The sequence below is a fragment of the Natator depressus genome, chromosome 2 (genome assembly GCF_965152275.1).
Source record: "Natator depressus isolate rNatDep1 chromosome 2, rNatDep2.hap1, whole genome shotgun sequence".
In the NCBI taxonomy this organism is placed as follows: Eukaryota; Metazoa; Chordata; order Testudines; family Cheloniidae; genus Natator; species Natator depressus.
The window spans coordinates 77,713,405-78,001,762 of record NC_134235.1 but is presented as its reverse complement, the minus strand read 5'-3'; the positions used below and the strand labels follow the sequence as shown (position 1 = coordinate 78,001,762).

The 288,358-nt window shown below is 42.4% G+C and overlaps 3 protein-coding genes across 6 annotated transcripts; 2 read left to right on the top strand and 1 right to left on the bottom strand.

The window, feature by feature from the left end:
• Positions 1-45,191: 45,191 nt before the first annotated feature.
• Positions 45,192-105,846, bottom strand: SS18 (SS18 subunit of BAF chromatin remodeling complex). Of its 4 annotated transcripts, XM_074944471.1 has the most exons (11): positions 105,645-105,844; positions 103,569-103,645; positions 101,810-101,894; positions 84,639-84,792; positions 70,471-70,692; positions 56,468-56,638; positions 55,344-55,448; positions 52,936-53,028; positions 52,069-52,191; positions 49,995-50,128; positions 45,192-46,874 (listed from the first exon to the last, which is right to left on the bottom strand). In XM_074944471.1, the coding sequence occupies exons 1-11, from the start codon at positions 105,840-105,842 to the stop codon at positions 46,848-46,850; spliced, it is 1,389 nt and encodes a 462-aa protein (XP_074800572.1). In that variant the 5' UTR covers positions 105,843-105,844; the 3' UTR covers positions 45,192-46,847. The 4 variants fall into 4 exon arrangements, with proteins under 4 accessions (XP_074800572.1, XP_074800574.1, XP_074800573.1 ...); XM_074944473.1 differs by lacking the exon at positions 55,344-55,448 and having other exon boundaries at positions 105,645-105,846; XM_074944472.1 differs by lacking the exon at positions 52,936-53,028 and having other exon boundaries at positions 105,645-105,845.
• Positions 105,847-121,335: 15,489 nt separating this feature from the next.
• On the top strand, positions 121,336-134,880 carry PSMA8 (proteasome 20S subunit alpha 8). Its single transcript, XM_074943114.1, has 7 exons — positions 121,336-121,537; positions 126,673-126,799; positions 128,550-128,674; positions 129,578-129,700; positions 131,037-131,156; positions 131,257-131,319; positions 134,447-134,880. Exons 1-7 carry the CDS (start codon positions 121,436-121,438, stop codon positions 134,534-134,536), a joined length of 750 nt encoding a protein of 249 aa, XP_074799215.1. The 5' UTR covers positions 121,336-121,435; the 3' UTR covers positions 134,537-134,880.
• Positions 134,881-139,867: 4,987 nt separating this feature from the next.
• On the top strand, positions 139,868-261,520 carry TAF4B (TATA-box binding protein associated factor 4b). The gene is made up of 15 exons (XM_074943113.1): positions 139,868-140,316; positions 166,321-166,469; positions 169,502-169,609; positions 173,198-173,365; positions 173,467-173,589; positions 176,249-176,338; positions 184,395-184,904; positions 187,810-187,945; positions 188,618-188,723; positions 192,541-192,710; positions 196,309-196,439; positions 204,721-204,846; positions 206,055-206,111; positions 231,740-231,859; positions 259,735-261,520. Exons 1-15 carry the CDS (start codon positions 139,893-139,895, stop codon positions 259,900-259,902), a joined length of 2,586 nt encoding a protein of 861 aa, XP_074799214.1. The 5' UTR covers positions 139,868-139,892; the 3' UTR covers positions 259,903-261,520.
• The last annotated feature ends 26,838 nt before the right edge of the window (positions 261,521-288,358 follow it).

Below are 288,358 nucleotides of genomic sequence, written 5' to 3'. Positions count from 1 at the left end.
GCCGGTATCAAGTGGAGTGCCCCAAGGATCAGTCTTCGGGCCGGTTTTGTTCAATATCTTCCTTATGATCTGGAGGATGGTGTGGATTGCACCCTCAGCAAGATTGCAGATGACACTAAACTGGGAGGAGAGATAGATACACTGGAGGGTAAGGATAGGATAAAGAGGGACCTAGACAAATTAGAGGATCGGGCCAAAAGAAATCTGATGAGGTTCAACAAGGACAAATGCAGAGTCCTGCACTTAGGACGGAAGAATCCCATGCATCGCTACAGACTAGGGACCGAATGGCTAGGCAGCAGTTCTGCAGAAAAGGACCTAGGGGTTACAGTGGACGAGAAGCTGGATATGAGTCAACAGTGTACCCTTGTTTCCAACAAGGCCAATGGCATTTTGAGCTGTATAAGTAGGGGCATTGCCAGCAGATCAAGGGACATGGTCGTTCCCCTCTGTTCGACATTGGTGAGGCCTCATCTGGAGTACTGTGTCCAGTTTTGGGCCCCACACTACAAGAAGGATGTGGAAAAATTGGAAAATGTCCAGCGGAGGGCAACAAAAATGAGTAGAGGACTGGAACACATGACTTATGAGGAGAGGCTGAGGAAACTGGGATTGTTTAGTCTGCGGAAGAGAAGAATGAGGGGGGATTTGATAGCTGCTTTCAACTACCTGAAAGGGGGTTCCAAAGAGGATGGATCTAGACTGTTCTCAGTGATAGCGGATGACAGAACGAGGAGTAATGGTCTCAAGTTGCAGTGGGGGAGGTTTAGGTTGGATATTAGGAAAAACTTTTTCATTAGGAGGGTGGTGAAACACTGGAATGCGTTACCTATGTAGGTGGTGGAATCTCCTTCCTTAGAAGTTTTTAAGGTCAGGCGTGACAAAGCCCTGGCTGGGATAATTTAGTTGGGGATTGGTCCTGCTTTGAGCAGGGGGTTGGACGAGATGACCTACTGAGGTCCCTTCCAACCCTGATATTCTATGATTCTACTCAAGCGTCTCACAGCTCCTAGTGCTGACCAGACTGAGCATGTGCCAAACTCACAGAGCAACTGAGTATGCCCCAGCTCAGAGCTACAGAGAGCTCAGTAGGACTTTCCCTGTAATTTGTGAGACTGGGAACTGGAATGTAGAGCAGAGAGTTGTGCTCTCAATGACCCATCACCCTGCTGGCACCCAGGCAGCTGTGCCATAATGCATATGCACGAGGGGCCCAAACTAAAAAAAAAATTATTTCTAGGGTGACCTAGACAGGCCGGGACAGTCCCTTTTTTAAGTCCTGTCCTGGCCATCCTGACTTTTTGGCAAAAGTGAGCATTTGTCAAAAAGCGGGGTGCAGAGAAATGTGCAGGGTGGGGACAAGTGGTGACACCAACCCCGCACAGGTGTGGCGGGGGGTTTCAGGCAAGCAACTGGGGCCAGACCAGCATGGGGCGGGGGGGGCCTCAGACTAGCCCCACATGGTGTCCCATTTTCTCTTTGGGAAATATGGTCACCCTATTTATTTCTCAACTTTTGAGTGCTTGACTTTGCAACCTTAATAATCTTCTTTTAACGTAGTTTTTTGTGTGTAACAGTATTTATCCTGTATTACATTAACATCTAGAGCAGGGGCGGACAAACTTTTTGGCCTGAGAGCCACACCAGGTTTCTGAAATTGTATGGAGGGCCGGTTAGGGGAGGCTGTGCCTCCCCAAACAGCCAGGCGTGGCCCAGCCCCTGCCCCCTATCCAACCCCCCCCCCGCTTCTTGCCCCCTGATAGTCCCCCCGGGACCCTTGCCCCATCCACACACACCCCGCTCCCTGTCTCCTGACTGCCCCCGGACCCCCTGCCCCTGACTGCCCCCCACCACCCCATCCAAACCTCCCGCTCCTTCCTGATGGCCCCCCCGGGACCTCTGCCCCCATTCAACCCCCCTGTTCCCAGCCCTCTGACCGCCCCAACGCTTATTCACACCCCTGCCCTCTGACCACCACCCCAAACTCCCCTGCCCTCTATCCAAGCCCCCTGCTCCCTGCCCCCTTACCATGCTGCCTGGAGCACCGGTGGCTGCCGGCGTTACAGCTGCACCGCCCAGACCACCAGGACAGGCAGCCGTGCCACCTGGCCAGAGCCAGCCACACCGCCGCACAGCACAGAGCACTGGGTCAGGTCGCGGCTGCGCTGCCCGGCAAAAGCTCACAGCGCCGCCACCAGAGCGTTGCGCTGGCGGCGCAGTGAGCTGAGGCTGCGGGGGAGGGGGAACAGCAGGGGAGGGGCCGGGGGCAAGCCTCCCAGGCCAGAATCTCAGGGGCCAGGCAGGAGGGTCCCGCGGGCCAGTTGTGGCCCGTGGGCCATAGTTTGCCCACCTCTGCCCTAGATGGTAAGTTTTCTCCTGGTTTCTTTCTTGCATCTGGGCATACTTCAAAGATGGATTTAATATTGATATTTTTGTAACTTAGACACATCAAACCAAATCTGATGATGATGGATGGGGCATGGCCTAAGCCTAGAGTATTCAAAAGGAAACAAATCAGAAGGAAACCTTGTTGAAGCTCTTCTTTCAGTGTGTTCATTTCTGCAGCTGTAAAGTAGGTTAACGAACTAACTGAACCTATGACCTAGCAGTTCGTCAGTGGAGGTGAGGTGGATGAGACGGAAGTAGAGCAAAACCTGAAAGTTAAACTTGAAATTATATTAACGATGATAATACTTTGCATTCCTATTGTGCTTTTATTTTTTTAACCCCTGGATCTCAATGTCCTTTAAATCCCAGTGGCATAGGGAAGTATTATCCTCCTCATTTTTCAGATGAGGAACCCGAAGTGCCCAGAACTTCTGGTACTTGCTCAAATGTACAGAGGCAGTCAGTGGCAAAAAAGGGGACCACAACCCAGACACCATTGTAACCCACTGTTGAGTTACGCATCTCTCTCCCTTCCCACCTGCGGCTGATGCACAGAGGATAGCAACCTGCTACTGCTCCCTGCTAACGGCCTTTCACTCCAGTGGTAGAAGTTTGCACTACAGCACCGACCATCCCAGGATTCAAGCCCTGCCATCACCTTGTGGTGGGGGTTGTTACCTGATCATCAGAGTCACATTTTAAGTGGGAGCCTGTAAAACAAAAGTCTTTCCCCCAAACCAAGAGTGATCAGGAAAAACATCCAGGGTGTTCTACAGGAGCCATGCAGTGGAGTTCCAGTAATAGCTCATTAAAGAGCTGACTTAGTAGCTGGTGCAGGTTTTCTCTTGAGGGGCTTGGGGGAAGGATCTTCTTATGTTCCTTTTGAAGGAGGAACAAAATTCTAAATAATGTTAAGAACATTTAGGTGTCCCCATTAGAAAATGAGGAGTGAAGTATTTAAGTGTCCCGCTTCAGTGCTTTGTATATGGAGGAGGAAGAGATTTGGGATTGTTTTTTGGAAGACAGGTATTCAGTACTTCTTACACTAACAGCTTGCTGTTCCAGAGAAAATCTTGGGAGACAGGAGAAGATGCAGAAAGGCCAGCAGCGAGTGTGCTAGCAACAGGCTCCTTACGTCTTGCTGACAGTTTTTGGAAAAGCAAAAGACTATCAGGGGTTAGAATGTCATCAGCTATTTCTGTTTGTTTATTTATTTATTTATTTGTTTTCATTTTTGCATTTTGAACAAGGAGAGAGAATAACAGCGTCTCGTTATATACTACATTTTTAGCGCTGTCATGCCCTCAACTCAGGCTAACCATTAACAAGAGCAGTGTGCATAAATTCACTTCCCTGTACCACACTCAAACTCTGCTCTTCCACAAGAGACACTGTTGCTGGGAGGCGCGTATTATTGGCGGGGTAGGGGTGGGGGATAGTGGCAGTTTTTCCAGGGGAGAGATGAGATGAGTTTCCCCCCCCCATTTGATTGGCATTGACTGACCTCCCATTGACCTCCCATTGACCCAGTGGTGGGTTGCAGAGTTGCAGACCCACCACTGAGATATACAAAGTCACCCTTCAAAATAAGACCACTTGAACACTGCTTGGAGAAGATCTCTGGAGGGAAAAAAATCACTGCTTGTCAGATTTTAACATTTTACAAACTTGCTAGAACAAAAAGAGAGGGAGTGTGTCAGGCTGGTTTTTGTTTCCAAGCTCAACATGTATTATTTCTTAGTTAGCTTTTTAGTGTAAACTTAAAAAGAAAACAGTATTTTTCCAAAAATGAGATGGAAATTCCAGAGAAACTGAGGAATCATTTAGTCATTGATAGCACTCAGCAAAATGGAGCATTCTTTTAAACTTAAATTTTTGCAACGGAGTTCACAGAATCACTTGTCCTTACACAAAGTCTGGACGGACATGCTGACTGATCATTTTTTTCCCATACTGCCCAAGATAAATTTGTTCACTCATTGAAGCCAGTTGGAGCTCTGTCACGCTGAATTTGGTCCTTTGTATCTTAAAGCATCAGTTTCTCCCTTCCATAATAGTAGACCAGTATTCCCTGAATGACTGTCTCTTTTTAAACACCTTTTCTAGACAGCTTTATATGAAAATGTATTATTTTATAATACCTTTGAATAGTTCCCCTCCCCCTCATTTCACACACACCCTGCTTCACTTTTCTGATAGCCAGGGACAAAGTGAGACAAATGTACTGAGCATATAGATGCCCAGGAAATAGTTTCTATAGCAACAGCAACTCCATTAAAGCATTCTGAACTTTCTTCCTCCTCATGATATTTTAAGGTTGCAAATATTACAATTATTGATACCAGACAAACTCGATGCCCTTTCGACAGCTCTCTGCCCTACTCATACACTGAGGCAAATTCTGCTTATTTACAGCACTGTCAATTCAAAGTCCATTGATTGTAGTTGACAGCAGCATACTGAGAGCAGAATTTGATCCCTTGCTTCTGAACTATAAGACATCAAGTTACAGTTAGACTATTGTTAGAACAACACTTCTGTGCAGTGCCAAGGATGGCTGCTGTTTCTGGTGTTGCAGCAAGGTTGCAATGTGTGTGTAGTGCGCAAATATTACAGCGAAATTTAGTGGACTGCTTTGTAAGCAGTTACCCTACCCTGTCTGCAATTTCTCTTGTTCACTGAGAGCTTACATTCTTTTCAAGCATCTCAGGCCATTTCTATGGGGGTGTCATAAATATAAAGGGAAGGGTAACCACCTTTCTGTATACAGTGCTACAAAATCCCTCCTGGCCAGAGGCAACATGCTGTTTCCTGTAAAGGGTTAAGAAGCTCAGCTAACCTGGCTGGCACCTGACCCAAAGGACCAATAAGGAGACAAGATACTTTCAAATCTTGGGAGCGGGGGAAGGCTTTTGTTTGTGCTCTTTGTTTACATGGTTGTTCTCTCTTGGGACTGAGAGAGGCCAGACAGAAATCCATCTTCTCCAACCCATCCTAATCCAAGTCTCCAATATTACAACCAGTATAGGTAAGCCAGGCAAGGCGGATTTGTTTATCTTTTGTTTTATGTGAATTTTCCCTGTGTTAAGAGGGCGGTTTAATCCTGTTTTCAGTAACTTTAAGGTTTTGCCCAGAAGGGGATCCTCTGTGTTTTGACTCTGAATACCCTGTAAAGTATTTTCCATCCTGATTTTACAGAGATGATTTTTACCTTTCTTTTTTTTAAATAAAATCCTTCTTTTAAGAAACTGACTGATTTTTCCATTGTTACAAGACCCAGGGGTTTGGGTCTTTGATGATTTTGTAACCAATTGGTTAGGATATTATTCTCAAGCCTCCCCAGGAAAGGGGGTGTGTAGGGCGTGGGGGGATGTTTTGGGGGAAGACGTCTCCAAGTGGTCTCTTTCCCTGTTCTTTGTTTAAAATGCTTGGTGGTGGCAGCATACTGTTCAAGGACAAGGCAAAGTTTGTACCTTGGGGAAGTTTTTAACCTAAGCTGGTAAGAATAAGCTTAGGGCATCTTTCATGCAGGTCCCCACATCTGCACCCTAGAGTTCAGAGTGGGGAAGGAACCCTGACAGGGGATATCTACTTCTGCCACCTGCAAATGTTCACTTGCAATGTTAAGGAGCTAGAGGAAGGAGAATTATTAAAGGTGATAACTAGGAACAGTGACAATTAAACTCTAAAAAGGAAAATTTAAGCTGAAATATCAGGAAAAAGTTCCCCAAAACTGAGAGCTAATAGGTCATGAAAGACTCCCAAGGAGAAATGGTAGAAATCTCATCACTTGGGACATTTAAAATCAGATTTGATAAAAAATACCAGTAAATATACAAGAGGGAACAATTCTGCCTGGGTGGGAGCATGGGGCAGTAGATTAGAACAAGCCAAGCAATATATTACGTCTTGTGGTCCTGTGATTTACTAAAAGGCTAATGTTATTTGAAAATGCCCCATACTCCAGCCTGAATCTTCAAAGGAAAAAGAAAGAATGGGCATTTGTGTAACTTAATATCTTACATTTGAGTACCATGGGTTTTTATTTAAATACTTTATTGTTCCATCTGTTTAGTAGCTGTACTGTATACGACAGACTAATAAACACAAAATAATACAAAAATGGGTACTTTATGTGGCATCCTCCTCCTTCAAAATCTTGCAGATGTTTGGGTCCCAGTGATATTTCTTACAGGATGGAGTCTGCAACTGCTATAATTAAGCAATACAGTACCATTAAGTCACTCGAGAGGAAATTAGGAACTAAACTAGCGCTGTGTGCCCAAGAAGCCAAGCTCGTGAGCTGAGATCTTTATTCAGCACATGAAAGTCTGCTCCTTTCAAGTTTATTTTAAGATAGAAGGTGTTATTCCTATTACACACCATCAGAATATGTAAAAAGTGAATTAAATCTGTATTCAGTGTTTATTTTACATGTAAGTTGGGATCTTAAATTGTGGGAAAAGATGTTTTTTGTCAACAGTGCTCTCTGTTTTGGTATAAGTTTTTAACGGGCAGGAGAAATGTGCAGATTTGGAGTTTTTCCAGGGATTTGGATGTATTCCACTGAATCAGCACTGAGTTAAAAAAAAAAGATCTTAGTCCTTCTTATTGCAATAAGAACCGGATAAAGGTAATGTCACTTCTCTGAGTTGTGCTTGCAAAACTCCATCTAGAGAGAGGCAGTTAGACCAAAACAATCACAGTATGCTATGTGGAAATGATATATGATAGCATATGGACTCCCAGTACCCTGCATAGAACACTGATACGAATACTCTTTATAAAAGTCAGTTTCACCAGCAAATATTCCAACAGGGTCAGACATGTTGTATCTAATGGAACCAATGACTGTCTTACAGATACCACGGAATGATGAGATCTCGGATAATCCACTATCACAAGTGCCTCACATCAGAGAGACTGCTAGACCATACGGAGATTTACAAAGCCAAGAAAAGCTGTTCTGATTGCTGTTTCTTCACCTTTGATTTCATCTGCTTTAAGATAAAGGGGGTAGCCCACCTTCACACAGACCTGTCTATTCACTCCCCTCTGCTTCATATCAACAGTCCAGCATCCCTGCTATATGACCATTTTCCACCTTATCCACTGCCTGTATCTCCTTCAAGGTTTTTGTTTTGCTTTGGTTTTGGCTGACACTGGGCCATTTGTCAAATGAAGCTTTGACTTTGAAGATGTTTCTGTCCCTCAAAAGTCACACACTATTTTGGCAGACTCCAAGAAGTCTTTGCAGACATTGACTTGTCAAAAAGTATTGAATTTCCTCTCTTCTTTTCAGATGAGCTGCCTTTACTCAGCTCTGTACTGAAACGTCAACAAGATATTGATGTTGTATGTTTTCAGTTTAGCCGTTAGACTAATCTTTCTGCACTTGAATTGCTGCTTCAATGAATTGCTCTTCTCCCCAATCCTGACATGTGTCTCCCCTGATCTCACAATCTGCTGCGTTTTGGCAGCCCTAGTAGATGAAGTTTTCTATTCTTCCAGTTTCTCTTCTACCCATATTGCTCTTTTTCCCTCCAATTGTCTAGCTTTAATCAGTTTTGATCTGGTAGGACTTACAGGGAGGGGATGTTATCAGTTGTCCTGTAACTGCAAAGCCAATAAATTATTCCATCTTAATCTAAGTAATTCCAGAGTTTTTTTTATTTAACCATCTGCTGCCTTTGTCATAGACCACTCATTAACACACCATAACAAGACAATAGTTTACAGGATGCACCTCATTGGCTTACTGTTCCTGAGATCAGACTTCAAGCTTGCTCTCTTTTAGTAGTAGTAGTACCACCTAGAGGACCTAATTCAGATTGTTCCATCGTGTCCAGTCCTGAAGACCTTGCAATCTAAATTGACAAGACTGATGAAGGGTGGCAGAAAGGGAGTATTGTTTCCCCCACTTTACAGAGGGGAAACAGAGGCACCAACAGATTAAGTGAGTTGCTCAAGATCACACAATGAATCTGTAACAGAGCTAGGGATGGAACCCATGTTTCCTAAGTCTCAGTTCAGTCCCTTAATCACAAGGCCACCCTTCCTCTCATCTTAGAGGGTATATTCATTTCAACTTCAAAAGAAAATAAAAATGTGTTGCTCATATTCTGCCATGCATGAGAGAATACAAACTACTGATTTTTTTTTGGGGGGGGGGAGGGGGGGGAACGTAGATTAATCACATCAGTGATTGGAATGCCAGACGCCGCGCAGAGACTGTCGAAAGGCCCAGATCTGCTTTGGGTCTTTGCAAATTCTCTGCAAGAAAAAAAAAAGGCGTCTGTTTGTCAGCTGCCTCTGTGATTGTGTTCAATATGAGTACACAAGAATGGTTTATTTTCGTGAGGCAATTTCTGTGTTGCTATGACTTCCCTAATCTTCAGTCCATAAATCATTTGAGTCAACAACACACGAACAAGCTGAAATCCAGAGGAAATTTCTCCAAGGCTACTTTTTTCATCTTTCTATCTCCATTCAGAACTCAAGAGGTTCTGCCTACATGTGGTGTCACCATCAGAGAAAGCTTCTGAACGTTTCCCAGATATCGCCTTAAATCATATCATTAAGTGAAGATTTTAAGTGAATCAGGAATAGTGCTCTGTGGTCAGATTAATCTTTTCATTCTGTTCCCTCTTGACCCTTACATGAGGATCCTTCTGTTGACTAGAGGATCTCAGTTTCTCTTCCCACTTCAAAAGCCTTCCTCCTAGCAACAGGAAAACTATTGACATGCAGAGGCTTTTAAGGCAGCCCAAGGCTGTGTTGTCTTGAATGTCAAAAGGGGTATGGATCACAAGTACAAATCAACCGTCATTTTAGTTAATAATATATTTCCTAGTGGTCTCAATCTAGTCTGGTTTGTACAGTTGCCCATATATGCTCCAGGGCTTTAAGTAAAATGGCTGGCCAGTGCCAATAACTCTGGGATTGTGCAAACATGCACCAGCTTCATATCACAACTTAAAGTACAGTTATCTCGGGGCAAAGTGGGAGGTCAGAGGGAACAGGTTATAGGAATCAAGAGGTGGTGGGGGAAAGAGCATGCAGAGATTTAACACAGTGATCTGTGAGGTGGGCCTAATTCTCCTTAGCCTTACACCTTCTGTGCCATCGACAGTTGTGCAAAGTGAGTTCAAATCACCTGCAAAATAGTGCCATATCAGAAGAGTATGGTTTTATGCTCACTTTGCCCAAGTGTGTATGATTATACAAGGTATAGGGAAGTGAATAATCAGGCCCAGTATAAATACCTAGCTACGTGATGGACTGAGGTGCAGAAAGTCTGGTTCAAGGCTGCCAGTTACACTTTCGAATTCCTCCACGCTCTCTGGTGTGGGTTATATATTGCCATTTTATCATTTACATTCCCAGAAAAAAGATCTCTTTTATCTGTACACAGTGTGTAAATTGGCAGGAAGGGACTGTGTCTGATGATTAGAGTGTGGGATTGAGAGTCAGGACTCTTAGAATTTGTGGCTGGCTCTGACACAGATTCACTGCGTGATCTTGGCTCTCTGCACTTTACTTTACCTGTCTGTAAAATGGTGTTACAACTACTCATTGGGAAGCCTAATAAATAACATTTTTCTAGATAAAGTGGATCATGTTTTACTTTTGTTCCCAATAGTTTTGGTAGAAAATACTCTGTAGATATAATGACAGATTTCAGAGGAGCAACCGTGTTAGTCTGTATCCGCAAAAAGAACAGGAGTACTTGTGGCTTCTTAGAGACTAACAAATTTATTTGAGCATAAGCTTTCGTGAGCTAAAGCTCACTTCATCAGATGCATTCAGTGGAAAATACAGTGGGGAGATTTATATACACAGAGAACATGAAACAATGGGTGTTACCATACACACTGTAACGAGAGTGATCAGGTAAGGTGAGCTATTACCAGCAAGGGGGGGGGGGGTGGTGGGAAAACTTTTGTAGTGATAATCAAGGTGGGCCATTTCCAGCAGTTGACAAGAATGTCCGAGGAATGGGGGGGGGAATAAACATGGGGAAATAGTTTTACTTTGTGTAATGACCCATCCACTCCCAGTCTTTATTCAAGCCTAAGTTAATTGTTTCCAGTTTGCAAATTAATTCCAATTCAGCAGTCTCCTTGGAGTCTCTCTCTGGAGTCAGAGGCTCATTCACCTGTGCATCTACCAATGTGATATATGCCATCTTGTGCCAGCAATGCCCCTCTGCCATGTACATTGGCCAAACCGGACAGTCTCTACGTAAAAGAATAAATGGACACAAATCAGACGTCAAGAATTATAACATTCAAAAACCAGTCGAACACTTCAATCTCTTTGGTCACTCGATTACAGACTTAAAAGTGGCAATTCTTCAACAAAATAACTTCAAAAACAGACTCCCAACAAGAGACTGCTGAATTGGAATTAATTTGCAAACTGGATACAATTAACTTTTAGGCTTGAATAAAGACTGGGAGTGGATGGGTCATTACACAAAGTAAAACTATTTCCCCATGTTTATTCTCCCCCTTTCCCCCCCCCCTTCCACTGTTCCTCAGACGTTCTTGTCAACTTCTGGAAATGGCCCACCTTGATTATCACTACAAAAGGTTTTTTCCCCCCTGCTCTCCTGCTGGTAATAGCTCACCTTACCTCATCACTCTCATTACAGTCTGTATGGTAACACCCATTGTTTCATGTTCTCTGTGTAAATAAATCTCCCCACTGATGAAGTGAGCTGTAGCTCACGAAAGCTTATGCTCAAATAAATTTGTTAGTCTATAAGATGTCACAAGTACTCCTTTTCTTTTTGTAGATATAATGGGTTTATTGGTTGCTTCCTGACCTACGATGAAGTGAGCTGTAGATCACGAAAGCTTATGCTCAAATAAATTGGTTAGTCTCTAAGGTGCCACAAGGACTCCTTTTCTTTTTGCGAATACAGACTAACACGGCTGTTACTCTGAAACCTGACCTACACTGGATCCCCAGTTACTCATATTACAGGACCAGACCTGTCCATTTTCTTAGCAGCCTGTTAAAGCTTTGGTGCAGCAGGCAACAGCCTCAGAGGTGATGTTTGAAAGCTTTTGTTTTCTCCTACTCTGCTTGCATCCATGGCTCAAAAGTCCCTTCATTCTCTGGTATAAATTCTTGTTTCTCTTCAACATGGCTTCAGCCTTCCCATTCAGAGGTGTAGAGACTTTCCAGTTTGTCAGTTTTAGTGAGAATTTGCTCACGTATCCTTGAGAGATTACTCACTTCATTCTAGTCACGGAGAGGAATTCCCCATGCATGACAGTTCCAAGGACAGTAACAGGGTGGAGACCAATGTTGCAGAAGCTCTAGTTTTTAAAAAGCCACAAAACACCAATCTCTGGTTTGGATTTACTTTTAGGCTTAGATCCACTTTACTTCCTTTATTACATTGCTATCCTTCTTTAACATATGAGATGATCTCGCAGGTAAAATGTTCTTTAAACTATCATCTGACGTTCGTGCATCTCCTGTTGACTACACCCAATGGCAGAATTCGGTGCCACATTTATTATCTTCCTCCTTTGCCCACATATTAAACTGTTGAGCAGTTGTGAAATAAAGGTCCAACATTTTCAAGGTGCTTTATGAAAGTGAGTAAGCATTACTAGTTCCATTTTACACATGGGGAACCGAGAGGTTAAGGTGCTTACCTGAGGCCACACGACAAGCCTGCAGGGGGGCTGGAGCTAGAACCCACATCTGACGCCCCGTCCTGTGCTACAACCATTAGATCGCCATCAAGTCTACATATTACACAAGTGTGAGTAGGAAAAGTGAAGCTCCAGGCCCAGATCCTCAAAGGAATTTAGGCTCAGGAAGTTAGGAGCCTAAATACCTCTGAGGATCTGGACCTCAGCCCTTAAATGTTAACCTTGCAGGTCACAACAATGTTCTTGGAATCAGATGATTCTTCAGTACTGTCACAAGTTCTCTCTCTCTTCATTCACGAATATGAGACAGCATTGATTGAGTTGCTCATTATGATTTTGGGAAGATATTTATTTGAAACTTTCTTTTACTAGAGTCATCATTCTGTTTCTCTGAAAATGTCCCAATAGAATCACCTCTTTTGCATGTGGTAAGTCTTCTGTTGCAGGAGACTTTGCAGCTAAGCTCAAACAGAGCTCTGTGCAGCCTCTCCTAGGGAGTCAGTATAAAAGAAAATGTAAACAGAATTATAATATTTAGACAGACTTCCTGCATCAGTAAAACTAAGGAAGAAATTAAGATTTAGATAAAAAGGTCTAACATTAACAATATCGTTTTGGAGCACTCTGTGTACTTTGTACATCTTATATACCTTTTCCTTGATCTCTCTCACCTACTTCCTGATTCCCCAAGCTTCTGCCTCCCCCACCAAAATACACAGTTTAAAAGCAAATTATCTCCTGCCAGAGAAATGACAACGGATACATTCACAACACCCCCCAACAAATAATATCACAACATTGTGATAAAAGACATGCATAATGATCAGCTTCAGAAAAGTCTAAATAAAAGAAAAGTATTTTTCTACCTTAAAACAAACTGTCCAACCTTTAGGCTAGACATGTAAAATATTTAGTTTATTGTTTCTGTAAGTAATATAGACTTTGATCTGCTTCACCACCAGTTTGGCACTGATATAATTCCATTCAGGTGAAAAATGAAAAAAAACCTCACACAAAAAATTCATATGTTGTATAGATTTTTAAAATAATTTTCTATTAAATGTTTATCCAAAAAATTGTTTATTTTCTGTTTTCATAATGAATTTTCAAAAATGAAAATTTTAACATTTTTTTTAAAACCACCATGTGATTAAGAACAATTCATTCATTTTTGAGTGTCTTATTTCAAAACTAGAAAATAATCAAAGAAATGATGAAAAAACTAAAAATCAAGAAATTTTTTTATTCTAATTTTTAAAATGAACAATACGCTAAATGAAAATTTGATAAAAATGATAATTTTTTAAATAAAATTTTGCCCAACACTGTTAAAACCAACTGTGACTTTCCCCTCTGGTGTTATCTGGACCTGTGCTCTGGTAGGTCACTCCAAACCTTGACTCTGGGACCCAGCCTTACCCTGTTCTGCTGTGAGGACTCCCACTGCTGGGCTGTTCACGCACAGCCTCTGGCATGTAAGCTGCTCCCAGCTACTTGCAACTGAATGATGCTAGCCAATATCTCTGGTCCCAGACACAACCCTAGGAACCTCCGTCTTGCAGGGTCCAGTTATGCCTGCTGGACGCTATAAACTTATATGAGTTTGTCAATTTAACAAAGAAATTGATATGTACCAGGCTTCTTATCCCAAGGAGAGTCTCTGACACACTTCAAATCAAATGCACTGCTTCAGGTAGAATAAACAAACAGATTTATAAACCATAAAGGTAGATTTTAAGTAATTATAAGTCAAAACATAACAAATCCGATTTGGTCAAATGAAATAAAAGCAAAACGCATTCTAAGTGGATCTTAACACTTTCAGTGTCTTTACAAACTTAGATGCTTCTCACCACAGGCTGGCTTGTTGTCCTTCAGCCAGGCTCCCCCCTTTGATCAGCACTTCAGTCGCTTGGTGTGGTGTCTGTAGATTTAGGTGGAAGAGAGAGGAAGAGCATGGCAAATGTCTCTCCCTTTTATCATGTCCTTTCTTCCCTCTTGGCTTTGCCCCTCACCCTTCAGAGTCAGGTGAGCATTACCTCATCGCAGTTCCAAACTGACCAAAGGAAGGGGGGTGACTCCCTCAAGAGTCCAACAGATTCTTTTGTTGCTGTCTAGGCCAGCGTCCTTTATTCCTGTGAGGCTGGGTTGGGTTTGTCCCATACACACCCTGATGAGGTGTGAATTGCCTCTCAGCTCTTGGAGAGTTTTTGCCTGGACTTATTTTAAGCCACGAAGATACATTTTCAGCCTCATAACTATATACATGAAATTACAACCTATAACATTACTATAACTATACTGTAACAATAATGCTCTGTGCATCATAAGCCTTCTGAAGACACCCGACATGACAAACTTTGCATTGGATACCACACAATCATTTTACAAGGATGAACATGGGGGTGCTGTGTGTTCCTCTGAGGTACACCAACATTTTTAAATGAAAATATTGACAAATAAAAAAGACATTTTACAACAAAAAATTATTCAAAAAACTTTCAGCCAGCTCTCCTAAGTACTGATTTACACTGGTGTAAGTAGAATCAGACCCACAGTCACTGAAAGTTTGATTCACATAGAGTGCACTTCACATAGAAAGTTAGGGTTGGAAGGGACCTCAGGAGGTCATCTAGTCCAACCGCCTGCTTGAAGGGGGACCAATCCCCAATTTTTGCCCCAGATCCCTAAATGGCCCCCTCAAGGATTGAACTCACAACTCTGGGTTTAGCAGGCCAATGCTCAAACCACTGAGCTAGATTCCTTTACAGCAGTGGTTATCCTTATTCAAGCTAATGTGGCTTTTTAGTATTTGTTGTTTACACAATCCTATTAGGTATACACAGTGATTTGCAGTTGGTCAAATGTGCCCACGAACAACTATGAGCAACCATTGAAATCAGTAGCATGATTACTTAGGGTAGTAAAGTTAAGTGTGTGTGCGTTTGCCTGAGGGCCCACTTCAGGAAAGCATATTCTCAACAAAAGTTAAGTCTTAAGCTTAACTTTAGACACATGTTATAATGAAATTTAAGCACATGCCTAAAGGTAAGCACATACTTAAGTGTGTGTTGAATTGGGGCCCAAATAGCAGTAGATGGCACAATATACAATACAAATAGTATGGCTTAAAAAACAATTGCTGTGAAGGCTAACAGAGTGGTGAGCAATCACTGGCTTATAAAGTGTCTTTAACTGTATCAAAGATTTGTATAAACTAAACATAAGCACTGGAAACAATGGGCCTGATCCAAAGTTCATGAAAGTCAGTTGGAGGACTCCCACTAAATTTAAATGAGCTCTAAATTAGCAACTAAAAAAACCAAACACTGAAAACAATATTAAAAGTACTAAGAGAATTACAGATCTGAAGATTGAATGGAAAGGCATTCCACCAGCTGGGAGCCAAAATCAAGAAAGCTCTGGCCTTGGATGTCATGCAGGATTCAGGTGGCATAATATGAAGTAGTTATCAAACATGCCCTTTGGTTGTACAACAGAATGACACACACATGCTTCACAAAGAATGACAGTGTTCTGCTCGGTATGCTCCAAAATTCCTTGCATGCCTATACAGTCCTAATAAAAGCAGTCTCCAATCTGCTTTTTTAAAAAGCTATCCATGCATCAAGAATAGTTTCTGTTATTAGGGATGCCAACTTTCTAATGGCTGAAAAACCAAACACCCCTGCCCTGCTCCTTCCCTGAGGCCCCACCCCTGCCCTGCCCCGTCTCTGAGGCCCCGCCCCTGCTCACTCCATTTCCCCTCCCTCCATCACTCTCTCTCCCCCACCCTCACTCACTTTCACTGGGCTGGGGCAGGGGGCTGGGTGCAGGAGGGGGTAAGGGCTCCTGCTGGGGATGAGGGTTCTGGGGTGAGGACCTGGGGTGGGGCCAGAGATGAGGGGTTTGGGGTGCAGGAGAGGGCTCTGGGCTGGGGAAGGAGGTTGGGATGCAGGGGAGGGGTGTTGGGCTCCGGGCTGGGGGTGCAGACTCTGGGTGGGGCCAGAAATGAGGGGTTCAGGGTGCGGGAGAATGCTCTGGACTGGGGCAGCGGGTTGGAGTGTGCGGGGTGTGGGCTCCAGCTGAGGGTGTGGGCTCTGGGGTGGGGCCATGGATGAGGGATTTGGCGTGAAGGAGCTGGCTCAGGGCCAGGGCAGGGGACTGGGGTGTAGGAGGCATGGGGTGCGGGCTCTGGGAGGGAGTTTGGGTGTGGGAGGGGACTCAGGGCTGAGGCAGGGGATTGGGGTGCGAGAGGGGAGTCGGGGTCCCAGCAGTGCTTTCTGCAGCTCCCAGGCAGCAGCTGCCAGGTCCCTGCAGCCCTTAGGTGCATGGGTGGCCAGGGAGGCTCTGTGCACTGCCCTCGCGCCCACAGGCGCCACCTCCACAGCTCCCATTGGTCACAGTTCCTGGCCAATGGGAGCTGCAGAGCTGGCACTCTGGGCGGAGGCAGCATGCGGAGCCTTGCTGGCTGCCCATGTGCCATGGGGCCGCAAGGACCTGGCAGCCACTTTCAGGAGCTGCACGGAGGTAGGGAAGGCAGGGAGCCTGCCTTAGCCCCAGGCCCCCGCTGCACCGCTGACCAGACTTTTAACAGCCCCATCGGTAGTGCCAACTGGAGCCACCATGGTCCCTTTTCGACCAGGCGTTCCGGTCGAAAACTGGATGCCTGAAAGCCCTAACTGTTATTGATTGTTTACAGGGTACCGTAAGTATACATGGCACTTCCCAAAACCTATGATTATGACAAAGGCCCAGATTTCTAAAGGTATTTAGGCATTCCTATGCTCAGTGTTGCAATCCCTGACTGGTTTAGGAGCCAAAATCTCATTTTTCAGAACTGATTTAGGCACTTAGGAGCCTAAATCCATCAATTGTCAATGGAATTTTGGCTCCCAAATGCCAAAATCCCTTTTGAAAATGAAATTTAGGCTCCCAAATCAGTTAGGTGTTGCAACGCTGAACACAACAATACCTAAATACCTTTAAAATCAGGCAAACATCCCTGACCCACAAAGCTTGGCCACACAAATTCAGTACACAAGATGAAAATACACAGAATTCAAATGGCAGAGGCAGTGGGGAACCTGGGCCAGAATCTGGGTTGCACTTTTCATGCGGCACACTACAAAAAGCACAGCCCAGGGAAGAAGGGACCATAGCTGGCTTTACACTGCCTTTGTGCAGCCCCCGCTAAGTTAGAGCAGCAGCCATGTGTTGCCCCTGTGCAGGAGGAATTCCCCTGCTGGCTGCTTTGTTCACTTTACAGCCCTGGTCACTGCTGGAGTGGTATCAAGGGGGCATGGCTGGGGCCAGAACCTTGCCCACTGTTGGTGATTAGTTCACTGCAGGAAATAAATGGCATTTAAAGGATTGGAATACTTGTGGCACCTTAGAGACTAACCAATTTATGTGAGCATAAGCTTTCATGAGCTACAGCTCACTTCATCGGATGCATACTGTGGAAAATACAGAAGATGTTTGTTTTTATACACACAAATCATGAAAAAATGGGTGTTTATCACTACAAAAGGTTTTCTCTCCCCCCACCCCACTCTCCTGTTGGTAATAGCTTATCTAAAGTGATCACTCTCCTTACAATGTCTATGATAATCAAGGTGGGCCATTTCCAGCACAAATCCAGGTTTTCTCTCCCCCCCCCGCCCACACCCCTCCCAAACAAACCCACTCTCCTGTTGGTAATAGCTTATCTAAAGTGATCACTCTCCTTACAACGTGTATGATAATCAAGGTGGGCCATTTCCAGCACAAATCCAGGGTTTAACAAGAACGTCTGGGGGCGGGGGGAGGCGGTTAGGAAAACAAGGGGAAATAGGCTTGAATGGAGACTGGGAGTGACTAAGTCATTATGCAAGGTAACCTAAGTTAATTGTATCCAATTTGCAAATGAATTCCAATTCAGCAGTCTCTCGCTGGAGTCTGGATTTGAAGTTTTTCCGTTGTAATATCGCAACTTTCATATCTGTAATCGAGTGACCAGAGAGATTGAAGTGTTCTCCGACTGGTTTATGAATGTTATAATTCTTGACATCTGATTTGTGTCCACTTATTCTTTTACGGAGAGACTGTCCAGTTTGACCAATGTACATGGCAGAGGGGCATTGCTGGCACATGATGGCATATATCACATTGGTGGATGTGCAGGTGAACGAGCCTCTGATAGTGTGGCTGATGTTATTAGGCCCCGTGATGGTGTCCCCTGAATAGATATGTGGGCACAGTTGGCAACGGGCTTTGTTGCAAGGACAGGTTCCTGGGTTAGTGGTTCTGTTGTGTGGTATATGGTTGCTGGTGAGTATTTGCTTCAGGTTGGGGGGCTGTCTGTAGGCAAGGACTGGCCTGTCTCCCAAGATTTGTGAGAGTGTTGGGTCATCCTTCAGGATAGGTTGTAGATCCTTGATAATGCGTTGGAGGGGTTTTAGTTGGGGGCTGAAGGTGACGGCTAGTGGCGTTCTGTTATTTTCTTTGTTAGGCCTGTCCTGTAGTAGGTGACTTCTGGGAACTCTTCTGGCTCTATCAATCTGTTTCTTCACTTCTGCAGGTGGGTATTGTAGTTGTAAGAATGCTTGATAGAGATCTTGTAGGTGTTTGTCTCTGTCTGAGGGGTTGGAGCAAATGCGATTGTATCGCAGAGTTTGGCTGTAGACAATGGATCGTGTGGTATGGTCAGGGTGAAAGCTGGGGGCATGTAGGTAGGAATAGCGGTCAGTAGGTTTCCTGTATAGGGTGGTGTTTATGTGACCATCGTTTATTAGCACTGTAGTGTCCGGGAAGTGGATCTCTTGTGTGGACTGGACCAGGCTGAGGTTGACAGTGGGATGGAAATTGTTGAAATCATGGTGGAATTCCTCAAGAGCTTCTTTTCCATGGGTCCAGATGATGAAGATGTCATCAATATAGCGCAAGTAGAGTAGGGGCGTTAGGGAACGAGAGCTGAGGAAGCGTTGTTCTAAGTCAGCCATAAAAATGTTGGCATACAATATTGTTAACCTATCCAACTATACTCTTAGCCCAGCAGAAGCAGCTGTCCTATCTCGGGGCCTCTCCTTCTGCCCCTCCACCCCCACGAACATGATACAGTTCTGTGGTGACCTAGAATCCTATTTTCGACGTCTCCGACTCAAGGAATATTTCCAACACACCTCTGAACAACGTACTAATCCACAGAGACCTCCCTACCAACACTACAAAAAGAAGGATTCTAGGTGGACTCCTTCTGAAGGTCGAGACAGCAGACTGGACTTCTACATAGAGTGCTTCCGCCGACGTGCACAGGCTGAAATTGTGGAAAAGCAGCATCACTTGCCCCACAACCTCAGCCGTGCAGAACACTATGCCTTCCACAGCCTCAGAAACAACTCTGACATCATAATCAAAAAGGCTGACAAAGGAGGTGCTGTTGTCATCATGAATAGGTCAGAATATGAACAAGAGGCTGCTCAGCAGCTCTCCAGCACCACTTTCTACAAGCCATTACCCTCTGATCGCACTGAGAGTTACCAAAAGAAACTACAGCATTTGCTCAAGAAACTCCCTGAAAAAGCACAAGATCAAATCCTCACAGACACACCCCTGGAATCCCGACCTGGGATATTCTATCTACTACCCAAGATCCATAAACCTGGAAATCCTGGGCGCCCCATCATCTCAGGCATTGGCACCCTGACAGCAGGATAGTCTGGCTATGTAAACTCCCTCCTCAGGCCCTACACTACCAGCACTCCCAGCTACCTTCGAGACACCACTGACTTCCTGAGGAAACTACAATCCATCGGTGATCTTCCTGATAACACCATCCTGGCCACTATGGATGTAGAAGCCCTCTACACCAACATTCCACACAAAGATGGACTACAAGCCATCAAGAACACTATCCCCGATAATGTCACAGCTAATCTGGTGGCTGAACTTTGTGACTTTGTCCTTACCCATAACTATTTTACATTTGGGGACAATGTATACCTTCAGATCAGCGGCACTGCTATGGGTACCCGCATGGCCCCACAGTATGCCAACATTTTTATGGCTGACTTAGAACAACGCTTCCTCAGCTCTCGTCCCCTAACGCCCCTACTCTACTTGCGCTATATTGATGACATCTTCATCATCTGGACCCATGGAAAAGAAGCTCTTGAGGAATTCCACCATGATTTCAACAATTTCCATCCCACTGTCAACCTCAGCCTGGTCCAGTCCACACAAGAGATCCACTTCCCGGACACTACAGTGCTAATAAACGATGGTCACATAAACACCACCCTATACAGGAAACCTACTGACCGCTATTCCTACCTACATGCCCCCAGCTTTCACCCTGACCATACCACACGATCCATTGTCTACAGCCAAACTCTGCGATACAATCGCATTTGCTCCAACCCCTCAGACAGAGACAAACACCTACAAGATCTCTATCAAGCATTCTTACAACTACAATACCCACCTGCAGAAGTGAAGAAACAGATTGATAGAGCCAGAAGAGTTCCCAGAAGTCACCTACTACAGGACAGGCCTAACAAAGAAAATAACAGAACGCCACTAGCCGTCACCTTCAGCCCCCAACTAAAACCCCTCCAACGCATTATCAAGGATCTACAACCTATCCTGAAGGATGACCCAACACTCTCACAAATCTTGGGAGACAGGCCAGTCCTTGCCTACAGACAGCCCCCCAACCTGAAGCAAATACTCACCAGCAACCATATACCACACAACAGAACCACTAACCCAGGAACCTGTCCTTGCAACAAAGCCCGTTGCCAACTGTGCCCACATATCTATTCAGGGGACACCATCACGGGGCCTAATAACATCAGCCACACTATCAGAGGCTCGTTCACCTGCACATCCACCAATGTGATATATGCCATCATGTGCCAGCAATGCCCCTCTGCCATGTACATTGGTCAAACTGGACAGTCTCTCCGTAAAAGAATAAGTGGACATAAATCAGATGTCAAGAATTATAACATTCATAAACCAGTCGGAGAACACTTCAATCTCTCTGGTCACGCGATTACAGATATGAAAGTTGCGATATTACAACGGAAAAACTTCAAATCCAGACTCCAGCGAGAGACTGCTGAATTGGAATTCATTTGCAAATTGGATACAATTAATTTAGGCTTGAATAGAGACTGGGAGTGGCTAAGTCATTATGCAAGGTAACCTATTTCCCCTTGTTTTCCTAACTCCCCCCCACCAGACGTTCTTGTTAAACCCTGGATTTGTGCTGGAAATGGCCCACCTTGATTATCATACACATTGTAAGGAGAGTGATCACTTTAGATAAGCTATTACCAACAGGAGAGTGGGTTTGTTTGGGGGAGGGGGGTGGGCCGGGGGGGAGAGAAAACCTGGATTTGTGCTGGAAATGGCCCACCTTGATTATCATAGACATTGTAAGGAGAGTGATCACTTTACATAAGCTATTACCAGCAGGAGAGTGGGGCAGGGGGAGAGAAAACCTTTTGTAGTGATAAACACCCATTTTTTCATGATTTGTGTGTATAAAAACAAACATCTTCTGTATTTTCCACAGTATGCATCTGATGAAGTGAGCTGTAGCTCACGAAAGCTTATGCTCAAATAAATTGGTTAGTCTCTAAGGTGCCACAAGTACTCCTTTTCTTTTTGAGAATACAGACTTACACGGCTGTTACTCTGAAACCTGTCATTATTTAAAGGATTGTACTGTTCAACAGCTTTGTTGCTTAAGCAGTCTCTAACAGATGACTCTGGTGCAGACTGCAGGACAGGTAGTAACTCTACTGAAGACAATTAAACAATGCCAGTGGGAAACTGGTCCAGGGCCTTGCTGTCCAAAAGCTCAAACATTGTTCCAGAATGCTCGGAAGGCTGAAGCTTCACCTGCACTGAGTTTAAACTCTAACCCACCCTCCCGTTCCCGATCTTGGCCAGAGACCATAACCTGCTTCTCTAACCAATTAGGCTGGCTGCAGCAGCCATTTGTTGCCTCATCTCTTCCCTTCCCTTCTCTTCTCTTCCCTTCCCTTCCTTCCCTGGGGAGAAACAGGTGGCATAGGACTCCTCTCTGTCAGTGGGAATCCTCTGCTACCCATTTAAGCCAGCAAACCAGCCAGATCCTGGGAGAGATTGAGCACCCCGCCTTTTAAAGTAACACTTTCAAAGACGTGCCGTTTTCAAAAGTGTCTGAGGGACCCAGCCTCTTCAATGTGACTTAGGCTTGAAAATTAGAATCATAGAACCACAGGGTTAGAAGGGACCACAAGGGTCATCTAGTCTAACCCTCTGCCAAGCTGCAGCATTTGTTGTGTCCAAAATTCCATCCTAGCTATCTGCAGTCTCACTGTAAAACTCTGGTTAGTCATAAGGCACCACTACTTAAGGCACTTTACCCTTCAGATTGGGAGGGCATTGCCAGATTTCTGCTGAACTGCACTATTTCAGCTTTGTTTCACTATGAGGCCCATTGGTCCTCACAAAAAGTAAATTCAGATGGTGTGAGAGAAACTAAAGAGCAGATGGCAGGCAATAGTCTGTAGAGGAAAATACAATAATTCATTCTATTCTAGAAGGAAAAATACTGGTATAGGATTTGGCAAATGGAACTGCGGTAAACTAGGACAATTAACTTCTGTGTGGACCAATTTTGGGGAAACTGGAATAAAGATTTTTTTAAAAGATCATTAGTGGAATCCTACCATTCCCTAGCTGGCTGCTGCACCTGGAGAAACTTCCTGATATTAAAGATAATCACTTAGTCTCCTGGAGAATGAGAGTACTGAGAGTAAGGCCTTGTATAACCTTAGCAAACTGAAATCAATCTCTCAAGTAATGGTTTTCCTAACTCTCCACTTTTGGTCCTCTCCAACTCAGAGTGCCTCTTTAAACCAATGTAAGAGGATATCATATATAAGTCCCATAGGACAGGCATTTCATAAATGTATTTGTAATTAAAAATTTGTCCAGATTTTATAAAAGCCTGTGGCATAGCCCTACTCCCACCCAAATGACTATAGGAATGATTACATCACATACTGGTTTTACAACTGACGTAACTACATTCACTTCACTGGAAGTTGTGTGCGCTCAGTGCTTCTGAAAACCAAGCCATCTTTCTTTAGATGCCTACATATGGAATTAGGTGTGTAACTTTAGACGACCCAGTTTCAAGATTTAGGGCCATTCTGTTTTCAATCTGAATGAACACATTCTAAAATAATGGAAATAGACTGTGTGTTGAATGATGTCCTTTGCACATAGCTGAGGTCCTGGATTTAAGCGCCTACTAATGTACATTTTTTGATGTAGCCAAGTGTTGTAGGATTCAATGGTCAAAAAAGTCGATTTTCATTCACTGTTGTTTGACTTCCCTTCATGAAGTCCCATGATGGCTCAACCCTGCCATAATTCAAACACAAACTATTCCCCCCCCACACACACACACACACAAAAACTTCATTCAGATGAGCTTAAAGCTGCAGGTGTATATTGTATATTGGCTCTGCACAGCTCCAGGAAGCAGCCGGCATGTCCGGCCCCTGATGGAGCCCACATCCCCCCAGCTGGAGCCCACACCCCCTCCCACACCCTAATCTCTGCCCCAGCCCAGTGAAAGTGACTGAGGGTGGGGGAGAGCAAGCGACGGACGGCGGGGGGATGGAATGAGCAGGGGCGGGGCCTCAGGGCAGGGGTGGGGCAAGCATGTTCAGTTTTGTGCAATTAGAAAGTTGGCAACCCTAATTAAACTTTTGGGCACTCAAAAAATAAATAAATACTATGGTATACTCTGCCACTGCTTAGGGCAGCAGAGGGAAGACCAGACTCCCAGCTGCTAGCAAATGCATGTGTGAACCCAGACTTGCCTGATTTTGAGAATCTACCACCATTGTGGAAAGGAAGTGGGAGCAGATGTTAGTTGGTACCCGCAGTGGCAATCTCTCCTCCTACTGCAGTCTCTCCAACCTTTCCCCAGCCAGCAGGCCAGAGCCTGGGAGAGAGAAGGTCCTGTTCCCTCAGAATGTCCCTCCTACATCCACCTAGTCTATTTTTTTTCTGGTGGGGCCTGGTGATGTCTAGAAGGAAAGATGTGAGGGCAGTGCCCCAGGCCTTCAAAGAGTAGCATACTGCTCATCCCTGTCTATCAGCAGGAGGGGGCAGGGGTGCTGGAACAATTTACATAGTGGGGGTGCTGAAAGCCATTGAACACAACTGTAAACCCTGTGTATGATGGAAACCACTTCAAGCCAGGGGGTGCTGCTGCACCCCCAAGACCCATAGTTCCAGTCCCTTGGGAGGGGCAGTGTTAAAGAGTCTATTGTGGGTGAGGAGTTTAGCAGTGAGAGCAAAACAGCATGCAGCTTCCAGCTCTCGTGAGGGCCTTTCTCCTAAATCATGCTGGCAATGCCCCATAACCAGACAGCCACAGTGCAGGTCCTACCCACCATTCCATTAGCAAGTGACTCTAAGCTCGGCTCTGCCCTTAAATTGTGGATTTTGCTGAGGGACTTTCTCTTAGCTCAGAGCATTGGGGCTGGTGGAACACTCTATGCTCTGCTCAGCCCCTCTCATCAGCAGAACAGCAGCTCCAGCCCCCACCTTCAATCTGGAAAGGAGACAGCCGCTGGAAATGCAAAACTCATTCTCAAACTTAAATATTATTTTCATACAAAACAATAGGGGGAAATTGGCAGGATCCACACTCTAACTGCTACTCTTTGCTCTTCCAAGCATGAAAATGGTGTTTTTATAGGCTTTTGCATGGCACTCATCACAGTAGTAGCTGAGTGCATTCTGCTTTTCGGTACTGTTTCGGCTTTGCTTTCCATCCCTAAGCTCAACACTGGCACTATGAGCTCTCTCTCCTGCATCTGATCAGACTAAAAATAAACCATAAAACCCCCAGACAACTCAAAATGGAAACAAAATAAATTATTTTATCTCTTTGGGCCAGTTGTTCCCCTCCACCTGTGCATGCAAACAACAGGAGAAGCATGATTCACAGAACCACGGTGAAAAACTTTGTGGGAAACATTGCCATGGTGGCCTGCAGAGGGGGTTGTTATGCACAACCAGTCATGGTAGGAAAGACAATGGCATCAAGATCTAGCCATGCCATCAGGGAAGGTTATGATGGCAGGTCATTCACAGAGATATTTGCTCCATGACTGGGATCCAGGATGCACGAGTTTGAGGATTGTGGATTCCATATGTGATCAACTTTCCCCCAATCTCATTCTGTCAGGCCATATAACCCTCCTAATTCAGGGGGCAGTGAAGTGGAGTAACCACAGAAGGACAGTCACTGGTCTGTTGGAGTAAATTCCCCCTTTTTGGGTTATTTCTGTCAAAGGGAATGATCAGGAGCATTACAAATAATATTGATTTGACCATAAAGAAATCAGCAGGAAATCTGCTCAGGTCCCGGATGCTATTCCCCTGAACTCAGAAAATAAATGTTTCTCCCGAGCAACAGTTTGCAATGGGTAAACAGAGTTAAATGAAGTCTGTGGAACTGGATGCTGATTGCAAGAGCACAAGAGTTGTGAATTGTTATCCAAGTTGCACATTTGGGGGCGGGGGGATAAGTCTGGCTTCATTTCATGCACGCAGCTTCACTAGTGGGCAGTATATAACCCTTAAAATATGTCATTGTTAAAGGTCTGCTGCTGCCTGTGGGAAGTCTTGAAAAAATATTCTTCCGAGAAGCAATTTTGCTCCCATATCATATTAGCTGTATTTCCTGTCTGTGAGTGCTGTTCACAAGGATATTGACATATACATTGCTGTTTGTTTTGTTGAATTCATCTCCTGTTGCTACTTTTTCCCCCATCTGAACTCACGAGGTGAACAGCTTGCACTGAACAGTGTATGTGACTAATTTACTTTTTACTTTTCACAAATTATCTATGAATGGACTTCCGTTTTTTAACTTTGTTCATTATCAGCATTCTTTGCCAAACTCTTTATGATGATATTTCAGCCTACAGATTGCTTCCAATCTGTTTGTTATTATTTAATTTTGCTTTTGTTCTTCTAATTTGTGTCAATGGCACCTGGAGTTTTGAATAGGCAGCCCTTTGTATCATTGCATAAATCTAAAGAAAAATTATTTATTTGCACAGTCGTAGTGCCTAGGAGTCCTAGCCATGGACCAGGACCCCATTGTGCTAGGTGCTGTGCCAGCATAGAGCAAGAAGACAGTTCCTACACCAAGGAGTTTACAATCTAAGTATAAGACAAGAGACAGCAGATGGATACAGAGAGACAGGGAAGCACAAGGAAACAATGAGACAATATTGGTCACATGCTGCCTAAGGCACACTGCGCATACACTAAGAAGAAGAACCACACCAGCAGCCTAACCGCTGTCAAGTTCTTTTGTAGGTCTCATGGCAAAGGAGACTTTTAAGGGGGGAAGTGGAAGAGAACAGTTAGCTTATATAAATAAATAAAATAAATATTGCTATGAGTATAATTCATTACTCATCTTACATGACTGGTCACCTAAAATCACATGGTACTGGTTTGTGCATCCAAGACCTTTCCGAATGGCCATGGAGACACTTCTCACATCAACTCACAAGCAAAAAATAAATAAATAAATAAAACACTGACAAATGTTTCTGATACTCTTTAACAATTTTTAGAATAATATTTGCAGAAAGTGAAAAAGGATACAAATACAATCAAAGCAAATGTGCAAGGATTTTTGCTCAAAGGAAGTTTTTAGAAAAAATTTTGCAGTATTTGCTCACCAATCATTCTCATAGCAACCTTGATGTCACAGAAGGCTATGGCTGTACCTCCTGTTAAAAAAGCAAAGCGTCTGTTTTCATACAAAATATCCTCAGCAACAAAGACAGTATAAGGAAAGGCTCTGAACACATAGAAAAATGTTTTCCATAATTTTCTAAGAAGCAGCAATTCAATATATAAAATCCAACTTCAGCAGAATGAGACCAGAACATATAATATGCGGCTGTTGGGATTATATAATGGAGAAGCTCGCATTGATTTTTTTATGAAGTATTGAATCCTGGAGATTTTAAAATTAGGCACTGAGGTTGACCCAGTTTGGGTGGAAAAAGCTTATAGAATCCCAGGAAAGAACACAGCCCAAGGAAAAGTCTCTGGAGATACAGTTATTTTTAACCTTTCAGACCTTCACGGCAAAGAGTGAATTCTGAAAACTGAGAGTACAAAAGAGAGATTTAGTTAGGAATGTTAGAATCCTTTCCCCTCAGAACTGCCCTGGCACAGAACTTGTAAGGCAAACTTTACTTCAGATTAAGCAGGAATTTTTGGACTATGAGATCAAAGATGCCATTTTATTCCCAGCAAAACACTGTGAGAGACCAAAGTAAAATGGATATCCTGAGCCATGGCTCCGCTGACAAATAGCTGGACCAGATCAAGAATACAAAGATAGAAGGTAAAAAACAATGATCTAAGATCAAGAAATTTGAGATGAAAAAGTCTTCAGTTGAGATTGTAATCGAATTTGCCTTCAACCAATTGCATGTTACAGCTTTTTTTAATATATGTAAAAAGACCAATGGCTAGAGAGATTTCATGATACCTGTTGGAGAGCATTTCAGATACATTGGTGGAGCAATACTAAACAGACTTCCCAATATTAATGGGGAGATAGGGTGCTTACACTGGTACCTGATCTTATCATATTGCCACAAATATTTTCACTTGCTGTGCGAAATGCCAGGAGAGTTGAGTATGAATTGTTTTGATGTCTATATATGGTACCTGACTCTTATGGGGTGTGATCCTCACTCTCACTTTGGCTCCTTCATGCCAGGTTAAAGGACTGGAGTTGTTAAAAGGCTCTAAAAGCCCTTGATCTGGCCCTGGGTGGGGGTTCTCCCAACACAGCACTGTAGAAGACAGACATAAGGTTGCCTTCTGAGGGCCTCCTCAAGCACCCTGGCATAGGTAGAGCTGAGGCAAGGGAGATGTGTCTCCCTTTAGGCTGTGAGTGTTGTGCTGCACCATCACAGAATCTCATCCACAGATTTTAAGTCGGCCTTCCCTTTGGTGGGTGCAGCAACTTTGCAGTACGGGGCTTTGTATTACTTCCACTGGCATGTCCAATTGCAACTAGGAAAAGTACACCTGGGTAAGGAGTTCTTACCTTGTGTGTTCTTCTCTGAGTCTCTCTTGCACCGTGCCCCCTTAGGAAGTGGGCAGATTGTAATATTAGTACACAGCATAAGAGCGGCTGTACTGCGTAGAAAAAGAGCCTGTATCACAAAGCTTTGCATAATAATCTCTGTGGTAAAACTGGGGGTGTATTTGTGAGAAGAATCGCTGCTATTATTTATTCATATTACGATCATTCCTAGAGGCTCCGCCCCTTTGGGCTGGACACGGTGTGAACACATTAAGAAATAGTCCTCACTCCAAAGAGCTTATAACCTAAAGAGACGAGGCAGAGTGGGTGTGAGGGGAAACAATCACAGCGGGTTAAGGGCAGAGGTACTGAACAAACAAGTCTCCTGTGTCCCAGTCCAGTGCCCTGTCCACTGGACTGTGCTGCCTTCCAAATAATATAGCCAGTGTTTCAGCTTTAAAAATCAATAAATAACTAACGTTAACCCATGAAACCCTCATCTGTAACTGCTGAAGAAGCATATAGAGCCTAAGTAAGCCACCATGCAGTATCTATATAACTCATTCTCTCTTCGTCTGTCCCCACCTCTGCCATTTGTCCTCCTTGTTCTGTTTTCCTTACACTTAGATTATAACCTCTTGAATGCAGGAACCAGCGCTTCTCTGTGTTCTGTGCAGTACCTAGCACAAATTGGGGTGCTTCGAAAGCAATGCATAATGTCTCAACATTAGGTCTGTCAAGCAATTTAAAAAATTAATTGCGATTGATCGCACTGTTAAACAAGAATAGAATACCATTTATTTAAATATTTTTGGATGTTTTCTACATTTTCAAATATACTGATTTCAATTACAACACAGAATACAAAGTGTACAGTGCTCACTTTATATTTATTTTTGATTACAAATATTAGCACTGTAAGAAACAAAAGAAATAGTATATTTCAATTCACCTAATATAAGTACAGTAACGCCTCACTTAACATTGTCCCGGTTAACGTTGTTCTGTTGCTGATCAATTAGAGAACCTGCTCGTTTAAAGTTGTGCAATGCTTCCTTATAACCATATTTGGTAACCACCTGCGTTGTCTACTGCTTGCAGAAAGAGCAGCTGTTGGAGCTAGCTGGTGGGCGCTTGGAACCCGGGTGGACCGGCAGCCCCCCCCATCAGCTCCCCTAAGTTCCATGTGCGCAGCCACCCAGCAGGCTATCAATTGCTGGCAGTTCAGCTGTCCCCCCCCTCACTGCCCTGTGCTGCTCCTGCCTTCTGCCTTGGAGCTGCTCCCGGGAACCCCCTTCTTGCTGTGCAAGGAGGTGGGGGAAGAGGGGTGCTAATGTTAAGGTGTCCCCTCCCCCTGCTCCTGCCCCCCACTGCTGTACCCTATCTCCACAGAGCAGGAAGGGACAGGGCTCAGGACTGAGGGAGCTTGCTGGCAGCAGCTGCTGTCTCAACTTGCTGATCTACTTAAAAAGGCAGTGTACTTAGAGTGGGGTCAGTGTACTTAAGGGGCAATGCATGTCTCTCTCATGCACAGGGTGTGTGTCTCTGTCTTTCTTTGCCATGCTGTCTCCCCTCCCTCCATTCCTGCTGCCTTGTAGAGTGTGAGGCTACATTAAACAGCAATGTGTTAACCCTTGAGGGCTCAGCCAAGTGCTAGTTCATCATTTAGCAGTAAGGCATTCCCTGGGAAATATCCCACCTTCTTCCACCCTCTGACTTCACCACCTCAACCAAGCTTCACAATCATCATTGCTGTGTACAGTATTAAATTGTTTAAAACTTATACTGTGTATATGTGTGTGTACAATTTAATACTGTACACACACATATACACAGTATAAGTTTTAAACAATTTAATACTGTATTAATAGACACACATTGCCCCTTTAAGTGTATGTGTGTATATATATAGTCTTTTGTCTGGTGAAAAAAATTTCCCTGGAACCTTACCCCCCTCATTTACATTAATTTTTATGGGGAAATTGGATTCACTTAACATTGTTTCGCTTAAAGTAGCATTTTTCAGGAACATAACTACAACGTTAAGTGAAGAGTTACTGTACTGCAGTGCAATCTCTTTGTCATGAAAGTTGACCTTACAAATGTAGAATTATGTACAAAAAAATAACTGCATTCAAAAATAGAACAACGTAAAACTTTGCAGCTGACAAGTCCACTCGGTCCTACTTCAGCCAATCGATCAGACAACAGGTTTTGTTACATTTACAGGAGATAATGCTGCCCGCTTCTTGTTTACAATGTCACCTGAAAGTGAGAACAGGTGTTTGCATGGCACTGTTGTAACCAGCATTGCAAGATATTTGCATGCCATATGGGCTAAAGATTCATATGTCCCTTCATGCTTCAACCACCATTCCAGAATACATGCGTCCATGCTGATGACGAGTTCTGCTCGATAATGATCCAAAGCAGATTGGACCGACGCATGTTCATTTTCATCATCTGAGTCAGATGCCACCAGCAGAAGGTTGGTTTTCTTTTTTGGTGGTTCGGGTTCTGTAGTTTCTGCATCGAAATGTTGCTCTTTTAAGATTTCTGAAAGCATGCTCCACACCTCGTCCCTCTCAGATTTTGGAAGGCACTTCAGATTCTTAAACCTTAGGTCGAGTGCTGTAGCTATCTTTAGAAATCTCACATTGATGCCTTCTTTGTGTTTTGTCAAATCTGCAATGACAGTGTTCGTAAATCAAACAACCTGTGCTGGGTCATCATCTGAGACTGCTATAACATGAAATATATGGCAGAATGCATAAAACAGAGCAGGGGACGTACAATTCTCCCCCAAGGAGTTCAGTCACAAATTTAAGTAACGTACTATTTTTTTAACATCATCAGCTTGGAAGCATGTCTTCTGGAATGGTGGCTGAAGCATGAAGGGGTATATGAATGTTTAGCATATCTGGCACGTAAATACTTTGCAATGCCGGCTACACATGCCATGCGAAAGCCTATTCTCACTTTCAGATGACATTGTAAATAAGAAGCAGGCAGCAGTATCTTCCATAAATGTAAACAAACTTGTTTGTCTTAGCGATTGGCTGAAGTAGGACTGAATGGACTTGTAGGCTCTAAAGTTTTACATTGTTTTATTTTTGAATGCAATTATGTAACAAAAAAAAAATCTACATTTGTAAGTTACACTTTCATGACAGAGATTGCACTACAGTACTTGTATGAGGCGAATTGAAAAATACTATTTCTTTTGTTTATCATTTTTACAGTGCAAATATTTGTAATAAAAACAAATATAAAGTGAGCACTGTACACTTTGTATTCTGTGCTGTAATAGAAATCAATATATTTGAAAATGTAGAAAAACATCCAAAAATATTTAATAAATTTCAATTGGTATTAAGGGTGCAACTAATCGCAATTAATTTTTTTAATCGCAGTTAATTTTTTTGAGTTAGTCACGTGAGTTAACTGTGATTAATCAACAGCCCTACTCAACATATATAATATTCCCAAGGGAGTCCTGCGGGCAACATAATTTGGCTTTGCAGAGGTTGATCTAAAACAATATTTGGGCCTGCTATTGTATTTTCTGCCCTCTAAGAACAACTTAGTCCTTATCATGATGGCATCACTTCACAACCATTATCTAATTAATCCTCACGAAACCTCTACAAAGTCACTAAAGGCCTGATCTACAGCCCATGGAAGTCAATGAGTGCAGGCCCCAGGTATGAAACATTGACTGCATTTTATAGATGGGAAACTGATGCAAAGAGGTTAAGTGACTTGTCCGAGAGCACACATGAAGCCACTGTCAGAGCTGGGATTAGCATTCTGATTCCCCCACCATGTGCACTGGCAACTGGACCATGGCTCTCTCCATATTAAATTGAACAAGAATCATCCTGGTTTGGTGTCTTAGAAATTAAAATACAGATATCATGAAAATTATAATACCTAGCTCTTGTATAGCCCTTTTCCTCCATTGATCTCAAAGTGCAACATTCATGAAACAGAGAAAATTGCAATCCTTTTAATACCCAGTCCCACCTGATATCCAGACTCATTCCATTGAAGATATTTGGAAGACTATCATGATACACACCACATGACCACAAAAACGAGCTTGGGCAGATTTCATTTGGAGGCATGAAAAGGAATCAAGTTGCATTGATCTACAACCTCACACTCACCTCTTGCAAAAAGAACAAGGCATTTATCATTTATTAAAAATCCAGGCTAGGTTTAGTCTTTTTGTTGCATAAATCAGTCTCGCAGAATAACCTGAGAGTTGTGAATAAAGAAAAACTTTGGTGTGTTTATTTAGAGAATCTAACCCCTTGGAGCCAGAGTATACACGAATGCATTTTACATTAGTGGGAGGCATCAGAAAATCCTGATTTTTAGAGCCAAGGGGGTAATTAATATCAGATCATGTTTGCAAAATGGTTGTGTTTATGTGGGAACAAGAACTAAGAGCTAACTTGTAGGGTTTGATGTATTCAACTTTGCTGTGGAGCTAGAGGTGGCTAAAGAGTGAAATACTGAAAATAAGGGACAGGATGGCTAGAAAATGCATTGCTACTGAAGGAGGTGTCAGCCTTGGTGCTCTGCTCTTTCCCTAGGGATTTTGTATTTATAGAGGAATGGTAGGTAGAAGCTAGAAAATGGTTCATGGTTTTTTGCTTCTGTGACCTTCAGGAGTCCCATGAAGCAGCTACATTTGTATACTATGATTCTTTCCTAGAGTGTCACCTCACAGTACGCTGTTTTCCAAGTCTGCATGCTTATTGTCCAGCCAACGTCAATATATGCTCAGAAAATATTTCTTTTCTCACATGTAACTGGAAAAGTGGTTGCTTGGGTATGAACAATATGTGTTGCCATACTGTATAGGCATGGGGAAAACCCAGCCTTCTGTGTGATCTGATTCAGACTCTGAAGAAAGTACTCTCAACAAGGCATTGCTCTGAACTGAAACATGCCTCTGTTTGTGTCTCCTAAAGTTTATAACAAACTGAACTAGGAACCTCAACTCAACTTCCTAACACCAAACATTAGGTTAAGAGCTGCTCAGTCAGTTTTTCAGAGGACCAGCTGTGCTTGGAATACAGAAGTGCCTGCCTTTAGTGCCTCTGTCCCTCAGAAATACACCCATCACTGCCTTCTTACCCAGTCCAATCCTGGTGATGCCATCCTCCACAGACCCCATCCCTAAAGGAAACATCTGCTTCCATTCCCTGGAGCCCACAGCCTTGCCTCCCTTGTCTCTCTTCACATACTGCCAGTGTTCCCAGGAACACACCCTCACCCCCAAATCTATCCCTTCTTCTCAGTTACACTCTTCAGGAATAACTCTATCCCCTCAAGTCCCTCCTCCATCTGCCACTATTCCCCAGCACTGCCCCCCAAATCAATTAAAGCCTTTTACGGAGCCCCCACAATCTCCCTGAAATGAATTGCTGCCACCCCTACTTCTTTTTGTGGGGCTGCTGCTGCCCCTCTTCCTAGTGATCTCTGTCCCAGGCACCCCAGCTCCTTCTCAACGAGTTGCTGTGCTGTTTGATTGGTCCCACCCCCCGCCCCCACCATGAAGACTACATGGCTCCAAGCCCTGTGTGCTCTCTCAGTACCTGCTCCACCCTTCTTAACACGGATACCGTCAGAGGCCACAGCGTTGGATAGCTCTGATTTAGTGGTATACGTTGGAATGATTATTGGGTTAAACAAACAAACCAGATGGGTGCTCCTAAGTGTTCAATGAGTGTCAGGTTTTCCATATAAAAAAGGAACAAATAAGATAACAATAGTATTCAGTATTTATGAAGGGCCAGTTTAGTAAGTCTTGGGGCATCCAAAGCTACCAGGCACATCCCCTGGGTGATGGGTGGAGGAGCATCCACACGTGGACAGCTCCAAATAATGAAGAAGGAGCGATGAACCTAAGATTGTGCATGGGGCTGGTAATCCCACCTCATAAAACAAACTTACTACAGAAATGAATAGTCAGAGCCATATCATTATGCAGCAAGCTTGAACAAGAGACAAGCTTTGGGAAGAATATGACAGGTAACCCCCTAAGAAAGCCCAGGTCCTGAGAAGTCCCTAGCTCAAATCCAGATCAACAATAAAAATTGGATTTTGGAATTTGAGAATAATGTATGAAGCTACTAAAACTGCTCAAGTAATTACCATCTTGATGTCCTTGGAATCAGTGAATGTAGATTGACAGGTTCAAATGAACTACACTTTAAAGAAACAAATAAGACCATCATCTAGTCCAGGAATGTGGATAATAGACATGAAGCTGGTGTAGCATTGAAATCAGTCAAGCAAAGAATTATTAGAATTTGCTTTCAGATTAGAGTCTTCAAACTAACAGTCATACCATACTATGCATGAACCATCAAAAAGACCAATGAGGAAAAAAAGATTATTTTTATGATTTATAAAAGGATGCATTAACCAAGGTCCCAAAACACAATATCGGGACTCTGAGTGATTTTAACACAAAGGCTGGCAGTAAGAATGATGGGCTGGATAAAGTTATGGGCAAGTGCATCAGGGGGTTGGAAATGAACCAAAATGGTGAACGACTAGTAGAATTTTGCAGTGTGAACAATCTAGTGATAGGTGGAACAATATTTTCTCATAAAGTGAAATGGAACTCCCCAGATGGTAGAAGAAAGAGCCAGATAGATCATTTCTGCATTACAAGAATGTTTCTCAGCTTGCTGGCAGATGTATGTTTGTACAGGAGAGCAGATGTGGCCAGTGACCATAACCTTTGTATAGCCAAATTGAAGATTAAGTTAAAGAGGATGAAGAAAGCTAAAAAGACCATGCATCAATAGTGCACAATTAAAACTCCCAAACACAAAAAGTGCTTTTCAGTTTAAACTGAAGAACAGGTTTGGTGTCCTAATGGAGTTAACTGAAGAAATCCAAGACATTGATATTCCGTGGGAAAATACCAGAGAGTGCTATCTAGAAAGGGCAAAGACAGTTCTTATAACAAAGAAATCTAAAATGGAAGAATGGATTAGCGGTGCTACCTGGGAAGCTGTGGAATAGAGAAGATGCGTAAAGCAAAAACTCATGAATGCTAAGTCATGTGAAGAGACAAGCAAGTACAAAGAAGAATATGAGCTCAAGACAGAGAGGTAAAAAGAAGGGCTAGAGATAAAAGGACATATGTTGATAGAAAATGTCAAGAGACTAAAGATGCCAGCCAAAGAGGTGACCTTATAGCTTTGTATTAGACAATAAAACAGCTAACTGGAAAGTCTGGCAGTACTGAAGGCCCTATTGAAGATGCAAATAGAAAGACTCTTAGTACAGAAGAAGAACGAAGGAAAAGATGGGTAGAACATTTCCAGGCTGTTTTAAATAGACCAAGCCCAACCAAACTACTAGAAATACATGATGAAGACCTATCACTAGAGCTTGAGACTGATGTAGTAGATATTACAATGGAAGAAGTTAGAAAAGCTATCAGTAAACTCAAAAAAGGATAACATTACTGGAGAGATGCTTAAAGCAAGTGATGAAAGAGTCCTCCAGACTTTCCCTGTGTTTTTGGATAGACTATGGAATGAAGAAAAAAACCTAACCCAGTGGAAGAGAGACCTGACAGTAAAATTGCCAAAGAAAGGTGACTTCACCAACTGCAAAAATTGGAGAGGAATTGGTGCCTGGGAAAATCATGTGCAACATCATCCTGGAACATATCAAGAAATTAATTATAGAGTGGCTTTGGAAGGGTTAAAAATAGAACATTTCAGCTAAATCGTGGCAGGAGCCTGGTACTGTCATGAGCAAGGAATGCACCTACATCCCCCAGCTTTATCCTCCCCTGCCCCACATTTCAATGGAAAGGGGTGGTTGGCAGGATGTTTTCTGTGAGGGAGTCTCCACACTGAAATTTACTCTGCCCCATGCCCACACCTGTACTCTTAGCTAGAATTTCAGGGATATTTGGTGGAGGGAGAGGACTGAAGGCAAGAGGTAGTCTGGCAAAAGTCCTGCCTGCCCTCTAGCGCCCTTTTTGCCAAATATGGCTCTGCAGCACTCTGCCTCAATTTCTTCTTCTTTCAGGGCCCCTTAATAACTCCACACAGTCCAAAGGTATAAGACAAAATCCCTTTTTGGGAGTTCTCCTTTATAAAGTCTAAATTAAGTTGAAATAAAATCTCTTCCACCCAGATTCAAAATAATCCTTCAATGCCTACCTGGCAGGTAGTCTCCCCTCAGGTTACACAGCACTCCGTTCTTGGGGCCTGTGTTTCTGGGCTTTCAGCAGCAGATTCCCCAACTTTTTCCTTCAGGAACATTTTCATCAGCTCTCTATGTAATATTTTTCCTTACCTCCCTGGTCTGAGAGAGGTCCACAACTAGCAGCCTTTCCCCTGATGCTGTCTCCCCCTCTTCATAGGGCCTAGGTGCCTTCCCTTAAGCCCAGTTTGGCAGCAGGTAATTATTCACAGGTGCACTAGTCCCAGCTCCCTCATAAAGGAGCCAGTCACCCTATATCAGTCATATATGTGATTGTTGTTATATTGGGCAAGCATTATTGTGGATCATGTGGTTAGCCCAGTCCATATGATACATATTGTGAATTTTATGTTTTATTGGCTACCTTAAAATGCATAAAAGTGCCTTGATCCAGAGATCTGTGTTTAACTTATAAACTAAAATAAATAAATGATCTGTAAGGGAGAAACTAATTATGCCAGCTTCTAACCACTGGAAACCAAACAACCTTGACTATGTCACATAGGATAGTTCATTTCACATGAGCAGGCTTCTCTGAGGAAAGTGAACAATGAAAACCATTTTGTTGTATCTTCTGACAAAACAAGAAGAACATCGGTGATGCCCATAGAGAAGTTCACTCTTTAAATCATGCCAGAAGGAAAATTATACCAAAATGAACTGTAGACCAATGCAAAAGATACAGCACAAGTTGGACAAAACACACACAAAAAGTAGAATTAAAACAAGCTATAGGTTAAGACAATAAGGAGAAAATTGCATAAACTAGAATACATTCCCCTTGAAAGGGATGCAAAATGAATGGTAAGGTACTATATGCAGGGTGATCGTATTTCCCTATGATGAATACGGGACACCTGTTAAAATTACTTGTATTCAAGCGAGTTCAACAGCAATCAATCAGAAGCACGCAATACAAACATTCAAATTAACATCAAATTGACTGAGCCCCTGTTAAAAAGAAATACTGCGTAGTTGGATTCTTTTTATTTACCTTCTTATCTTTAAAGCTGTTGGGTTCACACAGGGAGGGGTGACACAGTGGCGCACACACACACACACACACACTCCTGTACACCTCTCTCACACAGAGGGCGTGATCGACCAACCAACTCGACCCTCCCTGCCCAGTGCTCTCCGCCTGCCATGCCTCCCTGCGCCCTTGGGATGGACCTGCCTCTTCTGGTACCTGGCGTCATGTCTTCCTGAGGCAACACAAGGGGGGTGGGAGGGGACAAGCAGGGTCCCCCCCAATTTCTGCCAGGGTTCACACCAGAATGTGGCCAGCAGTAGCCTTTCAGCACAGTGCGGGAGGGAAAGGATGGGAGCTGCTTCCAGTCGCAGGGGAAGATGGGGGGGAAGGGATGACCTGGCCTGTGTCTTTACAGAGCTCATCTCTTCTTTTACTCCCCCCTCCTCCCTTCCCTCCGTGGGTGGAAGCAGCTTGTTACGTCCTGCCCGCACAGTGTCGAAAGGCTGCTAACACCTCCAGGCTGCTGCTGGCCACCCCCGTAGCCCAGCTGCCTCCTGTTCCCCACACCCACTCATCCAACTACAGCGCAGACAGGAAGGGGTTAAGTTGAAGGATGCATTGTCCACTAGGGCCCAGGGAACCTGACTACAGGGGCTTCAGCGAACCCTGCCAGAGAGGTGGCTTCACAGGGGAGGGTGCCTAGGGGACGGAGCAGCTCCCTGGGGCAGGACCTAGGGCAGGGGGCTGGGCACTGAAGAGATTGCTGAGCCCTTGCCCTGGGGGCTGCTGTGGAGCCTGCAGATTCAAGGCATGAACAGGCTGGAAATCGTTCCCCTCGACCCCCGCCACTCCAGAGCTTAGCTGAGGGACGGAGAGGCTGTCCCATGCCCGCGCTGTGTGGGGCTTTAGCACATGCAGGGCTCAGCTCCTCCTGGCCAGCGCCCCGGGCTGGAGGATCTTGGGCTTTCCCACGGCACTGGCCCAGCCAGAGGCAGTGGGGGAAGGAAGGAGCCTGCCGATCAGGCTGTCAGTGAGCTGAGCGCTCCGACCAGGGGCTGGTTCTCCGCACAGTGGGGATATGGGGGAGCAGTGGGGCTGGGGAGGCGAAGGGGCAAAGCAGGGAGAGGACAGCGAGAGGGGAGCACATAAAGGGCAGATGGGTGGGCAGCAGAGGCCACACGTAACTGGCCGCCTCCTGGTGCCTGCCTGCACTCATCAGCCACTGCAGCTGACAGCACGCAGCCAGCGCTAGCCTGAAGCGAGACGGGGGCAGAGCCCTGCTGGCCAAGAGCCGGCCCGTAGCAGGGGCTAGGCTGACAGACCAGCAGAGGGAGCAGCCAGCCCCATACACTGCATCTTCGCCCTGCCACCAGCCTTGCACACACACCCCTCAACATCAGCCACTAGACCCCACCCCCGTACTTGGGGGAGTGCGGCTGGCGAGCAGGGATCTGGCCAGTAGCAGGACCTGCCAGTATTGATGGGAGGGAGATAGAAAATATGGGAAAATTTGCCCATTTTAAAGAAAAAGCCAGGACACCCGCAGCAGGGCCAGCTCCAGGCACCAGCTTTCCAAGCAGGTGCTTGGGGCGGCAACTAGAATGGGGTGGCAGTCCTTGTCCCATGGTTGCAACTCCGCTGCTCTTGGCGCGGCGGCAATTCGGCAGCGGCTCCTGCTTTGGGTGGCAAAATTGGTAGAGCCGCCCCTGACCTGCAGGAGGGCTTAAGTATGGGACTGTCCCTTTAAAAACAGGACGTCTGGTCATCCTAACTATATGACATTGTGCAGAATTGGGGCTTTTGAGGCCATATGGAGCAACAATGGAATTTTTCAAGACTGTCAGATTCACCAGAACAGTCCCTCTCCATGACAAAGTAATGATGGCATTCACATCTGCCATTGTACATGTGCTCCTGTGAATATAAGGCAACGTTTGACTTGTCAGTGGAGATATGTGATTGCTAAGACTGATTAAAGATTTCCAGTTCCCTGTTGGGAATCCATTTGCAGGCCTGAAAACAGCCATGTACCAGCAGTCAAAACCACAAAGGACGTAGCAAAGGCTTCCAACTTTGCCACATTTTTTGCTCTGCCTTTACATTACTTGGTCCTGGGAGTACATGGATGTCTGAGGAGAGGACAAAAGTGCAAATTACTGCCAAGTTGGTTAGTAATTTGCTACACTTGGATGAACTAGTCCTCTGGTACAGAGAAGTTAAGAAAACCTTGTGAGAAGTATTTACAGCTGATATCCCTCTCCATGAACATTCATTATTTTTTTATATGCTATCTCATGGCAAGACAAATATTTCATCCGAGCTGAGGAAATGGCCTTGGGAGCAAACAGATAAGGGCAGTTACCTAGGCTCTCCAATAAAAAGAGCTAGCTCTCAAAGGATCTACATCAATAAGCGGAGCCAGGAAGGGGGGGAAGAACAAAAAACCCAGACACACAGATCAGAGCTGAACACCTTGGAGATTGACATCTGATCCACATAGCGATTTGACAAGAAGGTATCTCAAAAAGTAGGGCCATAACCAGTGTTTAGAAAGATACTGTAAGACGCGGTGGCACTTGGTTATACTGTACTTCATGAAAAGGAGCACAGCAACAATCTGAAGACTGTGTGCTGAGAATCAGCGATCAAAAGAGCAACCTATACAATTGCATATCTACATTTTTCTCCGGACTTAAAATTAGCTGAAAACAACAAGGAGCTGGTGAACCCTCATGTACCGCAATCTCATAAAAATAAAACGGGTACTTCCACTACTTAACCCGCCCCAACAAATTATCTTTTTCTATTAAATATCTCCAATGGGCCTATTCAGAGTTGCCAGTGTTCTAGTCCTGGCAACACCCTCCTGAAGTAGGAAATTAGAAGTTATGCAGTGTAAAATTAACTTTTAGCTGAAGTAAAAATGATAAAAAAGAAACTATTTTTTAAAAAGGCTCCATAGTGTGCTTCACCTACACTGATTGCTTTAAACAAAAAACGCCAAGTCAAGCAAACACAATGCACTGTTCTGAAGATTTCACAAACTGTAATAGCTTTGGTTAAACTAACAAGAGAGTGAGCTAATATGTTTCTATAATATTTTATGAAGCTGCTGACATTCTTCATTTCTGATGAACAAACGGTAAAGCAGTATCAGCAGCTTAGAAAAAGGTTATGGGTTGTTTTGTTTTTTATTTGCTGGGCACTGAAAAAGAAAAGACCTACTTAAAAATGATTAAATCCCAGCCATGTGTAAATCGCACATTCGGTTAAAATAATCTAATATTTTTCTTGTAAAAGGATATTTTTTCTCTTTTTTCAGGGAAGTTTGTCTGTGGTCAAAAGAAAGCGGCACCAAACATGGAATAGAACACGGGTAGGCAACCTGCGGCACTCAAGCTGATTTTCAGTGGCACTTACACTGCCCGGGTCCTGGCCACCAGTCCGGGGGGCTCTGCATTTTAATTTAATTTTAAATTAATCTTCTTAAACATTTTAAAAACCTTATTTACTTTACATACAGCAATAGTTTAGTTATATATTATAGACTTTTAGAAAGAGACCTTCTAAAAACATTAAAATGTATTACTGGCACGCGAAACCTTAAATTAGAGTGAATAAATGAAGACTCGGCACACCACTTCTGAAAGGTTGCCGACCCCTGGATTAGAGCTTTTCCTCTCTTCCTGATTAAATTAAAAGTAGATGTTTTGTTTGCATTTAAATGGTCCCAATCAGGAGCTGGAAACTCTTCCCGGCTACACATCTCTCCCTTCTCATCCCCATCCTTACAGGCTCAATTCCTGCAAGGTGCTGTGCACCCTGACACTTTAATCACATGAGTAGTGCTGTTGAAGTTAATGGAACTACTCGAAGGCTTGCTGGTCTGGGGCCAGCATGCTGGGCACCTTGAAGACTGGAGTCCTATGTGGGCCATAGAGGAGAGGGGGAAGGTAGTAGCTCTGCAGTACGTGCCTCTCTCTGTGAGAGACCATAGAATGGAATCATAGAATATCAGGGTTGGAAGAGACCTCAGGAGGTCATCTAGTCCAACCCCCTGCTCAAAGCAGGACCAACACCAACTCCAACCATGGAAGCCTCTCTATGTGATCACTGCATTGTGAGTTCTGAAGAGCAAAAGCTGAGATAGTGGCTGCTCTAGGTGGCATGTTACTCCTCCAAAGAGCCCTATCCAACAGCAACTAAAATCAATAGAGGTATTTTCACCGACTACAGTGAGCATTGGATGAAGCCCTAAACTAGCATGTGTGCCCCCACAGTGGCCTTGGCAAACAGCAACATGAATCCTCAGTAATCTACTGCCCACCACCTAAAAAACAACCCAAAACCTCCCACCCACAAAGAGCTGCAGTTTCCAGGGCCCCCAATGATCAGAGATTGAAATTAAGCAAAGTAAAGACAATCTGTACATTTTTAACGTTTCACCAAAATGCTAGAGTTGGAAGGGTAATCATATACTTAAGAAATACTTAAATTTATCATACAAAACTAATTAATGAGTTTTTGTAAAGTTTGAATCAAATATAAACTTACATGTTTATACACATACCCACATCCACATTACAGATTTCGCTTTTATAGATTTACATCAAATCTGTACTTTATCATAAAAGCCACAAAACGATGTAAGGATTTCATGTTCAGAAATGGATAAGAATTGCCATACTGGTTCAGGTTTCAGAGTAACAGCCGTGTTAGCCTGTATTCACAAAAAGAAAAGGTGGACTTGTGGCACCTTAGAGACTAACCAATTTATTTGAGCATAAGCTTTCGTGAGCTACAGCTCACTTCATCAGATACATACTGTGGAAAATACAGAAGATGTACCAGACATGTCAAAAGAAGATGAAGAAAAAATAAAAAGTAACCCAAACCCACAATGGACAATGAGGGAAGTTTCTTCTTAAACCTAGTGGGTTAGTTGTTGGCTTCTTACTACAGAACATGAGGCTGTATATCCTTTTAAATAAACTGTTTCATCTGATCTAATGTAACTGGGGATGTTCTGATCCATATAAAAATCTAATTTTTTTTTAAACCTACTAAGCCTCTGGCCTCAGTGATATATTGTGGATTGTGCAGTTATGCATTTCCTATTATCAGTTTTAAATGAGTTGCCTTTCAGTTCCATTGACTATTCCTCTTGTTCTTGCATTATCAGAAAAAAAATGACTAGGAATGCTCAATTTACTTTCTCTATTCTATTTATAATTTTATATACCTCTATCATATGCTTTTCCCCTCTGAACTAAACAGTCCCACTCTTTTCAATATCTCCTTATATTGAAGTTTTTTCCATACCTCTAATCACTTGTTGCTCACCTCTGGACCCCCTCCTATTTCTGCTATCCCTTTTTTGGTGATCAGAACTGACACAGCATTCCAGGTAAAGACAGAAAATTTAATATAATGGCAATCCCCTTCTTGACATTTTGTTTGCTTTTTGACCCTGGCTGCATATTGAAAAGGTTTTCATTGAACTGTGCACAAAGGCTATATCTACACAGCAACTAGACACCGACAGCTGCCTATGCCAGCTGACTTGGGGTTGCGGGGCTTGGGCTGCGGGGCTGTTTCACTGCTGTGTAGACTTCTGGGTGCGGGCTGGAGCCCAGGCTCTAAGACCCTGCAAGGTGGAAGGGTCCCAGAACTCAGGCTCCAGCCTGAGCCCAAAGGTCCACACTGCCCCGCAGCCCAAGCCTCGCGACCCTGAGTCAGCTGGCACAGGCCTGCCACAGGTTTTTCTTTGCTGGGTAGACATACCCAAAGAGGTCTAGGTCTTTCTCCTGAGCAGTTAATTTAGAATCCAGTGTTATGTATGGGTAGTCATAATAAATATCAATTAGTTATTTATCCACTATATTGCTGAAACATTCAAAGAATTCTAGTAGACTAGGGAGGCACAATTTTCCTTTACAGAAAACACACTTGCTTAGCATATCATATTCATCCAAGTATTGTATAATTCTATTTTTAAATTACTACTTCAGCCAATTTGCCTGGTACTATAGTAAGGTTCATTGGTTTGTATTTCACAAGATCAGGCCTCCAGTCTTCTGGCACAGTTGCTGACGTTAATGAGAGAGCATATAAAAAGCAGCTCACAGACACTTTATTCTCACGTTCCTTCTGAACTATTGAATGAATTCCATGCGGTCCCGGTCACTTGGTTACTCTTTAATTCATCTAGTTTATTCCAACAGCTCTTTTTTTTTTTTTTTTTTTAAAACACCTCAACGTCTAGTATTGCCTCACCCTGAAGATCACCTGAAAGTAGTGGGTAATTCCTCAACATCTTCTGTGGTGAAAACTGTAGAGAAGCTAAAGGATATTTTTTTGCATCCGTGTCCTTTACCCTCTTTACAGGAACACAGTCTATTTAAAAGTCACATCTACATGATTTAATGAACTTTTACTACAAGTAGGTTTCAGAGTAGCAGCCATGTTAGTCTGTAATTAGTTAGTCTCTAAAGTGCCACTAGTACTCCTTTTCTTTTTATTACAAGTAATATCTGAAATTACTTTAACTGAGAGCCTTAAGAGCAAAAGTATATATTTCTCTATTTTTTCAGTTTGTTTCCTTTGTTTATTTGACATAACTTTGTATATGGTCAGTTTCACCATTTTTCTCCCAAACAATTAGTCAATTTTCTGTTTTTGAGAGTCTCTCACACAGCAACAGGGGAGAGAAAACCATTTAAAAAAAAAAAAAAGAGGAAAATGGTTGTCCAAATCAATCAATCATAGAAACTGTCCATGGACTAATGTGGTATCCAAAACTGCTTTTAACTCATTAATTGTCCTCTTTACTCTCAGGACATATTCTTTCACAGGCTTCCTGCATCCGATAAACTCATTATTTTTATATTTCAAGTGGATGTTCATATTCCTTATCAGCCCTCATATTTTCAACAATCCATTCTACATCCAAGCTTAAGATCCTTTCTGTTGGCTTTACATGGGTTGGATTTCCATTTACTGAAGGATACCTGGTTCAAATAACCTCTTGCACCTTGCCATTTTGTCTCATTCCCCCTCTCCGCCCCATACCTGGCATGTCTGCTTCTTTTTTGGTTTAGGGGGATGTGAATAATGTATAGGTATAATTTAAATGGGAATACTAACTTTTACGGGAAACTACCTCCTCTCAAGTTGTTCTTCTAATGTGGTACCAGAGGAATAAAGTAATTTTTGTCACCACCAATTAAAAACTTTTACGAAACAGGACCGTTATAAAACAATTAAACCTTGCAAATGCACTAGTCTCTAGGAGGGAAACCCTGGAGGAAATTCTGCTTATTAAAATTGCAATTTTAGTTTCCATTAAAAAGGAGAATAAGACAACAGAAGATGGGTTGGCAAGACAAATTATTTCTTAATGTCAGTTGAGCTTATTTCAAATGAGATAACGTATCTTTACCAGGTTGGGTTCAGCACATTTTTTGTCTCTTCAACTCATTTATCTAATTCAGTCATCTTGATTATAGCCTCATGGACCTTCATTTTCAGAGGAAGAATTTTGTAACAAACAGCCTACACAACATGCTGATTACTGAACAGTTAATTCTAATTAACTTGGCTATGGCAAGAGAATTTTGATAAAGTCCTAGAATGCAAATATATTTTGGTTATCCTGGACCAACGTCTATAAAATAAAAACTCACAGCGAAGTCTCCAGATGAGACATCAGAGTGATAGAAATCTAATTTAAAGAAACAAATGAGCAAATTAAAATCACAAATAATTTATTCTTCCTTTAGAGTTGATGGAGTACAGTTTTAAATAGCAATGAAGTACACAGTGGTGGAAAATTGGCACAGAACCTACAAGCATTTCATTCATAATAATGCTCCTCATGCGTTATCTGTTCAAACCTTGATGTGCATTTTCTACTGATCAACTTTAAGCTTAAAAAAAAGGTTCTCCCTTTAAAAACAATGGACAAATTGAAAATTTTGTTTTTCGTGTATGTTTTGCTCATTCAAATACTATGTATTACAATTGCTTTCTCCCTGTTAAAACATCATGGCCAACTGTGAAAAAAATATTATTTTACCCCTGGGCTAATTTTATTTTTAAGTTACGTCCTTCATAAAGGTTGCCAAGAAGTCCTGAATGCATGTATTCTTGCACAACAGAATATCCCTTCACATATCTGAACTACAGTCACAGGATGGTCTCAAAACCAATTTGCCTACTACGCTATTGATCAGCGGACTGCCTCTATCTCACATGCAACATTATAAGCATCAATGCAGTTCACAACAAAATTTGGCATTTACCTCACCAGCAGGTTTATATGTGATAATCTAAAACATACCTTGGTCTCATATTAACTAGTAAGAAAAATGGATACACACAAAAAATGCCCCCTTTCTAAAGGTATTAATTCCCAGTTAAGAAAGTTTAGATAGAGGTTTACAAATTCTTCTATGCTAGTTTGTTACATACAAATTATCCAACTAAAGGTTAAAATACACTACACAAATACAGTTTGACCTGTCTTCAGTATTAGTTTTTTAATTCTTTGCATATTCAAACCAGGTAAAATTAACATTGTCATGTTCTTTGTTACTGCAATTAGAAAGGGATTACGGCTTGGTTTATGTTAAGCTGTGACAAAACAACCTACAGTTTCAACAATTTTTCTGGGTGCTAAACCATGTTGCAAAAAATTGTCAAACTATGTTAGAAACCATCTTTACAAAAATGCTTCACTCAGAAAAATTGGAAAGCTTAAAAAATTAATTCTTTGCACAAGACTATATCATACTGTTCTTGATTACCTTCCTGTTTAGGTAACTGGGATTCAATTCTTTGTACACGAGCCTATCGGTAATGTACAGTATACTATGTCTTTATTCACCTTTATTATACACCATTTTGAGACCAACACAATCAAGCATTTACCATGCCCCCATCCATATTAACAGCAGATTTTTGATCCTGCCCAGTGAGTAGTGTACTGTCTTGCATATTCACCACATGAAAAACATAATATACAAAATATTGCTGCTGTAAAAAGTGTACATTTCCCCCTTCCCCTTACAAAAGAATTTGTGGAAAAAATATTAAATTCCCATAACCTTCATAAACATACAAAGCTTTTCACGCCTTTCAGTCTGTAACAGTCTGTTTGATGCACAGTTCCGAACTCACTGAAAACTGGTTATGTCAATGCATTTTCTGTCCAATATTGCCATCTAGAGTATAGATGTGAAATCAGAGTTTTTGAGAGGCTACAGCCTTTTATAACTAGCCCATAAAGACTGGATATTGTAAAACAGCCATTTATCCACAATATTTTTCCAAAAGCTAGATGGAATGGGAGATTCTCTTCACAGGGAGATGTCCACAGTGCTGAGGAGACAATATGGCTGCTAATAGATACTGGAATGTAAGTACTTTTTCACTGCTGATAGTTTCCATATTGCCCCTAAAAGATAAATTTAAAAATATGATTAGATAATGATTTTTTTATATATAGTAAAAGTTGAAACAAGGCAGTATCCAAAAAACTCATGCCACTAAGAATCCAACACACTTGAAAATATTCATTTTATTCATATACATGGGACAGTGTTTCATCTCAGAAGTTCTCTAAATTCGTCTGTAAATTACACTGCTGATTATATGTTTATGGCCTGGAGATTAATTCTGTCTGAACAATTTTTCTTGAATTAGTATTGGTAATTAATAAAAGATTAAATAAAAGAGATTAAAAATTTAAAACAGATTATGGTAAAACTGTCTCTAACAAAGAATACAACAGAATGGTTGAATACTAAACTGGAATTTGAGCAGCACTGAAAAAATTAAATTACATACAAAAGCACAGAAATTCAAAGTTAAGGTATCCACTCAGCCTTTAACTCATAACTACTATCCACATATTTTCAGAGCACCATAGAATAGACTAACACATGTAGTTCAAAAATCTGTGTGATCCAAGGCACATCTGGGCAACCATTAAGATGTAGATGGCCAACTTGTCCTATGGGAATCATAGAATTGCAGGACTAGGTTTTATCTAGACCATCCCTGACAGGTATTTGTCTAACCTGCTCTTAAAAATCACCAATGATGGAGATCCCACAACCTCCCTGGGCAATTTATTCCAGTGCTTAAGCACCTTGAGAGTTAGGAAGTTTTTCCTAATGTCCAACCTAAACTGCCCTTGCTGCAGTTTAAGCCCATTGCTTCTTGTCCTACCCTCAGAGGTTAAGGAGAACAATTTTTCTCCCTCCTCTTTGTAACACCCTTTTATGTACTTGAAAACTGTTATGTCCCCTCTCAAGGCAGATCTACACCAGAAGCACTACATTGGCGCTGTGTGAAGACACTATGCCAACAGGAGAGCACTCTCCCATCAGCATAATTACTCCACCTGCACGAGAGGTGGAATCTATGTCAGCAGGAGAACATCTCCCACTGACACAGTGCTAGAGTGGACAGAGCTTAGTTCGCTGTAACTTGAGTCACTCGAGGGGGATGTTTTTTTCACACCCCGGAACAATATAAATTACATCAACTTAAGCGGTAGTGTAGACCTGCCCTCAGTCTTCTCTTCTCCAGACTAAATAAACCCAATTTTTTCAATCTTCCCTCATAGGTCATGTTTTCTAGACCTTTAATCATTTTTGTTGCTCTTCTCTGGACTTTTTTGAATTTGTCCACATCTTTCCTGCAATGTGGTGCCCAGAACTGGACATAATACTCCAGTTGAGGCCTAATCAGCATGGAGTAGAGTGGAAAAATTATTTCTCGTGTCTTGCTTATAACAGCCCTGCTAATACATACTTAATCCACAGATTTGATGCATATGATGCATAGAAATACTGGCCTCATTACTCTCCTCCAGTTCCTCTGATCTTTTGTGATATATCTGGGGTGAACGGCAAAGGTTGGAGCAGAGACATCAGTACATGCTTCTCATGATCATACATATGCTCTCTGCAGGTACACAATGGGGTTCAGGATTTGCAGAAAACAAGGGGGCATGTTTGGGAATGACCACTCTACACAGCACTGTCACCCCTCAATCCCACCAAGGTAATGCAGCATAAAACACTTCCGATAATGCCAGCATTACCTTAGATTGTTTCTCTCACCATAAAGCACTGCTCACCCACAGGAGGTGGTTTTCAGGGCAGCTGCCAAAAATATCACAGTTCCTAGGGGAGCAGTGCTACTGGGGAGAACAGGGAAAGTCTTCCACAAATGGATTCCCCTTGGAACTTGGATTATTCAAGAAACTGGAGGACTAGAACCTTTGCAGAGGGAGGGAAGTTATCCCTGGCCCACACCAGAATGATTTGTAAGAAATTCAGCAAATAAAAACTTCTTTTCCCCTCTGTTCCCCCTCACTCTCTCAAAGCATTTTTCTACACCTACTTCTTGCATTTGGAACTATGGCCCTTCGTACACTAAACTATTTTTTAAGACTCGGGGCTAAAAAGTCGTTGCACTTCTCGAGTTTAACAAGGTTTTGTTGCCTTCCCCCGCCCCCTTTTAACATGTGTGTACAGAGAGAAATCTGTTCTCCCTGAAGGTACTCTAACCACAGTTACTCATGGGAAATATGTTTTTCTTGTTCAAAATCTAAATAGTCTTGTTCAAAGTTGCTTGTGGACAAATTATTAAGATTTTATTGTTAAAAAATCCTATCTGTGTAGTAATATATATTCACTCATAATGTCCAGCTTCCTTATGCCCAGGAGAGTAAAGGCCTCTATTTTAATAAAGTTTACAATATAACATTCAGAGAGATACTAGGCAACATTTGCTGTTTTGTAGCTTGTAACACACAAAGGAGAAAATCCTCTGCTCTATGTCTAATCTTAATAACTAGGCATGTGTACAAGGAACAGAGAGGAAGAAATCAATTCTCCCTTCTCCATGGCCATTAAACAGCTGCTGAGTCACTCTGGTCCAATGGCTGGAATAGCCTCTACAGGCTCTTACTCAGTTTCCTGGGGATCCTCAGGCTCTGCCCTCCCCATACACTGCCATGCCGGGAACCAGTACAAACTGAGGCTTCCAGTCTGCATGGGTCCCTCCCAACATCTATCCCAACAACTACGCAGCAGAATTACACTGCTTGGGCAGGCAAGTTGCCCTTTGTAGCTGCCAAGAAGGGCGGCTGGATTTGCCCCTAAGGGAATGCTTTAAAAAAAAAAAGAAAGAAAAAAAAAGGCATTCAGCCACGTTCAATACACAGCAATAATAAAACGTGACCCTGCAAGATGCTTAGTACCCTCAACTTCCACTGAAGTCACTCTCATCACTAGGCTAAAATGGTTCACATTAATTTTGATACAATGGTGAGCTGTTTATAACACAGTAGCTTTGCAAAGTTTAGTATAGTCTGGCCAAATCAGAAAAGAACGATATAGACTAATCAACTCTCCTAGCTGCACGTGAATAATTCCAATGGAAATAAAAAGCAATGAGAGTTACATATATCCATCCAGGGGAGACAATACCCCAAAATTCATTAATAAAACAGTAAAATTAACACACAAGAATTAGTAGATTTTACTAAACAAAGTTGTACCTGGTCATATCCATAAGGCCTCTGTTGTGGTGGCTGTGGTGGTCCAGGCTGTGTGGGCCTATATGCTGCATACTGCTGGCCTTGCCCTTGTGGATAGTTAGGATACTGAGGTCCTGGACCACTCTGTGAAGGACCTGCAAATCATTAAGACAAATCAAAAAGGGGAGGGGTGAAGAAAAGAATGGTAAAAATATTGCATTGTGCAACTAGGAACACACCAAGGAAATACCACCATTACTTAACAAACTTAAAGTAGGTAACCACATACATACGGCAAATACAGAGAGTTACATTCTTTGGTGCCTGCCACTGGATTCCCTGAAGACCAGACAGAGCCATAAAGTTCTACAACTGGTGAAGGGGTGCATGCTCTTACACAAACAGGCAGATCTGTTTCTGGAGCAAAATGTGACTTGCGTAGACAGCAACTTGATTCAGTGCTGACAAGTGCACATTTTACCTAATCACAGAGCAGCCATCAGATGGTAACAAATTTGGTAACTTTGGATCTGTGAGAGGTTCAAAGTGATGATCTAGAGGATGAAATCTCCATATTCCATTACCATTCTCTTCAGGCATCAGATCCACCTGAATTATGCTGCCTCAGTTCTCTGTGCTTCTCCTGGCGTGGGACAGAGCCTTGAGGATTCATAATAATTACTGGGACATCGATTGCAAATAATTGATTTTTTGCAAATTAATGAGTAAGCAGATAAATATTAAGTAAAGCACGGATACTACATCCCAAAATGTACTTTGTTCATCTCACAAATGTAGTTCAGTTTTATTTATGATAATTCTTTACAGTTTACTAGTAAATGTTCATAAGAGATTTTGTAAAAAAGAATTAAATATATTAATTTAAGACATCATTATCTACTCAAGAAACTGTAATCGAAAAGTGAGCTAGTTTGGGTGTGCAAATCATGGTGTGTGTGTGGATAAGCAGTTCTATTGTATTTGTTTCACCTCTTTCTTCTAATGTTTTTATTCTGAACCCCAGATTTTCAAAATGAGTGTATGCAAAAAATGAGTCAAATTTGTCAGATTTTATTTATTTACTTTTTTAATGCTCTGGGTACACACAAGAATATTTCAAAACTGTAACACACCAGTCCCAACTTCAAAAAGAAACTCTCCCAGATCTAACTAGATCCTTTACAAAGCCCTACCACGAACCCAACTAGGTCAGATCTGAAACTAGTATTTACACGCACAATCATGATTGCATACACAATCTCACATACAAATTATGGAACTGGTTTTCACGGTCAATTTTTGAGAGGATGTTTATTTTAAGATGAATGTGTAACTTTTTACAGTACGAAAGCAAGGACAATTTAAAATGTGTAGTATGCCCTGTTCTGATTCAAAATCTGCAGAAAAAAAACACACATGCACTCTGTGCTCCTTGTTATGAATCCAAGCGGTTAATGGTCCTAACAATAATAATGTGGTTTTCCAATGCTACCATACATTAGTGTGGGGAAATTCTCAGTACTAGCACAAAATTATCTCTTAAGACTACAGCTGTGCAAGTATTTTTTGTTACAGTAGTGGTACAAATATCATCAGAGAAAGCAAGAACTTAATGATCCAAGCTCAACTCTAGTACATAAATGTTAGGTGAGTGTCTCTGCTGAGTGTCTAAGAGGTGCAACACAGAACTCCCAGCAGCACAGGGAGTTAAGATGGCTTTATGGGGTTAAGATAGCTATTTTTGTGCTCTCCTGATCCTAGGCTCCTGTATGGACTGGAAAGGCCCTCAGTATAACTTAGCTCTGGGATCGGCCTAAGTTACATATACCTCTCCTATGGGCCGCAACACAGTCTAGAACCTCTGCAGTGCTATGTGCTGCCCCAACATCCCCCTCCTGGCCCCAGCTCCACCCCCTCAGGAAGCTGTATTCTGCAATTTCTGTGCTGGGGGACTCCTCCCGCAGCTGAATACAGGGATTTTAGGGCCCCTTTATATTGGTCCAGCCTTTTCACCCATCATAAAGGGGCTTAAGCAGAGATGAGGATCTCACTCATAGTGTTTCTTGTGAGAACTAGCTTGTTGTCAGCTACTTACCATAACCCTGCTGTTGTCCTGGATAACCTTGCTGGCCTGTGTACTGCTGCTGTTGTGGAGGGTAACCCTGCTGCTGAGGAGGTCCTTGATATGCATCTTGCTGCTGACCATACTGCGAGTTTCCTGCAAAATGGTTGCAAGAAAAAAAAACAATTAAAGATGTTTACTACACTTCTGTTTTTCTCTAAGATGGACAGCCAACAACACATGAACAAAATGAAAATGCAATCTCGATTTCAAAAACTTAACAAAACAAAGAAAACTCAAACCAAAAAGAAGGAATTCGGCCAAACAAACTGCAGTTAAAGCCAAGTTTGCAAGGTTGAACTGCAGCTTTTTCAGCATCTCTGCCAAACAACCAGTACATTTACTGGAACATCACAGTCATAAGATCATGACTATGCTAAATAAAATAAAAAAAGACAAAATTAAAGACATCTACGAGAGCACAGACTAGCTACACAAGATCAGCAAGCTGTTTCCTAATGGCACTATATTTATATATATACATATATATATACACACATATACACACACACACACAAAAAAAATATATATATACACAAATGAACCAATGGATTTATGTTTAAATAAAAAATTTCCATTGGAAAAAAAAAGTTCTCTAACAGTGTTTTAGTCATTTTACTGTTGTTAGAAATGGCAAATTATGGTTATATATTTTAGATGTTTGCAAGAAATTATTCTGAATGCTTCAAGTTCCCTGCAATTTTCAAGACAGCCAGCAACTAGTATTCTACAAGAGCTTTGCATGGGTATAAATTGTTTTGTGCACGAATTTTCGTTCCCATAGGTGGTGGGGGAGGGAAGGGAATGTATGTGCGTATGTGTGTGAAGGTATATAGATACCTCCTTCGTAGTAATGTTGTGAGGAATCCTCATAAGGCCTATCGTAGCCTTGTTCAGGATACGACGGTTGCTGATAACCGTAATCATTATGACCTACATCAATTCGACAAGAGACAGGAAGAAACGTTAATGGCCTCTGAGTGAAAACCCTAAAAATATTTCATCTTTCAGAAAAATCAAAAAAAAGTCAACTGGAAATACATAAAAAAGATTTTTCAATTGTATTAGCCAAAGATTTACCAATATGATTTCCTTTTATATTGAATTAACATGTGACAGGGAACAAAAGCTTAATGCACTAGTTTTAGCAACATCACAGGAAGGGATGGTCTTAACCTTCTGATAATCTTTGTTGGTGGGAAAAAGTACTTTATCTTTTATTTTAAAAAAATGAAAGCATTTAGGCCTTTCACATGTAAATAACCTGAATTAAATTAGAATGAACAAAGGACGCAATTATCATACTTTGTCTAACACCTGTTTGGCTGATCTCCAATTCAAAAGCATATGCTAAAAGCAGTGTGAAATATAACAAAGCTCAATGAAGTTATGAATCACATATTTTTATAGTAAATTTTGCTCTGAAGTGTCAAAAGAAAAAACTTCTCAAGGCTGATTTTTTCCCCCACAAACATCATTCCTAGCAATCTTAAGAAGACATTTTCCCTGGAGAATCTCATTCATCAGCACAATCCTTAAAAAAGAAGCTTCAATTTCAGAGGCTTTGGGTCCCTCTGGCTTAAGAACCAAAACATGAGAAAAATACCCTACCTGTTTGTTGTTTTAAGACCCAATATATTTCTCCTGCAGATTACTAAAATGTACTACATCATAGTGTCCTCTTGCAAAACTCAAGTCACGAGAACAAGCTTTCATTTTGTTAAAATTTTAGCACAAATTTTATCAAAGTGCCTAAATAAGGCAGAGAGCAAGAAGTTCTAAAAATAAATGGTCTTTGGTACAAATGAAGAACTAAACACAAACGTCTTAAAAACTGACTCTGATGCTCCTACATCATTATTAGCATACATTTTTATAGATTATTATTTTAACATATCCACTGCTGTTTAACAATGATACTTGCTGAAGTTAACAGAATATGGTGGATCCTTGTAAATTCATCTGTACTGATAATGTTCAACTGAATGCATTAAATGCATGAATTACCTTTAACTATTTGAAAGTTATGAAAGTTATGCAGCTAACTCTTTTTTGGACAGAGTAAATGAGATCATGTGTAAAACACAATATAAGTTCCAGAACTAAGACTGTATGATATGATTTAACATAGCTCGTGAAATATCTTTGAATGTACACAAACGAAAATCAGATGCCTACGCCTATATATAATAGCTTTAGCCCTGGCTAAAATATTGATTTTTAAAAATTAAAACTTTAAATTCAAATAATTCATTTCAATAAGTGTTTACAAATTTTGCTCTGAAATGCTGATAGGATTTGAGGTTTATTGAGCTATGAATGTTTTTAAAATTGTTACTATTACCATGTTCCTTGGACGTCACAAAACACATCATTAAGTGGCAAGCAGGCTATCACAATAGCTATGAGTCAGCCAGTATTTTTCCACAAATACAGTTTGTTCACGCAACCTCTCCCTAAGCAAAACCAAAACAAATTAAAAAAGGAACCCCATCTTCTAACTTGCAGTATAATCCTGATTCCCCTTGTTCAAATACACTATATACAGATCTCTTACTTCAAAGAGGAAAAACGACTGATTTGTGTAATGTTAATGTAGAGTCTGATCTGAGGGCATTGAGGGAATTCCACAGGACCATGCCTTTCAACAAACAAGCTCCTCAGGGCTGGGACTATCTTATGCCTTTATCAAGCAGTATGTATGCTTAAGGCCCACACCACAGCAGCAACAAAACATTTGTGCAATTTGTTCTTAAAATCAAAAATAAATTATGTTATAGGATAAGATCATAAAAAAACAAAACATTATGCTTATAAGCAAGTTTTTTTATTTCTGTATTCTAGCTATAAAAATATATTACTCTGTCTCTTTGTACACATACAGTATCATAAAGCAGATGTATAACATGACTGCTTTAATTCAGATCAGCTATTATACATACACAGAAGAACCCTCCATACTTGTAGCTAAATGAGAGGATTCTCATTATAGAATATGAAAGCCAATATTAGGGTGTCAAAATAAAAGTATTACAAATGATGTACTTTGAGCAAGCTGTAAAATTAGTTCTCTTTAGCATCTTAAATTATAGTAACAATTCTGAATTTAGAAGCTTTTATAAATACAAGATCTGTTATGGTGATCAGTTACTAACTATTTTCACCCCATTCTATAGTTTTTGAGTAGCTGTCTACATTGATATTGGGCAGGTATAGAAAATGGGAAAGTTAACATTATGAGAGATTACCATCAGGGTAATATTGCTGGTTCATGCCTTCTGGAGGACCTTGTCCACCATGACTGTATTGGTCCCCATAATAGTCTTCCTGGCCTGAGTACTGCTGTGGTGGGCCTGAAAAACCACAACCAGTCAATACATAAGTATCTTGTTTTTTTTCTGTTAACAAGCTTGCTAATTTCTGGTTTTAGTATGAGAAATGTTTCTCAAATGTACTCCCCACCCACGCTGTTGCATTTCAGACAACATATTTCATCTACTTGCTTGGCTGCACTAGACTCCATAGCATATACAGTAGAACCTCAGAGTTACGAACACCTCAAGAATGGAGGTTGTTCGTAACTCTGAAATGTTCATAACTCTGAACAAAACATTATGGTTGTTCTTTCAAACGTTTACAACTGAACATTGACTTAATACAGCTTTGAAACTTTACTATGCAGAAGAAAAATGCTGCTTTCCCTTTATTTTTTAGTAGTTTATGTTTAACACAGTAGTGTACTGTATTTGGCTCTGCTGCTATCTGATTGTGTACTTCTGGTTCCAATTGACCTGTGTGATTGACTGGTCAGTTCGTAACTCTGAGGTTCTACTGTATGTGACTCTATCTCAGAGTTCATTTTAAGAACACATGTAAAACAGCAACAGCACTAAGCTATGCATCAAGAAAAATACAGACTCTCTTTTAAAAAGGACTGCAGTTAAGAAAAAAATTACAAGATTGTGGAATATAATTATATTTTCTCTCATTTTCCTCTAGTGGTTGAGCAATTTTAGAACCAAATGGGTTATTTAATTATTTTCCAAACATATCAAACTTTTGTGACAACAAACTGAATTCTACTTCTTCATACAGCAGGTTCTCTGGGGTGTAAACTTTTTGGACACCCTTTTTATTCAGAAATGAGCTTGAAACAAAAGAGATATAAATTTCAAAATTCATGTCCAAACTAGTAGCTTTTCTGCTGCAAGAGCTACCTTTAAGAAGGAGGAAAAAATATACTGGAGACAAAGAAACCTGAAATTGTGCACATAGCAATTTGGTTCAAATATGATGTAGACAAAAAACTATTTACAAAAATTGCCAAGATCGTTATTTAAACTAATCTGAGAAGTTCAATGTAGAGTCTTACCTTGCTGTGGTGGCCTATATGGAGGAATCTGTCTCTGACTCATCATGTGATTTCCTTGGTTAACTTGGCCCATCATTCCCATTGGTGGCTGCTGGCCCTGGTAATGTTGCCCACCTCCCTGTGGCATACTATATTGCTGGGAAGGAGGTGGCTGCTGGTGCATCATTGGACCTGTAGAGGCGGAAAAAAGCAACTATAATGTCTTTTCTAAATCGTGATCTGTATTAAAATACTTTAAAACAACGTAACAAATCAAATCTTAAACTATTAATAACCAAAGCCACACATATATGTCAAAAGCAGTACCATCAAGCATTGCTTAATTCTGGAGCTATGCAAGCTGAGGTAATTAATTCAGTCACGAATTTACAGAACTTCTCCAAAAGGATGAAGATGGTTGCAAGGTGTTACAGCTTTTTAAAAAACAAAACAAAACAATGGGTATGTTGTATTTTTCATTCCTATTTTCCTCATGCTCAAAGTTAATGGAACCATTTCCACTCCATTTCCATACTGGATCAGACCAAAGGTCCATCTAGCCAAAATCTTGTCTTCAGACACTGGCCAATGCCAGATGCTTGAAAGGGAATGAATAGAACAGGGCAATCATCAAGTGATCCATCCCATAGTCCAGTCCCAGCAACTGGCAGTCAGAGGCTAGGGAAACCCAGAGCATGGGGAAGCATCCTTGAAATTCATGGACCTACCCTTCATGAATTTATTTAAGTCTTTCTAATCCAATTATAGCTCTGGCCTTCATAACACCCCTTGGCAACGAATTCCACAGGTTGACTGTGCATTGTATGAAATACCTCCTTTTGTTTGTTTTAAACTTGCTGCCTATTAATGTCATCGGGTGACCTCTGGTTCTTGTGTTAAGTGAAGAGGTAAATACACTTCCTTATTCACTTTCTCCACACCATTCATGATTTTATAAATCTCTCTCATATCTCCCCCTTAGTTGTCTCTTTTCTAAGCTGAATAGTCCAAGTCTTTTTAATCTTTCCTTATACGGAAGCTGTTCCATACCCTTAATCCTTTTTGCTGTCCTTCTCTGTACCTTTTCCATTTCTAATGTATCTTTTTTTAGATTGGGGCAACCAGAACTGCACACAGGACTCAAGGGGTGGGTGTACCATGGATTTACATAGTGGCATAATGATATTTTCTGTCTTATTATCTATCCCATTCCTAATGCTTCCTAACATTCTGTTAGCATTTTTGACTGCCACTGCACACTGAGCAGATGTTTTCAGAAAACTATCCACAATGACTCTAAGATCTCTTTCTTGAGTGGTAACAGCTAATTTAGACCCCATCATATTGTATGTATAATTGGGATTTTTCTAATGTGCATTACTTTGCATTTATCACCACTGAATTTAATCTGCAAGAAATGCATAATTCTCATGCAACTGTAACTACAGAGGTCACTTTGTTCCTACTACAATGTTCTCAGATTAAAACTACACTGCAGTTAAGAAAAGGAGTACTTGTGGCACCTTAGAGACTAACCAATTTATTTGAGCATGAGCTTTCGTGAGCTGTAGCTCACGAAAGCTCATGCTCAAATAAATTGGTTAGTCTCTAAGGTGCCACAAGTACTCCTTTTCTTTTTGCGAATACAGACTAACACGGCTGTTACTCTGAAAACTGCAGTTAAGGTTGGAAATACACATCAATAATTATATCTTTTTTAAATGTATGTTACTTAGATTAAAAGCTGTCTAGAGCCAGGATAGTATTTTGGTTACATGTCTAGCACAATGGCGTTCTAGTCCATGACTGGGCCACCAAGGCACTACCACAATACAAATAAATAATAAAAATAAGTTTAATTATCCTAAAACAAAAGCATTATAAACTCAGGAAATTCAGAGACAAGGCTAAATTTATAACAGCATTCAAACAACCTTAACTCTGCCCTGTACTGACAACCATATGATTGTGATTACAGATTAGATTAAACTACTTTTTAAAGAAATATTAGAATCCCTTCTCCCTTCATGGTGTCATCACAGGGAGGTTAAGGTACCAGATTTCACTAAATCTTAACAAGATGTAAAATGTGAAGAGTCTACGTTATTCCACTATTAAGATCATTAGGGCAAGAAAAGTCCAAGAAGGTGCTAAATTGTTTGTATGTCTGTTTCTTTTCTAAATCCTGATCTGTATTAAAATCCTTTAAAACAGCATAACAAATCAAAACTTAAACTATTAAAAATGATTTTTTCTTTTCTTTTTTTTAAATGGTCAGGTGTTAAACTAGGAGCAGAAAGTATCATAGCAGAAATTTAATGGCGGAAAACTAGCTAAAAGCAGCCAATTTTGAGGATAGACTTATAAGAGGAATATTACATGGTAACATTCAAGAAAGTTAAATCAAATTAACTGAAGGTGTGATTGTAAAGTGCATTAAACCTCTGTATGCACGCTCTCATTCAGAAGTGGACAGACTTCAGTTTAGTTTAAACAAATTGTAATTAAATTAATTAAGAGCACAGTAAGAGGGAGGCTGTTCTAAGTGTGTTAGTGGGGGAGGTAGCCAAAAAGTTCTCAACAAGAGGAGGCAAAAAAGCAGCATTAAGGAGAAAACAGATGTTCCACATTTTCTTTTGAAGATAAATATAGGCCATTAATTAAGACCACAGAATTAAAAATCCTGCTTCTGTTCTCTAGTATGACAATTTCTATGTTCCAATTTTAAAGTACTGAATAAAAGTGTTAAAATGAAGATGCTGAAATTATTTTTCACTTAACTGAAATTGTATTTCATATTCTGGATTTTCCAAACAATTGGACAATTCAGACCATTCCACTTGACTACAGCTCTGTCTGAAAGTACTGAGAACAAGAACAGTCTTGAAGAAATAAAAACTAGTTGCCATAACATTCCTAGATCTCAGGAAAGCTTGTTAATTAACAATATTAATATTAGTCACAATACAATGTGATAAAATGTGTTGGCTCCCCATGGTGCAATGTAGAGGTTTTCTATTTGCTTTTTAAATTAGAACGTCATTAATGCTTTGTAAAGCCACAATGAGAATCCACTACTCTGCATCAGCCTAACTGTGTATTATGTTAAATAACAAAGCACTTGGCTTCTTTCCAATTTGATCCAGGTCTCCTTTATAAGAATGGCACCAAGAAGATGAACCATGAGTTCTATCAGTTTCCAGACTGGAACCATTTCATGCAGCAGGTTGGGGAGGTGTAGTTTTTTTGTTTGTTTTTTAGAAGGCTTGGAGGGTGGGGTCCAGTAGTGGTTTGTTTGTTTGTTTTTCGGTTACAGTTTTATGCCATATTTAGTTTCATACTTAGAATACAAAACTGAATAAGACTATAACAAAAAAAAACCCCACTCTGCAAAAAACAAACTAAAATATTAGATGACAGGACTCCCTTTTTGATCTGGTTTTTTGTTGTTATTGTTATTAATGATTTATTTACAGCCCATCTGATGGTTTGCTGCTCTAGAACGTATTCCAATGACTGTGAATTGTTCATTTTGGAAGAGAAGCCCAGAATGGGAATGTCTGTGAGGTCTACTGCTGACAGAGGTAGAAGATTGCAGGAGAGTTCCATTAGTATGTTATACGTTAATTCTCAACTATAGGAAAACTTGAGAATTTTTGAAGGAATAGTTAAAGATGCAGTCATGCTGAAGTTTACTGCCACCCAATGCTGAAATGGTCTCATCTATAGTTGCAGATAAGAGGTTACATCATGGAAGAAGCCACAAGATTCCTCTGTGTGAAGCAAATCACGCTGATCTTTGCGGGCTCGCTTTCAGGAAAAGTATGTCTTCGCAAATGTCCACAAATCTTTCCCCTGGAGGGAAAGACATGGCTTTTATTGAGTCCAGGATAGCTTTAACAAATATTATTATCTGAGTGGAAAACAGGGTAAATACTCTGCAGTTTATACTCCAGAGACAGAGACAGAAGAGTACCCCGAAGTTACCTACTACAGGACTGGCCTAACAAAGAAAATAACAGAACGCCACTAGCCGTCACCTTCAGCCCCCAACTAAAACCTCTCCAGAGCATCATCAAGGATCTACAACCTATCCTGAAGGACGACCCATCACTCTCACAGATCTTGGGAGACAGGCCAGTCCTTGCTTACAGACAGCCCCCCAACCTGAAGCAAATACTCACCGGCAACCACACAACAAAAACACTAACCCAGGAACCTATCCTTGCAACAAAGCCTGTTGCCAACTCTGTCCACATATCTATTCGGGGACACCATCATAGGGCCTAATCACATCAGCCACACTATCAGAGGCTCGTTCACCTGCACATCTACCAATGTGATATATGCCATCATGTGCCAGCAATGCCCCTCTGCCATGTACATTGGCCAAACCGGACAGTCTCTATGTAAAAGAATAAATGGACACAAATCAGATGTCAAGAATTATAAACATTCAAAAACCAGTCGGAGAACACGTCAATCTCTCTGGTCACTCAATTAAAGACCTAAAAGTTGCAATTCTTCAACAAAAAAACTTCAAAAAACAGACTCTAGTGAGAGACTGCTGAATTGGAATTAATTTACAAACTGGACACCATTAAATTAGGCTTGAATACAGACTGGGAGTGAATGTGTCATTACATAAAGTAAAACTATTTCCCCATGTTTATTTCCTCCCCCTACTGTTCCTCACACGTTCTTGTCAACTGCTGGAAGTGGCCCACCTTGATTATCACTACAAAAGGTTTTTTTTCTCTCCTGCTAGTAATAGCTCATCTTACCTGATCACTCTCGTTACAGTGTGTATGGTAACACCCATTGTATATACACAGAGAACATGAAACAATCTCCCCACTGTATTTTCCACTGCATGCATCCGATCAACTGAGCTGTAGCTCACGAAAGCTTAAGCTCAAATAAATTTGTTAGTCTCTAAGGTGCCACAAGTCTTCCTTTAAAATAAAGAGTACTTGGTCACAAATCTGGAACCGACAGCTAGCCATGATGGGCTGATAACTGGTGAGAAGAATTCCTATAACACAGGAGCTCTGCAGGAGCTGCTGCAGCATTTAGGAACTCCAATGAAGCATACATTTAACTGCTAATGTCTTCTAGGATCTTGGCAGCTTAGAAACTCCACAGGTGACTGGAAGCCCAGACAAAACTTCATACCTTTTGCAAGCCTTGCTCATGTTACAGGGAAAACTTAAAAGATTCTTCAGCAGGATCTCTAAGCCTTTAATATGTCAAGGGAGCAATTTGCTATTCCTAATAAACCAGAAATATCTTTCCAATATGTACCACTAATTGAAAAATAGCAGAAGGAACGCACGCTTTACAAGGCCTTCACCTTGCAAACTAGATTTGAAGTTTCTAGGCCTCCTCATTTTTGAGAGGACATTTAAGAAACTAAAATAATAATTTGCCAGATGGGCAAAACACCTAATATTTCTAATTCAAAGCAGTTCAACTATTTAAACCTTTGCACTTGACAAGTAAGATGTGGCATCTGTTGAAAGCAGACTCTGTTCACAATCAGCCATGCCTTTATTTCGTCAAGGTATAATTCCTATAGGTAACTACCCTTTAAAACCATCTGAAATTGAAGTCAGTATAAAATGAAATGCATAAGTTTAAGATGTTGCGTGTTTTTTTTTTTTTACTTATGAATTCCAAATGGTTGGGTCTTGGTTATATTTGAGACTGTCTTGCCTTGTGTGTTCCACCATGGCAATAGCAATCAGCAGAGGTGTTCAAACTAACAGCCCTCTGTTTAAATGGGAAGGGGCTGGTAGCAGGGCATTCAGAGTGAAGGGTCCTCAACAACTGAAATCACTTCTTCCCTAGTGCCTGAACTGTGTGACAATCAGCACCCTATGTTAGGCTCATTTATCTTTCCAAAAAGAAAAGGAGTACTTGTGGCACCTTAGAGACTACCAATTTATCTGAGCATAAGCTTTCGTGAGCTACAGTGAGCTACAGCTCACTTTCGTGAGCTACAGCTCACTTTATCGGATGCATACTGTGGAAAGCATAGAAGATCTTTTTATACACACAAAGCATGAAAAAATGGGTGTTTACCACTACAAAAGGTTTTCTCTCCCCCCACCCCACTCTCCTGCTGGTAATAGCTTATCTAAAGTGATCTCTCTCCTTACAATGTGTATGATAATCAAGTTGGGCCATTTCCAGCACAAATCCAGGTTCTCTCTTCCCCCCCCCCACACAAACCCACTCTCCTGTTGGTAATAACTTATCTAAAGTGATCACTCTCCTTACAATGTGCCACAAGTACTCCTCTTCTTTTTGCGAATACAGACTAACACGGCTGTTACTCTGAAATTTATCTTTCCAGTCTTTTACTGATTGGGTAGGAGACTGCTGTTTAGGATTTTGGGGTATACGGAAAAGGAGAAGTTTGCTTCACTGGAGTTAGTGGTGTTTGTGATCTCTTACGTATTTGTTTGTAACTACTGTACAGTGGCCAGAAGTCTGGAAGGATATTTTATATATTTAAATAAATAAAAATGTCTTTAAAATCTTACCATCAGGTTCAGCAAACAGTCCTGCAATGAGCCCTCAACAACTGGAAAGGCAAACATGACATCCAGAGCTATACTTCGGCTGTTTAACTGGGTAGGCAACATGTGTCTAACGTTTAGTATATGGAGACTAGCGAGTCAGAGATACTTGGCTCTCATCTCAGCTTGGGCAGGGGAACGGGGTCTACCAAAGTGGTCTGCAGAGGGACATGAAAAACAGGATTCCTGAGAAGGCTGTGTTATTCATTTTGTCCTTTTTTGTTAAATCATAGAATATCAAGCTTGGAAGGGACCTCAGGAGGTCATCTAGTCCAACCCCCTGCTCAAAGCAGGACCGATCCCCAATTAAATCAAAGTACTTGAGTTCGATAGTTTGTCACCATAATGCAGGAAGGTCAATTCTGTTCATTCTACATAAGGAAGTCATTTCTAAGTAACTAGAGACTTCGGTTTGTTGAAAAATTCTGCTTACAGCAGTCTCCAGATAGCAAAAATGCCTTGTTAAAATTGGCAAAATATCTTATTCGATATACTGTACCAATAAACTTGTAGGATTTTATACCAAAAAAAAAAAAAAGGGGGGGGGGGGACGGAGACGGACAAAGGGTTTTTGTTCCACATTCGCTCAGCCACTTTACATTCCCATATTCTTCATAAAGGTTGGCTAATATTCCTTGCTGTTTTCTCAGAGTGGTACAACAGCTTCAATATGAGAGTCACCTGTGGAACTTACTAACATTCATTTTCCAAAACCCAAGACGACTAAAATTTTCAGTTGTAACAGGACTGACCTTGTAAAATAATCTTGTGAAGGCACTAGATTTTCATGCAAGGCATTCCTTCAGCAGGTGTCTTATAAATTAGTGCAAGTCAATGATTAATACAGTGGATACTAATAACAAATCACATTACTGGACTTGTTGCCATACTAAAAAGTTTTTTCATTCCTATCCTACTAATACCATCACTCAAATGATAACTTCTGTATGACTCCATACTAGTAACTGCGTACACACAAAAAATGTTAAAAAAAATTAATGTTGCAGATTCAGCACTCAAAAGTTAGCAAGTGCCATAATTAAAGGTTACCTATATGCAGCCTTAATTTAGCCCCGAGCATATGCATCCCCTTTTGATTACATGATCACATGCATTTTTCCACAAGACCACTTCCTCATTCAGTGCACAGGATGGACAGTACTCACTGAACAAGCAGCTATACCATAATACAAGGGTGGCCAACGTGTGGCTCCAGAGCCACATGCGGCTCCTTGTATAGGCACTGACTCTGGGGCTGGAGCTACAGGTGCCAACTTTCCAATGTGCCGGGGGGTGCTCACTGCTCAACCCCTGGCTCAGCCACAGGCCCTGCCCCCACCCACCCCTTCCTGCTCCCTCCTCTGAGCCTGCCCTGCCCTCGCTCCTCCCCCTCCCCCAAGCCTCCTGCACACCACAAAACAGCTGATTGGGAGGTGCAGGGAGGGAGGGGGAGGTGCTGATCAACGGGGCTGCTGGTGGGTGGGAGGCGCTGGGAGCAGGGGAGCTAATGGGGGGCTGCTGACATATTACTGTGGCTCTTTGGCAATGTACATTGGTAAATTCTGGCTCCTTCTCAGGTTCAGGTTGGCCACCCCTGCCATAATATTTTATCATCACTGTTCAGTGTGTGGCTCATGCCTTATTTCCTCCACATTATTCAAACCCTGCCCTGAAGACTGAATTATTAATTTCTTCATGGGTTTTTCTATGGAACGCATCACTTATATAGTATCTGACTATTTCACAAACATTAATGAGTTTATTTTCACAACATCCCTGAAGTGAGATGGTATTATTATCTCAATTTTGCAGATACTAGGGAACAGAGGCATGGAGTGACTAAAGTCAAAAATATCCACTAATTTTGGGTGCTCTATTTCATAGATTCCACAGCCAGAAGGGACCATTGTGATAATCTAGTCTGACCTCCCACATAACACAAGCCACAGAACTCCCCTGATTTAATGCTTGTTTGAACTAGTGCTTATCTTTTGAAAAACATCCAATCTTGATCTTAAAGTTGCCAGTAATAAAGAATCCACCACAACCCTTGGTAAGTTGTTCCAATAGTTTTTTATCCTCACTCTTAAAAATGTGTGCCTTATTTCCAGACTGAATTTGTGTACCTTCAACTTCCAGACACTGGATCTTGTTATAACTTTGTCTGCTAGACTGAAGAACCCGTTATCAAAATTTTTTCCCCATGTAGGTATCAAATGTGATCAAGTCACTCCATAACGTTCTCTCTGTTAATAGATTGAGTGCCTTAAGTTTATAAGGCATGTTTTCTAATCCTTTATTCATTCTTATGGCTTTTCTCTGAACCCGCTCCAATTTATCAATATCCTTCTTGAACTGTGGACATCAGAAATGAACACAGTATTCCAGTAGCAGTTGCGCTGATGTGAAATACAGAGGTAATATAACCTCCATAATCCTAGTTCAGAAATTGAATTAGCTCTTTTGATCACAGTCCCTGTTCAGCTGACAGAGCCTCCATCCTGTAAGTATGGCCTACCTTCTTTTTTCCTAGATATATAACTTTACATTTGGCCATATTAAAAAGCATATATGGTTTACTTGTTCCCAGCTTAACACACAATCCAGATTGCTTTGGATCAGTGGCATGTCCTCTTCATTTTTTTACCATTCCCCCAAATCTTTGTGTCATTTACAAACTTCACCAGTGATGATTTTGTGTTTTCTTCAACGTCACTGATAAAATGTTAAACAGCGTAGGCCCCGAATTGCTCCCTGAAGGACTCCTCTAGAAACACATCTGCTTGATGATTCCCTGTTTACAATTACATTTTGAGAACTGTCAGACAGACAGTTTAAAATCCATTTAATGTGTGACCTGTTGATCATTTCTAGTTTTTTAATCAAAACATTATGTGGTATGAAGTCAAAATCTAAGTATATTACATCAATACATTTATCCTTATGAATCAAACTTGTAATCTCATCAAAAAAGATACCAAGTTAATTGGAGAGGATCTATTTTCCATAAAACCATGTTGATTTGCATTAATTATATTTCCCTCTTTTAATTCTTTATTAATCGAATCCCATATTAGCTGTTTCGTTATGCTGCCTAGGATCAATGTCAGAGTGACAGGCCTATAATTAACCAAAGTCATCCCAATATTGAAACTTTTTCAATATTGTCGTAACATTCGCTTTCTTCGTCTTCTGTAACTTCCCCAATTTTCCAAGAGCCAACAAAAATCAACATTAACTGTCTAGAGAGTTCCATGGCCAGCCGTGTGATACTAGCAGTGTTACCAGCTCCATCAGTATAATTGTCTCAGCAACAGTTCCTGCTCCACAGTGAAGCAAAGTAATGATTTCTTTAGATGCTGCTCCATCCTCTCTTTGAAAATCCATTAAAGTACTAACAAAAAAAAAATGAGGAGTACTCGTGGCACCTTAGAGACTACCAAATTTATCTGGGCATAAGCTTTCGTGGGCTAAACCGCACTTCATCGGATGCTTGCAGTGGAAAATACAGTAGGAACATATACATACACAGAGAACATGAAAAAATGGGTGTTGCCATGCCAACTGTAACGAGACTAATCAATTAAGGTGGGCTATTATCAGCTGGAGAAAAAAAACTTTTGTAGTGATAATCAGGATGGCCCATTTCAAAGAGTTGACAGGTGTGAGTAACAGTAAGGGGAAAAGTAGCATGGGGAAATAGTTTTTAGTTCGTGTAATGACTCATCCACTCCCAGTCTTTATTCAAGCCTAATTTAATGGTGTCCAGTTTGCAGATTAATTGCTGTTTCTTGTTGGAGTCTGTTTCTGAAGTTTTTTTGTTGGAGAATTGCGACTTTTAGGTCTGTAATTGAGTGTCCAGGGAGGCTGAAGTGTTCTCCAACTGGTTTTTGAATGTTATAATTCTTGACGTCTGATTTGTGTCCATTTATTCTTTTACGTAAAGACTGTCTGGTTTAGCCAATCTACATGGCAGGGGGCATTGATGGCACATGATGGCATATATCACATTGGTAGATGTGCAGGTGAACGAGGCTCTGATAGTGTGGCTGATGTGATTAGGCCCTGTGATGGTGTGCCTTGAATAGATATGTGGGTACAGTTGGCAACGGGCTTTGTTGCAAGGATAGGTTCCTGGGTTAGTGTTTTTGTTGTGTGGTTGCTGGTGAGTATTTGCTTCAGGTTGGGGGGCTGCCTGTAAGTGAGGACTGGCCTGTCTCCCAAGATCTGTGAGAGTGAGGGATCGTCCCCAGGATAGGTTGTAGATCTTTGATGATGTGCTTGTGAGGTTTTAGTTGGGGGCTGAAGGTGATGGCTAGTGGCGTTCTGTTATTTTCTTTGTTGGGCCTGTCCTGTAGTAGGTGACTTCTGGGTACTCTTCTGGCTCTGTCAATCTGTTTCTTCACTTCAGCAGGTGGGTATTGTAGTTGTAAGAACGCTTGATAGAGATCTTGTAGGTGTTTGTCTCTGTCTGAGGGGTTGGAGCAAAGGCAGTTGTATCTTAGAGCTTGGCTGTAGACAATAGATCGTGTGGTGTGGTCTGGATGAAAGCTGGAGGCATGTAGGTAAGTATAGCAGTCAGTAGATTTCCAGTATAGGGTGGTGTTTATGTGACCATCGCTTATTAGCACTGTAGTGTCCAGGAAGTGGATCTCTTGTGTGGACTGGTCCAGGCTGAGGTTAATGGTGAGATGGAAATTGTTGAAATCATGGTGGAATTCCTCAAGGGCTTTTTTCCATGGGTCCAGATGATGAAGATGTCATCAATGTAGCGCAAGTAGAGTAGGGGCGTCTCGTCCCCTAACGAGACGCCCCACTCTACTCTAAAGTTGATCGGTTACTTACAAAATACACTGATTTTTGCACATATTTAGTTTAATTCTTTCCTTGTATTTACTTCTACCTACATCATTTGCTTTCCTTATTAAGAGTCAAGTCTTCATAATTAAGGTAAACCTCAGCTGCAGTATGTCCAATACTTTTCTAAAATGATTCACAAATGTTATAAAAAAAATGCTCCCAGACCCACTGCCTAACAAACACACAAAATTTAACAACTTACAGCCAAAGGTATATTTGCTCCGATTTGCAGTCACAGCCATGTTTCTACTGTACTTTTTCTTAATTCTTAACTTTCTTAATTTCTTAGAGCTGTGTAACTACGACTGTGGTTAATCTCAGAATCATCAGTTTTCTTGCTTTTGCTAACAGTAACCAAACTCGTGGTTGGACTATCTTCTGTACTAACACTGACTGGATCTTCCTGTTGATTTGAACCTCTAGCTGACCTAATAAAAATAAAAAGGATTCCTTCACGGACAACAGACAGATGTGCAACAAAACATGGAACAAAAGACAATATTGGAAAGAAAAACCTCAATCTCAATTCACACTACAGTATTATGTATATTAGTGACCAAAGAGAGACTCTTCCAAAATAAAAAACATTTTCTCTCATAGCAGATGAAGTAAAGGGAGCCTCACATGTATTCTTTAGTTGACTTGTTTGACATACAATCCAGATAGACAGAAAACAAACATGTTCTAATTACTGCATTTACATTTTGGATTCCATAGTTTGGCTTTTAGAAGACAGCGTATTCAAATCAAATGCAGTAAGACTTTACAACCAGCAAGCGGTGTTCTGCTCTGTCTGTTAAGAGCATTTGTGTGAATACATAGCATAGAAACAACTTAATAGTTTTGTCCATTGTGGTAGTATGATATTTTTATACTGCAGTGTATTTGGCACTAACACAAGGACCACACTGCCAACAGGATAGAGCATCTCTGCTGTTTATTCTGGATAAATATCTTCGATACAGAATCCATTCTGAATTGTTACTTTATGCATAAAGACATCATCAGAAAATACTATGTAGAAACAGATGTGTGTCTGGGACTGAAATTCTATTCCTAATATAAAAGAAACAGATATTCCAAATTAAAAACACATGTGTGATAGAGAACAGAGATACATATGTATACATAATATTAGATAGTCCCAGTAAACATTTATAGGAGACTATCTAATCTTAATTACTCAATTAATCCATGAGATTGAAGAGTGATTTGTGTATCAATACTTAAAAAGAAAAATGTATTGTTTTACCATAGTAAATTTCTACAGGAGATACACACAGCAATGTAGTAACTCTTATATCACGATCTTCACTAAATGCAGAATGTTACATAAATAAAACTACAAAAAAGACACAGGTTCCCTTCAGATCTGACAAAAGCAGATATTTCCAGTGGTTCACACTATGTCTGAATGTGGCCCAATGACTGAAAACAATTAAGTGACTAAAAGGCAGGAGAAAAGAGATCCACAAAGGTACTTGTGGGATCCACAAAGGTACTTAGGTGCCTCATGCCAATTTTTAGGACCATTGCGATCCAGAAAACTCCAGCTCCGCTGCTGTCTAACTTCATAAGTGCTTAAACTCACTTGGCACCTAAGCTTTTGCCTCTGGACATGAGAACTGGAGCCTCATTCCTGAGCACCTATCTCCCACCTAAGAGCCAGAATAATTCACAAACCAGAAAGACAGGCATTCAGCCATCTAAGCTTAAAAAAGGGGCCCTATTCATTAGGTAGCATCTGAGCACATCTACTGGATCAGCCCCCTCAGGCTAGTTCACACAATATAGCCTAGGGGAAAGGGGAAGAGAAAGAAAAGGAGGACCTCCCTTATAACCTTTAGCCAAGTGGACAGGGTATTCACCCAAGATGTGGGAGAACCCCCAGTTCAAGACCCCGTCCTCATGAAGGGGTGAAGGAATTCGAACAGGGATTGGCCACCTCTCAAGTGAGTACTCTAACCACTAGGATACAGAATCATTCTAACTCTATCTCTGGCTCAATTAATATTTAACTATTCAATGTTTCATTAAAGTGGACCAACTTCAACAGGGGAAACTGAGGGACACCCATATCAGACTATTTCCACAGCCTAGCGGTTAGGGCACTCAACTGATAGATGATCGACCCAGTTCAAATGACTTCTCCTCCTCAGGCGCCTATCTCCAAGAAAGGAAAGGGGCTTAGCATACACCGCTCTGGTCAGCATCTCCCATGGGCTACCTTAGGCAGTTCCCCAGCTAGCGTGCTGGCTTTTGTGGATCATGTTCTTAGGTGCCTACTTCTCCCCATTCATTGCATAGGGAGTCTTTGTGCCTAACTCAACCTTTGTGGACCCCGGTGGTTCTAATGATTTTCTAGGCGCCTAAAAGTTAGGTGCTGTGGTGCTCAGCATTGCTACACCTAAGTCCCCTCATGGATCCCACTCAAAGATCCTTAGGGACAGAAAGATAAATATATTTAGAGAAGGAAACACTTTAACTTGGAATAAAGGCTTTTTTCCACCTTTAAAGGCTTACGTAAGAGGCCTCGTTTTCTAGGTGACTCCCACTTAATAGGAATTAAATTTCATTTACCTTGGTTTGGTTGCATGTTTATATTTGGTCTGGGGCCATAGTTGCTCATGGGCTGTCCTTGGCTCAGAGTCATCTGATTCTGCACTGGCATGCTTTGAGAAGATGGCACTGAGTGATTATAACCGCCCATGGACCCATGGCTACTTGAAGACATGTTCATGGAACTGTTTGTCATACTGAGTTGATTAGGCCCAGGTCCTTGCATAGGCATATGGTTAGGTCCTTTGGAAAGAAAAAACATGTTATGTTAAGTACCATTAAACAATCAACAGCAGTCACACTCAGTCACAACACTAATTATATTATGTACATTTATTAAATCAGGGGGTTGGCTTAAGATTTGTTGACCGGATTAAATCATAAAACAGAGTTTGCAATTGTCATTAAGTTTAGTTCCACTATGACTTTACATTATCTCTTATAGAGTAGCTGAAACTTTTAAAATAAAAGTTGCAAACCATCATTCAGCCTTTCTTAAATCCATACTCTGTACAAAGCTTGCTTTTTAGCACTTAGCTCACATACACCTAGATTTCAACACCCCCCTTATTTATCAGTGCAACAGTAGGTTCAAGAGCCTGGCTCTACAGATTTTAATGTATTCATACTAGTCAACCTAGATATTCTTTTGAAACTGGTATTTAATACTTGGGAAATAATAACAAGTACTGAACTTCAGACAGTGCAAAGAAAAACACACACACACACCCCACACATGATTATAAGCATATTTAACATTAGGTTCTAACATCAACCACAGCCAAAAGCTTACAAATATATTTACAGATTACAGAAAAAAACAGTTAACCTCTCACCATTGCTCCCAGTGAAGACCCAAAGGATGAACAACCTGGTCACACACCCATATGGCCAGTTATACCTCTTCACCCTTTACTCCTCCCTTCCTGGCAAGACAGGTTGGAGTTTGATTGATCTCTTGATTATACCCACTCTCAATGGATATTTTAAAAAAAGAGTAAGCATGACTGCTTGATAGGATACCATCTGATCAGTTTATCTATTCTTTTAGCTGGGAGATGTGAATTGAAGTCCCTTTTCCCTCAATATGAATATCAGCTGTTCACATACTAAATATTTATATTTTTGTAACTGGAAATTGCTTCTATAAAAGGAATTTTTTTTTTTGCCTCTCTATGGTGGCAGTAGAATACAATTGTATTTTGTACAGCTTTTTTCATATAGGCTTTATCCCAAAAACTTTACACAGTATTAAATAATATAGTTATAAAGTTAAAATGAAAAAATAAAAGCAGAGAGAAAATCAGGCAAGGGAGAAAATTTTCTGATCAGATATGAGGGTCGAGAAGGTAGTGAAATCAGGAAGGCTTATGTAAATGACAGACATCCTAAGAGGGAAGTACTATATGACATGCGGTACCTCAAAGTACCCCCGTAACCCTCATATTCATCATTCGTATATGGTTGTGATATTTCATACAAAGCATGCCATGTAAGACACCATATGAAAGGTCATGATCTGCTGAAACCCACTGTTCTGTCAAAATATGTATATTGTTAATGTGTGTGATATTATGAGATTTTTCTTTATGGTTGTTATTGAAATATGTTTTGAGTTTGGAAGTCGCCCATTGCTAGCTCTCCAGTGATAGCAAAGGAGGTGATCCACACACAGAAAGGCGTTAAACAACCATTGATCAGCAGAGGAGTTGTAAACAAGAGATTTACAATTCTGTAACAGAGGTGCATAAGCACTACACAATGGGAATTGCTCAACTCTATGACTCAGTTGCACAAGACCACACCAGGTGGACTGCTCAACTCTGTGACTCAGCAAGGCCCACCAGGACGTTTGGGCCAGTATTTTTCAGGCACATGGACTGAGAGTATAAGATAAGGGGCAGTGGCATCATGCGATTACCTCTCTCCTCCCCCATCTACGCTGAAGGCAACAATGCTGGGAAGACAAAGACTTGAACTGAGGAGACTGGTCCCAGGCTGAGAAGGAAAGTCAGCCTGTGTATTAAGAACTATAACCTACCTGCAACATCCAGTGGGGTGAGAAAAGCTGTTTGATTCACCTCTGGTTTAGCCTAAAAGAGGATTTAGACTGCATGTTTACTTTTTATTTTCTTAAGGTAACTATCTCTTACTTTTATGCCTACCATTTATAATCACTTAAAATCTATCTTTCTGTAGTTAATAAAAACTTATTTTAATGTTTTATCCTTACTAGGGAGCTTGTCTAAAGTGCTTGGGGAATCTGTTCAGGTTACAAAGGCTGGTGGCATGTCCATTTTCCTTTGATGAAGTGGCAAATTAATTAATAAGTTTACACTGTTCAAAAGGAGGTCTTGAGCAGTGCAAGACAGTATATTTCTGGAGTGCAAGGCTGGGGGCTTAAGAGACTAGCTGGTGTTTCCATGCATATAGCTCATGAGTGGTTTGGAAAGCACTCAGATTGGCTTGGCGTGCCTCTGCATGCTGGTGGCTGAGTGATAACGGCAGCTGGAGGGGTTTGCTGCTTGTCACTAGCAAAGCATTGTGAGAGACAGCCCAGGCTGGAGAGTTTAGGGGGCACAGCAGTCCTACAGTTGCAAGGAACTTGTCACAGGAAGGAAGTCTATCATACTACCAGTAGCAAGATTATGTGATGGGGCAGAGAGGCCAACACTACACAAGCTGAGTGGGGAGTGTAGAACTGATAGGTCTATAAATAGGCTACATCATGGCTAAGTAGGCGTAAGGCTTTCATTTTCACTGAAATAGGCTGCATAAATGATATAAAACAGAAGGCAATTCTGAAATGGATCCTAAAAGAAACATGGAATCAGTGGAGCAGTATGAGGACAAAGCAATTTGGTTGTATTTTTCTGTAGGTTTGAAAAGAATCATATCAGCATTCTATATGTCTGGAGAGCCAGGTCTTGGCCAAGGAAAAACAGCTGCAATATTCAAAGTCAGAAGAAATTAAGGCATAGATAAGGATTTTAGATGAGGCAGTGGTGTACACCAGAGGTTCTCAAACTGTGGTCCGTGGACCACCAGTAGTCTGCGAGCTCCATTCAGGTGGTCTGCGGATAGTGGTGGTGGCCTTGGGAGGAATGGGGGATAGGTGTGAGGGGGCAGTGGGGTAAGAAGAGGGGGAAATTTAGGACATGTAGGGCTGCGGCGACTTATAAGTCCATGGTACACCCACACCTTGAATACTGCATGCAGTTCTGGTCACCCCATCTTGAAAAAGATATAATTAGAATTGGAAAAAGCACAGAAAAGGACAACAAACATGATGAAAGGTATGGAACAGCTTGAATACGAGGATATATTTAAAAGACTGGGATCGTTCAGCTTAGAAAAGAGACAACTAAGGGAGGAAATGAGTGAGGTCTACAAAATCATGAATGGCATGGAGAAAATGGAGGAGGAAGTGTTATTTACCCCCCTTCAAATAACACAAGGATGAGGGTCATCCAATGAAATTAATAGACAGCAGATTTAAAACAAATATAAGGAAGTACTTTTTCACCCAACACACGTGGAACTCAATGCCAGAGGATGTTCTGAAGGCCAAAAGTATATGTGGGCTCCAAAAAGAATTAGGTAAGTTCATGGAGGATAGGTCCATCTAAGGTGCGCACCTGGGCGGCTGCGCACAAGAGAATGAATGGCCACTCACCCAATTAGTGAAGCCGTGCAGGCGTGGCTCCACTAATTAGGTGCCTGGACCCTGGAGAAGATGAACATGTAAGGTGAGGTGGTGGCCGTAGGGGGAATAGGGGATAGGTGGGAGGGGGCAGTGTGGTGAGAAGAGGGAGTGGGGGGAATTTGGGATGTGCAGGGCTGCGGCGGTCAGAGAAAAAGGCGACTTTCCCCAGTAATAGGGCTGCGGCTGCTGGGGAAAGATGGCCTTCCTTCCCAGCCTCAGCTCTGTGGCTGCTGTGGCGGGGAAAGATACCCCCCTCCTTCCCAGCTCCAGCTCGGGGGCTGCTGCAGCAGGGGAGAGACCCCGCCCTCCTCCTTCCCAGCCCCAGCTCGGATGCTGCCACGGCAGGGGAGAGAGGGAGAGACACCCCCCCCCTCCTTCCCAGCCCCAGCTTGGGGGCTGCCGTGGCGGGGGAGAGAGGGAGAGACACCCCCCCCCCTTCCCAGCCCCAGCTTGGGGGCTGCCACAGTGGGGGGAGAGAGGACACATCCATTGCATTAGAAAGATAAGACTAACGATATTAAAATATGAGTTGTGTGCTTTTATTTGTAGAACAAAAAAAGTTAACTATTAGTAAGGTTTTTTCTATATAGCGCTTTTATCCAAAGCGCTTTACAATAGTTAGCTAACGGTACAAACAACATTTGGAAAGATCATTAAGTGGTCCGCCGAGACCCTCAGCAATTTTCGAGTGGTCCGCGAAAAAGAAAGTTTGATAGCCACTGTTATACACAGCATTACAGAGGCAGTTATTGGAGGATTTGCAAACAACAAGTTGTATTAGAAAAAAATGAAGGTCAAGAATCATACACAAACAAAAAAGCCAAATGGGAAGAAAACTCACCCTTGAGGTGAGCTTGTTGTTTGGTGGTTTTTGTGTGCTTGCTTGATTACCATGTGCCTGCTTGATTGAAGTTTATAGTGTGTTCTGTTTGGGGGAGCTCTGTGCTGAGCCAAGCGGCCTGCTAGCCTAGGCAAGGCTGAAAGCTTCCTAACAAAGCTCTAGCCTGCTCTCCTTTGATCCCTAATCCCTTAAGGATCCCTTGACAAGGGGGCCAGGGATAACTGAGGGAGAACACGAGTTTAAAAAGCCAGCTCCTATACGACCCGAGGAGCTAGCAAACAGGGGAGTTTTGAGAGGGAGCATGAGAGCCAGATACACTTAATGACCATTCTCTAAACTTAAGCCAATAAACGTCCCCCTCAAAAAAACAAAAACCAACCAACCAAAAACCTCTGCAAGAGTGAAAATAATGCAGACAGATGTCCAGCAGCAAAGTAGAGGCTATTCTGTTTATTGCACTGAATGCAGCATGTATAATTACCTGCCTTGTGGGCAGGGGGCATATGTGTGCATGCAGTGCAAGTAACTCATGGTCCTCAGACACCAAATACAAGACCTTGAGATCACAGTGGCTGAATTGGAGGAGCTACGGGAGACAGAAAGGTATATAGACAAACTTTCTGGGACAAGGTAGTGTGGTCCCACCCCCACTCTGACAGCCTCTGTGCTGTTGAGAAGGATGAAATTCTCAACAAAGGAGAGCATCAAGCTGGAGCAGAGGGAAACAAACCTATAGTTGGGACCCTCCTTCCAGATGGAGTCATGATATCCTATTGCACAGAGGCTACCTCTCCAGAGGAAGGAATCCCTGTTTTTTGGAAGAGACAGGTAATAGTAATGGGGGATTTAATTATTAGAAATATTGATAGCTAGGTTTGTGATCACTGGGAGAACCACACGGTAAATTGCCTGAGAAGTGCGAAGGCTGAAGACCTCTTGAGACCTCTATACAGATTTGTGTGCAGTGCTGGGGAAGACCAGGTGGTTGTGATACATGTAGGTACCAAAGACATAGGGGAAAGTAGGAAAGAGGTCCTGGAGACCAAATTTAGACTGCTAGGTAAGACATTAAAGTCCAGGATTTCCATGGTAGCATTCTTTGAAATGCACCAATTCCACGCACAGGGCCAGTTAGACAGGCAGAACTGCAGGGTCTCAATGTATGGATGAGACATGGTGTTGGGGGGAGGGACATAGGAACTGGGGCATCTTTTCGGAACAAAGAATGATATTAAGGAAGGATGGGCTCCACTTAAAACAAAACGGAACCATAGTGCTAGCTGGTAAAATGAAAAGGTCATGGAGGAGTTTTAAACTAAAGGCTAGGGGAAAGCTGACAGCCACAGAGGACAACACAGTTCAGACAGACACATCCCAGGGGGGAGGATTTATTAAAGTGGATACACTCTGTATCCTAGTAAAGAGGGGAGGATAGAAGGTGATAAAGTACATGTAGGAACTGAAGAAAAACAGTCAAACAAAGGAGAGTCCCATTCAATTACATCATAGGAAAGAAGAGAACTAAATATTGACAAATTTTATAAGTGCTTGTATACAAATGCTAGAAGTCTAATTACTAAGATGGGTGAACTTGAGAGTCTAATATTAAATGAGGATACTGATATAACAGGCATCACAGCAACATGGTGGAACAATGATATTTAACACAAGGGTACAAAACATATAGGAATGACAGAATAGGTCGTGCTAGTGAAGGAGTGGCACAATATGTGAAAGAAAGCACAAATCAATATTGTAAAAAAATCTTAAATGAACCAAACAGTACCACAGAATCTCTTTGGATTGAAATTCCATGCTTGAATAATGAGAGTATAGAGTAGGAATATACTACTGATCACCTGACCAGGATGGTGTCACTGCTTGTGAAATGCTTAGGGAGAATGGAGAGGCTACAAAAATAAAAAACCCAATCATCATGGGGGATTTAACTATCCCCATACTAACTGGGTACATGTCACCTGATGACTGGATGCAGAAATAAAATTTCTAGACACCATTAATGACTGCTTCTTGGAGAAGCTAGCCCTGGGACCCACAAAGGGAGAGGCAAGTCTTGATTTAGTCCTAAACAGGGTGGATACAAATCAATGATTTTTTTTTTTAATTTCAAAAAAAATCAGATTTTTTTTTTAATTTAAATCGGATTTTTTTGATAAAATGCTTTTTAAGGAAAAAACCTATCTGAAGGTAGCGTGACAAAGTTCCTCATCTACCTGGGTGGGTCTTGCGCTTATTGGCGGATTTGCTCACCTTGGAGCTTCATGGCAGCCCTCAGCTTGGCCGTTTTTCTGAACCCACAGTCCAGGTCGACTCCTCCTGTGTCTGATCGGGAGTTGGGAGGATTTGGGGGGAACCCGGGCCCGCCCTCTACTTCGGGTTCCAGCCCAGGGCCCTGTGGAATGCAGCTGTCTAGAGTGCCTCCTGGAACAGCTGTGTCACAGCTACAACTCCCTGGGCTACTTCTCCATGGCCTCCTCCCAACACCTTCTTTATCCTCACCATAGGACCTTCCACCTGGTGTCTGATAATGCTTGTACACCTCAGTCCTCCAACAGTCCGTGTTCTCACTCTCAGCTCCTAGTGCCTCTTGCTCCCAGCTCCTCACACACACACCACAAACTGAAGTGAGCTCCTTTTTAAAACCCAGGTGCCCTGATTAGCCTGCCTTAATTGATTCTAGCAGCTTCTTGATTGGCTGCAGGTGTTCTAATCAGCCTGTCTTAATGGTCTCCAGAAGGTTCCTGATTGTTCTGGAACCTTCTCTGTTACCTTACCCAGGGAAAAGGGATCTACTTAACCTGGGGCTAATATATCTGCCTTCTATTACTCTCCTGTAGCCATCTGGCCCGACCCAGTCACAGTAGTTTTAATTAAGATACATTATAGCTCAAAGATATCTCATCATGGAATAGGGATTATAAATTCTAATTCTATAGTATGAGACAATATAGTCATGTAATGTTTAAGAAAAGTTTTGTAAATGAGTTCCAATAGTTCATGGATTAGAGACCCAATCTTATGGGGTTCCAGGGGCTTCTGTACAGATTATTTAGGTTAATCTTTCTATCTACCCAATGGGACTCAGCGCTCAGTCTAGAAGATATCATCAGAAATGTTCTGTGGATTTGTGTCTCCAAAGATAACATGCTTGTTAACAGCAAAAATGTTTTTAAATAAATAAATAATATACAGAGGAGAGAAATAACAGACCTCAATCCTATTGTTCCTCTGCAAATTTGTGTACACAGAATCAAACCCTTACCTCTCTCTAAAAGTACAAAAAGTTTCAAAAAGTTCAATGACAAGCAGATTGTTGGGGGCGGAATAGATCTGGACAAGGAGAAGAAGTCTGGAGATAAATGTGAGAAGGGAGGGACAGGCAGTAGAAACAAAAGTGAAACTGTTTGAGCAGCATATTCCAGAAGTCTTGAGGTCTTTCTGAGTGTAACCTTCATTGATTTGAGATCTACCATACCATTCTCTCACTGGAAGGGAAAATCTATAATGGCAGCAGGCCGTGAAAGAGACCCAGTTTGGGAATATTTTAATGAAGTTCCTCTACCTGTGGGTAAGACAGGCATGTGTGCAAAATGCAAACAGTGCAACAAAGAAATGCAAGGCCTGGTTACCCGAATGAAACAACAACATGAGAAGCTGCATTTAAGGTGATGTAAGGAACATGTCTGAACATGCAGGATCTTCAGGTTGGTAAACTTTTTTATTTTATACTTCTTTCTTAAGGACTGCCTGTCTTCCTTCTGGACTATTCTTGAATTTTCATATTTGAGCAAAAAATATAGTTGTTACTCTATGGTACTATGACTTTAGATGCAGTTGTGATAAAAAATAAATAGCTGAAATAGGCAGATCTTTTTACAATTTCACCTTTAAAGTAGTACTGAGTGTCAGTGAATGCAAGGAGAATACTAAATGAGAGTATGGTAATAATAATTAAATAACTGCATTGACTTATTTTGTTTAGGAGAATCCATCCTCAACATACGGGATTCTGAAGACTATCCACCTTCAAGATCACCATTATTTTCTACAGTTTCAGAGTTATCTGCCAATGATAGTGTTTCAGTCACATCATATATGTCACATAGCCACAGTATATCTATCACCTGTAGCAAAAAGAAAAAAAAAAAACTCCATCATCCAGAAACAACCATAGATATGTTTGTGATAAGAACCTGCAGATTACAAAAAGAGGTAATTGATGAAAAAATTGCTGTTTGTTTATGAAACAAACTCTCCTTTTCCGTATGATTGAGAACACACACTTCATTAATATGGTTCAGTCATTAAGACCAGGATACAATCCACCCAACAGAGCAGATGTCGCAGGCAAATTGCTGGATAAAGTATATGAAAGAGAAATTGAGCAGTGTGCAAAAGGTCTAGAGGGTGAAATTGTTAACCTGAATCTTGATGTGTGGAGCAATGTCCACAATGATCCTGGTGTATGTGCTTGTGTGACAACAGAAGAGAGGAATGTCTTCCTTACAGAAACAATTGATACATCAGGAATGCACACACAGCAGAATACTTACAAGTAGTAGTAGTAGTAAAAGCTATAACAAACTGAAAAAAAATTCAAATGTATAGTACACAGCTTGGTCACAGACTATGCTGCAAACGTATCCAAGATGAGAAGAAATTTAGAAGAGAGTCCCACGCTAATAACGTACGGTTGCAGTACTCATTTGATGCAGTTCCTAGGCAAAGACTTCAGTGTTCCAGAAATAAAGGCTAATGCTGTTGAAATTGCAAAATACTTCCATAACAACCACTTTGCAGCAGCTGCTCTGAAAAAAGAGAGAGGAACCAGGCTAACGCTCCCACAAGACATGCGATGGAACTCAGTAGTGGACTGTTTTGAGCACTATATCAAGAACTGGCCTAATCTGATGAGAGTTTGTGAACAAAATTGTGAAAAAACAGATGGCACTGTCACAGTCAAAGTTCTTAACATTGGGCTGGAGGGAAGTGTTGAACACATGCTGAGTACCCTGAAGCCTATTTCTGTAGCCTTGAACAAAATGCAGGGAAATAGCTGTTTTATTGCTGACGCTGTTGAAATTTGGAAGGAACTGAGTGAGATCTTAAAAACAGAAATATGCAATGAGAGAGTTAAATTACAAGCATATTAAAAAAATGAATGGGACAAACACTGTCTCCAGATCATTTTCTTGCATATATTCTCAATACTCAGTACCAGGGTCAAACCTTAACTGCTGAAGAAAAGGAGTTGGCTATGACATGGACATCCAGCAATCATCCCTCCATAATGCCAACCATAATAAACTTCAGAGCTAAGGGTGAACCATTCAAGAAATATATGTTTGCTGATGATGTTTTAAAGAAAGTCACACCAGTGAACTGGTGGAAGTCACTTAAGCACTTGGATTCAGAGACTGTTGAAGTGATAATCTCACTTTTTATCAGCAGTAGCTTCTTCTGCTGGTATAGAAAGAATATTTTCTTCCTTTGGACTAATTCATTCCAAATTGAGAAACTGTTTGGGACCTGAAAAAGCAGGAAAACTTGTTTTTCTTTTCCAAATTATGAACAAACAGGAATATGAAGGTGAAGACGACTGAATTAGCTGCAGAAGCCAATATTTTAAGTTTCTCATGTTGACCTGTCTGACACAGTCGATTTAATTTTTTTTTTAATATTTCATTTAACTATTTTAGTTAAAAACAATTTTAACAAAAACAAATCTGTTATTAAAAAACCTGAATGTTTAACTAAATTCAAAAATTCATATGCTTGTTTTGTTAAAATATTATGTTTGCTGTTGAAGAAAAAAATCCAGAATACATAACATTGTTGTTTTACTCAAATAAAACAATTTAAATGTCTGTCTGGTGATGTTCTCCTCCTGATACAGCATGGCAAGAAAATCCTCCAAATATTAATGATTAACCTGTTCAATTGGAGATAGTTCACAGCCAAATGACTTCATAAATATCTGCTTCAATTACCTTTGGTAAATGAAATAACCAAACAATCATTCATTTTCTGATATAGCTGTAAAACTAATCTGAAAACTTTTCAAAATAAATCACTTTAAAAATGTATAGTGTGTACCTTCTAAAAATGAAACCTACATCCATCTCTGAGTTGTGAAGAATATGTATTAACCTTATAACAACCAACAAGAATGCACTTTTATGTAGAAATCCATGATTAAATCGAGTCTTCCTGACTAGTGATTTAAATCATGATTTAAATCAATTTGATTTAAATCAAATCCACCCTGGTCCTAAGTGGCACACAGGATCTGGTCCAAGAGGTGAATATAGCTCAACCGCTTAGTAATAGTGAACATAATGTAATTAAATTTAACATCCTTGGGGCGCTGGATACCAAAGAAACCCACCACAGTAGCATTTAATTTCAAAAATGTGATCTATATAAAAATGGGGAGGCTAGTTAAACGGAAATTAAAAGGAACAGTCAAAAGAATGAAATGCTTGCAAGCTGAATGGAAACTACTTAAAACACCATAACAAAGGTTCAAACAATATGTATACCCCAAATAAAAAAACCAGTAAGAGGGCCAAAAAAAATGCCACCTTGGCTAAACAGCAGAATAAAAAGAGGTGATTAGTGACAAAAGGGCATCTTTATAAACAGGAAGGCCCATATTGCAAGACTGGTCAATATGATCATTATCACCTGTTGCTTATCAATACAGTCTGCCAAATTTTCTCAGACCGTAACATGGTCATCCATGCTTTTGTGAGATACAGGCTCAACTCGTGTAACTTCTTCAAACTGGTCTTCCATGAGACTGAATCCAGAGAAAGTTGGTTATGACCGCCTTCTGTGATCACAAGGACAACAGTGCCAGTTTGTCAAATAATACAATTAAGGGCCTCTGTAGTAAATAAAGCCTTTTGTTATCTAGGTCACAAGTTTCTGAGCAATCATCTTTTGCCTGATTTCCTTGCCCAGCAGTTATGATAGTCAGGGAATTGGTCTACAGGAAGCCCTTTGGTTTGCTCAGCACTGACCATCGTTGGGCAGGTCTTTTTCCAACACAGGACCCTGGCTGTGGAAGACCTTTCCAATAGTAGGCCTTCCTAAATCCATAAGTTGCTGTTTTAAGGGCATTAATTCTATTTACTTCAGGTAGGTCTATTCTTGATCATTTTCCCCACAGCTCCCTTGGTTTTGCATGTTATTAAATGTGTACTGTATTTGGACTAATTATGTCTTCTTATATTTTTAAAATTTTGGTTTTGGCTTCTATTACAAAGTGTTTATTGGGATCTGTGACAGTTCAAACCAGGGTACTGCGATAGGCCCTGCTGGACTGATTGAGGAGCGAGACCTGAGATAGGGCTGCAGATTGAGGGACCTTACAGAGGGCACTGAGACAGGCCCCTGTTGGACTTCTATCCCAGAAGGGGTTTGGGTGTTTTGTTCTTTGTGTTTTGTTGTTACTGTGTTTTGGGTTTTTTCGTGTTTTGGGTTTTTTTTTAAATAATCTCACATAAAGACAATGTGACTCGGCCAGAGGTCTGAGTCACTGAAGACCCACCACAAACAGTGCAGGCATTAGTACTGAGACAGGGGAGCTCATGAGAGGTGAGTGTGACCTCATTACAGGTACTTATTCTGAGATATCTAAATATATAAACACATACACAAAATAAAATAACTAACTGCAAGCATATATTTCAATTACTAAAGGTCTGAATATAGGGAACCTTCCACAGTCTTTCAAAAAAACGAAATTTGCTACATTTCAAAGTTGTACATTTAATATGATTTTTTCCCCTTCTTTCTCCAAGGTGTAGGAAAAGATATTCAATGGATTCAGTGTCAACCCCAATATCAGAAAATGACCCATCGTAAACTGTCTCTGTTTACCTTCACATTCTCAATCTTAAACAGAGAGGAGAAGGAGCAGATAGATGTATATTTTAAAAAAAGAATATGTTGTGGTAGAGGGTAAATTAAACTTGGTTAGTAACCATATTTAAATATTCTCTCCATTTGGAGAATACCCAAACAAAGTTTATTTACCTTTCACATATTTTCATAAGAACTCTTTTTGTAGTCTACCTAACTGGCAAAAGATGTATCTTTTTAAGCACATTAACTTTCTCCCCCTTCGTTCTGCAGTGAAGTGTCAATGCTCACATTGTGACAATGATCTTTTCCAAGGAAACAGATTACTATCATAAACACAATATTATGACTTTACTAGAGGCTCAAGAGACAGAATTGTGAAGGACAATGCCATTTTCAATGTGAGCAGATGGACGCTAGGAGAGGCAGGAAACTCCCCACTGAGAATCCCTTGCTTCCATGTAGGAATTGAACATCATCATTTTTGACGAAGCAAAAGAGATCTCTTCCGCCAAATGCAGCCTGTGCTACAAATAGATGATTTAACTAAATTCTGCTCCACCTATATGACACGTCACTAAAGGACTGCTTCTCCCTCTCTAGAGGCTAGCCAGCCACTTTTCTCAAAAAGAAATCTGATCACTATCTGATCATTTGAAACCTAGAGTTGAGGGGAAGCTAGGGACTTGTTAGTCTGATAGGAGCTGGAGCAATCACAAGATTTTTACCCTCATGTTTTAAATTCTATCCTATTTATTTATATATCTGTAGAGTTTATCCATGTGCTTGTTTGAGAGGGGTGAGTCTACAGGGAACCTTTGACAGCAGCTTCCTTTCTCTGGAAGAATCATCATCTCAGAGCTTTGGTCTGAAGAGCTCACTTGTACCCACTGTGGGGAGAACTGAACAAAAGAAACCCTGGGAATGTAGTTTTTAAGTTAAAAGCTAAACTATGAGAAATAGGCACTAAGACTTTATGAGACTAAATTCTGGGAAGCTGATTCCCTATTAAGAAGTAAGCTTTTCCACAACTCTCTCCATTCTGATCTCACTGCTAACAGGAGCACTTATCTCTTTAGCCAGGACCGGGGCAGTGTGGAATTTTACCATCTTATTTCATTCCTTTGTTTTTCTACTTCTCGAGTACAGACTTTTTGTTTGTTTGGGGTTTTTTTTGCAATTAAATGACTTTAAATTCACATCTGAAACAATAATCTTCAAGGAATTTCTTCACAAGTTCCTTAATATTCAGTGTCTTCAATAATAAATGGAATACAGAAAATTAGTGGAAATTAGATTATTTTCTATAAAGTGCTCTATTTGTAAAGCTTACCCCAGTCTGAAGCATTCTCTCTAAGTTATATTTACTTTATTACTCTCTCGTTATTTAGCTGTGATGATTTTAGAGTCTCTCCTTTATGGAAGGATTTGTATTTCTTCAGCCACAGGCCAATACCTTTCCCCAATAAGCCTTCTAAAGCCAACTGTAGGGCATGGTTTCAGACAGACTAAATTTAGCCAGTTCTGTTCATCAGAGGAATGCTGTATGTCAGCTACATCAAAGCCCAAGGGCAGCCTGATAAACACTCAATACAGGTCACGTAGCTCTGTAGCTAACAAACTCTAAGAGAGCTTGTACTCGGGGGCATTCAAAGCAGTTTTGTCATCAACAATCTAGTATCCCTTGAGCCCCCATGTCGTTTCAGTTGCTAAGCAACACTGGTGTTAATGTCTTAGAGGAGAAAAACTTACCAGGCATCTGGCCGTTCATCTGGCTCTGCATGTGTGGTGCAGGAGGGCCCCCACCTACCATACCATCTGAAGACATGTTGTGAGAACGTGGAGGTGGGGGAGGGCCACTCTGACTCATCCCTCCTGGACCCATAGGCATATTCTGTGTGGGTGGCTGAAAGGAGACAGTTTAGTCAAACAAGAGAAGCATTTAGTCTGACAAAAATATTATATGTACATATGGTACAACAGTTGCCTATATTGTTAAGTGGGGTATGAAGGAAAGCACTGTGAAAAGCATTTCTTGTCTCTTCTGATACATTTAACTCCTCTTAATATTAATTTTAGTAAAACATTAAAAATTTTACATAATGTATTACATTAATTTTGCATAATGTATTAGACACACAGCATCTTTCAGCATGGCTATTAAATAAAATACAAATCAATGCTTCATTAAAAAAATATCAGAACAATTTAAGATTGCTTCAAAAAACATTAACCCCCTACCCATCCACCCCCAAAAAGAGCATTTTAAAGAACCACCCCTTTATATCTGCTCTTTCAAAGCAACATTTGTTTGGTATAAAAATAAACATTCTATGATCTTCTCTCACCAACAGTTCCTGGTGCATCCACTGCTGATAACAGACTTTGCACCAGTAAAAAAGTAGTTACAAAAAGAAAGAACCCCTAAATGCTGAAAGCATGCCAAAAATCTGCACTATTACAGAGGAGAACTGAGAGTGTTAGAAGGTCTGAGATCCCTTCTTTTCTATCCCTCTGAAGGTTCATAATTTTGTGCTGAACACCCCCTACAGGCTGGAAGCACATTAGTGCTGCTCTCCAAAGGTCCAGAGACAGCTGCCTAGAAAGGATGTTTATGGCAAATTTCCTAATGAAATTGTGAGGAAAATAGCTGAATAACCTTGAGAGTTCAAAGAGGGAAAGCAAGAAAAACAATATACATGAGTAGGAATTTACCACTGGATTTCTACTCAGAAGGATGTATGGGGGTACAGAAACTGCTGCTAGCTAGCTTCACTGTCCCATGCAACCCTCAGGAGATAATACTAGCCCCTTTGCACACCTCAGCCAAATGCTCTCTGTGGGATAAAAATGCTCTCTACTATGAGAGAGCTAAGATTCTTTCATCTGGGGCTCCTCAGACAACCACCACGATACCCCATGCAGGCTACCATGCTCCGGAGCATCCTCTCCTGTGACACAGGTATGTGGTTATTTTGCCAGATTCCCTTTTACAGAAAAAGATAAGATGACCAATGGGTGACCTCCTTTGGGTTAATTCCCCTGCAGCCCTGTCCTTCCCTTCACTATGTCTATTCATTGGGGGTTCAGAAGAAGATAGAGCTGGAAGTGACCACTGTCTTAAAAAATGGATGTAAGTAGCCACCCCTCATTTTTCAGAGGAGAGGACATTTAGTTTCTTGACAATTTCTTTAGGAAGTCTGCTAAAGTTCTTCTTTTTGGTCAGCTGTCTCTACACCCTTGGTGGCCAGCACCAATGTACTTCCAGTAAGCAAGAGGAAGAAAAAAGCAGTAAGGAGATGGCTTCCCTACTAAAACCCTTCTCCGTCCTCTATCATGACAAAGAACTTATCTCTCACTGCAGCAAAAACAGCAGGAAATGGAGGGAGTAAATAGTGGAAGGCAGCTACCATTCTACAGCAGAACCTCAGGGTAACAAATACTAGAGTTACAAACTGACCAGTCAACCACACACCTCATTTGGAACTGGAAGAACACAATCAGGCAGCAGCAGAAACAAAAAAAAGCAAGTACAGCACAGTTAAATGTATACTATTAAAATCAAAAGGGAAAGCAGCATTTTTCTTCTGCATAGTAAAGTTTCCAAGCTGTATTAAGTCAATTTTCAGTTGTAAACTTTTGAAAGAACAACCATAATGTTTTGTTCTGAGTTACGAACATTTCAGAGTTATGAACAATCTCCATTCCCGAGGTGTTTGTAACGCTGAAGTTCTACCGTACTTGATCTTCCTCCTCTATTAAAGAAGAGGGAGGAGGTCCAGCTCTTGCTTCCTTCTACTTCAAGAGGCTGATCCTTCCTCACTAGGGTTGTGGGACTCTTTTTGAATTGAGCAAATTAGCTCAAAAAAATATTTGTAAATAGACACAAGCTAAGAAAACTCAAGATTTTATTTCTCATTTTATTTTAGATGGATTGCTTTTTTGGAACATGTGGAGCACCAATATAGGTCAATGGCATACCATAATACAGGCAGAATTCTCTCAGGGCAGAGGCCAAAGAACCACACAAGTTGGGAAGAACTAACAATCTATGTCATTTCTTTTCTTGTTAACACTTTCCCAGATAAAGATTAACTTTGCTAATGATTTACAGTTGGATTTAGAAAGATTGAGAAAAGGTTAATGTTTACACAGCACTTTCACGATGAAGATGATCATCAAGTTTCAGCTGTAATTAAGAGTGAAGTGGTGAAATCCTTGTGGTGGTATTTGCAATAAAGCTAAAATACAACAATAGCCAAAGAGGTTTGCATACCCCCAAGCAAGAAAAAAACTGACAGGAAGTCAAGGGGGAAAAAAATATGGCTAAATCACACAGTTCCCAAGGCTATTTGAGCCAAACAGGGACAATACTTCAGAAAATGGAAATCCTACTTTAGTGAAGCTAACAGAAAAGATCATAAACACAGACAGCTTAAAATGTAAGATATAAACTAGAATGGTTAGGAGAGAATTTGAGCAAATAATCAAGGACACAAAAACGTATATTATATTTGAAACAGGACCCACTGTGAATTAGTGGGTCCACTGAGAGTTACCAGGAAGTTAAGGAATCAATTAAGGAAAATAAAGACATGGCTTCTCTGCAAACTGATTTCTTTGCAACAGTCTCTATCACAAAAGACACTGGGGAAAATGCACCTCAGGCCCATTATTTTCAGAAGAAAACAATAAGGTACTGTCAGAAACTGAGTTGCCAGGAGGAGGTGCTAGAGAAAAATTGCTAAATTAAAGTGCAATACCAGAACCAGATGACACTCATCCAACAGTTCCGAAGACAGTTAAGAATAAAGTGTCAAAGTTGTTAACATAAGCAACCTCTCATTACAGTAAACTACTCTGTCAGAGGACTGAAGGGTAACAAATGTTATGCCTATCCTCAAAAAAAGGCAGTGTAGCTGATCTAGGAATTACAGACCAGTGAGCTTTATATATAGTATCAGGTAAACTGACTGAAATAATTAAAAACCGAATAAAACACCGAGATGGACACAGGATAAGGACAAATTAGTACAGCTTCTATAGAGGGAAATCATGTCTATCTAATCTATTAGAAATCTCTGAATGTGTCAACAAAAAAAAGTGAATAAAGGAGAACTAACTGACTCAGCTTATTTAGAATTTCAAAAGGTCTTCGCAATGTCCCTCATAAGGGTCTACTGAGGAAACTAAGTAGTGCTGATGTGCATACTGTCATGGATCAGAAGTTGGTTAAGAGAACAGAAATATTTAATAAATTTAAACATGGAAAAAGGCTACTAATGTGATGCACCAAGGTTCTGTAGAAGAACTGGTGTTTCATATATTTATTAATGTACTGAAAAAGTGGGCACATAGCTGACAATTTGCAGATGATACAAAATATTTATATTATTCAACTCCAGAGAGGACTGTGAGGAAGGAATAAGCAGTATGATGGCAGATTAAGTTCAATATTGATAAAAATAAGATAACGTACATTGGAAGGAATGATTTGAGCAACTCATAAATATTGCAGGGTTCTAACTTTCCTGTAACTACTAACAAAAAAGACCTGGATATCACTGTAGATAGCACACTGAAAAAGCTCAAAATGCAGAGGCAATCATAAAACAAGAAAAGAAAATGTTCAGTGTATGAAGAATGGGATAAGAAAATATAATGCCATTATATTTATAAATGATCAGTTCAGTACCATGTTCAGTTTTGGTCACCCCATCCCAAAAAGATAAGAGAGAAACAGAAGCACTTCAGAGACAGGCATCAGATGATTAGAGACCTGGAAAGTCTTTCATATAAGACGTTGAAAAGACGAATACTGTTAATTTTTGAAAGGAGACAAATACAAGGGGATATGATAGCAATACAACCTCATGAATGGTATACAGCAGTTAAATTAGGAACTCCAATTTACCCTTTCATAGCAAAAAACAAGGGGACTTTCAATGAAACCGAATGGAAACAAATATATAACTGATAAGAGGAAATTCCTTTTTATACAACACACAAACCGACCAAGGAATTCACTGACAAAGTTTTAGGAACAAGATGTAAGTAGGATTCAAATAATTACATATGTATATGGACAATGATAACACACAGTTACATTAGACGGGATATAAACCCTCATACTGCAGGGCATAAGTCAACCACTAACTGATGGGGATTAGAAAGAAATTCCCCCTACATATATAATTATCCACTATGGTGTTTCTAGCACCTTCCTCTGGAGCATCTGGCCACTAACAGAGGAAGGATACTGAATTAGATGGACTACTGGTTTGACCTAATATAGCAAACTCCACGTTCCTATACGTGATACTACAAATAGCGGGACCTTATTCAACAGGTAGCCCATCACTTTCCAGCCTGCTTCAGTAATAATTTAACCAGCCATCAGATTAATAGAATCATAGAATTGTTGGACTGGAAGGGACCTCAAAAGATCATCTAGTCCAGTCCCCTGCATTCATGGCAGAACTAAGTATTATCTAGAGACCATCCCTGAGAGAGGTGTTTGTCTAACCTGCTCTTTAAAATCTCCAATGATGGAGATTCCACAACATCACTGGGCAATTTATTCCAGTGCATAACCACCCTGACAGTTAGGAATTTTTTCCTAATGGCCAACCTAAGTGGCCCTTTCTGCAATTTAAGCCCATAGCTTCTTGTCCTAGCCTCAGAAGTTAAGGAGAATAATTTTTCTCCCTCCTCCTTGTAATAACCTTTATGTACTTGAAAACTGTTATCGTGTCCTCTTTGTCTTCTCTTCTCCAGACTAAACAAAACCAGTTTTTTCAATCTTCCCTCATAGGTCACGTTTTCTAGACCTTTAATCATTTTTTTGCTCTTCTCTGGAATTTCTCCAATTTCTCCACATCTTTCCTGAAATGTGGTGCCCAGAACTGGACACAATACTCCAGCTGAGGTGTAATCAGCATGGAGTAGAGCAGAAGAATTACTTCTCTTTTCTTCCAATACTCCTGCTAATACATCTCAGAATGATGTTTGCTCTTGTTGCAACATTGTTTACTATTGACTCATATTTAGCTTGTCATCCACTATGACCCCCAGATCTCTTTCTGCAGTACTCCTTCCTAGGAAGTCATTTATTTTTGTATGTGTGCAACTGACTGTTCCTTCCTTCTATTAGGTATTAAACCTTTTTGCTTAATATTAAGCTATAACGTTCTGTTTTTTAAAACCAGATGAAATCTAGATCAATAGCCTCAATACTTCTTTCATAAATTAGATCAACTATAAGCATCATGACCACTTCGAGTAAGAGACACTAAAACACCAAACAGAAAGAACTTAAATACAAACTGACTTCATATTACTGAAAGGCTAAAACTTTAAACATCTTCCAAGTTAAATTTTTTCTTTGAAAAGCAGACTGGACCTATGGGATGCCCAGTCAATCTCATACTTAGTCTTAGTGTAGAAGATCAGATCTGGAGAGAATAAGGATGAAGGCTGGTTGGCATGGAAGGATTTTTTCAGGATTAAATGCAGAAGGGAATTAGAGTCCATGTTGATTTTTTTTTCCAGTTACAAACTGGAATCTATTAAATTATATGATAAATTAGGGAAGCCAAAACTCATTCTGAGCTGTGCACTCACGCCAACAGTCATGCAGCACTTTTCAAAGTTGTAGTGAGGTTTTCTTCAAGGTTTTAATACAGGACAGAAGCAAAGCAGCAAACAAGTGCAAGTCTGGAATTTTCTGCTACGACCCTGACTCATATCAATCAAAATTACTATAGCCTTCCTGCTGTCAGTAAAGGACAAAATACTTGTTTGCAGAGTACTGACAAAGTTAAACAGGACTGAGATATAAGACTAAGTATAGCAGAGACTCTGGAAGTGTTAAAACATGGAGGAGAGGAAGTAAGCATTGCTAAATCCTGCTAAAACACTTTACTGCTAATCGGTAGGGAATGCAAAAGCATATTTTAAAGTATGCTTTGGAAACCTTGTTTTTCCTGTAATCATTTTAGGGTTTATTATTATTGTTTGTTATGCAATGTAAACAAATGTTCCCCCACCCTCCTATGGGCAGAAGAGAAATGGAACTAAATCAGGATTTAATAATGTGTGTTCAGGTCTCTGACGCACAATTCTCTGTAATATAAGATTTGCCATCCTATGAGCTACCCTAACCTGCAGTCTATTGCCAATATCGCAGCCTCTGTCTATTCTATTGATAGGTGGCAATGGCATCTGCAGAGCACTTACTGAGGTGTGAGAGTGGGAAATAAGTTAACAAAAGGGCTGAACTTCTGAGATTTGAATAAGCAAAAATGTGAAAAATGTAAATATAGTTATGTTTATTCTGCTACTTTCAAAGAAAAACAGTGGAAGTGTTAGGAAAAAAACCCAGCATCCACTTTTTCAGAATGTGATTTTTTTTTTCCATATAAAAAAGTATGTGTGACCACATGTAGCTGCGAAAATAAAGTTTAATTACAAGTGTAATTTATCATCACACTGCTGCTGATAATCTTACTGAAATGTGATATTAGTGGCAAATAAGTCCAAAGGAATGACTACCACTTTCCAGCCTGATTTTATATTAATACTTTTAATATCAAAAGAGAACTTTGATTTAAATATTTGGATAGAATGTTCAACATGTACACAGTAAAATATTTCATCATTAAAATCAGCTGACCAACCAGAAGAACTGTATTAGAATACTTTTAATGTTTGTAGCGCAACCAGTTCTGCTGTAAAAAACAATATGAAATCAGGATAACAACTGGTTTATGGTTATATTTTAAGCGCTAATCTGCTGTTAGATGCAACTGTTATGAATAAAAGGTATACAGGATATTTAAACTTCCTTTAAGACAATTCTATTGCTACAGACAATAAGTGAACTTAGGGCACACTTGAGATTCAGAGCTGGATGGGTATATGGGGTACTGTGAAAAATGGGTGGATCACTTTCTTTTTAAAAAACTGGTCTTGTCCACCTAGAATAAACCTGTTTTTAAAAAGGCTTTCTTCAAGACACATGTAACCTTAGAACAGGTACCTTCTGCTCTCCAACTGTGTAGTTCCTTCTTCTTGGGGTATCAAGGAGACTATTGCTCAGGTTAAGGCCTGGTCTATGCATGGTTTGTTGGCATGGGGGTGACGGTCAGTTGTTTGGGGGGAAAGCATGTGGGTGTTCAAAAAAAAAATCAAATCCCATCCCTAACCAAAGCAGCTTTGCCACTAAAAGCCCTACTGTAGAGGCAGTTATACCAGCAAAGAAGCTGTTGAGCCAGTACAACTCATTTCTTTCAGGGAACTGGCATAAGCTATAACAAAAAATGTTCTTTCACTAGTGTATATGATGCTACTCCCCTGGGAGGGTTTGCTTGTGTAGATATACTGGCACACCTCTTATAGCGTAGATAAGGTCTAAGATAGCCGCAGAAATAGATTTATTATAGAAATGTTTTGATGGTATTGTGCAGTACTCCATGATTACTAATGAAGAATTTTACATCACATAGGCCAGAGCATGAAGACAAGATTTAAGAGAGTGGTTTAGAATCTTAGTGATTAGACAAAACAAGGCTCTCTAAAGCAGAATGGACAAACTGGTGAATACTGGGAGTCCACGGTACTCCTGAGCTAACTCATAGGCTGGATGATGAAGGTTTGAGTTTTTAGAAACACAGCAGGCCCAATTCTCCACTTTATACCAGTGTAACTACACTAGTACCAAAAGAGATATACCAGCATAAAACTGGTATAGCACAGAAGATAACCAGGCACCAAATGGTAAAATGAGGGGCCCACTAAACTCAGTTTACAGCAGTGGTCTCCAACTTTAAGAATAAGATCACTTTTTGAATTTAAGTGCAACCCAGGATCTACCTCAAAGAAAATGTAGAAATAACCATAATCACACAAACCCAAACACCCTTGTCCCACCCATTCTCAGGCTCTGCTTTGCTCCCTCCATCCCTCTCCCTCCGTCACTTGCTCTCCCCCACCCTCACTCACTTTCACCATTCTGGTGCAGGGGGTTGGGGTGCGGACTCTGGGATGGGGCTGAGGGGTTCAGGGTGCAGGCTCTGGGAGGGAGTTTGGGTGCAGGAGGGGGCTCAGGACTGGGGAGGGGGTTAGGGTGGAGGCTCTGAGAGGGGGCTCAGGGCTGGGACGGGGGTTGCGGTGCAGGAGGGTTCAGGGTACGGGTTCTGGGTTGGCACCGCTTACCTCATGCACCTCCCGGGCGGTGACACAGTGGGGCTAAGGTAGCTCCCTGCCTGCCCGGGCCCCGCGCTGCTCCCGGAAGCATCCAGTACGTCCAGCAGCGGCTCCTGGGGGAGTGAGGGGCAGGTGGCTCCGCGTGCTGCTCCCATCTGCAGGCACCGTCCCTGCAGCTCCATTGGCCGAGGTTCCCTATTTTCGGCCAATGGGAGCTGTGAAGGTAGTGCCTGAAGGCAAGGGCAGCACACAGAGATACCCTGTCCCTGCCCCCTTCTCCCCCCGAGCCACAGGGGGACATGCCAGCCACTTCCAGGAGCGGCGCGGGGCCGGGGCAGGCAGGGAGCCTGCCTTAGCCCTGCTGTGCCGCCACACTGTTAACAGCCGATCTCCCAGTTTGACTGCAGGAGGGTTAGCAACTCTACGCGATTGACTGGTTGACTGTGGAGCATGTGACGATCTCAGTCTACCGGTTGGTGACCACTAGTTTATAGGAATCTTTAATGTTGCCTAGAGGTTTCCTGTTTTTGTTTTTTAAAGTCTTTCAAAAGTCTTTTACTGCTCATAGATTCATTTTTTGTCTTGACATGACAGAAGTTTTGCTGTTTGCTGGGATTAACAGCTGAAGAATTCTCCCTCCGCACTCAGCCAAAGGAATCTGACCATCTGTTTGTAATGGACTAGTGCTCTTTTGGAAAACGTACCCAAATCATACATTTAAATATGAAGTCATATTTAACTATAGTTTTTGACCCTACAAAGAGTGTAAATAAGTCATACAGCATCAGAAACATGAAATATATGGAAAAATTACTAAAGGTTATCTCCTGCTGCTTTTAGACCAGGCTCAGCTAGCCACTGCAAACACACTGGTCCCTCACCAGGAGGTAATACAATTGGACCATAGGCTGCTGCTCCTCTGATGATTAAAGGATATAGCTAGCAGTTCCAGTCGTATCTAGACACTAGTCAGTATGTAACAACGAGCAATTGTGTGTCATAAACAAAAGGCTTGAAATGTGGTAATCCACCTGGAGAGATCCTGGCTATCATGCTGTGCAAAATAAATATAAATGCTCTTGATGAGATCCCTTCTAAACACATGGGGAATTCAAATTCAGTCTCTGTTCTTACAAAATGCTTGCACTACTACAGCAGCACCTTGAATGTGCCAGAATTATCATCCTCTACCTTATCAAGATAAATCTGACTGCTAAGAAGAGATAGTCTGTATAAAGAGGCTTACCCCTAAGTTTCCCTGCTCACTGGGAGCTTTGAGTGAAGAATCTGAGCATCATACATGGTTTAATCCTTCCTCAGGTCTCAGGGAAAGCTAACTGATTTCTTAATTAGCATTATATGGATAATTATACAGCATCAACAGATATACAACATGAGGCTTGATTACTGAAATATCCTCCGAGCAAGGCTGCTCCCTCACTTGCTTGTTCAGAATACATCAGGAACACTACTTTGTTTGGAGCTATCCTGATATTTTGCCCATTCTCCTTTTTTAACACCATCTGTTGCTAAATAGCAGCATCAAACTTGGCACTGTGGGTTTTTAAAGCATTTAACAGTATTGGTACTTCTATGTTTAAGAACTGCTCCTTGGACTTTGTACTGATGCAAATACTATGATGGTGGTGGGTGAATGTAATACATAGGTACATTGAAACCCCTTTCCTTACTTTTTCATAATACGAACTCATGTTTCGTGCAGGTTATATTTTACGAATGCTACTGTTATATATCATTTGTTTCATTTTATTATCCAGCATTCTTCATACTGAGTTATTGCATTCCCTCTAGTAAATTTTTTTTTAAAGTGTAAAAGGTTATTTACACCACTATTAGAAAAGCTTTGTAACAGAGAGATAGAGAGAGTTAATAGAAACACCTATTGGAAATTGTGGCCTGTCTTCTGACTCAACAGTGAATACCCAGGGAGAGAAGCCATGAACCACACCATTACCCCCTTTGTTCTCAGCTATTTGTAAGCTGAATGAACGGGGTAGAACCAGTGAATTTTATGACTTCTTAAAGTATTTTATAAAAAGCTGATAGCCTCTGGTATAGTGTTGCTTTGGCAGAGGCTAACATACCTTATCCATTTCTGTTTTTAAACCATACATATCAACATCTACCCTCTTACAATCAAGACTGCTAGTCACAGCACAGACACAAACCCAATGAAATTCATGCTATACTACCTAGAATATTATCAGACCTTACTAGCTAGGTAGGGTCAGATCTGGTTATTGCTTATTTAAGGTTGCGTTTTTAAAACTATATTTCAGGTTTTGTTCCTTAACTGATTAGATCTTTACAACTCGATACAATTATCAGAATCTAATAGTTTACTAACTGTAGTCTTCTTTTCAGAATCCTAACATGCTCTTTATAAAGCAGTAGTCTTAAAACTATAACTTGACTAGTATGTGCAAATTAGGCAATTTCCACATTCAATTTAAATACAGAATTTTCAGTGAGCAGAATTTTATTCTTCCCGTTCTGTCCTAAAATGTTGGAATCCTGCTATGTATGGATACATTCTATGCAAAAAGTTGGTATATTTAAATTTCAGATGAAGCACCTCCTAGAGATGCCTGAGATCCTTCTGCCTGAAGAGGAACTATATGAATATAAGATTGCATTATATTAACACTAGCTTTTAGAACCAAAGCATTCTTGCCTATGAAAGGACTACATACATATCTGACTGCCACAGCTTTTTATCCAATATAACAATCATTAATTTGAGCTGAGAAACTTATAACAGTTTATAGAGGTGCTATTTGTAGCCTTAGTAGTTTCTCTTCTTGAAGAAGTTATGTTAGAAGCAACTGGTATTTCAGTGACTGCTGTTGCGGTCTAGATTTTTGGAAAAAGAAAACCCCCACTCTACATTCAAAAAGCCTTTTGCACTTATATAACAGCAGTGATCCTGTACTGCTGTTCATTTATAAGCAGAATTCCATATTTGACTAAGTTTCATGCATGAAATGATTACACATCACATCCTCCAAAAATGCGTTAGCTTCAGGAGTCAAGTTTCTCATGCTTCCACAACACACACCTTTTTCTTAGTGTTTTATTAAAGCTCTTTCCACCATGTGATATGGGATGAGGAAGATAAATGGATTTTAGTTAGTTTCAAGGTTTTTCTTGCCACTTTAGAAATTCAAATACCTTCTATTTGAGGAAAAGTGTCACTCCAAATGCAGAATATATAGTTTATCTTCTACTTCATTAAAGGGACTGATGTTATGGCAGTTTTAAAACTGGGCAGGTGCACGTTGCTTTGGTAAGTATGCAATGAAGTGAAATTCCCTGAATAGAAGAGGAAAGGGGCAATGACTACGTGTGCTAGGAACTCTGGCTCTGTGTTCTACTTTCCAGATTGTCTACAAACAATTAGGGAAAGGGCTGCACCTAAATGTTTGAGAAAAAAGAAGAGCAGAAGAAGAGTTCCATTTAATTTTTTTCAAGGAGCTGACCAGTCAGATTTTGACAAAGACAAGAAGTTTGTTTTTTTGTAAACTCTCTACCCCAGTGGTCTCCAACCTTTTTACGCCCAAGATCACTTTTTGAATCTAAGGGCAACCCAGGATCTACCCCACCCCTTCCCCAAGGCCCCACTAATTCCCCAAAGCCCCACCGCACTTACTCCATTCCCACCCTCCCGCTCTGTTGCTTGTTCTCTCCCACCCTCACTCACTTTCACTGGACTGGGGTAGTGAGTTGGGAAGGGGTGCAGGCTCTGGGCTGGGGCTGAGAGGTTTGCAGTCTAGGAGTGGGCTCTGGGCTGAGCCTCGGGCAGGGGTGCAGGTGAGGGGTGCAAGCTCTGCTCTGGGGGGAGTTTGGGTGGAGCAGAGTGTTGGGGTGCAGGAGGGGATATGGGGTGTTGGCTCTGGGAGGGGGCTCAGGGCTGGGGAGCAGCCTCCCACTGAGCAGCACTTACCTCTGGTGGCTCCCGGTCGGCGGCGGGCACAGCGAGGCTAAGGCAGGCTCCCTGCATACCCTGGCCCCACACCGCTACTGGAAGGGGCCAGTGTGCCCCTGCGCAGGGGGTATGTTGCTCTGCACACTGTCCCTCTCTGCAAGCACCGCCCCTGCAGCTCTCCTGGCCAATGGGAGCTATGGGGGCAGTGCTTGCAGGCAGGGGCAGCATACAGAGGGAGACTCCTGACCCAGGGCCACGCTGTCAGCTTCTGGGAGCAGTGTGGGGCCGGGGTAGGCAGGAAATCTATCTTAGCACCACCAGAGATCGCAATCAACTGGGAGATCTTCTAGGATCAACCAGTCGATCACGATTGACTGGTTGGTGACCAATGCTCTCACTCTTATTAGGTTTTTAAGAGATGCAGCTAGGGATCGTTTCAGTATCTCTCTGTCCTCCACTCACTCATCTCCTACAGCCAAGCTGGGTTAGCTCACCATTGCTTGTCACTCAGCTTTCCAACTGCCCTTCTTCCTATCTTGGGAAGGAAATCGCAATCTTGGGCCTCTGTTCATAGATCCACATTCCAATGTAAGACCCCATCCCACTCTTTACACATGCCTCACACACCCCATGTGGTGCTGGACTACACAGCCATATTACTGTCCACCACTGTCCAGGAAATAGAGGAGGATCCCTTTAAGTGTCCAGGCGAAAGGCAGCAGAGTCCAGAGGTCAATTGTACCATGCTTGATGACCCCAAAGTCAAGTGGAAGGGATATCCAAGAGTGGCCCTACACTTAGAAGCATTGCTACTCCTTCCTCCATCAGATCAAGGGGCTGGGGCGGGGGGAGAGAAGAGTGGGTTCCACATGAGGGGTTTCCTTTCCTACTTCTGCCTTGCTGTTGTGAGCAATGGACGTTTCATGCCACTGATATCATTGTCATTTAATAATTCAGCATTTTATGATGTTTGCAAAGATGCTAGGGGCCTTGATAGGTCATCACCACTTCCCCTGACCACTGTATCTGCACCTCCTGATCCACAGCCAGCAAAAGTGTTACTTCACCCCCTTTGCTCCCCTTAGTAGAAGTTCCTCCCCCATTCCAGGAGCACCACTCCTTCACCACACACTCCTAAGAGATAAACGTGGTAGATCCACACCCACACCATAGTCTGTTCCTGGATGGGAGACCAAGAAGAAATTTAAAAAAAATAAATAAATAAAAAAGTCAAATACATGTCTCGTGTCAAACTACAGCTGCTTGATTCTTTGAAAGCCTTCCCAGCTTTTCTGGCTAAAGTTATTGCCTCCCCTTTTCAATTTTGGACTATTTAGTTCTTAAAAATTAAAAAAACCAACCAGGGCTCTCAAGCAATTAAAAAAGTTAATCGTGATTAATCGCACTGTTAAACAATAATGGAATACCATTTAACTATTTTTGGATATTTTCCACATTTTCAAATATACTGATTTCAATTATAACAGAATACAAAGTGTACACTGTCACTTTTAGACTTATTTTCGGATTACAAATCTTTGCACTGTAAAAAACAAAATAGTATTTTTCAATTCACCTAATACAAGTACTGTAGTGCAATCTCTTTATCATGAAAGTTGAACTTACAAATGTAGAATTATGTACAAAAAATAACCATTCAAAAATAAAACAATTTAAAACTTTAGAGCCTGCAAGTCCACTCAGTCCTATTTCTTGTTCGTCCAGTCAAGTTTGTTTACATTTGCAGGAGGTAATGCTGCCTGCTTCTTGTTCGCAATGTCACCTGAATGTGAGAACAAGTATTTGCATAGCACTGTTGTAGCTGGCGTCACAAGATATTTACATGCCATATGCGCTAAAATTCATATGTCCCTTCATGCTTCAACCACCATTCCAGAAAACATGTGTCCATGCTGATGATGGATTCTGCTTGATAACAATCCAAAGCAGTGCAGACCGACGCATGTTCGTTTTCATCACCTGAGTCAGATGCCACCAGCAGAAGGCTGATTTTCTTTTTTTGGTGGTTCAGGTTCTGTAGTTTCCGCATCTTTTAAGATGCTCTTTTAAGACATCTGAAAGCATGCACCACACCTCGTCCCTCTCAGATTTTGGAAGGCACTTCAGATTCTTAAACCTTGGGTCGAGTGCTGTAGCTATCTTTAAAAATCTCACATTGGTATCTTCTTTGTGTTTTGTCAGATCTGCAGCAAAAATGTTCTTAAAATGAACCACATGCGCTGAGTCATCATCTGAGACTACTATAACATGAAATATATGGCAGAATGCAGGTAAAATAGAGTCGGAGACATAACTCTCCCCCAAGGAGTTCAGTCACAAATTTAATTAATGCATTATTTTTTAATGAGCATCATCAGCATGGAAGCATGTCTCTGGAATGGTGGCCAAAGCATGAAGAGGCATACGAATGTTTAGCATATCTGGTATGTAAATACCTTGCAATGCCGGCTACAAAAGTGCCATACAAATGCCTGTTCTCACTTTCTGGTGACATTGTAAATAACAAGTGGGCAGCATTATCTCCTGTAACAAACTTGTTTGTCTTAGCGATTGGCTGAACGAGAAGTAGGACTGAGTGGACTTGTAGGCTCTAAAGTTTTGCATTGTTTTGTTTTTAAGTGCAGTTATGTAACAACAAAAAAATCCATACTTGTAAGTTGCACTTTCACGATAAAGAGATTGTACTGCAGTACTTGTACGAGGTGAATTGAAAAATACTGTTTCTTTTGTTTATCACTTTTACAGTGCAAATATTTGTAATAAAAAATATAAAGTGAGCAGCATACACTTTGTATTCTGTGTTTTAATTGAAATCAATATATTTGAAAATATAGAAAAACATCCAAAAGTATTGAATAAAATTTCAATTCGTATTCTATTGTTTAACAGTGAGATTAACCTGTGATTAATTTTTTTTTAATCGCAATTAATTGTGTTAATCGTGTGAGTTAACTGCAATTAATCAGTCCTAAAAACAACAACCTTATTCAGCATCAGACATATTTGTAAAAACTTTATTTTTAAATATTGAGAACTCTTTTCCATTATCTGGTCAAGTTACCACACAGCAAACCAAACCCTTGAAGATTTGGCTGAAAACTTAAATCCACTTATAAGAGAATGAACTTACATTTGTTTTTACAGAATCAAATTAAATATAGATCAGTTTTTTAAAAATGGCAACCAAGAAGTTGTTTTTTTCCCCCCTAAGTGTAGCAGTCATAAAAGGAAAAAAACATTAGCTAAAAATTTTCACATTGTGGAAGCTTCCTCACACATCATTAGAAATGAACCTCAGTCCTGACCTGCAAACCCCCTCTTATCTCAGTCCTCTTTCTTGAGTGCACACCACCACATCCAGTTGTGCAAACAGGGAAGTGTCCACTAGGGACCAGGATTAGGTCAAACTCATTTCCACTTGTGACCAGAACCAAGTTACCAATCTACAATAGGTCTCCAGAAATAAAGGGGGTTAATGCATTAGTCTCCTCCTACACACAGACCTCATAATTAGAGTGGCTCTAGTCAGGCTAAAATTTTACCTTTCCAATAGGATATTACAAGGGTAGCTTTACGAAAAAAGCCTAGAGAGGCACTGGTTTGAGTTGAACACAACTCAACCCTTTAGGTACTCAATTGTAGGGATGCTTCTCTACAGGAGCACACTTCTCCAGAGCCTGAAGAAATAATAGTTTATATATTTTCACCAACTAAAACTGTATCTGGCAAGGGATGTGTGTTTACCTTTGTGTTACAGAAGTGAAACAAAACATACTGGAAAAAGCTTCAACTGTATATTAATTTCAAAGAGTTACATTACCAGAAATGCAGTGAACCCCCTGCAGTTCTTCACAATGACTTAATAAGACTTTTTGATTGGGGCTATGTTATGTGGAAGCCTGGCATGGAAAGTTAAGAGGTAGCAGGCTACTATATTATCATCATCAACATTCTTCATTCTCCTTCCTTTCCCTTACTATGGCAGAAGTCAGGTCAGTTAATCATGGCTAGACTGAAGAGCAGACAGGAAGAGTTAACACTTCAACTGAAAAAAGTTGCAAGTGTATATACTCACAGGAGTTAAAACAATATAAAAATGATGTTCAATTAACAGAGTTAGAAACTGAAGCACTGAACATCCAGGAAATGGTGAAGGTAAAGTAGCCTATGCAATCTTCGTTGACTCCTGTGTGTTGCCATGATATGGTCTAGTTACATAATCACATACTGGCCCAAAAAGGAATCAGGTAGCCAGTCTGCCCCAGCTTCAGTCCTGGAGTAGGATAGAGCCAGCTGGGGGCTGACTTAACTTACAACAGCCGAGACTGCAGAGAGCAACACACTCTAGAAATGAACATTCCCCCACCTCCACAAAAAAAGGCTGGAGGGTGGGAGGACCACTGGTGTAAGAACCAGCTACACTAGCTGGATAACTACTCTCCTACTTCAGGAATCCTGACTTGAGGAGATACAGGGGCTTTCCACTGAGTTACACAAGGGGCATCTGGGTGCTATTTTTATCACAACACCAATCTTTCTTTAGCTAGCATAACATGTGTGAGCAAAGGGACTCCAGCAGCGTTAGGTACTGGTCCCAAGCAGCTATGTGAAAAAACTTTACTTTTCCCAGCCGGGGGAACTGAACTCAACTGTTCAAATCTTTGGGCCATCTCCAATTACCTTCTCACAGTATCAAGAGCCCACATGAAAACAACTGCCTCAGTTTATAGTATTTTACAAAGGTACTTACTGCTGGTAGTAGAGACTGCATGTTTTGATTGGAGTCTGCTATAGTGGCTAGGTAGACCAAGTTTGTATGCAACATCTGCTGATACCTATCAAAATGAACAGAGCAAGACATGTCCAAAAAAAAGCTAAGGACACAATAATATTTAAATTCACCTCCTTTTAATTTATATACATAGGCACAGTGAACTCTGATTTCAGTACATCAAGAAATTATGGGGATAGTTATAGCAATCCCAAACTGTCCACATTTTCCTTCCCGCCATGTTTTGGCAATTCCCTTGCAAAAGTACTGGAACCACTCAGGCACATTCTCCTAGTAACTATGACAGAAGCAGCAACAGAGTGACCCTGTTCTTGTCTGTTTCATGTCCTGCTCCAGTTGAGTGACCTAGGAAATGTGTTGTGTATGAGCCCTACATGACTATTTGATGCTGCCTGAAGCAGGTATTAGTGACAGACAGCTCATTTCTCTCTCCTTCTCATGCACCCAGCGGCAAAAGATCATACCTATATAGCAATCATATAATCAGAATAAGCAGCATATAATCAGGGCCCCATGTATTCCACAATTGCAAAATTTACCACAGAATTCAATCCTTGCTGCAGAATAGTGCTCTAGTATCTTAACTTCCTTTTCTTAAAGGAAAATTACGTTTCTAATCTTGGTTGCAAAAATAATCTGGTCATGCTTTCAAGGTTATAAGCCAATATCTACTGGAGTCTGCAAAAAAACCTCAAACCTGGCTCGTAGGGGTGGACAACCTCAGTCATCTCACTCAGGATCCCATGGCTAAAAGAACCTGGAATTTGGCAATTTTCCAAGATACCACAGAATTCAGCATTTTGCTGCAGAATTCATTGTTCAAGAGGAATAAGAATGAAGTGTATTTAATGGTGATACAATAAATTAACATTGAGACAGAATTTGGCCCCATTGTGACACAGAGCACAGAAGGCTTTGTACAGAGTGTTTCCCCAGTAGTCAAGAAGACAGAGTGAAAATCAGAAGTAAATTTCACACTTAAAGTTTACATGTAGAGGTACAGGCATAATCCTTTTTTGGGAAGGTGCTCACCTGGGGATGTGAAACAACCCAGACAGGAAAGGGAGCTGGCCTACTCGCAGGAAGCAGATCATGACCACACTATGCCCTTCACTCATGGCCTAGCCATGCTTGCAAGTACCAGTATGTTAATGCATTCAGATTTGTGTTGGAATGCTTCTAACTGAAAGATCAGCACTGGCTCACTCTAGAGGATGATGCATCCAACTCTTCCTCACCAAACATCAGGCTTGTCATGATACATGGCCTTTCAGAAGAGATTTGGGATAGGTGGAGGAGTACGAAGTTCTTGGATATGTCCGCAAACAGAGCCTTCGAAGTAGTGTCAGCTCCTCTCCCTACTACTCTGAATTACTAAGGAAGGCTTGAAGCATGTAATCTAACTCCTCCCCAAAGTAATCAAAGCACTGACACACAACAGAAAAGTCTATACATTTTTAATATTAAATCCCTTAATTTTTACCCTATATTACTGCGAGTGTATACTAATAAATTAGAACCAGCCTTTCAATATTTCTAGAGAAGGAAATTTTAATGATGTTCATATACTCCTTTAAAGTCAAAGGTGCACTATTATTAGCAGTGTTTTTGTATGTTCGTTAGCACAATTCTCTAGTGAGCCGATCTAAACAGTTTCGGTTTCCAGTTAAATTACTGATATCACCAGGTATAAAATACATTTAGATTAAAATCTTACTGTGAGCATTCTGAGGTCTTTCCTTTGTTCTGATAGTCCATTATACACTGAATAAGATGGTTATTTTCATCCAACATCTGAAATAATAAAACAGAAGTCAGGAATAAGTTTCATAACCTTTTGATGTAAGTGAACTAAAAGCGAGACCAATCTCTGCCATCCACATCGAAAAAGTGCTTTTTAAAAAATTTTTTCTTATTTTGTTTTGAAGAGACGTCATTTGTAGAACTTTTACCTCCTCCTCCTATTTTAATTCTCTATTTGTTTTATGGCTTTTAGTTTAGGGTTTTGGATTTAAGTCACTGCTATAGTTAACGCTGCAAAAACATTTTCTTTCTAACTCCTATTCTTCCCTTGCCACAATTTCCTACAAGTTTCCAAAAGTTTCATTTTCCAAGTTTGGTCTCTGCACAGAAATTTGTTTTAAATAGCTTAAACAAAAAAGTTTCCCCTCCCCTACTATGAAATGCTAGTGATCTGAAAAGAATATCAATAGCTATGGGCAGAAAATGGAACATTACTTTGAAACAGACCTCACTGCCTTTTAAAATTAGACTTGATTAATGTATGAGCTTTTAGCAAATTGCACTCTGTGAGTATAGAAAAATTGTATCAACTCTTCTCTATCACATTTTAGAAGTATTCAATTTGTGAATACATGTGTAGCTAACTTACTTTTCAGTAAAACAAACAAAAAAAAAATTTAGTCACAAAAATGAAAGAGGCACACTTCCTAATTTTCCACAAAATGGGTTTCTCGTGAACTTCTTACGGTGTCCAAGACATCATTTTGGAGGTATCTATAGGCAAATAGATGTTTACCCCAAAAACAGAGAAAAGCCACTGCCAGAGATTCCATTGAGACCATTAAGGACTTAGCGATTATCGATTTTATGTGAAAGGTGCTCAGATACTAGTGATGGGTAGTTCTATAAGACCCTAAAATAGATTTTTGAAACATTTCCTATGTAAAGAATATTGAACTTGTACAATTAAGCAAACAGAAGTCAAGGAATGACCGTTAAAATTGCATGTGCAACCTTAACTGTGCCAGTGTTAGAATTCTGTATTTATACACAAACTATTTTGCAGATACAAGATATACTGAGGCCACGTCTACACGACAGATCTTACAGTGACACAGCTGTACCGCTCCATCTGCGCCGCTGTAATATCTCCCATGTAGTGGCTCTGCCGATGGGAGAGCTCTCTCCTGACTGCATAATTAAACCATCCCCCACGAGCAGCAGTAGCTATGTAGGCATGAGAAGAGAGTGTCTCCTGCCAACACAGTGCTGTCCACATCAGTGTTTTTGTCGGTGAAACTTATGATGGTTTTTTACACCCCAATCGACAAAAGTTTTACCGACAAAAGTGCTAGTACAGCCATAACCTTAAATATATGTATCTTGCTTCCCACCCCAACTCTTGTTTACTTACACAGGCACATACCAAGGTAGAGGCAGTGCCTAAAACAGTCCTAGAGAAACACCCCAAGTCCCAAGCCTCTACTCAAACCATAATCCCACTTCATTAATGTGCAAGACTTTTAAAAAAATTAATAAAACTAAATTTAGAAGCTGCAGTTTTGACTTATCTCATCAATAAACACTTGACAAAGACCAAAGTTATAAAAGATTACTTATCCAAAAAGGTAAAGTATGACAATTAACTAATGAATACGTCTCATGTATAGAGTTAACTGTCTGACATATTACCCAAATTAGAGAAACGTGGTATTGGGGGGGGGGGGGGGCGCGGGAGAGAGAACGGGATATATTTTATTGGACCAACTTCTGCTGGTGAGAGAGACAAGCTTTCAAGGCATAGAGAGCTCTTTTTCACATCTGGGAAAGGTACTTCCACCCCCCACTCCTGCACCCCCAGCCCCTCCACAGTCCCACCCCCCACGGGCCCCTCCACAGTCCCCCCCACCCCCACACACTCTCGCCCCCAGCGCCACAGCCTTGCCCTTTACCCTCTGCCCGCAAGCCCAGCGCCTCCCCAGCCCCCGCCAGTCGCCGCCCCCCGGCCGGGCCGGAAGCAGCCCCGAGTCGGGCCTGGCCCCTCCCTCACCTTCTGGATGGCGGCCGGCGTGATCTCGCCCTTCCCCCGCTGCCTCGGGGCCGCGAATGCCACCGACATGTCGGGTCCCTGCGCGTAGGAGGCTCCAGAGCCCTGGCCGCGGACGAAGCCTCGGCGGGAGGAGGCAGCGATCCGAGAAGAACATCCACCACCGCGAGGGGGACGGGGCGTGACGGCTCGTGGGGCCATCCCATCCCGGTCGCGAAGAGGGGGAGATAAGCCTCCCTGCCACTGTCCCCCCTTCCTCCGACCGCGGGTGGCAGCCCCAGCAACACTGGGACCCCATCGCTCCGCTTAGCGAGAAGCGGCTCCACTGACAGGGAGCGCCCTCTTGGCTGCTTTAAACGCGTCCTCTTCGTTACACATTCCGTTCCCCCCCTTTGAGCGATTATGGTACATTCCTACCCAGAGCTCTCAGCCTGAGACAGGCTGTAAGTGGTGTGGCTGGGAGCAGGGGGAAGTGCTCACTTTACAGGGGAAAGCGGCGAGTCCCACCCTGCCCCCAGCCTTGGTTGCGCTCACTCATTGCGCTCCCGGCCGGGGCAGGCAGGGGGAGGAGTCTTGGGAGGCGCGTGATCCTGCCTTTCGCATCTGCTCCGCCTCTCGTTCAGCCCCTGGGAGAGCTCCAGCGACTCCGCTGCTGCGGGGTCAAGGCCGCTATAAAGAATCCGGCTGGGAAGCTGCAGCTGTGACACTTCAACATGTGCAGGGACACAGATGGCTTTATTTTGGAACTGACTTACCCGTAATTTAGTTGCCAGAACCGATACACAAAACGTGGCAAGGAACAACCCGAAATGGAATTAGATTACATTGCCAAATCCCTCAGAACACCTTGGGCTGCCTCAAATAAAACAGCTTGGTTTAGTTTCTTTACCTATTAGCTTAGCCAAGTGCACTACCACCCAGTGCTGCTTTACTTCTGAAGCAGGACCAAAACTTGCTAAAACTAGTTTAGTTTAATGCGCTACAGAAAAAAATTACTAATTAAAACTCTTAGCCCTGATTCTGCAATAATACCTGTGTTTGAAAGTCCCCCAAAATGAACCAATCTATAAAGTAAGATGATTCTTTACTAGATTAGCAGGAAAGAAAGGATGCAAAGATTGTAGGCACAAGTATAAGATGCTAGTTGCAAATGAGAGAAGAGAATTTCCAACCTACAAATTTAGGAAATAGTTTCTCTTTAAGTCCACTGCTGTTTGGGGAGGAGATAGTCTTAGGCCATATCTATACACAGCAGTATCTTAGGTCATATCTATACACAGCTGTATCAGGACAGCTACACCGCTGCAGTGCATATGGTGAAGATGCTCGATACTGACAGGAGAGAGCTCTCTCGTCAGCATAAAAAAAACCACCTCCATGAGTGGCATAAGCTACGTCAGCAAGAGAGCTGTACACACAAACTCATGTTAGTATAACTTATGTTGCTCGGGGGGGGTAGAATAGTCACACATTTTAGTGTAGACATAGCCTTAGACTGTCATTCTCACAGGCCTGTTCTTCCTTACCTATTGCATTGTGGTGTTGTGTTGGGAGCTCGTCACATGGTTTCTTTGGTGTGGTTTTGGTTTGTGTCCTTTGATGGGTGACAATACACAATAGCACACCAAGAAGTATAAGCAAGTCTGCTCCCAGACATTGATTATTGCTCTCCTTCAGCTGGTTGCTGGCTCAGATCCTTGGCTCACTGCTCAGATCACTCTCCTCAAGCACTATCCCCACTGATTCTCAGGAGCAGCCTGGTCATCATGCAGGCATGCTGTTTACCGCCTACCAACCTATTCTCACCATCTCAGTCCTACTCTGGGTTGGCCTCTTTCCTCAGCTTCTGTTTTCCCAGGATTTAACTGTAACTACCCATCAGGTCATTTTACCTATTTTTTTCCTCCACAGCCAGTTCCCAGCAGCTTACAGGCATCAGTCTATCACATTTCCTTACCACCCCGCCATCTCTCTCACTGTGCCTGATTCTCTCTTCAGCTTATATAGTGCCTTCTATTGACTTGATACTGATCTGGCTTGCTGCCCTTTCCAGAAAAACCTTTGGCTCAGTCCTTTCACTCCAGGTCATTCTAAGGAGGGAGAGTAGTGCCTATTAATGATTCAGCAGCTTCATTACACATCTGTCTATGTTTTTGTGTGTCACTCAGCTCCATGGTATCTTTTTAGTTTCCTTCCCGCTCAGTTTTATTATTATTGTGGGAAAGCAAAAATCAGAAGACAACCTCCCTCTTTTGACATTTTGTTCTGAAGGTGGTAAGAGCGATAATTATACTGATGTATTCTGGGAGTGAGTTCTACACTTATGGGATAACTGCCAAGATAGCTCAATGCCCAGATTGACTTCAGGTTTAGAGCAGTGATACCTCAGTGGTTCAGGAGCAAAATTAGCAATCAACATTACCCAAAAGAACCACAGTAGTGTGAACTTTTTGTTTCATTTACTATAATATTATATATTCATATGTAAACAGTATGACTGGGGAAATATTTATATATAAAAATAAAATTCTCACAGCAAAATGACTGATCAAGTATTATTTTATCAACTACAATTGGTTAATAACATAGTAAAAGTATCTAATTGGTTAATTATTAACCAAAATTAACCAAAGCACACATTAACCAAACACACAGTATTTTAATATCACATGCTGAAAAGAGCCACTTGTGGCTCCGGAGCCTCAATCTGAGTATCACTGGTTTAGAGAGTCCATTCCTGAAAAACTCTAAAGGTCATGAGTGCATAGAGCACAGTGGCCAAATCAGATTCTGATAGAAGAGGGTGCAGTCACCTAGCCAGCTGTAAATGGAAAAGTTTTGTTTTTTAAAGGAGCTGCAGTTATTTGGGCCTAAAAAATAATAATAAGGCATTCAGGAGGATCCCAAGTCAGCAGACTATCCTGACAATTGAAGTGCCGAGGCCCTTGATAGATGTTATAGACACTGACAAGTATTCAAAGTGCTTTCTTCTACCCGCACCCATAACCTGCTTCAGGGCCGACTGCAAGATTCTTTTGTGCTTTTTTAACTGAGCACCACCTCCCAGGGCTTTCTACCTGGAGACGCTTTTTCTTCAGCAAGTTCCCTCTAGCCTACCCAGGACTCTAGCAACCTCTCCCAGGGAACTTCCTGCTGCTTTTGCTCCCCCTTCCTTATTGACTGCTGACTTTTATAGCCCTAGGTGCTGCCCTGCCCTCTTAATTGGCCAAACTGGGAGTTCTTGTTCTAGCAGTGGGGCCTGGACCTGCTTCTTTTAAAAGGGCCAGACACCCTGTGACAATGTTTGATGTTGAAGTGCCAAGGTAGATACCATCCACATACTGGTCACTTTGTATGTTGTCACCTCCTATCCTCCCATGCTTTGATATAAGTTATGAAGAAGATGTGGGGGAGGGGACTGAGCCTTGAGGAATTCCTCAAGTAAAGACCCAAGATGCAAGTAGTTGCTCATCACAAACCTCTGAGACTGGTCCAAAATAAAGTATTGGAACCATTTCAGTGCAGAGAGGTCCATGAATAAGAGTTCATGCAACCAGCAAACACTTTGTCCCCCACTGCTGACAGTTTTACAATAAAACTATCTGTACCCCTTTCTGTAGGATAGTTTTACATTCACAATGTTAATGTCAAGGTTGCTGAAGGGTTTCCTCATTCATTAACAACAATTGCATCTGATCCAACAGTAAGTTTATGGAAAACACTATTTTAACATGGAGAAATATTACACACCAACTATATTTAAATAATGGCACAAGCTCACACAGGCAAGGAAACAGCTACAATGGAAGTGTACGACATGTCTCAGAACACATAACCACAACAGGGTGTCTCTTTTATGTCTTTCTTAATGCGCTACAATATGCCTTGGTTTTGGAGGACATATGGTACATTTTCTCCTTAATTGTGCATTTCTTTGCTTTTGCGAATTAGTCACAACCTTAACATTATTTAATTGTAATTTTGATACATAAGTCTAGATCACCACCAAGTGTTTCAAACAGCAAACAAACATTTGATCCTGCTCTTTCCACCACCTCTCTTCCAGCTCCACTTTTGAGAGTTTATTCCCTTTATTGTTAAGAGGATTTTGAGGTTTTACATATTTTGGGTGAAGGAAATGGACCACTTATTATAAGGTACTTTGCTCCCTGTCTTTCACTCCTCTTCCCAGAGCCTGGAGGAGAGAGGCTGTTCTCTGGAGGCAAGCTTCAAGGACAACAAAGAGAAAGCTTCTTACTGAGATGAAGTCAACAGTAGGTCAGGAATGGTTAGCCCCTTCACGATTGCGCCCAAACACCTCATTACATTGTAATTGATTCATTTTACTTTTGGAGAAACAGAAACCTATAATCTATGCTGATTCTGGCAATGACTCCAGTCTCCCAACAACAATAGTGCCTGCCAAGGATTCTCCTGAAAAAAAAGGACTGCAATATCCTGCCCTCTGCATTAGCTCTATTCCAAGAGCTTACCCAGAACAAAAGAGGAGCCAGACCAGAAAAGGGACCAGGAAAAATTCTCTTTCATAATAAGGCAAATATAAAGCTGGTTGGTCATTGTAACACCCTCATTTTCAAGGTTACCAGGCTGACAATCAGAGTTAGCCAAAGAGAATTTCAAGGTGATTCCACCAGCTTGTATCTACTTCGACATAATTGGATGGGCTGGAAATAGGTAATTAGGGGTTTGTTCTCTAGATTTTGTTTTGGTAAGTTGGGTCATTTAGATCTTTTTAATAGAGCAAGAGGTTGTGTTTGAGGCCTTCTTCAGGTGACACTATTTTCTCATCCCATTAAGAAAGATTTTAAAACACACAATAATACCACAGAACACCAGCCGCAAATTCTAAGGGAGTGATATAAATTAAGCAGCAAATTTTGGTAACTGTGAAAGAAAAAGAAAAATACAGAAAGATCTTTAGTGTCTCCCCAGTCTAACTGGGTTAGGCTGTGATCCTGCTGTGACGGGTTCAGTCACAGATACTCCCCTTGGGACTGTCACTGGACATGCTGGAATTACCTCTGAGCCAATTTTCCCTGCTAGGTTGGGGCTCCAGTACCCTGCTTTGTTGACCCAGACACGCTAGCCTGCTGCAACACAGCCCTAGGGTCTGAACCACGCCCCCAAACCTGCAGGCTTTAACTAAAAACCACTCAGCAGGTTACCTATCTCCAGCACCCAGATACCCAGTTCCCAATGGGATCCAAACCCCAAATAAATCCGTTTTACTCTGTATAAAGCTAATACAGGGTAAACTCATGAATTGTCTGCCCTCTAGAACACTGATAGAGAGATATGCACAGCTGTTTGCTCCCTCAGGTATTAATCACTCTGGGTTAATTAATAAACAAAAGTGATTTTATTAAGTATAAAAAGTAGGATTTAAGTGGTTTCAAGTAATAACAGACAGAACAAAGTAAGTCACCAAGCAAAATAAAGCAAAACCACACAAGCTTAAGCCTAATACATTAAGAAACTGTTTACAGGTAAAATCTCACCTTCAGAGATGTTCCAATAAGCTTCTTTCACAGACTAGACTCCTTCCTAGTCTGGGCCCAATCCTTTCCCCTGGTACAGTCCTTGTTAGTTCCAGCTCAGGTGGTAACTAGGGGATTTCTCATGACTGGCAGCCCCTTTGTTCTGTTCCACCCCCTTTTATAGCTTTGGCACAAGGCGGGAATCTTTTGTCTCTCTGGACCTCATTGTGACAAAGTGGGACTGTTCTTAATGTTTCCTCTGAAAAGTGTGGGGGTGCCTCAGTTTCCCCTATGCAGTTCTTAAGTATCTAGGTGGTGGGGTAAGGATGTATGATCAATGCAGAGCCCTAGAGGGCAGGTGTGTGCAGGGGTCTGGACACAGAGAATGGCCGACACCCTGTTTCCTGGCAACTGATGGCCTGGGCCCTTCCCCCCTGCAAGGTGAGAGCTAAAGGGTTGGAGAACAAAGGAATCAGGTGACCTCCTGGCCTGGGAAAGGGGAAAGCCTAGAGGAGGAGGGGCTGGAGGGAGTTTCAGTTTGGGGCTGGCTGGGACATGGAGTGAAGGGCAGACGTGGTTGTCTGGCTCACTGCCCCCCAAAATGGACCCAGCTGAGGGGTCCTGTTCTCTGCACCTGCAAGCTCTGTTTTAGACCATGTTCCTGTCGTCTAATAAACCTCTGTTTTACTGGCTGGCTGAGAGTCACGTCTGACTGTGGAGTTGGGGTGCAGGACCCTCTGGCTTCCCCCAACGAATCCGCCTATTCCCTTCCTGGGCTTTAGCTGAATCCAGAACAAACTCTGAGACAACTGCACTACCCTCAACCATCACAGGTTGAAAGGCCCCTTCTGTCTGCTCCACAGACAAAGAAGAGCCGGACACACTTTCTCCTTTCCCAGACACACAGCTTGGGATGTCATTCCCCTTGTCCCAGCACACAAGGCTGGTCACAGACAACTGCTTAGAGATCAGGGTAGCTCCCTCCACAGGCACGTCAATACCCCTGACAGACACAGGCACATTTCCTTCATTGTCACACTTCTCCACCCAGGTAATAGGTAAGGTACAGGGACACTCATCTTCCACTCTCCTCGCCTTCCCACACTGCTGACAAAGCCATCAGTTCACAAGGCTGCCTAGGCTCATCCAAACTTTCCTTACCAAGTACCCTGCCACTCCCAACGGATACCCTGCCCTGCCTGTGTCTCCCCAAACTCAGCTGGGGTCTCAGCTCCCACTGTGCTCAGCGCTACCCTTGCTGTCCCAGTGGTGGTAGGCAGCGAGCTCGCTGCTTTCCTCACTGCATCAGAGCCAGCCTGAGCCCCCTCTCTGGTGTGCACGGGGGCGGGGAGCCCCAGGGGTCTGGTTACAGGCAGGGAGGTACCCTGAGCCTAGCAGCTCCTCCCTGCTGCCAGCCAGGTCATCTGCATTTTCACTGACCATTTCCCTCTCCACTGATTTGTTCCCTAGATTCAAATTCAAACCCTTGGCAGTTACCGGAGCAGGGCCTGGATCCTGTCCCAAAGAGACACAGTCAACCCACAACAGGGTCTCGCAGCTGGTATCCTGGAGCACCACAACGACCAGCCAGCCCAACCCCTCCTGTGACTGCACAGGGATCTGGGCCATAGGCAGGGCGAGGGGCTTCGTCCCTGGGACCCTCACCCAGCTAACACAGCCCCTCAGCCTCTGAGGCTGCACCACCCAGGGCCTGACAATGGTCCTCTCTGTCCCAGGATCTCGCCACCCCAGGAATGTCTCCCTATTGACCATCACCTTCCGCTCCCACTGGAGGTCCGAGGGGCCTGGCCCCAGGAAACTCCACACAGACATATAGGTTGGGACCAGGAGTGGGAGCCTGTCCACCTCCCCACCCATCTGGCTGATGGAGTCTGTGGCCTTGGGACCCAGCAAGGGAGCTAGACACTGGGGCTTTTCCGCAGGGTCCCCCTGGTTCAAATCGCCAGCCTGCTCAAAGGCAGTGAGGTGGGCATCCACATCCCCTCCTCCTTAACCAAGGGCAGCAATTTAGTCTCGAGGTTCCCTGCAGAACTGGCATCCCGGGGTCTATCCCCACTCACCCCTGGGAGGTCCCCTATGCCTCTCCATTCCACCATCGCCAGTTCATGCAGCTGCTGCTTCTGCAGCTCTTTCTCGGGCTCTCGCCGTCTCTCACAGTCCTCTTGCTCTCTCGGACTCAGCTCCAATCCCATCCATCTCCGATCCCCGGATGGGGAACCCGATCGTGAAGACCCTCATCTGGTCTGGGACAGGAGTCTTGGCGATGTCTGGCTACCACTCCAGCTGCTCCCAGATCCTGCTATAGCCCCATTTGGGGTCAGAAATCTGTTCCTTAGAGTGGTCGTCCTCCTCCAGCTGCACGATTAACTGTGCTTTGGTGAACTTTCCAATGCTCAACCCTTCCTTTCTGCACAGGGTTACAATGTCCTTCTTAAGGAGACGGTGTCAGGCCATCACTCCGCTCTTCCCAAGTTGTTGTGGACTCACAGGCCTGTGTGCTCTCAGCTCCCCACAGTTTCCAGGGAGAACCCCTAGTGTGCCAGCCCTTCTCGAGGTCACCACCTCTTTGCCAGGGTCGAGCTGCAGACTCCTCCGCCCCTGGGACCGCTCGCTGCAATCCCCTGGGGGACCCTGTTACTGCAAAAGTCCTTCACTCTGGTCACACACTCCCGGGGTTAACCGCCTCCCGACACCGCTCCTCTCTGAGCCTTCAGCACGCCTGGTCCTCATCAATCCCACTTCATTTTACTGCTCCCCAGTCACTTACTGCAGGAAGTGCCATCCATGGGGTGCAGTAGATCCCACAGCTACCACCAGTTGTCACAGAGTCCCTGGGCGATGCTCTGGAACTGCTCCCCATGAAGCCAGTCAGGACTCTGGGGAGTCTCCTCTCTGTGAGCAGCCTGTCTTCAGGACACACAGCTCACACAGCTTCCACCTTCCTGGGTCTGACCTCGGAGCATTCAGCATCCTCTGCCCCTCCGTGCGCTTCCCCCAGCGAGTCCGCCCAGGCGGGGTCTTGGGGAAGCCAGAGGGTCCTGCACCCCAACTCCGCAGTCAGACGTGACTCTCAGCCAGCCAGTAAAACAGAGGTTTATAAGACGACAGGAACATGGTCTAAAACAGAGCTTGCAGGTGCAGAGAACAGGACCCCTCAGCTGGGTCCATTTTGGGGGGCAGTGAGCCAGACAACCACGTCTGCCCTTCACTCCATGTCCCAGCCAGCCCCAAACTGAAACTCCCTCCAGCCCCTCCTCTTCTAGGCTTTCCCCTTTCCCAGGCCAGGAGGTCACCTGATTCCTTTGTTCTCCAACCCTTTAGCTTTCACCTTGCAGGGGGGAAGGGCCCAGGCCATCAGTTGCCAGGAAACAGGGTGTCAGCCATTCTCTGTGTCCAGACCCTGCACACACCTGCCCTCTAGGGCTCTGCAATGATCATACACCCTTACCCCACCACCTAGATACTTAAGAACTGCATAGGGGAAACTGAGGCACCCCCACACTATTCAGAGGAAACATTAAAAACAGTCATATTCACCCCTCCTTCTAAATGGAAAAATACCAGATTCAAGATGGAGTTCATTACTAGGTGACATGGTCACATGTTCTGTGAGATCCCAGCCTTCATTCTTCCAGGGCTGGCCCGCATGCACCTAGGAAGGTTTGCAAGTAAACAGACCATTTACAACCAATTGTCCTAGTCATTGGGAGCCATCAATCTTCCAAACCACCACTAATGGTCCACCCTTTGCATAATTACAATATGACCTCAGAGTTATATTTTATATTTCTAGCTTCAGATACAAGAATGATACATGCATACAAATAGGATAACACACATAGTAGATTATAAGCTTTGTAATGATACCTTACAAGACAACTTTTGCATAAAGCATATTCCAGTTACATCATATTTACACTTACAAGCATATTTCCATAAACATATGGAGTGCAACATCACACCTGCAACTAGATCTGCTGATGCAGTGAACTCACTGGGGTTCCTCACAGGTGGATAGGTCCATGCTAGTGAATCCAGTTGTAAAGTAGTAGATGGTAGTAAAATCACAAATGGTGTGGAGAAAGTGAATAAGGAAATGTTATTTACTCCTTCACATAACACAAGAACCAGAGGTCACCCAATGAAGTTAATAGGCAGCAGGTTTAACACAAATAAAAAGAAGTGCTTTTGCACACAATGCACAGTCCACCTGTGGAACTCATTGCCAAGGGATGTTGTGAAGGCCAAAATGATAACCGGATTCAAAAAAGAATTAGATAAGTTCATAGAGGATAGGTCCATCAATGGGTATTAACCAGGGTTGTCAGGGATGCATCTCCATGCTCTAGGTATTCCTAGCCTCTGACTGCCAAAAGCTGGGATTGGATGACAGGTATGGATCATTTGATAAATGCCCTGTTCTGTTCATTCCCTCTGAAGTACCTGCCATTGGCCACTGTCAGAAGGCATGATAGTGGGCTAGATGGACCATTGGTCTGAGCCAGTATGGCCATTCTTATGGGGCCTGCATTTTGACTTTTGCCTACTTGAACAGTTGAATTTTAAACATAAGTCAAGTTCTGTTTCTTTAATTAAAAACTTTCCTTTGTTAAACATATATATTGTGCTGTAGGACAGGCTGCCACCCACGTATCTCCAGGTCTGTTTTTCTCTTTCAGAGGCCCCAGTAATTCTATTCAAACACTGCAAGTATAAATAGCCCATAGGGTTCATTACAAAAAATAAAAATAAAATAAAATAAAAAGCCCTGTGCACATACACCATAACTATAATCCAGAATTCTCCAACTCAGTCCAGGTAGTACATTCAGTCTTTCAAGTCTGCACAATCCATCAACACATTAAATACAACTCTCTCTTTAGACTCCCTGGGACATCTCACGATGTGTCACTCCAAGCCCTCCAGCTGGGGCAATTCTCCACCCTGTTACATTCTCACATTTGGTTCTAGTGACCCAGAGACATGGGCAGGCTCACCCCTCCATCACTCCCCAGTCTTCAGCTCTCTCTGCTTCAGCTCAGACCAGGGGTGAAAGTGGGCTGGCGAGGTGTACTGGTAAAAAGTCGGTACCGGCCCAAAGCCACGGCAGCGCTTTAACATTGCTGCCCCCTTTGCCTCCTGCATCAGCGGCCCTGCCGATAGGGTCCCTACTGGCAGGGCCACTGATGGTGGGGGGGAAGGGGCAGCGATGTTAAAGCACTGCTGCTGCAGCACTGTAAGGAAGGTCCTTTGCCCTGGCAGTGCTTTAATATCGCTGCCCCTTGCCCCCCACACGTCGGCAGCACTTTAACATCATTGCCCCTTTTGCCGCCCCCTCCCCAGCCATCGACACCGGGGGAAGAGGCAAAAGCAGCAGCTGCCCCGGGGCCGGCGATTTAAAAGGGCCCCGGGCTCCCGGCCGCCGCCATCGCTACCACAGCAGCAGCCGGAGCGCCGGGCCCTTTTAAATCACTGCCGGAGCCCCGGGCAACGGGGACCAGACAGCGCGGATGGGCTGGCGGGCGGAGGCTGACCTCCCAGACCCGCCCCTTCTGCCTGAGGCCCCGCCCCTTCTGAGGGCCAGAGCCGGCCCCCATACCGGTAAGAATTTAATATTACTTTCACCCTTGCCTCAAAGATCCCCCTCTGCAGCTCTCAGCCCTCTCTAGAAAATGGCTGTCAGGTCAGGAAAGTTTGTAGGTGACGCCCACCCCACTTGCCACCACCTGCCTGCCTTTACCAGCCTGATCTGGCTCTGCTGCTCAACTAGGGAAACATTCAGTGCTCCCTCCTTCAGGTATATCCCCTCCCTGCAGCTCTCAGCCTATGTCTTCTGCTAAGCACACTGTACTTCTCTGGAAACCCCCAGCTTGCTCCCTGAACTCTAGTTCTGCACTCTATAGTCTTCCTGTTCTCTCTCATTTATAACTCTTAGGGGCAGTCCCATCCTCCTTATTCCATAAAACTAGAGAGGACTTGGACTGGAACAGGAGCAGTGGGCCCAATTTCATTTAAGGGGCTAGCTACCCCGTTACGGAGCACTACATTGGCTGGGGGAAACTGCCTTCAACTGTGATGTGGTTTGACTCTTATGGTGCTTTTTACTTCATAAAAGAAATTCTATCAAGAGGGGAAAGTTGTTTTGAACTTGTTCTATTTATTGACTTGTTACTTCTTGCCTGGTTCTTTCAATTTTGACATTTATGCCGTGCATCGGCCATTGTGTGGCATATTAATAAAGAGTAACACTTGAAATATGAGCGTCTATGTCCTGATATAAAATGAACTACCCAAACAATATTGCACATTACAAAGATATTGGTGTCTACACCACCTTCCAGAGAGACAGTAACAAAACCAGAGAAAATCATTGTGATGCTAAATTTTGATTCTAGTATCTGACATGTTAGTTTGCAAATATAAATACTTAGAATAAGAAATGCATGTCATGTTCAACAGTCAGCACAAATGGGAACAAGCAGGGCTGCAACTGTGAGAAAATCTTTCAGAGCCTTGATTTTATTCTTCAAAGGGGAATCTCCTGCTAGTAGGAATGTATGCTATAAATAAAAAAAATAACACTGTCTAATCTAGCTCCCCCTAGAGCTGAAAGTTCTATAAAACTTCCTAAAGGTTAACATTTTCTTTCAGGACAAGTAAGGCAAAGTATTACAGTGCAGTGACTTTTTCACTTCTGTGTGTCAATACAGCAAATCAGAACAGGTATACATGGGATGGCATCTGCTACCAAGTACTGCTGTAGCAAGGTCTTGGTGACTTGCTTCCTCCTTTGAAAAACAATAACGCTGTCACGGAGAAGCCTTTCCTGCAGAGATGGCCCCAGGCACCCTTTCCCCTTTATGAGCTATCATTGGCCTTCTGAAGAATCATCACCATTAACCAGAGAGGAACAAACTTTAAATTACCACAGGACGTGATTCCTGCTTTGCCAACACTCATCAGCAATATGCAGCAGCAAGATGGAGTCAGAATGATACCAGATACAAGTTTTCTGTCAGAGGGCCTGATCCTGAATGCAGAGCATCTGCAACTCCCACTAAAACTGGGTATCACCATCCCCAAAAACACTATGATCAAGATTGAGAAAGGGAGCACAGCCCATTTCTTGTGATCTTATGAGTATTGGTAAAAATTAAGAATTCACAAAGCTTTTATGCTGGTTTGTACTGGCTTACAGGAAAATCTCCCAGGAAGCCTCAGGACTTAGAGACCCCAAAACCCATCCATTAACTGGGAGATAAAAACAGATCCCATTGATCTATGAGTCTGAGTTTTTACTGTCGGGGGTTCAGATCCAACAGAACTTGGATCCAAAGATGTATCTTGGGGGAGGAGCATGACCACTGGAGAAGCATGGGACCAGGAGGCACAGGAGGTGTGGGCACCTTTGGTGGTTCTGTCCACCCTCTGTTGTTTCTTGTGTTTGAATTTAGCATGTTATTGTGTTATGCATTATGAGGCATGATCTGAGATGCCCCATAATGCATAGCATGTTAGCATATCAGATTCAAACACTAGAGGTAGCAAATGACAGGAGGGCAATGTATGAGGCCTACCTTTGAAGCACCAAAGCATCACAACTTGAAGCAGCTGCAGTGACACTTATAATCCCCTTATCTGAGGAAAAAAAGATTGTCCCCCACACCCGTGAGCTCTATAAAAGGTAGTGGTGATGACTGGATAGAGCATGAGCGCCCACTGTCCACACCATCCTTGCAGATTCTTCTTCTCTCTTTATCCTGGAGGTTCTTGCCTCCCAGTATGAGGCTGCTTTCATGGTTTAACTCTATCCTATTTGTTTGACCTTTTGGTTTTCTACTCTTCAATCCACTTTATTATTTATATTCTCTTTACATTACTTTTATTTTAATCTCAGAAGGATAATCAGAGCTGTATAGTATTTTGGGTATTTTCACACTGTGCTCTTTGGCTATGGAACTTAATTTATTTATATACTACAATCTAAGAATCACCATATATTATTTTTTGGAGAGGATCTTCAAGAAATCTATTTCATTTGATAATAAATGACCAGTAATAAATGGTACAATGAAACACAAAAGCAAGGAATACATAGCTATGTTTGACCAAAAATAGATTGCAGAGTTGATTTTATCAGCATTAATAATCATTGGTGCCATTTCTCTTATATAGTGCCTTGGTGACAAAAAAGCACAGAAAAGAAACGAAACAATATATTAATAATTCTGCAGATATGCTCTGAGTATTACTGTTCTTGAAAGCAGTTTAGAAAATCCTGCTCTGTAACTAAAATCTTGAAATGCTGAATGTACATTTATTATTTTCCATTTTAGAAGTCTGTAGATCACTTTATTTCCCATTTTCATTATTTATAAAAAATTCTCAGTATTAATTATTATGAACCTGATCCTGCAATCAGATCTGCAAAGATGGATAAAATTGCACAATTAGAGTATAAAATGTTATCATTAGTTATAAGTGACTGAAAATAGAGGAGTTCATGAAGGATTATAACAGGGATCCTTTCCTTCTCAGCCCTCCCTATACACAATGTCCAGAGGTTCACTCTCAACCTGAATCTAGAAGTGCAATATATTAACATGTAACAAGCTTTAAAAAGGAACCAAAAAAGACTTACATAGGATAATCATATCCCATCAAAATCAGTGCTGTGCCCCTTGTCCTTGACCTAGCCTGTGATAACCCACCCATTTAGTCCCAATCCAGCAAGTGATGAGATGGTATGAGGATGAAGTCATTTAAGTCAATGGGACTCCACCAGGGCATAGGATTCACTGAAGGATTGAAGTCAAAGATTCTGAAAATGCAAACACTTGTGCCTGTGCTTAACTTTACTGCTAGCTGTAGTCCTGTTTTCAGTGGTAGTGAAGTTAAGCTCATGCATAAGTGTTTGCAGGATCAGGGCCAAAGTTAGTAAAAATAGCTAGAATATTTACAAAATTCTCTTTTCCTTTCTCTGGCCCAAGTTTCCAGCCTGGACTGCACAAATACTTCTAATATGCAAGCAGGTGAAATGGTGGGCTTTCTAAAAGATGTCACACAAAAACAAGCTTAAATATTTTTTCTTTTCAAGCAATGTCTTCTTTAAAATAATAATGTAGTACTTTTTATCTTTAGATCTCAAAGTGCTTTACAAGATAGGTCAGTACCATTATCCCCATTTCACAGGTGGAGAAATTGAGGCACAGAGAAGTGAAGTGACTTGCCCAAGGTCACCAAGCAGGTCAGTGGCAGAACCAGGAATTGAACCAAGGTCTCCTAAATCCCAGTCTCGTGCCCTTGTTTGCAGATTTTCAAGTAACACTATCAAAGTGTCAATGCAAAAATTGGCCTCAATCCTACAACTAGAAAAACAGGGCTCCCTATGGGCACGGGGCTCAGACTCTGCAGTTCCAGCTGGAGGACTGGGGTAGTGCCAGTAGGTTTCGGGAATCATAGGAGGAGGTGTTTCCTTGTATATGGTACTTGTGCATCTGGGAAAGCTACAGACAGGAGCATTGCGCTGGGGAATTTGGGATACATTTCTTAACTTCATGCAAATGCATGGGACTACAGAGGAATAGACAACTTTTTTAATGGGGAGGGAGACTCTAGAGTTAAAAAGGAACAGAACAGCTGCTGAATATCACTCTAATGAGGAGCCAAAGTTGGTCAGGTGATAGCTTTCATCATTGGCCCTTTGGCTGGAGAGCAAGCCAAGCCTTCAGGCTGCCCAGGGCTCTTCCTGGGGTGACCAATCAAAGCTATTCCCTGTCTCTCTGATCTCCTGAGGCCAGCCCTGCTCTAACAATCCTGCAGCTTTTGTCCTATGACTACACGGGTCCACTTGTAATAAAGTGACACTAGTTTCCAGTCTCCCCCACAGTGTTTCCTTTGCTGGTTTGTGCAGTCCCGAATGCCTGGGGGCTCTCGGCTCTCCAGGCCTGCGGGCGAGGAGAGCTCTGAGGAGGGAAAGGCTCGTTTACTTTCCAAAGAGCCGGGGCCTGTGCCCTCCCTCTGAAGACAAACGGGCACGCTGCGGCCCTGGCAGTCAGGCCGTCTAAGCGTGAGGGCTGGCTCCAGCAGCGAGCCTGCCTGCGCCCCCCGCGCCCGCCCAGCGCCCAGAGCGCCTCTCCCGGCCGCTGGCGCGCTCCCTAGGCAGCCGCCTGCCGGCCGGCGCCACAACAGCAGCCAGCCAGCCCGGAGCAGCAGGTGCGCGGAGCCGGAGCGGGAGCGGCGGCCGGGGCGTCCCCAGCGCGCCGCAGGAGGAGCATGGCTGCCCGCTATGACCGCGCCATCACCGTGTTCTCCCCGGACGGGCACCTCTTCCAAGTGGAATACGCCCAGGAGGCCGTGAAGAAGGGCTCCACGGCTGTGAGTGCGCCCTGGGCAGCCGGTCCCCGCGGCAGCGCCCGCCCTGCCTCCCCGGCGCCTTCTCGCTGGGCTGCCAGCGGGGAAGAGAGAGCCCCGTGGCAACTGACCTGCCCCCAGAGTGAGGGTGGGGAAGGAAAGGAGGCTCCCCATCTCCTCGGGGTGTGATAGGGAGAGACCCCCATGGGGAGGAGCTGGAGAAAAGAGAGACTCTCCTCCTCTGGGGAGGGGGCCAGAAGAGAAAGAGTCTTCCACGGTGGAGCTGGGATACGGAGAGACTCCCTCACGGGGGAGGCTGGAGAGGGAGAGACTCCCCCATAGGGGGCTGTGATAGAGGAGACTCATCCAGGGGCCAGCAGAGGGAGAGACTCCCTAGGGTGGGGGGTGGACAGAGAGGGAGAGACTCCCTTGTCAGGGAGAGTTATGGTTTTGTACGCCCATTGGAGCAACACGACACACATCGGTGGTGTGACCGGCTGCCCCAAGTACATACCAAGAGACTGCCCCAAACTATAAGGAGAAAGGAGCCGGACGCTCCCTCCTGGCATCAGGTTTTGAGTCTCACTGTCGCTGCTTGGGATGGAGGATGTTGTTGGGGTGTGTTTCAAAGTGACATTTACCTTTAGGAGCCTTGTGCCATTTAAAAAACAAATCAACAAAGGCCTCTCTCCATCCAGTTTTCCTCAGAGCTCGTGATACCAGCCCTGGTTGGTTTGCTGCAGAAAGGGAGAGTTTTTTAATAGAAGCCAGTAACTTCACGGCACTGACCCCCACTAAAAATGAAGGAAGGTGCCTCTACGGGTGTAGTAAACTAGGAGATGCCCAAACTGTTTAGCTGTGGGACCCATGTGGGCAATTTGCCAGGAGCCCAAGTGGCACCCCAAATATGCATAAAACAGAGCAGACAGCCAGGTTGTCTGTAATATGCAGAGGTGTGGCCTGCAGGGTTGATTGGTTTTAGCACGCTATTCTTTGGCTTGATTTGTGTCGTGGCATCGAGTATATAGAAATACGGGAGATCCAGGCTTCGGTAATGACAAGAAAATGTTGATTCAGGTATCCCACTTGCAGAATAGGTGACTCCTTGCCTCGTTCATGACTGCCTAGAAGGAACTGCTTACACACTTACAGGGCTAGATGTGGTCATGCAGAAAAGTCACAGAGAAATCAAGCTCTAAAAGAGACAGACATCCTATAGTGTACTCACAAATAGACCTTCACTACAATCTGACCTGTTGCCACATGCATCAAGATAGAAAATTGCATGTTAGAACTTGTAGTTTTCAGGTTGCACATGTGTATTAAGGCTACGTTGTAGAATCATGTGACACACATTTTAACCACCATGCAAAAAGAGTTAGTTAAAAAACGTGGAAAAAAATAAAACATTTTAGCGTTTTCTTTGTTTAAAGAAACTGCAGTTTTTTTCTGCTAGCCCCCATGTTTAGATCCATTCTGTAAGAAAATTTAAAGTATGGCTCTACTCTGAACAATTATTCTGTAAAACTACCATTGTGACATTCTGTAATTGTCTGTCTCTCATGCACTTCCATCTAGTATTTGCTCAACTTACAAGTAAAACAATTATTTTTCTTATTGCCAGCTCTGGAAGTTTAGTCTGAAAGTCAAGTTGGGTTCTTTCTGGGTATCATATTATCACCAGTTTAAAAATTCTGCAATTAGAGCTTGATTAGTTATTTTGTTCATGTGGATGGCAAGGTAGGATCATGCTCAAGTTACTTGCACACCTATAGTAACTCAGCTGTACTAGCAGGAGTAAAAAAAGTAGTATTTTTATCAGTAATGTAAATAGATATAACTGAGGAAGAAGATGACCTTTAGTGTAACCATTTTTTTTACCATAACTGCACTGTAATAATTTTTTCGATTTGTAGGGAAAAACCTTTTTGTGACCCAAACAACATCTATATCAAAATAGAATTCTTTTTATCACCCCGTGTTTAGAAAATTGTGTGTGTGCAATAGGGGTGTGTGTGTGCAATAGGGGGATGATATTGGAATGCTTGTCACTGCTGAGTTGTGTAATGTAAGGGACATGAGGTTTGGGGGCACTTTGCACTCTGAGCTGCTTTTCTTGGGTGCCAGTGGGAGAAGGGAGCTTCTGGGATTGAGGCATCCCCATGATTTCTGCTTGCCTTTCCCCACCCCACCTCCTCCAAAAAAAAAAGAAAGGCGAGCATATTTCTTCTGTTTGTTTGTCCTCCCCTGCTGGGGGAGTGGTACTGGTTTTTGGAAGCTCTGTCTTGGAGGAGTGGATGTCTTTGAGCTCTTTGACTCTATCTTGGGACCTAGCAGCTCCTAAACTCTGTTCCTCTGCACACCCTACTCTATCTTTAATTCATGTTCACCTTTAGATACTCCTGGGGGAATTCTGCATCACTGCACGTGTGCAGAATTCATTTCCCCGCAGATATCTTTGCTTTCCCGCAGAAAAGTGATTTTCTGACAGGGAAGCAAAGGGAAGCTGCAAGAGCAATCATGCACCACTCCCTAGCTTTGCAGGTACATCATTTCAGGTACCCGGAAAAGCCAGTAGAGCGGTAAATCACCACAGGTCTGGAGACACCCCAGCTAGTGGCTCCTACCCCGAGCCAGGATCAGCTGCTAATCCTGGCTGGGCTGGAGGCAGTAGAGAACGGGATTTCCTCTTCCCCTGCAAGAAGTCGCTAGGGCTGCGTCAGACCTACCCCCAGAAGCCTCCCCCAGCTGCAGGAAGTTCAGCATCCTCCCCTGCTTCCTGCCCCCATTGCTCTTCAGCTGTGTGTGGAGGGGTCACTGTACAGGGAGCTGCTCCCCCATCTGCCCAAGCCCCATGCATCCAGACCTCCCATACCTAGACACTCCCACCAAGCCTCACCCCATACACCCAGAACCCCCCAGCCCTCCATACCCAAACCCCACCTCATTGAACCTCAACCCCTGCACCCGGATCCCCCTGTACCCAAACCCCACTGCTTCTGGACCCCCCATCCCTGCACCCAGACCACCCCCCACTGAGCTCCCTGCACTCAAACCCCACTCTGAGGAGCCCCACCTCCCTGCACCACCCTGAGCCCCCACATCCAGACCCTCACCCCACCGACCCCCAACTAGATGCACCCAGACCCCACCAAGCCTCACTCCCCCAGCACTGGGGTTCCCCTGCTGAGATCCCCACACCCAGACCCTTCTGCTGAGCCCCAACCACTTTCACCTGGAAGCCCCTGCAGAGTCCCTTTGCCCCTGCACCTGGAACCACCCTAACAAACCTCTGTGCATCCAGATCTCCCCACACCTAGATCCTCCACTGAACTGCCTGTACCCAGATTGTCCCACAGAGAATCCTCTCACCCCACACCTGGATCCCCTCACACTGAGCCCCTGCACACTTGGATCCTGCCTGGTTGAACCTGCCTGCCCCATGCCTGGCGCAAAGGGACAGGGCCCTAGGGTATTTCTGGGGCAGGCCCAGCCTTGTGCTGTGTCAGGTTCAGGTGCAGCCTGAGTCCTGGGAGTGGGGAAGCTGAAGGGTGATCTCTCACCTTCGTGCAGTCAGTGGCCTGTGCTCCCACCTGCCATGCTGGAGCCTCTGCATTTATTTATCGACAAAACTTGCAGAATTTTACAGTATTGCATGCAGAATTTTTAATTTTTTGGCACAGAATGCCCTCTGGAGTATTTAGAGCACTTGGAAGTCTGACAGTGATTCAGTCATCCAGGGAATAAGTTCTGATTAGAATGGGGAGAAAATACCAAGTAATAAATAAAAGAAAGATAGAAACAAAGCTCTCACTCGATACTGAGATGTTGAAAATTGTCTCCGCTATTACAATAATGTCAGCCTTTGTTGCCCATCTCTCCCATTCTGCCCCTTATGCATGGTTGGAGCTTCCTGTAAACATCCACAAAGTATATCTTTATCCTTTTTAAAAACCCCTCCTTAAAACTCTCTTTTGCCATGATGCCTACAAAACAATCTTGACATCAGTTAGGCAGCTGGTGTGCTGATACTACGGGTTGTCATGCTGCCCAATATTGTCTCATTGGTTCCTTCTGCTCCTCTGTCTGTCTTACGGTATTCACCTCTTGTAACTTGTCTTATACTTAGATTGTAAATTCTTTGGACAGTGATTGTCTTTTTGTTCTGTGATTGTACAGCACCTACTACAGTGAAATGCTGGTCTGTAACTGGGACTCTTGGGTGCAACTGCAATACAAATAATAAATAAGACATCCACAGTTTCTCAGTATGGCAGCATACCCACCCTACCATCTTCATTTCTAACAGAGAGTCAAATATTACTGTTTTTTACTTATTGAGTACCATCGCTGTGGAGACTGTAACAGTCTAAGGGTATGTCCACACTATGAAATTAGGTCGAATTTATAGAAGTCGAATTTTTAGAAAGAGATTTTATACAGTTGATTTTGTGTGTCCCCACTTAAAACCATTAAGTTGGCGGAGTGTGTCCACAGTACCGAGGCTAGCGTCGACTTCTGGAGTGTTGCACTGTGGGTAGCTATCCCACAGTTCCCGCAGTCTCTGCCGCCCATTGGAATTCTGGGTTGAGATTCCTATGCCTGATGGAGCAAAAAACATTGTCGCGGGTGGTTCTGGGTACATGTCGTCAGGCCCCCATTCCCTCTCTCCCTCCGTGAAAGCAACGGCAGACAATCGTTTTGCGCCTTTTTTAATGGGTTACCCGTGCAGACGCCATACCACGGCAAGCATGGAGCCCGCTCAGCTCACCGTACGTCTCCTGGGTGCTGGCAGACGTGGGACTGCATTGCTACCCAGCAGCAGCTCATTGCCTTGTGGCAGCAGATAGTGCAGTACGACTAATAGCCATCCTCATCGTCTCCTGGGTGCTCTGGCCAGCCTTGGTCAGGTCGGTCGGGGTGCCTGGGCAGACATGGGTGCTCCTGGCAGATCTTGGTGAGGTCTGTCGGGGGTGCGTGGGCGGACATGGGTGCTCTTATTCAGCAAAGAATTAGGCATATACATAATTTCATTCTCATAGCTTGGGGGCTTAAATGTAAAGTATCATTCTTACCCTAAGTATCATAATATCTTCATTATATTGTTAATGATGAAAAATGTTTCTAAGGTTAATTATTTTTTTATGATGACTTAACAGGTTGGAATTCGAGGGCTGGACATAGTTGTATTGGGGGTAGAGAGAAAGTCTGTTGCCAAACTTCAGGAAGAAAGAACTGTGAGAAAGATTTGTGCACTTGATGATCATGTCTGCATGGCTTTTGCAGGTATTGGTTATAGAGTTATTGCTCTATGGAGCATCTTATTGCAGATATATGTTGTGCAAGAGGCCTTTAAAGACCTGTTCCCGGATTTAAGAAAAAATATTACTGAGGTGGTCAGGATGGTTCAGGAGACTGGTAAGGCTTTTTGCTTTTACATCATAGGTTTGAATGTAGTGAACAGAAATCACTGCCTAATGAAGTTTTTTTTCAGTGGCTGGTGGGAAATAATTTGGTCTTTTAGAAAATTCTGAACATTTAGGGATTTTTGATTGACGCTTTCCTTTTTTTCCCCTCTTGTTCAGGTAGATATGTAGATCATTAGCAGTGATGTGGCCAGTTGGAGCAGCAAGCTGCCTGTAGGCTGGCTGCAATAGCCTTAAACAGACAAAGGGAGAAGAGAATACTGTACCTGTGACTCCATCCCCAGAAAAAGAAATTGGGTTAATATTGGGGAAAACCCCATAAATATGGGGAGACATTATGGGACTGGAAAAGCACACCTATCCCATTCTTCTTCACTGTGTCTGCCCCTGGAATCACTTTCTGAGGGTAGGGAGAGAAATACCCTCCCATGCATGAGACAGCAACGGCGGGGGGGAAGGTGCACGTGTGAACACCTGTTGCCCCCCCCCCCCCACTCCACCAAGGACTAGCTTGGGGGACATTTAGACAAACATCCCCCTTCAGAAAAGGTTGGGGGAAGAAGAACTCAGCGGTTTGTTTACATGTTTGCAGCTTCCCATTCCCTCCCTATTACTGCTTGCAGGGAGAGAGAAGAGAGGGGACCACAGGGAGACCCTGGAACCCCTCTTTTTAGGCTGTGGTGGTGCTCCTTTCAGCTCTCCCTTCCCTTGTTTATTTTAGGGATACTGTAACTTCTATAGCCTGCTCCTGCTAGGCCTGAGTGCCTCTGCTGATTATGTATGAATCTGCTTGAACAGGGGTGAGACTTCTGCCTGCAGAATAGAAGGAAAAGGAAAGGATCAATTAGGGGTCCTTAAAATTTCAAAACGCATGCACGCGCATGCATGTACATACACAGAGCATAATTAGTCATTTACACATCCTAGCCCTTACTGTTATAAAAAGTGATAAATGAATAAAACTGCTAGGGTTTTTATGGAAGATTCAGCAAGAACTCCTTAAGATGTCCATTTGCTTCAATAGCTCTTTAGTGCCCACCTTGCTGCACCATTTTTTGTATGAGAAAAGAAGTGTAATGTAATTAGGTCCTGAAACACTTGTGCATGTGTTTAATATTAAGCACACAAGTGCCCTCATTGACTGTGTTTGCAGGATTGAGGTCTGAGAGATTAGAGTGGAAAGACATTTTGAAGAGGACATAAGGGTGTATTTTATTCTAGAAGAAGGTGTAACAAGTTTTGGTTGTCACTTGACCCACTTGATAATTTAAAGATACACTGTCAATTTAAATTTAGCTTCTGTCTCAAAATGTCTTGCCTACTACTGTTATAGGCAACATGGAAGATTATTATAACTAAACAAAGTAGAGAACAATGTTTTTTCATCTTTATTTTTTTCTTTCCTTCTCAGTTTGTTTGCTTTTGTGCAATTGACCATACTTTGTGAACGGTCAGTTTGCCTTCTGTAGTCAGTCTCAGAAAGAGGAAAATGACTTTAACAAGGCAAGAGGGAGAAAAAAAAGTAATTCTTCTTAAATGATACATGTATTGTTTGATAAAGAAAGAATATTCACTGTGTTGTAACATATTTGATAATTATGATTATGTAGGTCTGACTGCTGATGCTAGAATAATAATTAACAGAGCCCGTGTGGAGTGTCAAAGCCATAAACTTACTGTTGAGGATCCAGTCACAGTAGAATATATAACACGCTATATAGCATCTTTAAAGCAGGTAAGTATCTTACTTAGTGTTGTTAGTTTTCTATAGGGGCCTTTAGATAACACTATTTAAAAACAAACAAGCTGCTTCTATTTCACAGCAGTAGAAATAGAAGCCAGGTGTCAGATTGCCAGTAAAAATGGGAGCCTGGTTAAATTTTCTATCACTGGACTTTTAAGAATGCAAATAGTGTTTGAAAGAAGTAGTACTAGTATTTTCCACAAGAAAATAGTTTCCATTATTAGCTTTTCTGTTTGGCGGACCACCTGCAAATATCGCTCCTGCTCTACTCTCATGTGCTGTAGTCCCTTTCATACATTTCCTACCTTATTTGAAAATGAAAATATATTATTGTATAACAAAAGTTAAGATAAAACAAATTTAAAAAAGCTTTTTTCAGATCAGTACTAGATAGTGTGAAGTGCTAAATTTAATGCAGATCCTTAATCTCAAAATGTCCTTCTTTCTTAATATTAGTGGAACAGTTAGGAGTAGTCTAATCAATCATATGTCTATGGGGAGATGACTGTTGAAATCTGCTAATAACAGTACCCTGCACCCTGTTTGCAATAGCTTCATATGTAAAAATATTTAAGCAATATGTTTATTTTTAAATTCCTACAATTAGTTTATACCTAGTTGAGAATAGTGTACTTCGTGTCTCACTAAAAGCCAAATTCTGCTGTCAGTTACTCCTGTGCAAACTTCACTAGGGTTGTGCCAGTATAACACAGAGCAGAATTTAATCCCAGAATATTTAGGAATTGCATTCTCCCAGTGGTATGTTGTTATTAATAATCAGTTATAGGTTAAATTGCTGTGTAGAGTCTTTTCAGTTTTATGCTGTTTCATATGTACTAGACTGATAACATTCCATGAAGGTAAAAATGTTAAAACTTTACATCTTGTTCATAGCGCTATACACAGAGCAATGGACGTAGACCTTTTGGTATTTCTGCCTTGATTGTGGGCTTTGATGATGATGGTAGTCCCAGATTGTATCAGACAGACCCATCTGGTACATATCATTCTTGGAAGGTAAGCTCCAACTTAATTCATAAATTGTATTATCTTAGTGCAAATATTTGCATAGGCAGTGTATCTCAATGAAGTCTGATGTTGCATGTTGTACTATGGATTCACATAAACAAAGAATCTGTTCCATGCTTTCAGAAGGCTAGTTACAGTTGTTTGAGCACCAAAGCTAATTGAGGGTACGTTTACACTGGAATAAAAGACCCACAGCCCAGTCATGGTTGACCCAGGTCAGCTGACTTGTTGCAGGGCTAAAAATTGCTGTGTACATGTTCAGGCTCAGGCTGGAGCCAGAACTCTGGGCCCCTCCCCCCCTCGCAGGGTCCCAGAGCTTGGTCTCCATCTCAAGCCCAAACATCTGCATAGCCCCACGGCCCAAGGCAGACGAACTGGGCTGGCTGTGGGTGTTGAATTGCTGTATAGATGTAGCCTTAGCCTTATAGTTAAAGAATTAGTGAATCCACAGCAAAAATAAGAAAATAAATTTAAAATATATACAACAGCAAACATATTGCATGGTGATTGCGTGTTCGGTGTCATCGATTATGAAGAGATAACCTTTCCATAGTGAATGTTGAAACCAGATTCCATTATAAAGCCCTATTTCAAACTCCCCCTCTCCTTTTAAACTTTCCCATGGGAAAACGGAGGCATGGCCTGAAAATTACCATATCTACTCTGAGAGCAAAAGAAAATACAGGAGAGATATTTAAAGACAGTGGGTCCAACCTTATGAGTTACAGGTCATTTAAAAACTACCTTACTTTAAATTTTATTTGTCTCCCTTTTGCCCAAAAACAGCTTGTTACTACTCTTTCAAGCTTTCTATTTCCATGTATAGGCATCACCTAGCCCCTTCTCAGCTGGGTCTGATAATTGCACAGGACTGCTGGCCCCAGGCCCTTAAATGGGGAGACCACCCTGTTATAGCAAGGAAGTCCTAGCGTGGTCAATTTATGGAAAAGGGGGTTCTGGCGTGAAAAAGCTTGAGAACCACTGTTCTAATATTTTCATGTCCTCAGGTGTTACAAGACCTAGGACCACTAACGATATTTTCAAAGTGCTTCAAATTAACAAAGTTTATTATGCTGTTTTGTCTTCTTTCCTTAAAAACGTAAAGGCCTGGAAATCTTGAAAATGTTGTTGTATTCCACATGGAAACAGTGAAATAGTCTTTTCTGCCAATATTGCAAAACCCAAATCACATGTTACATAATGATAGTGGGGGAATTGCCAAATCAGTATCGTGTGAGAAATGTGTGCAGACCAAATGGGTTTGATTTGGTAAAACAAATTAATGTACATCATGGTGAGATACATAACTGTGTGTCTTCTACAGGCAAATGTAATTGGTCGCAATGCTAAAACTGTGCGTGAATTTTTGGAGAAGAATTACACAGAAGAAGCTATAGCAACTGACAAAGAAGCTATCAAATTAGCAATAAGAGCTTTGCTAGAAGTATGTAATCCAGTAGAATGTATACAATAAATGCTTTCAGAAAAGCTTGTTTTTCTTCGTTTTGTAACGTACTTGTAATGATGTTTTTGTTGTATACTAGGTTGTCCAATCTGGTGGAAAAAACATTGAACTTGCAATAATAAGGAGAAACCAACCACTGCAGGTATGAGTTATTGATTACATAGAAATAAAATGATGATTTCTGTACAGAATCTTGTGACAAAAATTATTCCAGTTTATACATCCTGTTGAAATGCACAGATGTAAAGTGTCCCTAACATCTGGTAAAACAATATTATGTGACTTCTGTTGTGTCTCTGTAGATTGATGATTCTGTGAACTATGTAGTAACTGCTGATAATTTATATTGTATTATAAGAAGCTGTGTTGGGAACATTCAGTGCAGGGAACTGTTCTGGGAACTGTTCTGGGAACATATAAAAACATACTTTTCTGGTTTTTGTGTGGGAGACATTATCACGTAGCTTACATGGCGAGACTCATAGTAAATTTTGATATTGTACAGTTCTAAAGAAGCATTTTTGCAATTTAATATTTCTGACAAACATTTTGTGACCCTTTTTGTAGCTGCTATTACAGTGGAAAAGACAGACTCCAGACATGACAATTAAAAAATAAGATTTCCATAGAGTATTTCCCTTCTTTTGGAATAAACAACTCCATTCTTCTTCATATATTACCCGCATAATAGATAAGTGTACATAATCTCTTTAAGCAATTTTAACTGTGTGAGTTGTCTGGAATTTTAGTAAGATGTGATATTTAGTACTTAGTCCCAAATGACAGAATTTCTTTGGAATATTGTAACTTTTCATTATTTCTGCTGCATCTGAAAGAAGTCCAGTTCTAGAATAAATTCTTGGCAATATTGTCAAAAGATTTTGACTTTTAAAGATAAATGGTGGTGTACACACTCTTGGAATAAACGCATCTTCTACAAACTGCGTTCATCATTACACCCTTAGCAGTGTATCACCACTTCCTGCAGTAACACCCACATCCTGTAGACTCAAGTTCAGTAAACCTTTACGTCCATACATTGCTGTCGTGAATTCTGTATGCACAGGGTGAATCGAATGTGAATTGTCACTTGAAGATAGCTGGCTAGAATTTTAGCCAAAATTACATATGTGCTTTATCAAAGATAGAGTGATAGGAAAGACACCCTGTTAGGACAGGTTTATTTCTGTGAAGCCCTGGAGAGGTGGAGGTGATTGAATCATAGAATTTAAGGTCAGAAGGGACCATTATGATCGTCTAGTCTGACCTCCTGCACAATGCAGGCCACAGAATCTCACTCACCCACTCCTGTAACAAACCCCTAACTTATGTCTGAACTACTGAAGTCCTCAATTCGTGGTTTAAGGACTTCAAGGTGCAGAAAATCCTCCAGCAAGTGACCGGTGCCCCATGCTGCAGAGGAAGGCAAAAACCCCCCAGGGCCTCTGCCAATCTGCCCTGGTGGAATATTCCTTCCCGACCCCAAATATGGTGATCAGCTAAACCCTGAGCATGTGGGCAAGACTCACCAGACAGACACCCAGGAAAGAATTCTCTGTAGTAACTCAGATCCCACCCCATCTAACATCCCATCACAGGCCATTGGGCATATCTACCGCTAATAGTTGAAGATCAGTTAATTGCCAAAATTAGGCTATTCCATCATATCATCCCCTCCATAAACTTATCAAGCTTAGTCTTGAAGCCAGATATGTCTTTTGCCCCCACTGCTTCCCTTGGAAGGCTGTTCCAGAACTTCACTCCTCTGATGGTTAGAAACCTTCGTCTGATTTCAAGTCTAAACTTCCTGATGGCCAGTTTATATCCATTTGTTGTTGTGTCCACATTGGTATTGAGCTTAAATAATTCTCCCTCCGTGGTATTTATCCCTCTGATATATTTATAGAGAGCAATCATATTTCCTCTCAGCCTTCTTTTGGTTAGGCTAAACAAGCCAAGCTCTTTGAGTCTCCTTTCATAAGACAGGTCTTCCATTCCTCGGATCATGCTAGTAGCCCTTTTCTGTACCTGTTCCAGTTTGAATTCATCCTTCTTAAACATGGGAGACGAGAAAGCGCATCAACTCAGCAGGAGCTCCCCAGGACACTTACTTCTGGGAATGCAGGGGAAATGAGGACACTGCCTAACCCTTTGAAAGAGCAGGGCATGTACTTCATAGATCAGGGGCAGCCAAACTGTGGCTCATGAGCCATGTGCGACTCTTTTACAGTTAAAGTGCGGCTCGCGGAGCCCCCTAAGTCCCCCCATTCTCCACCTATGGGGTGATGGATTATGGGCTTCTCCCCAGCTGGGGGTCTCGGGGCTTCAGCCCTGTGAAGCGTACCTGCCATGGCTCGGGGCTTCAGCAGGAGCAAGGCTGAAGCCCCGAGCCCCATCAGGTGCCTCGCGCAGGACTAAAGCCCTGAGCCACGGCAGTTGCTCCCCGGCTCTCGAACTTCTGAAGATTGTCATATGTGGCTAGGAGGGTCAGTAAGTCTGGCCATCTCCGTCATAGATAAAAGTGGCCCTTAGTATTCTTCCTTCTGTTATGAGGGTGGTAGAGGCACCCTCGCATAGACATTTTTCCCCCCAGTCCATAAACATGGCTTTAATTCTTATATTCGCTATTTTCTTTCAGTGATAGTATATGGATTTCTAACACTTGTAACCAATCTGAAGGTTTGGGTAACAACATATTTATAAAGAACTAAGGGGGTTATTAGATAAACCATTTGCCTTTAATTTCTCGTAAGAGTCTATTAGGATTTGGCTCCAGCTGGAGGTCTGAGTGAGTGTCCACAAAACTCATTTAAATTGCTAGTGGACAGCCCAATAAAATGAAACCCTCACACACAATTTGACAGAATTGCCAGTCTGTACTGAAGAAGCCTAGGTTCATGCCAGTATAGTCACTAAATTGCCTTCTGCCATTAAAGTTGTTACTAGAGTAGCTCATGGTACAGCTATCTCACAATATCTGGCCTGTAAATTTACTTATAAGGAAAATAATCATCCCTGGCAGTCTCTTAATCTGCCAGGTTTATAAATGCAAATCTGTATAAACACACATCTTGACTTCAAAAAATTAACACAGGTTTGGTTCTCTCAATTTGTGTCTCAGATGGGAGCTTTAGAAACTCTTTTTTTCAACACTTCAGGAGTAAGTTTTGGAGCTGTGAAATGTAATTGAATCTGTGGATTAAAAAAGTGTAGATGGAATCCATATTAGTTACACTTTATACAATTCTTTGTCCTTTGTTCCATTTCAGATTTTTAGCGCAAAGGATATTGAATCACAAGTTGCAGAAATAGAGAAGGAAAAAGAAGACTCTGAAAAGAAAAAGAAGAAAAGTATTTAAATCCCAGATAAATGCTGATGGCTGTTTATTAAAATGTTTCCGAAGTTTTAACAAACACTAGCTGACCACAATATTTACAGCTGCTGAATAAACTTGTCTCTTTCATTATCAAATACTCTAGTTTTCTGAATCCTGTCACAATTACAAATGTGCTGGTCCTAATGTGCTTGTATTTACTATGGTGTGCAAACAGGCAGGTATTTGCACCTTACCATTCCTTCATTTATTTATTATTTACATATTCAGCATTAAAAGGCATTGTCAAACTTCCTGTAAGCAAATTATCTCCAAACTATTGGTGAATCTCTGTACAAGATATTAAAGGTTTCCAAGTGTTCAATTTTTTCTTATGTAACTTTTTGCAAGTTTGGTAGGTTTGTGTTTACATAGTATTACTGTTACATATGGAATGCAAATGAAGAATTCAATAAAGTTCTGATTTATGTTTTGACTGTTTAATTTATTGTGTTGCATTTTCCAAAGCATGTTGCACTGCTAGTCTTTCTCTATTGTAGATGGCACAACACATTGAGTTGCACCACTGTTTGAATGATAGAAACACCTTTCTCCGATTAGTGGATTGTACAAGATAGTGAATGGTATTTTTCTTAATGTATTTGTATTGTATTCAGCTTTCAAAATCTTAGCTGACAAAGCCTATCATTTATTGGACCAACTTCTGTTCTCCAACAGAAGTTGGTCCAATAAAAGATATTACCACACCTATCTTGTCTGCCTATATCCTGGGACTGATATGGCTACAACTACACTGCATACAAAGCCTATCATGTTAGTACTCCACTGAGAATATATTTGTCGCACAGTTAAACATTTTAGTGCAGTGCACCCCTTCTCAGGGGTATTTTTAATTGAATCTCTCCTACCCTTGCAGCCTTTCAGTTGCCCAGCTTCTCTCTCCCTACCCATTATTATTTTTCTTCCTCTCTCTTCCTTCCTTTATCTCTCCCTCAGTTTCTCTCTTTACTTACTCCCCTTACTCCATTCTTCTCCTGCACTCTAACTCCAACCAGTTAGGTCCTCATGATCCCATGACCTTGCCACCTCACCGGGCCACTTTAGGGGCTGTATTGGCTGGTTATGGGTCTCTAGTGCAGCAAGAATTGCAAATATACCTCCAGGGAGGCTTTCTGCTGGTAAGAGCAAGCTGCCCTGAGATACATCTATCTTACCTCATGGCTAAATCAAGCTCCTGATGATTATTATTGGTAACTAAATACTTTCTAGCAAGCTCTTTAGAATATACTTTTTACCATGCATTCTTGTTGTATTTTTAGACATTTTATATTAATGTAAAGTTTCATTGTATTATGCTGTTCTTTTATTCTGATATTTATGAAGATAATATGTAAATTTAAAATATTGTTTGATGTCTACAAGCCTGAATGTTCAGAAGAGAGGTCCACCCATATAAAAGGTCAGCTAGCACAAGAGGACAGAGGAAGAGATGCAGGTGAGGGGGTATTTGTGACATCAGGTGTGAATTTCAAAAATGCATCTACAACTGCACACCTAATATGCTAGTGTGATTACTGAGGGTGTGCACGAATAGCCAGTTATGCACCCAATTGGCTATTTGCATCAGTAAATACATGATTTGCATTTACAGTTGTAACTGCATCTTCATTGCTTAATCTCTTCTCTCACTCTTCTCCTTTCCAGACTAAATAGTCCTAGTTTTTTTCTCTGTTTATATAGCACCTCCTTTTCCTTTCTGACTCTTACTGCTTTGCTTGCTGTCTCTTTTGGCAATTCATCCTGAAGAGCTCAAGTTCTCTGGTGTGAAGTTATGCTGCCACTTTAATGCATTTGGAATGCTGATAAATCTAGTCACGATCATTTAATTCTTTCCATGAGAATATAATTTTAATTTAACTAGTGAGATTGATTCCTCAAATTCATTTCCAATTGTTGCAATTATGTGAATGAATAAAATGGTCAGCAAGCCTCCCTCATTTGAGATGAATTTTAAGGCAAGTATTCAAAGTTTCTCACTCTGACAAAGAATTTCTGTGTTCAATTAAAATTATAAAATGTAACTTTGTTTTCAAAGGGTCACTGTCAGATTAAAAATCTTACTTAAAATCATTTCCTTATCAGCGTTATAACCCCTTAGATTATTACTGAAATAATTTTAAGAATCTAGATTCCATACTCCTTACTATTCTGGATTACTTTTGCATTTCTTTCAGCTTGGTCAATGGAGATTGGCTAATTCAACTATTGTTTGTTATAACTGAAATATTACCCATAAACCCAAGGATTAAATGACTAGCCAAGGTGAAAAACTGTTCCCCTACTTCCCTTGCAATTTAATGGAATAATCCAATTGTGTACTCTTCACAGATTGTCAACTCTCTCGATACATTAAAAAAAAAACTTTCTAAATCTTTTTTTTTTTTTCCTTCTGGAGTTCTCTCACTGTCTCTCCACTCCCAATCATGCTATGTTGTCATCAGTGTCACTTCCTCCATTACTTTCACTATCATCAGGTACTTCTCTCTCTCATACTTCATTGTGTTCTCTATTTCCTTTTTTTCTCCTTTCAAAAACTCTCTCCCATATTCATCTCTCTGCTTCACCCATCCATATCCACCTACTTCATTCTGGTCCATTCAGATATGGGTCTTTGAAATTTTACCAAACATTTAATGGAGGATGAATCCTTCTAGCCAAAGAATGGTAGGTTGACCCTAAGGTACAGAGGCAATGTCTAAGTGACAAGCCTGCTCCTCTGCGCACCTAAATTGCTGGAAAAGTAGATGTTGCCCATGGACACTGCCTGGTGGTCTACTTTTTGTATCTACCTCTAGCTAGTCTCAGGTCACTGATAAATATGCCACACAACCCTTCTCATTGCAGGAAGGCAGAAGATAATTCCTTCTCTGTTCCCATCCCACCACAGAATCATTTTGCCATTGGGATGTGGGAGGTCTCACGCTACTCTACCTCTCCCCTGGCTCAGGTGATGGAAGTGTCTCTGCTACTCTTTCCCTCACTCAACCTCTCTTTTAGACAACTCCTCTCCAGTGATTAGCTCCAGTGCCAACCTCATGTGCTGTTCATAGCTTTTTCAATCAGCAATAGAGTGAAATTGTCCAAAGCTCTGAACAGAAATGGTAGAAGTTGCAAAGATTGTAGTTAGTTTTCACCCTGCAGCAGGTTGGTAAACCTATCTGTGTCAGCATGGAGCTGTCCATCTCCACGTTAGGAAAACAATACTGCATCCTTTTACACTTAGTTCATGTTTTGCATGGTTTTTGTATCAATCAAGACTAGCATTTGTTTTAATGAAAACTTAGATTCTGTGGATGCTAATAGAAGCTTTTCCAGGCAAGTGCCTACCTGCTGTGTTCATGATTTTTCATGCCCCGATTAAAGTAATACTTTTAATTTCTAAAACGTTTTCCATAAAAAAAAATCCTCAAGATCTTTACAAAAATGAGAGAGTCATTTCTGTTTGAAAATATTGCACCTACTATAGTTAAAAGAAACACCTACCATCACCAGGACAGAAGTCAATGAAAAGCATTTTAATAAATTGTTTACATTGTGCATTTGATAACACTTTACATATGATCAATTTCACTGTTCTGGAAAGTAGGCCTTGATGCTGCAATCACTTATATTTGCACTTAACTTTACATGCATGACTTCCATGGCACTAATTGCTTGCTTAAAGATGAGCATATGCATAAAGAAAAGGAGTACTTGTGGCACCTGAGAGACTAACAAATTTATCTACAGCTCACTTTATGCTCAAATAAATTTGTTAGTCTCTAAGGTGCCACAAGTACTCTTTTTCTTTTTGTGAATACAAACTAACACGGCTGCTACTCTGAAACCTGCATATGCATAAACATTCACAGGATTGGGACAATGGCCCTAATCCTGCAACAATTTCATTTGTCAGCTTCAATTTACCACAGTGATGGAACTACTCACAGTAGTAAAGTATTGTTATTCCTATTAAACAGGCAATGGAAACTGAGGCAGAGACAGAAGAGGCATTCCACTCTAAAAAATTACATTTTGTCTCCTATTGACTTCCATAATAAAATATGCTTAGTTTACATGGGAAAATGTTTTCATTTTTTTTCTGTAAATTCAACCTGGGATCTGAAAGTTAAGCTGGGTTCTTTCCTTCTCATTCATCAAAAATAGGCCACATTTTAGTCTTAAACATTAGTCCTGTAATGAGGTCAACCCAGGCAATCGTTGTGGCATCAAGACCTTAGTTACACCCAGGTGTTCTGGAACAATTTGTATCATGGGGGTGCTGAAAGCTATTGAACCAAACTGTAAACCCTGTATATGGTTAGCACCCACACTTCCAGCACCTGTGGTTACACCTCTGCAACTATTGTTTTTAAATTGTCCCCTCAATGACACTTCAATTGCTTTTACAGCATTTGCACAGGCATACACGACTGAGGGTGCCTTAGAAGAAATATAATCTAGTTCATTCCCTTTTATCTTTGTGGTTCTGTAGTGGTAACAACTGTAAAACCTAGTTCCCATTTACTTTAGCGGGAGCAGAGAGGCGCTCACTACCTTGCAGGGTTTTTTTCATCCTATGTGACTTGCCCAAAGACACCCGTGGAATCTGTGCCAGAACACGATATTGGTTGAAGATACTCTGAGTCTAGGAGGATGTTTAAATCCCGCCCGCCCGGCAAATTGTAATGCTTAAAACGCCCTGAAAAGCTTCTCTGGCTTTGAGGGTTTGTAAGAAAAAATGCCAAGCGACCCCTAAAGCTTCGGCCTGACCCCGCGCAGCGGCTTCCCCAGGTGGGAGCTCCCACACCGGCCTCCCGGCTGTTTGGAACGCGGCCCCTTTGACGCCACAAAGCTCCGCCCCATAGGCTCGTTCGGCGCAGCCAATCCGCAGGCACAATGCCCGGGGAAAGCCCGGCTGCGGCCCCGCGCGCCTGGAGCGCGTGCGCGGGGGGCTCCGCGTGGCTCTATAAACATGGCTGGGGCCCGCCGCGCGGGGGCGGGTCCAAGTGCCGGGCACCAGGAGCCCAGGGCGCCGGCGCAGTAGCAGTAGCGTGAGCCGGCTCCCTGTACCCGGCCGCCGCCGCTGGGGGGAGGCCTAGCTCGCCCCACGTGTGCGCAGCCGGCCGGGGACGGATGACCATGTGTTTTCGCCGGTGTGGCAGCGGGAGCCCCCCGGAGCAGCCCGCGCGCCGCGGCGGCGTGTGAGCCCCGGATCCTGCCGCGCCGCGGAGAGACCAGCCTCCCCCCTTCCCGGCTGCTATGCTGTGGGATAACGCGGACGCCCCGGGAAACTCCAACCCTCCCCGCCTTGGTCCCGCTCTCCTCCTCCTCCTCCTCCATGAGCACCTCTGCGGCAGCCCCGGTGCGGGTGATGCCCGCCGGGCACCCTGAGCAGGCAGTGGCGGCTCCTGCAGCGAGCGGGGCCGGTGGGGCTCAGCCGGCACCTGCCCTGCTCTGCTCTCAGAGCACGGTGCCCCCTGCCTCTGTCTCCGCGGCTGGCGCTCCCGCGGGGGCCCAAGCAGTTGCCTTGAGCCACGCAGTGACTAAGGTTCCCATCAGCCTGGTGCCTGCCGTTTCCCAGCAGTCACGGGTGGTGGCTGCCCCCGTGGGGACGCTGGTGGCTAAAGTGGCCACTGTCACCGCTGCCCAGCAGCCACCCAAGAACTCTGGTGGGCCTAGGCTGGCTGCTCCGCAGACCGTGGCTCCCAAAGCCCCCCAGACCACTACAATACAACTGCCTGCAAACTTCCAGATCCCACCAGGTGAGTCGCCTGCTTTTCTCTTCTACACCCGCTCAAAGGCATCGCACTGCAAAGGGACCACTTCTGGGCTAGGAGAGCTCAGTGCTGTGTGAAACTTCTCTGGGAAGCTGACGACAGTCATAATGCAAAGTGCTCCACTTCGAGCCTGAAGTACTGTTATGGATCCTTCTGTAAGCTGTCAAGTAGGAGGAAATAATCAGGAACTTTTCTCTCTCTCTGTTTATATGTTCTCATGTAGTCACTTCAGAATACCATACTGGGTCAGACCAATAGTCCCTCTAGCCCAGTATCCTGTCTACTGACAGTTAGAGCCCTGTGTGGATACAAAATTTATATCTGTGGATATAAAGCAGATATTTCTGGAGTTGTCGAGCTCTAGCAACAATGAGCGAGACCAGAAGGGCCCTGGCCAGCGACCAGGCCAGGAACTGCAGCGGCAAAAGCTGCAGCAGCATTTCAGGCCACTACTCGCAGGAGCCAGCGCCCAACCCTGGCAGTTCCTCCGGTGTGGCTATACTGCCCCAATCCCTACCCACTGGGGTGGGCACCAGGCTCACCGGCAGCTGTCCCTGATCATGCTAAGCTCTGATCATGCTAGTGGTTCTCAACCTGCAGCCTGTGGGCTGCTTGCTGCCCAGTCTGCACAGAGCTGCGGCTCACGTGGCATCCTCAGGGCCATACAGGTAGTATTGGATGTGGCCCACAATGGTAAATAGGTTGAGAACCACTGCACTAGTGTGTGCAAGTGGCTTGCGCACTTCCAGACAGGAGATGCACGCCGCTGCTTGGAAGGGACTCCCGTCCAGGAGCATGCGAGCCATTTGCACACAATAGCATATAAGGGACAGCTGCTGGTAAGCCTGGGGCCCAGTCCAATGGGTAGGTGGGGGTGGTACAGCCATGCTGGAGGAGCTTCTCTAGGCTGGGTGCTGCTGCGGTTCCTGGCCTGGCTACTGGCCAAAGCCCTGCTGGTCTTGGTCATTGTTGCTAGAGCCCTACAACTCCATGGAGATCCACAGCTATCTGCATCTACGGATATACATTTTGTATCCGCGCAGGTCCATGCCAGGTTCTTCAGAGAGAATGAACAGAATAGGCAATCATTGACTGATCCATCCCTCTGTTGTCTACTCTCAGCTTCTAGCAATCAGAGGCTAAGGACATTCAGAGCATGGGCTTGCATCCCTGACCATCCTGGCTAATAATCATTGATGGACCTATCTTCCATGAACTTATCTAGTTCTTTTTTGAACTCCTTTACAGTTTTGTCCTTCATAGCTTCCACTGGCAGCGAGTTACACAGGTTGACTCTGTGTTGTGTGAAAAAGTACGTTCCTTGTTACATTTTTTTAACCGCTGCCCATTAATTTCATTGGGTGACACCTCTGGAACTTGTGGTGTGTAGGGGTAAATAATGCTTGCTTCCTTCACTTTCTCCACACCATTCATGATTTTATCTACCTCTGTCATTTCCATCTTTAGTCATCTCTTTTCAAAACTGAAAAGTCAGAGTCTTATTAATCTCTCCTCATATATATGTTCCATACCTTTAATAGTTTTGTTGCCCTTCTCTGTATTTTTTCCAGTTTTAATATACCTTTTTCAGATGGTGTGACCAGCATTCCAGGTGTGGGGATACCATGGATTTATATAGTGGCATTGTGATATTTTCTGCTTTATCATCTATCACTTTCCTAATGGTTCCTAACATTCTGTTAACATTTTTGACTACTGCTGCAAGTTGAGCAGATGTTTTCAGAAAACTATCCACAATGACTCCAAGATCTCTTTGAGTGGTAACAGCTAATTTAGATCCCATCATTTTGTATGTATGGTTGGGATTGTTTTCCAACATGCGCTAGCTTTCATTTATCAGCACTGAATTTTATCTGCCATTTTGTTGCTTAATCACCCAGTTTTATTAGGTCTTCACAGTCAGCTTTGGACTTAACTATCTTGAGTAATTTTGCATTGTCTGCAGACTTTTGCAACCTCACAGTTTACCCCTTTTTCCAGCTCATGTATGAATATGTTGAACAGCACTGGTCTCAGAACAGATCCCTGTGGGACATCCCTGTTTGCCTCTCCATTCTGAAAACAGACCATTTCCTCCTTCTTTGTTTCCTACTCTGTCTTTTAACTAGTTACTGATTCATGAGAGGACCCTCCCCTCTTATCCCATGACTGCTTACTTTGATTAAGAGCCTTGTGTGAGGTACCTTGTCAAAGACTTTCTGAAAGTCCAAGTACACTATATGCACTGGATCACCCGTATCCACATGTTTGTTGATCCCTCTCAAAGAATTCTAATAGATTGGTGAAGTGTGATTTCCCTTAACAAAAGCCATGTTGACTCTTCCCCAGTGTGTTCATCTGTGTGTCTGATAATTCTGTTCTTTACTACAGTTTCAACCAAATTGCCTGGTACTGAAGTTAGGCTTACCATCCTTTAATTACCAGGATCCTGTCTGGAGCCTTTTCTAAAAATTGGTGTCACATTAGCTGTGCTCCAGTTATCTGGTATAGAAGCAGATTTAAATAAGTTACATACCACAGGTAGTTCTGCAATTTTATATTTGAATTTCTTCAGAACTCTTGGGTGAATACCATTTGGTCCTGGTGACTTATTAGTGTTGAATTTATCAATTTCTTCCAGTACTTCCTCTATTGATTCCTCAAACTGGGACAGTTCCTCAGATCTCCTTCACATCTTCTGCAGTGAAGAATTCATTAGCTTGTCTGCAATGGTCTTATCTTCCTTGAGTGCTTCTTTAGCACCTCTATTTTCCAGTGGCCCCACTGATTGTTTGGCATTGTTTGGCAGGCTTCCAAATGCTTCTGATGCACTTAAATTTTTTTGCTGCTGGTTTGAGTCTTTGATTGCTCTTCAAATTCTTTTTTGGCCTGCCTAATTATGTTTTTACACTTGCCAGAGTTTATACTCATCTTGGTTTTCCTCAGTAGGATTTTACTTCCACTTCTTAAAGAAAGCCTCTTTGCTTCTAACCATTTCTTTTACTTTGTTGGTTGGCCATGGTAAAACTCTTTTGGTCCTCTTACTATTTTTTTTAATTTGGGCTATAGATTTAATTTGAGACTCTATTATGGCATTTTTTAAAAAGTTTCCATGCAGCTTGCAGGCATTTCACTTTTTTGTGATGACTTTTTAATTTCCGTTTGTTTAGCTTTCTCATTTTTCTGTAGTTCCCCTTTCTGAAGTTCACTGCTATTGTGGTGGGCTTTTTTGGTGTTCCCTTGCCCCATGGGGATGTTAAATTTAGTTATATTATGGTCGCTATTACCAGGCAGTTTAGCTATAGTCCTCTCTTGGACAAGATTGTATGTTCCATTTAGGACTAAATCAAGAATTGCCTTTTCCCTTTTGGGTTCCAGGACTAGCTGCTCCAAGAAGCATTCACTTATGATGTCAAGAAACTTTCTCTTCATCCCATCCTGAGGTGACATGTACGCAGTCCCCCATTATTGTTGTTTTCTATATTTATAGCCTCTAATCTCCTGGAGCATTTCACAGTCACCATAACATCACCATCCTGGTCAGGTGCTCAGTAGTGTATTCCTACTGCTATATTTTTATTATTCAAGCATGGAATTACTAACCATGGAGGTTCTCTGGTACAGTTTGATTCATTTAAGATTTTTATTGTGTTTTCTTTGACATTTTTTGTCACCGCCTCATCAACACGACCTACTCTGTCATTCCTATATAGTTTGTACCCTGGTATTACCGTGCCTCACTGATTATCATAATTCCACCAAGTTTCTGTGATGCCTATTGTATCAATATCCTCATTTTAATACCAGGCGCTCAAGTTCATTCCTCTTAGTATTTAGATTTCTAGCATTTGTATACAAGCACTTAGAAAATTTGTCAATATTTGGTTGTGTGCCTTCATGTGATGTAATTGAATGGGACTTTTTTGTTTGTTTTTGTTTGACTGTTTCTCTTCAGTTCCTATCTGTACTGTATCAACTTCCATCCTCTCCTCCTGACTAAGATATAGAGAATCCTTGTTAACAGATCCTCCCCTAAGGGACGTCTCTGTCTGAATTATGTGTTCCTCCACACCTGTTGCCTTTCCCCCGGTCCCTTTTTAAAAAACTCCACTACAGCCTTTTTAATTTACATGCCAGCAATCTGATTCTGTTTTGGTTTAGGTGGAGCAGATCCTTCCTGTACAGGTTCCTGCTTTCCGAAAAGGTTCCTAATAAAGCTAAACTTCTCCTCCCCCATTGTCTCATCCATGCCTAACTGATCCTGCTTGTGGAATTGGAAGCATTTCAGAGAATGCTACCATGGAGGTTCTGGACTGCTGTCTCTTACTTAGAAGCTTAAATTTGGTCTCCAAGACCCCTATACCTTTCCCTAGTCAGCGGTACCTACAAGTACCACGACCACTGTCTACTCCTGAGCACTGCACTGTCTTGATGTCTCAAAACATCTGCAACCCTTGCACCCGGCAGTCAATTCACCATGTGGTTCTCCCGATATCACAAACCCAGCTATCTATGTTTCTAACGATTGAATCCCCCATTATGTTATAGTTGCCTTTTAAAAAAAGCATTGGAGTGATTCTGGGAATTGAAGACTAGTAAGCTTTATGTCAGCACCAGGGAATTAATTTAAACTATCATTAAAAATAGAATTATGAAATACCTAAATAAAAGTGATGTGAAAGGAACAAATCAGCATGGCTTTCATAAAGGCAAACTTGTTTTTAGCCTCTTTAGGGTTCTTTAAGCATATCAACAAATAGTGGGTGAAGGAGAATTGGCTGACCTTTATTTGGATTCTCAAATTCTTTGTCAAAGTATCTCTCACCTTGTGACTTAGTTTCCTCTAACGTTTAGTGAGGGGAAAAGTACTGTTTTGGATCAGACATTGACTAAAGCACAAATTAAGTAGGCATAAATGGTCAGCTCACAGTATGACAAAAGCTTAACAGTGTAGGGCTCCCCAAAGTTCTGTACTGGATGAAGAAAGATAGACTTGTGGTTAAGGCATTGAACTAGAAATCAGGAGATCTAGGTTTAAATTCCTAGCTGTCCTGTAGACATTCTTTGTGATCTTAGTCAAGTTACTTATACTTAATTGCTCTGCCTAAAGTTTCTTGTAAAATAAGGTTAGTTCCCTACCTCATAGAGGTGTTGTGCAGATAAAATCTATCTGCTTGGATAGATACTGGTGGTGGAGGGGAGAAGAGGAACATCTAGGTTGATCAGCTTTTAATCTACAGTTCAATGTGCAAAAAGGTGGTGAGCAGCCAGGTGGTGATATTTTCAGATGACAGAATTTAGTCCTGAAATGTTGTTTGGTTCTAGCCACCCTCTCCCAAAAAGCATTTAGCAGAAATAGACGGGATTCAGAAACGTATACCAAAAATGATCGGAAGTGTAGAAAGTCTTAATGAAAAGAGATTGAAAGGATTGGAACATGCAACTTAAGGGGCAGGTGAAGTGGTGATATACTATACAGAAGATTAATCAGGTGCTCCACTCACCGTTCCTCATAATATTGCAAACAATGGGTTATTCCACTTATCGGTTCTAAACTTGCTGTTCTGCCTGCCTCATCGCAAGGCTCTGGATTAGATGACCCCTTATGGTCCCTTCCATCCCAATGTTTCTTTGACTCTGATTCACAAGAAGCTTTTTTTAACCATCTATTCACTGGAATTCACTGCCACTATATATCGAGCCTGCAAGGGTTTAGTGGGATTCAAGAACTGATGAACACTGATCTAGATTAGATGAAGTTCTTAACATTATAAGGGAAAAAAACCATCATACTTCTGTTGGAGGTTAACTTATGCCCTGAAAGTTCATATCCTAATTGTAGTGGAAAAAAAATTGTATTTCCATGATTGTCTACCACCAGGAAAATTCCTGTATTAAAAGCATTTGTTACTAACAGTCAGACAGGATACTGGTTTAGATGGGCCACTGGTCTGATCCAATATGGTAATTCCTATATTCTTATTACATATCCCCGATATTCAGAACAAATTCAATATCCTGAAGTGCACTTTATGTATTCTTTTGTATTAAAGTATACTTCACAAAATTTCTGTTATGGACCCCTATCAAGTCTTTAAAAACTAGCCTATTTTCATTAGTCAGTTTCACTTTCTGGTTCTCAGACTCTAGCACTGTGGTTCTCAAACTTTTGTACTGGTGATCCCTTTCATATAGCAAGCTTCTGAGTGCGACCCCCCCTTGTACGTTAAATATACATGTTAAATATATTTAACATCATTATAAATGCAGGAGGCAAAGCGGGGTTGGGATGGAGGCTGACAGCTCGCAAACCCCCCCCCCCCATGTAATAACCTCGAGACCCCCAGAGTTGTCCCGATCCCCAGGATGAGAACCCCTGCTGTAGCACAATGATGTGGTGTCCGTGTTGTGAGTACATCAAGGACATATTTAAATCATATCCAGCTTTCCATTGAAATGAAACATTGCAGAAGTGTGAGTGTTAGGTTTTGTGAATTCATTTATAAAAAAAATCTAAGTTTTGGCCTCTAATAAGGTCCTTTTACAACATACTGACTTTTGACATGAAGATGCGTTTAAGGAAAAAAACTGAAGTGCATGCTCACTAGCATTATCATAGTTTGGGAACTTTCATATGACTTTAAATCTATTCACCTTCCATGTGTTTTTTCATAACTTGTGTATAATCTGTATTGAAGAAGTAGTTTTATACAAGGATTTTTTCCTATCCATTTTCTTTCCTACTTAAGTGAGGAAATAGTGCTGAATATGGTATCTATGGAACTAGGCAGATGTCACAAATGCAGCATTACATTGCATCTTCTGTTTGAGCCTGGGATAGGAAAGGGTGAAGCTGAGCTAGGTTTCAGATTGGAGTTTAGAGGTTTTAATATTTTAAAATGTTGCAACTTAACTCCATTTGCTTTTTAAGAGATTTCTTCTGTGCTACCAGTGTACAAAGTTAGTTAAAATTCAAATGTAGAAACATCACTGGGTGATGCACTTTGATTATTTTGATCCTTTAAAAAGAGACTCTTACACTTGAGAGGGCTTTATTCTATTTACATGTTTTCTGTCTTATGGATTTCATTCTTAATAATTAGCCAAAAAAGGTAATTCAGGCAGGAAGTTCTAATGCTGAATTGTAGCATTACAACTAGGTAAGTGTTAATGCGAATGCCTCAAACAAATGGTTGACTTAATCATGGGGTGTCAACGCTTATATTTGGAAATAAATAGCTACAAAATCAAGCAACAGGCAGAAATGAAAAGTGGTAGGTAAGAGAATGCAATTAGCTTTCAAAATAGTGGTGGTCAATCTGTGGCCCTTGAGAGCAATTATTGAGGAAAATACGCATTTAATTATTAATTAAAAGCATGTTCCATGTGATTCTGGAAGTGTTTGAATTGGCCCTTTTGCTATGGGGAGAGGTAGGGAGCACCACTTACCACTGTTTGTTTTAAAGCACTTGCAGTGTGAACTGGGTGCCCTCTTTAGTAGCAGCTGCCCTTTCCCTGTTGCAGCTGCTCATTAGCTCCCCTGCTGGCTGGCTGCCGCTTTGTGAGCGAGGTGGGAGGAGAGAGTTGCACTGGGCTGTGGGAGTCCTGAGGGAGCAGGATAGGCGCTTGCCTGGCTCTGCCAGAGTCTAGTGGAGCATCTAGAAAAGATGTTTCCTTTCCCCTAAACAGCCATTGTGGGAAGCCCAGGGGAAGAGGAAAAACAGTTACAGGTCACTGACTCTCTGGCCTGGGACAGGTTAGTCAGCCTTGTGCCAGCTGGCAAACTCTCTGCTAAGGACCTTCTAGCTCAGGGGTGGCCAACCTGTGGCTCTTCTAAAGTTAATATGCAGCTCCTTGTATACGCACCGACTCCAGGGCTGGAGCTACAGGTGCTAACTTTCCAGTGTGCCGGGGGGTGCTCACTGCTCAACCCCTGGCTCTTCCACAGACCCTGCCCCCTCCCACCCTTCCCCTGAGCCTGCCATAGCTTTGCTCCCCCCCACTCCCTTGAGCCTCCTGCATGCCACGAAACAACTGATTGGGAGGGAGAGGGAGGTGCTGATCTGCGGGGCTGCTGGTGGGCGGGAGGCGCTGGGAGCGGGGGGCGGGGCTGATGGGGGGCTGCTGACCTATTACTGTGGCTCTTTGGCAATGTACATTGGTAAATTCTGGCTCCTTCTCAGGCTCAGATTGGCCACCCTGATCTAGCAGATAGCCAGAGCACTGTGCACTCAAGCCACTCCCCCCTGTGCTGGAGGTGTATGGGCTGTTGTCAGTTTTACAGCCACTGGAGGATGTACTGCACAAGAGGGGGATCCGTAGCAGGCACTTGCAGGTAGGGGACTATCAGGTTCCTTTTGTGTCACCTGAACCAGAACTGGGCAGAGAAACCTGCTCCAGAGTGTGTATTTTGGCCCCTTCATCTTGAAATATGGTAAACACTCAGACTGAACAAATTGCTTCCTTAAATGTAAAAAGAACAGGAGTACTTGTGGCACCTTAGAGACTAACAGTTTTATTTGAGCATAAGCTTTCATGGCTACAGCCCACTTCATCGGATGCATGCAGTGGGGAGATTTTATATGCACAGAGAACATGAAACAATGGGTGTTACCATTCACGCTATAAGGAGAGTGATCAGTTAAGGTGAGCTATTACCAGCAGAAGAGGGGAAAAAAAACCTTTTGTAGTGATAATCAAGATGGGCCATTTCCAGCAGTTGACAAGCATGTGTGAAGAACAGTAGGGGGGGAAAATAAACATGGGGAAATAGTTTTACTTTGTGTAATGACACATCCACTCCCAGTCTTTATTCAAGCCTAATTTAAGTGGTGTCCAGTTTGCAAATTAATTCCAATTCAGCAGTCTCTCGTTGGAGTCTGTTTTTGAAGTTTTTTTGTTGTAATATTGTGATTTTTAGGTCTGTAATCGAGTGACCAGAGAGAGTGAAGTGTTCTCCGACTGGTTTTTGAATGTTATAATTCTTGACATCTGATTTGTGTCCATTTATTCTTTTACGTAGAGACTGTCCAGTTTGACCAATGTACATGGCAGAGGGGCATTGCTGGCACATGATGGCATATATCACATTGGTAGATGTGCAGGTGAACGAGGCTCTGATAATGTGGCTGATGTGATTAGGCCTTATGATGGTGTCCCCTGAATAGATATGTGGATACAGTTGGCAATGGGCTTTGTTGCAATGACAGGTTCCTGGGTTAGTGGTTCTGTTGTGTGGTGTGTGGTTGCTGGTGAGTATTTGCTTCGGTTGGGGGGCTGTCTGTAGGCAAGGACTGGCCTGTCTCCCAAGATTTGTGAGAGTGATGGCTCGTCCTTCAGGATAGGTTGTAGATCCTTGATAATGCGTTGGAGAGGCTTTAGTTGGGGGCTGAAGGTGACGGCTAGTGGCGTTCTGTTATTTTCTTTGTTGGACCTGTCCTGTAGTAGGTGACTTCTGGGTACTCTTCTGGCTCTATCAATCTGTTTCTTCACTTCCGCAGGTGGGTATTGTAGTTGTAAGAATGCTTGATAGAGATCTTGTAGGTGTTTGTCTCTGTCTGAGGGGTTGGAGCAAAGGCGGTTGTATCGCAGAGTTTGGCTGTAGACAATGGATCATGTGGTGTGGTCTGGATGAAAGCTGGAGGCATGTAGGTAAGTATAGCGGTCAGTAGGTTTCCAGTATAGGGTGGTGGTTATGTGACCATCGCTTATTAGCACTGTAGTGTCCAGGAAGTGGATCTCTTGTGTGGACTGGTCCAGGCTGAGGTTGATGGTAGGGTTTTCATCTTTCATATGAGACTCTTCCTGCTCTGCCTTCTCTTTTAAAAAAAAAAAAAAAAGTGAACGTTTTTGAGAGAACTTTAGTCAATGCAGTCTGCATACAGAACACGAACAGCATGTGCAGTATTTACTTCCCAGCTGTGCAAATATGCCATTGTCCTGATCTGTGTTCATTCGGTCCTTGGCCTATGCTGATATTGCTAATGGTGGTTCAGATTGTGAGAGTCCATGACACACAAGACAATCTGTTTGCTGTGGAGTGGACTGACCACTCACTTCAATTTACTGTTAGAAAAGTAGTGGTGATAAATGCTGTGTAGGTGTCAGTGATGGAAATAGTTGTAGGCTGGGTTTAGAGGATAAGGTTCCTGTTAATATTTTTGATATAGCGCTTATCTTCCAAAATGGCTAGTAGTGTGGACAAGCTTACTCATGGTCTTAGCACATGAGTCTAAAGGGCTACAAAAATAAAAACCAAAAAAACCTCTGGTAACTGACCTCACATTCTGGGGTCCAACACATTTATGGATGAGAGAAATGACATAGAGCAAAAAGAACAGCAGCAATCGTAATTTCAGTACTCTATCTTCCTTTTCCCCATCCCTGTTCTTGGATCTCCTTATATTCTTTTTTGCCCTTTGTCACTGTTCATCTTTTCAGTTGTCTATCTTCTACTTCTCATCCTTACTCTGTTTGTCTGGGGGATGTTTTAAAGGCCATTTTTGAAGGGTCACCAGCAGCCAAATAGGTTTGCTTCCCTTATGGAAGGGCAGGGCAGTGAAGTGTGAAACTTGCCTAGATACTGATGAATTCACCTTTATTACTTTATGATATGCTTACATTAGGGATACTCTTCAAAAGCTTACCATTGTTACGAAATCTGGTCTAGCTCTACTGGTGTTAGCAATGTTGTAGTGTACTAGGGGTGCCAGCTACTGGTTTATGTCAGATATGTGTCCTGTGAGCAGGGTTAGATGATGCTTAAACCAGTAGCAGCAGCCTGTTTACACTAGGCGTGCTAAAATTGCTCACACCCATGGAGCTGAAAAGGTGTGTTAGCAACCGTGGATAGGTATGCTTTGAAAAACAGCCCTAGTATAGGCAGGGCCCTACAGTGCATAACATGCTTTTCTGCTTGCTGCAGAAAGCAAGTGACTAAGATTATGGGAATTTAGTCAGTTTCTCTTTTCATCTGGGTCCTCTACAAAGAACTGTTTTACTTGCTGCTGGCAAGTTCACTGCCACCTAAGGTCTGTACAAGCTGATTGTGGATAACTGTTCAGAAAGCTGAGGCCTTGTCTACACTACACAGTTTTGTCAACAAATCAGCTTTCATAGACAAAACACACTGTACACACTGAAATGCTCCTCCCGCCGATGTAACTCCCTTGCTACGCCGACATAATAAAACCACCTCGACGAGCAGCATAGAGCTTTTTGCGACAGAGCGACCTCACTTAGTTATGTCACCTTAAGTGGCCTCCAGGAGGTGTCCCACAATGCCCTTCATGACTGCTCTGGTTAGCAGTTAGAACTCTGCTGCCCCGAAGACACACAGGTATGCGTCCCTCCCCTCTTTAGAAGCCAGGGAATTTTTGAAATTCCTCTTCCTGTTTGCTCATGGTGCACAGTTCACACAGCATCTTCCCAGTTGACCGTGCTGGCTTCACACAGCAGACGTGCTTCCATGTGGAGCACACCAGAGCTGTCTGATCTACTGAGTATATGGGGAGAGGAGGCTGTGCAATCGCAGCTTTGCACCAGCTGTAGAAAATCCAATACTACAGGCTGATTGCATGAAAGGCACATGCAGCTGTGTCATGGTAAAATCAAGGAGCTGAGGCAGGCATACCAGAAGGGAAGGGAGGCCAACCGTTGCTCTGGAGCAGCACCAAAGACATGCCGCTTCTATACAGAGCGGCACGCTATCCTTGGTGGTGACCCCACCTCCACCAAGAGCCCTGCGGATACTTTGGGGGACTGGAAGCAGCAGCCAGAGGACTCAACCCCGATGAGGAATTGGTGGACGAGGAGGTGGAACTGGAGGATGATGTGGAGCATAAGGCAAAGTCGTCCAGATGCGTGGCAAGTCAGGACCTCTCTTCCACTCAGGAGGAGTCTAGCCGGTCCCAGCATTCCAGCTCTGGCTTGCAGGATGCAGGAGAGGGGAGTTCTGGTAAGTGCTCGTTTTGCTTTGATACTGCATAGTGAGAGGAGATTGAGCTCTCATGTATTTTGTTGTATGGTAGAGGAGGGATAAGGGACTGAAATTAATAAAGCCTATCCATCTGCGCAGTGGGGCCACGGCAAAAAATATGTTAATGTACACAGGGATGTCTCTGGAATCCTCCATAGTGATCTCTAGGAAACTGTCCTCTAGGAATTCTGCAATCCTCTGCTGAAGGTTCCTTTGGAGAGCTGCCTTGTTTCTCCCCACCACTATAGGAAACTTTGCTGCACTACCCAGCAATTAGCTCTGCAGGGACCAAAGCGGCACACAGGCGATCAGCCTACAGAGCTGGTCTGAAGCCACACGCATGCAGGAGATGCTCCCTTGCATCCTGGGTTACCTGTAGGAGTGAGATATCTGGTTCGATTACCCTATCCTATGGAAAAGGGAAGGGTACCAGTATTCAGAATAGGCTCCCTAGCCACTTATAGTAACCCCCTTTGTAAACCAGTCTTTGTCCTGTCTTGCCTTTTCCCCTTTGCCCACCCCCACCATGTGAACTCACCATAAATGGGACTCATGGTGACCTGTGCTAGCCAAGGGACCGTGAGAAAGAGGTGTATGTAACTTTTCTGATTCACAGCTGTGAGGGCACTCAATACCATCTCTCTTGATTGCTGCTTTGCCTTCTGCAGATGTGCCCTTGAGAACACACTCCTCCACACCAGTGACGCGCCTCCATCAGATAAGGCAGTGACCCAGTAAAGAAGATATGTTTCTCAAAGTGCTGCAGTGAGCAGATGCATCACATAGTGAAATGAGCATGGAGAGAGACGACAAATGAAAGACTGAGGCTGGATAGCCGGGAAAGGACATGGGCAGGAGTGGAAGATAAAGCTCCTGGAGGACCAGATAGAGATGTTGAAGTACCTCATTAGTCTGCAATTAGAGCAAATCTGTGCCTGACTCCCCTTCCCGCAACAGTAGAACTCTGGTCCATGCCCTTCCCAAACTCCCCTACCAAATTCGTTGCATGGTCCTGGTCCCTCACAGTACCCTGTGCACTCCACGCCTAGAGACTGGTTTTCCAATGAAAGCTGGAATTACACCCAGCTGTGAGAGCCCTATCTGCTAGACTGTTCCTCACTTTTATGTTCCCTGTTTGTCCAAAAGTTTGTTCTATCCTGTTATTAAACCTGAGTCTTTGAAATAATGAGTCTTTATTTGTGACATACCTACGTCGCTCAGTGCTAACGTTGAAACACAGTGGCTATAGGTAGGAATATTTGCTCCTTGCAATTAATGCTCAAGAAGCAAGCACTACAGGAGTAATTCATGGCGGCAAGTAAACATTGCCTGGCCAAATTCATCACATACAAATATGTTACTGGGAATCATTGTCAAAATGTTCCTTCAAAGCCTCCTGGATTCAAATAGCCTCCCTCTGCACCCCTCTAATTGCCCTTGTATCTGCTCAAAATCAGCAGCCAGCCAGTCAGTAGCCCACCCCTGGGGAAACTTTCCCCCTTTGATTTGCACATATTATGGAGCGTACAGCAGCCCACAATGACCATTCGAATATTTTCCTCATTGAGGTCTAACTGGCCAAAAAGACAGCACCAGAGACCTTTTAATCAGCCAAAAGGCACATTCAGCGGTCATTTGGCACCTGCTGAGCCTGTTGTTGAAGCGCTCCTGGCTGCTGTCTAGGTTCCTGGTGTAAGGCTTCATGAGCTGCGGTAGGCGGGGTCTCAAAGGATCACTATGGGCATTTGCACGTCCCCCACTGGAATATTCTGGTCTGGAAAGTCCCAGCATGCAGCTTTCTGTACGGTCCAGTGTTCCGAAAGATGCATGCATCATGCATCTTTCCTGACCACTTCGCATTGATATCAGTGAAACAGCCGCGGTCATCCACCGGCACCTGCAAGACTATGGAGAAGTAGCCCTTTCGGTTGATGTACTCCGGCACAAGATGGTCTGAGTCCACAATTGGGTTGTGTGTTCCATCCATCGCCCTACCACAGGCAGGGAATCCCATTGCCTCAAAGCCATCAATTTATTTCCGAGACTTTACCACGAGTCACTCCTTCATAGCAGGAGGCGATTAATGACCCTGCACGCTTGCATCACCGTGGTGGACTTTCCAGCTCCAAACTGATTTACAACTGACTGGTAGCAGTCTGGCGTTGCCAGCTTCCACACAGCATCACTGCTTGTTTTTCCACAGTAAAGGCAGCTCTCATTCCGATATCCTTGCACCACAGTACTGGGGAGAGCTCCGCACACAGTTCCAGGAAGGTGGCTTTGTACATCCAGAAATTCTGCAGCTACTGCTCATCATCCCAGACCTGCATCACAATGTGATCCCAGCACTCAGTGCTTGTTTCCCGAGTCCAGTACCGATGGTCCACCATGGCAAACTGGTCCGTGAATGCCAGCAGCAGTCTTGAATTATTTGTTTCCATGGCAGACAGCAAGGCAGGCATCACCAATTCACTCTGTTTCGCAGCTCATGAAATACTGCAGTACCAGCTGCATTGTGTTCATAATCACCACCACAATGATCAGCAGCTCAGGATCCATGCTATCATGCAGAGATGGCGGGTGCACAGTTTACAAGGGCTGTTGAAAAAGGTTCAAAATGAAGTAGGAAGCCCATGGAATGATAGGACAGAAAGAACTGCATCATGGGACGGCAAGCATGCGCTGCGATCCGTTCCCAGAGCTCCTAGCAGCAGAGGGTGACGAGTTGCACAGTGGGATAGCTACCCATAGTGCAGCACTTTGTTGATGCAAGAGCAACAACTGTAGATGCACTCAGCTGACACAAGGAGCTTTGTGTGGCTGTGCTCCACCAATGTTGTTAAAGCGGCTTATGACTATCAACAAAACTTGTCTACTTAACTCTGTAGTGTAGACATGGCCTTAGTGAGGCAAAGTGGGTGGGATATCTTTTATTTGACCAACTTCTGTTGGTGAAAGAGAGAAGCTTACACAGAGCTCTTCGGATCTGGGAAACTTAATCAGAGTGTCACAGCTAAATACAACATGATTGTTTAGCATAAGTAGTTCACACAGGTTCCAAGGGACCATTCAAAGTGAAGTGGCCCATTAACACCCCTTCAGTAGGGGAAGGCGCTGCAGAGGGTGAGGGGGGAGAGGAAATTACCTCACCCACCTTGTCTCTATCCTGGAACTGACACAGCTACAACAACACTCCATACAGAAAGGCTGGCGTGTGAGTGTGGGGGGCGGGGGTGGGTGGCAGGCGTGGGATGTGTGTGACATGTAGAGCTCATAAGCACCTTTGGGATGGAAGGAATTGGTATGATCATCCCCAAAGAGCTATTGGCTGCTTCTGGATGTTAAACAGCAACTGCTAAAATTAGACAAATTTAAAACAGCAAGTCTGGATAACCGGCATCCAAGAGTTTTACAAGAGCTATCTGAGGAGCTTGTTGGACTACTAATGTTGATTTTCAGTATTCTTCAGTATGTCTGGAAGTTCCAGAAGACTGGAAGAAAGCTGTTTTTTGTGCCAGTATTTAAAGAGGGTAAATGGAATGATCCAAGTTGTCATAGGTCTGTCAGTCTGATACAGATCCAGGGCAAAATAATGGAGCAGCTGATACAGGACTCATTATTCAAGAATTAAGGGGGTAATATAATTGTCAATCAATATGGGTTTAGGGAAAAAAAGATCCTGTCAGACTACTTGATATCTCTTGATTACAAGTTTGGTTGATTAAGGTAATAGTGTTGATGTAATATACTTGGACTTCTATAAGATGTTTGACTTGGTACTGCATGATATTTTGATTTAGAAACAAACTAGAATGATATAAAACTAACATGGGACACATTTAAGTGGATTGAAAACTGACAGGACAGGGAATTATTATTGAACAGGTGTTTTTCGTGTGGAATCCCACAGGGACTGGTTTTGCGCCCTAGGCTATTTAACACTTTTTACCAATGAACCTGGAAGAAAATATAAAATCACTGATAAAGCTTGGAGATGACCCAAATATTGGAGGAGTGGTTAAAAAAAAAAAATGAAGGTCACTAATACAGTGCAGTCTGGATCCCTTGAGCAGGTAGGCGCAAGCAAACAATACATGTGTTTTAATACAGTTAAATGCACATTTATACACCTAAGAACAAAGAATGTAGGTCATGCTTGCAGGATGTGGGGGTGTGTGTGTTTCTCTATCTTGGGAGTCAGTGATTCTGGGGGGAAAAAATTGGGCGTCACAGTGGAGAATCAGCTGAACATGAGCTTGCATGGAGACACTGGCCAAAAGGGCTATTATAATCCTCGAATGCATAAACAAGGGACTCTTGAGTAGGAATAGCATATTAGCACTGGTGCAGTTGGAATACTGTGTCCAATACTGATGTCCACAATTCAAGAAGAATATTGATAAATTGGAGAGAGTTCAGAGGAGAGTCATGAGAATGATTAAAAGATTAGAAAACATGCCGTATGGACTCGAGTTCACTTTTTTATTTTAGAGAAGATTAAGGGGTGACACTGTTCCCAATTTGATTACAATCTGTAAGTAGCTAATGTTTGATAGTGAGCTCTTCGGTCTAGCAGAGAAAGGTATAATGTGATAGGTAAACTCAGACTGGAAATAAGGTCTAAAATTTTAGACCTTGAGGTTAATTAGTTATTGGAACAACTTAGCAAGAATCATGGTGGATTCTCTATCACGGGTGATTTTTACATCAAAATTGGATGTTTATTTCCCAGAGCATTTTCAGAACAATTTTGGGGAAGTTCTATGGCCTGTGCTATACAAGAGACCAGACTAGATCACAATGGTGTCCCTCCTGGCCTCGGACTCTGGACGTTCAGATTTAAAAAAATAGTAAAAATAGAGAAGTGCTATGTCCACAGTGCAGTGTAAACCCAGGGTTTGAATTGAGGCTCAAGCCTAATCACCCTTTAGTCTACACACACAAATTGTGCTAATCCTGGGTTTGGACCCAGGATCTCAGGACCTCACAGTTTGGAGGGTCCAAGCCTGAAACAAGCCAGGACCCAGTGTTCAAGCTCTATTGTTTTGCAGTGTAGTCACAGCCTCACTGGGCTTGTGCTCTGGAATCCGCCAAAAGTATTCCACAGTCCCATGGGATGACTTTCTTTGCCCTCTGGACAGTCAAGTTTGGTGGGCAGTCAAATTTTCCCACATTGCACCATGAACAAAGGACTGGAGTAGCCTCGTTTTGGGAGAGCACTAGGATGTCTGGGATATGGGTAGTTGCACTTGGGCCGGCATAATGTAGCCCCAGGTTGGGACCATAAATTCACCATTCCTAAACTGGGGTTACAAATGAGTATAAATGCTCAAGCCCTCTAGATTAACAAACCCAGGCTCTGCTAACCTGAGTTCTACTAACCTTGGATTTGCATTGCGGGGTAGACATACCTGAATTGCACTTGGTCAGGAGGTTGACTTTCCTGTTTGGAATAATCCTTCTCTGACCTTGGGACTGGATAACTAGTGAGTCTGTCATCCAATGTACTTTACTTAGCACTTCACCTGAAGTCCATGGAGAATTAAGCTGATGCTAAATGGCACCTGCCATTTAGTTAATTAGAAATAATTATATCAGATGCCCCATAGTCTCCACTGACTGACCTTTACTTTTTGGGTTCAATTAGGGTTATAGTTTTGCACAGGCGCCAGCTTCCATTTGTTCCAGGGGGTGCTCAACCTCCGCTCAGCCCCAGTTTCCTGCCCCCACTCATCCCCTCCCCCAAGCGTGCCCTGCCCCGCTCCTCCCCCTCCCCCCTCAGCACCAGTACATGCTGCAGAACAGCTGATCGCAGTGGGCAGGAGGTGCTGGGAGGAGGTGGAGGAGTTGCTCTCTCTAATAAGAAAAGACCCAATCAGATGTCCCTGATTGGAAAAGTGGTCCAGGGTCCAAGCAACAGGTGCCATGATCAGTTTGCCAGCCAAAGCATCCATTTGTGACCAGCCTACTATCCAGTGTTCCAAAGACATCAGTAAAAGCCATATTTCCTCCACCATGTTTATTAGAAACAGGAGAAATAAATACCCTTTATGCATCAGGGCTGAATGGATGAAAAGGGTGATTTGGAAATGACACTAATATTTTGCTCCCAAAAGGAGATAATCTTCAAAGGTTTTGATTTAGGTTTGTTTTGCATAATCACTCAACCATAGTTTCAGTTAAAAGGCTTGTTTTAATTTCTTGTTTCATCAATAAACTTGCAACTTTAGAATGAACGGATTTTAGTGTTTGTCAAGTAACTGAATAAAACCTGTTTAAAAATAACCCCAAACCTATATCACTGTTTAGCGTTCAGAATTTATAAACACCTCTAACATTTTATTAGCCCAAATTAAGCCCCAGTCAGTGCTCTATATAGGGGCTTATCTACATGGGGAAAATGACTGGAATAAGCTGTTTCACCATAGCTCCCAATTGGGCATTCAATGCAAATAACACTTCATTCTGGAACAATTTTCCCAGGAAGAGAAGCCCTTAAGCTTTGTCTAGACTAGGATTTAAAAGCGTAATGTTAGATTGAGTCACCTAGCTCAATCTAGTTAGCATCTTCAAAAATCCTGGTCAAGACAAAGCAGTTGTCTACTAGCATGTGGGCTCCCTTAGGCTTTCACTTGACAAAGCTCTTAGCATATGCTACAGTACAATTGCTTTATCTTGTCTGGTGTCTTTAAAGATGCTAACTAGAGTTACGTAACTATCTAAAACTGTATAGTGTGCTGGGGAGAATCGAGTCCCTCTCCTGACACATCTTCAAAAACTTTGAGTCACTTTCTTTGTTCTATCCATTGAAATGTCCAAGCTGTACAAATAGAAAAGATCTGTCCTGGGGCTAGGGGGAGCATTACAGTACCTATATTGTAGTGTAGCTATATATAGTGCTGTATGCTGTGTGAATGTGCCACACAGTTGACTTGCTATTCAAAGCAATTAAATTAAAGCGGATATAAACTATACCGAGTAATACACAGCAGAAAGAAGAACGGGGTGTGGCGTGTGAATTACATGCTTCATGGAGCAGCAGTTTCTTTGAAATTGAAGACGTGGCAACTTTACTTACCAGCAGCCAGCTCAGCCAATAGTAATCTAATAGCAGTTCAAGGAGCCTGACTCCCTCAGCAGCAACTAAGGTCCCAGGAGTACTTGGGCTCAGGTGAATAAATCTCTCACAATTGACTGAGGAGAAATGGTCCAGACAGTATTACTTGAGACTTCAATTATTCAGCTTTCAAGCCAGCAAATCTATCAAGGTTCTACAAGAGTTGGGATGCAGAAGTGCTGACAAAAAGCTGTCTGAGCTATTCAAAGGCTTGGCTCCAAAGCAGAGCAAAATAGGTTCTGTGGCACTCTTCAAATACAGTCTCTGCCCAGAGAGACGTGAAAAGTTAGGCCCAAACACCCTTCACCTTTCTGTAATATAGAACAGGCAAATGTGAACCAAAGCATAGTCATTTTCCTCAAGACCAATTTTCATATTAAATTGTGGCTTAGTAAAGTTCAAGTGTCAATGGAAACACAATGCCATCAGTTAAGGTTTGAATGGTAACACCAATTACATTGATTCTTGTTGGATTTTAAATGATAGGCTCTGAGCCACAATATTCTTTGTTTCTAAGGTAAAACAGTTACTTTATTGGTTATGACCAAAGACTGTTCCTCACTAAGTTAGTGTTGCTTAAAACTTGAACAATTACCATCTTTTCTGATAAGAAATGTAAGACTTCTGTGAAATTTGGGTATAAACATGCCTCTAAATAGTAACATAATGAAAATAACTTTCATATGACGATTAGGCAAACTACTATCACTTCATAAGAAAAGTGAAAATGTAATACTCAGATGAAAAATCTATACCAACACATTGTTGTTTAAGGGCCTAATTCTGGTAGCCTTACTCACATTGAATAGTACACCACAATCTTGGGCACCTCTAAGTATGATGATTGTTTCCACTGATGTGCTTTTGGCCTCACTTGTTTCTTTGAAACTTGCTAGAAAAGGCAGTACATGAAACCTATCTTGCTGTCCAAACATTAACAGCTTTAGCACTTAGTATGTGCCTAAAAAGAGGATCTGTGCATGAGACGTTGTTAATCCTTAACATACGTCCGTTACTGCAAGGTGTTCTAAAGTATAAAATTAGCTTGGTTGACTTCCTGTACCCTACCTTGAGGACCTCCCTTATCCACCCCTTCATCTTGTCTCTGCCTATGCCGGATAGTCAGTCAGTCAGTCAGTCTGGCCAGCTCGGGTTCAGAACCCTACTGTAGACCGTCAAAGCTAGTATAAGCAACAATTTTTTCATCAGTGCATTTTACCCCTACTTGAAACTGATAAGCTGCATAGATGTACCTCACTGTCTCTAGCAGTTTTGCTAGGCAGCTACGCTAGGGCAGCTAAACTAATGGCTGTAATTGGGACTGATCTCCAATGTAGATCAGGCCTAATCCTGGTTGCCTCCCAGTCTCTCCTCATAATCTGGCCACTGCTGCTAGTGAAATGAACAAGATAGGTCCATTTCACAGCTGGGTTGTAGGGAAACTGTTAGTTTTCCTAAGCAGCAGAGTAAAACTAAGCAATAGCAGATGCAAACACAGGAGCTATTCACAAGGGGGGAGGACCCCTAAAAAGGGCTATCGGGGAGGGGAGTAATTAAGAACTCCCTTCCCCAAAGGTAGGTCATAGTGTGAGTAGAGAAATGGGCTCTTCCTTGGAAGTTTTACATTTATTTACTTTTTCTGTATTTGGCACCATTCTGGTACCTGACTAGGGTACAGAGATAGTGCAGTCTGAATAGCAGCATCCCCTATTGAGCTTCTCCCTAATATGTTGGTTTGGGGTTTGCTGTGATATCCCTTCCCATCTTCTGTATCAGCATCCATAGTAAGCATCTGTTCAAGCCCTGATTAATGTATTTTACTTAGTCAGCAGTGTCCTTATAAGACAAAATATAAACCTTAACCTGTGTTGTGTAGGAAATCATACAGCCCCATAGCTTCAAAACTTTTATTCAGGTCATATAAATGTTTGGTCTCTTTCAGATGTAATTTGCAGCTTTTGAGTTAATTTCCTTTCCTTTAAGATATCTTAGCATGTCCTGCTTTATCCAGTACAGTTTTAAACAGTATAAGTGATCGGGGCTTTTGTTTACTTTTAACCTTTTTTCATAGCTGAAGAGGCTTCAGTATTTGTAGGCTAAATATCAGGGAAATTGTCCTATCTTTGTTTTTGCTAACTTTCAACATATTAATACCCTGTTTGTAATGCCTTAAGCGATTCCTTACTCATTTGAGTGTTTACAGCCTGAGGACTCCGAGAAAACAATGATAGCTGGGATTTTCAAAGGAGTTAGGGGCCCAAACCCTATTAACTTTCAATCGTATTTGAGCCCCTAACTTTCTTAGGCGTCTCTGAAAATTCCATCCCACATTTCTCCTTCCCAACTCACTCTTTCAATGAAGGTAAACAAGTAGCTGTTTTCTCATATGTTGTCTTCACCATTCTATGGAAATCAGTTCTATTTGACTCAGAAATGTTCCCCACTCTATTGTAGCACGTATCACAAGAGATGCGCAAAATCCAAATCTTGGTAAGGTTATGTAAGTGAAGGAGGAAGAGAGTTACTTTAATGTTTTAAAATATAAGTGTATTTGCTATTATGTTTAGACACATTCACTTATTGGTCTGAGATATGAAAGTCTTTTAAAAATCTCTCTGCCTTCTCCCGCATTTCAATCAGATGAATTTGATTGGAAAGTGAATATTAATAGAGTTGGCAACAGACTTTTAACTAACAAAAATGCAGGTCTTCTATTGGAATAAATTTAAATGCTCTTGCTTTGAAAGTTAAGCTGCGGTAATTCCTGTTCTATTAGGACAGTTGGGTTGAATTCACACTTCACTGGAGGAATTTTGAATGATTTATTTTGTAGCAGACTGCTTTTTCATTTTCTAAGTATTGGGTCTTAGGCTTTTGTGGCAAGGAAAAGTGTTTTTAAAGAAATCATTTTGTTTAAATAGTCAGTATTCAAAATATCCAAAGAGTGACTATTTTCCTTGACAAGTGTAAATGTGATACACAGGGACATGCAGGCCTGTATTGTATGTAAAAGTTAGATCGACCTAGCTATGTCAGTCAGGCCTGTGAAAAATTTCCTGCCCTGAGCACTGTGGTTAGGTTGACCTAAGCCCACAGGTAGACACAGCTAAGCTGACAGAAGAATTCTTCTATTGACCTAGCAACCGCTTCACAGTGAGGTGAACTAATCCCATCAATGGAAAAAGCCTTCTATTGATGCAGAAAGCTTCTTTGCTAGGGCATTAAAGCAGCACACCTGTTTGCTGTAGCATCTGTGGCGTAGACATAACTTCAGGAAAGTTAAGAGTAAGGCCATGTCTATACTTCCACTTATGTCAGCAGAACTCACATTGCTCAGGGAGCTGGGGAAAAAACATCCCTGAGCAGCATAAGTTTGACTGGCATTAGTGCTCATGTGCACAGCGCTATTGTCGGCAGATGTTCTTCTGCCATCATAGTTTTTGCCACTCATTTAGGTGCTTTTATTATGTTGATGGGAGAGCTCTCTCTCATCGGCATAGAGCGGCTACATGAGCGATCTTAGAGGCACACCTGTATCAGTACAGCTGTGCTGCTCTAAGCTTGCTAGTGTAGACACGGCCTAAAAGTGTGAAGTTAAGTGCATTTAAACCCCTGTGCAGATTCTTGGATTAAGTGATAGTGAGCTAAGGCCAATTTACTTCTGAAAAAAAAATCCCTGTGTAGATGCTCTCAATGTGCTTTAACTAATGCACTTAAGATGAATTAATTAAAGGTGCTTAACTTTCCCGAGTGCACCATGTAGACAAGACCTTTTCTTTTACCGTATAGAAAGGCATTCAATATTTTAATCTTCCTCACAGATGGTGATACTGGGGAACTTTCATTGTGTCATGATCCAATATATAATGGTTTTTGCAAGCTTTGCGTTTTAAAGAAAGATATGTTTATGGATTGCACTTTAAGAATTTCCCTTGGTTGTGCGCTTTTGGTGGAAATTGCTGTCACTTAAGCCAAGTCGAACTAAACAGCCCAGTGGTGAATTTAGGTAACTTGGTGATAGAGTGGACTCTTCCAGACACTGTGTTTGAGTTTTAGCAGGTCTTAATGTAATCAAGACTAAAAGTATTGACAAAAATCTGTAATAAACTGAGCTAAGTTATTTCTGGCAATTTCTGAGAGTTAGATTAAAGCACATAATTTAAAAATTATGTGACAGAATACCCAAATTTATTAAACTTAAGCACTTTAAAATTTTGACTGTTTATCTTAAATTGTCCATCCTGAGAGAAGTGTATGAGACTAAGGCCATGTCTACACTAGCAAGCTTATAATGGCACAGCTGTACCAATACATCTGTGATGCTGTAAGATCGCTTGTATAGCGGCTCTATATTGACAGGAGAGAGCTCTCCCATCAGCATAATAAAACCACCTCCATGAGCAGCGGTAGCTATGTCGGCAGGAGAATGTTTCCTCCTGACATAGCGCTGTGCACACCGGCGCTTCTCTCGGTGTAACTTAAGTCACTCGGGTGTGAAAAAACACCCCTCAGAGCGTCATAATTTATACTGACAAAAGTGCTAGTGTGGACATACGTCACTTCTCATCCTCTCTGGCATTGCACAAAGGGTTAGTCTCCTCTACAGGGAGAACAGCGCTGCTGCAATCCATGCAACAAGGGTCTATTTAGCAGGTCTAGTGAAGACCTGCTAAATCGATGGCAGAGCGCTCTCCGATCAACCCCGTTACTCCAGCTCTTCGAGAAGGGTAAGGGAAGTTGACCAGAGACAGTCTCCCATCAGCTCAGGGCAGTGAAGACACTGGGGTAAGTCGACCTAAGCTATGTAGACTCCAGCTAAGTTATTCACGTAGCTGGAGTAACATAACTTAGGTCAACTTACCCCAGTAGTGAAGACAAGCCCAAAGTTAAGGTTGCAGACACGATAACCAAATCTTTTGTTTGAAGAAACCAAAAGCCTTGTTTCCTTTGGAATGTTAAAAGTATGTTAGAAGAAAAAATTATCCATCTCAAAATGTCTTTAGATTTTGTAATATAGAGTTTTAAGTCTGGGCCAAAACTGATCTGTGTCCCTTTAATGTCTTCCAAATGTAAATATACCAAAGTGAATATATGAAGCAACAGTGAATTTCCTCTATCTACTCGGCCATCTTTAATTCCAGCAGAATGATTAACTGTAATTGACTACTTATCAGATATTTTTCCTTCTCATGGAAACTTGTGTATAAATAACTTCACTAATGATGAAATAGGCTTTAGTGAACATCACACTTGGGCCCCAATCCTGCAAACACTTATGCATTTGCTTAGCATTACTCATGTGAGTAGTCCAATTGAAGTCAATGGGACTGGTCATGTAAGTGATGTTAGGCATGTGCATAAGTGTTTGAAGGAGCAGGGCCTGGAAGATCAACTGGCTCCAGTCTGCCAAAAGATAATAGTCTGTTAGTATTGCAAACCATGGCTCAATATGGGTATGTCTGCAAAGCAGCTAGGTGGCTAGCCTGAGATGCAGCGGGCACACTTATTTTCAAGTGCTAGCTCGAGGAGAACTACCATACATATGACTACCCATGCTGGGAATTATACCTCCTGAGTACATATGTGGGGGTCTGGCAGGATTATACTTGGGTGGCTAACCTGAGTCACCATCCAAGTTGTCACAGCCACACTGCTGTATTTAGGCACTGACACACATCTACCTGTGTTGGAAATTACATATTCCAGCTGTTGTGTAGACTTCCTCTTGTATGTGCAATAGCTGTCAGTTGAAGAAACTGTAGACCTTGACTGGGTTCATTTCGTGGTTTTGCACATTCTGAGAACTAATACTAGATTGGAAGATGCCTTGAGCGTGGAATAGCTGCTAGAGAAATACAACTATAGTGTAGCAGACCTGAACTACAATCTTGTTTAAAAGTACAGGGGCTAGAGAGTGTGAAGTACCTCAAGCAAAAAGTGTCATGTTGAGCGATTCTGGTTTGTATTATGTAACAAATGTAGACTCGCCGCATGCTTGGTTGAGTTGTTTCATATGCTTACTGATCTTTCACTACTATGGAAAGCTCTGGGAAAGACTTCGTTATTAAAGATACTTGAGTAAAATTTTAATGTTCTTTTTAAGAAAAGGTTTTGGATATTGGGAATTGCTACAGGGAAAGAAATGTGTAGGTAAAAAGACAACTCAGAGACAGGAAAGGGCAAAGAAAGTAGGATGTCTTTTTCCTGAATGTCTAAATAAAATCTTTGTTTCTGTTTAAAAAAATTTTAAACCCATTTTGAAGAGGTCTTCGGCCAATGGCTGGCTCTTACTGGAAGCGACAATTGCTTTCTAATAAATATCAGTTTGCCTACATATTTCAGTTTCCATTGCAAACTTCCTCTAATCTGTAAAGGCACACTTATATTCACCTATGTTTAAGGGTACACTTGTTGGTTCAGGGAATTAAGTGCAAACAAATCTAGAAGAGCTCTTAAGCTCTCCAAGTCAGATAGTTGCACAAGCAAGTGCTGCCAACCAATCCGCTCTGGATTTTCTTCATATTTCTTTAAAAAAAACAAGCAAACAAAACCAATTATCATTGGAAAAGCAAAAATCCAATTTTGTGTAATTAAAATCAAAATGTAATATGTGGTGTATTAAATGTGTAGCTCAGTATTGCTATTTGTTGAATGTTGCTGTGACTCTAATAATTAAATAATATTGCTGTCAAGAAACATACATAAAGTGCAAGACAGTCAAGTTAAGACTGCTCTTTGAACCTTAGCCCTTGCATTTCCTTATTCTGACACACTTTGTGGGGATATTGATATCACATTAGCTCAGTTCTTTGCATGTAATATTTTTAAAAATTCCTTGGGTACTCTTCAATGCAGTAATTCCTCTTAACAGTCTGTTCCTTTTTCTTGCCAACAGGTACAGTTCTTATCAGAAGTAACAGTGGTCAATTAATGTTAGTATCTCAACAAGCAATAGCTCGAGCACAGAGCCAGTCACAAAATAACACAGGTGCAAGACCATCAATACCTACCAGCACACCCTCAGTCAGAATATGTACTGTACAGGTAAAACTTCTTCAAGCAGCTTGATTTTTGCAATAGCTGTACCGTATTATGTTTCTTAATGTGATGTATTTATAATGTAGTATTTGCAAGCCTTGTAGAAGATTCATTAAACATTATTTGAAAGTCAGTTTTTCATAAGAACGAATGTCCCTGTGTATTTTGCTTTCATACTTTAAAAACTAGGCTTGGCCAATTTAGATTTTTATCAGTAAACATCAGTTTCACCATACACGAACAAACTAAAATATTTCCATCAATAATCATCAGAATTTACAGATAGGCAAAGTGAAAAAAAAAAAAATCTGTTCTCATTTTAGAGTTTGATTTAAGAATATTTATTTTGATGTGGTGATGACTGTCTTAATGGTTTATAAAGCTTTCCATTTTGGAATATGTGTCTGTCATTAAATAACTTCCTGACTCCTTATTACCTGACTTCTCTACCCCATAACTTCCTGCAACTGTGAAAATTTAAATCGATAAATGAAAAATTTTAAAAATATGTATTAGTTGAAATTAAAAAATAAAAATCCAGTTGTGCAAAGCCTATTTAAAACTTACTCTGCTACTTTGCTCTGGATTGCGTAGCTCACGTGATGAGAAGACTTTTATAACAAAATTTTAAAACAATTTAATGTTTAATTGTAACTAAACTAGCATTGATACTGGTTTCCTTTTCCTTTCAATAGACATATTACTTAAATTAGTATTGAAGTGAAAACTCTTCCAATGAAATCCTGTAAAACCTCCTAGGGTTATAATTTTTATAGCATAGCTAGCAAATAGTCTCCAACAGTGGATTTCAGTCTTGCTGTTCTCACACATTGTCCCTCTTAACCAGTGTAATGGCCTCTGTAATTAGCTCAAATGCTGATTTTGAAGACAAAACTGTTTTGAAATTGCTAATTGTGCAGTTACTAGTTTATATGCTCCTCCCTGATCTGCTGCTTGTTCCTCCTATTTAGCTTATAAACTCTCTGGCAGAGGGCCATCTTGTTGTGTGTGTACAGTGCCTAGCACAATGGCGCTTGTAGGTGTTTCCGCAATACAAACAGAGGGGCATTGCTGTGTATTCTAGGCACACTTACTATGTCTTCAAAACAAAACAACAAAAACCCAACCCTGGAATTTAAAAAAGAGAAAGGAAACCCTTTTAATGTTTGTGAAGCACTTGCTTCTGGAAGCACTATATACATGCTAAGTAGTTATATTTTGATTTTAACATCCCCTGCAGTGTTTGCAGCTAAGTTACTGTGGCAGTACCTTCAAATTGGAGAAGACTCACCATTCGCTATCTAAAATTAATAAAATAAAAAAGTAAATGACACAAGGTTTGCATGTGGTTTTTTTTTAAAAAAAATACTTGATTAGTAGATAAAACTAAGTTTTTCTAAGACTTAAACTCCATATTTAAGCACTTAGGTAGGTTCCCTGAATTTCAGAAGTGCTGAACTTGGAGGCTGATCTTTAGGCATCTTCCTTGGACGGAGTTATTAGTTTAGTGGTTATGGGGGGAAGCTTTGGATGTGGTATATCTTGATTTTAGGAAGACGTTGGACACAGTCCTACATAACATTCTTCTACGCAACCTAGGGAAGTGGGGACTAGATGAAATTACTATATGGAATGTACACAACTGGTTGAAAGACCCTAGACTCTGACAGCAAACCACTGATAGCTACTCTAAGTGGGGGGGTGTGTACAGAGTAGGGTCTATTCTGTGTCAGGTACTAATCAATATTTTCTTTAATGACTTGAATGATGTAGTGGAGAATGTGCTTATGAAACTTGCAGATGACACCTAACTAGGAGGGGTTGCAAGCACTGTGGAGGACGGGATTAGAATTCAAAATGACCTTGACAAACTGGAGAACTGATCTGAGACCAACAGGGTGAAATTCAATAAAGACAAGTGAAAAGGACTACATTTAGGAAGGAAAAATCAAACGCACAAGTACAAAATGGGGAAATAACTAGGTAGGTGGTAGTACTGCTAAAAAAAGTTCTGGGAATTATAGTGGATCACAAATTGCATCTATGAAACAACATGATGCAATTGTGAAAGGCTGATATTTTGGGATGTGTCAACAACAGTGTTATGTAAGACACGGGAGGTAACTGTCCTGCTCTGTTTGGCACTAGTGATGCTTCAGCTGGAGTATTGTGTACAGCTTTGGGTGCTGCACTTCAAGAAAAATGTGGACAAACTGGAGAGAGTCCAGAGGAGAGCCACAAAAATGAAAGAAGGTGTCAAAAACCTGACCTATGAGGAAAGGTTTCAAAAACTGGGCATGTTTAGTCTTAAGAAGACCGAGGATCTGATAAGGCTGTTATAAAGAGGACTGTGGTCAGTTGTTCTCCATGTCCGTTGAAGGTGGGACAAGAAGTAATGGGTTTAATCTTCCGCAAGGAAGGTTTAGGTTAGATATTAGGAAAAGCTTTTTAACTATAAGGATAATGAATTAAGCACTGGTATAGGCTTCCAAGGGTGGATGTTGCACCCATATCACTGGAGGTTTTTAGGAACAGGTTAGACAAACTGCTATCATTGATGGTCTAGATATACTTCATCCTGCCTCAGCACATGGGGCTGGACTAGATGACCCCGCCCAGTGCTACATTTCTGTGATTCTATGTAGATCTGAAAATACGTAGAATTTTAGCCTTAATGTATGAACCACACAAATATGGACATGTCAAAATGAAGAGTAACCTGAGTGATTCTCTTCATGACATGGTCACTGTTTGACTAGTTCTGTACTAATCAGCAAACCTGCCCAAACTATTTTGTTTACTGTACTGTATCTGCTTACCTTGTTATAACATTGGTAGTTAAATAGGTTTATTTACACCTGCACACTCCTCCCCAAATTCATTTTAAAATTGTTGGATTAAATTAATGCCTTTTTAAAAATGTTTTGCATTGGGCAAGAGTAAGTACTAGTTTAGGTAAATGTTTGTACCTTTTATTAATTAGCCTAACTACTATTCTATGCCTCCTGTATCTTAAATGTTCTCTTTCTATTTTAAAGAACACTGGCACCCATTTAGTAAAAAAAGTAGTAACTCCTCCTCTGAAAACAGTATCTCAAGCAACAAATTCAGTTGCATCTACTGATCAAAGACCTGCTATAGTACAGGTATGTCTTTACCTTTTTTTTTAAAGATGGCATTGAGTTCTTTAATATTTTTCAGATAAAAATGAAGGTTATATAATGTTTAAAATGTATAATTTTACGGGTTGCCCAAAACAGCTCAGGAGAGCCAATCATCTAGGTTAGAGAGACAATATGGGTGATTTAATATCAGAGCTCTGTGTAACCTTGAAAGCTTGTCTCTCTTACCAACAGCAGTTGATCCAGTAAGATATTCCTTCACCCACCTTTGTCTCTCTAATATCCTGGGACCAACATGGCTACAATAACACTATATGATTGTATACGGATTGGCAATTGCTTGTATGTACAATCTGACTTTAAATTCCATAGCTATGTGTTTTTTTTAATACACTTCTATCTAGATATTGGGATAGAGACAGCTGTGTCAGTGTAGTGTTTCACTATCCACAGCAGTATTGTCTCTAGGCATGCTTTCTTTTTTAAAAGAATCCCATGTACATCCCAGTCTTGCTTTCTGTACAGGGCTACCTGTCTGTTCTTAGGGAGCAAAATACTGGATAAACATTGTATAATACTAGCAAACTAATCCTTTTCTGTACTAAAAAAGATTGGTGGCAAAGAAGCCTGGGGGAAGTCTGACATGTTAACCATGTTCTCTTTCCCATCATGAAAAGACAGCATAAAGGGACTTGGCTGTGTCAGGTGGCTCAGAGTCCTGAGCAGGGGCACTCCCCCCGCCACTGGCGGTGAGTTCTTCACTTGGCTGGTCATTAGGAAAGGGACTTCCTAGCCTACAGCAGTAATTAACAAGCTGACTTCTAAAGCTATCCTGCTGACTTCAGATGCCCACGTATATTGGCAACAGATCTGCTTATGACGTAAAGAGAGGGTATAGGGGAGAGTCTTCACCCCCCTGCAATGAGGAGGAAGCAAGGGGGTGGGGGGAGAGATATGGCAACCACTTCACTTTAAAATTTCCTATTTTATTTATACACATAGGGAAGAATGTAAATCTTGCATTCATCAAGAACAGATGTGGGTTTGTTCTTCAGTTTGGTCTAATTACAGGTGTTTGTAAACCTTCTCATATGCTGGTGATGTCTTTAGACAGAGGTCCTTTCCTGGACCTCTCCGCTCCAGATCCCACACTACTTCTGGATGTAGGAAAATAATACTAGGCTAGCAGTAGGGAGATGATGTGAAGATAAATCTGTTTAATCTTATGGGTGAAGCTGCTCATTTTAGTCCTTACAGCCCAATCCTCCATCCTATATTTAATTCTGTAGCTGTATATTTGGTAACAAATCTCCCTTTGTTTGCACACACTGTTTTAATTCTGCCATCCTTTTGCAGTTTGCATCTCTCTTCTGTTCAGTTTGTGTCATCAGCCCATTTAAAACCTTAACTGGCCACATTTTTTATAAGAAATACCAAGATGGATGCATAACTGTCTTTTACGAAGGGGTGCTTAGAGGTATTTGGTTTTAAAAAACAAAACAAAACCCAAAACTCCTGGTCGTCCCGTGACTAGACAAGAAAGATCACTGTCTGAAGAATAGGTGCTTTGTCTGGTACAAAAACAGCCTTACAGACTTCCAGTTTTCTAAAGGACCAAAGTCTAAACACCACTGCGCTAAAAGGAAAATCAGCCTGCCCTCTCTCAGAAATCCTGAATAGATTAGTGTAGTATAGAGGGGTTCGGCCACCACAGGAGCATTTCCCCCCTTCTGCTCCTGGCCGTGGGGCAGCCAGTGGGGCATCTAAGCTTGTCTTGAACTGTCTTTGAGGAAGGAAGGAAGGGAGCACAAGAGGCTTGTTCTGTAGCTATGTTGTATCAACTAGCCAACCCCCCAAAAATCAGCTTGCTAGCAATAGTATCGACAGCATCAGAAGACCATAGTCAGGAAGTGTTTAAAAAAAACAAACCAAAAAAAAGTTAATATGGAGAGATACAATGCTAAGCTAGTTTAGTTTAGCTTTTTCCTGTACTAAAACTACTGTCGTAAATAGTGTGTAAAGCTATTGGCACAACATATTCTGCAATAAATATTACCAACTCAGTATTCTGTCCAGTCTGCAGAGGTATTGTTCTTATTCTTTGATGTTTCAGCTCTTCTTTTTCCTAAAAACCTCAAATCCCGTGCACCCCTCCCCATCTCAGATTGTGCAGGCTGTTTGTCTCATCCCAGAAGGGATCACAAAGTTGACTATCTAATTAGCATCATGCTGGGGTACTGTCATTTCAAGACAGCAACTGCTCAGCATACAAACCTTTTCCAAATATGCAGGATAAATGCCACTAATACAAGATCTGTCATTTATGTGAATTTCTCCATTACTTGGACTACGAATGAGCATTATGTCAGAGTAGTGGAGAAGGTTGAGAGGCAGGCAATAGAATCTTATTCCCATATATCAGTGTTTCTGGGGAGGGGGAAGGTAGACTTCTTGACCCCCTCTCTTCAGCTTCTAGAATACTGATCTTGTCTTGACCTATAAATATATCAGAACTCACAAGAGAGTAGCTCCAAAGCAACTTTTTTTTAAACCCAAAACATTGCAACTTGACAGTTCTGTACTCTGTTCCTATCAGTCCTCTTCCCGTCCATCTGTTTCTGGGATTCTCTTGCCCAGTTGGCCTCCCTATGGCCATAGATCTGTTGAGCTACATCCTTGGAAGAGACAGTGGTGGCAAAGATCCTGCAGAGAGCTGTTAAAGTGTACAAGCAGCAGGAAGCTAAGCTGGCATGCTTTCTTGAAACTGCTTGCTTCTTCCATATCAGATGGATCAGCTTGTGATGGTTGGCAGCTACCTGGAGACATGCCCACTTGCAGCAAAGAAATGAGAAGAGGGATTGAAAGAATGATCACATTTGTCATAAATTTAAATGTTAGTGCTTTCTGATTCTGAAAAGTGTCCTCTTAAAACAGAGCCAATATAGCACCTCCTTACTCAACAGATCTGTACTTGGTATGGTTCCAGTCATACCTGCTTACTTCACTGAAAGATTAGTTTTTACTACTATACTCCTGTGTGCCATTTTAGAGCAAAGACAACTGTGGGTGAGTGAGCTGAATTCTAATCATCTTAACATAGCAGCAAGTGTTAAGTTCTAAGATCTTAAGTAAAAGCTGGCAATTGTATTGTTTTAGTTTTTGCTAGTCAGTCTTTCAGAGTGGCATCCCGCTCCCCCAACACAGTCCTAGACTGTTGTATCCTAGATTGTGTAATGTAAGCTTTATACAATCACACCATCAGCTTGCTCAAAAAAAAAAAATTGTTGATTACCCTCACTTTTTTTTTTATTCTGGAGAGCTCACAAGCAAAGACTGACCTTCTCCAATATTGATTGGAGAAACAGGGCTGGGGTTTTTCTTCTCTGTTTTGACTAAATAAGATTAATTTGCAGTTACATGAAGCACATAACATTGAATGATTATCGTTGCAAGTTTAGTGTCTGAGGCAGATGTGTTGATGCATATTTATGTCCTGATATGGTTTGACTTGGTGACTTAGGGAAAAATACTGCTTACGCTTTAGGAGTATATGGCATATGTTTGTGAAGTTGAGAAGGTATCAGTAAAACAAGTGTTCATATCTCTTTTCAGCCAGCAGCTGCAACTAACAGTGTTACGACAGTTACTGCTGTTAAACCTCCAGGTACTGGAACACCTGTAAAGCTTCCAGTCACAGGACCTCCTGCACCATCTGTCTCCCAAAAGGCAATCTCTGTCAAAGCAGAGGGCACAACAGTAGCACAGCCCAACACTTCCACAGTAAGGCAAACAAGTAATTTAAAATATCACTTTCTCTAAGCCGCTGAGGTTCAAAGTCAGTGCAGTGTCTAACTAAGTGTTTCCTTGACTTCCACAACCAGGAAATGCTAGAGAATGTGAAGAAATGCAAGAATTTTCTTGCAACGTTAATAAAGCTGGCATCTAGTGGACCTCAAGCCCCAGAAATGGGACAGAATGTGAAGAATCTGGTACAACATTTATTGGTAAGACTCTTTTTATTGAAAATCTTCTTCTATCAATATTTAATACTTAAGGCATTATATGCAAAGCACTTTGCAAAGTTAGCTTATTCTAGCTTAGTTGTTTTTTCTAATTATGCATTAAAAATTCATAAATATTACTTTGCTTGTCAAGTCAAGCACTCTAAAGCTAAGAAACCTGAATTCTGGCAACCTTAACTTAGCCCCTTTGTGTATATGCATTATGATTCAGGCTTCAATTACATGATCACATGCTATTTTTTCTACACAGAACCTTTGTCCTATTCAGTGCACAAAGTAATCTGACATGCTAGTATGTGGGATTGAGGGTCGAACTTAATTGGTCTTGGTTTCTCCTGATAGAAGTCTCCTTGCAGTTGACTTGTGGATGGATAGCTCCTCCCCTGGGTCCTCTTGTTCTCTACTCTCACTTGCATTTTCTTTTATTTTCTCTCATCTTCTGTGACTTTTTTTTTGATTTGCAGTTGCTCACTTTTGCTCTTCTCTTGTGATCCCACTTTAGAGACTGCATGCCTCAGTTGGTGGCACTGTACATCTGGTTTACATACCATTGCAACTTAACTGAGTGTCATAGAAGCAGAGAAATCTAGCTTTTGATACTGCTTTATTGAGCCTACAGCCTTGTAAATATGAAGGCAGATGTGAGATCCTGCAAGTTTATCCACCTACCCTCTTCTTTCTCTGCCCCAGCTTTCTTATTGGACTACAAGGCCTGCTTCCAGGCTGGGATAGACTGGGATAATTCTGCTCTTCAGTGGCATCTTGTATACTCGTTAATATTTGCTTAAGATTTTTTTTGTTACCTCTCCGAGTTTGTGTATTCAGACTTTTTTTGCAGTATTGCTTAAAAAATTGCTGCTGTTCTGACACTGGTTACGTTTGTTTGGGGACACAAACAAGGCTTAGGTAAATGTTGTAAAACAAGTGGAGGAAAAGAATAAAAAATTTTATACTAACCTTAACTTTTTAACCTATACTTAGCTTTTTCTTTCTTTTTTTTTCTTTTTTTTTAACTATTGTATCTTTGAGATAAAATGGTGCTTAAGACAGCACTTGCAGTAGTGTGTTTGAAGTACTGGTACATCACTCTAAACATGCAACATATATCAGTAACTGGTCTAGCATAGGCAGTACCTGTCCTGGTTTTCATTGATCTATGCCTAGGGCCCTACTAAATTCCCGGTCCGTTTTGGTCAATTTCACAGTCATAGGATTTTAAAAATCGTAAATTTCATGATTTCAGCTCTTTAAATCTGAAATTTTATGGTGTTGTAATTGTAGGGGTCCTGACCCAAAAAGGAGTTGTGAGGAAGTCGCTACAAGGTTATTGTAGGGGGAGTTGCACTACTGCTACCCTTACTTCTGCCCTGCTGCTGGCGGCAGCGCTGCCTTCAGAGCTGGGCAGCTGGAGAGTGGTGGCTGCTGCCCAGAAGCTCAGCTCTGAAGTCAGAGCCGCCATCAGCAAGGCAGAAGTAAGGATGGCATGGCATGGTATTGTCACCCTTGCTTCTGGGCTGCTGCCTGCAGAGATGGGCTATGAGTCGGCAGCCACTTCTCTCCGGCCACCCAGCGCTGAAGGCAGCAGTGCAGAGGTAAGGGTGGCATGGTATGGTATTGCCACCCTTACTTCTGTGCTGCTGCTGACGGGGCGCTATCTTCAGAGCTGGGCGCCCGGCCAACAACCACCGCTCTCCAGCTGCCTAGCTCTGAAGGCAGCACCGCCACCTGCAGCAGCACAGAAGTAAGGGTGGCAATCCTGCGACTCCCCCTAAAATAACCTGGCGATCCCCCTGCAACTCCCTTTTGGGTCAGGCCCACCAGTTTGAGAAATGCTGGTCTCCCCTGTGAAATCTATATAGTATAGGGTAAAAGCACACAAAAGACCAGATTTCACCGTCATTGATGTGTGTTTCATGGCCGTGAATTTAGTAGGGCCCGATCTATGCCCAAACTCAGTGAGACAAAACAAGCAACAGAATGGAATAAAAAGATCTAAATACTAATACTGTCATTTGGTTAGTTGGCCTGTCCACTTTCCGATACCATTAGCCTCTGCAGAATATATAACTGAGCATTATGAGGTTTATTTTTATATTATGTTTTATGAAGAGTCTCTAAATACTCTACTTTCATACACTGTATGTTTTACAGAAGAATTACATATAATTATTGAATTATCTTTTTAAATGTGCTTTTTAAGACCTTAGAAGTTGAGTCCATCTTGATCTGTGTGTAGATAAATTACCTTTATTTTACAGAAAATAAAAAAGTATATTAAACAGTATTTTTGCACAACACTGATGGTACTCAGAGGGGTCAACATATCTGTAAGTAACATTTCTCTTAGAAAGCACTTGCTGCTTGCTTGTAATGGATGCTTGAGCAGTTATTGCTGTTATATAACTGTTCGGAGCTGACATAAAGGAAATTAATTCTGTACTACAGTATTTAATTATAATACTATAACATCAGTTAGGTTTAAAAACATCACATGAATAAAAGCATATGGGAATTCAATAACTCCGTGCTCCTTGGAATTCCCATGAATTGGGATGCTTTTCTTGCCTTTCTAGGTAGAATTTGAAATTACTCCTGTTTATGATTGGATCAACTTCATGTAAAAAGCTTTTCTTCACTTTAGGAAGCAAAAATTGAACCAGAAGAATTTACAAAAAAGCTGTATGTTGAACTCAAGTCTTCTCCGCAACCATATCTAGTTCCTTTCCTCAAGGTAAGTTTGTGTGGTGGTTCTGAAGTTTATAGTATACACCTTTTTTAAAATAGGTTTGTCATTCAATATTAGGAGCTAATTTCAAACCCACGTTGCAAAACACTAGGAAATCAAACTTTAGAAAAAAAGAGCAGGAAATAAGCTACGATATTGTCACTGTCAACCACTTCCTTACTAATCCCTTTCTTTTGGTTGTTACATCTCAGTTCCAACATCACAAACTGTAAACTATCTTTTTCCTCCAGTGACCCAACCAACTTTTAGTGTTTGGTCCAAAACTTACACTTTGTGCTTAGTGTTTTTGGTTTTGTTTTATAAAATCTAAGATCAATAGAGAGCTTTCAAAAATTAAAAAACAGTTCTAATAAAAAGTTAGTTGTCTAATATTCAGCTGTAGGGCTTGAAATCCATTGCAGTGCTAAGAACCTGATAGTGAAATGAAGTCAATTACTTCTGTTTGCTTCATTGTCTGAGCAGAGAGAAACACAAAAAAACCTGAGCACAAATAGTTACAAATCAGATGGATTTGTAAAATTTTCACTGTTAATCTAAAGTGATGATGATGTAGAGCAATTTTGTTTATAAAACATTTTTAAAGCTGCCATCTTGTGTAGGGGCTAGTGCTTGACAGTCTTTTTATGAAATAGTTGTGACTTCGCTGCCATAGAAAGAGTAAGCTACTTTTGTCCCTGCGCACAACTCCCACTGTCTTACTGCTGACAGGTAGAGGGATCTCTGTTATAAATGAGTATCAGTAAAGTAAAGAAGTTGCAGAATCGAATTTCAGTGGAGGACGCTGGTTTTGTACTAAAGAAGCCACAACAAAAGAATACAGCCTTTCAGTTCACTTATCAGAGTGCTTGCAGATCCAGTTTCCAGTGAGTGCAACAATAATACTTGTAGCCAAGAAAGCTAACCTATATAAAAGCTAACCTTCTTACAGAAATAACTTAAGTCTTCCCAGAATGTGTTTTCACTGATAGAATTCTTGAATCTGTTGTTATACTTGGCACTAATTCTTGGAGAACCCTATTGCAGCTGTTCTAAAACTTAATACCCAGTCAAACGTAGTGAAAGTTGTAATCAGTTCGTTGTAGAGCTGAATAAAGCTGCGTATTTAATTATTTCTGATGGAGAAAGAATAAAGATACTATCATAATATAATGAAATAAGTATTGCCTAGCTTTAGGTGCTATCCACAGTTAAACTATAAGTAAAAACCAGTTTTTTAAAAAATTGCACCAGGAACTGCCCAACCAGCATACTACAACCTAGGAAAAAAAGGTCCAGGACAACTCTAACCCCATTCAGCCAATTTGATCGAAAGCCCAATTGCTGATTTTTTATTAGCAGTGAATCGTTCTCCCAAAGGGTTCATTCTATTATAAGGCAAAGATCTGATTTAAGTACTAAATCCAGTACTTAAACACCTGCATCACTCATGAAAGCAGTTGTGTGTATCTGTGTACAGCTGTACACGAGGCACTCGGGTCCAAATCTACTGTGTGCATGAGACCTCACAGAAATGTACCTGCCTACCTAGGATAGACATAGTACAGAGCAAAGACCTCAAAACCTAGGGGAAAATAGCGAAGTGGCAGAACTGGGTTAGAGAGAATGTGAGGACAAACAGATGGCAATCCTGCATATTGTACTACTTTGGCTGCTGGTAATTTGTCAAATATTGAGCTAATACATATTTTTCAGTGGCAACCCTCGAACTCCTTGTCATAAGCTTGCCTATTTCAGCCTGGAGTCCGTCAGTACCACTGTACTCTACAGTGCTTAATGCAAAACTTGGCATTTGTGAGCTCTCAGTAATATAATCTGTCACTCCCATTTTTTCTTGTTTTTTGTAACTTTTGCAAAGGCATTTAGGCAGAATAAAGGCTTTCTGCAGTGAATTTACAGTGGGGTTGTAACTTGTCCATTACAGTAAAATATGCTATTACTTCATCTCTATTACTCTTTTTAGAACAGTTTCCTCTTATAGTAGAACCTCAGAGTTATGAACATCTCAGGAATGGAGGTTGTTTGTAATGCTGAACAAAACATGATGGTTCTTTCAAAAGTTTACAGCTGAACATTGACTTAATACAGCTTTGAAACTTTAGTATGCAGAAGAAAAATGCTCCTTTCCCTTTATTTTTTTTAATAGTTTACGTTTAACATAGTTAGTACTATACTGTATTTGCTTTTTTTGGTCTTGCTGCTGCCTGATTGAGTACTTCTGGTTCTATATGAGGCGTGTGGTTGACTGGTCAGTTAGTAACTGAGGTTCTGCTGTATATAAATTCTCACTTCACAGCTTATAAAATGAACGTAGCATAATAACTAGAATGTGCACTTCATTGTTCATTGCATATAGGCTGGTCTATGCTACAAAACTTTTCTTTGTTGAATGCTGTCAAGAAGTGAGTTAACTGACTTGCCAACCATGACTTTGCAACCAGCACAGACCAGGCTAAATGATGTAGATGGAACCCTGAGGACTTCATTACAACTAGCTAACACAGGAGTGGGCAAACTTTTTGGCCTGAGGGCCGCATCGGGTTTCTGAAATTGTATAGAGGGCTGGTTAGGGGAGGCTGTGCCTCCCCAAATAGCCAGGCATGGCTTGGCCCCTGCCCCGTATCCAACACCCCCGCTTTTCACCCCCTGACGGCCCGCTGCGGACCCCCCGCCCTTAACTGCCCTCCGCTGCCCCATCCAACCACCACTTCTCCTGGACTGCCCCCGGACCCTCTGCCCCTAACTGCCCACCACCACCCCATTCAACCCCTCCTCTCCTTCCTGACTGCCCTCCCCGGACCCCTGCCCCCATTCAACCCCCGTTCCCTGCCCTCTGACTACGCCAACCCCTATCCATGCCCCAGACCACCCCCCGAACTCCCCTGCCCTCTGTCCAACCCACTCCCTGCGCTGCCTGGAGCACCGGTGGCTGGCAGCGCGGCTGCACCAGGAGAGGCAGTTGTGCAGCACAGAGCATTGGGCCAGCCGGGCTCTGCATTGCGCTGCGCGGTGGTGTGGCTGCTGGGGAGGGGGGCAGCAGGGTAGGGACCAGGGGACAGCCCCCTGGGCCAGAAGCTCGGGGCCGGGCAGGACTGTCCTGCGGGCCGTAGTTTGCCCATCTCTGAGCTAACACAATGCTGAATAAAACTTGATTTCGTGAGAAGTACTCAGCAGAATGTGAACTGGCATAATCTAAAGCAGTTCTTAACATTCATGTTCAAACACAGTAAACTTTTGTGTGGATTCGAGCTGTTTCCAGTTTCTTATCTCATTTATTTCAGCTGTTACCTTTTTTGTGTTTTTTAGATACAAATATAAGCTTTTAAGTTCGTGTAGAAAGAGATCACAAAAAAGTGTAAAGTATGCCATCACTCTTAAATGAGTAACGTACAAAAATATCTTCATTGCTAACCTGTTTTACTGTTCGGGGCTAGGACAATGGTTGATTCTCAAATCAGTCCTGGTGGATGGGCGTTGCTGCATAAACTTTTGCCTACAGATGTGGTCTCAAGCATGGGAAAACATAGGACTTTTTTTTTTAAATGTTGTATGTTAAACACATACGTTGGAAAGTCAGAACATTCTTGACTTTCTTTTAAAGAGGTAACTAATTATCCAAACAACTTTAACTTTACACTATCCACCCACAGTACATCTGGCATATGAGCTAACTACATTTTCTCAGCTCAGGTCTTCAAGAAGTCCACAGCTGTAGTGTCTCTAAATCCCAGTATAATGTAACTTTAACTTCTACAAGTTTTACATAGTTTTTTTAAAACTATATGGACTGAAAGGTGGGAGTGTCTTTTTGTAGCTATTAATATTAGACTCACTTTGTTTTAAGAGTTATGGCGGGGTTTAAGTAATCAATGAAGAAAACTGTATAGGTCTTTTGGATCATAACATAAGAATGGCCATATTGGGTCAGACCAAAGGTCCATCTAGCCCAGTATCTTGTCTTCCAACAGTGGCAATGCCAGGTGCCCCAGAGGGAATGAACAGAACAGGTAATCATCAAGTGATCCATCCCCTGTCTCCCATTCCCAGCTTCTGGCAAACAGAGGCTAGAGACACCATCCCTGCACATCCTGGTTAATAGCCATTGATGGACCTATCTTCCATGAATTTATCTAATTCTTTTTTGAACCCTGTTATAGTGTTGGCCTTCACAACATCCTCTGGCAAAGAGTTCCACAGGGTGACTCTGTGTTGTGTGGAAAAAATACTTCCTTTTGTTTGTTTTAAACCTGCTGCCTGTTTCATTTGGTGGCCCCTAGTTCTTGGGTTATGAGAAGGAGTAAATAACACTTCCTTATTTACTTTCTCCACACCAGTCATGATTTTATAAACCTCTATCATTATCCCCCCCCTTAGTCATCTATTTTCCAAGTTGAAAAGTCCCAGTCTTATTAATCTCTCCTAATATGGCAGCCGTTCCATCCCGCTAATAATTTTTGTTGCTCTTTTCTGAACCTTTTCCAATTCCAATATATAAATATTTTTTGAGATGGGGCGACCACATCTGCACACATTCAACATGTGGGCATAGCATGGATTTATATAGAGGCAATATGATATTTTCTGTCTTATCTATCCCTTCCTTAATGATTCCCAACATTTGTTAGCTTTTTTTGACTGCTGCTGCATGTTGCGTGGATGTTTTCAGAGAACTATCCACAATGACTCCAAGATCTTTCTTGAGTGGTAACAGCTAATTTAGACCCCATCATTTTATATGTATAGTTGGGTTTGTTTTCCAATGTGCATTACTTTGCATTTATCAACATTTGAATTTATCTGCCATTTTGTTGCCCAGTCACCCAGTTCTGAGAAATCCTTTTGTACCTCTTTGCAGTCTGCCTGGGACTTAACTATTGCAATTTTGTATCATCTGCAAATTTTGCCACCTCACTGTTTACCCCTTTTTCCAGATCGTTTTTGAATATATTGAATAGGACTTGTCCCAGTACAGACCCTTGGGGGACACCACTATTTTCCTCTTTCCACTGTGAAAACTGACCATTTATTCCTACCTTTTGTTTCCTATCTTTTAACCTGTTACCGATCCATGAGAGGACCTTCCCCCTTATCCCATGACTGCTTACATTGCTTAAGAGCCTTTGATGAGGGACCTTGTCAAAGGCTTTCTGAAAATATAAATACACTATATCCACTGGATTTCCCTCATTCATATGCTTGTTGACCCCCTCAAAGAATTCTAGTAGATTGGTGAGGCATGATTTCCCTTTACAAAAACCATGTTGACTATTCCCCAACAAATTATGTTCATCTATGTGTCTGACAGTTTTGTTCTTTACTATGGTTTCAAGCAGTTGGCCCAGTACTGAATTCAGACTTACTAGCCTGTAATTGCCCGGGTCACCTCTGGAGCCCTTTTTAAAAATTGGCATCACGTTAGCTATCCTCCAGTCATTTGGTACAGACGCTGATTTAAATGACAGGTTACATACTACAGTTAGTAGTCCTGCAATTTCACATCTGAGTTCCTTCAGAACTCTTGGGTGAATACCGTCTGGTCCTGGTGACTTATTACTGTTTTATTATCAGTTTGTTCCAAAACCTCTTATGACACCTCAATCTGGTTCAGTTCCTCAGATTTGTCACCTAAAAAAAAATTCAGGTTTGGGAATTTCCCTCGCATTCTCAACCGTGAAAACCAATGCAAAGAATTCATTTAGTTTCTCCACAATGGCCTTATCGTCCTTGAGTGCTCCTTTGGCATCCTAATCATCCAGTGGCCCAACTGGTTGGTTAGCAGGCTTCCTGCTTCTGAGGTACTTAAAAAGTAATAGCAAAAAAAATTTTTTTTTGAGTCCTTGGCTAGCTGTACTTCAAATTCTTTTTTGGCCTTCCTAATTACATTTTTATACTTCATTTGACAGAGTTTTTGCTCCTTTCTATTTTCCTAGCCACTGAAACCTCAAGCAGAGAAGAGCAACAAAAATCAGGTCTAGAAAACGTGACCTATGAGGGAAGATTGAAAAAATTGGGGTTGTTTAGTCTGGAGAAGAGAAGACAAGTTTTAAAGTACATAAAAAGGTTGTTACAAGGAGGAGGGAGAAAAATTGTTCTTAATCTCTGAGGCTAGGACAAGAAGCAATGGGCTTAAATTGCAGCAAGGGTGATTTAGGTTGGACATCAGGAAAAACTTCCTAACTGTCAGAGTGGTTAAGCACTGGAATAAATTGCCGAGGGAGGTTGTGGAATCTCCATCACGGGGGGAATTTTAAGAGCAGGTTGGACAAACACCTGTCAGGAATGGTCTCGATAATACTTAGTCCTGCCTTGAGTGCAGGGGACTGGACTAAATGACCTCTCGATGTCCCTTCCAGTTCTATGAGTCTATGACTGTAGCCACCAAAATGTGAAAAGTAGCCAGACATCTCAATTTGTTAGCATAATCCTCGTTACAGTTAGGGTTTATCTGTACTTAATTTGCAAATTACCCTACACTATGCTTACAATATACGAGCATAATTAAAGCAGCAATCTCCCCTAGTGTGGGTGCAGTTGTACAATAGTGCTTATACATCTATAGCCCCCCTCTCCTCCTCAGCTCCCTCAACTGAAAAAAGCTATAACGTATAAGGCACCTTTATACAGATGCAATTGCATCTACACTAGTGCTTTTGCCAGTGTAACAAAAAATCAAACCCCTAACTAACCTAAGTAATGTCAGTAAGATTTAAGCGTAGACCAGGCCTTAACCTTGCTCATTGTGAGAGTGTATGCCTTATGATGGGAGGCAAAGCAAATAAACTTAAGATGCTAAATCTACTAGATGAAGACAGGTTTCAGAGTAACAGCCGTGTTAGTCTGTATTCACAAAAAGAAAAGGAGTACTTGTGGCACCTTAGAGACTAACCAATTTGGTTAGTCTCTAAGGTGCCACAAGTACTCCTTTTCTTTTTTAGATGAAGACAGAAATCATATTGAAATATTAAACCTTATTATATGGTAATCATTCTAACAAATAATAGTAATGCACCCTTGTATTCTAGTTGCACACGCCGCTTACGTGAATGCTTTACAACTGTTTATTTTTTTTTAAAGGAAAAATTATTTGCGAATAGAATAGAGCAAAAACTTGAATACTTTTTTAACTAAATGATGAAGCTCGCTTATGTGAGAGAGTGGAAGCATATATTAAAATTTGTATAATTAGGTGATCCCTTAGAAAGAGAAACTTCCACTGGCTGCTTTCTTTGAAGTTCTCATTAAAAGTTTGAGACATTTACTAAGAAGATTTATCAGAATCTAATTTATGAAATCTGAACCAGATACACCAGCCAACAAAGCAGATAATGCATTATTCAGACTAAAAATTAAATGTGTAACTCTAGTAATAAGTAAGGTAAATTTTTTTTTTGTCTGCTAATTTTGGGGAATAAAGAATAGTAGGGCTATTCCCTTCCAGGATGAAGTTAACTTTATTGGACCCCAGAATTTTATAAATGATTAAAATGTGCTAAAAATGTCGCTTCATATGTGAACAATATCAGAATTGGACTGAATGGGCATATTTCACTACAGGAAGCGTAAAAGTGAATATGAGTGAATCTCCAGGTGATTCTTAGACTTTGTCAGAGAATTTTGCTTCTATATAAGATATTTAATGGAATAAACACAATGCCATAAATAAACTGCTGTTTTTTTAAACAAAGATCAAAAGCAGTGTAATTATATTATTCTCATTGTGAAACGTGGACTGCAACCTAATTACTAAATGAAAGGTAACTAGTTAAAAGGAAACTTTAATTGAATATCAGATGAGCTTTATTCCATGGAGGGAAGCAGTGGATAACTTCGGACTATTGCACATTATATGCTAGTAACTATTGCATTATGCATGCTGTTTTGTTTTGTTTTGACAGCAGTTGTATGTAATTCTGTATAACAAACTCATTGTCTTCCTCATGGAACAAGATTAACTTCAAAAAATCAGTTGAAAAGTAATGTAATTCTTAAACGTGCAAAAGGTATTCACAGTATTATGATTGCTGCTGTCTTTCTCTTTTTCTAGAAAAGTATGCTTGCCTTACGGCAGCTAATGCCCAATGCCCAGAGTTTTATCCAGCAGTGTATTCAGCAGCAGGCTACAACACAAGCAGCTGTTTCTACCTGTATCTCTGCAGCACCAACTTCCTCCACAGTAGTGACCACCTCAGCTCTGGCAACAACTTCTCTTCAGCCCATAAAACCAGTCCCTGCTTCTGCAGTGGTCACAGGCTCTCAGACTGTAAAACCCGTCCCCTCCACATTGGTGACAGCAGCAGCAGCTTCCCTCCAGACTGTGAAACCAGTGACAGCCCCTCTTCATCCTGCAAATCCAGTCCCCATGTCTGCAGTGGCAACAACCTCTCTCCAGGCTGTGAAACCTGTCTTTGCATCTGCAGTGGCGACCACAACGACAACTCCTCTTCAGCCTGTGAAATCAGTCATTGGGACACCTATCAGTATTAAAATTACCCAGCCGAACTCTATTGTGGCACAGTCAGTTCATGCTCAACAGACAGTTAGAGTGAAACAGCTGGTAAGATTAAACTTCTCTGCCTTTATCTTCAGATCTAAGGTTGTGCTTTTTGATCTAAAGTTGTATAAATGTTTAGATAAGTGTATTCCGCCATGAGTTAATGGGCTACTTCAGGTTTCCCTGAGACATTGTTCTGTTATGCTTGATAAATTAAATATATTGCCTCTGAGTATAATGGTTTGCAGCTGTTTTAACATGTAAGGGAGAGCAAGTGTAGTGATGAAGACACCCTACTTCTAATTAATGTTCTAGTTCATAAATCTGGCTGTTGAGTAGTTGTGAACATGAATTTTATTCTGAGCTAAGTGTTTTTCCGTATCTGATCTTGCAAGGTATGCTAATTGCCCCAACTGGATTTGAGGGGATCTCAGCTCCTGACTTCTAATGCTGTCAGGGTTATTCCACAGCAAAAAGAGGGAGAATTTTTTCTTTAGTGGGGGGGGAAAAAAAGCCAAGTGTAGGTATAGCTGAACGCCCTAATAGGTGTTCTGCTGAAGATCTCAATCCTGAGGCAGAGACACAGTCTAGAGGTGAGGGAGTCCTGTCTCCATAATGTAAAGCTTCTGTCCCAGGTTTTTCCTAGGAGTATTGATACTGTGGATTGTAGTGTGGATTCCTGTTCACTGGGGATTGAACTGAAATCTGCAAACTAACTCATGTAGAAGTGCATGGTGGTTTTCAGAGCTAAATGGCTAAACTATTTTAGTAAGCTCCTGTCTCCTAAGGTTTTTTATATTATAAAAGAAACTCAACTAATTATTAAAATGACCAAAGAATAATATTTAAAGAGAGAGATTCTCTTTATCTCTGAGTTTCTTGTCCTGCTCTGAGTCTTCAACAGTGTATTGGTTTTTTTGGTTATTTTTATAGCAATGTACATAAACTATCCAGTGTGATATCATTTAAGGAGAAGCTCCCAATATTAACTTTTTCTCAAGAATCTTAACTAAAGAGAAGCCTAAGAAAAATGCGTCACAGGTACCCTAAATACAGGGGCATTTTGAGGCCAATTTAGCTAATTGTTTAGGGCGCTCACCTGTGATATGAGACACCCAGGTTCAGTTCCTTCCTCTACTTGATGTGGCACACGGATTTGAACTTGTCTCCCTCCCTTCCTGGTGAAAGTCCTAACCAGGCGGCTACAATGTATTTGGAAGGGCCGGGGACTGTCTCAATCTCTCCTGTTGAAATTGTTCCACTTCTTACGCACTAAATATTTATTGGATCAAGGGGTTGAACTTCGGTGTCCTACTTCCCAGGTGAGTGCCTTAACCAGTGTATAGGCATTATTCATTCTCTCTTCATTCATTCATTCATTCATTCATTCATTCATTCAAGTTATCATAACACCCATATGCTCGCTCCTCTCTGCCCCCTCCCCACATTGCTTGCCCAGTAAAAAGTGGGAGAGCCATGGCCTCCTGGCCCCCTCACTGTTCTTGGACCCCTATTTCTGGTCAATTGATCCATTCTCTTCTGGTTCTTCTGCCATATCCAGCTGTTTACATCAGCTCTTTTAGATGCAACACTACCCTTCTGATTAACAGGCTTTTTCTGAAGGAAAGGCTTTTTTTACCCCCATTTTTTGTCCTACTATCCACCGCTCCTTATGTGCCAGGTTGGGAGGGCTCTTCCGTCTGAGCGTCAATGTCCACCTTGCCATTTTTAGTGTGCTAGTTCTGGCCTTGCTAGCATGAGTCAGTCTTTCTGTGCTGGGACATTCACTCCCAGGTGCAGTGTAGACATACCGTGGAAAAATCTTAGTTTGTACTTGGTCTTATTTGTGGGGGGGGGTTTAATATCACTTCTCCATATCATCTGCAAAGATCTGGATTAGAAGTTGCAAGCCAGATTTCATTGGCAACGAAAGCTACATTCACAGAGTAACTAATAAAACTTTTGCTTGCTTATGTCAAACTTCATCAGCTGCTCTGAGTGAGAGGAAACAAAGTGATGCGTCTGGAAAACATTTGTACGTGGCTCTGAAAAGTCAAGTCTCATGACTGTGCTGTTAAAGTAGCATCGAAATCACGCTAATCGGGCTTTATTTAAATACCTGTCTAACAAAAACGCCCCGAAACGAAGACCAATACAATCTATTTGAACATAAGAATTGCCATACTGGGTGAGACAAATTTGATACAGCACAACTCTCCTTTACCATTATTGCTGCAGCACTCACAAGAGGTGCTTATGATTTGCTGCTCTTTATCTTGTATAAACTCCAATGCATTCAGTGCAAGTGTTGCTGGATAGTACTTGTCAGTCACAGCAGAAGTATGGACTTGAAGGGCCCTCTAATGTACAAAAAATATGTATTAAAAACTAGGTTATTCAGGGGAAAAAAGCATTGTTTTTAAATTTCATCTTTACTAACACTTTCGTAGATGCATATAGTCTTCAGCTATCTATATGTATAAAGACAATTTAAACCCTTTGTCTGTGAATTAAAAAATGCTGGCTTTCTTTTGAATAGTGTGTGATAGTTTGAATCCATATAGCAACAAGTTCAATCTTCTATTGATAGCCCTTAATGCCAGTTTCATTTATCAAAGAGTTAAAGCCTTTAGTGCAGTGAATTATGTGGTATTAAGAAACTGTTCTGATACAGCAATTGAAAATAGGCAACATGGCTAGGGGTGAAATGTCTGTTGTCCAAACAATTTTAACACTCCAAACAAGTCAGTGTTGCTAACTACAAATGTGAACAACTGGTAGGTTTACTTGTCCTGTCAAGATAAAAAGTATAGTTTGAAGTTTCATGAGCGTGATGTATTTCTTAAAGTGAAAACTAGACATGCATGCATGTCCCCCAGCAGTTTTGGTTGAATGAGCATGTTGATAGGATTCATGTCTCTCTATATTTAGCTCTTTCCATGTTTGATATTGGATATACTGTTTCCAGGTAGTCCAGCAGCCATCAGGAGGCATTGTTAAACAAGTGGCCACGCTTCCACAAACAGCAGCACTGACTCTCCAGAAACCTGGCGAAAAAAGGATGCCATTAAACGCACTAATTCAGACTAATCAGTTTCCTGCAGGTAGGGCTGGACTTCTGTATTTTGGGGGTTTGTTTTGTTTTAAACAGGGAGATGGGAAAATGCTTCATTGTAGCATTAGATATTGTGGCAGAATGACACTGAAGGGACAAGGGGAATAATGTATTCAAACCAGTCAGTTAAGGTAAAATTATATGGGTGTCTTTGGAAGTTGCTTGGAACTGTATACTCTCAGAGCCTTGGGAGTACTCTGTCCATCACCTTGCCTGCTGAGAAAACATTTAACTTAAAAGATAAATAGTTTTACTATTTTGAGTACTCTAAGTATGCTCATTCCAGCAAATTGATTGTTTCCTTAAGCTCTCTTTTTGGCACTTCATGATATTAAGTGAGACGTCTACTGGTACAAGTTAATTTAACGTATAATTTAGTACATTTTCGTTTGTCTCAGCTAGCTCATTCCTGTAGTGGGATATGTGACCTGCGTAGGTTAGCAATAAGTTGGTGAAACTATTTCATTAAGAGGAAAAAAAAATATTAATTTGTTAGCCTTGCAAAATATGTAGAATGTAGTACTTTTGAGTGTCTGGTTTCCAAATGGATATAATTGGTTCTTCAGCCTGCAACAAAGACTTTTGTTTAGAATATATACGGAATAAGCAGTCATCTATCTTGGGTTTTGTTTTTCGTTGTGGCATGTTGATGTTTTTTTAGGTTCCTTTCTGAAACAAATTACACTGCCAGGAAACAAAATTCTGTCGCTTCAAGCATCTCCTGTTCAGAAAAATAAAATAAAAGAGAATGGAACAACATCCTTCAGGTAAAAATAAACAAAGTCGGAAGTTTGTGTGGCTGTAGGAAACAGGACTTCAACAAAAGGAACAGACAGCAGTATAGATATGGGGAATGATGCCTCAATAAATAATGTAGAGACTTCTGATGGATCTCTTAATGATATGGTGGGGGGAAGGACCTAAAAACATTGACCTGAAAATTGAGAGACTTGGATTAATTGTTTGGGAATTGTACTGTTGGGTCTGGGGTTTTATCAGCATTCTGTTTACCATAGTGTTGACCTTATAACTTTGTTCATTAATGATGATGCTTTTATAGTGAGGAGGCATGTCAATGCTTTGCCCTATGAGATCAGCATTAAGTAGCTTGTCGCACTGTTATCTTTTTATCAGAAACCCTAGTTGGGGTTAAACTAAAAATGACCTCTGCTCAGTCCAAACAGCCAGATACCATTGAACTGTAATTTGGGCTGTACTAGTAACCTTCTAATACAGCTGGGAGCTTTTAAGGAATCTTTTATTACCTCCTCTTAGATATTTGCTCCTTTTAGGTAGAGGTAAAAGTCTCTGGCTAAAGCTCTGACTGTGGTGGCCAGCAAAATACCCGGCCCTTTAGATCACTAGAATTCTTAAAGATTTTAGTCCTAGTAACTCATTAAATTTCAGAACTTCAAAATCAGTTTTCCTCTTGAAAAGTGAGCATTGGAACAGAGATGGAGACTACCAAAAGCAGTTCGACTTCCGACTTAAATCAGACTTGAACCTTGGCTTCAAGAGGGGCTGCAGGGGGCTTCCTATGCTGCCATTCCTGCCCTCTCGATTATTGCAGGTGCAAGGTGCCGAGGGGAAGCTGGCTGGTCTCTCATGGCTAGGACTCTCCTCTGCCCTGCGGGGACCACAGCCTTGTCTGCATCTTGTGTCTGCAGGATCAGATGTCGCCAGCCTGATGGCAGTGCAGGGACAGCCTTGCTCCCTCCCTCCCATGACAGCAGGTCTGCAGGGGGCTTGCCACGCTGCCATGAGAGTCATTCAATGTCAGGGTGGCCTCCCCCGTGGCTGAGAGTCTCTGCTCTATTATCCGAATACCTTCCTTGTTCCGCATGCTGGGATTCAGATAATGAGGAGGTTTAGATAATAGGATTTCAGAAAATTGTGAGGATACAGTATATGCCCGTGGCCCCTGTTTTTACAATAGATGCCATGGAACAATTGCGTGCCTTGGAACTGCTGCACACATTTTTCAAGAAAACACCTGAGAAATATTTCTTTACCAGTTGAAATAATCTCCAGTTCTAATGTTGGCACTTCCCTTTTCTTTGTTTCCTATTACTTGATCATCCCTGGCCACTAAAAAGCTCTCACAGAATTGAAAAATATATATAATACAAATGGCTCTACAGATATTTATAACTATATTAACCATAGACCACTGCAGAAATACAGTCCTCCCCAAATACTTGTGTGAAAAGATGGGCCTTGCCACTTGTCTGAAAGACTAACAAATTTGGGCCCTATCAGACAAAGGGTAGGAGCAAGAAACCACTGTTGAGGGGTCTTCACAGAACGCATTGCTGACAGCTGTTGCATCTGTTGGTGGTCTCGCTCTGATGTCTGAGTGCTGGTAGAATTCTTTCTCACTCTTCAGGTTGCTTCCTTCTCTCTACCAAGCTTATCAGTCTCACCTTGATAGAATTTAAAGGCCATACGCTTATTCCGATTAGTAGCCCAGGGTCAATATAATATAGGATAGATTTAAGTGTTCCTTTCTAGCCTTCTCTTCTCCCTTCAGTAAAATGGAATAAATAAAAGACTGAATAAAACAGGCATAGTCAAACACCAGAGGGTGCCAGAGACTCACTTTTCATCTAATACTATATATTCAGGTTCACACAGTGAAGTACATCTATGTTGCATGACTTTCATTCCCATTTAACAAATGTTGTGAGAATCTCAACTTCAAGTAGAGATAAGCAGAGAACAAGGTGTATGTTCATTCCCCCGCCCCCATGTACTTGTAGACTGATATCTTTAGCCATGTACTGCTGACTGGTAAAAGGGCTGTTTCACAGGGATTCAACACAATACCTAGTATAAAAGTGTTAAGAGAAATTACTGTGGAAAAGTATTGTTGTTTTATATATAGATGTTGTCATGCAAGTCTTCCAGTATAACCACTACGTGGAATAACTTGAAAATACTTCAGAGTGATAGCCAGAATCTAACTTCTGTTAGCTATATTGTGTGAGTGCCTTTAACTTTCAACTGGAGTTCATTACATAGTGCCCTACTTGAAATAAATTAATTGAATGTATCATAGAAACTAGTAATTGTCAGGGCTATTTAGAGAAATGGATTTTTGCAGGTTGAAATCAATACATTAGTAGAGCTACACTACACGAGGAAAAGCATGTTATAATTTAGCCACATATTCTGTCAGTTCCTTACTTGAGCACTAAACTACAAGTTAGGTGAGAAAGTCATTTGGACTAAGTAGTATGAAATGATACTGGAGATGCAAGTTTTTCTTTAGAACTCATCCTTGAAGGATCTAAGCATCAAATTTCAGCATGAACTTCTGTTAAGTCCTCTGGTGGCTTAGTGTATATGTTGTATTAATAGGTACACTGACTACATATCCCCCTTTACAGGCTGATCCATGGTAGTAGATGTAATTATACCACAGTGGGATCACAGCAGCCAAAGATTCTGTGGTCATTAGGAAGAGGGGAATTGGAGTGTACTTGTGAAGATCAATTAGCACTCAATTACCAGGCATTGAAGGCCTAATTTGCACACTTCCTGAAAGATTAAGAATTCTATTCTGCTAATACATTATGAATACACTCTTGAAATTGCTCAACAGCTACTGGGGAGTACAGGCAGGAAACATCAGTGGTGACTAGTTTTAAATCATTACTGGTCACTAACTGTTCTGATAATCGTGGGCTTTAGCCCTTGTCTTAGTACACTGAATTGGAGTACAAGTCTGTCAGCCACTTAAGAATAAATTAAATGGGTTTGAGTATCTGTTAGCTTCCTTTTCCATCAACAAATTATGTAGAAACTGCCTAGCTGGAAAAGTAGACAAATGAAAAGGGGCAGAAACTGCCCTGAATACTGAAGATACAGTAGAACTTCAGATTTATGAACTGACCAGTCAGCTAAAGACCTCATTTGGAATCCAAAGTATGCAATCAGGCAGCAGCAGAGACAAAAAAAGCAAATACAATCCAGTACCGTGTTAAATGTAAATTAAAAAAAGGGGAAGTTTAAAAAAACAAATTTTTGGCAAGGTAAGGAAACTGTTTCTGTGCTCAGAGTAGCAGCCGTGTTAGTCTGTATCCGCAAAAAGAAAAGGAGTACTTGTGGCACCTTAGAGACTAACAAATTTATTTGAGCATAAGCTTTCATGAATCCGACGAAGTGAGCTGTAGCTCATGAAAGCTTATGCTCAAATTTGTTAGTCTCTAAGGTGCCACAAGTACTCCTTTTCTTTTTGTTTCTGTGCTTGTTTCATTTAAATTTTGATAGTTAAAAGCAGCATTTTTCTTCTGCAAAGTAAAGTTTCAAAGCTGTATTAAGTCAATGTTCAGTTGCAAACTTTTGAAAGAACAATCAGTGTTTTGTCCAGAGTTACAAACATTTCAGAGTTACAAACAACCTCCATTCCAAAGGTGTTCATAGCTCTTAGGTTCTGCTGTAGTAGACTGTTTGCCCACTGATGAATAGGGATGATTATATACAGGTAGTTTACACTTGTGTATAAAACTGGTCAGCAATACAAAAGTCTCTTTCAGGATATGATGGAAAGAACAGAATAACAATTGGCTTTCTTTCTGGTAGAGACGAAGATGACATCAATGATGTGACTTCTATGGCTGGGGTCAACCTGAGTGAAGAGAATGCATGCATATTGGCAACAAATTCTGAAGTGGTCGGTACCCTGATCCGATCTTGTGCAGATGAACCATTTCTCTCCTCGGAGGCTTTGCAAAAGAAGATCTTAGATATAGGTGAGATCAAAGCATCCGTAATTGATATTCTGGACTCAATGATTGCATCGAGCAATTTTCACTCTTTTAAAAAATGAAATTAGAATGTATTGTAATCTCTTACTGAGTTCATAAATCTCTATTTAGTCTGGAAAACAAGACAGCTATACTTCTTTATTTGAACTTCCAATCAGGAAATCGGTCCTAAACATTTTTGAGTGTGTCTTAAAAATAAAACTTTGTAAGATAACCCAAAGAAAAGATGCTCCAACAGCAACAAAGACATGAACAGAAGCTGTGAACCTTTTTAATTATGATTGTGACCTGTAATAGGTACTGCACAGTATCAATTACCCACAGCATATTGGAACAGGGTGTTGGTTAGTCAGCTTTCTACCGATGCAACCCATAACATAGGGAAGTATGAATAATTGCCTTCCTTCCCCCAACTCAGTGGCAGCTCTCAAGCTCTGAAATCTCACTATTAAATATGTACTTCTTACACAAGTGTTACAGATTCTGCTCATATGATCAGAAGTAAACCCAGGCCGGCCTATACACAGGAAACAATCTGTTTAGTAGGAAGGTGACATTCCAGCATATTCCTTTTTCAGTGTCTTCAGGGCTCCTGATAATCTTGAAAGCTGTTTCAGGAGTAGCAATCTTGTTGACATGCGTTGATGCTCAAAACTAGTGCTTTCCCTTGAGACCTATTTTTCAGACCATTTTTGCTTCAGCGCCTGCAAGAACTCAGCTCACATTTTAAAGAGCTGGGCTGAGGGCAGATGGGGCAAAACTATGTATTTTTATTTATGTATTTATGAATAATATTGGGAGCATATACCAAGAATGCATATATTTAAAAACTTGATTGTATCTCTCCCCCAACCTCAGGCGGTCAATTTAGTGGGTCTAGTGAAGACCCTCCAAATTGACAGCGGATTGCTCTCCAGTTGACCCCTATACTCTACCCTGATGAGAAGAGTAAGGTAAGTCGACGGGAGAGTTTCTCCTGTCGACACCACCCCCCCACGCCCCCGTGGTGTAGACCCCACAGTAACTCGACCTCAGGTACGTCAACTCCAGCTATGTTATTCACATAGCTGGAGTTGTGTAGCATAGGTAGTGTAGACGTAGCCTAAGTGTTAGATCGCTCTCTGCTCTCTACAGCAAACACACGTGTACAGCACCTAGCAGAATGAGGTCCTAATCATGATCATCACTATTGGATGCTCTTATAAATTGATAAGATCGATTTTTTTTTATTTATTTAAAAAAGTGGTTTCCTTGTTCCTTTTTTGCTGCTTAGTCTCTAGCTGCTTGGGTTGCCTTAATCGAACACTAAGGTTTTACAGTAAACACTGTCAGGCAATAACATTGTATGTGTGTCCATAACTCTCATGTGTTACAGAAATCCAATTACATGGTTATACTATTTCTCAATGTAATCAGACAACATTTCTGTACCCTTAGTCATCTATGTAATACCTTCTTCTGATACTATGTGATACGGTTAGCCAGAATTCGTGCAAGTGTTCTGTGTAAAGTAAACTTAGTGTGGAAATTCTGTTCGCAAAAGAAAATAGAAAATCTAGCTGTTAACTATAAAGTTTAGTTTTTAACTTGTCTCATCCCTGAAATGTATGTAAGGAAAGCAATGCTGCTAATTGAAAAGAAAATATGTAATACATAGGTAGTGACAATTTAATAAGTATCTTGGAAGCAATGCTCCTATGAGTCAATAATGAGATATTGTCATAATGGGGCAGTAAAACTGGAAGGAAACTTTTTTCTTATTTGAAACATAGTACGTTAATGTGTTAAAAGTCAGTTTTATTATGCAAGATGTAAACAAAGGGGCACAGTTAAGGCTGAAGGTGTAAAACTTTGGTATTTCCTGACTAGAGTGTTTAACCATGTAATTTTAACATGATAGCTTTACTTTATGGAGTGTATCTTCTAGTTCGTATTACACAATTTAGGTTGGGAGGGCAAGGGAAATATAGCAAGCACTGGTAATTGGACTAGTTTAAAAAGTAAATAGAAAGCTAAAGAATAATTGTTTCAAGTGGCTTGTAATTTCAGGTATTTCAGTATATATTTTTCACCTTCTCCTTCAGTGGGCTAGCTTTTGAAAGCTGTCTGAACTAAAATAATGTTGTCCCAAAATAAGCTACTGTCTAAAGCTGGGCTCCTAGTACTTACTAACTTATGATCAAAAATGTTCATGCAGTTTGATCTTACATATAACATCATCATAGGCCCTTTGTGAGTACATAAACAATAAGGACCTATATTATCTGGGTGCTACCATTAAATGAGAATAAATAAAGGCATGCAAAACAGGTGATTATTTCAGAGTATATGCTACATTCTTAGCACTTCACTTTTTAGTGAGTAATACCATATTACATTTTAAATGAATACTAGTCTGTGCAGGGAGAGGGCAAGAAAATTAAAACTTTCTGTCTTGACACTGATACCAGCATTGGTTATCAGTAGCTAAACTGTGCTGTCTATTTAAAAAGAAGTCAGGGTTGTCCAGGTACCTACCTGTAGATGACAGGTTTCAGAGTAACAGCCGTGTTAGTCTGTATTCGCAAAAAGAAAAGGAGTACTTGTGGCACCTTGGAGACTAACCAATTTATTTGAGCATGAGCTTTCGTGAGCTACAGCTCACTTCATCGGATGCATACTGTGGAAACTGCAGAAGACAACCTGTGCATCCGATGAAGTGAGCTGTAGCTCACGAAAGCTCATGCTCAAATAAATTGGTTAGTCTCTAAGGTGCCACAAGTACTCCTTTTCTTTTTGCTACCTGTAGATGAGTTGACATGTTGATTGTGTCAACCACAGGAATACTTCTCTTTGGCTATCTGCAACTGTGAGAAGGTTGCAGAGGTGACACTTAGCCTCGGGTGTACAGCCCAAGCAGCTTTGCTCAAAGCTGTCTCCCTTTTTGATAGCAGCTGTTGAAATATGGAGAGAGGCAGTAGGGCTCATAAGGGAACCGGGAGAGGAGTGGCAGTCTGAGAGAACAGGTCAGAGGCGATGGCATTATGACCCCAATTGGACGAGATATATATATTTCCCAAGTTACTACCTAGGGAGTCCTAGGTTAATTTGGTATATACTGTTTGGTCAGAGGTAGATGAGAGGAGGCTCTTATGCCTGGAGTACATTGCAAAAAAAAATCATTGAAATAAATGTCATGAGTTGTTAACAAGCAGTGTCTAACAGGGCAAAATACAATCCTCTATTTTTTTAATTACTGAAATTAACAGAATATGGCACTAATTTCTACAGCTACCCTTTCTCCCCCCCGAACATACGGCTTGATTTGTGTTCTTATTAACTTTGTCCTATAAATGACCTTGCAAGGAGAATGATTCTAGAGGCTAAGTGAAACAATGTCTATATTTTCTGAAGCTCCAGGCTAAGTTTTATTAATGTAATGTCTAAGATCTTTGAAGTTGTGACTTTACCAGGAAAATCATAATCTCCAAACCTTTATTCGTAATGGGTATGACTTCCAGGGGGAACAGAATACCTGCTGTGCTAATTATTTCAATTATCAGCTACTCCGAAAACACATAATGGATTTTCTCTGCTTCCACAGGTAAAAGGCATGACATTATGGAACCTAACTCTGATGTTGTGAACTTGATCTCCCATGCTACACAGGAGAGATTACGAGGGCTCCTAGAAAAACTGACTGTAATTGCTCAGCATCGAATGACAACCTATAAGGTAAAAGGAATTATTAAGCAATAATTATTTGCATTAAAGTTTGTTCTCTTCTGCAGCCTTAAAGGTAAACTTTCTCTCTATATAAACACGCACATGCTGTATGTAAATTTTTAATCTGGCCCAAGACTATTTTCCAGGTTTGCTACTGTTAATGGTGGCTTACAGTTAATCCTGATGTTTCCCTTTTGACATCTTTGCTATGTGCACTAAAAGTTAAAATATGGTTAAACAAAAAAACCCTAGTTCAAACGTTTCATGGAAATGGTAATTTTAATGCAAGTGCCTTTCTCATGGCACTTGACCATTGTACTATTTCCAAAAACGAAATGCTTTTCACATGGCTACTTGGTCTGCATTGACTTCAGCGGCGCTAACGCTTGCACAGCCGTAAAGCAGGGTTGAATTGGCCAGTAGCACTTTCATTACTGGTTGTGATGCATGAGCTTGAAAGAACGGAGCTTGGCTTTCTGATCTCCGCTTGTTTGAAGGGCTGGCAGTTACTTGTAAATTGGACTTACTTCATAAGGAAGTAATTGAAAGACCACAAACATGGATCCTCCAGTACACATTTTAGATTAAAACCACTGAAAACACCCTTGCAGTGCTAGGATCCTGCCATTTATATGGTTGCCAAATTGATAGAATTGTTTACGAATGAAGCTGCATGTGGGAAGAAAGTTTCGCTAGTTATTAACTAACAGGACTGTGACAGGGTATACCAAACCTTTTAGACCCCTTCCTTTGAGGCGCTATACCCTGCCCCAGGAAAGGAGCAGTGAAGGTGTGTCCTCTAGGCTTGGCTAGAAAGGCTGCAGGGAAGCACCCAATCAGAGCACAGCAAGCTCAGCTGAAAGGAACTGCAGGGTTTGAGCTAGTCAGTTCTTGGCTGGTACCAGAGGAGTAAGGAGGGGTGCTCCTGGCTGGTGGTTGGTGGCATTGGCATTCAGTGAGGAAGCAGAAGTGTTGAGAACTTCAGCCCTGAGGTAAGGGTGAAGAGGAAGGGGCTACGTGGTTACAGGCCCAGAGAATGCAGCAGCAGTTGCAGCTATTAAAGGAAACAGCACATGGCTGCTATTTATACAGGTCCTGGTTTGGGATCCGGAGCAGTGGATGAGTCCATCCCCCTCCCACCATGCCCCCCAAAGCCATGAGAAGGAGACAAGTTTAGTTTAGAAGCTTGAGCACAGGCTCAGGGACAGGGCTGAAGACCCTGCAGAGGGCCAACCATTTGTTGGACTTTGTTACCCCGAAGGGGACTGAACTTGAAGGAGTGACGGGGCTTCAGAGCTGGGGCAATAAGAACTGATAAAGGCAAAGAGTCTCCAGGGAGACTGCTGTGTACCAGGGCACTGCCTGTGATCTGGGGGCACTGCTCTATACCAGAGCAGACACAGACTAAAGCTAGCCCAGAAGGGACTGAGAACTGAGCCCAGAGGCAGGACTAAAGACATTAATAAGGGCACAGGGACAGGCCCTGTTAGACCTCTTACCCCAGAATGGATTCATCCATCCATCCAACTATTACCTGAGTGACTTAGCTAGAGAGCTGAGCCACTGAAAACCTGCCTGAGGGCCATAGCCAACAGGGGATGCTGTCAGCAAAGAAAGGAAAGAGTGCAGGATTGCTCCCATCTGACAGCAGGTGCTCACAAGAGCTCACACTGTCACAAGGAGGTTTTTACTAATCTATAAAATGTATTTAAAAATTAAACATGGAAGAGGCAATATCAGAGAATGGGAAATGCAGTACCTGGCAATGTCTGCATAATAGTGTCTGAAGCAACTGCGACATGCAGCTCCAACCCAGAAAGATGACATGGAATGAAATCCGATCTGAAAATAGTGTACCAACTCCCAATGAGAAGAGCCTCTGGAAGTCAGCAAAGTTTGACATCTCTGTATCCCAACCAAAGACTTGGAAATTAGAAGCCTTTTTTGCACAAATGAAGTGAAGCAGATGCTGAAAGCTTGCAGGAACATTGGAGAGCTATGCCTTTAGCATCCTGTAAAGACAAAAGACTGCAAAGGGCAATTTCTGAACAATGGTCTTAATGTGGCACATAGACTTCTGACTGCCTTTGTCATAATGGAATGGGAAGCAATAGATTTGTCAAATCAAGAGCTGCCAGAAGCTAAGGGCATGGCTACACTGGAAACTTCAAAGCGCTTTCGCAGGAGCGCTCTTGCGGCAGCACTTCGAAGCGCGAGTGTGGTCGTGCACGAGCGCTGGGAGAGGTCTCCCAGCGCTCCTGGTAATCCACCTCCCCGGGGGGATTAGCTCTGAGTGCTGAGAGCGCAGCTGCGCTGAAGGGGATGCCTTTCTCACCCCTGAGCTAGCAAGTTAGAGCGCTTTAAAATGTAAGTGTAGCCAAGCCCTAAAATAGAAAGATTATAATATTTCATCAGATGTCCCATTTCCTCAAAATGGCTGTAGCAATTCACAATCATGTGTATAGTCTTAAGCAAAAATGCAGGCCCTGAAAAATAAGACGTTTAGACACCTGTTTTTGCATAGGTAGTGTTTTTCTTGTATGAACTTCCTCTGTAACGTGTGTCTATTTAAAAAAAAAAAAATTGGGGCTTTTCATAATGTAACTAGGAATATACGTTTTTTTTTAAGTGTGATAAATTTATATCACAAACATAAAAAGTAAAGAACAGTGTAGGTTTATGTGGCCCCAGTGTAATTCTCCTTCCCTTCTTCTCCCCTAGGGCCTGATATCTAGGGCTAGGTATTAATTTGCAACATGGGAATGCATTCCTATTTTGCATGTGTTCTACCAACCAGGTGAGCGTTCACAAATTCAGACTTGCATGTGCAAAAGAGCTAGATTTCAAATCTGTGTATCTGCAGCAGGATACGAGATACACCAGGTAACTCTTCAAGGATTACACTTTAAGTAAAATAACTTCCACCCATACTGTACAATAGGAGCAGTGATAATGGGGGGAAAATCCTCTTGGGAGTTGTCAGGCCAAAAGCAAGTAATTCTTCCCCTTGCTGGATAGAGAAGTAAATACTACAAAGAGCAACATGCATAGTATTTTTGTTCTAGTCCTTCTAAAGAAACAGTCTATACAGTAAAATCTGCATTTGAGTCCACTCTGAAATTCTGCATCTTGTCAGCTAGTCACTGATACAACTTTTTCAGTGCATCTTTTATTAAAGTAACTGACTTAAAATGTGCTCTATTGTTCTCATATTCTCAAAAGTAAGGAAACTGATGTCGAAGCTTCCATAACCTCTTTAACTTTAGCTCTGTTGTGCGTAGTCATTACAACACATGTGAATCAATAGATAAGTCTAGTTACACTATGAAGTTACGAAGTTGTTTCAGCTGTTATAACTGGTAGTTAATGCAGATCAATAAAGGAGGACGAGCGAGCCAATCTTGGCAGCTATTTTCTTGGGTGTTGATGTTATTTGATGATGCAGTTTTATAATGGGTTGTAGCAATAGGAAGACCACAAGAATGACACACTAAAAGAACTCTGTATGAGAGGAGTTCGTGTCCCCAAATAAGCCTATTGCTAGGCGAAGTGTTCAGTTTTGGTATGGGCATGTTCCTGGCCCCCTCTATCCAAATTCTCCATCCTGATAGAAATTGGAATGGACTTTAAGCTCTGAAAAAGTAGACCTGCCTGTCCATCCTTATTAGGGATGAGGGAGTCGTCAAAATAGCTCAAGGAGAGCAGTAGATATGACTACCTTTCAAAAAGCCTTTGATAGTTGCCGCAAAAGCTTCTTGTTGTAGGTATTCATGTAGTCATGGTATTCATGTAGTTCAAGGTATACAAGAGAAGGAATAAATGGTCAGTTTCTACATGGAAAGAGGTTAATAGTAAAGTATCTAAGCTATGTCTTCAAAGAAAAGTTTTCAGTGTATTGAATGAGATGGAAGAAGTTGTGAATAGTGAGGCAGGAAAATCTTGCAGATGACACGATTTCGGGTTAGCCAAAGCTAAAGGATTGTAAGGTATTTCAAAAGAGTCCCAACGGTCTTAAGCAATTGGACAACACAGTGACAAAATATTCTTGTGCTTGTCTGCATTGAAACATAAGAGTGGTTCAAATTTTTCCTACATGTTGATGGGCTTTGTGTATGGGAGAGACTTCTAGGTGTCATTGTGGATGGATCACTGTGGAACACCAGTCAAAGCAAATGAGATGTTAGGCTGTATTGTGGAGGCATATCTAGCAACTCCGTAAAGTTGAATATTTCTGCATAAACCAAGGGTTCAACCCTTTTTCTATGTATCCTCCCCCAAACTACTGTGCTGACTCGTAACTTCTGAGAAAATTTCATTATGTACTCAGCAAGTTTGCTAATCTGTTCGGGAGTTAAAACTAAGTAGGTCCTTTAAGCTATTTAGTACCTACTATCAGCCTTTTTTTGTGCCCAATAATCTCAGTAATTGAACACACTCTTCAAACTTCCCATATAGTTAAAACTCACTGAAATTTTGTTCATGTACTTCACTTGAGTATTTGTTTAGGATTAGTGATCAGTTTTCCCTCTGCCTCTCTGCAGAGGCAGAAGGATGCAGTGGTGTACTACAAGGAATTCCATAGAGAAGTGCTCTTTCAAAGTGGCCAGCATCTCAACCAGACTGAGTGTCCCTGCTGTTTCATGGCATATGGGGCCACCATCTTTCTTGAGCAACAGTAGCTTTAGTCCTGTTGAGAACAAGGAGAGATGGTGGCCATTTTTAAAGGGGGCTTTAACTAATAACCATTAGAACATTCTGCAGCCTGCTCTGCCTAAATGACAGGGGTGGCCCTTATTATGTGCAGTTCAATGCTCCCTCCACTTAGTGGTCCCTTTTTTTGGTGTGTGTTTGGACTGAGCTAGAAAGAACTATCTACTCCTCAAGAGGTCTCTATTTTTTCTTTGTTCCCCCGATTTGAGGGGAATTCTTGGTAGGAGTTTTGGCATACTAAACCACACCTGCTTTAGTCAGAGTTCCCATTCATTCATAACAGCACGGTAATTGAGTAAGAAAACAGGAAGTCATACTTGCTTTTGAACTTGCTGCCAGGTATTTTCCCATTGAAGACATGCCTCATAATCCTCTATAATCTAGCTGCTGCAGAGACACTTCATTAGAGTATGTGGAAATAACTTTATGTATACGGATACATGTAAAATTAAGGTAAAATATTTACAGAGTTATGTACACTTTAGCCAACATATTAGACTAACCTGCACCAATGCCCTTTTAAGACTTCATGCATTGCCAAAAAAAAAAAAGTGGGAGGGGAATTGATGGTTTCAGTGGGGGTGTGAACTGTAAAAATCCCATGTATGTAAGCTTAAATTCTAAAGTGCAGTTCTAGTCTGAAAACATTCTTGGAGTGTCACTTGGGGGGATTCTGTGTTTGCCTTTCAATTACTTCCAGGGCAAACATGCTCAGTTTTAAAACAAAAGGACATTTTTTTTAACTGCCAGCCATGCAAACTCAGCCTGACATATGAATCCAGCTTTCTGTCTTATGATATGCAATAATAGATTATGCAGACCAGATTGTACCCTCAGTTACACCTGTGCAACCTCAGTGTCTTTGCTGGAATTGCACAGGTGTAGTTCAGGGCACGGTTTAATCCTGTATTGGAAATTTAACAATTATGTTGGCGCATGACTGTGAACAGAATCTTGCTCTCACGTAGCGGTATTGGTTCTGCAGTATGAACAGGAGTAGTATATATAGTTTTATCACTGTAAAACAAGTGTGTATGATGCCAAATGGTCACAGGGAGCAGATCTGTTGAGTTAACATGTTCAGTTTTTACATATTCCATATTTAACTGAACTTCAAAACTAAATTGAAAAAATAGTTCCTGCCTTACTTCAAAGACCTAATTTTGGAGTCCTGTTTCCTCTGTGAAAGTTGAGGATGATGCTGTTACCTGTTGAAGTGGTGTAAGAAATCTCTATTCCCTGCACCACTAAAGTTTTAAATCTTGCATTTGGGAACTTCAGATTGTATGTCTGACATTCCAGACTGGTAAAAGGTCTTAAGTATTTTAACTTCACACAGCCTCTTTACCTGCCATTCAAAGCAATATTGCAACATGGTGGATTCTAGGTTGCTACTTCAAAACAAATTCTACTAATATACCAATACTTACTTTCAGGATAGTGCACATCCTGTGGGGAATGGTACAAGACCTAGAACCATAGCAAAACTGAATAGGGTAGAGGAGAATGGGATTCAAGGGTGTACCTTAGGATTTCTGACTTTGATTGCAAGCTCTTTGGGGGGCAGGAACTGTTACCTTGTGTTTCTAGAATGCCTCACACAGTGGGAGCCTGGTCTCTGATTGGGCTCCTGAGGCAATACCATAATATAAAGAACTCTTAGAAGGGGCCTCAAGCTGCATATAAGGGGAAGAGAAAGGTATTGGTTAGGTCTGGGGCAATGGTTGGTTAAGAATTCTGCATTAGTAGAGGGTTGAGTCATGTAGATTTTAAGATATCTTTGTGCCCACTAGTCCTATACTTTTTCCATTTTAAGTTGTTGTTTGGCACTGGATTCTTTCTGTGGAATGTGTAAACTAAAATGCTAAAGATGGAACTTAAACCAGTTACTGCTCATGTGTTTGAGTTTATCCTTGCCCCATAAGCTTATTGTGTATGCTGTAAAGTATTTGGGGGTACTCTTTTGAAAGACACCATATACAAAAGAATGTGGTATAGCTTCATCCTGCCCCAAGTGATTTTGTAGCTCAACAATGATTAAAATACAAAGCCAATCCCAAAATATTTGCCTAACAGGACTACATCATAAACACACCACAGGGGATAACATTAGAAGCAGGGGCAGCCTGAGGAAAGAAGCGGTGAATGTTCCAGGAACCATGTGAGAAAAGGACAAAAAGACAAGAACAGATCTGTAGTAGGAGTATTTTTAAAAAAAAAACATGGGAATGGGTTGGGTTGGGCTGGGCTGGGCTAGTGGCAACTTAAAGTGGTGAGGGAGGAGAAAAGGATGACATAGGTCCCAAGGTTTCAGTTTCTCTGAGATAAGAGGAAAAAGTGTACCACCAGTAAGAGGAGACACTCAAGTAACTTACCTAGAACAAATGAAAAAGTCCACTTTGATCTTGTCTACATATTTTCTGGATCGTACATGGCATATTAACTATAAAATTTAAAGAATTAGAGCAAAAATATAGTGAAAATTAGCCTTCCATAGCCTGCATATTTAAATTAGGTTTTACCTTTTTATATCTAGAAAGGGTAAAAGTATGTTCCATTCAAAGAACTCAAGGAGAGGAGCAATGATAGTGTTTACCATTAATGTACACTAAGGGTCCTCAAAAAGAAAAGGAGTACTTGTGACTAACACAGCTGCTATTCTGAAACCTGTCACTAAGGGTCCCGTACTTAGAGCCCTGCGGGGATAGAAATTTGTATCCACATCCTAGCCGCAATCCACAAAAATGATCTGCAGATATCTGCATCTGCATATGAAGATACATACGGATATAAAGCGGATATCCATGTATTTGCAGACTCTACCTATACTCCCTTTCATGCACAAATGTACCCTAGTTACCGTTCGCATTAATAGGAACTGTTAATCCACCAAGGTGAAAATATATTCCTAAAACTATAATGAATAGTGCTAATGTGCACTCATTCTCAATCTAAGTATCTTTTAGCTGGTTCTGGAAAAAATTTAGTCCCCTCTTCCGTCCCCTTTGGAAATACCAGTAAGGCTTAATTCACATTCTGGAATGACTAGCTGAAACAATGCTGCAACATTTAAATTATTATATTTTGCGAGCAGCGTGAAATATAGTTCGTATTTCTACGATGGTTTTCTTAAGTAGGTGGTAAAAATGGATCTCATGTATCCTAATTGTATAACATTTTGACTTTTTTTTAAAAAAAAAAAGTTTGCTCAGTAAGAAAATGTTTTGTATGTGTGGTTTTTTTCCCCTTAGGTGTAAACTGGCAGTTTCAAATCACATATATCTAAAACCTAAGTTTGTCAGACAGTGAATAGGGAGTCAAATAGAGGAACTGGATGCTAATGGCAGATGGCTGTTAAGTAGATGAATAGACAGACCTCAAGGAGGATACTATAATTGGAGAGGAGACATGCAAATGGATTCTCTTGTAAGCAGAATTGTATGGAAAGTACTTACAATGATCAGCTTTGAAAAAGAGAATTTTGTACAACGCAGCTTCTTTCCAATAAGTTTTTATTTGACCTAGGATAGGTTTTTAGCAATGTATAAAAGCTTGACCACCTCTAATAATTTCTTTGCAGGAGAGTAATAAGTATATCATATCTAGTGACACCAGAGCACAACTTAGATTTCTTGAGAAACTGGATCACATGGAAAAACAGAGAAAGGATGAAGAGGAACGAGAAATGCTTTTACGAGCAGCCAAGGTAAGAAACATCTTATTGTTGGCCACCCAAAAAAATAACTGTCTTTTGAACACCAGACATCCAGTGATGCCTGTCTCATTATATTCTAAATTAAACTTCTCAATCTCTGATTTCGCTATTATAACATGTAAGTATATGTTAGCATGGCCTATGCCATGCAGAAAAGGTGTTCTTATTGGGTTTTTGCTTCTCTTAGAGATGGATGTTTAGCTCACGTGCAAGCCATGGGGTAAATCTCTGTTGCCATCTCCCTGCATATCTACTATCCAGTCCACTAGGTCTCCATTTGTTTTTTTGCCGCTAAAAGTGAGGAGTCCTAATCTTCCAGAAATAAATGCAAAAACAAAATATGCTCATCAAACATAGTATGATGATTGTTGATACAGAAGTAAAAATAAATCTTTATTCCTTAAAGTTGAAAGCTTGTAGTTACTTAAAGGCCATGTTTTGGTGCATTCAGTCCTGCTGGTAAACATAAAACCATATTTATTCTGTATTCTTAATCTGACCTTCTGTCTTTGTTTCTGGATCCAACTTGCTTGCCTTTGTCAATATTCTACATGGTGCCTCGTCAAAATGTTTGTCCCCACTGTTTCTGCTGATGCTCTAGAGGTGTGATGCTTGGCAAGCTGTGTGTGTTGCAATCCAGTCAGTCCAGTATGTGACCCACTTCTGGCCTCTGCTCTATTGGTTAAAATTGTTGGCTGAGCATAAACAAAACATGTAAATGCTGCACTACTGAGTGTGACTGTATGGTCTTGGCTCAGTTTGATTAAGTATGTGTGTTTGTTTTTTAAGAACTGATAAAAGTCTGGGGTCCATATTCTAGAATCACTTGGGTGGGTATGGAATCTAGACTTACAAGGATCTCACTGTACTTAAACAAGAACAATTTCTTCTTCTCTACTTCCTGTCCTTTTAAGTATCTGCTGCTGACATGAACAACATCATGCCTAGACTGGACCTGACTGACAGCGTTAGCATCATTTTCAGTTTAAGCTTCCTCCAGGCTAGAACAGAGGCAGCCAGGCCCAGATGAAGAGGAGGGAGGCTGGGGGGAGGAGGGAGAAGCCAATCTGGATTGAGGCGTTCACCCCTGGAGCTAAGACATTCAATCACAAGAGAAAATTGTCACTTATTAAATATTTAACGGATGCTGCGGTGTTTAGATGCTAGTAATTTGTTAAATTTTTCTCTTCCTTTAATAGAGTCGTTCCAATAAAGAAGATCCAGAACAGCTGCGATTAAAGCAGAAAGCAAAAGAGGTAGGACTTTCAAGTTACCATGTTTGCCTTTGTGTTTTGAGGAAAGGTTGGCAGCCCTCCCCTGGCAATTAGGTCAGGGTTTATTTTGCTGTTGCATAGCATTTGCAGGGGCCTTGGGGAAGGACAGGAACTGCTGCAGGCAAGGGCAGTACTTTAAATGAGGTCAATGAATTATGAGCTCTTTTTAACATTTAATTTTCATAGTTTAGGCCTGTCTAGAAATGGTTCTTTGTAAACTACAGCCATACACTTAGTAGGAATATAATGGTGGGATTAGAGGGAAAAAAAAGAAACTTTGAGATTTAGCATCTGGGACTGTACAATAGGCTACATTTTTCCAGGGTAATTGTTCGTTTTGTAAATCTGATACTGCTTATAATTCTTTGGCTGGGAGGCGGTACTGGGATTTAGTTTTAAATGGAAAACGCCTCTGGCTTTTAATTTTCTGGGCCCAGCAGTTTTCTGTTCTGGAATGGAGCCCTTGTTTCACACAGTTCATGTTTCGCTGCAGGGGTTTTAGTTTATAGCTTAGACTGGTTAAGCTTTTACTCCCAGAGGCCTCTGCATAGCAACTGTAGAAATCAACAAATAAGTTCATTTATGTCTGCAGCCTCCTCTCAGTAGCTGACTTTTTACATTTCCCAATATCCATTTCCTGACTCTTCTAGCCTGAGAGAAAAAAGCTCCACTAATTGGAGCTTATTTTAATTGAGCCTTAATATTGGATCTCACTGGAGTTGCCCCCAGAGCTACTGGGAACAGAATGAAATGAAAGTACCTAAGGTTGGGGGGAGGGGAGGGAGCGTGTGTGTGTGTGTGAAATTTTTCACTTGACCTACAGATTCTTTTCCCTGCTGAATAAATCATCAAGCCTGTTCACATTTCTGATTAAGGATCTGACAGCAGATGATAATAAAGACAATTGAGGTGTGAGACGTGTGATACAGAGCTGAAGAAATTGGTTTCTATAGTTACTTGACTGATTTCATGCAATTTTTAAGGATCTTTGTGCTAAATGAGAGTGATTTTTCTGAGCAACCTTTTTCTTTAACTGTGCCTTTTGAACTATGAAATTTGTTGTTGCTTAACATTGCTGCACTTGGCTCCTAGGTGCCAGCAGCACTAGCAGGTTATTTATGAATGTTTTAAAGGCCCTTATTGTTTGGATTCATGTAGGAGCTGAGGCAAAACAAATGGAAATCCAGTAAAATAGTCCTAAAATCAATGTTCTGGATTTCCACCAAAGTAGAAAGAGAAATACATAAAATGAGAGAAGGGAGAAAGGGCAGAAGGGAGAACTTGCTTTTATTATGTGGGGTTTTTTTCATCTTGTGCTAAAAATATTGTCAAGCTTACAATTTGCAAGTGGGAGTGTTGCCTAAATACTCTCTCCAAATTGATTCTCATGTCACTGAGATTGCAGCAAATGTACCTCTTCAAATGTTTGTGTGGTTGCATCCTGATTTCCATTATCTATCTTTTGTAGATAACTTCTAGCACATAGTGCTTTATTGGTTTTTAGGGAGACTTTAATGCAGCATTGCAACCTAAAGTACCCTGTATGTAAGAAATGTATATAGTTCCTGGCCTCCTTTCCTTCAAACAATGTTGTACAAGAGCCTGTAAATCCTAAACTACAATAGGAAATTGGAATCTAAGAAATTAGATTGCATTATTAGTCCTAAATATTTTGTTAAGTCATTTTAGAGAGAGAACTGATCAGTAAACCAGCAAGAAGGCACCTTGGTGGAGAAGACACTCCACCTGAATTTAGTGTTCAGCCCTTCCTTAATTTGAGTTCATGTCCTTTAGACCTCTCCTTTGTATTAGTTTAAACAGCCTTTGTACCATCTGTCCCATATTTCCATTAAATTTGTACACCCCACTGAGTGCTCCTTCTAATTACCTCTCCATCAAAAGAATCCAGGGATAGGTTTGCCATATCTCTTTGAATAATAGAGATCTTTGCATCAGTATGTGATTCTCTTTACCTGCTGCTCTATCATTTCAATGTCCTTTTAAAGAATGAGTTAAGTAGAGCTTCATAAGATTCCAAATGTAGCTTGCTAATGCAACCTAATGAGGTAGGATATTTTTCTCTTAACAGTTCCATTCTGGGCTGAGAGTTGCATTGAGCCCAAATCCAACTGGTCCGTTCTGACACTTCTTTACTGAAAGCTTGAAGAGGGCTGAATGTTTGCATTTTTTTTATATGTTTTTTTTTTTATGCAAACACAAATGGAATCTAAGGGCAGGGAGAAATCAACAAATATCCTATGGTACTGACAGGTTTTTTTTGTGGTAATTCAGGATTAAAATTTGAAAAGGCTCATTATCTCCAAGACAGCCTTTTTGCCTGTCAAACCCTGAGTGAAGCCTGACCAAACACATGAGCATCTGTGGGGCTGTGGGCAAGGATACTGCCATTTCCAGGTCAGTCTTTCCAATAAGGAGAGGTCATGGTGGCTACCCAGAACTGTTCACAGCAGGGGCAATTCCTAAGTCTCTGGATCACAGATAACCATTAAAAAGCTGAAGTTTGTAATAGAAGGTGTCCTGCAGGGAAAAACCCTGCAGCATTGGAAGGCTTCAACATCCCTTTTAAGCAGTAAGAAGAGCAATGCCCCTCTGCCATGTACATTGGCCAAACCAGACAGTCTGTATGCAAAAGAATAAATGGACACAAATCTGACATCAGGAATTATAACACTCAAAAACCAGTAGGAGAACACTTCAACCTCTCTGGCCACTCAGTAAAAGATTTAAAGGTGGCAATTTTGCAACAGAAAAGCTTCAGAAACAGACTCCAATGAGAAACTTCTGAGCTTGAATTCATATGCAAACTAGATACCATTAACTTGGGTTTGAATCTATTTCCCCATGTTAAGTATCCTCACACTTTCTTCTCAGCTGTCTAAATGGGCCATCTTGATTATCACTACAAAAGTTTTTTCTCCTGCTGATAATAGCTCATCTTAATTAATTAGCCTCTTACTCCACCTTTTCGTATTCTCTGTATGTGTGTGTATATAATATCTTCTTACTATATGTGCCATTCTATGCATCCGATGAAGTGGGCTGTAGCGCACGAAAGTTTATGCTCAGATAAATTTGTTAGTCTCTAAGGTGCCACAAGTACTGTTCTTTTTGCAGATACAGGCTAACACGGCTGCTACTCTGAAAGAGTGGCGTGCAAAAGACCAGCAGGGTGAGGAGGGGCAGGGAACAGACAGACCTTTCAATTGTTCTCCAGAGTTTCAGCTTTCAGTTAGGGCAACTTTTTTTTTTTTAAAACTGTTGTGGAGGCAGAGACATGTTTTAAATTGGGAGCTCTTGCCAATGTTTCCAGAGAACCTGAAACAGTAGCACTGAGATGTGTACTGCCCTAAATTTCAAAGGGGAATGCTAACTTGGATGTCAGTGATTCTTTAAATGTCAAGTGTTTTAACTATTTACTGCTCATCCAAGCATGGAAGAAAGGAGGAAGGATCAAACCATGAAGAGCTACAAAATAAAAATGAAAGGGCCTAAAAAATACAGCTCAATTTCCTTCCATTAAAGGTCTAAACCATGGGTGGTAAGCCTCTAACACACGAGGGATTTGAAAATGAAACTAGCCATGCAACCCTTCCTGAAGGGGGGTTCAGTTTTCCCAAAGTTTGGTAAACCATTTGTAGAGGACTGGACTTAGGAACTTTGATTTTTGGAAGCCTTAGAAATGGAGGCATAATAAGACTTTGTCAAACAATTCAGACACATGGGCCAAGACTTTCAAAATGGCCAGTCACTTTGGGTACTTCAGTTTTTGATGCTTAACTTGAGGCACCTTAAGGAGCCTTATTTTTTAAGGAAGTACTCAGCACCAGTCCAAGTGAAAAATCACACTCTTTTTAATGTGGCTGAAGTTGGGTACACAAAATAGCTAGATTTCAGAGTAGCAGCTGTGTTAGTCTGTATTCGCAGAAAGAAAAGGAGTACTTGTGGCACCTTAGAGACGAACCAATTTATTTGAGCATAAGCTTTCGTGAGCTACAGCTCACTTCATCGGATGCATAAAGTGGAAAATACAGTGAGGAGATTTATATACACACAGACCATGAAAAAATGGGTGTTTATCATATACACTGTAAGGAGAGTGATCACTTAAGATGAGCTATTACCAGCAGGAGAGTGTGGTAGGGGGAGAGAAAACCTTTTGAAGTGATAATCAAGGTGGGCCATTTCCAGCATGTTTCCAGGAGTTAACAAGAACGTCTGAGGAACGGGGGGAGGGAGAGGAATAAACAAGGGGAAATAGTTTTACTTTGTATAATGACTCAACCACTCCCAGTCTCTATTCAAGTCTAAGTTAATTGTATCCAATTTACAAATTAATTCCAATTTAGCAGTCTCTTGTTGGAGTCTGTTTTCAAAGTTTTTTTGTTGAAGAGTAGTCACTTTTAGATCAGAAATCGAGTGCCCAGAGAGAGTGAAGTGTTCTCCGACTGGTTTATGAATGTTATAATTCTTGACATCTGATTTGTGTCCATTTATTCTTTTACGTAGAGACTGTCCAGTTTGACCAATGTACATGGCAGAGGGGCATTGCTGGCACATGATGGCATATATCACATTGGTAGATGTGCAGGTGAACGAGCCTCTGATAGTGTGGCTGATGTGATTAGGCCCTATGATGGTGTCCCCTGAATAGATATGTGAGCATGGCATGGCCCCACAGTATGCCAACATTTTTATGGCTGACTTAGAACAATGCTTCCTCAGCTCTCATCCTCTAATACCCCTACTCTACTTGCGCTATATTGATGACATCTTCATCATCTGGACCCATGGAAAAGAAGCCCTTGAGGAATTCCACCATGATTTCAACAATTTCCATCCCACCATCAACCTCAGCCTGGACCAGTCCACACAAGAGACCACTTCCTGGACACTACCATGCTAATAAGCGATGGTCACATAAACACCACTCTATATCGGAAACCTACTGACCGCTATTCCTACCTACATGCCTCCAGCTTTCACCCAGACAACACCACACGATCCATTGTCTACAGCCAAGCTCTACGATACAACCGCATTTGCTCCAACCCCTCAGACAGAGACAAACACCTACAAGATCTCTAGCAAGCATTCTTACAACTACAATACCCACCTGCTGTAGTGAAGAAACAGATTGACAGAGCCAGAAGAGTACCCAGAAGTCACCTACTACAGGACAGGCCCAACAAAGAAAATAACAGAACGCCACTAGCCGTCACCTTCAGCCCCCAACTAAACCCTCTCCAACGCATTATCAAGGATCTACAACCTATCCTGAAAGACGCCCCATTGCTCTCACAAATCTTGGGAGACAGGCCAGTCCTTGCCTACAGACAGCCCCCCAACCTGAAGCAAATACTCACCAGCAACCACATACCACATAACAGAACCACTAACCCAGGAACCTATCCTTGCAGCAAAGCCATTTTGCCAACTGTGCCCACATATCTATTCAGGGGACACCATCATAGGGCCTAATCACATCAGCCACACTATCAGAGGCTCGTTCACCTGCACATCTACCAATGTGATATATGCCATCATGTGCCAGCAATGCCCCTCTGCCATGTACATTGGTCAAACTGGACAGTCTCTCCGTAAAAGAATAAATGGAGACAAATCAGATGTCAAGAATTATAACATTCATAAACCAGTCGGAGAACACTTCAATCTCTCTGGTCACTCAATTTCTGATCTAAAAGTGACTATTCTTCAACAAAAAAAAACTTTGAAAACAGACTCCAACAAGAGACTGCTGAATTGGAATTAATTTGCAAATTGGATACAATTAACTTAGACTTGAATAGAGACTGGGAGTGGTTGAGTCATTATACAAAGTAAAACTATTTTCCCTTGTTTATTTCCCCCCCCAGCCCCCCCCCCCGTTTATCCCCCCCCCCCCCCCATTCCTCAGACATTCTTGTTAACTCCTGGAAATATGCTAGAAATGGCCCACCTTGATTATCACTTCAAAAGGTTTTCTCTCCCCCCGACCCCACTCTCTTGCTGGTAATAGCTCATCTTAAGTGATCACTCTCCTTACAATGTGTATGATAAACACCCATTTTTTTTCATGGTCTGTGTGTATATAAATCTCCTCACTGTATTTTCCACTTTATGCATCCGATGAAGTGAGCTGTAGCTCACGAAAGCTTATGCTCAAATAAATTGGTTAGTCTCTAAGGTGCCACAAGTACTCCTTTTCTTTTTTCCAAAATAGCTAGTCACTTTTGACCATCTTGGCCACAGTGTCTGTATTTCATAAATGACATGTCTCCTGTTATAAACAGTGTATAAGTCTACAGTTTAGTGATGGGTATTTTTAGTAAGTCACGGACGGGTCACGGGCCATAAACAAATTCATGGCCCCGTGACCAGTCCATGACTTGTACTATATACCCCTGACTAAATCTTAGCTGGGGTGGAAGGGTGCTGCTCTGGGGGCCACTCCAGTAGCGGCTGGTGTGGTTGTCCCCGGGGCCAGCTGCTTGGGCGGCCCTGGATCAGCCACACATCACAGAGCCCTAACAACGTATCATACTTCCACTTTGCACTCTTCATTCATTAAATGCTACCCCTCCCATTTTTTTCTCCTCTTACCGCCCTCAATTCTGTCCTCCCTTTCTAGACAGTTGCATTGCAGCCTCCTCTTTGTTTTATATAATACCAACCTGCTGCCTTTCTGTAAACTTATACCTGCTATCTGCCCATTATTCTAGGGATTGCTAATTGTGGAGGGAGGGGGTGTGTCTTAACTTTTCTGTCACAGTGGTCTTGCACTTATTGGCGGATTTGCTCACTTTAGAGCTCCACGGCAGCCCTCAGTTTGGCCATTTTCGTGAACCCAGTGTCTGACCAGGAGTTGGGAGGTTTGGGGGGAACCCAGGCCCGCCCTCTACTCCGGGTTCCAGCCCAGGGCCCTGTGGAATGTGGCTGTCTAGAGTGCCTCCTGGAACAGCTGTGCGACAGCTACAACTCCCTGGGCTACTTCCCCATGGCCTCCTCCCAACACCTTCTTTATCCTCCTCATAGGACCTTCCTCCTGGTGTCTGATAATGCTTGGACTCTTCAGTCCTCCAACAGTATGCGTTCTCACTCTGAGCTCCTAGCACCACTTGCTCCCAGCTCCTTACTCGTGCACCACAAACTGAAGTGAGCTTCTTTTTAAACCCAGGTGCCCTGATTAGCCTGCCTTAATTGATTCTAGCAGCTTCTTGATTGGCTGCAGGTGTTCTAATCAGCCTGTCTGTCTTAATTGTCTCCAGAAAGTTCCTGATTGTTCTGGAACCTTCCCTGTTACCTTACCCAGGGAAAAGGGACCTACTTAACCTGGGGCTAATATATCTGCCTTCTATTACTCTCCTGTAGCCATCCGGCCCGACCCTGTCACAATACATATAAATTCAGGGTTAGCACTCATCCAACAGCTGGCTACAACATCTTTGTAAAACTGTTTTGTTGTAAGTGCATCCAGAAACTTGGGCAATGGACATATGCTTTTATAAATGAGATTATAAATAATTTCCCTGACCTTTTCGGTCTAACCTCACTCCTCAATCTTCTCTACATTAACAGCCACCTATTTGCCCCTGTTCTGTCTACCTAGTCCACACTAAATTTGATTCTTTATTTACTTCCCTGCTTCACCCAAACCTGTCAGCAAATTATCACCTACAGAAAGTACACATTCCTTTCTAGACTGCTATTGGGCACGCCTCAAGCTATTCCTTTATCCATTCAAGAATTTTGTGCTTTCTAGTATACTTACTAACCTTCTATGTTAGCATTTTGTGTAATAGCATTCCCAAAGCTTGGGTAAATCGTTCATGGCTTTCCCTCTCATCTGTTGTTTCAGGCTTATGGGGGTATAAACCTCCTTTTTTGTGAATCTGTGATGCTTGCTCTTTGAACCTTAACATTCTAGTTATTTTCTGCCACTCCCCATTCTATTCTAGTTTAATTTTTTAGTTTAACTAACTTTTTTCCCTCCCCTAACGTGAAAACTAAATAATGTGCAAGTAACTTTGTATCTTCCCCAGATGGCGTATGTTCTTAAATATCAGTGTGCTGACTTGTCTCTAGTCCGCTAATGCCTTCTATTTCAGTATAATGTAAATAGATGTACTAGGAGCAGGAATAATAATATGGGATGAGCAAGTATGTGCTGCACGTGAACGGAAAATTCCAGCGGATTTGTCGTATGTGGTGCTCATTGTGCATCTGAATCTAAAATAGCATCTTTCAAGCTTCCCTTTCTCTCACCTCTTTTCTGAAATCTTTTGTGCGCGCCATGGGACCTTGGAAACTGTAATTTTTTAATTCAGGGGTTCTGCTTTTAATAGTATGTCCCACATTTTAGTGTCTCGGGGGCCATCTCTCCGGCATTTGTGTTTGCATGGACTGTCTCCTCACCCTGTTTGGTTCAACCTAAAATCACTGTGGCAGCTACTGCACCTTTTTCAGAGAAATGGTGGTAGGAGAAGATCTAATTTATTTTAGCAGTTACTAATATTTGCATGTGTCGTAGTTTCAAAACTAGTCTCACTGTATTTCCACTTCCCTTCCGGAGCTCTGTTCCTTTTATCCTCACCCCACCCCTTGCTCTACAGATACTCTGGTTATCTGTTCCCCTTCTACAGATTCATTCCTCCCATTTAAAAAAAAGGTTTCCCAGTTTCCCAATTATCTTCCCTGCTCCATGGTTTTCTTGTTCCCATGCACGTGTTGCCCTGTTTTTAGTTCTCTGTCCTTCCATGCATTCCTTTTCCCAGTGGTGACCCTAGTCCTCAAGGTAGCTCATATTTCCTCTTCACTGCCACCTCTTATGTAGTAGTAACCTCTGGAAGAGGCAGATAGGAGCTGGAAACAAGTTGAAGACATCACAATCATAGAATATCAGGGTTGGAAGGGACCTCAGGAGGTCATCTAGTCCCACCCCCTGCTCAAAGCAGGACCAATCCCCAACTAAATCATCCCACCCAGGGCTTTGTCAAGCCTGACCTTAAAAACCTCAAAGAAGGAGATTCCACCACCTCCCTAGGTAATGCATTCCAGTGCTTCACCACCCTCCTAGTGAAAGTCTTTCTTAATATCCAGCCACAACCTCCCCCACTGCAACTTGAGACCATTACTCCTCGTTCTGTCATCTGCTACCACTGAGAACAGTCTAGATCCATCCTCTTTGGAACCCCCTTTCAGGTAGTTGAAAGCAGCTATCAAATCCCCCCTCATTCTTCTCTTCTGCAGACTAAACAATCCCAGTTCCCTCAGCCTCTCCTCATAAGTCATGTGTTCCAGTCCCCTAATCATTTTTGTTGCCTTCCGCTGGACATTTTCCAGTTTTTTCCACATCCTTCTTGTAATGTGGGGCCCAAAACTAGACACAGTACTCCAGATGAGGCCTCACCAATCTCAAATAGAGGGGAACCATCACATCCCTCGATCTGCTGGCAGTAACCCTACTTATACATCCCAAAATGCCATTGGCCTTCTTGGCAACAGCTGCACACTGTTGACTCCTATCCAGCTTCTCGTCCACTGTAACCCCTAGGTCCTTTTCTGCAGAACTGCTGCTTAGCCATTCGGTCCCTAGTCTGTAGCGGTGCATGGGATTCTTCTGTCCTAAGTGCAGGACTCTGCACTTGTCCTTGTTGAACCTCATCAGATTTCTTTTGGCCCAGTCCTCTAATTTGTCTAGGTCCCTCTGTATCCTATCCCTACCCTCCAGCATATCTACCTCTCCTCCCAGTTTAGTGTCATCTGCAGACTTGCTGAGGGTGCAATCCACACCATCCTCCAGATCATTAAGGAAGATACTGAACAAAACTGGCCCCAGGACTGACCCTTGGGGCGCTCCGCTTGATACCGACTGCCAACTAGACATGGAGCCATTGATCACCACCTGTTCAGCCCAATGATCTAGCCAGCTTTCTATCCACCTTATAATCCATTCATCCAGCCCATACTTCTTTAACTTGCTGGCAAGAATACTGTGGGAGACAGTGTCAAAAGCTTTGCTAAAGTCACTGCTTTCCCCTCATCCACGTTCACTGCTTTCCCCTCATCCACAAAGCCATTTATCTCGTCATAGAAGGCAATTACATTAGTCAGGCATGACTTGCCTTTGGTGAATCCATGCTGACTGTTCCTGATCACTTTCCTGTCCTCCAAGTCCTTCAGAATTGATTCCTTGAGGACCTGCTCCATAATTTTTTCAGGGACTGAGGTGAGGCTCACTGGCCTGTAGTTCCCCGGATTCTCCTCCTTCCCTTTTTTAAAGATGGGCACTACATTAGCCTTTTTCCAGTCATCCGGGACCTCCCCCGATCTGCATGAGTTTTCAAAGGTGATGACCAATGGCTCTGCAATCATATCCGCCAACTCCTTTAGCACTCTCGGACGCAGTGCATCCGGCCCCATGGACTTGTGCATGTCCAGCTTTTCTAAATAGTCCCGAACCACTTCTTTCTCCACAGAGGGTTGGTCACCCCCTCCCCATGCTGTGCTGCCCAGTGCAGTAGTCAGGGAGTGACCTTGTTCGTGAAGACAGAGCAAAAAAAGCATTGAGTACATCCTCTGTCACTAGGTTGCCTCCCTCATTCAGTAAGGGGCCCACACTTTCCTTGACTTTCTTCTTGTTGCTAACATACCTGAAGAAACCCTTCTTGTTACTCTTAACATCTCTTGCTAGCTGCAACTCCAAGTGTGATTTGGCCTTCCTGATTCCACTCCTGCATCCCCGAGCAATATTTTTATACTCCTTCCTGGTCATTTGTCCAATCTTCCACTTCTTGTAATCTTCTTTTTTGTGTTTAAGATCCGCAAGGATTTCACTGTTAAGCCAAGCTGGTTGCCTGCCATATTTACTGTTCTTTCTACACGTCGGGATGTTTGTCCCTGTAACCTCAAGAAGGATTCTTTAAAATACAGCCATCTCTCCTGGACTCCTTTCCCCCCTCATGTTGTTCTCCCAGGGGATCCTGCCCATCATTTCCCTGAGGTTGTCAAAGTCTGCTTTTCTGAAGTCCAGGGTCCGTATTCTGCTGCTCTCCTTTCTTCCTTGTGTCGTCAACCAGCTGTCTGATCTTCCAGTAACAGTTGGTCTATGGCATTAGTCATTTGGACCATTGCTTTAGTCATTTGGTTATGTGATCTGGACTTCAGCATTTCTTCCACCCCCCCCCAAGATGTCGGATATCTGTGTGTTGAAGCAAATTTGACTGTTAAACAAAAATTAAAGTGCTCACACTTTCATGCAGCTGAAACAAATGAAAGCTTTTATAAGAGGGCAGTGCAGGGCACGTACGACAGAGGATGTTGGAGAGCTATTATTTCAGGTAATAAAGACGAGGTACAGTAAAATACTGGGGTGCTGGCACAGAGTGATAACCACATGGGGGGTGTACATCCTAGTGTTCTGCAGCAGCTTAGGAATGAAGCTGCTGAGCCACTATGTGGAATACCTTATGAAAATCAGCTATCCTGAAGTACTGAAAGGTAGCAAATGTTGTACCTACCTTTTTTAAAAGCCTGAAGGGGAATCGTTTAGGGTCTTTTTGGGTTATCAAGAAGTCACCCTTAGTTTCCTTAACAGGCTCTTCTGGGCATGTCTACACTGCAATTAAACACCCACAATTGGCCCATGTCAGCTGGCACAGGCTCGAGGCTGTTTAATTGCAGTGTAGATGTTTGGGATCAGTTTGGAGCCTGGGTTCTGGGACTCCATAAGGGGGGAGTATCCTTGGGCTTGGGCCTGAACCCAAATGTCTACACCACAATTAAACAGCCCCTTAGCCTGAGCCCCGTGAGCCCAAGTCATCCGCAAGCGCGTTGTTGCATTGTAGCTATATCCTAAGTAATTACGGGCTGAGAGGTAAAGTGTACTGCTGTAGATTATAAACTTGTGAAGAGTGAGAAATTAGTAAGAATAGATAGATTTCAACATAGCAAAAGGTTTAAAAATGGAAATACCCAAAATTCTATATTAGGACCAATGTTTAATGTGTTTAATTGGTGAAAGGAAGTAAAAAGTGAGATGGCAAAACTTGCAGAGCACAGTTTAGCTATCTCAAGATGTGATAAGACTTGAGGGACTTAACAAGGGTAAGTAACTGGGCAGCATGATGGCAGATGAAAATCATACAAGGTGTAATGCACATTGGAAGGAACTACTGATACTGATTGCTGGCTTTTAAGTTAACTAGACTCTCAGGAACAGGACCTCCCCATTATTGCAGGCTTGCAGGCAGCTAAACACAAGCTACTGCTGACTACTCAACAGCAGTCAAAAGCAAACAATATTCAATGTAAAAAGAATGAGAAATATTGAATATATTATGGCATTCTATAATACGCCATCATATGGAATGCTGTTTTCAGTCTGGCCACCCTGTCTCTCAAAATGTATAGCACAAATAGGAGTTCAGGGATGGATGCTACAAATAGCTAGTGAGAAACTTGTGTGAGAAGACACCGACAAATTGTATAGCGATGACATGATAGAAGTTTACAGTATGAATAGTATAGCAAAGGTAAATTATGTGCTCTGATTTACACTCAGAAACAATGGCACATCCGTAACATTGAAATACAACATTAAAATTGATAAAGAAATACGCTTATGCACAACACCTAGTCAACCTGTGGAACTCAATACAAAAAGATATTTGAGGCCAAGAGTTTAGTAGGATTCAGAAAAGGATTAGACAAGTTCTTTTCTGTAAGGGATCTAAATCCTCAGACATTGGGGCATAAGCCAACCACTGATTTGGCAAGAAAATCCCTCTGCACAGGTTTTTGTGTAACTGTCTCACACTTTGTTTTGAAACATCTGGTTATAGCCACTGTCAGGATAGTGGATTAGACATGTGGCCTGGTAGGGCAAATCTTAGATAGTATTTACTTTAGACTTCTTTGCTACTGAAGCCATGCCTGTGAAATATTTTTTTTTAAAATCCACAATATAATCTAATGCAACTTTATTTAATAGTTTTTTAAAGAGCTACACAGCAAGCCACTTCAGACCCTATACTGCCTGCTCTCTTGTATTTAACTTTAAAATACATTTTAAAAGCCAGTAGAAACAAATTGTATGGCTAATTAAAGCTTTCAATTAGAAAGGATGTAAGGGAGTAGAGGGAGAAATTGCATCATAGGCAAATACATTAGTCTCAAAATCTTAAAATTCAACCTCTCCTGCTGGAAAGAATGTGGCATTCACCCTGCAGGTCAGAAAACTGCCTATAAAACAAACAAAATGTAAAGACTCCAGTGCTCAATGGGTTAGGTTTGCTGAGAGCTGGTGTAAGGTCATGAGGAGGCAAAGTAAAATAAAAATTTAAAATAGGAACATGCTTGGTATGCAGCAAAAGGGAATGGAGAAGGTAGGTAGATATCTTAGATCAGAAGGCAATAAGGAAAAGCATTCAAGAGAGAGGGTAAAAAGCTTCTGAAAACTTGATGCATGAAAGGTAAAAGGAGATTAAACACCTTACATCCCTCAGTCTTTATGTGAAGCAAGTTAGAATATATAGATAAAAAGAAATGAGAATGAGAGAGAGAGAGAGATACAAGTAATTTCAGTATCTAGAATAAACAGTACAGGTTAAAAAAAAAAAAAGACAGTTAAAATTTAGAATTTCAAGATGTACAACCAATGTACAGCAATGGAAAAGACTTAAGGAGAACTGAATCCTTTTTAAATGAGTAGAAAAACTAAATGATCTTTTAAGTAAACTCTTTTGTGATTACCTGTTTTGTTATAATGTCTCTTTATTCTGTAAACTGAAACAGTCCTCTCCACCTTGTTCTGTCTCTTTCATATGCCTTTGTCTGCCATCTCCTTTTTCCTCAAGCCTTCTCTGTATTTTTGTTCATCCACGTTACTGCTTTTATTACTCTGAACGTATTTTTATTGCTGAATAGCATGCATAACCCTTGGGCATACATTAACTTGCCTTTCAGCCCTCCCCAGTTTCCTTTGCTGCCAGTTCCTCTGATGCTTTAAATCATTTGATATAGCTTGTCTTTTCCCCATGTTCTTCTAAACTTGGTGTGCTGAAGTTATCCCTCTTTTGCTAATTACTAAACCCATCTATGTAAGGGCCACTCTTGGTCGATCCCACAGCTGTACATTTCCAGTCATTTTTCTTAAATCGCTCCAAACCAAGCCCAGAATTGTTCCTTGTATAGCTTCCTTTCCATACTGTTCTGTTTACATCCAAACAGTTGCATATTCCTTACGACCTAGTCTCAAAGATTTAATTTCTTTATATTGCTCCTTCTATTCAGTCCACATCATAGGCCTGGTCTACGCTATGGGGGGGATCGATCTAAGATATGCAACTTCAGCTACAAGAATAGTGTAGCTGAAGTCGACGTATCTTAGGTCGACTTAGAATCACTTACTTCGCGTCCTCGCGGCACGGGATCGATGGCCGCCACTCCCTCGTCGACTCCGCTTCCGCCTCTCACCCTGGTGGAGTTCCGGAGTCGACAGCAGACCGATCGTGGATCGATTTATCGGGTCTACACTAGATGCAATAAATCGATTCCCCATAGGTCGATCACTACCTGCCGATACGGTGGGTAGTGTAGATGTGGCCATAGTGTTCCTTAGCACTTGATTTTTCCATTCCTATTTCTTCTTCCATAGTTGTGTATAAGGGTATTTTTCATGGTATGTGGGTGTCGCATTTTCTGTATGTACTTTGTCATGTGCTGCACTCATGCAGAGTTGAGCATTTGGATTGACCTTTCTACTAGGATACCTGCCATCTGCCAAAGTGCTGCCTCTTTTCTTCCCATAACCGAAGCCTATTTGCTACCCTGCTGTCTACCCTAGTGGTTCTCAACCAGGGATCTGGGGCCCCTGGGGGGCCACGAGCAGGTTTCAGAGGGTCATCAAGCAGGGCCAACATTAGACTCGCTGGGGCCCAGAGCAGAAAGCCAAAGCCCCGCCACATGAAGCCTGACCAACGTAGTTTTGCGGGGGCATCTGTGTCATGGGGCACCAGGCAATTGCCATGCTTGGTACCCCTTAACACCGGCCCTGTCATTTATATGTAGAAAACCAGTTGCTGTGGCACAGGTGGGTTGTGGCGTTTTATAGCATGTTGGTTGGGGGGCCCTCAGAAAGAAAAAGGTTGAGAACCCCTGATCTACCCTATGCTCTTCCCACCTGCTCCTCTTATATACTTTGCCCCTTCTGCAAAACTGTCCTAAATGTTGGATAGCATAGGAAAAACCGGGCTCCTGAGAAGTAAAATTGCTCTCTGGATCCTCAAAACACATGGTCTTCCTCTTCCCCTGTCACTTTCCCAAGATAACGTCACACTTGTTTTCTGTGTGTCTGTATGATCAAAATGCAAGTTCTCTTCCTACCAAAGTAATTGTAAACACAATAAATATTGAGTTAAATAGCTCCTTTTCTTATACAGTTGAGGCAACATGACCTAGTTCAATAGTATAAATCACATACTAGAGACATGACACACCAATCTGTGAGTTAGTTAAAAGTACAGTCCACTAACAGTACACGGAGTTTCTTTCCCTTCAGTTTCCCAGATAGATTTTCATGAACACTACAACAAACTGTTTTTCCTTAGCACATAACTATCCACATTCACCCAGTGTGAAATAGGGCTCTGATTAGTCCCATTATGAAGTACTTCAAAGGCGACTGTTCACCTCAGACCATCTTGTCTGAATTATTAAACAATTAAACTCATGCTCATAAGACCCTGGATATGTTGCTTGGAAGGCAGTGTGACTTGAAGCAGTTACTGAGGTTTCTGTTTAGTGGGTGCAGGCTGGAAGCTTCATGAAGGGCCATTTCCTTTTGTCAGGTATAAGGAAATGACTTCGTACTACTCTGGTTCTCCTGCCCAATGGGACAATGATGGTATCTGCCTCTGGAAACCAATGGCCCTGCTTTTTTGCTTATGAGATGAGTAATATAATATTTCCTTTTTGCTTTCTGTAATTACCTAAACCAACCTGTTAGGTAATAACAAAGAGAAAAAATTGTCTCTTTGGTTTCTGTGGCTAGCAGATCTAGGACTGATGGGAGACCACTGGTAAGCAACCTGCTCTAATCACCACTATGACCAAAGATCTCAATCTTGGGAATGCTTTGCTTAGCAACCTAAATTGCTTTTTCACCAGTCTGGAGTCTCATAGCGGAAATATTGCTGGTCTTTCCATACGTTAAACTTTATTTTTAAAAGGTATTGTCAATAGAAATGTAGTCAGTTTGATATTGGATAGAGGCTTTGCATATTTTACTGAAATGTGGAGAATAAGACTTCACAAGAGTGAGAAAAATAATTTCCATGAGCTGGAAAGGTAATATTTTTATTGGTAGAGAAACTGAGTGGAGAAGAGAGAGGTCAATTTTAAAGGCTTTCATTTTATGTGATTACAGCTATACTGCAAATGCCATTTCACTATAAGGAAGGACTAAAAAAATGTACCTTTTTTTTTATTTGTGCTGCAGGTCAGATTAACTAAAATGGTTATTGTCACCCTAGAAGTTCCTGACTGCTGCAAGACCAGACTTTAAAACCCACTTTTATTATTAAAAAGGCCAGCAGCAACAAAGACTATTTTGCAACTTGTGAGACGCTTTCACAGCAATTTGATCTTTGTGTACAGGATTTTAGAAATCTTTGTACTGTAATTCTTAGAGTGAAAGTAAAGCTCCAAGGGAGGAAAATGTGTATGAACGCTGTGGTTTGCTTCTGGTCCAAAGGCTGCCCCCTTTATGCTGTTTTGAGACGTAAATTTTGAGTAGCATTTACAAAATCCTCATTCTTCGTGGAGTGGCATAATGGCAGCAGCATTTTCTATTTCAGTGGCTGAAGCGTAGGTCAGGATAGGAGAGGGAGCTTGCTAGTTTTGGTGGCTGTCGTGGACATTATTGTGGTGGTGCATCATCCGTTTCCTGGTAATGGGATACAAGAAGATGACGAGATAATTTGAAAGGAGTTCATATCCTCCATAGCCTAGAAAACAATGTATAAGTGTTCAGGGTGTGGCGCTGAGTAAGGGCACAGCCCTCATTTTAATTGAAATGGGATAGGAAGAGGTTCTATTGATAGAAAAATAGAGGGTCCGTGGAAAATATCTGAAATACTAAATGCAACTTCCTGCCTTTTAAAAGATTTAAAGACACTTCAAAAGATTAGCATGGCATGATGTCTGTATTTTGAGAGGGGTCTGGGATGTATTTAGAAGAGGCAGGAGGACAGGGAAGGTAGTGGAGAATGAGATTAGAGAGCATCTCTTAAGAAGTGGATTTGGGAGGAGTGGGTTAGTTGGGACACTGCCTTTTTCTCATTCAGAGCTGTTGACTTCTAACCACTCCTTGTGAAAGTCTGGTAGTCTAAGAAATCCTTCAGCCAAGCACCAGCTCCTTCTGTAGCTTCCACATACACTACTTCTGAGTCTTCACTACCCAAGAGGAGTTCTTACTCTGCTTTATGCTGCACTGTAAACCCTGTTCCATTTCTCCCCTTCCTTCACTTTTCTGATAACTCAAGGGTATACTACAAAAATATCTGTTTGAAAAGAAAAATCTAACTCAGATGTTTTTCTGACATTGTTCCTGACCACTGTATCATAGGAATAATAAACTAGCGATTGTTCACTGGCATGTCTCGATACCATCTTCCTGCCTAATGTCTCATGAGACCTCCCGTTCCCATTCTGTTTTCACTGCTGTCACAAGTATTGTACATTTATAAAAACTAAATACATTTCAATCAGATCTTTTTAATTGACTCACCAGTATGTTGAGCTGGGCTGCTAGCATGGTGCTCTTCATTAATATTTCCTTCAGTCCCTTACAAGGATTATGGGCGTTTATACTGGAAGTTCACATTGGCATTGTATTTCACAATTGGTGTTTCTTTGTACTAGAACACAACTTTGTCACTTCCAGAAAATAGCCAGAATGAGACTTGTTCTTCAAATCCTGGCCTGGTTTTGTTGGTCCCATGGTGGAAGATGTGTTGTGGACCGAGTGCAGATGGATGAAGTGGCAGAAAGCATCTCAACTCCCCTTTTCATATATGGGTGGGCCCCACAACAATTGGCTTTAGAAAGTGGTGCTGGGAGAGGTTGGGTAGCCAAGGATGCATCAATTCACCGTGTTAAAGAAATTCATCTTCTCCTGCTGAACCTGCTTTCCCAACAGTGGCGGGGCAATAGCAGCAGCACCTGCCCTCCCTCTCAGGGAATTCCCAATCCCCCCCAAGCCAGAGTGAAGGGAGATTAGCTGGTGTAGGGAGGTGTGACTTTCAGCCAAGCTGGCAAAAGGTGTATCTGTCTCTTGCGATAATTGATAAATGTCTCTTCTCAACTCCATTAACTCTTTAATGGAATTTACTCCATGCACTGTACAGAATTCAGCAGCCTCTGTTTTCACCAGTAGCCAGTTGGGTGATCACATCACCTTTGACTGGCTCTCGGTTAAATCAGTATCAGTTTGTCATACTTCTTTGTGTCACTGGCTCTTGTTTTATCATTACCATGGCTGCCTATCAAGGTAAAAGTTGGCAGCCTACTTATTTTGTCCAAATTTAATAATCTTAAATCTGTGAGAAGGGTCAATACATTTTTCTGTTGCTGTGAGACTCAGTTCCTGCTTGTCTTGTGGTCATCAGCTTATGTCCACTATTATTTGACTTTGGCCAGATTTTCAAAGGCGTTTCTGTTTTACTTATTGGAGGGCTTAACTATAAACTAAGGCTTTGATCCTGCAATGAGCTGTGCAGAGGTGCACCCACACAAATCTCAATTAGGATCAGCATCTTGGACTCCCTGACTTTAGGCACCATCTTTGGAAATAAGGTCCATTGCTTTTAACTGGCTATCTGTTGATGAAAGCAACTATATACTGATCTGTCTGCACTTACCTGTCTTTTTGCTGTATTGTAACAGCCATAAAACTAAAAACCATGCTCTTGGAGTTTGTGAAGTACAGTGTGGCACCTCGGTATGAAAAACACTGGTACAAAAATGTATTGATAGGAATGTGGTTAAAACAAGGGATATACAGTTCTGTGAAATTCAGCTCAGATTATTGCCCACAAGTTTGGATGTTTTTGGAACACCCTAGGTCTAGAAACTTGGGCTTGAAAATCCAACAGCTGACTGTCAAAGAACCTTGGCTTTTAATTGCTTCTAATGAATCCAGGAAGTGGTTAAACTTCAAATAAAAATGAAAATTATTGAATTTTTTTAAACCTTGAGGTTTGGCTGAACTTCTAAGTGAAGGTCCAGTTTAGTTACTTTTATCTAAATTCTTTTTTCCTCTCCAGCTTAGAGTAAGTTGTTCTTGACTTCAGAAAGTATTTTCTACATCTACCTTTTTATTTTTAAAAATTATGTTCTTTCCAAAACACACATCACAAATACTAAGTTTTTATGTAAGGCAGCTGTAGGTAACTTAAGAAATTGAAAAACTTTACTGGTAACATAGGCTACCCACTTCCTTAAACACTTGAAAATGTTAGTCTACACTACTAAAAAATGGAAACAAAGCATGCAAAATGCAAGTTCTGATGAACAAACTATTACATTTAACAAGAAAATAGAAATAAAAAATACGTAAGTGTGATATGGTAGCTAATGCTGTAGAAACATTGTTTAACTTCTCTGAGCAGATAAGGTGAGCTGCAAAAAATCTTTTTAAAATTTGGATTAGTCTCTTCGTACATTGTGTGAATGACTTGGGGTTTTAAACTGTAACCTTAGTAACATTAGGAATGTCAAGTCTGTGTTTTGCTGGGGAAAAGGGGTCTAAGCATATTGATCTTCCGCCTTAAGTGCTGGGGCAGGAACATTGAATTTGTGACACATCACTTTTTTCAAAATGAAAGTGATAAGCTGCCAAAGGCTTTTAGGGTAGACAAGATTTAAGTTTTTTAACGTTTTTAAAAAAACAAAAACAAAAACTCCAACCAACCAGGGATTGCATTTTAAACACAGCTTTCTGCCTTTGTACATAAAGAACCATAAGCCTAATTTCTTCTTCGAGTAGTGTCTCTATGGGTGCTCCACTTCCAGTGCTTATGCGCCTCTCAAGCCCTTGATGGTGATTTCTAGCTAGCAGTGCCCATGTCCTGAGCAAGCACCCTCTGCTTCCTCATGGCAGACAGAGTCTATACAGGGGTGCATATATGAACTGCCCTCAGTGTCTGACATATATAACACCTGAAGTATGCCTATCATCATGGGTACAGTTGTCTCCAGCCATGGCAATCTCAGCTACGGTGAAACTACTGAGATCCTTTCTGTTACTGCAGGAGTTCTGATACTCGAGGGACCTCTCGGTGTTGGATGAACTGGAGTCTCCATTGCTGTCCAGGTACCAAGCATGTCTCAGTGCAGAGACCTTGGTCTCTGAGTGGCCACTCCAAGGAACACAACTCTCATCCATCCTCAGTGACTGCCTCCTTATGAGAAGATGTAGAGGAAGAAGAGGACTTCCAATTGGTCTCCTTGAGTGTCTTGGGTGGGGGGGATGTTCTCCTACATACCCCTTCAGGAACCCACCCTCGCTCAGGGAGGACTTTGCAGCTCACCAAGGATGGTGGAACCAACCTTGTTCCCGCCCCCGGTACACACACACACAACGCCCATATTGAGACACATGGGCTGCCTGTTGGCAACAATTCAACAGACTACTGGTACTGTCCCTCCGGGAGGCCAGGGTTTCTCTCTCCCCTTGCATGAGAGGAGGAGACATTTGAGGAGCAGGAGGCTAGGGCAGATGAGAAAGTCACCCCTGAGACCACAATTTCATCGTAGTTGCTGGATGAGGCTGTTATGCCTCCCCCACTTTCCATTGCCAACAACTTCATGCTGTTCCAGGGCCTCATTAGAAGAGTAGCTGATGCTCTGCAGATCCCTCTGGAGGAGGTCAAAGATCAGCAGCACAAGCTCCTGGATGTTTTGTAGTTGGCAACACCTTCCAGAGGGGTGCTATCTATTAATGAGGCTCTTCTGGATCCGGCTAAGATGATATGGCAGATACTGGCCACTGAGAACGTAAGAATGGCCATACTGGGTCAGACTAAAGCTCCATCTAGCCCAGTATCCTGTCTTCTGCCAGTGACCACCAACGTGCAAAAGGGTGGATAAGTACTAGTACACGCCTTCTAAGGATTCTGACTACTTATTTTCTCATCCCCACCTAACTCCCTAGTGGTGGATGCAGTGAGCGAACGGTGTAAGCCACATTTTGAGACCTATCCCCATGACAAACACCAAAAGCAACTGGGTCTTTTTGAAAAGTCTTATTGTCTGTGACCAAGCAGTTCTGGATTGTGAACTGTCAGGAAATCATGGCCAAATACAACTTGACTAATTATAACAAGCTCATGGCCTTTATTGAACAGCTGCCACATGACTGCAGGAAGCAATTCTAGTCCACTGTTGTGGAGGCTCAGCTATTGGCCTGAGCAGCTCTCCAAGCATCCGTAGATGCTGTGGACATTGCTGCCAGAGGGATCTCCACAGTGGTAGCTATGTGCAGAGTGTTTTGGCTCCAACTTTCGGAGTTTCTGAGAGAGGTTCAGAATCCTATAGAGAATTCCCCTTTGATGGTCGTAAGCTTTTGTCTGAGACCATGAATGACTCCCTGCATATGCTGAAGGACTACAGGACTGCCCTATGTTCCATAGGCATGTACATGCCTACAAGCAGGAAATGTTTCAGTTGGTCAGAGACTGCCCAGAGGTCACACCCTGTTCAGTTCTTGGGGTATTGCAGACCCATGGGGAACCTCTTCCTCCCCCCCCGAAAGAGACAGGTTTCAGAGGAAGAAGGTGGCCCAGCCACCCTCCATGGCCACCCAGGCATCATATAAACCACTCCCCTGCCCTGTCCCTCATGAGCATCTACTAAGGCAAGAGGGGGACTCTCTTCTCCAGCTAGGAGCAATACAATCTGTCCCTTCGTAGTAGGGAAGTAGTTCTACTCTTCCTAGTACCAAAGGAGGATGAAGATTGGAGACTGATCTTAAATCTAAGACTGCTGAACAAGTTGGTGAAACGTCAAAAGTTTAGGATGGTGACTCTAGCAACTATAATTCCTTTGCCACAGGAAGGGGATTGGATTTCATCCCTTGACCTACACAATACCTACTTCCATATAACTATACACCTATTGTACAGGAAATACCTATGATTCACTATAGGCCAAGATTACTTCTAGTATCAAGTGCTTCCCTTCAGCCTGTCTTCAGCTCCAAAGGTGTTTTTGAAGGTTCTGGCAGTAGATGGTGACTTACCTTTGACAGGAAGTGATTCTTGTCTTCCTGTACCTTGACCTCTAGCTGCTCCAAGGGTGCTCTTTTGAGGCAGGGTTATCACCCACTCAGAAGGCCGTTGGTGTGTTCCAAGAGTTGGGCCTACAGCTGAAATCAAAGAAATCAATGTTAGTATTGGTGCAAAGGATAATGTTTTATAGGGGCATACTTGGACTGTGTGACAGCCAGAGCGTATCTCCCTTTAGACAGATTTGTGATCCTGTCAAGAATGGTAGGAACAATTCAGGGCAGCTTTTGGACCTCAATAAGCAACTGTCTTCAACTCCTTGGCCAGATGATAGTGTGCACCTTTGTGACCCATCATGTAAGGCTATGCTTCCACTGCTTCCAAGGTTGGTTGAGAACTGCCTATTCTCTGACCAGACCACCTTGGATAGGTGATGGTCCCCTTGCACGTGAATAACTCCCTAAACTGGTGGAAGGAGCAACTCCATGTCTCTGCAGGCATCCTTTTCTGCCAACCCACCCCAACCCTGTTAGGGTAGGGAGCCCACTTTGACACCTGGTTCAGGGCAGATGGACAGTCCATGAAAGCTATCTCCAGATCAACTTTTTGGAGCACAGGGCCATTAGGAACGCTGCCCTCCATCAGGACAGAACGATCAGGGTCATATCGGACATCATGTCCTGCATGTTTTTAAATCAGCAAGGAGGAGCAAGATGAAAATCCAAGGCATCTACCAGTATGTTTTTCCACAACCTAATAGTTCTCAGCTGGAATCCTATTTCTGTAACCTGGGTGTTAGAAAGTCAAAGCCCTTCTATCTGGATAGGACTAAGTGGTTTAGGAAATCGCCTACACTTCATATCTTTTGCAGATGGATCAAATGGGCTCCTATTTCTGCTCAAAGACAGCTGATATCCTTTTGAAAGTCTCTCTGCCTGTTAGGAGTCTGTGGGTGCTCAGGCCTCCTTTCCTCCTGCTACCTCCCCAGATGTGAAAGCTCATTCAGCCAGATTGCAAGCAACATCTAGGGCATTTTTGAAGGATGTTCCCATATCGGAGATACATAGCGCCACTTCAGTCCATACGTTTTCAAAGCATTATGCCCTGCGTCATTCCATCAGATCTGCTGTGGCACTTGGCTCTGCAGTATTGTCTTCAATTCTGGACCCTGATCCGAAGCTCCCTTCTCCTTGGGATACTGCTTGGAAGTCACCTGAAGTGGAGCACCCCAAAGGGACACTATTCAAAGATGAAGGAAATGTTACTTACCCTGTGCAGCATCTGTAGTTCTGTAAGATGTGTGTTCCTATGGGTGCTCCACTACCCACCCTTCTTCCTTTCTGCTTCAGATGTTCCTTAGGGAATGACTGAGTAGAGAAGGAACTGAGGGCAGTTTGTCTGTGCACCCCAATATCGCCTCACTGTCTGCCATGAGGAGGCATAAGGTGCAGGCGCAGATCAAACGGGTACTGCTAGCTAGAAATCTCTAATCACGTGCACCTCGTGAGCCCTTGAAATGGCATACCCATAAGGGAGCACAGCTGGAACTACAGTTACTGCACAGGGTGAGTAATATTTCCTTTTTATTTCGTTGCAGATCACTTTAGTCCTACTTGAAAAGGTATAAATGACCAATAAGAGAGCAGAATTTTGCTGCCAATTCAGATGTCAGTTTTTGCTGGCATACTAAGCTCCCATTTTAAGGAGCCTCCTTCTTTTTAACAAGATATTAAAGTTAAAGAAGTGGGAGAAAGCGAAAGTGTTCAACTGTGCTGCAAGGGCAATAAATGTTCTTTTTGTAGTTAGACAGCAAAATGTGAGCAGACTGCAAAAAGTTCCAGTGAAATTTTGTGAGATGAGGAAAAAGTATAGCTGCTTTCCTTGCATGCTGTGGTTGAACTGAGCCGTCAAAAATTCTGTGAGGAATTCAACTTCGGCTGAGAATTTCTTATGCTTTGAAAGAAAGTGTTACCATTTTAATATAAAAAACTGTAGCTGGTGCATGACTAGAACATCAGATGCATGGGCTTCACATTCAGGGAACGTTTTGAACCCTGAGATGGAGAATAATTTCCTTTCTGCTTTGCCTTTTTGCTATAAACGGTATTCTTTCGCCGAGGGTGTGGGGGATACTTGCGGACTCCCCCTCTGTTTTCTTGAGTCATTCCACCATCCTATAGACAACATAAGAACATTTCAACATACTTGGAAAGCAGCTGTAGTTGCCCTGCTGTATGAAACTTTGTTTTATTTTTAGAAACTGCTGGTGATTTTTAGTGGTAGCATGACAGTGTATTTAAAAAGCTTGTTAGTCCTCATTTTGACTAAACTAATCCAACCAGCTAATCATGGAATCAGTTCTCTAAGTCTTGACTTTATTTTGAGGGAATTCTTTTCTTAATGAACAACTGAAAAATAAGTATCTGGAGTGTTAGACATCTCAAATACAAATTCTAAAAAAACCCAGACATTTTGAAAAACGTTAACTAATAGAGAATTGAAGTGCTATCTGCATGCTATTAAACCTCAGTCACCTGAAAATTCCTGTGATCCAAGTATTCTGTCCCCATGACATTCAGAGTAGTCAGGGCACAAGGCCTTGGTTCACAAAATTAAGCTTCAGATAATTGACATCAAAATGAATATAGTCAAATACAGATCATGTTTCAGAATTTCTCACTTGTTCAAATGGAAATAGGATGACCAGATAGCAAGTGTGAAAAATCAGGACAGAGGGTGTGGGGTATTAGGCGCTTTATATGAAGGGGAGGAAAACAAAAAACAAAACAAAAAAAACCCTGAATATCGGGACTGTCCCTGTAAAATCAGGACATCTGGTCACCCTAAATGGAAACAACAACCTGTGAAACTGAGTACAGTGTGACCAGTTCTCAATATTGAGAACCTTCAACTCTCAAAATTTTAATTTTTGGCCATTTAAACTGGTTCTGAGCCAAAACTTTTCTTGTCTCACTCATCAATAAATAGCAAAATTCACTAAAGTTGAAGATCAACAGGGATATCTCTGGTAGTATTGTTGATCCTAGGTACTGTCTTCCCAAAACACATGAACCTAAGGACAATGCCATGGCATATGTGGTGGGGTTAGCATTTGCTGGACTCCTAAAATGACTAATGTGGCGGTGGGCCTAACTACCGGAATTGTAAGTTCTGAAAAGCCATAGTCTCTTGTATGATGCAGATTTTATAACCTATGTAAAAGACAAGATCAGATGATTGAAGCTGAATGAACAGAACGGGCCCTTCAGTATACCATATATCTCATACTTTTCTTTTTTAAATTAGATGCAACAGTTGGAGCTGGCACAGATGCAACAAAGAGAAGCCAATCTCACAGCTTTGGCAGCGATTGGGCCAAGGAAAAAAAGACCACTGGATTCACCAAACCTTGGATCTGGGCTTGAGGTATTGAATTGTCTTGCATGCATTTGTTCCATTTTAATATTGAATTATCTTCTATACCTTTTGGAACAAAAGGAGGGAAGCCCTCCCTGAGGCTTGTTGAATATTGTAGGGAAAACAAATATTTAATGACTAAAGAAATACTAAAAGCTTTAGTTTTGGTGAACTGAAATTAGTTGAATCTGGTTACTAATAATGTGTATTGATGAGTGATGCTATGATTTAGTCATGGGTATTTTTAGTAAAAGCCATGGGCAGGTCACAGGCAATAAACAAAAATTCACGGCCCGTGACCTGTCCATGACTTAATCACAGGTATTTTTAGTATAAATCTTAAGGGGGGGGGGGGGCAAATCCGGGGCGCGCTGCTGGGGGAGGCACAACCGGGGGCCAGTGGCGCCGGCCGGCCGGGGGTCATGGCCAGCAGCGGCTCCAGACGGCCGGCTGGGACCACGGGCCGGGGCCAGCTCCTTGGGCAGCCCTGGGGTCAGCCACACTGGCTGCTGCAGAAGTCACGGAATCTGTGACTTCCGTGACCGACACAGAGCCCTATTGATGAGCATGCTGTATAAAAGGAGTGCCGTATTTACAAGACATAATCAAAAGAATGATGAAAGTCTCTACTTAATCTTTGAGAGGAAACCTCCACTACCTCAGTGGTGTGTTACAGCAGCGTAACTGTTTCTGGGGCTGAGACAGACGACTAGTTGCCTAGCTTCCCTAAAGGGGAAGAGAATCTGACCCAGAGGGATAAACAGCTGTTGAGGTGGTCTCTGGAAGACAAAACTAGCCTCCACTGCCCACAAAAAGTAGTTGAGGCATCTACTTCTAATCCTAGTTGTCCTAGAATAACCGAGGGGCCTTGGTACACAAGCTATGCTCCCCAGTGGGTCAGGACAGAGGGTTCAAGTAATGTCCTCCTGACCCAGGTGCCCTTGTCTAAACACACAAGTTGTACCACTTTGGTAACTCTCACAGAAGTACAGAAAGGGGGTTAAGCAAAACCCGTATAAGGCATCTGCATCCATACTAGGGGTTGTACTGCTAACTGTTTCATTACAAAATCACACCCCATACCAATGTAGTTATACCTGTACAAAATCTGTGTAGACCAGGCCAAAGTCCTTTAACAGGGTTTGTGGCAGGGTGCTCCTGAAGAAGTCTGGAATCTCCAGTAAGGTGGTCTTGACCATGCTAACCCCTTGAAAGAGAAATACTTTTGTTTTAGAGTGTGGATTGTTCCCCTTACGTAGGGCATAGAGATTCTTTCAGCTACACCAGAATCTGCTTTCTTAAACTTCCAGCAGCTGGCTTTCATCAAAAGCCTAATCTCTGCACTAGAGCCCTTGGTTGCCTAGTAGAGGGGTGAGACAACGTGGGATCCTCTCCGCAGTGTCACATTATCTGAAGCCACTTCCTCTGCCCTGAGTTCCACAGTGTCTTCAAAGGGAGTCGGAACATGGCTTGTATAAATCTCAGTTGGAGCGAGTCTCCCAGAACAGGTAGTCAGACTCACGCCAGTGGGGCTCAAGCTATGACACTAAAGATATCAGTGTGGCGCTTACGGCTCAGGCTTTCACCCCTCCTAACCCCTAGGCTTGAGAGCCAAAGCTCCACCCAAAGTCTCTCAGTCCCTGCTGCGATTTTTAGCGTGATTGCTCAAGCCCCGCTAGCACAAACAAGACTAGCTCCCAGCTGCAGTTTAGATGTACCTAGTATGAGTCTCTTTTTAACACACCATCTGTTCCTCTCCCTGAGGTGGCTTGAGTAGCTATCTCTTTGGCAAAGAGAGTAGTGTGTGAGTGGTCCTATAGTCTTGTGGTGTTGACTTTCCCATAATAACATGATCCTTGGCTTCTGTCCTAGTTTTTATCAAAAATCCTGACATCCTACTCCTTTCCTAACCATGATATTCTACCCTCTCCCCCTCCCCCCATCCAAGCTTCTACTCCAGTCTTGTTCAAGTTTTTTCCTTCCTGTAACACCTGTCATCTCACAGGGCCTTTGAGGTGCTCTTGGATTAGAAACATTGAGCAGAAGAGATTCCTTTTTTCATTCTCTTCCACAGTTCAGGGAAAGAGCTCAGGGTGGCAGGATACACACTGGCCATATGAATTGTGTTGGATATCTAAGACTTATGAGGCTGCCAAACTTCTCTCCAGGAAGACTTAAAGCCACTACACCAGAGATGTGGCCACCTCTTAGTCTGGACATGGGAAGCACCATCAGATGAAATTTGCAAATATGCCACTTGGAATTCCTTGCACTTGCTCACTAGGCCCCAACATTGGTTGAACATGCAGACATCTGCAGACACAACCTTTGAGTAGAATGTTAGAGCATAGGAAATTCTTTTTTGTCAACGTCCCAATTTCTTGGTCAGTGTATACTCAAGGTCCAGACTCCAGAGAAGAAGAAAATAAAAATAACAATGATGATAGATAGATAAAGAAATAAAAAGATTTCGGGGGCTGTTCAAAAGTGTCTAGCAGTCCAGATTTGGCCCATGGTCTGCCTATTGAGTACCCCGGCATAGAGAGTACACTTATAAATTTTGCAGACGATACCACGCTGGGGAGGGTTGCAAGTAGAGCCCTCTGCGGATACAAAACTTTTTATCCACATCTGATCTGCATAAATTGTCCTCTGATATCTGCAGATATCAATGGATTTGCAGGGCTCGGCTAACACCTCCACAGATCACCTCACACCAGTGACGCAGGGCTGTGCCAAACCCCCAACTGCCTCCCACTTCTCCCCAGAGACCTCCCATAACCCGCTCTGCCCCCGTCATACTTCCTTCCCTTCTCTGGGTGGAGGCTACATCCTGGGTCCTCGTATGTAGCACCGCCCTCCCAATGTGGGGGCTCGGATGCCCCTACGCAGCTGCGGTGGTTCTAAAACATGCTGCATTTGGCTCACTGCATAGGAGCACAGAGTCACACTCCCTTCTGGGAGTTGCAATTTACCTTCACTATCTGAGCAAGCTGCGGACTACCACTCCCAGAATGCCCAGCAAGCTGCTGCTGCTTGATTCAGAGAGCCAAGCTGAAGCCTGGGTAACAGCCACTCCATTCCGGTGAGTGTGTTGCAGAGCCCTGTGTGGATACAAATTTGTATCTGCATCTGAGCTGTGATCCACAAAAATGGTTTGCGGATATCTACATCCATGGATGGGGATATAAAGTAAATATTTGTGGATTTGCAGTACAGAAAGGGATCTGGGGCTTATATGGATTACAAGCTACATATGAGTCAACAGTGTAACACTGTTGCACAAAAAAGCAAACCTCATTCTGGGATGCATTAGCAAGAGTGTGGTAAGCAAGACAGAAGTAATTCTTCCACTCTGCTCTGTGCTAATAAGGCCTCAACTGGAGTATTGTGTCCAGTTTTGGGAGCCACATTGCAGGAAAGATGTGAACAAACTAGAGAAAGTCAATAGGACAGCACAAAAATGATTCAAGGTCTAGAAAACATGACTTATGAGGAAAGATTGAAAAAAATGGGTTTGTTTAGTCTAGAGACGAGAACACTGAGGGGGAACATGAGTTTTTTCAAGTACATAAAAGGTTGTCACGAGGAGGAGGGTGAAAAATTCTACTCAGCCTCTGAGCATAGGACAAGAAGCAATGAGCTTAAATTGCAGCAGGGAGGTTTAGGTTGGACATTAGGAAAAACTTCCTAACTGTCAGGATAGTTAAGCAGTGAAACAAGTTGCCTAGGAGGTTGTGGAATCTCACTGGAGATTTTTAAGAATAGGTTAGACTAATGTGTCAGGAATGGTCTGGTTATTACATATTTCTGCCTTGAGTGCAGGGGACGGGACTAGATGACCTATTGAAGTCCCTTCCCTTCCTACAATTCTGTGATTCCAAACTGAGACATACATGGAAAGAGCCTATATCTTTCCACTTACCGGCCTAATTTCTGCAGCTGGGTCAGTACTGTGGAGACTCCAATCCCTTAGGCCTTTTAGTCCAGCCTTTGACAAGAGACTGTCCTTGGGGAAGTAAAGCAGGTGAACAGTCTCCTAGGTCAGAAAGAATCAAATTGGAGAAGCAAAGGAGGGAGACCTAGCAAGTAGGAGACTCCTCTATGATCCTCGTTTGCCATACTGCCCCTCAGAGCAAGTGAGGTGGAGGAACCCAACTCAACCTGGCCATAGGATATGTATTAAGAACTATCATCCTTTTGAGTGGGTACATTTTATGTTCCTCGGAATCTTCAATACATCAGTAGGGACCTTTATTCTACATGTTGAAATGAGCTTGTTATCTGCCGTTTTTATGTAACAACACTGGAAAACTTGAAAACATGAGCCTGGCATTAGAATAACTTTCCTCATCTCTCCTTCCCTTCCCACCAAGCTTTTTTTCATTAATCATTCTTGTTTTTTTAACAGTGCCTTTGATAAGGAAAGGATATATAACACAAGATTGCAACTGCTAACCCTCTTTTGGCATAAGAGGCTGTGTAATGGCTTCCTGTTACATACTTCAGTTGTCACTCATTCTGTGACATGTCCATTATTTCCTTTATTAAAAATTCTGTAGCTCTGTGGCAAATAAGTACAGCAGAGAATAGTGTGATATTGCAGTGTTTTGGGCCATTAATGTAGTACTTTTTTAAAAAGGGGTTTGGCTGTGAACTTAAACTGACACAACCCAGGTAGCATTTGTCGTAAGTTCCATTGGAAATGCACATTCATAAATTTAACTTTTGATGTGTGTTGTATTGATCTCAGGTCATCTCTAGTTGGACCAGCATCTAAATCCTAGCATGCTGATTAGTAAAGGATGTCATGAAGGTAATTTCACATGTTAAAAAGTTCTTGAATGCAACTCTGTATTTCCATGTGTGGTATTGTTGTTGTCTTGGGAACAGAGGAGTGATTTGTCTAAGAGTACCTAATTCTTTGTAAAACCTTTTTTGATGCTTTATTCCATTTCACAGTAGATATTTTGTGAATGTAACCTCTTCTTTGTTTTTCTCTGGGAACTTCTGAACTGATGTTCTTCAAGTGATTTCTCATGAGCATTCCAATAGGTGTGTGCGCACGTTGCATGCACGATCGCTGGAAGCTTTTCCCTAGCGATACCCATCGGGTCAGCTGTGGAGACCCCTAGAGTGGCGCCTTCATGGCGGTGTATATATGTCCCTGCCGACTTGCCGCCTGCTCGGTTCCTTCTTACCGCCTGTGACGGTCGTTGGAACAGCTTAGTCTCTTGCTTTTGCAAGTGTCTTACCTAGTGGTTCCCTTGTTTCTGTGTAAATAGTTGTAGATTAGTTTAGCTTACTTTGGGGGGTTTCCGCCCTGTTCTACTCTCCCCGGCGCCAGGGCATGCCTTGGTCACAGGGGTTTAAAGTGTGCGAAAGGTGTGCAAAACCTATGCCAACAAGTGATCCGCTAGCCACCTGTCTCAAGTGCCTCAGGGAGGGCCATCAGACAGATAAGTGCCCTATTTGCAGGAGCTTCAGACCCAGGACTAAGAGGGAGCGGGACTATCACCTGAAGCTCCTCTTGATGGAGTCGGCCCTTCAGCCACAGTCTGAGCCGACACCAGCATCCTCAGCATGGGATGTCCCAGAACTGAGGAAGGACTCTGCCAGGGAGCACTGGCACCACTTCCCGGCCCGCAAGGCCAGTTCACAGTCCCCAGTACTGCATAAGAAAAAGAAACCAGACAGGAGATATTCCCCTGTCAGGAAGCCGAGTGGGGATTCCAGTGGGGTGCGTCCTCCAGCGGGACACCCTCGGTCTGGTCCCCAAGAACTGGCGCCGTTGACTCCGACCCCAGTCGCAGAGCCATTGAGTCCAGCAAGAACGGACTCTCCTACCTGTGAAACTTTGGAGGAAGAGCTTGACCTCCCCTCCACTCCGAACACATATGAGGCGGCTCGAGACCTCATTGATATGATGGCGCAGTACCCAGCTTTGCAAACTCACGCACTGGTGATGGCACTGACTGTGCTGTTGTGCCCAGCACCACGGGCGATTACGACACCAGTCACGACGCTGATGGCAGCAGCGCTGGCACCAATGGTGGCAGTGCCATTGATTCATCATCAGGGGAAGCCCATGATGTTGTGGTGCCGGTCTCAGTCTCCCCAGCACTGCTCCCCGGCACCATTGGGCTCCGCTCCCCCATGGTCAGGTACAGAATACTAGTCAGTCAGTCACAGAATAGTCTGTGTCCCGATGCAACCACTACCGGTTCCAGCACCGATCCCGGCACTGTAGGCCAGCGGAACGACCGGCACCAGTCGCCACTTGGCCACCCCAGTGGCAGGGCCCAGTGCAATGGCCTTTTTGGACCCCCTAGGCCTACCACCAGGCTCAAGGTCAGGGATCTAGGCTGGTATCGGTGGTATCGGCCCCTGGTGCACCTACCTCGGTGACATTGATGGCACACTATGCCCCTAGGGCCCCTGAGGATCCTTTATGGGACAGGGCTGTTGAGCGGCTGCAGACAAGCACGGCTCCTCCTCCGCTGACATCGGTAGCACCTGAACCTCTGGTTGCAGGGTGCTCCACGGTACCTGACCTGGCCTCCCAAGAACCCGAGGGGCAGAAAGACCTTGTCCCGGGGACCTCTTCGCCGGACGAGGCGGTGGCAGGCACCTCCACCACTCTACCACCAATGGATATCAAAGGCCACCAGGACCTGCTTATGAGGGTAGCAGTTACTCTCCTCCTCTAGGCAGAGGAGGTTATGGAGGACTCAGATCCGATGGTGGACATCCTCACCCCCGAGGGTCCTTCCAGAGTAGCTTTGCCCCTCATAAGGACAATTCAGCACACCACGAAGGTGCTCTGGCAAACCCCAGCCTCTATATCACCAACGGCTAAAGGGGTCGAGAGACGCTACTTTGTGCTGCAAAAAGGCTATGAGCTCCTGTTTGGTTGATGCGGCAAAACACAAGGAGCGGCAGGGTGAACCAGGCCCCGCACCTAAGTCACCTGACGCCAAGAAGCTGGATCTCTTTGGCCGTAAAGTCTATTCGACTGGGGGGCTCCAGCTTCGGGTAGCGAATCAGCAGGCAGTGCTTAGCCGATATGCTTTTAATTCCTGGAGCTCGTTGGCTAAATTCCAGGAGTTAATCGTGGCTGATTCTTGCAGGGAGTTGCGCGCGCTCCTTGAGGAGGGTAGAATTGTCTCTAGGACCACCTTCCAGGCAGCCCTGGACACAGCGGACTCTGAGGCTAGAACCATGGTCACCGCCATCGCTATGAGGTGCAGTGCGTAGCTTCAGATTTTGGGGATCCCACCTGAGGTCCAAAACACAATACAGGATCTTCCCTTTGACTGTGAGGGCCTGTTTACTCAAAATATGGACACGCGCCTGCATAGCCTGAAGGACTCGCGGGCAACTCTGAAGTCTCTCGGCTGCACACTCCAGTGCCTCAGAGAAATCCCTTTATACCTCAGCCCCTGTCCCATTTCTACCTGGGGCCCCCAAGGCGGGATCCACCGAGGAGGAGGGGCAGAAATAACAGGAGGCGCCCACCGCAATCTTCCTCGGGCCAAGGAAACCAAATAGCCCCCCGGCCCCAAACCCAACTTTTGAAGATGCGCACGAGGACAGTGCACCAGTCACCTTCTTGGATCCTTCCCCCCCGTCCCCCTTTGTGAATCAGCTCTCCCACTTCTACTGTGCTTGGTCTCAGATCACGTCAGACCTCTGGGTCCTACGCACAGTGGAGGCGGGATATTCTATCCAGTTCTGTTCCCTCCCGCCCTCCCACTCCCCTTCCTCGTACCTCTTCAGAGACCCCTCTCACGAGCAACTCCTTTTACAAGAGGTACAATCGCTCCTAGCTTTAGGGGCAAGAGAGGAGGTTCCTCAAGAATTCAGGGGCAAGGGGTTCTACTCCTACTATTTCCTCATCCCCAAGGCCAAGGGCCAGCTTTTGGCCTATCCTGGACCTATGAGACCTCAACACATATTAAAAAGGTGAGGCTTCGCATGGTCTCTCTGGCTGCCATCATTCCCTCCCTGGATCCGGGAGACTGGTACGCCACCCTCGACTTGAAGGACACATACTTTCACATTGCTGCTATTCCAACCCACAGACACTTTCGCAGATTCGTGGTCATTGGCCAGCACTACCAGTTCAGGGTGCTCCCATTTGGCCTTTCAAGGGCCCCACGGGTGTTCACCAAGTGTCTGCCGGTAGTAGCAGCCTTCCTCCACAGGCACCAGGTGCAGGTGTTCCCATATTTACAGGATTGGCTCATCAAGGCAGAGTCCCAAGCACAGGTGGTGGAGCACGTATTCCTGGCCCCGGCTACGTTTCATAGGTTGGGACTTGTATTGAATGAGCCCAAGTCCACATTGACCCCCACACAAAGAATAGAGTACATCAGCACTCTCTTGGACTCCAAGCACGCGAGGGCATTCCTTCCGGAATTGCATTTCAGAGCGCTCTTGGACATTATCCAGACCCTCCTCCGCTTCCCCACAACTACGGACAGGAATTGTATGAGACTACTTGGGCACATGGTGGCCTGTACATACGTGGTACAGCATGCCAGGCTGCGCCTTCGGCTCCTCCAGACGTGGTTAGCACAGGTGTACAGACCAGGTAGGGACCCATTGGACTCAATAGTGACCCTCCCATCTCAAATTCTCCACTCTCTCCAATGGTGGCTGCAACCACAGCTGGTTTGTGCTGGAGTACCCTTCGCAAAACCCCAACCCACGCTTTCCTTTGTCTCGGACGCCTTGGTGCTCGGTTGGGGAGCGCATCTGGACAATGTCAGAACCCAGGGCCTCTGGTCCCATGCAGAGCTATCGCTGCTCATCAACGTGAGGGAACTGAGGGTGGTTCGCCTGGCATGCCAAGCGTTTCAGGCCTGTCTTCAGGGCATGTGCGTATCAGAGCTCACAGACAATACTTCAGCGATGTTCTATATAAACAAACAGGGTAGTGCTCATTCCTCTCTCCTCTGTCGGGAAGCTCTCACTCTGTGGGACTTTTGTATTGCCCACTCCATACACCTGTAGGCGTCACACCTTCTGGGGGTGCAGAACGAGCTGGCAGACCACCTCAGTCACTCGTTCCATGGACATGAGTGGTCCCTCAGACCGGACATCGCTCACTCAATTTTCCAGAGGTGGGGCTCTCCCCACATGGACCTGTTTGTGACGCGGAGCAACAGGAAGTGCCAGGGATTCTGCTCCTTCCTGAACCACAGCCCAGGCTCCACCATGGACGCCTTTCACCTGTCATGGACGGGTCACATGCTGTACACGTTCCCGCCATTCCCCCTCATACACAGGGTGCCCCTCAAGACTCTTCAAGACAGGGTTTCCTTAATCCTCATAGCACCAGCGTGGCCCCGCCAGCACTGGTTCACCATATTACTGAACCTCTCAGTGGACAGACCAATAGCGCTTCCTCTCTGTGCAACCCTAATCTCACAGAACCACAGCCGTCTATTGCACCCAGCCTGGAGTCATTCCACCTCATGGCGTGGAAGCTCCATGGCTGAATCCTCTTGAGCTTCAGTGCTCCCACTCGGTTAGGGAGGTCCTGTTGGGAAGTAGGAAACCTCCACTCGAGCCACATACCTGGCTAAGTGAAAGCATTTCTCCATTTGGCCTAGACAAAGGGGAACTGAGCCACAATCAGCCCCAATTCCCCTTATTTTGGACTATCTTTTAGATCTCAAGCACCAAGTGTTAGCAATATCATCCCTAAGGGTACACTTCGCGGCCATTTCGGCCTTCCACCCGGGAACGGCGGGGGGATCAGTGTTTGATAATCCCATGGTGAGCAGGTTTCTTAAGGGCCTCGACAGATTTTATCCTCCAGTGTGTCGGCCCATCCCCCCCGGGACCTCAACCTGGTCCTGTCCTCACTCATGGGGCCCCACTTTGAGCCCATGGCTACCTGCCCCCTCTCCTACGTTTCCTGGAAGGTGGCTTTCCTGGTGGCTATAACCTCCGCTAGAAGGGTATGCGAACTCAGAGCACTGACCTTTGAACTACCTCACACAGTATTTTGTAAAGACAAGGTGCAGCTACGCCCCCACCCTGCGTTCCTGCCTAAGATTGTCTCTGTTTCATGTGAACGAGGACATATTTTTACCTGTGTTCTTCCCTAAACCCCATGCCACTCACAGGGAGCGCATGTTCTGTTCATTGGACGTTAGACGGGCCTTAGCAGCACCTTGAGCACGGGCCTTGAACACACACAGCCGTTTCATAAGTCACCACAGCGCTCTATTGCTATTGCAGAAAGAATGAGGGGGCTCCCGATCTCATCACAGCACATCTAGTCATGGATCACGTCCTGCATCAGGACTTGCTATGACCTGGCGAAAGTTCCAGCCTCGCCGATTAAGGTGCACTCTACCAGAGCGCAGGCGGCGTCCGCAGCTTTCCTGGCGAAGGTCCCACATCTGCAAGGCGGCAACCTGGTCTTCAGTCCACACCTTCATTTCCCACTATGCCATTACCTGGCAGGCGAGGGATGATGTTGGGTTCGGCAGGGCAGTCCTGCACTCAGCAGTTAGGTGAACTCCGACCCCTCCCCCAGGGTAACTGCTTGGAAGTCACCTACTGGAATGCACATGAGCAATCACTCGAAGAAAAAAAATGGTTACATACCTCTTGCAACTGTGGCTCTTCGAGATGTGTTGCTCATGTCCATTCCGAATCCCGCCCGCCTTCCCAATGTCGGAGTATTCCAGCAAGAAGGAACTGAGCAGGCAGCATGTCGGCAGGGACGTATATACACCGCCATGAAGGCACCACTCTAGGGGTCTCCACGGCCGACCCGACAGGTACCGCTAGGGAAAAGCTTCCAGCAACTGTGCAGGGCGCACACCTATTGGAATGGACGTGAGCAACACATCTTGAAGAACAACAGTTACAAGAGGTAAGTAACCGTTTTTTCTAAGATGTCTGAACAAAATTTAGTGACTGTATAGAATGTAATATTTGGTATTGAAAAAATTTAAAATTGGTCTGAGTCCCATTTAATATTGCTAGAAGCAGAATACCCATAATTCATTGATAACGTGACAAAACATGCTAAGCAATAAATAGCCTTTCTTCAGAGGCTGTTGTCGTTGGAGTCACCAATCATAGTCGACATATGAGTCAGCTTGTTTCAGTGCATCTTGTTCAACTGTAAACCAATGAGGAATCCACAGATGTGTTCGCCCGTTGGGCAGACATGGCCACTTGTTTTTGCCACAGCCTGCTTTCTTCGCTCACACTTCTCTTCAGCTTTTTCTGTTCTGTTATTCTCAATGTCTTAACCGCAGACCAACAGGTCTGCCTCCATCCCGATCTATCAGCAGCACAACTTTCCATGTATTCAGTTAGACTTGGCCAGCTTTTAGGTGAGCTTTGAGAGTGTCCTGATGTCGTTTTTGTCAGCCTCCCAGCATACATGCTCTCATTTTCAACAGTCCATAAAATATGCTTTGGGAAGTTGCAAACCATCCATACATAAGAGATGACCACCCAGCCTGTATGACTAGAGATTCACCATTAGTCATTCAGCACCACTCCAGGACTTCCATGTTTTGGTATCCTGTCCGACCACTTGATGTTACAGATGAGATGCAGACAGGGCATTTGAAAACGCTCTAGTTCTGTCAAGTGCATGTGATAGTGTCCATGTTTCACAGCTGTAGAAAAGAATGCTGAATACGTTGCTCAATAGACGCTAATTTTGGTGTGAAGTCAACCAAAGGCATTTAGAAATGCACTGTGATTTCATCATTGATCACAGCATTATTAGATCAAGTGCTGCCAAGATAGCAATATTTTTCTACTGCTTTAAGCATTGTGTCATCAATTGTGATTTCAGGGACAGAATATTTTTCTTTTCTTTTCTGGAGCAGGCTAGTAAAGCACTTTGGTTTCCTTGAGGCGGATAGTGTTCAAATCGCTTGGCTGATCTAGAAAAGCGGTTGATTAGATGTTGCATCTTCACAGATATGTGCTACGAGTGCACAGTCATCAGCCAAGAGGAACTGCGTAACGAGCAAATCAATCAGTTTAGTGTGAGCATGAAGATGGAGATTGAAGATGCTGTATAGAATTGCATATAAATACCCCCATCTCAGTCTCTGAAAGAATCTCTAACAGCATAATCCCAAAGAGAACAGTAAATAGTGTAGATGCGAACACAGCCCTGTTTAACACCATTTGTGACAGAGAGGCTCTGAAGCACCATTTTCCAGCACTATATACCTAGCATGCCATCATGGAATGAGCACACGCTGGTGATGAAATTGTGCAATGAATTCAAATTGATGAAAGCAAGTACAAATGTGGCTTTAGGCCCATACACATTTGGCATCTTTAAAATCATCTTTTTGGGCAACTTGTCTGAGTAATTTAAACTCATATAGTATAATTATTCATTTTGTATTGCAAATATAGGAAGTGTTATAGTCCATCTTAAATGCCAGAATTTCCTGGTTTATAGCAGCTAGGAATAAGTCTGTCCCCAATACTCCTGTATCCATTTTCAATACCTGAGTTGTGTGATGGAAGGATTTTTCTTGCATTCTAGTTACCCTTTGTGCAATTGTTAGATATATAATGTTAATTGTAGTGTTAGGTTTTCTTTAAAGTCACTTTTACCATGAATGTTCAAGTTGCATCAGGTAACATTTTGTACACAACATTTGGGGCATTCAGCTGTGCTCCAACATAGCTTAAAATAAGAGAATGAGATGTTGGTATGTTTAATTTTTCTGTTTCCTCATATTATAACTCAGTATTTAAAAAATAAATGGAAGTGTTTCAGGCCATTAGTCAGTAATGTAAACTAAAGCTCCAGGGTATTTAGGGAAGGAGGAGAGAAATGATTAGTTTTCAAATGTGTTGAAGTGAAATGTTTCACCTACATAAATTAATGTTTTTCATTCAAATCTACCTTCACTGGCCAAAGAAACCTAACAAGCACTGGCAGAGGGCAACTTAACACAATAGACTAACGGTTCCAGTCACTGCTCCCAAAATCACAATAAGTGAAAGGCTAAAATCTATCTTATGACGTGTGCAGTGTGTCCCTTCCTTACTCTGTTTCCCACAAGTGGGTCTGCACCTTTGATCATGATGGTTCCTCACCTGAGAATATTCTTCCTCATCCTCTATGCCGATAATCTCTCATCTGATTCCTCCTCAAGACTCTCATTCCAGTACTAGTTACTCACTCCTGTGTGCTGGTCAGTCTTGCACTCTAAATATTTTAAAGACAAAATAATATTGTGAATTATTTTAAAGAAATATTAAAATTTCAGGGAACAAAATTGGACAAATCCGCTGGGAACTAAGATACTGACACAAGTATATATGATCTACTGTTAGAACCTTTGTCTCCGTTAAAGCCCCATTACCCTTTGTCATCCCTGGCTTTTATGTCTGAATTAAATTGTAAACTCCTCTAGGCAACGACATACCCCTTCCTTTGTTCTCTAAAGCACCATGGACATCTGTGCCACAGTATACAGTAAACTGCGTGCTATAATGGCTATTGATGATGGATACATGCCACTACTTTTCACAGGGTTATGGCTATGGAAAAATCAATGGCGATTGTCAAGCTGACTGTTAAGGCTAACATTTCCAGGTCTAGAATCTACATAGATGTCAATATAAAGAAGAATTATCTTTTGTTCTTGTTTGAGACGCTTGTTATATTCTCTTTACCAGGATCAAACATCAGCATTCAAAATGAATTTGGGTTTAAGCCTTTGTAAAAGAATCTGGTTATCATGACAATACATGCCAGTTGCAAGTTGCATTCCAAGGATCATCAAATTCTTTTCAGTTGTACGCTTTTATATCTTCATTAATTTCTGTAGAGTCTAGTCCCTCTGTACACTTTGCATGGACACTGTGCAGGGGAGGCCTTGAGACTTTAATTCTGTAGATTTTTTTTGCCACATTTCCAAAAAATGGGGGACAAATGTTAAAGAATTGTAAGATGGGGACACTTTAAAAAATGTATTTGACAAGGATGTTTTTGAAATTCTCACTAAAAGGAGAGAATGCTAACTTGTGAGGAAGAACACTTTGAGCCACAAATTCTCTCCCTAATTCTTCTGATTATGTATCATGGTTTTGTATTGCTTCATGATGAGCCATGTAAACTGTTACCTATGATGACGCACTCAAGTGTCACCATCATCTAAAATGGAAGCGCTCTCGTATGGGGGTGAAACAGTTGTAGTGAAAAGTATCCTTTTTCAAAACATAGTTCTTAAAAGTTCCCAAATCAAATGCAGGGAAGTACAAAACCACAGCTTCTAAATAAGTGCTTATAAAATTTGTTTCCATTGTACAAGATTCTAGCTCTTGCAAATCTATTGCAGTTTTACAAAAAGAAAAGGAGGACTAGTGGCACCTTAGAGACTAACCAATTTATTTGAGCATAAGCTTTTGTGAGCTACAGCTCACTTCATCGGATGCATCCGATGAAGTGAGCTGTAGCTCACGAAAGCTTATGCTCAGATTGGTTAGTCTCTAAGGTGCCACTAGTCCTCCTTTTCTTTTTGCGAATACAGACTAACACGGCTGCTACTCTGAAACCTATTGCAGTTTTAGAAATTAACAGCACCGTACCTATATGCAGTATAATATAAAAATTTGGAATATGTGTGCATTACATTTGAAACTAAATATGCATTCATTGCAATTTCTTAATCTTCAACTTCTGAAGAGAATTTCAGACTATTGTACTATGTGCAGGAAAGATTGATCAGAAATTTACATTAATGTAGTTTTGGGGAACGTAAGAAATAAAATTGATGTGGCTAACGATTCTTACTTTCTGACCCACATTACTACATTAGCAATTTAGAAATAAAGCCACATATGCTAGCCCAGGAGTGCTGTAGGTGTTATCTTTTCATACACTTGCTTTTATGTTAGTGACATTTGTATTGACTGACTTGCTGTTCTCATTGTAGTATCAAGTTTTTGTTAATAGTTCTTGGCTTTTGCAATGGATTGAAGAAACACCAGGATTCTGGGTATGGCTTGGAGAATAGTTGTTCTGTCTGCAATAGTAGTGGACCGTTTTAGTAGTAAATAACAGGTGCCTTGCCTTACAGTAAAACTGGAAATGCAGACTCCCACCAGTATTGTCTGTAGATAGGTTCTTGACAGTCACGCAGATCCACTAACTTAGCTGCGTAGATACTCAGCTTTCCTAGAGCAGAGTATTTCTTAAGTCTGCATGTGCAGAAGTGGAACATCGGAGTTAACGTGGAAGCAGTATGTCTACTGTCTATTTTATGTGTGCTTGCACTACATGCTAAATGTATCTCATTCTGTGAGCCCCTATATAGTATATTGCATCATCAGTGCTTGTGGTTGCATTACTGAAGCCAAAAACTAAATTGGCTGCTCCCTGTCTTTCACCCCTTGGATATTCTTGTCTCTACCCTATACTGGATGGCTATTCAATTTTAAAAGATGCAGCACCACTGAGGTAAAATGATTTTCTGGCTATTCAGTGTTTCCTGAGCTGTTGTCTGTCTTAGATTGAGAATTCTTTGGCAGAGATTCTGGATAACATTTTGAAAAACACTTAAGACCTATTTTCAAAAATAATTTTAGGTACTTTAGGGTCTGTCTCATTGAAAGTCAATGGAATTTAGATCAAGACACTTTTTGAAAATGGGACTTAAGTGCTTTGCAAAACGTTACCAAAAATCTCTGCCAAAAAATTCTCACTCCAAGGCAGTGTTCTGTTTTCAAGTGTCTTGGGACCTAAATTCCACTGATTTTAAATGAGACTTAAGAGCCTAGGTGTCTAAATCACTTTGTTAAATGGCACTTTGATCTTTTTCAGATGTTTCCATTTATCTCCTCTATGATTTGTATAGCACAGAGCACCCTGACAGTGCTTTGTAAATAACAAATGCTGTAGCTGGTGTGGTGAGATCACAGTGCACAGCCTTGCAAATACCTTAACTTCTGCAGGACCCCAACTCCAGCCCACAGAAGTCTGACAACATGGCTAGTAAGCAAGATGAGACACAGGAAGGGGTAGGTAACACCAAGGTAACAACACCACTTGTAATAAATCACATGGCTTCCATTATCCAGCTCATGCTAAATTATGGGCATGAGTCTCCTTCATTTCTAAAGAGTGAAGAATCCATACCAAAAATCCAGTATTCCCAAACTGCTGGACTTTCTCCAGCGTGGTCTAGACCCTAAATATCATCTCTGCAGATACCTCTAAATCCTTGGAAGATCTTCCCCTCATGTTCAAATCCCTATGAGCAGCTGCTTTTTCAACACCAGCACCCAGACCCACAACATTAGAGGGTGAGGAGACAAAACCTGAAACATACAGATGGATGGATTAAGATCTTTGTTTATCTAATTCAAAATCCCTGTACCAGAAAGAATCAGGGTTCACAAAGCCTGTTCTGTGGCACCTTCTTGAGTAGAAATGGCATTGGTCACCACAGATGTATGCAGAGCTTCAACTCAGTCATCCATTTAGATGTTTATAGAACACTGTAAGCTAGATCTTGTTCCCCCAGAGATGAATCCTTTGGACAAAGTACGGAACAGAACGGTCCCTAAATAAGCCAGCAATTCCTTCCAAGTACAGGTGGGTGCGGGGAGTGTATTTCATTTCTCAATACTGCATACTGTCCCGTTTGTCACAAATTGAGGGCAAAGTCAGGATCTAGGAAGGCAATTGGTTACCAGATATTTTTCTTTTCTAGAACTGGAATCCCTTCTAGTCTGATCAGGCTGATTGAGTGAGTTCTCCTGTCTAGCTTAGGAGCACCATTTTTGACAGGATTTCTAGCAGCATTTTAATTTGATACAACTATCAGCAGTACTAAATATTCAAATGTATCTACAGCTTTGGAAGTGCTCATATAGGGGCACTGGAAGGAGCATGGATAAGCACCTGAGCAACAATTCTTTCCTGCCCCACATCACTGCCAAAAGAGACCCTTACCCCTTAGGGAGGTGATCGTGGGAATGGCCTAGCATAGAAGGGAAATAATTAAGTAGGACTTCCTATTTTTCAGAGTTTAATGTGTATCATAGGTTTTTTTAATGTTTGGGTGTTAGCTGTAATAGGTGTAAGCACCTTTTCAGTCTTAATTTTCCCTTAGGGCTTGTCTACACTGGCAAGTTTTGTCGCCAAAAACTGCCTTTTGGTGACGAAACAGCAAGAACGTACCCACTGCAATGGGACTTTTGTCATGAAAAACGCCTAGTTTTGGCGACAAAAAACTTCCACCCCTACGAGAGACTTTTGTCTTTTTTCCTCCCTTTATTGTCTACAGAGCCAGTGTAGACACTGCTGATTATTTTGTCGACAGAACTGGCTTCTGCCAGTATCCCACAATGCCTGTCCTGATTGCTCTGCTCAGTGATCTCTGCTGCCCTGCAGGCATGCGCCCCTCCCCTTTCAAAGCTCCAGGAAGTATCTGTCTGCTGCTCCCTTTGGAGAACAAACAGAGCACATAATTGGAAGGCTCCTGCTCTGCTGCTGTTCCTAGTGCAGGGCAGCAGGCAGACGGCCGCTGCAGGGGGGGGGGGACAGACCGCTGTGCTGCTTTGCCATTCCCCAGCAAGGAGAGCTCACAGAGCTGCTCATGATGCGGCTCTCTGCAGCTGCGGGGGCTGTGGGAGGACTCGGAGAGAATCCAAGATGCACAGGATTCAGCTCTTCCTTCCCACAACGGGGCACTGTGGGCTACATACCCACGATGCATTGCTCATCCTGTCGATGATGATGTCCCCAGTGTGGACATGATCTGTCGACAGAGGGAGCAAACGTGTTCACCCTTTGGCAATTTTTGTTTTGTGGACTTTTGGGTGTCGACATAAGTTTTGTCAACAAAACTTGGTAGTGTAGACAAGCTCTTAGTGAAGTATTCTTGTGTGGGTATACATAATTCATCAACTCAAATATTGGATTAAGATGCAACTATATTTAAATCTGAATTAAATTCAGATCACTGGTTTAATAGGAGATGAGAACTGGGTTGCTGCTGCTTGTATATCATGTGATGTACCCAGTTTCCAAGCTATCAGTCTGCCGGCTGCTTGATGCTATTCATTAGTACACATTAATGCAGTTGAAACAGTTTCTTAAAAGCTGCTGAGCATGTGACTTTGAAAGCAGTCACTTTAAGTTGGGCGTGAACTTCTAACACATGCAAGTAGATGTTCTGGAGAACTGAGCCAGTATGCAGATACTGTTATTACAGAAGTGCATGTTAAGGGTGTTTCTCCGCTTCCTTGTATTATGGATTATATCTGATGTTCCCCAAAACTCATGCTTCAGGTTTTCAGCTGGCCACCTGCAAAGGTCAGGAAGGGATTCCCCCTCATGACGTATTCTAGGAAGGTTTCATCTCCTTCCTCTAAAGCATCAGAAATGGGCCATGCATGGAGACGGGACATCGGGAGGGGTGGGCCAGTGTGCTGAGGTGGCACTGAGCATTCTCTCTTGTTCTTGGCTGGTTGGGGCTCTCCTGCTCAGAGTCTAACTGATTTCCGTATGTGAGCTTGGGAAGGAATTTTCCTCCAGGTCGAATTAGCAGAGATTGAGGGGTGGAGGGGAAGTTGTTGCCCTCCTCTGCAGTATGTGGGCAGAAGTCATTTGCCAGGTTTATCTGGAACTATCTCACTTAATCATTTCCCTGACATTGCAGGGGTGTTGAGCGCTCGTGCACCTCGGTCCCACCTATTCTCTACTTGTGGCACACAGTAATTAGTCTAATGCAGGGTGTAATACTTGTGACTGATTTTAGTTTTTGCGTTTAGCATGCAGGTGCTAGGTGGTGTTGGTGGCCTGAGTTGTGCCGGGGGTCAGACTAGATGAGCTGGTCTTAAACGTCGGTAGCTGTAAACTCTAACTACTGATGTCCTTTAAACTTGAATGGTTTTTTTTACACACATGCATTTCACATATACAGACCCTTAAAACCACCAGACAACTCAAGATTTCATGCCCTAGTCTTAACTCAGCTGTCCAGCTGAGGTGCAATATATTGCAGTCATAAAAAGGAGACCGTGAAACAAAGAATATTATGCTTTGCTGCAAGACCCAAGCACACTGCCGTCAGTTAAGGCTGTAGTTTCAGTTTCAGCTCTGAATTTCCTAGCAGTTGTCAGTTTAGGCCATACTCTTGACATAATATTTTACCATGCAAGTAAACAAAGAGATTCGAGGCTGCCATTTATATATTTAAGGAATGCAGCTCATTGGCCCATAGTGTGTTCTCTGTGTATAGAGATTAACTTAATTCTTTTCTTATGTGTGAAATATATCTGCAATTTAAATGACTAATTGCACTGTAGCTTTAGGCTGAACTTATTGGTAACACATAAATGTTGATGACATGTGACGGGTCAAGAGATTTATAATGTAGTTGACAATATATTGCTTAAAATGATGTGGCAAAGAGCCAGAAAACTTCATCTTAATAATTGTCTATTAACTAACATGACACATTTGTACAGTATTCATTACCTCCAGGTACAGATTAGGCATCTGATGTAGCCATAGAAGGGGACATGCGTACATGAATCTTGAGCATAACAGTGAATAAACTGACATTACATTTGCAGTAATTTTGTTTCAATGTGTAAAACATGTTGTTGCCTACACTTGAAAGGACTTGTAAAAGTGTCACAATGAAATCTGAGGGGAAAAATGTAGCTGAATATTTTGTTCTGTTCTGTAGATCCTTGACAGTGTAGTGAAGCTCCTTTTTAAACAAAAGATAACATCATAAATACATGTTTGTTTTTAGCTGCATGAGAAACAGCCTGGAAATAGAGATCTAAGCTTGACTTCAACTTGATCTACACTCAAGGTCTATAACTGTCTCCTTTTTAAACAAGTTTTTATATTTTAAAAAAATCAATTTTTAATACATTAAATACAGTTTGAGAGAGCATTCTAGCCAGTTTTGTGGACACAAGGACTATTAGCAAACCAAGATTTATCAGAGTAGGGCACAATGAAGCATAATTGCTGTAATCCACTTTGGTGTCATTGAGAAGCATGGATTTGTTTCACTTTCTATGGGCTACACTGTGATCCTTTGTCATTTTGGTGAGGACTGGCAGGAATAGTCCCAATGACTTACAATGGGCTAGATTGTGCAAGCTTTATTTGATTATTTTTTTAATGTAAAAGTGGCTGACTTTTGGCAGTGTTTCTCCTTTACATTTAGATAATGAACTATTTAATCAACAGTTCAACCAACCTGTCTTTTTATATGGCCTTCATCCCTGTAGTATCTGAGCACCTAACAATCCTTAATGGATTGTATCCTCTCAACAGCCTGGAAGGTTAGAGAAGTGCTATTTGCATTTTACAGATAGGGATCTTAGACACAGTGTCCATTATAAATGACTTGCCTGTGGTCACATATGAAGTCTGTGACTGAACTGGGGATTGCACCCAGATTGAAATCCCAGTCCAGTGCCCTATCCTAACTATCTATATAGGATGTATTATGAACAGCAGCTATATCAGATCTGTATTTGTGTAGCTCTTGTAACTTAACTATCTTATGTCTCTTCTGCTTCTACACAGTAGAGTTACTGTGAACATATAGAAAAGTTCTAAAGAATCTTTTGTAACCCGCACATACATAAATACCTAGGAATGGTTAAAATTTTAAATAATCTTGTTATCAACTAGTTATTTTTAAACCTGAGCCGGAATTCTGTGTGTAAAGGGTCACTGAGGTAAGTGAGCGTTTTGATCAGGTCCCGAGCCCGTAGCTCTGCACACTGACACTTCGGATAAGCTATTACCAGCAGGAGATATGCATCCGATGAAGTGAGCTGTAGCTCACGAAAGCTCATGCTCAAATAAATTGGTTAGTCTCTAAGTTGCCACAAGTCCTCCTTTTCTTTTTGCGAATACAGACTAACACGGCTGTAACTCTGAAAACTAACACTATTGACAGTACTTTGGAGCCACATATTCCAGAAGTCTGTAGTCTTACCATTTAAATTGGTTACATTTACTTTCACTTAAGATCTTGGAGACTGAATCGCTTAAAATGGAGATAATTACAGTACAAACTTTGGTATTCTTACTTCATAATCACCACCACTGTAGTGTCAAACTCTTCACTCATGCCTTTTGAGGTACAATTCAAGTACTGAACTGTTGGCTCATAACAAATGCCAGAGAAAGCTCTGGGTTCACTGGAGACTTTCAAACCAATAGTTCTTAAGAAAAATCTAACAAGAGTAGTAGGTGTGACTGATTTATAGGTCAGTAAAAGTTTTTATTTGGAACCCTAAAATCTTATGGAACAATTTGTTCTCTTCACTCTGTACCAAAATCATCCTGGCAGTAGTAATTATATGCTTTCTGACTTATCACATGGTATCTTACGATAAGTTCACTGTACGTAAAGGATTCTTATTATTACAGAAAGAAGGCAAGATGAAGGGTTGTCTACTTGATACCTTAAATATAAAACTTTCAGCCGGTGCCTGCAGCCAGACTTATAGAAGATAGGAGAGATTCCAGAGGACTGGAAAAGGGCAAATATAGTACCCATCTAGAAAAAGGGGAATAAGGACAACCCAGGGAATTACAGACCAGTCAGCTTAACCTCAGTACCCGGAAGGATAATGGAGCAAATAATCGAGCAATCAATTTGCAAACACCTAGAAGATAAATAACTGCAGAAAGGGATATGGGGGTTATAGTGGATCACAAGCTAAATGAGTCACCAGTGTCACAATGTTGCCAAAAAAGCAAAAATCATTCTGGGATGTATCAGGAGGAGTGTGGTCAGCAAGACACAAGAAGTAATTCTTCCACTCTGCAGTGGTAAGGCCTCAATTGGAGTATTGTCTAGTTCTGAGCACCGTATTTCAGGAAAGATGTGGACGAATTGGAGAAAGTCAAGAGGAGCAACAAAAATGATTAAAAATCTAGAAAACATGACTTATGAGGAAAGATTGAGAAAAATGGGTTTGTTTAGTCTGGAGATCAGAAGACTGAGGGGGGCCATAAGTTTTCAAGTACATAAAAGGTTGTTACAGGGAGGAGGAGGGTGAAAAATTGTACTCAGCCTCTGAGGATAGGACAAGAAGCAATGGCTTAAAATTGCAGCAAAGGAGATTTAAGTTAATGTTAGGAAAAACTTCCCAACTGTCAGTGTAGTTAAGCACTAGAACAAATTGCCTAGGGAAGTTGTGAAATCTCCGTCACTGAAGGGTTTTAAGAACAGGTTAGACAAACACCTTTCAGTAATAGGCTAGTTATTACTTAGTCCTGTCTTGAATGCAGGGGACTGGACTATATGATCTATTGTGGTCCCTTTCAGTCCTACAATTCTCTGTGACTATAGTCACAAAGACTAAGCTAGTCACTGACTGTGTGGTTTCCTTCTATCTGGATACAAGCAGTGCTGCTCCAGTTTTCATTTCAGATAAGTTCCATAAAGAGCCATAATTCTTTAACAAACTATTACATATAGGATATGGTAGTAGATGTAGTGTGGTAATTCTCTAATTATAACTGCCTTGTGGAGACTAATGCACACTCTCTTGGATCTGCTAGCTTACGTCTGTCTTCCTCAGGTTTCGATACCTCATGCTATAATTGTTCCCAACGTATGGATATGGCCACATGTCTGTCCTTTGCCTACCCCAGTAGGTATTTTGATGGGGGGTGTCTCCCTCTCATGCAATTTTCAGATTAGCAATTGGAGAGTTCCTGTAAGGTGACATCAAAGCTGCCCTAAGGCAGTAGCTTGAGGATTTCCAGATTCTTGTGAAATCCTCAAAAGCTATGAAGCTGGACAGCCCTGGGCCCCTTTCCCCCTCTGCCACCCCAGTGTAGAGAACATCAGGGGGCCAACTATGGGAAAAGCCAGAATGTGTCTCTGTCTTAGCAAGTTCTCCATAGTTGCAGTCCACCAGCTATTTCTTCAAGTGTTAATTCCACCACAGGAGTGGAGGTGAGAGAGAGGTTTGGGGCTTTGAAAACACGGCTCTGGCCTGTCTGGCCCTCTGTATAAGGAACTGGGTATCCTTTACCCTCAATAGATCTGCTGCTGCCCACAGCAGGGATCTTACTCTGTTAGGCTCGATCTTCAAGTTAGAGGAGGGAGTGAGTTTGTTTTGCGCTTATTTTAAAAAAAATTAATTTAATGGGGTTTCTTAACTATTCCACTAACTGATTTCAAAGCCGACTTCCTCATCTGTTCAAACTGCTTGGTGCTTCCTCATTCTGTCTCAAACTTCTCTTCACTTGAGATTACACCTTTGACTAGATAACTCTCCATTTGTGCTTCGCATTGGTAAAAATGCAAATACTTGGAGTGGGAGGGAAGGGCAGTTATTCAGCTGGCCTTGCTTGTGACTCTCATTCACTTTAAGCATCCCACCTTTTTACTATGTTGGGGAGAGAAATTGTCAATAGATTTAGGTGAAATCGTAATTGTTCAAAAACTTGCCCATATGCAGTGGGTACATATCGCTTTATATTTTTTATGAAATCAAATTTGCATTGATTAAAAGCTCTTTTGAAGGGAAAGGTGCTTGTATTTCCCACCGTTCAGGGGAGTTCGGTCTCCTCTGTGGATACTGCTGAGCCATTTTTGATTCGCATTGATACAATTCTTCCAATAGCATGTCATCTTAAACATTTTCTCAGAAAAGAGAGAGGCTGGGTTCGCTGGTTATGGCACTGGCCTGGGAGTCAGAAATCTTGGGTTCTGTTCCGTATTCTGCCGCTGACCCTCTTTGACTTTGGGTAGTCATTTCACTTGTATATACCTCTGCTTCCTCTCCCACCTTGTTGTTGTCATAGATCCTACCCCGGAGAGGTTAGTCTTCCACAGTGCATGTGTGGGGCCTAGTAGAATGGCGCCCTGATCTTAGTTAGATCTGTTGCTGTAAGACAGGAGATAGGTGGGAATTCCCTATAGAAGGGATTTATATCCTCTTTTTAAATTGTTCTGTTTGGTTAAGTGTCTTAGCATGGCATATATACCATTTCTAGAGTGAGTGGAGGAAGTACGAGATGGAAGAGGACACGTCCTTCCTGTTTGAAAACTACCACTAATGCAGACTCCAAGACAGAGTTCAGGCTGGTGCCTGCAGGGCTGATATGTCTTACCTGTTTGCAGGTAAGCTCTGCAAAGCAGAGGCGGGAGCTGGTGTGCAGGCATCTAGGGTTGGGAGGGGAAAGACCAGGAAGGAGGGTGGGTCAGTAACTGCCAGCCAATGTCCAAATAGGGCTCGCATCAATCCTGACAAGAGGCATCTTAATCTTCTCCCTCACAGAGCAGCAGTAGAGGACTCTTCTGGCAGTTACTCTGCAGAGAGCACTTTCCCTAGAGTGTCACCTACAGATATGGCTCTAAGTATCAAAAATCCACGTAGTCTTGACTCCAGGTCTTTGGCATTAGCAGTGAATTGTGCCAGTTTTCTTTTGTTCTTGACAGATGCAGACACCCTGCTGCAATTAGCTATTCTCGGTGCACAATTTGAGCACGAACTTGTAGGCGCAGAATACTAGTTTTTCTGAGGTACCAGAAACACAGATGTTTTGCTTTGAAAGCAATACCCTTAGAGGTAAAAAGTGTCAATACAGACACTTCCATTTTTTCCTCACTTGCTCCCCGGTTTAAATCAAAATATGAAAGGACAAAAAGTTGCTGTGGGTGGGGAAGGGCAAACCAAGAGGGAACTGGAGTGCTGCGTATCTGAGGTTTTGCTAGTCTGTGCTCTGCAGCTAACTTGTACTTTAAAGGAGGTTTCTATGTGCTGTAGCCTCAAAGCAACACCGTGTTCCATGGTAGGTGTCATTCCAAACAGATTCATTCCTTTTGCAGAACCAACAGTTACCTCTTCAGATATGTGAGTGGCCTGACCCAGATTGCCTGTTAAAGGACAGTAACAGACTAAATATGACTTAAGCCCATATTTGTAAAGGTATTTAATCTCTTAAGACCCAAAATCTCATTGGCAATCAACAGAATTTAAACTAAGTGCCTAAATCCCATTTGAAAATGAGATTTAGGCTCCTAAATCAGTTAAGCGCTGCAGTGTTGAGTGCAGCAATGCCTAATTACCTTTTAAAAATCTGGGTTTTGATCTGTTTCTTTTCAAATAACATGCAGTGGCCTGAACTTTCCCGGAAGTGAATTTGGAGAACCTAGTGGCTGTTGCTTTGGATATGTTCAGTAGCCATTTGAAAGGCCACAAGAATTTTATACTCAAATAGCTTATTGATGAAGATTTGTATAATAGATGACAGCTGTCTTATGAAGTTGGAAGTGTGAATTTACTGTCTTAATAGACTACAGTTTATTATGAGCTTGTTTTTGTCTGATTACATTCTTTCGTAATGCAATTTCCCAGTTGCAGGGTGCACTAGATGTGATTTCCAAGGACTCCAGACTTTAAGAATAAACTAAATTTATAACTCTTTTCAAAAAGATAAAAACAAAACTCCTTGAACCCGGACAGGTTAGCTCTCCCGCTTCCTTATAACAGCTTGCAATATTGACAGCTCTCAAACAGAGGTTGGGGATTTGAGATGTATGCCCCATTTTTCCAAGGGAATGAATAAGATAGAGAGGATGTATGTGTTTATTTTTTAAAGGTAAGACTTCACATCTAGAGAGAGTGTTTTCACCTCCATGAAGTTCTTTGAATTATAAAGGACATTGCTGTTGGGTTACTGAAAATCCCCGGGGGTTTGTTTCATTTATAACATTGCCTTGAGCCTTCTGCTGCATCCTGTTGGATTGACCTCCTTTTCAACTCTGTGCTGGCAGCTGCACTGCAGAGCTATCTTTTCCCTGGATCCTTCAGGGTTGTCATATGACAAACTTGAACTGTGACCCTTTTGTGTCTTACCAGGCCAGCAATGCCCTCTTTATGTTACGTGGCCAGCAGTCTTCCCCACACACACGTTTGTTCCAAGCCATTTAACAACGTGAAAGTTTCAAATGATGGCATTTCATAGTTTTTAATAGTAATGACTGTAAAAAAAAAAAATGAAACAATGCTTAATTCTGTGCATGTTACTAGTAAGAAATACTGCTTAATTTTCTGCAAATCATTGTCTGTCTAATATCTAGTGAAAGTGCCTTTTAATGTATTTTAGCTTATAAATTTAAATGTTCTTTAATGTAAAGTCTCTCCTTATGGCATAAATATCTAATTCATTGCTGTGGACTGTCCTTCACTGGGTTGTTTTTAATCAGTTTTTTTTAAGCCAAGGTGATAAAGCCCCATTTTGGGGAAGTTTCACAGAGACTGTTAGGATAAGGATTGACAATAGTTAAGACTGCATCCAAGTAACACCACCTCCAAGTGGAATTGATGCTGGTGGGCATCGCCTGGTTGAAGTTAAAGTCTGAGCACTTGTATTTGTACAAATTGCATTCATTACCAAGAAGCCTGCAGTAGTGATAAGAGACTGGCTGTATAGTATAGATTGGCTCCAAGATAAGTAGCCAGTCAATTGTGCAGCTCATAGTAATCTTCCTTTTTTTTCTATTAATCTCTGTTCATTTCAAAATGGGGGCTGGCTGCGTACATATGTTCTTGCTAACATTTTGAATGTATGACAGCTAATCATCATTTCCCCTCTTAATTTGATTTTCATATCCAGATAAACCTGCTGATTGGGAGATGGATAGACTGCATATTCAAGGAATGTCTTCCCAACATTTAGATACTCTGGTTGTGTGGTTTTTTGTGCCTTGAATAATAGGATCTCCTGGATTATTTTTAAACACTTTTAGACAAATGACTGTACATGAATGGTTATACTGTTCCAGTTCCTCTTTGCCGTGTTTACCATGTGTTAATACTTGAGTCCATTCTCAGACACAGCTGTCTTTGTGAGAAGACCAAATCTGAAGCAGAAGAGTGGTTGTGGGTGGGAATGAGGGCTTCACTGTGTCTTTACCCAAAATAGTGTATTCCTATGGTATTCTCTGCCATACATACCCATTCTTTTGTGTACAGCAGCTTGGAAATTTTCTGACAAAACAGAAAATGTTGGTTCAGTGAACCCAAAATGTTTTGCAAACATGGTTCAGGTTGTGGAATTTTGTTGAATCACAGGCAAGGTTCTTTCTGACAGAACTCTGGCTGGCGGGGATGCTAGGAAGCCTGGGCTTCCGTGGTCTTTGGCAGGCCAGTTATGCTAATAGGTTGGGGGAGCCTGAAGCTTCAGGGGACCTGTTGTTCCCTGCCCTGGAAATCAGCTGCTATTCAGAGGTGATCAACAGTGAAACTGACAAACATCTTAATTTCACTCCAGCTGTCAAGGAACTGGGTGGGTGGGTGGGGGTCTTGTTTTTGGAAACACCAGGTTTCAGCTTGTCCAAAATAAAAGAAATTTGGAATCTTTGGTTTATAGCAGATGTTAAAGAAACTTAGTTTTGATCCTGATTAGACCAAAACCAAATTTTAAAATGTCAGTTTCTTGCAAACCAAAATTTCAGAGTTTTCCTCAACTCTGCTATTGTGTAATTAGGTGGCTTTCAGCATGGTTTTTGTCTGTAAAAGCACTCCCTGATCTGTATCTGTAGTGAAAATGCAATTAATCGTAGTGTTTAGAGTGATATATTTTCTTCCAATTGTTGAAATAGCCAATTAAAATGGCAGACAGTAATTAAATTGCAAAAGATAAATTGTCATAGGTTATGTAGAAATGAGATTTATGGATTGCAGGTTTCTCTCTTACAAAAACATACATAAAGCTGAATATCAACATGCTAGATTTTGTCTGCCTTTACATGACTTCAGCATTCTAGCCCATTCAGAATAAAGTGACATGTATTTTGAAAAATAATTCATTTTAACTTTCTCTTTTCTCTCTTCTCCCCAACCCTGTTTAGGGCTTGAATGGCAGTGCAGTTGCTTCTGGATCATCTGGTGTTAGTCTTACAAAACAGTTGTTTCGTCCAAGAATAACACGTGTCTGTCTCAGGGACTTGATATTCTGCATGGAACAAGAGAGGGAAATGAAGCGTTCTCTAGCCTTGTACCGTGCTCTTCTCAAGTGATGATTCAAATCTTGCATTTCATTTCTTGCTGTCTACTGCCAAAGAAAACACTGAAGCATTGTTGCACTGTCCTGAAATTCAATTTGTGGGAAATAATCCGTTATAAGGATATCTTTTGTTTACAGATACACATTTGTATTAAATACCTAATTTAGCACCTGGAGGGTTTTTAAAAAATTAATCAAATTCGAGTTAAACCAATCTGTAAAACAGTGAAGACACCGAGCACACAAGTACTCAGCCCACCTGCATGCATTTAACTCTTGCAGACTAAAGACTTAAGATGTGTACCAAGTTATCTACGTCACTTGCTTCAGTATTCCAAAACCTTCCTCCAATCCAACCTTATTTAGGAAAACAAATTTCAAGGCACTACATAGCCTGGTGAATGTATCTAATCATGAGCCAGCAATCAATCAACATACTAGTGTATTGCCTACCTGACTCGGCATCTCTTTACATTTCCTAGTTTTGGAATTAGTTGCTGTAACTATTTCTAAAAGCCAGTTTTCAAGGAATGACGGAGCAAGCAAAGGGATGTATGAAGTAAGCTCACTTTTCCTTATTGCCTCCAAAGGAAGACTCAACCAAGAGGAATGTGAATATAAATGCACAAGCTCCTGCCACGAGGTTCACAGCCTATGGTTTGGATAGTGTGAGCTTCAGTGTTGAGGAAACCTGGAGCTATCTAGTGAAAGACCAGAATGAGAAAAGGAGCCTAAAAAGGAATGGGGAAACTAGATTTGGTAGATTTTCCTTTGCTAGTCATCTAAACTAGCAGTAAGTTCAATTAAACCTTGAACAAAAAAATTGAACAGTCAAAAGCAGCCTGCACTGGCTTTCTGCAGAAAAGGCTATTTAAAATGTTAAATATTCTTAGTCAGAAAATAGTTCCTTTTTTAAGAGGGAGAGTAGCATTTGCAAGGTGCAAAGCTTTCATTGCTTTATTGAGAATGTAAATTTAACTGATGTGCAGGTGCTACAGCAAAGATGTGCAGAATATATTAGGGATCAGGGGATTGTCTCAAAAATGTAAAGTAAATGGTTTAACCAGTTGTGTAATTCCCATTCAGTGAAGGTGACTCCAGTTTCTTAGTACTGTTGGAATAGTTTCTTTTCTGCATTTGATGATCCAGTGAAAGCTGCCTTGTTGGAGAAGGGAAAATCCCTTCCTCCTACTGCATCACATACCCCATGACACAGCACCGTATAGCATGGCTGTCTGACACAACTAGCAGGGAAGGCAGGAGCTGTGTATTGAATGCCTTCCTGCTGAAATTTAAGGAAAAGGCTTCCTACAGTTATTTGGCATGCTCAAGTGAAAAAAAATGACACTTAACCATATGCTCGATCACTAGGACCACTGCAGACCCTTACCAAATACAGTATGTTTCGAATCCGTCATGTTTTTGTGTTGGGACAATAGTAAACAGTTAGTAAATTGCTGTAAATTATTTGTGTACATATAGCGTACATATAAAAAGCAGTACTTTTGACAATGAAGCTGTAGTTTGAAGATATTGGTGGCATCAGGCAAAATTGTTTTGTATAATTAAATGCTTAGCTTTACTTTTTACGTAAAGTGCAGCATTTTTCCATATTTGTGTACTGTATCTTATTGACCAGATGTTTAAAATTATTTTAAATACTGCATTAAAGCAATTATTTTATTAAAAATAATAGTGGGTAACTTTACTCCATCTCATGCTGGGAAATACGCAATCTTCAGTGTTTTTGAAAATTGATGCTTCAGAAATGAATGAGAAGAGATGCAGTTATCTCTTAATCATGGTAATCAGCACCAGAGTTATATGTACAGGAAGCTGTGGTTTGCTTTATTTTAAATATTTTGATTGGTTAAACACATGCCCATTGAAGTCTGTATTTATACAAAAATTAGGAACAAAATCAGCAAGGAACTCCTTAATAGAAATAGCCTCAAAAATTACAATTGAAATGTAAAATATTTGTTGACCTTCAGAATATAAACCCATAGCTGTGCTAGGTTAATGTAGTATTTAATCAAGAGCAAAAGTTTTTTTTAAATCTGAACAGGCTTTAATTTTTTTATTGTTGGTGTGTCTGTAATATTTCCTTCATAAAGTAGAACACCTGGGAGCTTAAGGTCCTGATATAAAACCCATTGGAGTCAATGGGTCTCTCTCCATTGTCTTCAGTTGGTTTTAGATTGGGCCTTAAATGATTGAAATATATGCATTTTGGGCCAGGGAGCTCAGCCTCCTTACCTTGGCCTATATCAGTAACCTTTACTTTGATTTTTAGGACTTCCTTTTATACCTGAAAGAGATGCAACTCAGGGTAATTTTCTCTAATCTTTGGCAGTTTATTATTATGAAGGATGTTGATACTTATGGATGACCAGTTTACTAACTTAATGCTGGGAACATACGACGACAATATAATTGTCTAGAATATGCATAGGTTATAGTATCTTTAAGTGAATTGCATGTCCATATAATGGACCCCTTAAACATTGTCCAGGTCATGGTATGATTGCAAGACTTAGAGTACAGTGCCATTCATTTCTAGTACTTAAATTCGTCACCTACAAAGATGTACATTACAAACCATTCACGTACCTCTCTAAACAGTTAAGTTCCTACACTCTTACAGTTCCTGCACATTGACTTACACAATAGTTAAATCTGTTTGGAGTGAATCTGACACCTCATCTGTTTCTCAGTAACTTGAAAGCCAATTCATATTGGTTTACTTCCAAAATCTGTCAGTTATGTTTTGAGTTGTTTGGTGTGACAGCTTTAATAATTAAAGTTGTTTGTATAGGTTCCTTACTTGTATTCCCACAAGTTGGAAAGGGCTGTGTATTTTATAAATGAATAGATACACTGTGTGTGTGTGTGTGTGTGTGTGTGTGTGTGTGTGTGTGTGCGCGCGCGCGCGCACGAGACAGAGAGATGGCTCAGACCTGAATAATGTGGAGTGAGTACCTTTTGAAAAGAAAAATCTCTGGTGCAATTACTGAATTATAGCCATTTCCAAGTGTGGAAACTAATAATCTTGCCAATAAGAATAGGGAGAAGATAGAGAAAGGGGAGGAATTCCCGTAGAGCTGTGTGAGATTGTGTTTTAATACATTAAATCTTTTGACATCTTGTGAATAGTGATTGGTTAGGGACGGGGTAACTTATAAAAGCAATTCAGCTGAGTTGTTACTTCTATACAGTGTGCTGAATTGTGCAGGGAAGAGAGATTCTTTTGAAAAACAGTTGATCATTTTGGAATTGTCAAGAAGAACAGTAGTAAAAGTAAAGGCATAATTCTAAGGAAGGAAAATAGTTAGCTAGAGCTGCTCTTTGCTCTGTCTTAAGTCACTTTGATTTTATTGAAGTATGTTCTCTTGCATTCTCGCACCACTATGCGTCTTCTAGAATTCTTTCAGACTAATTTGCAGGTTAGATGTTTAATTGAACAGACTCAATTTAATTGTCCATCAGAGGAAGAAATGTATGAAAACTTCACTTTGTCCACCTCAGATCTTTCCTACATGATTCTTTAATGTTTTGAAAAAACCTGTTGTTCTTCACCCACTCCCTTGTCCCATCCTAAATTACTGCCTGAGGAACATCAAAAGTGTGAATCTGCTTGGGCTGCATCTTGGTGACACTCCTCCATGTCCCAGTGCATCAGTTGAAATTAGCAGTAGAACCTCAATTACGAACTGACCAGTCAGCCACACACCTCATTGGAACCAGAAGAACACAATCAGGCAGCAGCAGAGACAAAAAAAAAAAAAAAAAAGGGCAGCAAATACAGCACAATACTGTGTTAAATGTAAACTACTAAAAAAAAAATAAAGGGAAAGTTTAAATAAAAGATTTGACAAGGTAAGGAAACTTTTTGTGCTTGTTTCGTTTAAATTGAGATGGTTAAAAGCAGCATTTTTCTTCTGCATAGTAAAGTTTCCAAGCTGTATTAAGCCAATGTTCAGCTGTCAACTTTTGAAAGAACCACCATAACGTTTTGTTCAGAGTTACGAACAACCTCCATTCCTCAGGTGTTCATAACTCTGAGGTTCTACTGTTTTTTCAGTGTCAGGAGCAAGGCTGAGCTCTCCTCCCCCCACCCCCTTTTTTTTCTTTTTTTCTCGTGGCTCAGTGTTGTCTGATCCAGGCAGAGTGACTATAGCTCTCTAATGCAGAGGAAGGAGGGTAAGCAGAAGATCTGTAGCTGCAACATGTCCATATTTAGCTTCCTTTGAACTTTAGTTGTGTACTAACCTAAAAGCAGTGTAAACCCCTGCTCTGTAGAGGGGAGGGGTTGGGGAGGATGTTCTGAAAGGAATCTTCTTGAGTGTTTGACCAGTCCACTCCAGAGCCTTTTTGCAGCTGCTGAAGTCCAATCAGAATTTCTAATCTTTCTCTAGCCACTCACGTCCTTGTATGAAACCAGGATACCCAGTATGAGTAGGATGTAATTAGCCTAAAATAGCTGCAGGGCCAGTTTGAGTTTTGCAACCCTTTCCAAAGCAGGGAAAATGCCCTGGGCATAGGTAGGTGAAGGCTCACTAGGGATGTGCAGCAGGTTTCCCCTTCCTTTGTGTCATCTGAGTGGTGCAACTGGGCAAGCAGAGCACAGCCTCTACCCTGACCGTAGCATCTAGCCCCATCTCCTTTCCGAAAAAAATATATTCGGTCCTTCAACTGAAAGGGTTGGACACTACTGTTCCCACTGAGAAAGCAAGGAAGGGAGGGGCTACGGTCTTGTGTAGGTCTAAACTGGCTGACCCAGTCATATAGTATCGCATCGAAAACTGATAGTGCCATTTCCTGTAGCAACCAGTGATAAGGACACTTTCTGGTTTCCATTGACTTGGAAACTGCTTATCTATACCTGCTCATGGCATGACTGGTGTTTCAGATTCATAACCTCCAGCTCGGAGATCTGTCAATCATTAGAACTCCCGGTTGATGGCTACACCCCAGAGGCTGGGTTAAGGGCAGTGGGAGTTCTCTGTCAAGGGGTACCTACTGGGGCCAGTTAAGATACTCTTGCCTAACCTTGCTTTTGATGTGTAAGGATGGCCCTGTTACCTAGCAGCTGGCCCTGTTACCTAGCAGCTGTGAAAGGGTTGAAAGGACATTTTGGCTTCTGGGAGGATAGAGGGAGACCCTGAACTGCAGTGTTACCAACCCTAAATGTTCAAAAAGCCTAACCCCAAAAAATCATGTCCCAGTATGCATGAGTTTTTTAAAGATTCCAGTGTGGGGTAAGTGTGTTTTATTTTTAAATTTCCCTTTTGCATCCCTGCCTGTCAATTGGTGTGGTCAACTCTCCTGAATTTATGGAGTAAGATAATTTTGGCTCTTGCAGCAGGGGCTCTGGCTGGAATCTAAATGTGAGCAGAGTAGATTTGTGTAAAATGCTGCCTGCTTCTTCCCCACTCCCAAAATTCTGATTAACTATTTCTGTGCCACCTCTAACCCCACCTCTTCTCCACTGCAGCCCTGGGCATTCTTCATGCCTCTCCCAGGCCTGAGAGGACAGCTACATCAGTTTCCTTGCCCCTTCCCTGGCCTAGCACCGATGGAAGCTCCACTCCACCCCCCTTTTCCCAGGTCTGAGGTTGCAGGGTGAGGTGGCAGCAACAGCAGCAGTGCTGGGCTCTTTCCTCCTCTCCTTTCTGCTCGAGGCATGAGGGAGTGCTGCTTGCTTCCTGCAGCAGCCCTGACTGACTGGCTGCCTTCCCCACTTCTTAGGGAAGAGCAGACAGCTGGGTGTTCCCCTAGGCAGGGCCGAAATTCATGTGAGGGTTATAGCTTCTCCAGGGTGAGAGTGGTTATAGCAGGAGTTAAAAATCACGTTAATCAAATGTGGGTTTGACAATACTACATCCAGGCCTGTATGCAGCTGATTTATTCCTAGCTGAATGGCTTAAAACTTGTCTCCCTTTCCTCTGCACTCTAAGGGAGGAGAAGACCCACTTGGCCTGATCTCAAGTGGGCTGCTTCAAGGAGGGTGGGGAATGGTTTAGGGGGCTCAAGTCCCCTCTTTGCCTAATGAAGAGCAGGGCCTTGAATGCTGTCAGGGTGGAGCAATGGAGTAGGGTTGCAGTTCGTCCATTCTGTATAGACAACTAAAGAGGGAGTGGGCTAGAGGGTGAGAGCCCTCCCCTAGGAGGTGAGAGACCCTGCATGCATTAATAATTTATATATAGTGGAACAGCCCTAAGTGAGAGGGGCCAGGACCCTGACTGAAGAAAGGTGAAATCCAGATCTCTGATACTACAGGGCCATGCTCTAGCCCCTGGGCTAAAGGTTACAAACGTGAGGTCTTGCTCCTTTTCACTACAGCCTGACTACTTAAATATTTATGCTGGGTGCTCTATTGTGATGCTGTAGTTCAGGGACTAGGACATGGATCTGCATGCCTGGGGGAGGTGGGACAGCCTGGTTCGGTGCACCTGGGCCAGTTGCTCATACAACATGGACCAGCTTCAAGAGGAGAGAGTGGAGAAGCTCTACTTCGCACGGTCCCAGAGGTTAGGGGTTAAGCACTCTTACCAGATGGAAGATCTGTTCAAATCCTCTCTTCTCTCCCTGCAGAGGGGGTGGAAATGTGAGTGCTCTAATCCCTGGGGCTGAAGGTTATAAGGGCATGGCAGCAGCGCTGCTACCCTGCCACCCCAGTAGCACCTATTGTAGCTTGAGTACAGGTTAAGGTGCTTCATGGGAACTGTCCCTGTCTATACTAGAGGATTCCAAAAAAATCCCTCTTCTCCAAGGGTGACGCCTCCAAAAAGCAGCCCTGTACTCTTCTCTTCTCTCCCCCCCCCCCCCCCCCCCGGTAATGCTATAAGAAATTCTTCTGAACTCTTCTCAGTTGCTGGCTGGTGCCCTACTGCTTTCTTGATAAGCATGACCCACTTTCTGCAGTGTGTAACATCCCCAGTTGTCTCACCCCCTTGCATATACATGCAATTATCATTGTCCATATGGAATAAAGAGCAACCCCAGACTCTACAGCTATGGGCATTTAACAGCTATAGGCAAATTACCTGACACAGGTAGATCTCCTCTCAGTGTCCCCATTCACCCACAGGGAGAGTATGGAGTAAGAGAGTAAGGTATGCAAACACTCTCAGCCCCATGTTGGAATGGTCCCTTAATTCCCCCCCTCCCCTCACCTAAAAGAGGAAGCCAGTAAGCTCCTGCTCCCACAAGCCTGCAGTGAGACCTACAATGTTAATAACTCAACTGTGGGGAGTGGAGCCAGCACCTAATGAGGAAAAGGCAGATGTGGAATTGGAAAAACCTCCTGGCATGCACTGGGCTAGAGCAAGAGGAAGGTCAACACCAGCAGCTGTTCTTGGACCAATGCATTTATACCATCCTTCTGCAGGGGGGAAAAGAATCTAGGTCACACCCCAGCCCCATACTCAGAGCTATGTTGCCAACAGCCAGGCGGAGCAAGGGGTGAGGCTGACGTCTATCTGCAGCACGACTGCCCTTGCAGCCACTCATGCTCAAGTGTGTGTTGGTCAGGCTGCACTGGGAGACTAAGACTGGGCAGAGCTTGGTGGCTATACCTATACTGAAATAATAAAAAATCCCTGGCATGCCATCTTAAGAGTTTTGGCTCAAGAGGCTTCTGCTGATGGGGCAAAGGATGCAGGGCTAAAACTAGCAAAGCAGCTGTTTGGGTTGGATTATGGGCTCTGAGACCCTGACCCCTCATGGGAGTTCAGAGCCCAGGCACCAGCCCAAGCTCAAACATCTACAGTGAGCCCCCACAAGCCCTAAGATTTGAGCCTCACTGTTGTTATTGCAGTGTAGATATACCCAATCAGGTGCACAAATGCAAAATGGGAGATGCATGCCTGGGCAGGAGTACTGCAGAAATGGATTGTGGGGGAGGGGATCACAAACTAAATATGAGTCAACAGTGTTGCATAAAAAAGCAAGCAACATTTTGGGATGTATTAGCAGTTGTGTGGGAAACAAGACATGAGAAGTAGTAATTCTGCTTTATTCCATGCTGATTAGTCCTCAGCTGGAGTATTGTGTCCAGGTCTGGGTGCCACATTGCAGGACAAATGTGGACAAACTGAAGAGAGGCCTGGGAAGTGCAACAAAAATGATTAATGGTCTAGAAAACATGACCTATGGGGGAAGTTTGGGTTTGTTTAGTCTGGCAAAGAGAAGGCGGGGGGGGGGGGGAACAGTTTTCAAGTACATAAAAGGTTGTTCCAAGGAGTAGGGAGAAAAATTGTCCTATACCCAGACGTTAAGGAGAATAAGAGGCAATGGGCTTTGATTTAGGTTGGCCATTAGGAAAAACTTCCTGACTGTCAGGGTGGTTAAGCCCTGGAATAAATTGCCCAGGGAGGTGGTGGAATCTCCATCAGAGAGATTTTTTAAGAGCAGGTTAGACAAACACCTGTCAGGAATGGTCTGATACTAGATAATACTTAGTCCTGCCACGAGTGCAAGGGACTGGACTAGATGAGCGTCCTTCTAGTCCTGTGAATATGTCCATGGCAAGTCTAGCTGAGGCACATTATAACTTCTGTGTTGCAGAGGCCCTAGGTCAGAGGAAAGGCTGCAGCTGCTTGTACTCGCCCATCAGAGTGGCTGTAGCCCCTGGTTGTCTTTTATTTAGAGTGTGAGGTCTGGGGGGCAGTGACTGGCTTTTGTATTGTGTTTGTACAGCACCGGGCTCGGGAGATGCTGAGCCATGAGCAGGGCTCCTTGGTTCTGCAAATATACACAATTGTTGTCTTATGGGGGCTCTCTGCTGATATGGGTGACTGATGCACTGTTGTTCCAGGTAGGAGGTGTTAGTGGCAGACTGGCATTAAACACCTATTCCTTTGGCATAAAAAATGGGTGTGGGTATCGCCTGGCCTCAGGGAGCAAGCATCAACCAGGCCTGTAAGTAAATAGTTGGCCTCTTTGATGTAACCTAAGTAATTACATACACCCACAGCCAGAGGCAGCAGTAGCCCATAAACATGCCTGCTTGCCTCTGGGGAAAGGAGGGGAGGGCTTGAAGGGGAAGCCAGTCTCATTTGCAAAACCATACACAAGAAACTATTTAGCTTTGCTATTGAAGAGCAGCAGACTAACATTTTGTAGCACTGAGGCAGCCCAAGGGATGAGGTGAGACCACATTGCCCACCACAACTACTGCAGCCAGAGTCCTCACCCAGCAGCTCCTCGCCCAGAGATGTTGGCAGGCAGTGCCCCACCCCAAAAGAACCCTTTGAGTCTCATTCCTCCATCCTTGTTCTCAAACCACCCCTACCTGCTGGGGATGGGAAGCACATTACTCATCCTCAAGGTTCACAGCAAGATTAAATCTCTCACCCACAGTCACACAGAATGGCTGTGCCAGAGCCAGGAATTAAAACCAGCTCTGCACCCGCCCCATGCAGGAGCTTAGGCACAAGACTCTGCTCCCTTCTCTTGACTCTTAGCCAGCAGGGGCTATGCAGTCTACGTAGGGTTAAAGAGGCACTTTTGGCCACATGTAGAACGCTCTGGCTGTGGCAGTAACGAGGGTGACCAGACAGCAAGTGTGAAAAATCAGGACAGGGTGGCAGGGGTAATAGCCTATATGAGACAAAGGCCCCCATAGTGGGACTGTCCCTATAAAATCGGGACATCTGGTCATCCTAGCAATAACTAATGGGGCATTTCCACAGCACAGCCCGCGCCTGCAGCACTTGTTGCCTGCCCCCTGTCAGAATGACGGGCTGAATCAACAAGGCTGATGTGGTCACAGCTTTGGTTGGTCATCATACTGGCCTCATGCTTGCTAAGCACATGCACAACAAGGTACATGCGGTACCTCACCCTTAGATAAGGCTTAGCCGTTTCCAGGGTTGTAGCAGCTGACTCACAGCTGTCCGTTTCTGCAACAGGTTTGGCACTACTTGAGCTTTCCTGCAGTTGCCTGTGCATGGTGGGGCCACCTGTTACCCCCGCCCCCCTCAAGCCACTTGGCAACCTCCATATTTACCTAAGCCCCTTTGAAAAGCAGTGTTGGGCTACTCACAGCACCTGAGTTGTGTTCCATCAGTGGCAAGAGCATTGCCTTCCCTGCAAGCTCTTCAGGGTGTTGTGCGTGTGCACCAACTGGCAGGATACTTTTAGGTGGCAGTGTCTGCCCAGGCCTTTCCCTGGTGGAAGTTGCATTTGCCATCTACTTTCTGATGCCTCCTTTGCTCCACCGGAAAGGGCCAGGAAATCAACTCCCCCTGCCTACTATAGCATTCAGTCATGGGTGGTTTTGCACCCTGGCCCTTCACACAGGTGCATTTGCTGCTAGGGCTTCAGTCATTTTACCAGCAGCCCTTATTCTACTGTGGGAAACTGGCTTCCCTCCGACTGTAACATGCTCCCCAAGCAGGGCCAGCTCTAGGTTTTTTGCCACCCCAAGCTCCCAGAGCACAAAGGCCCAAGCAAAAAGAAAAGGGGGGGTGTGTGACTAGAATGCCGCCCCTGGCCTTGTGCCACCCCAAGCACGTGCTTGCTTTGCTGGTGCCTAGAGCCGGCCCTGTCCCCAAGGCCCTGGTTTCTCTGCTGCAAGTTCCTGCATGCAGCAGCGTGTCTGCTCCACCTGGTCAGCTGTAGCATAGGTGCCCACACATTTTTTCCATTGCGAACCTCGGAGGCTTTGCCAACACCCGTAACAAGCCATTGTTAAGGGATAGTTTGCATCATCAGACGAGCCCACACCCAGCTTTTTTGGCTTTGACACAGAGGATTCACCACAGCTGCTACAGCTTTGGATGTGCATTGCCTCCTGCTTCCATATAGCGAAGGGACAGCTACTACCTCCAGGCACCAGCGCAGGACTAGCTCTGGGCCTTCTCATGCCCCTCTTTAGTTCTCTGCTACCAATCCCCCCACCAACCTCTTTCTGCCAGCACTAGTAGCTGGTTGTACCACAAAATGGAACAGGAAACTGCCACCCCATGGCAAGGTATAAGCATGTTCCACCTGATCCTTGTAGCCAATCTTTCATCTCTAACACATTCTCATGACTAAGTATTCTCTATTGCTGCCCCTCCATTAATCAGCACCACGTGGCACAGAACAACTGCCAGCAGCAGCAGCAGCTTCCTGGACCAGCTGAAGATGCTCCCTCGGTCATGTTTAACGTTCAAATTAAAGTTGGCTGCAGTTACTATCACCCTTGTTCAGCCACAAGCTGCTGACTAATGTTTGCATTATGGGTTGGGGGGTTTGAAGTGCATGTGTTGTGCCTGCTGCTGCCCTTTTCCCCATTTTCAAAAACACACACACCCCACTATTAAACTTTACAGGTCTAGTACTGTGTGTGCACCAGCCTGAGGCCCTGCAGATAATATAATGTAATACGTTGAGCTCCTTTAATAAAAAGGTACTCTATATGCAATGTGCTTTCTGAACATTCATTAGCTAATGGTGGAAATTTTGCCAGTGGCCAAAACCAAAAAAAAAACCTTTACTCCATCCCTCTAGTCTTTAACTACACAAAGTTAATGATTGTGTGTGTGAGTGTAAGAAACTTAAGAGTACATTTTAATTTCAGTTTACTTTGTGGTAGGTGGGAACACTGGGAAAAAAAAAAACTTAGCTCTCCCACACACCACCTCTCCAGGCAAACTCAACTGGTAGCGACATGGCTTTCTCTCCAATCATTTTAGCTAGGCTCTGCCAATCAGGGAAGACTTATTGTACAAACTTGACCACTCTATTCTACAACAAAACTGTAAAATTCTGTATCTGAAAACTTTTGCTCCTCCTTTATAGCCACCATCCAAATCAGCCAAATGGCGTGTGAGTGGGTGGCTCTGTGGCAAAAAGCTCACAGAACTCTAAGATTCACTTCCAGTTGCAGTTCTCCTTTCTAACCTTTTCGGATTTGGAATGAGGGACAACTGTTTTTAGCGCTACGCTCAAGGCACGTGCAAAGGAGAATGGTTGGAGGAGTGCACGGATTTCTAATTTGCAAGGAGAGGGGAAATACTACTACAGTAGACGGCACCATGTGCCCATTGCTATGACTATCCTAGCTTTTGATGCCTGAAAGTTAGATTGCAGTAACGTAGTCTAGGCTGAGATGGCCCTTGAGAAGTTCAGCGAGTGCAGAAGATAGCATGTTGCTTATTAAGTATTATTTCCCACAGGAAGCACATCTGCACTGCTTGCTCATTGACTTCTACATAACATTTAAGATATTGCTTTTGACCAAAAATACCTATGTGGTTTAGGTCTGCCTCTTTCCCCAAATGCAGAGGAGCAATGAGAACAATGAACCCCAAGCTACAGCAGAACCCATTCAGCTCTCCTGGCAGTCTGACTGGCATGGGGCAAATCAGAGGAGCTGTGGGACAACAGAAGTCCTGGGGACTATGTGCAGAAGGAGAGGTGGTTCTTCGAGTGCTTGCTCGTGTCCATTCCATTGTAGGTGTGTGTGCTCGTCACATGGGCTGGTGCCTGAAGTTTTTCCCACAGTGGTATCCGTAAGGGACCGGCTCTGGCAGCCTCTGGAGTGGTGTGTGTATGCCACGGTATAAGGGGCGCTGCTGGTCCCCCCCACCCTCAGTTCTTTCTTACCTCAGTGACGGTGCTGGAACATCTCCTTGCCTCGGCAAGTTTACTCTTCTCAATTGTTAATTGCAAACTTCGCTGTTTATAGTTGTTAGTTCTTCAGTTCCCTTAGTGTAGTTTAGAGTTAGTGGTAGTCCCGGATGGGACTTAGCCTAGGAATGGGGCATGCCCTGATCCCCAGGCTTCAAACTTTGTGACTGTTGCAAGAAGCCCGTGCCAGTCAGTGACCCCCACAGTAGTTGCTTAAAATGCTTGGAGGAAACCCACATTAGCAACTCGTGTTGCATCTGTAAAAGTTTCAAACTGCGAACCAAAAAAGGAGTGGGACATTCGCCTCCGAGCGCTCCTTATGGAGTTGGCACTTACATCAGCCCCAGAGCTGTCCAGATCAGCTGTCCCCAGCGCCATGGCCTCGGTGTGGTGCGTGCCACCAGCACTGGCCTCGGTCCGGCATCAATTCCCATCCCAGCTGGAAAGCAAAGAAAGGCCGGGAGGGGATGTTCTCCTACATCCCACAAAGAGGACTGGAGGAGAGCAAAGACCCTCGAGGGTCAGCTCTTCCCCTCCGGACAGAGGTCGGGCCCCAGCTCCTGTTGAGTGGGCTAGCCCACTCCAAGACCCGCCCACCATCCTGGGAAATGGCAGAGGCACCCAACAGCTGATGGTGCTGTCCACACCGGCGGCCTTTCAGGCCACAAAGGATATTTTGTCTTTACCAGTACCGCCCACGCCAGCTGTGGAGGTTCCCTGATCCAGGGGTAAACCTGCCTTGGGACCTTTCCAATGGTCGCCATCATTAGGGCACCACTCCTCACCTCAGGGAGTATCCTGACAGCGCTCGCCTGCGCAGACCTACCAGACCCTGGACACGGATCGGCCTACCAGCCAGAGTTCCCAGTATCAGTTCCCAGACTCCAAGGAACAGTCCCTGGGCTCGAGGTGGCGATCACCAGTGAGTGGGTGCAGACCCGCAGAAGAACGGCACTGTCCCCGCAGCCTCGGTGCATGGAGCAACCGGGGGGGCAGAAGGTCTCAGCACCGGCCTGGTCCCCCAGACATGTATCCCCCTCCTCAGGCTCTGACAGCAAGGAGCAGTGTCTGCCCGTGGGCCAGGGGCACTGGCATTGCCTGCAGGACCATAGGGGGTAGCATGGCTCAGGGCCGTTGGCCGGCTGCATGGCATCTCTGGAACCCCTGGGTGTTTCCCTGATCATCACAGGGACATAGGTCAGCCTTGGAAGCATCCAACAAGTGGTCAGCGATGGCTTCCTGCCCGCCCCCTGAATCGGATGCAGGAGTAGAGAGGGCTCCTCGGGGTCCCCCAGCCTCAGCTGAGGCTACCATAGTGAAGGCAGCAGAGGTGACAGACCCGCTGATACCTGCCTCATCATCATCTTTGCCTGATGAAGCGATAACGGGGGTCTTCTCATCCAGTCCCCCAGGATGATGCCAAGGCTCACCAAGAGCTCTTAAAGAGGGTTGCCTCAAACCTGGGGCTGAAGGCTGAGGAGTTGGAGGACCCCTCGGACTCTCTCTTTGACGTTTTAAGCTCTGCAGCCCCAGCCACGGTGGCATTGCTGGTACACAAGGGGGTGGCAAAGATCACAAAAACTCTGTGGCAGATGCCTTCATCGCTGCCCCCCATCTTCAAGTGGGCAAAGTGTAAATACTATGTCCCCGCTAAGGGGCACGAATATTTGTACATGCATCCTGCCCCAAGTTTTGTGGTGCGACACACAAAAACAAAGAGACTCCATTTCTTTGGAAGTAAAGTTTATTAAACTTCCAGCCTCCAACTGCAAGTGGCCAACCACCAGGCCTTGCTTGGCCCCTATGATGTTAGCATCTGGCAGTCCATGGCCAAGTTCTCAGACTCGCTGCCAGAGGAGCCCAGGAAGGAATTCCTGGCTGCTCTCCTCAAGAATAAAGTGGTGGCAAGGGCAGCCCTCCAAGCGGCCTCAGATGCAGTGGACTCTGCGGCCCGAACTGTGGCCTTTGCCATCTCCATGAGGCTGGCATCTTGGTTACAGTCGTCGGGCCTTTCAACGGAGGTTCAGCAGTCCATCCAGGACCTCCCTTTTGATGGCCTGGTGCTGTTTTCTGAGCAAACAGACACAAAACTGCATGATCTGAAAGACTCCAGGGCAACCCTGTGTGCCCTGGGCCTGTACAGCCCAGGGTCAGCAAGGAAGCTATTTAAGCCACAACAGACCCAGAGGTTTGGAAACCAACCTTGGTCGGAACCCTTCCATAAGAAGGGCAAGAGGTATAAGCACCGGCAAGGTCACCAGCCGGCATCCTCTGCTCATTCCAGCTCCGTCCATAGCCAACAGGGTGGTAAGCGGGCATTCTTAGGATGTCCTCGAGGGCAACCTTCCAGCCTGGATCCTGCTCCCCTGTTATTTTCCAACTGCCTGTCCCCCTTCCTTCCTGCCTGGGCCTCTATAACATTGGACTGGTGGGTCCTCAGCACAGTAGCAGGGGGATATACCCCCCGGTTTATTTCTATTCCCCCTCCCTGTCCCTCTTCAGGGACCCTTCTCACGAGCATCTGGTAGCACAGGAGGTGCAATGCCTTCTGCAGATGGGAGCTGTGGAAGAAGTCCCGCTGCATGTAAGGAGCAAGGCGTTTTACTCCCATTATTTTTTAATCCCAAAAGCCAAAGTGGGTCTGCGGCCCATGCGAGGCCTCAACAGATATCTCAAGAAGTTGAAGTTTCACATGGTCTCCCTGGCCTCCATCATTCCTTCCCGGGATTTGGGAGGCTGGTACGCCGCCCATGATTTGAAGGATGCTTACTTTCATATGTCAACATTCCACGGACCCAGGTGTTTCCTGTTTTATTTTCGAGTACTGCCCACTACTAGTTTGCAGTGCTCCCTTTTGGCCTAGCAACAGCTCCAAGGGTGTTTACCAAGTGCATTTCGGTAGCGGTGGCTTACCTCAGATGTCAGGGTATCCAGATTTACCCGCACCTTGACGACTGGCCTTCAGGACCCAAATCCAGCAAAGCGTCACCGTGCTGCAAGCCATGTGTCATGCTCTGGGCCTGTTGATAAACGAACAAAAATCAATGCTAATCCTGGTCCAAAGGATAGAGTTTATCGGAGTGGTACCAACTCTACCCGAGCCAGGGCATTTTTACTGCAGGACAGATTCAGGGCAATGTCAGATCTCATTGCCAGAATCTCTGTACATCCACTCTCTACAGCCTGGGTCTGCCTCAGACTATTGGGTCACATGGCAGCGTGCACTTACGTTGTCCACCATGTAAGGCTCCAAATGCGGCTCTTCCAATTGTGGATAGCGACAGTCTATTCCCTGTCCAGGGATCACCTGGAAAAGATCACCACGATCCCGCCGAAGGTACTTACCGACCCCAGGTTGGTGCTGGAAGGAGTGTTGTTCGAGAGTCCACGGCCCATGGTTTCCCTGTTGTTGGATGCTTCCAACTTCGGTTGGGGAGCACATCTCGGTACGCTGTGGACTCAGGGGACATGATCGACAGAGGAGCTGGCAATACATATAAACATCAGGGAGCGCAGGGCCATCTGCCTAGCTTTCTGGGTCTTCCTGCCACAATTGTCCGGTCGAGTAGTGCAGGTGTTGACAGACAATACCACGTCAATGTTCTATGTCAACAGGCAAAGGGAAGCGCATTCATCGGCTTTCTGTCAGGAAGCACTCCGCCTGTCCGCCTGTGGGACTTTTGTATCCAGCACGTGATACACCTGGAAGCTTCGCATCTCCACAGCGTCCGGAACACGCTGGTGGATTGTCTCAGCAGGTCCTTCTTTCACCACGAGTGTTGCGGTAGCAGTGGCCAGGAGCCCCAGGCCCTCTTAAATCGCCGGGCCCTGGGGCAGCCGCCCCTTTTACCCCACCCCCCCGTCGGCGGCCCTGCTGGTCCCTACTGGCATGGCTGCTAACGGGGGAGATGGGGGGTGGGGGGGGAAGGGGCAGCAACGTTAAAACACTGCTGTGGCAGCGCTTTAACGTCGGCTGCGTATGGGCGGGTACCGGCGGCCACTTCGTACCGGTACGCCGTATCGGCCTACTTTCACCCCGACACTCTGTAGTCGGTGTTGTAATTGAAATCAATATATTTGAAAATGTAGGCAAACACCCAAAAATATTTAATACATTTCAATTGGTATTCTATTGTTTACCAGTGTGATTAAAACTGCAATTAAATCACAATTAACTCGTTCGAGTTAATCACAAGAGTTAACTGCGATTAATCGACAGCCCTATTTATAACACAACCTTAGACATTATAAAGGCAGCAGTTTTGCCCTAGCTCCCACACTGAGCCAAAACGGGCTGGGGGAGGAGACAGGATACTGCTCCTTATCCTACTGCACAGCAGTCCTGGCTGTTCTCCTCTCTCCCCAGGAGCTGGTTCAAACAGATGGATTTTGCAGCATGGCCTGCGGGTCAATGGGTTCACATTTTGGCCCAGGGTAGGGAGCAAGTGCCCAAAGTTAAAGGCTGCTCATGGAGAATCTCCTTTCTGCCAGCAGCTCCCAGTGTTAATTGTAAGAAATATCAAGCATTATGGCTACAGTTCCTCTCTGCCCCCGTACCCAGCTCGGAGATGAAGCCAGTGTTTGTGTGCCAGATAGCTGGGGGGTGCTGCTCCACAGGAGAGGCAGAGTGTAAAATTCCTTAAACCACTCCCTTGTGGGCAACTCAAGCACGTTTCCTTTCATGGCATTCAGTCTCTAATAGGCTTGAGCTTTGATGCCAGGTTCTTGCAGCGCCCTAAGACGGAAGCTATATTTTGGCAGATATCACGAACAACTGCAACGTGCACAGCAGCCTGGGCTGCCTTGCGTCTGCCAGCCCCCACTGGACCCAGGCAGAACAGCCCATGCTTGTGTCTGAGAAACCTTTCGGCATTCCACTGAACAGTGGTCCTCTTCTGATCTTGGGTCCAACTGTAGTTAAGGAGACCTGGCAGCAGTCTTACAGGACTGTGGCTGGAAAGCAGAATTATTCCGGCCACAACTCCACTATCTTCTCAAGGGTCAAAGTCTAAATGGCCATGCACCTTTCTGTGCTCTCTTAGGCCACGTTACACTACCCGCCAGATCAGCGGGTAGTGATCGATCCCCGATCGCTCTGCTGTCGACTCCGGAACTCCACCATGGCGAGAGGTGGAAGCGGAGTCGACGGGGGAGCGGCGGCCGTCGATCCTGCACTGAGAGGACGTGAAATAAGTGATTCTAAGTCGATCTAAGATACGTCGACTTCAGCTATGCTATTCTCATAAATGAAGTTGCGTATCTTAGATCGACCCCCTCCTCCCCTGCCATGTAGACCAGGCCTAAAAACAACGATTGTTGGAGGGGTTCCTAAGGCCTCGTCTACATTGGGGGGGGGGGGGGGAGGAAATCGAGCTAAGATACACAACTTCAGCTACGAGAATAGCGTAGCTGAAGTCGACGTATCTTAGATCGACTTAGAATCACTTACTTCGCATCCTTGCTGCGCGGGATCGATGGCCGCCACTCCCTCGTCGACTCCGCTTCCGCCTCTCGCCGTGGTGGAGTTCCAGAGTCGACGGCAGAGCGATCGGGGATCGATCACTACCTGCTGATCTGGCGGGTAGTGTAGACGTGGCCTAGTCTGCAAACTTCGATTTGGGAGCTACAACAGACCTGCCCCAGCCTAGCCAAATTGCTGCCACCTCCAGGCATAGTTACACTTCACCTGTACCCCTTATACAAGCAAACCTTCCCATAGGAGTTTTGCCTTGCAAGGAATACAAGATAGAGGAGGAATTGGTTACAGTAGTGCCCAATGCAGACCTACCTGAATGAGCCAAGCTGTGTTTTCACATTGTATAGTCAAGAATGTTTAATTTAAATAGATACAAGGATTAGAAAAGAAATAATCGTACTGAAATTCTCAAAGAAAACATGCCATTGAAGACTCAGATCAGTGCATCAGGAGCAGTACCGAGAGAGCAGCCCAACAGCTTCGCAGCCTGTTTGAAAAGCTTAAGCAGGTACCACTGCAAGTCAGCTGTCCACCACCTGTAATAGTTACATTTACTGCAGTGGTTAAGGTGTTCGCCGTTCCAAGTGTATGAAATATTGAGCTAGAGATAAAGCCCTAAATATACAGAAGTGCTGTTGGGTGCCCAATATGAGGCACCACGAGGCCTGATCTTTCAGAAAGTGTGGGGCTCCTGCCCTTGGACAAACAAGCCCCTTTAAGTTGCATCAAGCTGGGCACCCAGAAGATGGAGGCGCTCACAAATCACTAGTCCCTTTGAAAAATCCAGGCTAAAGCTTGAGATGGAATAAATGGCCTTGCTTTAATTGTGCAAATTATCAGTGTAACAACACTTGATTTTTTTTTTCCTTCAAGAAAGGTAACGCCCAGCTGGCTCTTTGGGAAAAGTTTAGCTCTATTTTAAAGATGCATCTTAAAATGGCCAAGTAATTTGCAGTGTAATGGGCAAGAGACTTTGGTGCTTAGCAACACACATAGGAAGACAAACACCCTGGTGGAGCTCCCTAAATAATATCTAACCATATGTGTCTTCATGTCTCAATCAGATGGTATCTGCTTTACCAAAGTCATCAGCCTATGTTGCAATAAAATGTATGCAGCATTTATTAGAACCAAGGCCTCTTACTACTCACTGATGAGCTATTATGCAAGAAAATGTTCCTTCCACATTCCTTGCTGAAGTAGAAGCAGGTGTGTTACTTTGATGGTTGAATGAAATAATCTTAACTTTGCCTCAGGATATTTATAATCAAAACATACACAATTATTGCGCCATAAAGCCTGCTTCTCTGGGTCTTGCTGATTAAAAAGAAAAAAAAAAAAAGAGAGAGAAGCTAATGTAATTTTTTTTTAAAAAAAGACAGACAAGAACACCAAATATAGTCCAGATCTTCAGCACTATATAACCCCAGCAATGCTTCCATTCGATTTAAATCCTAAGGAAAAAGCCAATTCTGTTGAAGCACCGCAAATTAACAATAGCACTGGCCCTGTACATCACTTCTCCAAGACAATCAACTCATCAAATACCTTTTCTTCTCTGTGCAGAGGCACTGGGGTGGGCGGGGGGGAACAGCATGAAAGTGAAATGGTTTCTCTTGCTCCCTGCCGTGTTGGAGGCAAATGCCAACTTTTGCTGTTGTAAAAGCTATGGCAAAACAATCTAAGGAGTTATGGCAGGAAAGCGAATACCACCCATGCTCTGGCAGGCAGAACAAGACAGAAGCATGTTTAATTGATGTGAAAAGAACACAAGGATACGAAGCTGGCATTAGAGAGTAGAGTCTTTTTTCTCTTGATGCCAGGCACCCATTTAAAAAGTCTGGCTTACCTGGGCACATCACCAAAGGGCAACATGAAGTCAATAGCCCTATGGTGTTTGTCCTTGGGCAACTGCCAGTAAAACTGGTTTCATCTAGCAGATGTGTGTGCAAGCCACAGTAATTGGTGTGTTCTTTTCTGTCCCAGATTTATCATCCCACACTCTATTTTCCCATTACCTCCCTTGTTCAATCTCTGTGTTTCTCGACAAAAAAAATATTTACATTGAAATAAACGAATGGGAAGAGTTTCTAGCTCACATCACAGGGAAACACAGATGCAGGGGAACGCCAAAAGCAGTCAATACTGCACTGACAGCAATTTCAAAAAGAACCTAGAAATAGAGGACTTTTTCTTGTGGGACATTTTGTAGGAAGAGAAAGGATTTAAACAGGTCCTGTTTGATAAAGGAGCCTAGCTTAGCTACAGCTGCCACTGTAGTTTAAGGATGCAGTGCATCGCAGCCCACAGCTGTGTATCACAACTGCAACTTTCCCCTTCGAGAGCATTTTTTTGTGACTGTTTGAAGAAAAAAAACCTACAAAGCATGGCATATCAGAGAGTAGCGTGAGGAATTGCTCTGCCCTTCCTCTAACAAGTTTATAAACAATCATAACAGACTGGTGCCGGGTCTACAGTGAGAAGGCTTTGCCTGTATAGCTAGAGCAGTACACTATGCTCTTCCTGGGGATGCAGCAACCCTGATGAAAGTGAGCTTTTGGCAATAGAGTTTAGTGCCATCTCCCTGAGGAAAATAAGCTGTATGGGGATGGGTAAAAGCGAAGTTTTGCGGCTATAGCTGCATCATACCAGGGACTTTTCTGGGTCCAGCGATGTTGGTCACAACGCATGCCTCATTACAACCCTGACTGAACTGTGCCAGCAAAAGTTTGGAGATCTGGCCTGGGATTAAAAGGAGCAGTGGTGGCTCTAGCATGCAAACAGAATAGGCCTGGGGCAGAAAACTATTAGGGACAGCACAACACTCAGGCAGGATCTGAGTGAGTGACTGGACTGGTAGGGACAGCCTTTCCTTGGGCAACTCAGCTCCTAGAAGAAGTTGGGGAAATATATTTCTTACCTCCTCCCCAGGCTCTTACTGTTGAACATAACTATAGCACAATAATTTGGCATGGCATTTACAGAGACTGACAAAAGATACAGCCCCTTCTCTGAAAGTTAGATCAACATTTCCAGACCAGGACACCTTCAGTTAGGCACCTAAATCCATATTTTGGCACCTCCATACATATGGCCTGAGTTCCAAAAATGGTGAGCATCTACAAACCTCTTGAAGTCAATGGGAGCTATAGGTGCTTGATACCTTTGAAAAATCAGGACTTAGAAGCCTAATTTTAGCCACACAAGCTTGAAAATGTTGGCCTTTACAGTCTAACAGCCAAATCCTGCTCCCACTCAAATCAGTTATCCACAGGAGCAGAGTGGAGTTCTCAGTCGGCTAACACTAAACCATGATAATAGACAAAGGCAAGAGGTAAGCAAGATGGCACAAGGATTAATATAATAGGATTATGTTAAAGATCCAAGAAGAAAATTGTCCAATTGTACAGGATTAGAAGAGAGAGATGAGACAAAAGGCGAAAAATGGTAAGTGAGCTATTGAAGAAGTGGGTTTTCAGGAGGGATTTGAAGAAGAATGGACGAGGGATGTAATTCCCAAAAGAGGGAGAGGTGCAAGAAAGGCTCCCAGGTGAGTGTGGGAGGAGCCAAATGGAGGAACAATGTGTGGAGAGTGTGCCAAGCACAGAGGGTGAGGAGCGACCAGAGATATGAGCAAGGGAAGGGCCTTAGAAAGCAGGGTGAGGAGTTTGAACATCATGAAAGAGACAGGGAGCAAGTGAAGGCACTTGAGGAGGAGCTGACATGGTAGACAGTGTTTTAAACAGTAGCATGTTGAATGCCTTGGAGGGGAGTGGGAATCAGAGCAAGGAACATGGGGTGGAGGAGGAACACAGCTGCTCTTCCTTTGCCAAAAGCAGAGGGAGAACTCTCCTCATGTGTGACAGGAGCTGGGATGGTGCAACATGAAGAACATTTGGAAGTGGGAACATAAGGAAGACCTGGTGTTTGCTGAGAAGTTTCTGGGGCTCCCAGGGGTGGAACAGCAGCAATAGCAAGAGGAAGCCTTAAAAATAAAAGAGGGCCAGCTTTTCCAGAGGGGCTAAGCCCTGCTGTTCTCATTCAGTTCCATGGGAATTGAGGGTGTGCAGCACCCCTTAAGGCTGTATTAGTTTAGGTTCCTACATGTGGATTTAGAACCCTAAATTTAGGCCCCCAAGTCTGAAAAGTTTGGCCTTTGTATGTTACCAGAGTCTCCAAAGAGAAGCAATACTGGGTCATGTTCTGGGGTGCAATTCAAACCAGTGAGATTGTGTCGCTGCTTGTCTTATAACCCTGAGTGCCCCCAAAATGCTTCTGCTACTCGTGGATCCTTGCCTGGAACAAGCACACAGCCAGCATACACTCTGTGTTCTGTAGGCTGTTCAGACCTGATCCCAACACCACCCCAGTCCTGAACTTTCCCAAACGTATGTGCTCTGCAGTGTCCAGCCCCCTCCTGCAACATTCAGAAGAAGATCCATTTGCTTCTTTAAAGAGGCAAAACCCACCAGTTTGCTGCATTAACTGTTGTTAACTAACATTTGAATTCAAATAGAGCACTGCTGGTTTAGATTAAAAGTAAAACAAGTATTGTTAACAAAAGAAGAGAGGATTTTAAGCAAGTTTAAGAGATAAAGTTGAAATGGTTACAAGCAAATAAAAGTGAAAATTTGCATCTAAAAGATTAAAACAAATCTAGCAAGGTACAGACGGTCTTTAAGATGGCTTTTCTCACTCAGTCTTCCAGCAAGATGGTGGCTGCCCCCCATTCAGGATCTCCGCCAGAAGCCCAAAAGTGCTGGTTCCTTTGTCTTCTTAGGTGAGAGAGAGAGAGAGAGAGAGAGAGAGAGAGATTTGGGATTTTCTGCCCCTTTCTTTTATAGTCCAGTGAACCTTTGAGGTGGATTCTAGGTTACCCCTCAAAGTACAGTTTATTAAAGCTGTAGGGAAGCCGACATGGAGTGTGGAGGTGAAGGAAGCTCCAGGCTGTTCCCTTCCCCCCATTAGTATTTGCAGAAAACTGCTAAAATGCAAATTGTTCTCTCTTCACCCTCTGTGTCTTGATGGTCGTGTTTACTGCTTATATGTAAACTGAAGTTAACCCACATTCTTTTGTCTAGTGCAGACCTGTTTACCAACTCCCGCGACATGCCTGGACTCAGCACACTTCAGTCGTAATTTTAGCATATATCCACAACTTCATACACACTGCATACATACATCACACTAGAATATTAATGATCAGCAAGTTATTTGTTTTCAAATGATACCTCACAAGGCATATTTTGTACAAGGAGCATTACAATAATGCGTAGGGTGTGAATACCTGAGTGCTTGGGGTTACATACTGTCTACTCCACTTCACACTTTGTCCAGTATAATCTTTGCCCAGCACCCATTGTAGGGGCTCAGCCCCAGGGAGTTTAACAAACACAAACACATATTTTTAAGATTTGTAAGCACGATGAAATGAGGCAGCTGTTTGTTTTGTCTATGGTGGGCAATTTAGCTCAATGTGATGCTGAATTCATTTGTTTAATATACCCAGATGCTACAGCAATGAGTACATAAAAATCATTCAATAAATAATGGAAAAGTAGATTTTTACATTTAAAAAAAAGAAAATGGCAAAAGTAGTGGTTTGCTACTGTACATCAGTTATTTAACATGACATCTAACTGTAGTAACATTCCATCAACATCCACTATTATTCATGATTCATAAATAGGTTTATGACTGCAGTGGAGCTGTTACTGCCAAGTCAATTATATATATTTTACAATAAATTATATATATTGAACTGAGAATGCTGGCATGTTGATTGCTTGCATTTTTGTAGGGGGGAAAATGTGGATCATGGAGTGATTATTAGGGTACTGAGAACACAGCATAAGAGGATGCTAAATCTGCAGTTATTTTTACTTGGGGAAAGATTTAATCCTACGTTACCAGCACTTAAAAAAAAAAAAAAAAAAAATCAAAAAACCAAAACAAACCAACCAGCCAACCAACCAACCCCAAACTGGCTCAACTTTTCTGATTTCTTCTATCCCCTCTTCCTCCTGGATACCTAAGCCCCAGCTCAGCAAGGTACATAAACATGGGCCTAACTTTAGCATCATGAGTAGTCCCACTGAAGTCAGGACTACTCAAATGCTTAAGTATTTTGCTGAACTGGGGCCCTATATACTAACTCTAATAGGTTCTGGCACTAGCGATTCCAGTCAGCTTTCTAAGTCCTCTATCATTCATTCTTCAATAATGAGAAGTAACTATGAACTACTGTACGGTTCTACAGTTCATAAAACTTCTAGGAGTATTAACTTTAATATAGTCTCTCACAGGAAGTTCTGTATTGATACCTGACTGTGTATTTCTAATCTGCAACTATGAAAGATTGTTGTAAAGTCTTAAGGCCCCAAGCTGGTCTCTTTGTCTAAAGAAAAAACAAACCCCAGAGAATGGGAAAGGAAGGCAGAAAAGGAGAAGAAAGTCGAATGACGGTTTTGGGAACCTGCAGGACAGTTTGATGCTTCAGCAGTGTCCAACATAGCTTAAAGGTGACTGTACAGGAAGAGGCATGTTTGTGTCCCTTTTTGCATCTTTATAATGGACAAGGAACCTTGAAAGTATGCTTCTGATGGCTTTTTATTCTAAATAGAAGGCGGGGACTTTCCTTTGCTTACAGAAGGACTAGAGAACTAATAGGATTTAGATATGAAACTAAAACAGAGAGTGTAACCAATTTTTAGACTGTTTAAAATGTTTTAGCTTTGGGTACACCTATTTAACTCCAACTCCCAAGAAGCACTGGGGAGAAAAAGCTCTTTCTGAAAGATTCAACAACGATACCCTTCTGTGTGATGACTCAGAAGTCTTCCCTGCAGATCTCTGCTTCCCCAAGGAGTCCTGTAATTCCCTTTGCTGTTACTGGACTTAGTATGTCTGATATTTCCAAGGCTCCAAAACACAAACAGAACAAACATTTTTAAGGGAATGTGTGTGGGAGGGAAGGTCAGGCAGTCAGTATATATTAAAAAGAGTAAAAAAAAGGCCACATTTCTTTTGCAGGTCACTTTTAAAGTCCATTACACACTTTGTTCAAAGTATAGTGAGGTAATGGTCAAGCTGAAGACACGCATGGTCTGTACAGCAACATACAAATCTTGGGGAGGAGAGGAGGCAAAACTTAATTTGCAACAGAGCAACTTTTCCCAGAAGTCTCTTCTTTCTTGCTTGACATAACTTTAACATGGCTGACTTGTCCCTTTCATCACACCAGGAGACATAAATTTCCTTTTCCCCTTCTTTAAAGAATGAAGGAATTCAATGCCATGCACCCATCCCCTCTCCTATGCTTGACTTAGGTCATTCTGCTTCCTCCCACTATTATGAGTTAAGGAGAAAGTACATTACTGTCTTTTACTCCCATAAGTTTCATACTTGCAGACATCTTTAGCACTCCCAGGCTGTTGGCTTGCCAATTCTGTTCACAACAGACTTCAGTCCATGCAAAATACTACTCCCAGAGTTGTCAGTGACTCTCAATGCTCACTCCATGCTAATACTGTGCATAACTCTTTCCATCAGCATCTGGTTATTTTGACAGCTAAGGCCCTTTCTGTTTGCATAATATTGCTTCTTTGTATCCCCACATGCACTTCATGCTCCTCTGGCTCTGAAGTTCAGGTAGATTAATGATCATGGAAAGCTAGGACTGGATGCCGCAGTGTCCTGGGCATGCTGGCCCCCCATCCAACAAAGTTCTCAAACATGTGCTTAATTTTAATAAAAGGAGGACTTGTGGCACCTTAGAGACTAACAAATTTATTTGAGCATAAGCTTTCGTGAGCTACAGCTTATGCTCACATAAATTGGTTAGTCTCCAAGGTGCCACAAGTCCTCCTTTTCTTTTTGTGGATACAGACTAACATGGCTGCTACTCTGAAACCTTAATTTTAATGTAAGCCTATAAGTAGTCCCACTCTACTGCTGTTCTACTTGCGCCTCATTCTCAAACGTTAGGCATGTGCTTAAGTGCTTTGCTGAATCAGGGCCAGCACGCTCAGTGTGTTGCAGGTCCCTCAAGTCTTTTCATGTAAGGCTTTGTGGGTCTTCTCTGGCCCCTTTTCCCTATTGCTCTTTTTAAAAACAGCTCTTGAAGATGTGGCTAATTTCTCCAAAGTGGTTGCAAGCTCTAGACTCAGACTGCAATTTGCTCATGTAAACTGTTGCTTCACAGCACCGTGCAATGGATGCATGGCACTGAATCTTGTCTGGACCCACACTGAGGACCAAGTAGACACTCATGTACAGTGTGTGTGTGTCTGTGTAACCTCGCTATATTCCCACCCTTGTGTTGTGTCTTCATTCAGATTGTAAGCTCTTTGAGGCAGGAAGTATTTCTTCATTTAGGGTGACCATATTTCTCAAAGTGAAAATGGGACACAGTGCAGGGCGGGCCTGAGCCGCTCCCCTCCCCTCCTGAAAATTCCTCCATGCCCAGTTGGTGGGGGGGGGGGGGTGCACCCCACTATTTTTGTAAAAAGTGGGCGTTTATTCTGTTTGCTCTTGCCAACTGATCATCAGAGAAAACAGGACAAATGTCACAACTTTTTTTGGCAAAACTTGGCATCTGGGACAGAGCTTAAAAAGGGGACTGTCCTGGCCAAAATGGGATGTATGCTCACCCTATTTTTATTTACTGTCCGTGAAGTGGCTTTAATGCTTTGAGCACCCCGACAGACACATTGGCATAAGCAGTGCTCTGGTGTTACTGTCCTGGTGCATTAGATGTCACAATGGTATAAATTCCTGAGCCCTGTCTACACTACTGTATCCATCATTGCTACCATGAGGTTGTGCTGATGGTGAATTATGGGTAATTTTTACTGTTCATGTTGTGATCTTGACACTTCCCTGTTCAGATCTCCACTGGATTAGCTATCACCAAGCGATATACCTCATAGACAGTGGGCACCATTAAAAACTAGACACTTACCCTCCAGAGTCATTTACCACAATATTTTTCATTTTAAGATTAGGGAATGCCACCTCTTGTCTATAGAGGGCCTAGCACAATTGGGTCTTCTTGGTGCTTCTGTAATACAAATTGAGTAAAACTAAATAGTGAGGTGCGGTAAATATCCAGTTTTAAATGAAACTCACTATAAGAGGCAATGTGTCCTTTACTGGAGCTGTTGTCGTGCCATTGCAAAGAAAACATTCAGCCTAAGATGTGGCTGACACCAGGGTGGATAAAAATCAAAGTTTTAAAAAATTAAAAAAAACTCAGACTTTTTTTTATTTAAATAGGATTTTTTTGATAAAATGCTTTTTGAGGAAAAAACCTACCTAAACATAGTTTTAATTAAGATACATTATAGCCCAAAGATATCTCATCATGGAATAGGGATTATAAATTCTAATTCTATAGTATGAGACAATATATTCATGTAATGTTTAAGAAAAGTTTTGTAAATGAGTTCCAATAGTTCATGGATTAGGGACCCAATTTTATGGGGTTCCAGGGGCTTCTGTATAGATTATTTAGGTTAATCTTTCTATCTACCCAGTGGGACTCAGTACTCTGTCTAGAAGATACCATCAGAGATGCTTAGTTTTGCAGTTCTCAAACTGTGGATTTGTGTCTCCAGGATAACATTCTTGTTAACAGCAAAAATGTTTTTAAATAAATAATGTATAGAGGTGAGAAATAACAGACCTCAACCCTATTGTCCCTCTGCAAATTTGTGTACACAGAGTCAAACCCTTACCTCTCTCTAAAAGTGCAAAGTTTCAAAAAGTTCAATGACTAGCAGATTGTTGGGGGCAGAATAGATCTGGACAAGGAGAAGAAGTCTGGAGATAAATGTGAGAAGGGAGGGACAGGCAGTAGAAACAAAAGTGAAACTGAGCAGCATATTCCAGAAGTCTTGAGGTCTTTCTGAGTGTAGCCTTCATTGATTTGAGATCTACCATACCATTCTCTCCCTGGAAGGGAAAACCTATAATGGCAGCAGGCCGTAAAAGAGACCCAGTTTGGGAATAAGAACCATTCAAGAAATATACATTTGCTGATGATGTTTTAAAGTTAGTCACACCAGAGAACTGGTGGAAGTCACTTAAGCACTTGGATTCAGAGACTGTTGAAGTGACAATCTCACTTCTATCAGCAGTAGCTTCTTCTGCTGGTGTAAAAAGAATATTTTCTTGCTTTGGACTAATTCATTCCAAACTGAGAAATCATTTGGGATCTGAAAAAGCAGGAAAGCTTGATTTTCTTTTCCAGATTATGAACAAACAGAAAAATGAAGGTGAAGACGACTGAGTTATCTGCAGAAGCCAGTATTTTAAGTTTCTCATGCTGACCTGGCTGACACAGTCGATTTAATTTTTTTTTTAAAAA

What these genes read in the sequence shown, in the direction of transcription:
- PSMA8 (XM_074943114.1), top strand. Translation starts at nt 121,436, where the DNA reads ATGGCTGCCCGCTATGACCGCGCCATCACCGTGTTCTCCCCGGACGGG. An exon ending in TGTCTGCATGGCTTTTGCAG is followed by an intron (nt 126,800 to 128,549) that starts GTATTGGTTATA and finishes ATGATTATGTAG; the next exon opens with GTCTGACTGCTGATGCTAGA. An exon ending in GTACATATCATTCTTGGAAG is followed by an intron (nt 129,701 to 131,036) that starts GTAAGCTCCAAC and finishes TGTCTTCTACAG; the next exon opens with GCAAATGTAATTGGTCGCAA.
- TAF4B (XM_074943113.1), top strand. Translation starts at nt 139,893, where the DNA reads ATGAGCACCTCTGCGGCAGCCCCGGTGCGGGTGATGCCCGCCGGGCAC. An exon ending in CACAGCCCAACACTTCCACA is followed by an intron (nt 173,366 to 173,466) that starts GTAAGGCAAACA and finishes TTCCACAACCAG; the next exon opens with GAAATGCTAGAGAATGTGAA. An exon ending in ACCTTGGATCTGGGCTTGAG is followed by an intron (nt 231,860 to 259,734) that starts GTATTGAATTGT and finishes AACCCTGTTTAG; the next exon opens with GGCTTGAATGGCAGTGCAGT.
- SS18 (XM_074944471.1), bottom strand. Translation starts at nt 105,842, where the DNA reads ATGGCCCCACGAGCCGTCACGCCCCGTCCCCCTCGCGGTGGTGGATGT. An exon ending in AAACATGCAACCAAACCAAG is followed by an intron (nt 56,639 to 70,470) that starts GTAAATGAAATT and finishes CCGCCTCTACAG; the next exon opens with GTCCAATGATGCACCAGCAG. An exon ending in GGCCTTATGGATATGACCAG is followed by an intron (nt 46,875 to 49,994) that starts GTACAACTTTGT and finishes TTTATCTTTTAG; the next exon opens with GGGCAATATGGAAACTATCA.